The sequence below is a fragment of the Haemaphysalis longicornis genome, unplaced genomic scaffold (assembly GCF_048455015.1).
Source record: "Haemaphysalis longicornis isolate Haplotype H1 unplaced genomic scaffold, Haemaphysalis longicornis Haplotype H1 scaffold_20, whole genome shotgun sequence".
Lineage (NCBI taxonomy): Eukaryota > Metazoa > Arthropoda > Arachnida > Ixodida > Ixodidae > Haemaphysalis > Haemaphysalis longicornis.
This window is the reverse complement of record NW_027526296.1, coordinates 2,655,292-2,932,555: the sequence shown is the minus strand read 5'-3', so window position 1 is coordinate 2,932,555 and position 277,264 is coordinate 2,655,292. Positions and strand designations below refer to the sequence as shown.

Below are 277,264 nucleotides of genomic sequence, written 5' to 3'. Positions count from 1 at the left end.
GCGGCCGAGTCCAGCTTGGACCCGACGGCGGTGCCTGTGCCCGGGCAGTTCATGAAAGTGATTGCTGTGGCGAGTGACGCTGAAGCACAAGAAGACCCTCGCGGATTCCCAGAGGCAGTAGAAACATCTTGAGGTCCTTGCTGGGGATGAGCAGTGCGCCCTCGTGGTATGATTATTCGTGAATAAAACTGTAGGTCTGCATAGTGGGGCAGTGTATAGGGTGTATTCTACTGTACAGTGCTGGGGAAGGGAGGGTGTTCGTCTAGATTCGCCGCAATACGGTCGCTTGGTATCGAGTGAGTGAGGCGCGAGGGTGTGGATAAATGAGTCTAGTGCCGTGGTAGTGAGTTATGATGTCTTGAAACCTAAGCAGGGCTGCTGAGACAGGAAAGGGGCAGGATGATCTGACGCCTGATTAGTGATCTTGCAGTCCAGCTCATGAGCCACCTCGTTCCCCTCCAGGTCCGAATGGTCGGGGGTCAAAAGGAGCCGTATGGAAGGTAAGTGTGGAGTCTCGGGGATGTAGCGTAGTATGCGAAAAGCTGGGGGCTGCACTTGCCGTTGGTAACGTGTCGCAGAGCAGTCTGAGAGCCAGTGACGATGATCTCAGGAGAGGCACCGCGAGTGATCTGCATAATCGCAAGGGCATTGGCTTATTATGCGTCCGTGATGTCGCCATAGGGCAAGATGCAGTTGATTTCCTGGTTATTGAGAAAGTTAGATATGGGAGCGCAGACGGCGGGGCATCCTTTGTATGGCGAGGCGTCTGTATATCAGGCATGTGGATTGACCTGAGTAGGCGGGTGAGGTATTTTGTTCGTGCCCGGTGCCGATCGACTTGGGACCCCGCTTGCATGTTCTTAGGGAAAGGGGGAGCCTGTATCACGGCTTGTAAAACTGAAGGCACGGGTTGCGCCGAAGGGTGTTTAAGTGTGGCCGCACGGTCTAGTCGTTATAAGATTTTTCTGCCCGTAGGCGTGCGTGCGACGCGGTGAATGTGAGCAGTGCGCTCAACCTCAAAGAGTTCGTCAGCTGTATTATGGATGGCGAGTTCCACAATGCAGTGGATAGAAGCCGTTTCGGGAATGTTTAGCCCGTGCTTGTAGGTACAGCGCAGGATTATATATATTTTTTTTTAATTTCAAGGCGAATCAGCTGCAGATAGGGGGTGACATAGGTTATTTTGTAGAGTATGAAGGCTTGTACGAGATGAAGTGGAGAGCGTTCGGATATTCCCTGTAGACGATTAGCTACTCGAGTGAGCAAGTGACCTACCTGGTTGGCATGAACACAAGGAGGCGGATGGTTTCGGAGTTGAGACCGTTTGACTGATTGTGCACCCCCAATATTCGAATAACGGGAACGTGACGTATAGGCCTTCCGATGTTAAAGTACAACTGGATCGTATGATGAGGTGGAGGGGTGTGGCGACCTTGGTAGATAACTAACAGTTTGGATTTTTGCGGGGAGCACTGTAGCCCATTGCTTTTGAAGTAGCGTTCCACTGTTCGGACGCCGGATTGACAGGCGTCCTGGTTGTAACCGCCGCTCACCCCGGCTATTAATAAAGTGGTATCGTCCACGTAAAAGCTTCGTCGGAGGTTAGGTATCTGTGATAAGGCTGGCGGTACAGCCCGCATCGCCACGTAAATTAGGATTAGAATGATAGCATTGAGACGACATGGTCCGCTTGGCTGGGACGCCAAACCTTCGTCTCCACGACACCGGGACAGAGCCCCGCATTTTTTGAGGGGGGGGGGGGGAGGAGCTATTACCCCGGGCCAGCAGAGGATCAACTCAACTTCAGAATACGGTGCCGCGGAGCCATTTTTATTGTGTATATTTAACTGGCATTTGATGTACTTTAGAAATGTAAATGCGATGATTGTAATCTTTTTCGCTAAAACAAATCCTTGTGACTATTTTTGAATAAAATGACAGAGTTATATTTTATAGGTTTGGCTTTTGGTTCGTATTTTTGAAAGTTTCCCTCACGAATAATAATAGAGACATGACTGAATTCCATCATCGGTACTAGTTGCTGGGAGCGGATTAGTTGGTATATGGTCTTCTTTTGTTACTTTGCTAGACATTGAGGACAGGCGGGTCAAGGCTGACAGGGTGCAGAAACGCGTCCCACCACAAATCTTGGGTAAGCCAACGCACGTTTACGACAAACATTATGTCCGCGCCCTAGAAAGTACGTTGGCGGTAAATGCAGAACGAAGAGGGGAACAGCGCAAAAGAAACGATGGACATGATGAAGAAAAAAAAGCCAACCACAAGCGCTGACCATTTGGGAATTGCGTTTCAAGCCCGAAGAATCTCTTCTATGGTGTATGAAATGATTGTTTTCTTTTGGTCACTCCGTGGTACACGCGGTTATGGTAGCACATGATATGACATTAGGAATTACGCAACCTATACGGTATATCCGGTGAGCACATGGAAGTCTTAGCAAACCGCTCTACCCAGTGAAGTAGTTGCCGCATCTGATGTTCACACTGTCATCGATGAATTTGTGATGTGACATGTGACAGTTGTGTATTATGCTCCCCCGATGTATTTCTAAGTGATGTTGCCCTTTTGTGTATTGCCCTTTTTCTGTGATTGCTTCATGCATCAAGATTGTAACCCCCCTACAATAATGCCACATCGGCGCTGTAGGTATATGTAATAAATCAATAAAACTGTAGTGATCTACCACGCTCACAATCGAGTGAAAGCACCTGCGTTAACGGTAAGGGGCCTTGTATGTCAATGCCTCAGACTAAACCAACATATACCCGGACACCATGCTCGGCTTCCGGGCCAAACTCTGCACGCAGGACGCCATGTTACTGCTAAAACACGAAGTGATGGACGGAAAGACCAAAGACAACACAGCGGTACTGGGGCTGGACCTACAGGGCGCGTTTGACAACGTGCACCATTCGGCCATCCTCAAGCAAGTATCACACCTCAACATGGGAAGAAGATCCTTCACATACATCAAAGACTTTTTGACCGGACGCACCGCACATGTAGTAGCAGGGGACCTACAGCTCCCGCCCAAACAATTGGGAAGCACGGGCACGCCGCAAGGGTCGGTGATTTCCCCACTGCTCTTTAACCTCGTGATGATTGGAGTTGCCAACAGGCTAAACACCATCCAGAACGTTAAATATACGATATACGCAGATGACATCACGATTTGGACAACGCAAAGCAGCGACGGACAGATCGAGGCGGCGTTGCAAGAGGCGGTGTCAGCGGTGGAAGATTACCTACAGCCCACGGGGCTAAAGTGCTAACCGGCAAAATCAGAGCTGATGCTAATCACTCCACGAGGCAAACGCTTCAAGGAGAGACCAGTGGACATCACAATCAAGACGGGCGACGGGGGAGAAATTCCCAAGGTCAAAACACTCAAAGTCTTGGGTCTAAGGCTCAGAGACAAGGGCAGCAACGAAAATACCCTGGTAAACGAACTACAAACAAAGATATTTCGAGCCGTTCGGCTAATAAACAAGGTGGCCACAAGACAGCAAGGCATGAAGGAGGGCAGCCTGCTGAGACTAACACAGTCATTTGCAATCAGTCACGTCGCATACGTAGCGTCCTACCACAACTGGCGGGCGGACGAGAAGAAAACAATCGACGCCGCCATCCGTAGGGCATACAAGAGCGCCCTCGGATTATATCACCACACGAGCACAGAACACATGCTCGCTTTGGGCGTACACAATACGCTCGAAGAAATCATGGAAGCACAACGAACAGCGCAATACCAACGCCTGGCTCAAACCAGAACGGGGCGAGCCATCCTGAAGCGGATCGGCATGGAAATCCCACACACCTCGCCAAAAGAAGCGGCCGCTCTACCCCGAGACGTACTGCGCAAGATCCGGATACCACCTGTACAGAGACACATGCATCCACAGAACGATCAAGAGCGAAGAACAGCAAGGGCTGTGGCTCTAACCAAAAGCCACGCCAACGATCCACATGCTTACTATGTGGATGTGGCCAAATATCACAATATACGGAACGCTTACGCGGCGGTGGTCATCAACGCAAGCACCGGAGAACTCGTCACCTCAGGCAGCATACGGTGCAGGACGCCAGCGCAGGCAGAAGAATACGCCATCGTGCTGGCGCTGCACGCACCGGATTGCCGCACGATAATAAGCGACTCGAAAACGGCGGTCTCCAACTTTTCGCAGAATAACGTGTACCCCACTACGGCAAGAGCACTAGCCCCAATCACACAGAACAGAAGACTGGCAACCAACGTCACCATCAAGTGGTTCCCGGCGCATGCTGGCGAGCTGGACGAGTCGGCTGGCCCGAATCGCAACGAGGAAGCAGACAGGGAGGCGCACGCGCTAACAAGACGCGGGCTCCCGTCATCGCTCCCCGCAATACGCGAGGCAAACCCTACAGAAGCCGCTGCCGAGAACGAGAACAGCGAAGAGTATGCCATCACAACGTACGGGGAAGTTCTGCAATGGTACAGAGCGAACCGTACCAGATACCCACCGCCTCATCGGGACCTAACACGCAAAGAAGCGACCACCCTACGACAACTACAGGCAAGAGCGATATGGACTCCGGTATGGGCGAAACACGTCTGTCCGGAGATATATCACACAGACACGTGCCAACGGTGCAAGAAGGCGCGAGCCACCCAGAGCCACATACTCTGGGAATGCTCGCCCCCTGCACCCAACACCCAAGACAACGAGTTGCCAGGCGAGATCTGCAGCAAGCTCATCAGCACAGAACTCGGTGATCAACGGGCCGTCGTCCAGCACGTCCTCGAGCTCCTGGACCGGCAGAAACCTGGGACGTCGTCTCGCTTGCGAGACAACGGATAGGGTGAACGCGGGGCTAGGACGAAGACATGGAACACCACAACGAAGAAGCAGCAAGACTACCCACAGAGACAAGGTCCAGCACGTGCCACGTTCCCCTAGGAGCGTGAGACGACCGGTGCTCGCTTCGGGCTCGCAGCACGGCCGCCGCCTCCGCGGGGCAAGCGGGCACGCAAGAGTCTCCCCTCCCACACCCCCTCCCCTGAACTGCCGGATCGATTCAATAAAGTTGTTTCTCTCTCTCTCTCAGACTCTAAGAGTAGACGCAGGACACAGTAGTGCCAGTAGCAGCTGTGCGGAGGAGAAAATTGACGTTCGAAAGGCTAGCAAGTTGCACACTAGGCGGCGCCTTATTCCTCCAGGCTGTGAGCTGGCCCCCTCAGAATGGCAATAGCTCTTAGCCTGACCACAAATGGAGTATCTCTCATTCTTTCTCTGACACCCCGGATTATATTGGGCAGGGAAGCGGGCAGAATTCGAATTTCGGGAGATACGTAAGGGATTGATCGCGCGGAGTAAGGCTTTGTGAGGCAATAGTTTGCTTGGGATTTGGGAAGCGTTGTCCTTTCACCCCTTTGTAGCTTGAGATGAGGAAGCTGAAAACTTGCCGTTAAAGCGGATGAGGACACACAGAAAACAAAGAAATTCTTCCACCGTGGAAACGAAAGTTTTGATTAGGTGGGCGCTCCCTACATAATGAAGTCATTGTTTTATGTTCATTTATTTGTGTACATATTATTGTCTCTATATATTTGTTTATGTATTTACTGATGAATACCGCAATCCGCTGAAATGAATAAAGCAGCCGGTTAATAATGAAACGAAGCCACAGGAGTCAAGTTTTGAATACAAATACTTTTGTTTCGCAAAAGCAAACAAACACATTACACAGGGCAAACAGCCAATGTCACGCACTTCACAAAATTAAGAACAAAAAATATTCACGGGAGAATTATTCCTAAGTTCGTTTTCCCTCGACCTAGGAAAGCAACAAATATTGCTAAAACTTTTCAGTAAAGTGTCCTGCTGGGCTAGGTAGTGCGTAGGTCCTCACAACATTTCGCATAAATCGGAACACACAGCAAGTTAGACCAACAAATGCGGTTTTAGTTGGCTCTGTTACTGTGTGTGCTAAGTTTTATAGCCATATTTTGCGAGTTGTTAACAAGTATTTGGTGGTTTTTTGGCTTTAAGCAATTGCGATTCTGCAAAGCATCAGAAAAGAAGAATTATAAAACAGTCATTGCGGGAACACAAGGGAGCGAGGAGTTGTATATGGGCGTAACGTGAGAAACTTTAAGGTAGTTTTAGTTTAGCGGCTTTTCAATGTTTATTATTTAGGTGAAATAGACAATTTAAATATGAAACGGGTTTTCTTCTTGACTGAAGGTAAGATTGGTCGAAGTAATAGCTCCACTACTAAGGTTCGTCCGTAGCTGTTGTGTAAGTCGCGCGCGGCACTTTTTTGTATACTGTAGAATTTAGAATTGTCAGCTTCACTGCAAGATCCTACTTGATAGCAACGTAATTACGTATTCGTAGGACAATGGATTTCTACAATGGCAGGCGTACATGGCAGGTGAAAGTCTAGAAGGCGTTCGGAGGACCAATATTTCGTATTTAGTTGGGAAGTTACGATATCAATGCTTTGTCCGCTTAACATTGTTATCCACAACAAAATGTGTTTATAGGCATCAACTTTACCGAATATTACATTGGTAGCCGAGTATTCATAGTTAAGTTTGGTTTTGTGATGATAAGTGAACATAACAACCTTTTTTTCATTGTTGACATTGCCCAATCCTCACACAAAAAATAAACTTGTTTGTTGACTCATTTGCAAAAATTGACCTTTAATTCGCAGCGAATAATGCGGTTGTCAGCCTAAAATCTGATGTTGTCTGAGATATCATTAACTATATCATTAATACAAAACATAAATAGCAGGGAACCAAAAACTAACCCTCGGAGAACGCCAGAGACAACGGAAAGTTACACGAACAATTATTGCGTCCTGAAAAGGGCCATGCAGACAAACCACAAGTTTGGTTTCTCCGAAAGATTGCCTCGTTAGAATCATACTGACAACATTTTAACGTAAACTTCGCTCAAATAAGCAATATAATGACGAAAAACGGGAAAGGCCATGGGAATCGCTATCTTTTTTTCTCGTACTAGGCATATTCCTCATATTTCAAACAAACTTATTTTATTACCAAGCGATGTCGGTACGCCTTTAACAGAAGTTGAACGTGCTGAACATTTTACTTTTTATTTTAGGGAAGTATTTACCACCAAACAGACAATAGGTAACTCAATATCGCCTGAACAAATTTTGATACCCTATCCAGATGCTCCCATCGTTGTCACTGAAAAGGTGTAGCTCGTGCGACTGACCACCTATCCCACACCACAAGCCCCGTTCCTGGCGGTATTAGTTCAAAATTGTTAATATTTACCGTTGATCTTTCAGCCCTTCTATTACATCTAAGTTTTCGGCAGCCAATTGACCCTGTATGCATGTCGGACGGCTGGAAAAACGCTCATATCGTACAAATTTTGAAATCTGGTGATACCACCCAGCCAGGTAATTACCATCCTATCTTCCTAACGCCGATCTGCTGCAAGCTACTGCAGCCCATTCTTTATCACCATATCATGGCACACCTAGACAAACACAATCACCTGTTTAAATACCAGCATGGTCTTAGGCTCGAGCGATTATTCCAAACGCAGCTGTTTGGGCTAGTGGACGACCTTCACCGCTCATTGCATATTTCACTTTATGTTGATGCTTTATCCATTGATTATTCGAGAGCCTTTTCCATGTGCCCCATAAGCGCCTTCTGCTGAAGCTTTTCAGCCTTCAACTTGACAGGCGGATACAGGGTGGATCGAAAAGTTTGTTACTAACCGTATTAAGCCAGTCGAGCTCGATATTCTTGTATCTAACGGCATGCCTGTAAAATCCGGTGTACCAGAGTGACCCGTCATAGGCTCTCTACTCTTCGTGGTATACGTTAATGACATAGGTGATAGTATCGCCTCAAATGTCCACCTCTTTACAGATGATTGCGTTATTTAAAGAGAAATAACAGATCCGGCTGATATACTTAAGCTCTAAACTGATTTAACAAGATAAACATGGAAAATGGATGTTCATGCGGGCAAAACTATGTATGTAAGAACTAATTTCTCCAACAAAATAATCCCAAATTAGTACATATTTGCGATAGGCGTATTAAGCCAGCCTGAAATTTGAATAACTGCGGGTTTTTCGTACTTCAAACTTAACCTACAACATTCATACAGAAGGCAAACGTGAAGTTGAAGTCGAAGTTTATTTTCACATGTTTCACGGGCGAAGCTTTTGAAAACTTGGCCTCCTATGTAGTCGTTTACCCCTTGCAAAGTCAAAAACTAAGCATGCATGCATTCTTTATTTCGTCATTCGTAGAGTACGCTTCCATTATATGGCATCCTCACCAGTAATATTTAACAGCCTTGCTGAAGTCGCTACAGAACAAGGCGGTACGGTTTATTCTTCGGTCTTATTCCCGCTATACCAGTGTTTTGGCAAGTACCAGTGCGTACTACTGTTGGTACTTCGCGCACTTGCTTGTTATAGCTGCAGAGGAGTGCAGCGCCTTGGGGTTGCCTCAGATGACAGTGGCCGATCGGCGTAAGGGACATTGTCTTACGTGACCCTATTTGTCGAACATAGTCCATGTTTTGCGAAACGATTACTACTTACTGCAACAGAAACAAGTTATGTCAAAAACGAAGCGAAGGCGAATTGCTTTTCCGAGCGGAATGGTGGCCCCACTTAGGAGGACTGACGATAAATAAAGCTCCGCAGACCGATGCGTATTGAAATGCCCACTCGCCTGAAGACCCGCTCATGTGACTTCAGAGCAGTCGTCACAAAACGCAAAATTTGGCGGGAGAATCAAATGTTTGGCTGATATCGATTAATTTGTAATTGCATAAAGCGTACTTGCTGCAGGAAAAGTGCTTGGGGCACTATAAAGCGCGAATTATTTCAAATAAAACAAACTCGTATTTTGCCTGCACGACCCCTTTCGGCTCAGTGTGACTGTGAAATCAAGGACTTCCTTAGTTTAGGTTTTTAGTAACAGAAGGCAACAAACATAATATTCGTTCATTCAAAATGTCCTAAACAGGCGGCATAAATTGAGTGTAGCAGTTTCTCGTTTAAAAAAGCTGTGAAAACTTCAATCAAGTAGATTTATAACACTACCATTTTCGCACGTTTAAAATTAGGGTAAAATGAAAATGTTTAGTTTCACACTTTTTGATCTGAACGTTGGACTGCACTGCCGATTTTAGCACCCGAGAAACACCGCTCGCGAAAGAGACATTTGGCTCATTACAAGAACATCGGTGTAGCATCAACAGTTGCAGGTCACCTGAAATGCGAAATTCTTGCTCAAGCTTTCTACATCTTCGTTCTCCCCAATCAAAGACAACACCGAAAACAGTGAAGGTTAACTCCAAAAGGACCCCTATGTGTAGTTTACAACTGTGCTATCACATCTTTATACCAAAGCACAGTTGAAGTACTAGTGAAATATTGTTTTGACTCATTTGTAAAACAAGGGGAGAAGAAATAATCACAATCCGTGTAAATTTTATGGTCCATCGGAAATCATTTTTGCTTAACAATCTTTACGAATAATAAAGTCTCGTATAGTAGTTAAACATGTTTTTTCCAGAGCTAATATTCGATAATTTCCTGTTCTAGTGCTTGCAGATGTTATTGGCGTGTTACACTGACCCGCACCTAACAGCGATATTTTAGTACTTCTACAGTATATTGCTTCTTCATTGTACAGTATTTAAGACCATGCTTGCTAACAATTTTTTCCGAAAAATAATTTTTCTCTTTTCTCCTGTTTAGTGTACTTAAGCCTGTTTTTCCCGAGCTAATATTGCATAATTTCTTGTTATAGTGTTTGCACATTCAATTAGTGTGCTAAACTGACCCGTACCTCGACTGCCTACAGTTTGTGACAATATTTTCGCATTTATTAACAGGAGGTCATCCCGGCAGTTTTACTTTAGGACCTCCTTCTGTACTAATAACTACGTGTGATGTGTATGTACCAAAAATGTTTAATAAAATCCTTGAAATCCTTAAAAGGTCACAACCGATGGACTAGTAACAATTGCTTTTCACTGAAAATATCTATCTACTTCATCAAAAGCATGCAGAAGATGATATTGCTCGCTTTTATTCCTCGAGAGAAGCAAACCTGCTTTGTTGAAAATTCCATTTCTCTCGAATGTCACCAAAACGACTTACATTTTTAAGCAGTTGCGGCAGTCTCTATTATATTGCATGAACCACGTTCATAATTGCGATGAACTTTTGATTTGGATAAATGCCAGCATGTGGGCTTTCTAAAGACGAAGAAGGTAAGCAATAAATTCTCAGAAACTTCTTAGAATACGTGATGTGACGGCAAACGTTTCAATTTTGACAGCGGTGTGTGTTTTCTCGGAAGCTCCAGCCACCGCAAATTGGGCAAAGTTCCAGCTATCACAGCATCGTCAATAAAACAACCAATGAATAATGTGTTTTATTTTGGCTGCGAAGGGGTAGGTGGGAGCGAACTGGCTAAAAAGACTTCGTCACGCAAGTTTGTGAATTCATGTGGGAACCGCGTAGGAGACGTCACAAACCTTTACAAATTTTATAGCAACGGTGAGGAACCAATGCATCATTTTTCTTTATGTTTAGGGGAAATCAGTATTTGCTCGGTGTTAACAACTTAAAGTACTTTCATCAGGCAGGTGCAGAAATACATATAGGAACCTTGACTTAAACCGCAACAGTAATAGGGATTTGCCCTGCTACAAAAGTATTTGTTTGGAGACACATACTCGTTCGCATGCTAATAATGCCGTAGCTTTCAAAGTGTGTTTCCCACTTCGTGTAGAACTCAGAGTGAATTCTTACCTTGTGAATACACAGAAAAAAAAAGATATTGAGGTTCTTTTCATAGCATCAGATCATTTAAAGATGAGATATGTATTTTAGTGAACAGCCAGAACGATCGAAACAGCGCTAAAACTGGGGCAGAGTAAAGTAACAGCGTACACAAGCGTTGTTTATTTACTCTGTCCAACTATTCCGCTTGGATTTGTTCTTGCGTGTGACAGTTTCCCCAGCTACAGACCTTGCTGAACAGTATTTAACCGATTGTTGCGTCCTCTAGAGTTCACAAATCATATCTCCATCTGTTGGCTGCATTTCCTCTATCATAACAAAACGCTCGTTTTTCTGCATTTCTGCCTTCGGGGTTTATATTGTCGTTCCAAAGCATGAATACCCGAGAAACCTGTGACCTTTCTCTACTTTTGTTCGTTACGTACAGACTGAGAGTCAAAATATGGGCATGTGTTTTAGTATTTTATCTGTTTCTCCATGGAAGCACCTCATGCCACTCACACAGGAGCTTGAGTGCAGCGACAGAAAGATCAGCGATGACCGAAAAATTATGGATGGTTTGAATTGGTTTCCTTGGTCACTGGTGGCACTGGAATATGCTCGTATTTATGTTTTTGATGTAAGGCTTGTCTGGTTCATGCTTGTGCGGAAAGTTGCCTCCGATTGTTGTTTTATAGAGCGTCCTCCGTCAATACCTCCTTTCTATAGCTATAAGCCACACACAAGTTGCAAAAACGTAGTGCGTGTGTAATTTAAAAGTTATTCGAAATTTTACGTTGTTGTAATAGCGATGTTCGTAATGTCACTTGCTCCTACGTAAGGTAAAATGGTAATCTTCATTAATGCCTGTTTCGCTTGGCAGGAAAGATAAATAACATCTTCAGGTTTCCTGCAGAACCAAAAGGCATCGAAAGGGTTTCTAAATACCACATAAACAAGTGAATCAAGAAGAAAAATTGTGAGAACTCTTTCTAGAGGACATCTAAGTGTCGCTTTTACGATGAGCAAAAAGCTCACAACCGAATTCTTTCTCCTGTGCCAAAGCTTTTCGTCGTGAGCGCCGGAAACCGAAGTGGTACTCTTTCCGTGTTTTTCCCTGATGTGTTCGTGAATCTGCATGCGCCACTTCAGAACAAATATAAGAGAAGAAACATGTAACGTCTTCTATGCGACCAGCATAAGCGCTCGGAACGTTTCCAGAGGCGAATTAAAAGTAAGTCGTCATGGCATCCAAACTCCAGGAGACTTACGGGCTTATTGGCGGGCCCTGGTGTAGTCGTTGCTGCTTATACCACTCTGTGTCGCCACACGCCGTAGTAGACTTCAAAGCTGTAACCGTGCTGACGGTATATCCATCAGTCCACAGTGTGTTTGGGAATTTTATCAGGCTTCATGAATACCGGATGGGTCCCAGTTTAGCCAGGCGCATTGCTCCAAACTACTGAACATGCCACGGCTATAAGTAGGAACAGCCTACTTTGCCTCGTTTACTCGGGCTAGCCTAACTGGCGGCTGAAAGCGAGTGATTGTATCACAGTTAAATGTTTAATCGAGTAACCGTATTGGGCATCGACAGCAGAATCGGCGAATTTAAGGAAGCAGTCAAAAGGGGGGGGGGGATTTTTCGATCATTCCGAAGAGGATGCTGCCAACACAGCTGCCAGCTTCCGGGCGCTGACGGCGACCGACAAGCACGCGTGACAATAAAGGGAAAGATTTTTGTGTGGTAAAATGAAATTGAGATTGCACCTGCAGGCGAGACGACAGCTGCACGCTCACGTCTCGTGCACTGAACTCCTGATTGTTTGCACCCTGGCCACTTTATACGTGAATGCCTCCGTGCCGCATGCACTCGCCTGTACAGGTGGTCGCGTGTAGCAATTACCTCAAGCATTCTCTCGCGATGTACGAGACTTCAAAGCGACACGCAGCTACGAGGGCAAGCAAATAGGCATGATTATGTTCCCATCCTGCCCCAAAGTTAGCAGAGCGGGCCTGAATCGCGGTTGCCTATGCAAGGCTGCTGAATAAATGAAAGCTTCATCGCAGTTCAATCCTTCATATTCCCCCAGTACTTGCCCGCCAACGAGGACACCGCGCCGACGTTTACTTTACAGGAAGCCCAAAGGAAAAGAACCCAAAAAAGATCTCCTGATCACCAATTTTGCTGGGAAGTATTAGCATATTAACTGTAGCCCGCGCATGTCTTTTCTTGAAGAAATTCGGGAAGCAAGTGACTTGATTACCGACACTGACCTACAACGCAATTCCGGCGATGCCTTCAGCTCTGCTCACTGCTTCGACGTGAACTTGGAACTTTCACAGAAATACTAAAAAAACGTTAAGGGGATAGCTATAGCGCTATAGCGACTGTTTTCCGTTTGTCATATATGCTGCACCGCACGCTCATAGTGAAATACCGAATTATAACGGAAGATATAGCCTGACCTACACGAAGGACACGTGGAGGGTGCCTTCACAAGAACGCGAAGCTATCCGGAGGCACGCTGAAGGCACGCTGTGCGACGACATCATACAACCCTCCAAATGCCCCTGGGCGGCCCCAGTAGTGATTGTAAAAAAAAACAGGAAACACAATACTCTGAGGTTATGCTTTCACTAACGATGATTCAACAAAACAAAAAAGGCGCATACCCCGCACCCTTACCAGGTATCGCGTAACCAAGGGTGATACAGGCTTCTTTCAGTAAACAAGGTTTACTGGAGTGAAGCGAAAGAACAAGGTTTTATTTGGAGCAATAAACTGAAAGTGTACACAAGCGTCGGGAAAACAGCCAAGAGAGTGATATGCACAGATGACAGTCGGCAAAACGTATGCCGCGACGTTCGCCCGACGAGCATTTATCCTTCCGCGTGGTTCTTCTTGAACCGTCGAATTAGGTCGGCAGTACTCCTGATCACAGACAATCATTCTAGAGCCCAGTGAAGACGGTCGATGCACTGTCCCTAGCACGTAGGATAGGCTGCACAGCGTACAACTGAAAGGAAAGGTAACGCAGTAACTGACTCTTCGCTTCGAACACAGACAACACAACCGGCCGTGGCCAGACGGTGCAACCAAAAGACATTAGTAAACAAAATTGAAGGTACGGTTCGTCGCAATGTAGTACGCTATTACCGTAAACATGCTTTCCTAATTTTGCAGTTGGCTTGGTAAAATTACTGGTGCTGGCTTCTATGCGAGGGATCGTGTCCTCTCACTACTATTGTCATTATCCTCTTGTTGCGTCATTTTCTTCGGTATTTCTGGTTTGCAGCCTTTGTTAGCCCTGCATAAAGTTCTGTGATTACCATGCTGTAATTGATCTTGTGGGCCTCAGTGCATGTCTGTAACACAAGTTTTTAAGTCGGACAAAATGCTTTGGGAGGTACACCTTTTGGTGGCTACAAACCTCGAGTGTGGACACCCGTGCTCAACTCGCACATCGTAGGCCCCGGGTTCAAACCTTTGATCTAATTCGCCCAATTTATTTTTTACTTCTATTCTGTTTGCATCTTCGCCCATTTTTCAAACTATCACTTAGCCGCAGTAGACACTGCGTTTCGGCGAAATGTGGCAGTTACGGCTTTCGGATTTAAAATGCAGACATACGCGCAAGCCTCCAGAAGTACGAGCGCTTTGACTTATTATCTGCAGCTCCTTGTAACAAACATCTTCGACTTTTCTGTGACACTTGAAATGCTCCTAACGACGCCGTTCGAGACGATCCCTCTGTCGACGAAGGTATTACGTTTTTGATATAGCATGCATTGTTTGGCATGACGTGTTCTAACACATGTCACGTGGTACAAACTAAATTCTACATGGAAAAAGTCACTTCAGGCGCTCATCCGGACTACGCCGCGGTTTCAAAGCGTGAGTTGTTGCTACGAAAAATTTTTTTCGTCTTATTTACAAGAAGGCCAAGCGGGGCAACATTGTACTGTAGTTTGGCCATCACCATTATTTTCAAAGTGTCGGACCGTATCTTGGGCCCTCTTATTTTCAACGTACATTCGCTGCCACTTAGCTTGTAACCAACCACGTAACAGGTAATTCAAATGTGCACAAAGGAATCCCCGCCTGCACTTCCTTTGTATAAGGGCTGACGGTCTGCCTCAAGTATTTTTAACATACAAGCTCGAGAAAGACTTAACATGTCCGAGATAGTAGAGTTTTAGTGTAGCGCTCTTGCGTACGGGAAATGTTAAATTTTTCAGTACGCTACGTCCGCACAGCACGGAGAGTTTCAGTACAGCGTTTCGTCCGTTTTGCTTTGCGGCAAGCTAGGGCTTATGGCGCCATCTATTGAATATAATGCGAAGTGAAAGTCATCAGGCCGAACAAGTACCAGGAATTTTGCACGCCCATCTAACCAGCTGAACGAAACGCCATGCCATTAGTGCTGAATGCAAAACGTGCACAACATAAAAGAAGTATTCTCCCACATCAGCACACTCTATATCGGAAGCGTTGAAGCCCCGAGTTTACTGTTTTTGTTTTGCGATCTCACACAACGCACAGAACCAAAGGACGGGTTTCAGGTATGCATTTTATTCAACTCGAAAGCAACCCAGATGTATGTTTCGAACGAACATGACGTGATGACGTAACTGCTTGCACCGTGAGGCGGAAGCACGATATCAAAAGGCGATCTTTTTCCTCCAGCGCGTGTAAACATCGCACTCACTTTACGCGATTTGCTGAGTAGAAAAGTGAGTCGCTTCACTCTGGCCGAAACCGAGAAGGTTTTTAACCGCACATTGCGGTGATTCGTCGCCAGTGATAACAAATTCCGAACTTGCGGGAGCCCACCGTCTCCTTCCAGAGTGAGGCGAACGCGTCAACAGCCCACACATAGCACCGGACGCCAGCTGGCAGGAGCTTTGTTCGGGTAGTCAGCGGCGCCCCGTTAGCTTCGCTTACAGCGAGAGCAAAGGGCAAAGCACGGGCGCAAGAAACGTGTCCTGTAAGATGCAAAATATTCCTCTCAGAGGAACAAAAGCGTCAAGCTGCACCGCTCTACCTGCCGCCATGTTGTAAGAACCGGGACGCGCAATGGCCTCCACGTACACGCGTTATTTTGTGGAAATAGCGTACGTATTAGGAAAGTACGTTAAGCGCAAAAATAACGTAGTGTACGACGCATGCGCAGTGTAGCGACGTCAGAAAAAAATCACGCCATATCCACGGAATGAATGATGATAAGTGGGGCGAAGCTCGAGAGGGGGAGATCATCGGTAACCGTAACTCTCCCGTGAAAGTTCGCCCAGTACATCATTAAGAAAGACGTAAGACTGTGTGCGTACATTGTACAAATCAACTTTGATTTTGTTCTTTTATTTTTTTCTTGTTAGTTTGTTGTTGTTGTAGGGTTCGTGAGGCTGCAAGCAAGCGCTCGTATCGGCAGGCAAACCCCGATGCAGTGAGAGCTCGCGAGGCGGCTGCAAAACGCATCAAGCGAGCTCAGCCAGAAGCTGCCGACGCGCGGTTTAAGCGCGACTTTCTAGACGAGATGCTTCGGCCTCTCTTTCGCGCACGGCGGGATCCTGTCGGCGAGCGCGCGCTGCCGCCGCCCTGCGCGCCCTCCGCTCCGCAGCCTTGTCAACAACCACCTCCTCCATCCGGTGACTCGTTGCGAAAGAGGAAGCGCGTCAACAGCGATTGCCTTTTATAGTGTCAGTCACATGCGAGTGACGTCATCATGACGTCACTCACACCAGCGCCACCTGCGAGTGAGTCATCGAACTAGGCGGTCACGCAGCGCCACCTGCGAGTGAGTCATCAAACTACGCGGTCACGTAGCGCCACCTGCGAGTGAGTCATCGAACTAGGCGGTCACGTACCACGAGACACAAGGGATAGACAGACCCACGGCTTTAGGAGCTTCGCCCCTAAAAAAAGCGCGCTATGTCTTTACGTGGAGCTCCGAACGATATTCTAAAACTGGTGTGCTTCTGGTGCCCCGCTTTCATTTCGCATGACGAGAGCACAACTGGATTTTAAAGAGGCATGCGAATAGTCAGCGTATTGTGCCGCGTAATCAGGTTGTTAATGAGGACTAAACTTTCTGATGGGCTGTACTTATCAAGGAGAGAATTAGCGCAGTGCAAAAAAAATTAGCTGTGGCTTAGCTCGGCTATGCCACGATATACGTAGCGTGAGCTAGTGTTCAGCAGGCAATTATTAGCTATCCTGGTTGTCTAGGATTAGCTTGATTATCATGCTTACTGCTGCTTCAATGACACACACACGGTATACGCATTATGTGACGCATGTATATTCAGCCTCCTTCGGTTCGTTCTTCCTACGCTCAACCGCTAATTCCTAGGCAACTATATCGGGGTCCGATGAATTGAGCTCCTCCGGTCTTCTGCGCTGCTGAGTAGCACTTTCGCTCTCCTTCTCCATGGCTAACGCACTGGCAAACGCCCGGCTATATATATACTCCCACTGATACCTTTGCGCATGATCATAAAATGAGAGGCATGATCAAACGGGTCCGGCGCAGGGTCAGATTTGGCTACTGCGCAACGGAGGCGCGCAGCTGGGCACGGGCCGGCGCCAGTGCGTCTGCCGCAGCTATGACGTCACTCATCTGGAATGCGCAGACCGGCAAGGCGCGCGCGGCGGCGGCGGCTCGGCGCACCATCTGTGCTCCGTGTGACGTCACTGCACCTCGCTGCCCAGCACGGCCCTCCAGAAGCCACGCGAACTGCTTAAAGGGACCCTGCAACACCTTCGATAAGCGCTTCCACTCTCTCCTTCGCGTCTGGAAGCACTGCGAAAGCTGTAGTTATCGCCACCACGAAGCGGCACAGCGTGATTTGCTCGTCGCACCAGATCCGCCCTCCATGTCTGCTTTGTTTTTGTGGTTTATTATAAAAAGTTGCTGCCGAAAAGCGTTCATGCCTGCAACTGAAGGAAAACCGGCCAACAGCCGCTACATGGCCTTAGTGACGTAATTCCTGCCGTTGAAGAACTTCAAGATCGGGAAAGAAATCAACGTCTTTTTAGCGAGTTTCCAAGTATTTTATGGGCATAGAGCAGTAATTTTTGGCAAAGGTGCTTTGCGACCATCTAATCTAAGCACTGGATGTGTCCGATGACTACGTTTTACAAGCCTTTAAGATTTCACAAAAAGTTGAAAAAAGATTTGCAGGGTCTCTTAAACCTCGGTCAGTGCAGATCACGCTACAATATTTCGATGTTCATAACTGTCAGGCCGGTACGACGACCTCGAAGCTGTAATAGCTTTTTAACAGCAGAGCAACGTAAGGTTTTAGTTCCGCCGTGGAGCGTACCAGAGGAACGCACCGCGTCGTCCAAGCTTGCGTGTAGGCATTCGCCACGTGAGAAACTCGAAAACAAATATATTGAAAAAATACCGAGGGCATGAGAGCCTGCGCTACGTGACGAGCGGCCTGCGTCGGCTAGCTCGACCTTCAAGAACACTCTGCCCAGCTATTGAGGCGCGATCTCTCGCGTGCTGTTCGCCTCGCCAGTTCACGTGTGTTTGCGTCTGATGTGGGGAGCAGAGACGCCGAGTTCGCGCTACAGTCGCCGAGTTCGAGAAGCCGGTTTCCGCGGGTTCTACCGCGTTCTAACGCGGTTCACTTTGGAAGAGATGTGAAAGCCTGAGGACAAAACGATACGGGCCTGCCTGGCGTGGAGAACTTTCAGTGGCTTGTTAGAAAATTTATGTGAGTTGCAACACGCGTGTCTCCGATGAAGGAAGAGTGGCTGCCAGCTCTGCTTTTTAAATGCAGAGCATTTCTTTAACTCACAATGTCACCCGTCCGTTGGCGATCGGCGTCCGCAGCCAGCCAGCACGTGCGCCCCTCCCCCGCTCCTCCTCGCTCTCAAAAACAGGTGCGAGCGCGCATGCGCGTGCTCCGGCGCTGAAATAGGCATTGCAGCAGCAGGTGCTACCTCCTCTCCCTCTACTGCGCGCGCTACGAATATAAAGCGGATATCGGCGCGGCTCACTCCATTCTACTCCTGCGCTCTGTTCTGCTTAAAGAAAAGAAAGGAAAGAATAATAATAAACATCCAACCGATTGCACCGCAGGGAGGGTGGGGTGCAAACGATGGCAATAAATAACACGTTACGTACTTACACCTCTCGTCTCTCTCTCTCCCTCTCTCTCGTCTCGCAACCCAACTACCCAAATCCCACGACAACTACAACTACCACCGCCAACTACCACAACCTACGCCACGTGACCACCCCCAATGATCTGCATTTACTAGTGTCCCTCGCGCGGCGGCATGTGACGGAGGTTGTTTCTCCAGCCTTGTACCGTGAGGGCAAGCTGCACCAATTTGTTTCATCGCATACAAACAAACACAGACATAAACGCAGACATACAGATTTATATATATATATATATATATATATATATATATATATATATATATCTATAGCGAATCAGAAAATGGGAAATGAGGGGCTCCGTGAAATAAGACAGAAAATAAGGGTTGGCAGTCAAGAAAACCTCGGAAAGCAAAGGGGAGGTTGTGGTGGGTCATAGAAACAGATGAAGAATTTTTTGAGTCGAAAAGAAAGTGGTGAAAAAATTATGACCCACCACAACCTCCCCTTTGCTTTCCGAGGCTTTCTTGACTGCCAACCCTTATTTTCTGTCTTATTTCACGGAGCCCCTCATTTCCCATTTTCTGATTCGCTACATGCTTAGCGAAAGCCTCTGTTCTGGCAGTCTTGGTGCCAAAGAGAGCTTAAGAGGGTTTAACGCTGGTCGACCACTCTCGACATGTCGTAGACACTCGAGTTACGGCCCGGGGGTTAAAAAGAAGGTCCCCTTCACCCCGAGTAGTCCGAGTGGCGCTGGCTACCACCCCCAAGTGCAGGAAACAAAAATACCTTAACATAAATACCCAAGAAAGTGCTGGGGGAACAGCCCCGCCGGTAGCGTAGTGGTTATCGCACCAGACCGGTATTCTGGAGGTCGTGGGTTCGGATCCCACCCGGCGGGCATTTTTTCACCACTTTCTTTTCGACTCAAAAAATTCATCTCTTTCTATGACCCACCACAACCTCCCCTTTGCTTTCCGAGGTTTTCTTGACTGCCAACCCTTATTTTCTATATATATATATATATATATATATATATATATCGAAAGGCGTGGGTTCGGTCCCCAGTCTGGGCGCGTGTTTTTCTTTCTTTCTTTCTTTCTCGCTTCAATTAATATGAAAAAAATATATAATTTCACTAACGGTAAAAAAAAAATATACTCCAACCATTCCCCTATGCCTTCTTTGGCGTTGTAGACTGCCCGCATTTCTTTCTGTATATATATATATATATATATATATATATATATATATATATATCTCGAGAGAGAGAGATTTTCGTGCGTATATAACCAGGTCAGTGTCCCGCATATTTTGGCGTATGAAGTCTGCGAAAGCCTGTGAAGGTATTATAACTCTGGCGCATTAATTAATCGTCTACTGTGTGGGATTTTGTTCAGTGTGGGAGACCACGTTTTGCACCTGTCGGGGAAACAGTACACCGACGCGAAAGCAGTTTCTTACCAAACTGGAATTTAATTCGAACGCCGAGAACTAAACAACGTTGGAGACTTCACTCTTCAGTTTCTCCTTTTAGTAACTTTTCTCGTGCAGCAGTTGTGCGGATTCTCATAGCCATGGTAAGAATGACTGAGTGCGGCTGCTCTCGTAGAGGGACGGCTGAATCTGAGTTAAGTGGGGTTTTAGTTCGGACAAAACGCTGTAAAGCAGCTAGCAATATCTTCTCGGGAAATGTGTACAGTTGGCGTAATTCTTCAAGATCAACTTTTACTCAAAAGTGCTCCCTAGAATTGGATAAATAGCTAAGTGTCGTCTCCAGATAAATAAGGTACGTCTTCGGCCATGTGCAAAAGCCTATGTTGTCTGCTTTGTTTCCCCTCTATTCAGTTTCTGGTTGGCACCGCAGCGGGTGCCACTTCAAATTCTCCTCCGCAATACCTGGAAGCAGACCGGGGCAACAGAGACCGAGAGGAGGGATTCTTTTAACAGGGTACGAATAGAATAAGTAAAGCTGTAGACTGGGCTTGTTCGTAATTCGTAGTGAACAAATGTAGCGCAGCAGAAACACAAGGGACGGATAGAATTCACACGGATGAGCGCTCACTTCCAACTGATTCTTTATTCGCAAGACGGCAAATTTATATGCTTAGCCTTAGCAGAAACAAAAAAGACGTAGGAAACAAAAACAAAACAACAGCAACAAAAAAATACTGACAAAGAAAGATCGAGTACACCCAACACGCGCCAAACATCTTCCCAATCACAGTGGCCTGTCGCGTAAAGCATCACATTGCAGAAAATGTAATTCACGGTCAGATAACGCAACCGACAGTTTGCTAACAAAGTCGTTTTTTTCCCCGCGCCATCTGAGCTGCCTCACTGATTAAGCGAGCATGCTTGTCCTTGATTATCTCAACAACTGTAGTGCTAGAGAACTGCGCAGTGCAATCCCTACATGTGCTGACATGCTGTGCCAAAAAACCTTCCTTTCCATTGCGCACCTTATTGGCATGCTCGCGTAGACGCTCATTGAGGCATCTGCCACTACAGTTGTTGAGATAATCAAGGACAAGCATGCGCACTTAATCAGTGAGGCAGCTCAGATGGCGCGGAAAAAAAAAACGACTGTGTTAGCAAACTGTCGGTTGCGTTATCTGACCGTGAATTACATTTTCTGCAATGTGATGCTTTACGCAACAGGCCACTGTGATTGGGAAGATGTTTGGCGCGTGTTGGGTGTACTACTCGATCTTTCTTTGTCAGTATTTTTTTTTGTTGTTGTTTTGTTTTTGTTTCCTACGTCTTTTTTGTTTCTGCTAAGGCTAAGCATATATATTTGCCGTCTTGTGAATAAAGAATCAGTTGGAAGTGAGCGCTCGTCTGTGTGTATTCTATCCGTCTCTTGCGTATCTGCTGCGCCACATTTGATCACTACGAATAGAATAGCGCGCGCAGTGACACCGCCCATACCACGTGGGGCGCTGCGCCACGAAGCGTTTGCAAACACGCAAACGGGCGAGCAATCTTGCCACACACTGTGCTAAATGCCACTGCTATCCAAAACTTAACGAAACACGCATGTGGAAACGATACCGAGACACCCGACCGCGTGAAAAAAATTAAGGCCGCTCCGCTCAGCGTGAAGGCTGAGGGAAGGGCAGAGAAAGTGATTTGCCATAATGGGCTGCAGCGCCGTTTTCCACTCACTTCTACCACCCAAACCAATTAAAATTTCACGCCTTCGTAGTGCTCGCGTGCCCCCTGGCAGAAGCAGTGCCAGCGGGAGTTCATTTTCTGCTTGCTTTTCTTCCCGCACTTACAGGCGTTTCACTGTCACTTTTTTTTTCGCTTGCTATAGCGAAACCCAACCTAACGAGCGTTCAGAACTAAGTAAATGCGGATACTGGTGGTTAATTACGTATATTTTGAGTCAAATCTGCCTGCAGTTCCTTTTTTGTTGCGTTAAACAACCGAGACATGTATGACAAGCGCCAGCGTTTTACGAGTTTCGAACGGTTATGACTATTTAAACCGCTTGGTTTTCGAAGCCTCTGCGGGACGCCTTACGACGGAACAGCGGGCTCTACTTGGGTCCGTTATGTCGCGGCAGCACCTGAATTCGGCAGGCGTTTCACATCGACCGTTACAGCGAGCTGCGACGACAAGGCGGGCCCCTAAAGTTCTCTGTACGTAATAAACGAGGATAGGGAGGATGATTGGGCGAGTTCGCCTTCTGTAGCACTCCTTCAGTGGGAGATAGCTTACCTAGGAAGTTAAAGACAAAGAATAGATGTTTTTAGATATTAACAGTGTTCATTTCGCGTAGTCCATGGCTATAGCTTTTCCCTTCGCCTTTTCTTCTCGCGCCGTTGGGAGATTACGCAGATGAGTGCCTATACGTTGTCAATTGAAAAAAAATGTTCCTTAGTGTTTCGTCAGCGCTCGTGATTGTCTTTCTAAGACATCCCAGTTTTCTGCGCCGTTTTTTCTAGGAATGAGTACTCAACTAGCCCAAGTCAAGCCTTAGTGCACCTATAATGGTTCCACGCCAAGAAAACCTCAAAAGGACCCTAACGTCTCTGCAAAGTCACTACCACGAAACGTTTTTCTAATGGCGATCGGATTGATGAAAATATCTTGTGCTAGATGTACAGAAACAAAATAACGTCTTCAACGATTTGTTAAATGCAGATGGTGCCATTTTTGGTCATAAATTGCTTCCACTTGTAATGGTGAAGACGCCTGCGGCATCATGGCGTTGAGCGTAATTAAACAGCAGTTGATGGAGAGCTTCGGCAGGGGCCTTTACGGAACAAATTTTTGCGAGGACACCTAGGTACCCTTTCTGTTGTAATGAATGCGACAGCAAGAATTATTGTCTAACTGACGATTTTTTAAAATTAGCTCCAAAGTCTTCTCTTTCTCGTCTTTTCCTTATGGCTGGAAGGGCATGTGTCCGGTGGGGGTATTTTGTCCTGACGTATCACGATCGCTCTTTTCTCTCTGCGTCTTTCTATTTCTCACTCCGCAATATTTGTTGCAAGCCTTGGCTAATTGGCACTGTTAAAACTGTCTCTACGCTGGGAGAGGAACGGTACTTTGCTAATACTGTAATTAGTGCTACTACAATCATGATGCTCAAATTACTGTTGTAGACCTATTTATACGCCTCTACGAAGCCAAGCGTTGCTAAGTTGAATGCCCGGCGCGTCCACTAGGTCTACCTTCATTGAGTTGGAGCCCTTGATGTAGTGCCGGAAATGCGTACTTCTCTGGCATTCCGAGGCCGGGCATTCCTCTTGTACGCCGACGTACGTTTACCTGGTTTTATTTTAAACTCTGTTTTATGTTTTCATTCTTGTCCGAAGCGTCCCTCAACAACTAGAGCATTGGTTCATGCTTTTTTATTATTTGAGGCGTCGGCCATTTTTTCACGCCATCTCTCCAGCCCGAAGGCACGGTACTGCTTGCATAGTGACTTAAATAATGATCTAATGCTCTCGCATTGCTTGTGTCGCCAAGTTTAGCATTGTGCATCAGCTACGACCTTGCTTCTGTGGCCAAGTTTTCTCTGCTTGTAGCTCGCTGGTAACTTGCGCATTCGGCACAACAGCATCGAACACCAGAGGTCAATGTGTTTCCAAATACGTGATCCTTGTGTAAACTCGTTTACCATCTCTGTCAGCTTTAAAGAATTGTAATGTACTGCATGGTGCGGAGGTACGAGTGTAAGCAATGCATGGGTGGTGACGTCGTGATTAGAATGTAATACGTCCTATGCTACTTCTGTGTAAGCGGAGCTCATGATTGTTATCTTTAATCTTTTATTATTTATGCACGTTAACATGTATTACAAACATCACACTGAGAAATTTAAAGCCTACATTTGTTTACGTACCCAATACCGATTATTAAACCACAGTCAGTCCAACCAATTTTTGTCATGCCCTTTTCTCCATTTTTTGTTACAGGGGTGGTACGCACACCATGAGCAGTGATTACAAGACGTTTTCATAACTGAGAGTCCTGACTTCTGCAGAATACAGTCAACGCTACAAGTTCATTTCAGTGAACACGAAAGAACACTTTATGCTGGGCATGCACCCGACGCCTCGAAAGACTTCGCTATGAGAACGGCCTTCATTGTCTTTCTTCCGACACACATATTTAAATTCATCGCAGTAGTACTGACTTGTTTCATCCTCACTCAGTGGTTCGTAGATGTAGAAGTCCCCGCCCAAAGTTCTCCCACGGTATGTAGGTCCCCTGGCTTCCATCAGGAACCAGAAATTACCACCAGTAAAACAATTTCGACAATTCTATAGCCAATCTACTCAAACGGTCCGTTTCATTCGCAGGTTATGCCACGCAAGATTTCATTGCTTCTTTGGTTGGGCAAAGATATGCCTAGCCAGGATATCTTTGCAGAAACAGTCAACGTTACCGGAATTCCAGAGGACGTGCTATTTGATGGAAATCGCTCTAGCACGTCAACAGAAGGCTCCTGCCCGCTTGTACCGCCAAACTTGGGTAGGCTGGGTTGTTAGTCGTGTAAGGGGTTACTTGGATTGTTTTTTGTCTCCCTAAACAAGGCGGACGGGGTTGAGCTATTTCCTACCCTGTGCGCAAGCGTTCATTATGTAGAACTAACAGACCGTGGAGGCGCAGCAATCGGACAGGTTTTTCACTGTAATCATAAAAAGGTCAACATTAGGAAGATGTGAAGCTCGCGGCAGATGTGTACGCCTGATTAACATTTGTTTACATTAAACCAAGCTGATGATCAGATGAAGTCCGGACTGGATCAGCTTTTTCTTAACACGCTATTTAACCTTGACCGTTTTGAGGCTCCAAATAGCTATCACTACTCAGTCTTAACAAACAGCAAAAGACTTCCATCTGTAGTGCGCCCGCTAAGAGGATCCTATGTACTCCCGAAGACTTGTTAACCACCCTCAGGGTGACATAGGTAGAGATTCGTAATATTGGTAACGTTAGGCAGCATCGGATACACAAGTGAACATTTGTTCCCATCACCTAACCTCCACATTCCCCCCCCCCCCCCCCCTCACCCCTCCGGCGGACTTGAGTAGCCAAGGTTATATAATTTTTTTGAACTGGAGCAGTATTCAGTACGGATACGAACCGGTTCTTGCGCAGATTTCTTGGCGTGCTATCAGCTGTTCCTTCTAAAACAATGCAAACAAAAATATTTTACAATTTCCAAAGCAACCATCATAAACTTTTATTAACCCGTTCTGGTGCTTTTCGAATCTCTTACGTGTAGATGTCGGCTCAAGTTAGGAAATTTGACATCCGGGCAAATAATAGGCGCCGATCTAATCCGCGTGCCTGAAAGGCAGAGAACTTTGGCCCCTTATCACCATTAAATTCAAAGCTCAATGACGCCATTCAGACCTGATAGCGCAGCACCAAATTATTTCCAGTCACTTTCCACCCTTGTAGAACCAAAGAAGTGCTTATTTATCCTCAACATTCTCCAACTTGGCAATCGAATCTCAGGAATCTCTTTTTTAGCCTTTAATGCCCTTCGCAAAGGCAAATAAGAGAAAGAGAATGTCGTGCGCCTGGCGCAGAAAAGTAATTAGTGATTAGTGTTTGGTCAATAGCCATAGTCATAGTCATGGTCATCGTCATAGACATAAACATAGTCATAGTCATTATACAGAAATGCTAGGAACCTCCGCATCAATCCTTTGCCGTACACCGACCGAAGCTAAGGTAGTGGCGAAGGATTTGTAGCCGACCCTCCCACTATTCAGCGCCTTTCAAGCTCTTATGAATCTCGCCGCTAGTGCACACTTTCGTCAGGACGAGAATATTTTAAAGGCGATAGTTTTCTTATGCTATCTAAGCGGGATAATTTTGTCCTGTCTTTCTGCATGGCTGTCTGTCTCTATCGTTTATCTGCTCGAATCAACCGCTCATCGAAGGGTTGCCACCTAGAAGAGTAAACTCCTCAAATGTCCTCACGTTAGTTTTCGTTTTAACCGACGTTGCGAAGGTTGTAACTTTGCCCAGCCATGTCGCGTTTCTACGAAACTAAGACCAATACCTCCGCCTTGACCTCTAGCACACACTGATACCCTTATTTGTTAAAACGTGACTTTTTTTCTAATTAACCTAGAAACTTTAACATTGACCTTTGGGTTGAATTCCGTCTTCCAACTAATCCGTTTAAATACAACAGTGCTACTTTAATCGCAATGTAATTCGTAAATCAACCCTCTCATTATGAAAATTGACCGGCACGGAAGAACGCAACGAATTCTTTAAAATTATCAACTTTGAAACTTGAACACCCACAAATGTAAGCTAGGACTGAATCTCCACGCTCTAACATATAACTTGAATAAAGAACAAATTCTCTGTGGCAAACTTCCGCAATAAAACAACAAGTACCATGCCTATAATACTCGCCAGGACACGCGTCTAATCACAGCCAAAACCGCGCTTTAAAAACACGCGTTTTCAAGGGAAAAACGCGTTTTCAAATTAGGGAAAACACGTGGTTTGTGGGAAGCCGGCTCCGCAATACGGCCGAACACGGATATATGAAACTCCAAAGGGATCGCGAAGTAGTTGGATATATTGGTAATTCGGAGTATAAAATGTGCCTGTGTAAAGTTCCTCTGATAACTCTGCACATCACTGAGAGCTTTCCGAGATTGGGACAAGCGGTAGTTTCCAGATTCGTTCATCACAGCACGGGAAATTGTAACCGAACGACGACAACTACCGCACTCTATTTAATATGAAAAAGTGTGCCAAATCCCCTTGCTACTTTTATGCATGATAAAGTTCACCAGACTTTCATACTGCGCCCAGTATAACAGCAGTGCGCATCGGTATTTTTACGTTTACGTGTATTTTCGTAACTTCCACTGTCGGTCCCACCATTCTTGCTGGTGAAAAATGAATACTCATTAAATTTAAGCGGAGATAGATCTTACAGCAAGCTTATAACCCTGCCTAATTAGTGTTTGCTTTGGCGCGCCACAGGCAATCGCAAAGGCGGGCGTAGTACATCGTACGTTCTGTCACAAGAAATGAGTTAAAGGAGCTATGAAGACAAAATACAAGTTTGGTTCATTAGAAAGGCTGCTTTGTCCTGATAAAAATGATACCGAATCCATCGCAAACTTAAAAAAAACGGAGATATTAAAGAAAAGGTGTGAAGTTGTGGCGACTCGTTAGCCAGTTTTCGGCACCTTTTCTAAGACGTCACAGAATCTTGTTCGAGCGATTGACGGCGGCCGAACTAATAAATCGCCAGGTGACATTACTGGACGATTGTAGTGGGGCCGCTAGTTCCGTTTGATCGAATCACTCGAATGCTAACGTGCACCTAACCCCCTGAAAATTATGGTTTTAGTGCTGCCCCATATGACGTCACTCGCGCCGATAACACGTCACTGTGGCGCGACATTTGAAAGTCATTAAGTGTTTCTTGCGTTTTCATCGGTTCAAAAAAATCTTCCGTGGACGGAATGAAGCTGAGTGAGGTACTAAAGTCTAACTCTTTAAAGTTAACAAACAAAGTTGTATTTTCTCTACATGGACCTTTAAGGGGTTGAAGGGCTGTTCCTTTTTGTTCTGATTTATAGATTATCTGATCGAAGTGTGCGTTAAAAGTGGTGCCGGAATTATTCTAACGAGGAAATATTACAAATGAACCAAACCAAGATGGCCTCTTCAAGCACGCAGAAAAGTTGCCAGAAACCGAGCGCTTGCGGTCGGTTTCCCCTACTTTAATGCCTTTTTCACCCAATCACTCCCCGTGTTCTCGCTGCCATGCGGCTGCCCCCCATGCTAGCGTGCGAGCAGCGCGTGTTGGAGGCTACTGAAGCGACGCGACACCGCCTTCTTCTCACGGAGCACGGCAGCGCCCGCGACAAGTCATCATCATCGCATCCAATGAGTCAGGAGAAGCGCACTTACTGGGGCACTTGCGGCGCAGCGTTCGATACATCGAATGTGCCCGTGGTCGGGAGTTCGATACACGCGTCCAGCAGCTCCATACATTTGCATAGAATTTTTAAGGGGTTGTTCAGACTGTTCCATACAGGCAATATTTTGATATACCCGTATTCGATATATCCGTTTTCGAATTTATAATCAACGAAGTGAACGCAAAAACCTCCACCGCGTTCCTCATTTAAGGCGCGAGAGGGTAGCAAAGAGCGTAGGATTATTACAGCAGAAAGAAAATAGAATAACGGGGTAGAGCCGATGGAAACCCATCCTTTCTCGACTTCGCATAGAGTTTCACACTAATACACAATAGAGGGAAATCTGATGCTTCTGTTTATCGCAGCCTCGCTTCAGCGAGCGTTCCATCATGTACCGGGCAGGCATGGTCCACTTGTCCTTGTGGCATGACTCATAACATGCTGAAAAGTGGCCTCTGGCTGCAAAAAACTAATACTATTACTGTAGAAGATTACTCAAACTTGTTTTGTTATTATAAAATTGAAGTTACCAAACAATTTAGTTGTCGTGTAAGCTTCAGGCAAGATGAACAGAAAAAAATGATGCCCTTTTTAGCTTATTTTCGGTTCGAAAGGAAAAAAAGCCATATGGCAAGCTAAGCCATGTAGGAGAGGAATGTCGCTAGCTGCAATGGCGGCACCCACGACGGCCAGCGATTGCAGCGCTAGATTTCCCTCTAGTACAGTGGCTAGAATTCTAGCCACTGTACCTCTAGTATATAGTAGTATGACACTCTATGATTTGCAGCGAAGAAAGCAGCTACGTAGTCCATTCTTCGTTGTATTAAAAATGGCCCGCTGGGCTTATTTGAGAATATAATTGGCAGGCCTGCCATCATATTCCTTAACTTCAACTTCAGCTTAATTTCGGCTTGATATTACCTTCTTTATATATTAATGGCTGACGACACAAACCATAGCCCATCAGTCTTACAATCCCCTGTCAATTTATTTCTTGTAAATCACGCTTATGCCATTAAGGTAAACGTCCTTGAGGGCAGCAATATTATCCTTTTGGGGAGAAATTCCAAACAGGTGTAGCGAGTTTTGATGGTGAATTGTCACGTACTGTATGCCTGCCATCAAACTGCTGAACTGTCATTGTTCCACTATCAACCTTAATGACACTGTGAAAGCATAGATCTTCCCTGCGGGAACATTCCACTGTTCACATTCCCATTTGATACAACTAAAGCTTAACGAGGTTGCAGAAATTTATTTTTCGACCCTGCTAAAATTTTTCGACCATCCTAAATTTCCGCGTGTTTTCCATGCCCCCTTCTTTGGCGCTTCGCTTAGTCGCCACAGATGGATATCTGTGGCAACTTAGCTAAGCCATTGCGTCACATGAAGAAGCTTTACAGCCCTTCATTCGCATATTCAGCATTGTTAAATATGCCTCAAAAAAATGCTACTCGGAGGTTTTATTCCATTTGTGTACTTTAAAACCATAATATCTGGAGGAGGGAGCGGGAGTATTTCCGCGGCCAGAATTGCCGGGGACGTGCTATGGTTTAAAGGTTAAAGTGGCGCTAACGATCCGCCATGAACCAGAACCGTTCTTTATACAAAAACCAACTAGAAACCACTTTTTCTGCTTGCTAACTCGAAAGAATAAAATTTACTCTCGGGAAGTTTAACTGAAAGCCGTAACTTAGTGACGCGCTCTCAGGTAACGTTTTTTCATTGAAGAGCCCTTCCTCTAGCGTAACCTTTGACATGAACGACATTGATTCGTACGTATTTTGTTTTTCGTAACCGGAAACATATGCTAAATCACCACGCTGCTAGACAGAAGAAACCAGGATAGAATGTTTTTAAGGGAAACAAACGCAATACAGTTATAAGGTCAAACTGGTATTTTTTATTTATCTTTATTATCCAATTCCTTCGCTTCTACCTTCACGAAGACTGTAGCTGCTTTGAGGAAATAATACATATTGCTTGCAATGACGATGCCGTGCATTTTTTTATGAAAGTGACTGTGGTATAGTGTTTTGGACCAGTAAGTACAAATGCGCTTAGCATATCGGTTCTGTTGAACGTTTTGCCGGGCCCGCGAAATCTCCAACCCCGGTCCTGTACGTCGCTGCCCAATGCATTTGTCACCGCGCCAAAATCTGTTACGCGGGATAAAAATCTATACTAGAAGGTTGATAGAGGGGAACGCTGCTGTTTCGAATCTAATTTCAAAATCTTGTAACTGAACCTTTAAAGCTCCTTTAGTAGGTCTTTGCAGTTTTTTGGTGCTTAACAACTTACCCTTTCTGTCTCCTACACAACATTATCTCACCAGTTGGATACGTCCCAACCAAAATGGACGTGCACTCGCTGGACATCCTTGGGAAGGAATTTCCGCACATCAGAAACGGTGGACGTTTCAGTCCAAAAGAGTGCATATCAAGACACAGAGTGGCCATCCTCATCCCGTACCGCAACCGCAGCGAACACCTGAGAATCTTCATCTACAACATCCACAAGGTGCTATCACGGCAGCAGCTCGACTATGGCGTATTTGTGATCGAGCAGGTAAGTGGCTTTGGGATTTTGCATGCAGAAGAATGTTTGTTACTTTTAATACCGATTTCATTTTTATTGAATTGTTGCCGTGTGGTACAATCTGCGAAAAAAATTGTGCACGTGTAAACAGCGGTTTTTCTTTTGCATGATAAGATAAACCTACCGGTAGTACAATCACCCCACACGTATAAATGCGCACCAAACGAGAGTGTTGCATGTACTATTAACGAGCGTTTACCATGTTCAAAAGGGCTGACAAAACACGTGCATGTGCACTCCTAAAGCAGAAATAAAATGCACAGCAGACCAGGTGAGCAATTTAAAATACCATATAATAGTACAAACGAAGGTATTATGCAAACCAAGGCAGTCGTATACAGCACACAGCAGGAACGCCGTGATATTAACGATATGGAGTGTGATGGCTAAATGCGAACGTCGCATATAAAAATACCGAAACATATCTTGCACGATGTCTTGGTTTCCTTGGCGGGTGGGCAGCTGCAAGCTCGAGCCACAGCGTGCAGGAGCAGCTGTGGGCATCCAAAGCTCTTTAGGGAATAGATTGTGCTTTGAGGAAGTTGGGGAGAATGGGTGGGTTGGTGAGCGTTCCGCCCTGCCCGTCCCCCAGGCGGGACGCAGTGCGGCTGAATGTGTAGTCTGCTTCAGCGACGGGGTTGTTTTGGACACGTTTTGGCGTATCTTCGCATTCGTTCAGCGGCTACTACGCAGGGTTTCATAGACTTGTTCGACAGCCCCTTCTGAGCAACTGGTTCCGGGTGGAATAAGTTGTCTCAGGGAAAAGATACGTTACAGATTTGTTAAGGAGCATGTGCACACACGTAGGTACCAGTGCTTTTAAACTAGATGAGGGCATGAGAAAAAGTACGCGAGCATTCGTGATTACAAAGTGAAGGTCATTATCGGTCTTGGAGCTTTATTTTAGAGCGTCTTTTTTTTTTAGAAGCCAAACCATCAGAACACGTTGCTCAGCAACGTGTTCAGTAGCATCTCATAGCATCTCTGTCATAGGATCTCTCTCATAGCATCTGATATTTTCCGATGGCGGCATCGACGAGATTACAGGACCGCACACTGACAGTGAATATCGAGCCGTAAGTTACGACGCGGGTTAAAATAGAGATTACGTTTGCTATTCTTGGGTCAGTTAATCACGCTGACAGCACCATTATATATTAAAGAGAAGCTTTAGTGTTCTCACTGATGCCGCCGTACGCCGGTACGGCCTGCACAAAAGTAAACTTTCTCTGACGATGATGATGAATTATCTTGGGTAAAGTGAAAACAAAACGCTTTCCGTAGCCGGCATCGAACCTGGGTCCTTCGCGTAATGAAGCCGGCGTCTATCCGATAGTATTTAGTTTTGTTTTGCAGGTTGCAATCAACTCATTTGTATGTGTACGTAGTGGTAAATAGGTGTTGTAAGTATCGCTTAATACACTGACACGTAGTAGAATAAATCCCGTGTCGAAAACAAAAAAAAAATAATCCTCCATTTTTAGAGCATTTGTTTTGCCACAGGGCATAAATAAGCTGTATCAGTTGATGATGAAGAAAGGTGATTAGATGAACATGAAAATGTTCGCTTCGCGTATAAAGTCCACGAGAGAACGGTGATGGGGCCCATATGTTCACACGTTGTATGCGTATGCGTCGTATACGCGGAGGCCCGTCGCCGCAAGATGTCGCAGTCTTGTAGGAAGCAAAGCGAGGCAAGACCCCAGCAAGCCAAGGATGTATGTCGGCTATTGCATCGCGGCGGTGGCAAACTGAGCAACCGGGGCTTGTAAAACAATCTTGGAAGTGAGGCCATTGGCGGGTCACGGCGGGCGTTAAAGCCACGCCCACCCGGCTCCTCCTAAGCGCAACTTCCTCGGCACGGGTAAGAAGCGGGTGGAGCGTGGCAGCACACGGTGGAATTAGAGCGCGTGTGCCGCGCCGGAGGTGTTGCTTTCTCGTCAGCAGGACAGTCGCATCGTCCAGCCCTAACGGAGAAGTCGGAAATGGAATGGAGGCTGTTAGCCGGGCTGCTGCGTCTGCCTTGCAGTGGGCCATCAGTGGGTCAAGCGGAACCCATTCAATCAGAATCTTGTGAGCAATTCGTGCCGCAAGGAGGTGAATACTTTGGTCCAGCATGGAGCTACGGCTCACTAAGCGTAGTAAGTGGACTGCTTGAAGGGCATCGGTGCGAATTATGATGCACGCCCCTGGCTGAAAAGTGATTTCAGTTATAGCAAGCAGAGCCTCTGTAATGGCTACAAGTTCCGCACATAAATCTGCATGTCTTACTGAGGGCCGGGTGGCTAGTGGAATGAATGTCAGTGACAATCACACTGTCTTCAAAACTGGCATGTGTATATAATATGGTGGAGCCGAGTGGAAGGTGGGTACCCATGTCGGTGAGTCGCCGAATTGTTCGACTGTGGGCGACGAAGGTCAGTTGAATTGTTGCCGCTCAATTGCACGAACTGCTTCGGGGAAAGTAGTCGCTGTGGTAGGGCTGGCAGTGTTGGGGAGACTGCGTAAGCTACTAGAGCTCGCGCAAAATCACAGAATGAAGCCTTCAGTTGTCGATCTTTGCGACGTTGATGAACAAGTTCATCCATCGTGTTCAGTTGGGCATGTTGCTGGAGAGAAACTACAGAGGTGATGTGTAGGAGCGCAGTAATTGCTCTCATAGCCTCTGTGCTAATTGCTTCAAGTCGATCCAACTGCACTGCCTTCAAATTCTGGAAGTGAGAAGAGTAGACCAAGCGTGGTTGTAATACTGCTCCCACTATTTGTCGTGCCACGTGTGAGCTGGCTACACCAGCTTTGGGAGCGATACGGCGTACTAGTGCTAGCGTTTGAGAAGCTTGGTGTATAGACTGAGCTAGCCAAGCTGTCGCCGTTCCTGCCTGGTGTATCATCTACCCCAGGACTTTGATTGTTCGGCTCTCTTGCAGTGGCTGCGCAGCCCGTTGAAGGCGGATGGGACAAGCAGCCAGCCTTCGGCGGCCCCTGCTGTTTGCAACAGATGTGTATGTTGTTTTACTTGTTGAAAGCTGAAGGCCCACTGAAGAGTCAAAGGCTGCGGTGACATCTATGGCTGATTGCAGGCACCTCGCTTGAGTTTCGAGGTCATGGTGAGTGCTCCACATGGTGATATCATTGGCGTAAATGAGAAATTTAACATCCCGCACATCGCGAAGGGGCCATGCCAGCCAAATCAAGGCCATATTAAACAAGGTCGGAGAAAATGCCGATCCTAGAGGCACACTACATACAGAAACAAAGGACCCTGTTGCGGATCGGACACCTTGTTGCGGGTGCGCCGCCAGGAAACGAAGCCGCGGGACCCCTGAACGAATGATTCTTTTAATGGCGATGACTTGGTTACAATGATAATGATAGTAATGCACGTACGCTCCGCTCGAGCGCTGGGTCTCTTCTTCTTCGTCGCCCGCTAGTCTCCAACATCCTCCGGGGCCTCAAGTGTGGCGGGATCCAGTTCTAGAAGACGTAGCTTCTGTACTGGCCTCTTGATGAGCTTGCCTCCTGGCAACCGCACTGAACAGGCTCGAACCAATCCGTCAGTGCCTGGGTACACTTCTTGAACCCGGGCTAGTGGCCAGAATAACTTGGGCGTCTTAGGAACGTCCACCAGCACAATGTCGCCGACCTTTAAATTTGTTGAGCGATGCGTGGGCGAGCGATGCGCTGATGGTAGCCGCAACAAATATTCATGTTTCCATCGCTTCCAAAAATCTTCCATCATTTTCTGTCGATGTTGAAAGCGCCGGCGACAGTCAGTTCCATCGTGCGTACTCATGTCGTTCGACTTCGTCATTGCTTCAGGTAACGTAGTTAGTGGCTGACCAACTAAGAAGTGTGCTGGGGTGATGGCTACAGGATCGCTTGCGTCATTCTCACTGTATGTGAGTGGCCGTGAATTAATTACCGCTTCAATCTCGGTCAGAATGGTTGAAAGTTCTTCCGGGCAGAGGCAGCTTCGCCCTAAAACTTTGCGGAGTGTTGTTTTCACGGTTCCGACTAACCGTTCCCACCAGCCTCCCCACCATGGGGCCGCTTCAACTATGAACTTCCAACTAATTCTCTGATTCGCAATGAAATCCTGGAAGTCGTCTTGTTTCATCACTTTCCACAGTCTTTGTAGCTCCCGAGACGTTCTCTTGAAGGTTAGGGCATTATCGGAATAAATTGTGCTTGGGAGCCCCCTTCTCGCAATGAAGCGCCCAAAAGCCAACAGGAATGCAGGTGAGGACATATCCGAGACCAGTTCCAAGTGCAATGCTCTTGTTACGGCACACGTGAAAAGTACGATGTACACCTTTCTGTCAGAGCCCTCTGACGACCTCGCATACAATGGTCCGGCGAAATCAAGTCCTGCAGTGTCGAATGGTTTCGCCTTCTCCACCCTGCAGGTGGGAAGTGGTGGATACGGCGACACGATGGGTTTAATGCGAAACCGGGCGCATAGCACGCATCGATTGATTACTTTCTTCGCCGCTTGTCGTGCTCTTGGGACCCAAAATCGCTCTCGTACGCTGCTTATCATTGCAGTCACTCCTCCGTGCATGACTCGACGATGGGCATCCGTAAACACAAGTTCAGTGAAGCGATGTCTACTTGGAAGTAGCATCGGATGCTTCACGTCCCGGCTGTCGGTGAGGTTTTGTAGTCTTCCCCCGACGCGGAGAATACCATGCTCATCAAAAAATGGGTGTAGTTGGGCTATCCATGACCTACTCGCCAAAGGCGAACCTTGACCTTGACCTTCTTGTTGCCAACCTCTTTCTTTGGGAAACGATTCCGTTTGAACATGGTGAATCCAGTATCTCTCGGCTGCCAATATTTCTTCTGCAGAGAGGACTCCAGCTTGCTTCGTCTGGCATTTAACGTTGGAGACAAAGCGTAATACCCATGCAGTAACCCGGAGAAGTTTGCGCAGCGCGCCAAACCTGGCGGGGTCCATAAGTGGGGCTAAATGCACTGTGCTTCCCGCAGCGTGAAGTGTTGTAGGGGTTGCGGCTAGCGGGCGACGAAGAAGAAGGGACCCAGCGCTCGAGCGGAGCGTACGTGCATTACTATCATTATCATTGTAACCAAGTCATCGCCATTAAAAGGGTCGTTCCATTAGGGGTCCCACGGCTTCGTTTCTTGGCGGCGCACCCGCAACGAGGTGCCCGATCCGCAACAGACCCAACAGCTTTTCTGTGAAGGCGTATGGCATAGAAATGGCTGGACGAACTGTCGCACTCGCATGGGAAGGTGGAGCACATCAATTGAGTCCAGGATAGCAGCGTGACTGATGTTGTCATACGCTTTTTGGATGTCCATTGCCAGGATGTTTTGTACACCATGACTGCGGGTTGACACCAGTGTTGACGCTGCTAAGCGACTAAGCCCGCCCTCAGTCCCAAATGATTGGCGAAAGCCTATTTGCACAGGGTGGTAATACCCACGCTGTACGAGCCCCTACGACAAGCGAGTGGCTAGCATTTTCTCTACAAGCTTGCATATCGTCGCCGTAAGGAATATTGGCCGAATGTTTTCTATTACAATTGCTGGCTTGACAGGTGTTAGGTATAGGATCTACATGCGCTGCTTTCCCGGTGCCAGGAACGACCCCACAAAGCCATGCCTTCTTGATTGAATCTAGGAGCTGAGCGAGCACATCATTGTGTAATTTTTTGCATCAACGTCTAGACCAGGCGCAGTTTTCCGGATAGCGCAGTTTATTGCCGCAAGCAATTCTGCCATTGTAAAAGCCGGGCCAATAGGCCCAATACCCTGTACGTCAGAGGGCAATGGAGGCTTGTCGACATGTGCAGGGAGGAATCTTGGGAAAGACACGAGATTTCGGGAGGCGGCACATCATAGAACAAAAAATGCCTTGGCCGCTTCCTTGGCGAAATCTTCTGGACCTAGCCTAGCGGCAAAGCAAGCGTGAGCAACCGGATCCAGAGGTCGCCGTCCACGTTCCACCACCCGGAATGTTCGCCAGAGCGAGGCATTGGAGGTCTTCGAGGGAAACCCCTCACACCAAGTCTGCCACTGATGACGCGATAGGTCCTTTTCGTATCGGCGAGCCTTTGCTGTGAGGAACTGCAAACGTGCGCGGGCGTGTGGGGAAGCAGAATCACGACAGGCTGCGAGATCTGGTTGCCTCCGAGCGTCCCAAAGATTAAGAAGTTATTCAGCGCAGGCCTATCCACGTTCACCCATGTGGTAGTGCTGGCACAATTGAGCGCCGTTTGTATCCTGTCGACAAAGTCTGTTGCCGCCTCCGCAGTCTGGCAGGCAGCCTAGACAGAAAGCCTTCCCAACTCACGACACAGCATTTGCGACGCAGTCGGTGGGCCCACGGCGGGTTTAGTCCTATGATGATGGGATGGTGATCTTTCGCCCAGCAATCGGGCTCCAGGGGCCATAAAGGAGTGCCTGGCGCCAACCACCAGGTAAGGTCCGGTGCATAGGACGCCCCGCGAGAATACTGCACCACACGTGTAACTGCGCCGGGCTGGTTGAGCAGCAGATGATGATGAAACAACATTTATTGAGCCCAAAAAATTTGGTGGTGCCCACAGGCACCAGACGGGGGTGGTTCCCTATTCACGGGACCCATATGTCACCAACAACTCCTGGCCCCTGGCCACCAGGGCTAGCTGGGTCGGCAGGGCGGGGCTGGACAAAGGAGGTGTCCGCAAACGCGTCCCGCACACGCCTACCCCGGGAACTTGATACGGGGTAACCCCACTCGGAATGAGGCGCATTAAAGCCTCCACCCACAAAAATCGGGCATCCTGTGTATTGCTGACGGATAGACATAACTCAGCCTAAATTATTGCACGAGGGAGAGCAACCTCGTGTAAGAAACGACAATCACTGTTGCCCTTGTAAACTGGACGGCGACTACCACTACTTCCTCATAAGAGTTGCACCACTCAGGGAGACGTGAATTTGCGGGTAAGACGCCGCCACATACACGGCCGCCTTGCCCGAAGGCGCCGCAGAGTGCACACGGTGATCGCCCGCAGATGGGGGCACATGGCCACTGAAACCCGAAATAGCAGGCAGAGCGCTCGTTTCTTGCAGAAGCAGAGCGCAGACGTGCAGCTTGTTGTTGAGGATACGAGTCTTTAGCTCACCACTCTTTGATGACGGGTCTCAGCAGTTCCACTGTAAGACGCCGGATACAGGTGGATCCGCCAGGGTGATTAGGAGTCTCAGCGCTGTAAGAGAACTAATGCCAGATGGGATAGCTGGTTAACCATAAAACACAAGAGCGAAGAGGTGGAGTTGTCGGGAATAGCGGACGACGTTTGGGGTCCGAAATACGGCGGCTAGCGCATCGTAGATGAGGGTGTTGCGGATAGGTCTTTTCTACGATGCGCGAGCCGCCGCCGTATTTCGACATGTTCGAAGCGGTTCGGAAAACTCAGGTGACAACCAAAGAATCCGTCACGAGAAGAATGGCGTTGGTCTGTGGGAGGTAAGGCTGTTGGCCACAAGACGTTAGGCCTAATTTCCCATTTAAGGCGTTGCCCCTAACGCCACATCATGGGATTCAACAGCTCACACCGGCACCCACTCAAACAATTGCTTGCTGAAGGCCAAGCAGCAGGGACCGATTTGCGCTGTTCACTCCAAAAACAAACGTTAGGCCTACGGAGTGCACAGCCGAGAGTTGCTGTGTGTATTCTAGAAAAGTGGTGCGTACCTCCAGAGTAGACATACTCGCGGTATCGGATTGGCCAACCAAGGAATCTATCACGGGAACGCTTTGCGTTCAACCATCGTCATCGTTCGACGAAGGGGTGCATTATGTTTCATCAAATGGATACAGCCCTTCATTTTAGGTATTGAAATAGAAATATGCGTCATTGCGGCGTGTCTATTGAGACTGAGGATGACCCTCGTAAGTGTTCTTTGTGTACAGGAGAAATATACATAATAAATAATTGAACAAATAAATAAATTAATAAATATAAACAAATAGACAACCCAAACAACCAAGCTTCGTAACAGACACTTTATAGGGGAGTAGGGAAGGCCGTGAAAGGTGCGCAGTCTCTCGGGGAAAACAAGTGTTTAACCCTCACGGGCAGACTTATTGCAGGCTCTTAACGTTTTGCGGTTGACAATAATTTCCTTATTGCGCTGCAGCTCCATTATGCACACCTCATTGTTGTTTCTGAGTTAATGACTGTGATTTTATGAACAAAATTCAGGGAAACGTGCACTGACGTGCAAGACTTGAATGACGAAACTGTTTTAGGTGATCATTGAAGGCCACAGTTCTTTTATTCAGATACGAAAGGCCCTTGCACGCATTACTTAGGGGCCCTTGCACGCATTAAAGGCTGTTGCACGCATCACACGCATTTGAAATAGTTCAAAAACGTTTGAGCACAATTGCTCAGAATACACAGCAAGCGTAATTTTGAAGACGGGAGAAAAGTTAGTTATCACTAACAAAAGGAATACAAGAATGACAAACCAGTCGATACAAAGCCTATAAGCATGGTTTTGGGAAAAGCACAACAGTTCTGCAACGTTAAAACATACCGTTTAAACTGCCCATCAAATGGTTTACAAACGAATCATGATATTTATAGAACTGTAATAGTAAATTACCAGCCGAATAAGCTGCTACCACAAATTTCATTTGTCGTAGCAGCTTATATTCCTCATAACTGACAAAAAATATCGGCAATTGTCGAAGATTTGTGCGTGCAAACATGGGAGGAACTTTGAACGAAGGATCGAGTCGCGAAAAAATGAGATAATTCATATGCCGTAAAGGACCATGGGAAATGATACAGTATGTGGACGTCAGAGAGCAGTGCTATTAGTCGTCGGTTACTTATTTATTTTTTATTTATTATACCTCAAATGCCCCAGTATGGGGTGTTACATGAGGGGTGGGCTGTGGTAAAAATTTCTTTCGTTGTGGGTTTTGAACAGAACCGGGCTTGAGTGATGCACGACTTCGGGTGGAAGATGATTCCGATCCTTTGCTGTTTGAACAAAAAACGAGCGACGGTGGGCATTTGTGCGGGCATGCGCAGGATAAACAGTGTTGCGGTGGCTATTGCGAGAAGAGATTTGGTGTGCGGGCATGATACTGGATGCGTTAGGCGATGAATGAAAGACTTTGCGAAAAAGGGTTAGTCTAGCGGCCTTGCGTCGCAATTCTACATTCTGAAGTTCGGCTTGGCTTTAAAGATTAGTGACACTTGAGTGCTATGAATAATCAGAGTAAATAGACCTTGCTACCCTATTCTGAATATATTCCAACATTTTAGATAGATTAGATTGGTGCGGGTCCCAGACGATGCAAGCATATTCGAGTTTCGGGCGTACTAATGTTAGGTAGAATAAACGTTTTACAGGGGAGGGGCAAGGCGTAAGGTTCGTCTGAGGTAGCCAAGAACTTTATTTGCTTCGTTACAGATATTTATTATGTGTAACTGTAGGGATGCCTATTATTATATTATACAGGGTCACTGTTGGGATTAATTATACAGGGTAACTGTAGGGATGCCTTGATAGACGGGATTCTGGATTTTCTGGAGTAATTTTTATAAAAAATATACACAACACGCACGAATACACAGAAGCAAGGCTAACAAAAGGTAAGCGCATTTCAGGTAGTTTCTTTGCTGTAATCATTCACTTTAAGGTTGACCCCTTTGCTCTGAACAAGTACAACGTTTTGGGCTGCTACTGTTCTGGTCCCGGATTTACAACCACGAAGTTAATCAGCACCATAATAGGGGGACGTATTTATTCCTGTTACTTGCCGGAAAATAAGAAACACAAAGAAGTTGCGAATATAAAATCTTGGTCACTGACCAAGTCAAAAACAAGGAACCCGTATGGGCTCCGAAACGTCAAATTGTTTCCTTTTTTGACTTGGTCAGTGACCACGATTTTATATTCGCAAATATGACCCCTGACCAGACGAAGTTTCGTCGAACACTCGACTACAAAGAAGTTGTCGTAACTATGTTTCTGTATCTTAAACAGTGGGCTGTTGCAATGCTTGCACATGCTCTCCACTTGTTAGTATGACCTCCGTTAGGGCGGAATACAATTTAAGCATAACCAGCATTTTTCTGATGTGAAATTCGCGATGTAAGTCTGCATCAAAAGGAAATGTAAGATAATTGCGTTGCGCGTTTTAAGTTCTGTAAAAAACTACGACAGCCTTTTGTATCATACTATAAAATGGACAAGCATGCTCCGCAGTTACAAACGAAGCCTTTCCGTGCTTAAGCATTTGACATTCAACATTTGGTTTTTCAAAACTCCGATCAATACCAGCTGTCCCATACTAGACGCTGCGCGCTCAAGAACCTGGCAAAAAAGCTGCAAAATGTTACCTCGAACAGGGAAATGACGCAAATTGAATATAAACAGCATGAGACTCCTTGTAGAACCCTAAAGAGTCTTTGCATACTTCGCCTTCAAATGGTACTGCACATGCACTTAAAACTGATAGTTTCCAAGGCCATAAAACCGGGTAGAGCAAGGTTTCACTATTAAAACAGCTCGCGAAGCCATCTTTACAATTCAATTTTATTTGAGAGGTATCTCATTACACTAATAAAGTGCAGAGTAATCACATCTGAAAGAAATTAGTTGATCCGGGAATATTCTTCTCTTCTTCCCCCTCTCAAAACACATTTTTCTTCTACGATAGACAGAATTCACCCAAGGCCGTTGATAATAGAGAACATGGTTTTTTTTAATTAGCCGCAAGCCTTATCGGCATTATCATTCACCATTTCCGTATGTTTCCTACGTTCCTTAGCTGCAGCACTGCGATGTTCCGCGTAGTTTTCCTTCACGATCACGCTTTGCAGTAAAGATTGTGAAGGCGGAAAAGCTGGCAGTGGTGCCGGAAGCTCGCGGCTTTGCGAAAGGTAAGACGGTGCCACCACTTGAAGAAATGAAGGTTTCACTGCGAGTACAGACACGTGGGCTACGGGATCAGACAAAGAAGAAGCAGTGGGTTGAAGAGTCAGAGGTTCATGTTCGGCAATTCATAAGTGATGTCAAAATAGCTCACGTATTTGGGACACGATTCACAGTGCCGGGCAGATATAAAACGCCGGTGGATTGGTGATGGCAGTGCCAGCGATTAGTCAATCTGCATCCTGCTGGCGTTGACCGGGCAATTTAGAGAAAACACAGGCACCAGCCTTTTCCCTTGTTCTGCTAAAGTTATCGCGAAAAGCGTGGCTAGGCAGGCCCAAGACCATGACTTGGCTCTTGTGGAATACGCCGTGTTCTGTGAGCTTCTCTGCTTCAAGCATCGCGGTTCGTTGCAGTAGCAAAGTGTTAAAAGGACGACACCAAGTGTTGCTGATATAAAAAAACTTTGTGGTTGTACATGATGATAGGAATCTCAGCAGCAGATGTGGTGGCGCCGAGGGTTTAAACAGGAAGAGCCTGCAGTTGCGCGGCATTGTGGTGCTGGAGCGAAAACTCGGTAATTGAAGGCGCCGTGTTAAAACACACGTAGTCTTTGAAGTGTGAACATGATTCCGGCTTTTATGCTCTCTAGACGGATGATCTTACATGGATCGAGGATCCGTGCAGCTGGCAAAGTTGACGCATTATGTTTGCTCATGCTACCTGGAACAGAAAAGCGGACACAAAGGGCCCAGAGTGATGAGGTTGCACGTGACAAAACGTCTTCAGTTGCCACTTTACACTTGAAAAATAAGCCATTTTAGTTTCCCGGAATAGGCCCCAGCAGGCGGCTACGAGTGGCTTGTATGGTTAACCATTGTCGGTATCTGCAAAGATCACAAGAGGCGGGTTTGAAAGCATTGGCGAACAAGTGGTACGAGGAACATGATAATGTTGGGATGAAGGTGTGAGAAGCTGGCCTACGCGGACGTGCTTTTCGCTGTGGTGGCATGCCAATGGCAATCAATGGCGCTTGTGGCATTATGTCAGGAGAGGGGCGTAGATTTGGTGAAATAGTTTAGCAATATGGTTGAGCTGCTGGGGATGGTCGTTTCTAAAGAAATGGCGTTGCGGACCGTGAGGGACCTCCCTTTGCATTGTTGAGTCTTCACCGCCTGAGTGGCCCGAAGGGGTTTAACACATGCCGGAAATAGGAGCTTTGCAATAACAGTGGGATGCTGACGCTTCTTAGAAGTGCTCCAAGCCAGGTCAATTTCCTGAGCGCATAGAATGGGTGTGCGCGACTACTAAAGCACAAGCGACGATGTCGAGCGTACATTTTCGGTCCCAGGCGAGTGCGCTACTCATGGCCTGCTGGTGGCTAACGTAGTTGTCCAACTGAAGGCCGAGCAGTAATCTATGCTCAAGGGGAAGGTCAGCTGGGGAAGAAAGGCTATAGCTTACACCGAAGGCACGAGCCCATGACTTCATATAGGCGAAATAAGTTCTGAAAAGTCCTAGGGATTAGTGGGATGAAATAGGCGTGGACGGAGCACATGGTTCGCCCATAACCAGGTGCCGGCTGAACGGCCGGAAGAGGGGTGTGGCTAAAAAAGAGCGGGGAAATTGTGATCCGTTCATCAAGAGCAATCAGGAGTGCCCAAGGGATACGCCCAAGCCGTGACCGCTGTACATTGGGTTGATTACTGAACTGCAGAGGGGAATTTGAACAAAGCATATGAAAGCAAAGCTGCCCTCAAAGCTTCAAAGCGAACCAGAGATCGGTAGACCGTTTGGCCTTAGGCGCCCATGTAAAAACAACTAACGAAGCTGTGCAGGGAGATATGGGATGGGCGTCGCTTGAAGTTCGAGAAGCGCAGAGGGAAATATGTTTTGAGATAAGGTTCAGAGCAATGAATCAACGTAGGTGGGCAGCTAAGATGTTTAGGTACCTATACTTGAAAACGTGGACACGCAGTGGTTAATGAAGTCTAGAAGGTTAATGAAATACGGAAAGTACAGTCGAGAATACACAACAGCCAAGATAACCGCAAGGCAGATAGAAACGAATAAATGGAGAGAAAAAATGGAAGCTAAAACGTCGCTAGAGATGTACAGGGCTAAGATATTGGACATCAGAAAGTAAAATTTCTACGATAATTCCCAGGGCAGTGCTTTGCCTTTTGAGGCTAGAGCACGTTGTTTGCGAACTAAGAGCATTGTGGGGAATTATTCACAAAATGATGAGGTATGCGTGGTCTGCGGTAACCAAACAGCAACTATTCGGCACATAGTGTGGAATGCGAGGGTATCCTTCTAAATCTACATGCTGGAAATATTCGGCTTTCAGAAGCCATCGAATTTAAGGGTAGCACAGAGGAAGTTAACTTCAAGGCTGTCGAGGCGACAAAAAGAAGATTAGAATGTTGGTGGACGAAAAGCAGAGAGGGGAATATTGCCTAGGACAGTTACCACCTGTAACAGGAAAAAAAAAGAACTTTGTGCCTAATAGGTTTTTTTTTGCCTGCACTATGCAGCACTAGTATTGACCAAAATTTGAAAACATAGGAATATTGGTCCTCTTTGGTAAGATGACACGTCACCACCCCGCTACATAGGGTAAACCAATAGCAATCATCATCATCATCTACCTCTACCAGCCAACGGTTGCTTCGAGGGCTGCAGGGCAAGGAACTCCTAACGCGACTATAGAGAGGGAGGGCGGTTTTCAATCACGGAGCACAGTGTAGACGGCGCCGCGAACACGCGCTACTATCCAGCGTTCCCTGCGCAGTGGCGGGTGCGACGGCGGGAACCATTACCTCGGCTTTGTCATCTGCTTTAGCGACGGTTCTTTTTGGCCTGTTTTCGACAAAAACATTCGAAAACTGCTTCTGATAGATTGTGATTCTAAAAGTTCCCTCAGCTTTCTCGTAATTCGCAAACTTGCTAAACTAACTTGTTTAAATCGGTATAAACGGGAATCACTAAGCTCACATGCCGAATCTTTTAGGTGGATTCGCTGGTGTCACGCAGTGGTGTAGCACCGACCTAGCACATCAGGATGGCTAGGTTCCGCTGTCTCACCCTTCGAAAGACGCCCCTCTCCGTTTTCTTTCTGCCGACCAACGGGTGGACTACAGCGGCGGCGTCCGCCACTCTAGCCTGGCCGTTACCGACGCTTCCGCGTTCGGCATGCCTCCCCCGCGAATTCCAGGTGGCGGTTGGCCCAATCTCTGGTTTCGCTCTTTCTAGAGCCGCGTGTGTGAATTCAAGTGACGTCGCATGAACAATTGTAAATGTTGTTTAAAGCTTTGCTTTCCAACCACCTTCACAGCATGAATTGGAACCATTTATTTAGTTTACAACAGCCTGCGTGGCCTGGTCTGGTGCTCTGTCCCCTGAGTGTGGTCCGTGCAAGATTGAACCACATGACCGGTATGCTTGCTCCACATGTTCATCTGAGAGATGTAGTATTGAGGTGTATGGTAAAGTTGTAGTTAGACTACCGTGCAGGCACAAGGAGAGCATAAGGCGTGAAAGATGAAAAAAAAACACTGTTCATTTTTTCTCTGACACTGCACTGACCACGTTAAATCTGTTTTTGTTTAAGGTCGATGATGAAGGTTTTAACCGCGGGGCCCTTTTTAATGTTGGGTACCTGGAGTCGACCAGACGGTACGACTATCAGTGCTTCATATTTCATGATATTGACTTGGTACCCGCCGATGACCGAAATGTTTACACTTGCCCTAAGCAGCCGAGACATATGTCCGTCAGAATAGGCTATCGATCAGGGTGAGTATTTTGTTTTGCCTTTTCCTTGCGTCGCGCTTCATCCATTTTCCCCCAAGAACTCCACGCTTATTCTATAAAGTGCAAATGAGCATATAATATCAACGGAATGACCTCAAATATTTAGTTAAATCAGTTTGTCATTGCGCAGACAGAGAACAATAAACATGAATTCTTTGAAAGCGTGAATGCAACGGGCGCATCAGGGCGTAAAACAAGACGAGGGCGTATGATAACGTTAGGTGATCGCATTTCCCACTGTGGGACATGTATTTTTTTTATTTCACATGTTTTGAAAAAAAAAACTGACAAGCGAATTGCACGAAGGTGAGAAATTTTGAAGAATTTATTACAGCCTGAAGTTAACCGCCCGTATACCCGATTTTATACCGATGCGTCCATAAGTACGTATGAAGTTTCACGCACCGGACTTTAAAAGTGCAAAAACCATAAATAAATGTACTAACATTTTATCAGCAGAAGCATATGGTATTTCAATTCCAGTACAAAACATTAAACATGGCAAAATACAATCCCTAATCTTGTAAAAATTCTGTTTTTGTTAGCATTGCATAGACTTGTTCAAATAAACACACTGTCCATTATAGCCTATCGAGGAAGCAGCATACATTTTATAAGGGATGTAAATACTACAGAAATATGTCTGTTGAAATTATGGGGAAAGCAGAAAAGCAGTATTAAACAACGTTATAATAGAGAAAAAGGGCAAGTCTATTCTCCTGTGGAAAGTTTTAAAAGACGTAATAGATATAGGTCAAATAAAATGCATTTTCACCGATAATGTCACGGTAACTAGTAGTAGCAAATAACTTCAGTAATTTCACTAATATTGCTGATTGCCTAACTAGCTTCGTTTCACCGTCACTTGTTCATTCAGAGTTACTAAGACACATAAATGAACACTGCCCCTTTCGCCCCATAGCACAATATGAAATTTTTTCAGTGCTTAGGTTTTAAAATAGAACATTCATGTACCCTACAACCCAGTATATCGAATTTTTACCATGCCTTGGAATTGCACAGTTAGCCAAATATACTAAAACTCGCGAAGGATATACCGATATATAAATCAAGGGATGAAAATGTTCCCTGTAGCTCCCGACTGATATCCATGCTAAGCATAATTAACACCCTTTTTGAAAACGTTATCTCAGCTCAGATATCAGGAAAGCATTTGATACGGTTTGTCACACAGTGTTGTTGAAAAAGTTGGAAACATACAGATTCGTAACTGTCTCAAACAAGTTCTTACAAAGCTATTTATCATAGAGACAACTGGAAGTAGTAATCGGCAGTTGTCATTCTGGGTATAAAGCAATCGCGTGTGTACCACCTTAAGGCTCAGTGTTTAGACCAATTTTATTCTCTAGTTTCATAAATCACCTTCCTCCGACTGTCGCTTTCTGAAAAGTTTTAATTTACGCAGACGGCACTGTTTTAGTTACAATTGGTGAAGGTTTACCAACCATTGCAAATGATATCATCGAGAATTTATCAGCCCTTTTGAAGTGGATTTTGCATAAAGAATTAACTTTTAATACTGCAAAGATACGCCGTATGGGGGAAAGAAAAAAAGGCACCGAGGTATCCCTTTATCGGGTTCCGTTGTCGGGTCGCAGCGCAGGCACCCTCCATGCCACGCCTCTAGACCGCTTTATGTAACGGTCATGCAATGAGAGAGTGCTTGGGGGAAAGGCAGTCGGCGCGATATCCGTTCAGTCAATACAAAGCGGTGCTTTGTCGATGTCTGAGTGAAAAAAGTCACTTTGGGTGAGAGAAAGCGCAGGGGCACCCTAGCCGCTCTCCTTGCGCGCTCGAGGGGCTAAGAATCTCCGGGTCTGTGTAGGCAGCCAATGGGAAATTTTTATTTGTACATTTAATGCTCCAACTCTGTCGAGCGAAGCTCGTTTGTCTGTTCTTTTGCATTAGTTATCGGCTATTCGATTGGATATATTGGGGCTAAGCCAGGTATGAACGGCTGGGGAGGGATTTGTGGTGTTTCCTACTGGTGAATTCCTACTAGTGAACAAATCACTTAGGTGTAGGCTTTCTGATTCTTAGGGATACAGCAGGTAATGTTATAGGATTTCAAAGCATTTGAGCGTACAGCAACTCTCGTTCTTCGGCTCAATAAAAAGCCCAGGTTGCATGTGGTGCAGCTCTTAACGCCTACAGCCACTTACGATGATGCGGCTGTGCACGTATTTTACGAAGACATTGAATTGGCAATTAGACAAGTAAAAGCGGCGTAAAGAGTCATTACCGGGTACTTCAATGGCAAAATAGGGTTACAACAGATAGGGGATCATCCGCTAGAGAAATGTGGCCTAGGGTCTAGAAAAAACCGTGGAGACATGCTGATTTCCTTTCCCGAGAGGAAAAGTGTGTGAAATATGAATACCTTCGTCGAAAAAGAAAGAGCAGTAAATAGAGTCCCAAATGGTGCAGCTAAACAGCAAATTGACTGCCTTTTAACTGTCACTCCACGCATGATTCCCTGTGTACAGGTGATTGGCCTGATTAAAACAAGTGGTCACAAAATAGTCAGAAGGATTTAAGAAGATAAATATTTAAGATTACAAAATGAAAGGCGCCTAACCTGCCCTCAGTGGGACGGAAAGCGGTAGAATTCCGATTGTGACTTGAAAGGAACTTTTTTTGCTGCCTAATTAAAACAATGACGTCGACTCTCTCAATTCTCCCCTCGCACATGCGGTCATGGAGACAGCAAGGAGAAAAACAACCCACATTCGAATTTAAGTTATCACAGAAAACCGAGCCCCTTATCGGTGAGGTCCGGAAAATGTTAGTTCGCACTCCGCGAGGCCAAATAGAAATGACAGAGTTTTCCAAATTAATAAACAAAAGCAAGCCTGGCGACATCCGTGTTGGGAAAATTGAAGCAACATTCAAGAACGGAGAGTGTTTGAAAGCGGCTAGAAGGATGCTCACTATTGGCAAAAATAAAATTTATGCACTACCGGACGCCCCTGGCCACATATTAAACAACATTGATGACATGCTAAAAATAGCCAAGGAATTCTACAGCAACCTGTTCGCTTCTATCCCTGACTCAGAGACAGGTTTTTGCGTGAATGTCTGGAACAGGTTCTGCCGGTTACGACGCATGAGGTTGCGACGGCGCTCAAAGCGACGAAAAAAAGGAAAAGCTGCAGGAAATCATGGCGTTACGTCTGATATATTGTCACACTGTCACAGCTCTTTAATAGTGCCAAAGGACTGAATAAATGTGAATTCAGTTCTTTTACATAATAAAGGTGACGCCAAATAGCGAAAAATTACAGGCTCCTCAGCCTGCTCTCCGTTGCTACAAATAATTTACCAAGTTAATTCTCACTCGGCTAAGTGCCACGTTGGACTCTCAACAGCCACGAGAACCGGCCGCTTTCGGGAAGGGCTTCTGCATTTTAGATCATATTCACGCTATCAACTAGGTAATCTAGAAGTGTTCAAGTATAATGCACCACTCTATACGGGAATCATAGATTATGAAAAGGCATTTTTCTAAGCGCCAACTTCAGCAGTAAAAAATTCGCCGCATTTCCCCGAGGGGAAGAATGTGAAAGTGCGAATGCACGAGTTGAATTTTCGCGGTTCGGTAATGTTCGCGAAAGAGAGATCACACACACACACACAACTACAAAGAAAGAAAGATGCGTTTATTCACAGACACCTATTTGTGTTGTCGTTGTACTTGATTGCTAGAGCGGATCTCAGCTTTGACATTTTGTGTCAGTACTCCTTTAAGCAGGTGCATTAGCCCTTCTCACGCCCGATTCTTGGCCAATCTCCCACGTGGGTATGTGCCATGTCAGCGGCCAGGCAGCGCGCGCCCATCTCCCCCCGTTGCCAAGGAAGACGAGGAGATTCCTGGCCAATCCCCCACGTGGGTATGTGCCATGTCAGCGGCCAGGCTGCGCGCGCCCACGCCGGTGGACGCAGGTTCAGGGTCGCTTAAGAAGTGCATTGCACTTAAAAAAGGCGTTACGTCTTCACGACATTGGCGAGGCATATATTGCACTATTCGACGATATATACGACGGATGTACAAGAAATATACTGCTCCAACACAGAAGTTCCAAATTTTCTATACAAAAGGGTGTCCGGCAAGGGTACACACCAACCACAAAATGTATGAATATATTGACTAAAGATGAGTGAAATGGTGATGCGAAGCAAGCTGCCAGGATCAGTGTACAGGCGCTTCGAAGACCTCGCGTAGCGTGACTGCAGTTGAATTAAATAAACAGTTGCTTGCGGATGACTGACACTACAGAACAACAAACCGTGTGTGAGCAATTCTTTGATAAGTTAACATTGAAAACTATTGAAAACTGGAAATTTAGGTAACGACGCGGAGGCTTTTCCACCACTTGAATTAAAAGTTTAGAAAATTGTGTGCCTTATCACCGTCAACTCTATGAAGTACTGTATCTGATGTACAACATGTTATCTTTTTATTAGTACGGACCGCCAGAAACTAAAGACGCTTGTGATGCACTTCCACGTTTCTTCCTTTCTCGCTATCTCACGCACAGTGTTCCTTATATGACCATGTTTGGAGGAGTCAGCGCACTGAACAAAGACCACATGATGCTTGTGAATGGCTACTCTAACCAATACTGGGGTTGGGGAGGAGAAGACGACGACATTGTTAACAGGTAAATATCCAGTCCTATAACTTCAACTATGTTATGTAAAAGAAAAAAATTGGCCATGTATCTTTTCCTTTCGTTGCAAGTGTCGATGAGCGACGATAGTCTTTCGTCAATATTTTTGAATTTAATGCCTCCCTTCGTTTCCCGCTCACCTGTCATGCCGTTCCTCTCCCGTCACGCTCTTCCCAAGGTAAACACGCTAGAGGTTTGTTCAAGTCAATTTAACTTTACCGCGTTCCACTGCACCAGGCCGTGTGCCTCGATGCCAGTGCCGCCGAACGGCGTAGACGCGCGTGAATCGAGGCGACTGCTTCAAGTTTATAGAACCACGTTGCCCTTCCCCACGTTTGTTCCAACCGGTGCGTGGAAGCTTTCTAGTGGAAGATTTCTTAACTGTTGCCGTTGACGATGTTGGATCGGCTGTTGACGATGTTGGATCGGCTGTAAGTTTCTGACGGCTGCTAACACCATCACTGCCAGTTTATTTAAGTAGGCATTCCCCTAAGACGTCGCTGCTGATGGGGATTCGATGAGAGTTGCGGGCTGGGTATAGGCATTTCCTGGGGAGCTCAGCCAGCGGTCATGTGTGCTAGCTGATGCAGCAAAAACCACCTACCGGAAGCAGCAAATCCCACCATAACTAAAGTAAATAACACAAAAATGAAACCAAACTGGACCAAAAGACCGAACTGCAAAATGTAAGTTACATATATGCTTACCTTACCTCATTTCAGCCACGTGTTTTGTGACATATAAAAATCCTAAACTAGAACCACAACCCACCTAACACGGTAAGAACCACTATGTAAAAATGACTTTACAAAAGAAATCGCAAGCGAAATCAACGAAAAAATTACTTCAAAGCCATACAAAAACAGCAGCTGCCTCAGATTCAAAGAGAACATAAGTATCGAAAATCCTATTTATTATGGCCGAAGGTGTCAGAAATAGATTTGACGAGAGGTAAAGATATTATTCTTGCAGTAAAAGAAACAACGAAAAATAAAACAAGAGCCTACGTGATTCTAACGTGGCTGCAAGACCTTGCTATCCTTAAGCCGCAGCCTTGCACTTGATGTTTTCTTTATTGCCTACCTTTGGACATAAAGAACACATTAGAGTTCAACAGACTAAAATTGCACGCATACAGGAGGTGCCGCCGCCTGTCTCAAAAGGGCTGATGCACTCAAATAAAATTTAGTCATAATGGTCAGTTGCTCTATTTGTGTTAGCCAATCGGGCAATACCTCCTGCGATTAATCCACTAGAAGGAGTAGGCCTATGTTTTTTTTAGAATACTACCTTGCACACCCTCCATCAACACCACTGTACAGCCTTTCTGTGTGGAAGCCTCATACCCTGTGGAAGCCCAGCGCCTCGACCGTGTCGCAAGGCACTGCATTGCGATTTTCCACGCAATAAAACGTATGCCATAAGGGTTGATCTATTCGAATACCCTTGAGAAATGTGCTCTATAGCACGTTCCAAAAAGAAACTTCCTCCGAACAATGCAAAACAACATTTTCTATCGTCTCTGCTGATTTACAGCTAAAACAATCAGTCTACCACGGCATACATAGCTCCCTTTGTTCAATACACTAATATGTCCCGGCGTGTAACCTGAAGCAATCTTCACTTATTTCTAGTCTTCATTTCTTTCACTTTTTTAGTACTTACCTCCCGGGTCCTCCACAGTACATGTTATGTACGTGGGCACATGGAACACAACGTCTTGAATGTCATAATACAGCTTTCTCCGCGTAATGACGTTTAAGCAAAACCTCGTTGGAAAAAATGCAATAAAAAACCTTTTATACAGCTGCCGCACACGTAGGGTATCATCTATTTACCAGTCCTGGAGGATCTGTGGGCAGTCCGAGGACTGCGTTTGGACAGAAAGCCCCATTTGAATACATAGAAAAATCGAGCCCTGGATCGCCTCTCGGGCAGTTCACGGACAATTCGGGACTAATAATCCAGGAGGCTCAGAAATCTGCCAGTTCCAGTCCCCCATCTTTTACAGACCTGAGCATGTTGGTGCGGCTGCACTTCACCAAGTGCGAGTCTCACACAGACACAGCCAGCACTCTGGCCATCTTTTTCACGGTTGTGAGAGAACACTGCAACACCTGCACGACATAGGAGAGGAGACAGTTCGACTTGATGAAATTGAATATTAGAAGCACGTACGTGATACAAATTCGAACGAACCCGTAGTAGGCACCATGTGGCATTTTGCTGTGGTCACTAGGAAACGCCTGCATGCTTCCTGGTTGGGTGCAGCCAATCATAATTTTGATGGTTGGCTCTGTTCACGCTATTTAGCGATGGAGATAAGGGGACAACGCTTGCTTCTTTAATAGGCCAAATAAGTGAGCGATGTCCACGAATTAACAAATAATAAACAATGGCGCAAGAAGGCACACCAAGTAAAGGGAATCGAAATGCGGGTTCACTTGTCGCAGAGACCCCGTGATATTCTAGTTGACTAAACGTAGGCATAAATTATGAGCTGACCTCCAAACTACACCTTAATAATTAATGTGTACTAGCCTATTCCAGACCAAATAAAACCTCCCTGCACCAGGAAATGGTCGGCCTTTCTATTGCTTCGTTTGGCCCTAGACTATAACCTCATACCTGGACCAGGCTAGCACACTCCTACGTCAAACACGACTATGTTTCTCGCGTTCACAGCTTGTGACGGCCCAGACCTTCCCAAGTCATCGGTTCACTTAGCTCACAGAAACCAAGCTACACTCAGGAAGATATTTTTCGAATAAGCATACAGATTTCAACCGCTTCTTTAGAAATACAACAGAAATTACTATTCAGCCCTTTCTTGACAAGATACGTTTTCCCACTAAATGCACAGACGCACATTGGTGCTTCGAAGGCCGAGCACTACCAGGACCCACAATCAGGGTCTTGAATCATGGGCACCGCCCGAGCCTGGCTTATGTTCACAAAAAAAACATTACCCATAGAGGCATTCAGGGTTGAAAGGGTTAGGACTGGTATTTTTGTATCCCCAAGCGCATTCATTCCTGCTCATGGGATTCACGTGTTGATGAATTTCACTTGCGGAAATATTCTGAACCCTACCTGAAAGCCCTTCCTCGTAAACACTAAATGACGGCGGTCGATTGCACTGTAGTTGCAAATTGAAATCAAAATTTGATTCCATCATAACTCAGAAACTTCGAAAAAATATTTTATTCGCCACGGCTAAGCATGGTAAATATTTCAGAAAGGCTACTTGAGAACTAAAATGCGGCTAGAAAACAGGAATTTCTCCGAACAATCGGCCCATTTTCACAAAGTTTAGTAGCCACGTATTTTCTATTATTGTGTACTAGATAATTTAATAAACATGGCTATCTTCCTAACTTTCTCAAGTACATAGCATTTCTGGGCGACGAGATCTTTCATTCCAGTTCCACAAAGATGAGCAAACCATATATTTTAACCGAATTGTCTAGACAGACCGACAGTTACTATCACAAAATTCCCCGACATTGCCTACCTGTTCATTTTAGGGCGCAGCCCTTTGGCGGCCGTATCTGGGCTGAGCCGCGTTATCGGTGTAACCGAGTGAACGATGGCAACACCGACGAGTGATAGAAAATGCGAACGATGCAAGAAAGCGAACGAGGAGAGTGTCGCAAATTTGGGAGGGTGGGTGGTTCGCCATTGCAGCATGAGCCAGCCCTCTCCGAAAGTGTGCGGTGGAGGAGGGGGCAGTATGCTGTGCCCGCACGAGGCGCTCGACGGCACGACGCTTGGTGAAAACGTGAGGGGGTGGGGCGGCGTGCGCGTGAATATGCTGTGCATTCGCTTAAGACGCAGTTCACGGTCCCTTCCTGAGACGCACTTCGCGCCGCCGACGCAGAGGCATATCATCGCTACCGTTGAGAGAACCCACTAGTGTGTGCTGCCTTAGCGCACTGCTGCTGCTCCCAAATATCGCATTAGGGAGTATCCTAATTACCAGCCAATTTTTCTGGCCAAGTAGCCCTGCTGAGGTACACTTGAGTCCGTCTAAAAAGACGCACTGCCTCACAAAGAACCATGCTGCATCCTCAGCTGCTTATATATTTTTCAACGTGCAAGGATTTCATTAGCAGATGTCATTTCTTTGCAGTTCAGTTGTAGCGCTCATTTCATTTGCAGCTGTCATTAAGGACGGAACTGAAGTCTCACAAAGCCAACCGAAGCTCTGAAACAGTGTTTGTTTAAACCCCATTAGGTGAACGTCACATGTCGGAGGTGTGTAATTGGAATAAAAAGTACCTCACGGGATTATCAAAGAGCTTATCTCCCCGTTAGCTGCACTGGAGTAATTAGAACACGACGATGCGGAAGTTTCCCTTAAAAATGCACTATCAAGACAGTGAAATGATCATGAAGTATCAGTAAAATGCTGAAAACTAAGAGCAGGTAACGATAATGATTTGCCCACTGATAGTTACACTCGGCATTTGTTAGTTATTGCAGCATGATTTGAAGTGCGTTAGGCACGAGACATTAAATATAAAGTTATATAAAAAGGTTGAACAATTCAAATATTCCTATTCATCCAAGCTAAAAGTGCTAGTTCAAAGAAAGGTTGGAACATCAAACAAAACTAATTAGCATCTTTTCCTTTATTTATCAAGACGGACTAGGTGTCGGGGAAAACAGAAATTTTTATTCCATGCAAATGTCTTTGCGGATCTGCATAAACTGTTCCTTTCCCCGCCCCTTCATATTTCGTTGGCTTGTCCGGTGCGTAAATGATTTATAAACGAGAATCTGGATAAGCCAAAAGCTCTAAACTCGTTCGAAATTGCATATCGGCGGTAAGAAGTCTCCATGTATTTCGCACCTTTTCACATATGCGTGTATATTACGTTGGCATAGCGTTTAGCTTCACAGACTAGGAAATTGTAGAGTACATGTGAATTTTGATGAAAGGGCACATAAAAATGCTATTTTCGCAACAACCTGACGAACAAACCTTCATGCTCTCCGCTGTTGTGATGAGCAAAACATCAAGTATGTAGGTCAGGGATCATCACCAGAATGACATGTATAATTTCTTCCTGTAGTTAGTCACGTTGACGAGTCCATAGGTAATTCGACCTTCTTACATGAAGCTAGTGCCATTACCTGCTCGTCGATGAGCCACAACAAAAAACTACGCTTTCTCATTTAACCTTTGATGTAATGTCATTTCTTTCCGACGTAGAAGGATAAATAAAGGTGCCTAGAATCAGCCTCGTGATGGTGGATACACCATACAGTTTGGATCACGGCTCTTGTATTTATCTGCGTTTCAGAGGGTAACCGCGAAGGATTGTTGAGGGTGTTTTTGTAATTATTGTTCAAGAATGTGCCGCAATATGCGCGATATCTCAAGCAGCGGCTTCATGACTAAATTTTAAGTTAACTCGTAAGAAATGGCCCATTACAAATGCACATGAGCCGCAATAAATCTGCAATGTTGAAGAAACATCTTGGAACAACGTTTCGGGTTTTTCAGAAATCGTTCATTGTTCTCCTTTGCGTCCGTTCAAAGCGAATGGTGCTGATTCTTGCACTTGTTCCTGCTTGCCCGACGCTGCGTTATGATGAAGTGCTGCCGCAGTGATCACGACGATGACCCCTTGAGATAGAAACGAAAACTTCGGTATTTGCAATATTTGCATGTATTTCCAAAGAGGGTACTGTGAGCCACTCGGTCATTCTGTGCCCGCGGAACCCCATCAGAGACCAGCCACGACAAAACAGAGACCGCCCTACCCTCCCACACTTCCAAGTGAAGAAACCTCGTATCTTTTCTAATTCCGCCTCACTCGCGCTCTCTCCCTTCGCCTAGGCCTGTTGTAGCCCCAGCGTGTAATTGCGCGCAACAACACACGTCATCCCAATCTGGAAGCTGCTGTGCACTTCCCGCGGTTTCTGGGGTGCAGAAATGCAGACACACGGAGGGGAAGGGAGACCTTCTACGACTGCAAGGCCGTTGTCCCGTTGCCTGCCCGGGCATGCAACGATGACGACGTTGTAAGGCACACCTGACCCTCTTATCTTCCCTTAAAGGGACACTGAAGGGATTTGTAAATATTGTGTGATTACTAGCGAAAATTGTAGACCGGAGTTCCTAGGCCATCCTTCGACTACTGTGGGTGCGTTTACGCGAATTTGTTTAGTAGGACAATCAATTCTAAAATGCTCTCCTATTCTGCATCCTGGCCCAATTTCTGTGGCGTTTTCGTTTGACGTCGCAGGGAAATTACTTGGCTTGACTGCGGTACTGCACGGCTCGCCGACCTTCCGACAGAGTCAGTCGGCCCAGCATTTATTTCGCCGGCCGCCGACGGGTCGTCGCAATTCGTTCGTTGAGTTGAAACTAAGCCACGATACGTCTGTGAATGAAAGAATGTGACTTTTTTTAGTTTGTTAACTTGTGCACTGCATGAAGCTCCAAGTCCAGGTCGCTCCACACAAGCGCTGCACAAGCTCACATGCCACGCTTCGCTCACTGGTACGCTAGTACTAAAATCTAAGACCAATTGAATGCGGGAGAAGAGTCAGCGAAGTTAGTATAGGTACCGAGGAAATAAATTCAACCGAGACGTTTACCGTACAGTGTAAGACGGGTGCATAAAGCACTTTTTTCCCCTGGGTGGTCAAGCACAGCGCTTAGAAACCCGACGACACATTTGCGAACGCTTTCCCGTCTACGAAATGCAATTTCTAGACATCAGATATTGTGGAAATTTGGGTGCGCTCACGTCACGATCGCTATACAACAAATACTCATCTAAGCTGCTTAAAACGCTAAAACTCAATAAAAGTGTAAACTGGTTGTACAGTGCCCTATTTTATACCTTATATTTTGAATTCATCAGCGCTGGCTCTTTGCTGAGTGGTCTGGAGCGCTAGTCTGCATTTTGCGGATCGCAAGTTCGAATGTCCGAGGGTATATCGTTTTTTTTTGTAAGTTGGTTTCGTCGTTTTCGGCCGATGTTTTCTATGGGCGTCGTGCACTGCAGTTTCAAGTAAACATGTGGCGCCACCTGGGAGCGGCGGCGAAATTTTTTCCGAAGAACAAAATAAACATATACAGCAGTTCGCTACGCGGCTCAATTTGAACAACAACCGGAAAATTGGTATACAACAATTACTGCGTTTTATTCAATTCACACTTATTATAATAATAGAGATATTCCGCTGACGAGTTGTGCGGGAATACAAGCTGAAATAATTTAGTAAGCGCCCCTTCTCCAATAAAAGCATACGACAGCACCCGGACGGATCAGCTGCTTACGACGCCGACGTGCACAAAGCACATAGTACCCGAAAAGAAATAAAAAGAACATATTCATAGGTGAATTTTTGTATGTGCACGCTACTTGGCGTAATACCGCTGCGAAAAAATGCCATGTATCCAACAAAACGTAACGAGTGCTTAATTCTGAAGCGCCTCAAATAGCTTTTGGTGTCAGAATAATCTGTGCACGCATCAGAAGATACATGGAACATCCCAAGGATATGCATGCTTAAATTGTAAGTAGTCATACCAGCAAAATATAAAGCTTTAAAATGAAAACAGTAACGTAGGTGTTTACGCTACACAGCGACACAACAGTAAACAGATGGACACACACCAGCCACAATTCAGACTCGCATCTACACTTTTATTGAAATGACTCTCAAATATCTCAAACCAACTTGTAGTTTGTGTTTCTGCGGCAGTCGGTGAAAAAAGAGTTCAAGTGGGGCTTGTTGCGCAAAATATTTTTGCAGACAAAGATAACTTGCACCAGCACAACATTCACGCTGGCATGTAGTTACACAAACATCACGTACAACTCTTTCAGCTTTGAAACAATCTTCATTATTCCAAATGGTCTTATTTTTTCATCGGCACTCCGAATGCGAGAGGAACCATTTGTGCACAAATAAAGCTCCTGTTGTGTGATCTGCCATATCTGTGCCCCGTGTCTGAGCGGTAAACAACAAGGTAAATAAACGTTCAGAGGCTTTCATGGAAGCTTCGTCTCGTGCATAAACGTCCAAAAGTATTCGCGTAATACGTAAGAGTTTATAAATTGATGAAAGCAATTCAAAAAGCATTGCAATATTTTCTCAGCCCATGCGACGAACTCATCGTTGTTCCAGAAGTTTGAGGTAGAGTTTACCCAAGCAGTTGCATTTTCAAATACCTGCCTCTACAAACCTGAATCTTCAGGCCCTTGAAGCCGCATACCCTTGGTGTCGCAATATACACACGAACCTTTCGCCGCTATTTCACACACATAACACATCAAATCACTTCCTGAAACGTACAAGGCACAGCGCTTCTGCAAGCACCATGAAGTCGCGTCGTCGGTCTTCTCCTCCCAATAAGCTGTCGTCCAACTACTTGGTTATGCCAGCAGTTCTAACCCAGCAGTTCCGATATAAAGCTGAATAAGTTAAATCCACCAAAGCAACCAAGGCGTTGCTGGCGGCGTTGGGACGTTACGCCGTTATTTCATGCTCCTCAGGGGCCGACGGCCCCACAAAAGTTTTTCCATTGGTGGAGCGATCGCGCCTTCCCTCATACGTACATTATCACTTACGGGAGGCGGTGCACACACAGACGCACACTCCTGCACTCCTCCCGCTCTCTTCGTAAGATCGCGGGTTTTCGTCTTTTTATTTTTATCTTTTATTTGGGCGACGCTGCTGGTGTTCAGTTGAAGCCGTTTGGAAATGACCATGTGTGACCGTGCGCTGCGCAGAGACAATCCCGCGCTTGTATAAAACTGGTTTTTGTGTGATGAATCGCTCTCCTGTCGCCTTTACGAACCATATTCTGTTGACTAAAGCACCATTTGGCTGTTCGTATCGTATGGCAACAGAATAGCGGTCATTTCTTCTTTCCCTTGCCAATAATCGTACTGCGCGGAATACCCTGCTCTGGAAGTCTTCTGCTCACGGACTTCAGAAGTTATGCTAGTTATGACTTCGTTGTCCAGAAGATGGCGCTGAACACAGCATATCAGTAAGCAGACCCTTGGCCTGGTGTGAACACCCCTTATACGATACAGTCAGGAGGACGAGGCAAGCGCCAAAGATGAGGGAAAAGCGCATGGCATTTTACCGCCTCCGGTGAGGCGTAGGGCATTCTTCCACTGCGTACGCCTCAGATAGTGATTTCTACGGTTCCTAGCCGTCCTTGTAGGCTTATCTGAGGTATTTTACAGCCGACAACATGACAGTAGCACAGTATGGTAATTATTGAGATTGCGAAAATGCCCATTCAACGATAACGTCGGATATCAAGCATGTCTAACAGAACAGAAACCCAAACTTCTTTGAATTGTAGTCTCGGACATCGTCGAATCACGTAGCACCTTTACCAGACGTCACTGCGGGTAGTTGGTGCAGCCGCCGCAAATCGTGCATGGTAGTTTTTTTTTTCTTCTTTCTTGCTTTATAAAATAAGTACCGCCTTATGGCCCGGATAAACAATGAGTGTGTTCATTTGAGCAAGTCCACGCAGTGCAAGCAAAAATGGGAGATTGAAAAATTCACTTCAGTTTCCTTTTAGGTAGTTTTTCGGTTTTCTGTTGAAAAAATGCCCCATTAAATCCTCAGATGAGATGTAAGGACACAGAGGGCGGAAATCAAAGGAGAAAAAAAATGATGCTTTTCTAATAAATAAACTGCTAAAAAAATTTGCTTTGGTCTTGTTATGCTCAACGCTGTATTCATTGTTTATTGCAGGATGCGCCACCACAAGCTTAGTATTCACAGGAGGCCTTCCAATGTAGCGAAATACACTGCCCTCGAGCACGTAAAAGCCAAGCCTAGTGCAGACAGGTAAGAATTTTTTATGAAGGGGGTATCTTTTCCACATTCTTGAGAACACACAAGGATTCAGTGCTAAGCCTTTATTACAGGTGCTTCAACAGTTTCTTCAACATCTGCAGCACTCTTCGAACATAACGGACAAATACTTCAACAACCCGGACGGGGTCTAGTCCACGAAAGATGCGCCAAAGATTTTACGGTCTTTTACACTTCCTAAAGCTAATGCCCAGTTCAGTCACATTACACCTCTTTGTGCAACGTCAACAAAGTTGTCGGCTCATGTGCACTGACAACTGCTGATCGCTGTGAGCCGGGCATGCTCTCACATACACCATACAAAAGCGCAAAAATTGGCCTGGAGAGTTCCAAGCAGACATCTGAAAAATTTTTCTGTGGCGGGCAACAGCAGATGACAGACCATTTTGGGCTGACAGTGCTTTGCCCAACTATCAGCCGTTCAGCAGGTCCTCGCGGCCCTCGAAAAGCAGCACCGGAGCGCTGCGGGGCAACGCCCTCCCTTATGGGGCAGCGGCGTCCAACCCCGTAGGGAGTAGCGAAGGGGTGGTCCGAGTAGGGGTGGCGTCGGGATCGACGAGTGGCTACGCCCGGGCGCAGTGTACAAACTGTGCCTGTTGCAGGCATTCAACAAAGTCTTTCTTCCTTCCTTCCTTGCCTTTTATAGCATTGGGAGTTCGTAGGAAAAAGGCAAAGAGCGTTACTTCAGTCCTCAATGGGGCGCATGGGAACTTGTCTGATAGGGCTTCGTCATCTCTTGGTAAAGTGCCGTAGCATTACTCGAGTTTAAATTAGTGAAACAAATTTTGCAGGGTATGGGGCTTGGCCATCGTCAGCAGAGAAGGCATTTAGGACCAAAACACACCAAGATAACTGTGGTGATGATCAAAGAAAGGGAAAGTAAGGATATTTTTTGGATCAGTATGCATGGATAGGTTTTCTGCCCAGACCCATTTATGCCTTACCACTTATAGAGCCCTCAACATCACCTGGCGGTGACCCTCGCGGTCACGTCTAGTCGTGGTTTCTCGTAAAGCTAGAGATAATTTAAGGGATGCGAGTTATGTTGGCCGTCGTCACTACCAGCTACCACAAAATATTGAGCCTCAGTGCTACACAACAGCGGCATAGACCAAACATTTGTTTGAGCCAATGTGAGCACGTGGAAGAAAAAATTGTGCGTAGGGCATGGTTCTGCCGTTACGGCCGTTCATATGGCTGTTTATGTAAGGGTTGTTTTGGATTCCCCTAGATCTGCAGCGTTCGGTGTTTTCTTGATCGACCTCGCCGGCTCGTATTTTCGCGTTATGGCGAGAGCTATGCTCAGTTCCTCGGCTTGTACGGGGTGAGTGTTCCGAAACGTTTCGGTGCACAGCACCCCACCTGATATGTGTAATGCCAGTGCGCGTGTGGTTGAGCTGCTGCTAAAACGATCACGCCGTTCGAAAGGACTTCCTCATACACCCTTTCGGGATCCGTCTTCTACCTGTAGGTGATACAAGAGGCATGTCATTCGACATGTTTATGTTAATCAGCGTACACAGCTTGGGTCGCGCAAGGATGGCTGACAGGCATGCCGATCAGAATGCGCAGCTAACCAGGGAGCATTTTATTGAGAGTATGGTCAACATATGTGAGGTATACAAGGCGCTAAAGTAACCACTTCAATGGTTACCAGTGCTTGATCACCTTGCTCAGCTGAAGAGATGTTAATCTTGCATTATCGGAGAGGTGGCGAATGTTGTTATCCTTATGAAATGACTATAACCTGGCTTATCGTTTGAGATGAACGGTAATAAAGAAAAAGCATTTCTGTGGCCTCAAAGTGGCGTTCTGGGTATTTGAACTCATGTACGTACGGCCTGGGGTCGAGCCTGAGCTGGTCTACTTTATTTTTTTATTTGAATTTTTTCCTTAACTCAATTCTTTTTTTTTTATTGCAGAAGAACTCAATTCTTTGTGATGGTTTTGGAAATAGCAAAGCGTTTGGAGGTACGCGTGCGCGGTAGCATTTAAGTTAGCGTTTGCAACGTCCTTACATTGGTCGTGAAATTTGTGTATGTCTCGCGTAGCGACCCCATATGGTCTTCGAGCAGGCCACAGTCTGCCGGGCGGGCCTCGGAAACGTGATACGACGTTTAAGCTGCGTCTTAGGACGTGACTTGTAGGACTGGTTGTCATGATATGGACGGGTAAGCTTAGCGAACATATAGGGCGATGTCATAAAACTGTACAATGTGGTCTCTTAAATTACGAAAGTCCCTCAATAATTTTCTGCTCACGAATGTGCGCTGAAAGTTTCAACAGCTGTCGCTAGGATCGCTGCTGTAATGAGAAGCTGTGCCGGCCTTCCGACGCGCTTGCTGGTCGAATTTTTCTCCATCAGCAGCACGCCTACATTTTCCTGCTCTTCATTTCCACCAGAAATAACCCGAGCAAACGCTGCATGTTTTTGAGGCAACTAACCTCGCGTAGCGTAGCCGCGAGATACAGGCAAGAGGACCCGTGCTACAGAGGCGTGTTCCCGTGTTCCTTAGTTGGTCAGGTCGGACCGTAACCGATTTGGTACGGTCCACATTGCACGTGTTTGGTTTTTGACTATCTTTTAATTTCCGCATAGATGATACGAGTTAACTAGCGCCAGAATTAAAAGGGTAAACACCCCTGCGTGACCTGGTGCGCTTTGCAATGTATACAAACACGGCCTCTAAACGCATTGGTTTAGCGCTGCACCTGCGTGGTAATATAGCGAGGCAATAATAGAATAATATTGGAAATTCTCAGTTGGAAAGTGAGCATAGACAGCAGAATGAAACAAACGCTAAGGAAACGGAAGCAGCGCAATGGGCATGCGGTGGAGGGGTTGGAGTGGTAGATATTAGAGAATGGTGTGACTGCTAGGCTGAAGACATAGCTACCTGCCTAACAGATAGACTCAGATGCAGAGCGGCTTCCAACCACCCACGCACCCAAAGGGCAGTTAAAAAACATGCAGGCACAGCTAGCGATGCCCGTTTTTTCAGATCTCGAAATAGCTGATTGTGTTACCGAACTGTGGCCGCAGCAGATTTGGGTGGGAAACACAGATGACAGGAAGCTTTGACCATTGGCTGGCCGTTGCAGGCAGCTGCCGAGCACGTGCAGAAGAGAATACACAAGCTCCCCACGGCTGTGCTCTACGATTGTTTATTTACAGAAGTTTGTTGCAATAGCGCGATGGATGTCTTCGCATGACATGCAGCACGGCCGTATGATCACAAGTTTCAATATATATGCCGCATGCCTGTGCCGCAAACGTCACACCGGCTATTAGAGGCAACCTTGTAAAGTCAGGGTTCATATAAAGGACGCATACGACAATCTACATAGGAAACTTTCGTAGAGCCTGCTTGGATGGGAGGTATTAGCAAAGGGCGCGCTGCAGGGAATTTAGAATGAAAGTGAGCTCCGATTACCTGAAAGGACTGAGTTCAACGAGTGCACCAATAATAAATCTTCTCTTCCTCAACATTACAGAAGCTTGTTCCTGGTCTTTTCTACTGCTCACGCTTCGCATTGCAATACTTCAAACGAAAGCTTCAGGATAACAAAATTGGTTGGCATTTATGCTACACCAGCAAGGGGTTGGAAGGGAGGACTATGCAACGCGCGGGCTTTGGCTTTGGATTTTGGCTGAGTTGAATTGGTCTTGGGGTTCAGACTTGGGCAGTTAGGGTTTTATACTTTACAATGCCGGATTGTGGACTTCGATTTAACGCAGTTTGCATTCAGAAAACATCGTCTTTTAACGATCTTGCTCTTAAGAAAGGGGCAGACCTGAGAATATCCAAGTTAAAGCTAGTCAAGAAGACACGCTCCGCTGTTTCTTCAGCCTTCGCATCTGCAATGTGAAGGTGGCCGTTCTTCTTTTCGCAAAACACTCTAATATATCTTCGTTGCATTAAAGGTTTAATTGTAACGCAGATGTTTAGGTACGGCCCAATATGAAATCCCGTGATCATGCGGTGTTGCCCGAACAAATACCTGGCGAGCAGGAGCGACAGGGTTTCCCCATTCGGAATGTTGTCATGCGATTGCGACGGGGTCTGATAAGGCTATCGCGGTAGGCACTCAAAGGCTAACCCCCACATTTTTGTTGCGGAATACATAAAAAGCTCTAAATAAAATCAACTGCTCCTCCGCCGAAACGTCAACGATGGGGAAACGGGAAGCTTTTAAAAATGCAGTACAACCACAACCGAATAAACCCAGAAGCAAGTGGCTCCTATTGGTAGAGAGTGTGAAGTAAGACTGCGCACTCTTTATGCGAATACCGGGACCGTTTACTTCACTGCCCTTGTGCCCTCCATTGCTTTACTGATGCGGACATTCTATGGATTTTGCCAGCGCTCATCTATGGTCGTCATGACATATAGGGGTACAATTTGTCTCAATTTGCACGTCCATGCACCCCTCTCTACAACCAAACTGCTTCAAACGTGCCGAAATTGTTCAATCGTATGGGCGTCGCCTTCTCAACACTAGGGACCCAGTTTCGATTCCGACCACAGGCAGCCATTTAATTTTTATTCAACTCACCCACGATCATCATCATCGTCAGAGAAAGTTGGCTTTTCTGCAGTGCGTTTTGGCTGGACTGCAGACGACACCAGTGAGAGGCTGAAAGGTTCGGTTTTAAAGATCCGATAAATAACTCGTACATGTCTATGGACAGAAGAACTGATGGGCGGGCGGGCACTGGGAGGATTGATTGATTGATTGATTGATTGATTGATTGATTGATTGATTGATTGATTGATTGATTGATTGATTGATTGATTGATTGATTGATGGATGGATGGATGGATGGATGGATGGATGGATGGATGGATGGATGGATGGATGGATGGATGGATGGGAGTAGTGTGATAGCAGACAATTGTTTTGGCGCTTTCAATATAGGTTCAGATGCTCTTCACTTGTTGGGATTTACAAAATTCCCAACTAATAATGCTTGAATAGATAGCGCTTAAACTTTGACTAGTAAACAAAGACGAGAAAGGCTACTAAACACGACAGTCTTTCTCGTGTTTGTTTACTAGTCAAAGCTTAGGCGCTCTCCTTTCAAGCTTTGCAGCACCAAGTAGCCCCTACAGATGCCCTGATAACTATTAATGCGTTCTCGTGAGCTCAAAATGAACCTTTGTTTCTTTTTCAGGCATAAAATCCTTAGAAAGTGGAAAGAACGGTACAAGACAGACGGCTTGAACAGTGTGCAGTACAAGCTTTTGGACGTCGAATATCACAAATTGTACACACATATAGTAGTCGACCTGAGCGTCGCTAAGTCACTTTCATAACCTAGACTGATAAAAGCACCACTGGTTTATGTGATTACCGGGGGTGCAGGAATATGGATATTGCACCTCAAAAAACAGGCCAGAAACATTGTGCTTTCGATATACACGCCTGTCCGTTCAAATACGTGGCCTCCTGAAGAATCTTCGGTTTTGAACAGCAGCGTAATGTTGATTTTAACCATATCACAATACATGCATAGTGAACACGGTAACGAGTTTTCCGTAAGAACCTCCAAGAGTCAATTTTGTGTCCTAGATGCTTTAAATCACCAATGGTGTTGTGAGCGTACCATCCATGTATTTGCGTTTGCAATCTTTTTGCTTATAAAGTTCCTTCTTTCGAAGTTTGAGCATTACTGATTCAAACCCCAGTTATTTGAACACATAATTTTAACATTTCGCATATTATATTGAAGGAAACAATTCTATAAATAGAGCATTGAGCCCATTTTATTCTTCCCCGGCAGACCGGCTTGCCCGCCGGAGCGATTGACAAAATGGAAGCGTATCAACAAGTATTCTTCCTCGTTTACTTGTGACTCGAAGCATATATCAGGCAATGCCGACAAAAAGCATATCTGCGTTTGGTTCATTTGGATAAGTAAAATTTTCAACAAGCTAATTGATCCCTTAAAACGTTCATCCCTTAAAACACCATCAACAGAATCTATGCCAAAAAACTAAAAGGGTTTCTCTCTTTCTTCACCTCTTCAATTTTCGTTTTTCGGTGATACAGTTAGTAAATAGTATTCGTGATTCTAGGTAATCCTTTCCCTTCAGCAAAATGAAACTGTTTCAACTAATCAACGAATAAAATAATTTTCATACACAATGAACGACACGAAAGCACTGCATTAACACTCTGTAGGGTCGAAATTGTTCCTATACCTATTTTTATCATAATGCCAAACAGGGAGACAGGGAGACAGAGAGGGGCCTAAGCGAAGCCAAAACCGGCAAAGGGCGAAGCCGGCACTTCTCACGTGCAATAAATCCTTGCTCTGACACAAATTTGTGCACACCTACATACGTGAATACCCCTGCTGGGTGTGCTATCACTTGTACTGCTGTGTGTGCTTGTATTGTTCCCTGTAATCCTCCTTACCATAAAAGAAGTAGCAACCTGCCTATTTCAAAAAGTGCAACCAATGTTTTCTAATTCATTGATTGATTGATTGATTGCTATTAAAATCCCCCTTTTAACGGGGTGATGATGTCTCATCTTGCCAAGAAAAGCTACTATATCCATGTTTTATACTCTTCGTTTAATACCAGCACTGCTCGAGGAAAAGCACAAAATGCTTCTTTTTTGTTGCAGGTGACATCTGTCCTAGGCATCGTTCCACTCTCCGATTTTTGTCCCCCAGCATTCTAATCTTCTTTTAGTCTTCTGGGCAGCCTTGAAGTCCTCTGTGCTAGCTTCAAATCCTCGGGCTTCTGGAAGCCAAATATTCCCCTCGTGTAGATTTGAATCGATAGACTCACATTCTAAAACTATGTGCAACATAGTTTCCGTTAATTTACCGGAGGCCACGCGTACTCCACCACTTCCTGTATACTTCCCCACAAAACTCTTAGTTCATAAGCAACCTGCTTTAGCTTCAAAAAGCAAAGCGCTGCCCTTGAAATTATCGTAGAGATTTTCTTTTCTGATTTCCAGATTATCTGACCAGTACATCACTAACGGCGTTTTAGCTTGCAATTTTTCTCTCCATTTATTCGTATCCATCTGCCTTGCTTCTTATCTGGGTACTTTGGCTGTCTTTGATTCTTTACTGTTCTTTCCGTATTTCATCATTACCCTTCTAGCTTTCCTTAACCACTGCGCGACCACGCTTTTCATGTATAGGTACCTAAAAATTTTAGCTGTCCACCTACGTTGATCCCAAAACTACGTTGATCCCAAAACCTCCTCCCAAAACATATTTTACTCTGACCTTCTCGAACTTCAAGCGACACCCACCCCATGTATCCCTGCACGGCATCAACAGCTCTGTTACCATGTGCTCCTAAGGCCAAACCAACAGCCTACCGCCCTCTGGTTCCCTTACAGGCATGAAAGAGCGCCTGATTTTAAGCAGAGTACTGCATTCGCAAATGTGAGGCCCGGAACAATTACTCCTTTCCACATTACTTCTACTACTTCATATTTGTTATACCCGCACAAAGCTATATGCTTCATTATAGCTGCGTTGCGCTTTCTCTATATTTAGGTTGCTCCTCGTAAGTTCTTAAGTAGTTGACCCCTTCGTTTATCCACACCCCCAAATATTTCTATTCCTTGACTGTTAGTAATTAGCCATGCTGCACGGAACCTGAGTCAGTGCTGGTGTCCTTGTAAACCATTATTCCCGATTTTTGATTGCTAAAACTCAATCAGAGGCCTTTGCCTTGCTGGCCACAATCATTTATGAGCCGTTGCATATCGCTCTGGTTATAAGCTAAAAGAACAAATGTTGACTCCCTTTAACCTTCACAGAATACGCTGTTGTACCTCTCCGCTTTGCACATATCAGCTAAGTTGAACCGTAATTGACTTTCTTCCAGTTTCTTTTCTAACTCTACCATATAAAGCATAAACAGTATTAGACTCAAAGGGCATCCCTATTTCAGTCCTCGATCATTGTTTACCTTTGTGTGTGCATTTCTGCCCTTCCCGTGTCAGGTGCATTGTATTATCTTCATTGATTGCTATAAGCAACTGTATTAACTTCATTTAAGCCCTCGAGTGTCAGCACCCTCCACAGCAGTTCTTGGTTTACGTTGTGATATGCCCCTTTAAGGCCTAAGAACGGAATCTACAGTGGTCTTTTCTGGGGTTTCGCAATTTCAATGCACTGTATTATCACAAACAAGTTATCATCCAAGCACCCGTCTTGCCTAAATTGATTCTCCAGTTCGTCAAGGATATTATTTTCTTCCATTCATGCTTGAATTTCTGATTTTGTCGCCTCCAATACGAATCTATACACCACTGTGGCTACTGTGAGTGGTCTTTTTGAATTAAAACTGTCTTTCCTGCCTCTGCCTTTACACTATAAATTCATCCCGCTTTCTAGCCAATCCTCTGGCATTGTTTTGGTTGCTATCACCTTCTCTATTGCTCTCTAAGACTACTCAAAACCTTTTGAGCTCGGTATGGAGCTTACTTGCATACAACCAAGTACAGGGGAAGGGAAGCACAGGGGGAGTAAAAAGATAGGGCAGAGTGTTAGAGATGCAGAAAGAGAGAAGGAACAAAAGATAGTGCTAAGTCAGTCCGGGCACATCCGTAATTATGAGAAAATATGCACTGGTTGGCAAGAAGACGACACAGAAGCAAAAAACGCCAACGGCCAAGGCATGGGCATCGAGGCTCGTGAATTCACCTTCTTTTTTAGAATAACTTTAAGGTCGCCTCAATACGGCAACGGCTTACTGTTCTTTATTATTCTGGTGCCATGAGGAGGATTGAAAGATTACATCGTTGAAGACTTCTACCGATTAAGCAAGCCCATTGAAGAGGACGCACCGGCCAAGAACGATAGATTGCCTCAGTACCAGCTATAGTGGAATCTCCACGTACCCCATGCCCTCATGAACCATTTCAAACGAAAACGTGATGCCCTGAGCGCCTCATCTACACAAATTATCAGTGACATGAAGTCCATGACGGAGCAGGCGCCGATAGTAATCGGTGGACTGACTACTCGAAACGCTCAAGCTGAAAGAGACTGCTTAATCGAATTTGACAAGGAAATAGAGCAGAATGTTCCCGTTAAAACACTAGAAAAATAATTTGCCGCTGCAGAACATTACCGGGATTCAATTGCTCACACATTCCGCTGTCCGAGACAAATTTCGACCGCGTGCCTTTGACTCGTACAACACCGAATGCAACCTCTCCTCACGAAACAATTCAAGCCGGCTTGACTTGCGCGATCAATTCGAATCGAAAATATATTAAAGCCTATTTATTTATTTATTTATTTATTTATTTATTTATTTATTTATTTATTTATTTATTTAAACAAAACTGCGGGCTACGAATGGGCCTAAGCAGGAGTGGTGGTGTTACATTGTGTTAAGACAAGTTACACAATTTCTAGCGGGCAAAAAAAAGTGTGAACAAGGCATTGCAAACTTATTCGGTACATATGTGAAAATTTTCTTTTTTTAGAAATCAAACATTTCTCTCAATACATTTTACCATGATACTGGCAGAAAGAATTTCAGGGGGGAGATTGTTCCAGTCGGGTATACTCCTAGGAAAAAACGAATAGTTAAATGTGTTAGTTCGCACCGAGGTAGGCGTGAACTTAGCGGAATGAGAGTGCCTCGTGGGACGCGATGATAACGAAGTGAGTAAGGCCGATGCATCAACTGGTGAACTTCCTTGTGCTAAATGAAAGAGAAATTTTAGAATGGCTATTTTTCTTCGAGATTCCAGTGTTCGGGTTTTGTTGATTTTCATTAGATTTGTTGGGGAGTCAAGACGGCGATAACGATTGTATGTACAGCGGAAATCGAATTTTTGAACGTTTTCAAGATTATGAATGTCTTTTATAGTATGCGGGTCCCAAACTACGCATGCGTATTCTAAACTTGATCCTATTATTGTGGTATAGGCAAGAAGGTTTATGTTGGAAGGTGAGCGTTTCAGTTTGTCTCAGCAAACCCAGTTTTCTCCGAGCTGACGCGGATATTTGAAGCATGTGTGTAGACCAATTTAAATTGCTATTTATTGTAACCCCAAGGTATTTGAAACTGTCGGTTTGAGAGATAGGAACGCCGTTAATTGCGTACTCATATTCATATGGCTGCTTTTTGTTAGTAATACGCATGAATACGGTTTTGTCAGCGTTTAGTTTCATGTCCCAGCGGTCGCACCATTTATTTATTGCTTCAAGACAGTCATTTAGAACTTGCTAATCATTAGGGGAATTAATAGTGCTGGACAACAATCAATCTTCCGCGAATACTGTGATTGTAACACCTTTTTTAGCACAGTTTGTTAAATCATTATTATAAATCAAGAAAGGTAGTGGTCCGAGGACACTGCCTCGCGGTACTCCGGAGTTTACAGGAAGACATTGTGAATGAGAACCATTGATATCGACAAACTGCATGCGGGATTATAAATAAGATTTTAACCAGTTTACAATGGTGGACAGAAAACCAAGTAAATTAAGCCTAAATATTACTTTGAGTGAGAAATTCTATCGAAAGCTTTACTGAAATCTATAAAGACTACGTCTGATTGGCCTGATCGTTAAACAGGGCGGACAAATTAAAGTACCTACGCAGCTATCTGAAGAGGAAAACACAAGGATTCAAAATCTGCTCCTCAACAAGTAATGAGAGCTACCCCATGGCAATCGAATTGCTGCAGCAACGCATTGGAGACAAAAACCTTATCATCAGCGACCTAATGAACAAATTGCTAAACCTCCTGAAAGTGACCTCATGCGACGACTTGAATGACCTTCAGATGCTCCATTAACGTGCACACACTCATGTTAGATCGCTTAAGAACCTCGGTGTACACATTTAGCCTTGCGCAACCATGTTAAAGGCGGTGCTATTTTCAGAGGTTGCCCTATCCGCTCTGCTCATGTTTAACCAGTTAACGTTACAGGAAGCATCACCACTCGGACTGGGAGTGAAGGCCTTGATGAAGTTTCAACGCATGTTGACATGTTTGTACTTTTAAGTACGAGTCTATAGAAGGACTGGATCAGGAATGGACACATCCCTTAAACAAAGCCAACTCGCAGGCAGTTCATACACAACGTTCTGGATTTTGCTTCCCTGCTCACTGTACGGTTGTCCCGCGATAGGTGCAAAAAACAAGCATGTCGCTTTCCCGTCACCAGGCCCTTTAAATTAGGCTTTCAGGTCGAAATGGCAAACGACGTCTTATCACCTTCTTGCGCGATCCGCTTGGAAACGCCCAACACCAGAAAAAACTGACGATTGTGTCTAGCTCGACTGCTGGATCAGAGGCGTCCAGGAGAACCATTTCTCTGTGGACACTGCATGGGTGCGCAAAATTTATATCTCCAAGCCCCAACTCCCAGCGACAAGCTTGCACATACAAATGAAGAGCCAGTGTTCGAGCAGAAAAAAAGCCTCTTTGGATGTGGACCACTTAAAAGTTATAGACAAAGGAGAACCTTCTGAAAAATGTCCACAGGTATTGAAAATCCTTGACCATAAACAAGATATTAATGGAAAAGGCGACGAAAGTACATCACCTTGGACCAAATACCTCCCGTTCTGTTGCCGATATTGTCTTCTACAAGTTATACAGCCGCATCATAATAGTAACCACTTTTCTGAAGAGGACCACTGATAACTGCAAGTAATCGACGCATATACGCTCCTGTTTAGCACCTGAAGAAACATCGGCTGAGCCACTTTCTGCGCAAATGGAAGCATGAAGAGCACTTACTGAACGGACCATGGAAACAACCAGGCCACCGGAACAAATACCTGCATGAGTTGCGCTCTGCGGGAAAGACTCCAAGAAGATCTCTAGGGGCCAAATTCTTTAAAACTAGAGGCCATCGTTGGGAAATGACGTGGTAGCGCAGCGCAAATGCCTGCGCTCTTTGGCTGGTGCGCCACTTTGAGTTGTTGGGTACCGAGAATGGCCCTGCAGAAAAGCAATGGGGCAACAGGCGAAACAACGGGTCCAAAGCAACAGGCAAAACAACGGCAGGCAGTGCGTGAGCTATACGCCCTTGATACAGTGCTTTTTCTGCAGGGCCATTCTCTCTTCCTAACACCTCAAAGTGCCGCACCAGCCAAAGAGCGCAGGCATTTTCCTGGCGCCACCGCGTCGTTTCAAAACGACAGCCTCTCGTTTTATAGAATTGGGCCCCAGTTCTTCTCGACACGGTTGCACCATTCTTGTTGAGCACAGCTGTGCCCATCGACAGATCTGGAACTTCACTAGAGTAGAAATGAAAACGCTCGTTTATGGAAAGTGCGTCCACCTTCCAGAATAACTTTGAGTCGACCAATTAAGCTACTGCATCTTCTTGAGGCTCGACAATAAATTGCAAAGCCCGTTCCAGATTCAAACATTAGCCATCTGAATCCAAACCGGTCCATAAGATTGCACATGCCTGGCGCATTTGACAAAATGTGATTTAAAGCCGGGAGTCTCCAAAAACAGGAACAGATGGACGAAGACTTCCCGTTGAGTGGCCCTAGGACCCTATGGGGATAGAAAGTCCTCCGTGCTGGCGCAGGGAAGGCCCTGACGCTATAGTGCTCGGTGGAGCTCTGCTCTCTACGCCGAGTGGGGGAGGGGTGGGTAGGAAGCACAAGCAGAGTAGATGTTCCAGCGTCTCTGGTTGCAAACGGTACGCACAAGTACGGTACGCACATGCCGCTTACAACCCAGGTTTGGTGTACATCCTCTGCCCCACGCGGACCAGGACGGTGCGTGCGTCGTCGAAGGCGGTGACGTCCGGGGAAACTTGGGTGCCTTTCTGGTCAGCGTCCCTGATCAATGCGTGGCGCCTTCGTTGCCCCGGATGTCAAAGTGGCCCGACAGCCAGTTGAGCCGCAGGCCGCAGCATCCGGCGGACACATTCTGCAGTTTGGACACAGTCTGCAGACCATTCCGTGGCACAGTCTGCAGCAGTCTGCGCCACGGGACGGCCAGGTAGCCGCTACTTTGGGTTGGCTGAACCATAGAGTTTCATACAATAATAACGGGGGTGGAAATTGGCGCTAGTGTCAATTCGAACTCCAAGGCGACGCTTACGCTTCGATGGGAACGATGAGTAGTTCTGAAACCGGATTGTGTAGGATCTAAACAGACCTATGGCTGGTGAATTGTGTTTTTTGCAGAACAAAACTCTTATTTCCCGGTTTGCTGTTTACAAATCAAGTGGTAAACAAGCCAGCTGGTGCCCAAAACTGGTTTTGTACAAAATAAAACTGCGCGGGTAAATAAAAAACAGACGCGGAGACCAGGAGGCTTGCAGAATGGGTTGGCCATTTGCTGCCAGCTACAGCGGGACGTAGACGTTTTTAAAACTATTTGTAGAAGTTTCGGCGCTTGTAGTTTTTGATATTAAGAAACCTTTTGCGCTTTAAAATGAGACACCGATTACCTTTGGAGAAGTTATTTTACCCTGAATTGATGACATTCTCCAGCCACCGGTAGTGCTGGTCTACGCCGTAGGACCCGGCGTTCGCACGGAAAGTGTGGCTCTTGCAAGCAGTTCGCAGCTGTCCTCAGCTTCGAAAATACATTGCTCTGCCGAATGAGCAGCACCGCAACTCCTAATTCACAGGCAATTTCGCCTCATACAGCGCCGTGATTAGTGTTTTCCTGCTCGCTGTGCGGGCAATGAATTGATAACCCACCTGATTCGCAACAATGGTTATAAAACATTTACACTCTGAGCGGCGTCAGTGCCAGTGCGGTATTCAGTTCAACGAGAAACGTATGTTCTAACGCTTCTTCGAACATAAGCAAATGCGTTCATCAAAGTACAAGACGAAAACGAAACTGGCTGCACGATCCAATCTATAATAACTTCCGCAAGCCTTCGAGTGCCAATCCAAATCTATACCTACCCATCACACCCATCCCGGAGGGAGATCGCCGCACCAAATTCATCTCTAATGTTTTTTGTGTGAAACTCTTTGGGCTGAAGAGCCACGTGCAGCCGCAGTTGGGCAGGCCTGTAGTCCGTGAAGATGATCGCCCTAAAGTGGAACTGGGACGCCCTCTCAAGTAGGAGCTCGGCCACCAAGTGCAGTCATGCCAGCTCCACCTGTGTTGTGGAAGCGGGTAAAGGAAGGCGAAAGCTGCTGTTGGTTCCCAGCTCAGTAACCATACACACAGCCGCCGCTTTGCCCGTACTATTCTTGACGGAGCCGTCCATGAAAAGATGGAGGTAACCGCTCAGCCCCTCCTGCAGCAGGGTAGCAGGCAGCCGCCTCGTGATGAATGGCCTGAGGTGGTGTCGTTCGCTTCTTGTGGACCAAGGGAGGATCTACGCGGGGTCTCCCCAATGTGTTTTTTGTGGTGGCTCGTCGTGAAGGCAGGGGCGGGGCGTCATCTCGATGCCCTCCTCGAGATGGTCACCAGCTCCCTCATATTCGAATTGGGCCGATCGCGCAACCTCAGCAGGATGGCCCCCCCGTGGCGTGCCGTCAGCAGGCGCTGAATTTGCAGCAGCCCGCAAGGTTCGCGTCTAGAGGGGCCAGGTGCCCGCCTGAGTGTAATTTTTCGCCACCGGGGATGAGGAGCGGAGACAGACAGACAGACAGACAGACAGACAGACAGACAGACAGACAGACAGACAGACAGACAGATGGACGGACGGACGGATGGATGGACAAAGGGATGGATGGATGGATGGATGGATGGATGGATGGATGGATGGATGGATGGATGGATGGATGGATGGATGGATGGATGGATGGATGGATGGATGGATGGATGGATGGATGGATGGATGGATGGATGGATGGATTGGTTATTTCGGACATGATTACAATGACGTAAACTGCCCACGAGATGCGGCTAGGGAAGACTCATTTGTTCCCTGACGAGGCCAGCACCTGAAGTAATCGGACCGAAGGAATCATGGAGTGTTTGTGTCACGAAAAAAAGCGATTTGGTGAACGTATTTTGCCGCAGTTTTGGAGCGGTCCCATCGAAAGTAGGGACTCCAGGTTCAATCATGTTCCTTTGCGATGTCAAGAGGTCCAGCGGTTGCTGCATTGGCATATGACACGGTAACGGTATTCCAGAGTGGGTAGGGGAAACAGGGACGCATTTGCAATCATTACGGGATAATGTTTCATGTAAAGAGCACCTATTAGCCTTGAAAACGTGCCGTGCTGACCAGAATGACGCCAACCACCGCCGACAAGATGTTGATCGTGAAAACGCTCCCAAATGGCAAACGGGAGAGGTCAAGTGTAACGCCGTGAGCCAAGTAAGAGCAGAAAAAAAAGTGCTGGGAACGAGTGTTTGTAACATAACAACTATATGCAAAGGGTAGCGTTGGAAAGCAAACGCACAGTTCCAACTACACCATGGCGTACCTGATTTCTCATTTAGCTTGCCATCGACGGTGGTAAAATTGGAGTTTTGATTGTACCTCAGCAAAGAGTTAACAACGGCCCTGGTGGAGCAGCGTTAACGTGCGAATTGCCAACACCGGCCGGACGTTACTTCGAAATGGGCAAACCACTCGTCATACTTGTAAAACTCCAGCCGCACGTTACATCTTTGCGGATTAACCATCTCTATGGAGTCCATGGGCGTATTTTTATGACTTTTAGGACCTTCATTCGGGAACCTCCAATCGGGAACACAACGTTTCTTTAGGCGACCGCCCTGGCGGCGTCATCGTTGGGCAGTGCTTCGTCCAAGTTCAGCACCACTGCAGGTGTTCCTCCTTGCGTTGGGAACAAAACCCGTCCTCACTTACGTCTGGGTAGCTTTTCGGTGAAGAAATTAAGAGGTGATGCCGGGAGCATCCCGTCGGTTGCCGACATGCTAGACGCTTCCGAGATAGAAAAAAATTCATTGTGAAGACGGTACTCTTTTTTGGGCTAGTTCCATTCCAAAATATTGGCTGTCTGCATCCCTCTCTCTCCCCCGATGCAGCCACTCTAACAAAAGTTGCAAGAATTCTTGAACGAGGCGACTATATAGGTAAGACATTTTCAACCTGCCATTCCGGAGGCAGTGGTCATTCCTGTCAACATTGTTGAAGAAAACCGACACATAAGGCACAATGGAGGCAGAACATCAATAATAACTACTATTTCCTGCAATGCTTTCAAACTTAGAATACATGGCTGCTTTTTCGCGATAAGCAATAAATATAATACGCTTTGAAAGAAATCTCCTGACCCGAAAATGCAAAAAGGCCTCGCGGGGACTCCTCGGGGCGGGATTCAAATAAATGCAGCAGTAGCAAAAAGGTTCCAGTAGTCTGCGCGCAAGCAGTGTAACGGGGTGAAATTGAATTCAATTGAGCACTTTCCCTGCATTTATCTTAAGAGTAGGAGACGGGAGAGGAAGGTGTGAGGGGAGAAAAGAGAGGCATTGGCGTAGCAGGGGCGGCCGAAGACTGTCGCCTTTCGACATTTGCAGCAAAACGAGCAGATACGGGGCCAATTTTTTGCAGGTGTCATCACCTGCGACGCTCAAGCACAGTCGACAGCTGGAGGCGGCACAGAGCACTGCCTTGCTGCTGGGATGATGACCCGCTGAAGTTGTCAGCCCTTTCTGTAGAAGAAATGAATGCAGGGGCATCGGATGCTGAATTAGTTGCTTCCGACTCCTCGCGGAGCCCGCGCCTCTCGCAGAAAAAGGGACCAATTTGGGGCGTCGGCTGGCGTATTGGCTGCTTTAAGTTATCTCGCAGTACTCAGAAAATGCTCCTTATGGAAGTGAAAACTCTGCGACTTGAGTGAAGGCGACTTGAGTGAGTGAGTGAGTGAGTGAGTGAGTGAGTGAGTGAGTGAGTGAGTGAGTGAGTGAGTGAGTGAGTGAGTGAGTGAGTGAGTGAGTGAGTGAGTGAGTGAGTGAGTGAGTGAGTGAGTGAGTGAGTGAGTGAGTGAGTGAGTGAGTGAGCGAGTGAGTGAGTGAGTGAGTCGGTCAGTTTTGCAAACGGCCTGTCCTACCTCTGCGAGGCCTGCAGGCAATCTCTCCGCCCAAGTGGCAGCTTTTTAAACTATTCTCTACTAACCACTAACACTCACAGAGTGTCCCTTGAAAATTTCAGGACTCGGCGTAAAATGTCCCTCGTACCCGAGTGAAACGTTCACTTCGTACGTAATTATCGTAATGGGAAGTTTATCCCGAGTATTACGCACCCTTTCGTAACTAATGCAGGTAATGTTCCGAACAGCACAATAATCAATTGATTTACCGGAATACCACCGTTTGACACCGTTTTAATGTGAAGCATTTTTGGCCGAATAACCCCATACTAGGGCCGTGTAACGCCCTGCCTTTATACAGAAACGCTGATATCGCGGAAGTGCCACTTGTAATTGATATAATAGTGTAAATAGAGATAAGATATCGCACAAGAGTTTGAAAAACAAAAATAACAAAATATGAAAAAATGACAGAAAAGGGCGAAACTTGTAACGTCTTGCATTTCCACAATAATGCAGGTTTAGCGAAACTCCTAGATGTAATCGTTCCAGTAACGTACATGGAGATAATTGGTTGAACTAAATTTGAAAAAACTGAAAAATAAGAAAAATATAAAATATTATGGAAAATGAGAAACCGTACAACGCCCTGGATTTCCACAATGATGCAGATTTCGCGAAAGTTTCCCATATAATCGTCATACTAGCGCAGATGGAGACAATTGGTGGAACGAAATTTTGCAAAACTAAGAAAATATGAAAAAAATATTATAAATACGGTAAATGGCGAAGCGTGTAACGCACCGCATTTACACAATGACGAAGATTTCAAGAAAGTTCCAAATGTAATCATTATATTATGCGTAAATGAAAGTATTTCCTCGAACAAGATCTAGAAAAAAACAAAAAAATTGGCTGTAGAGAACTCACACTCCAGGCAAGCGGCATTGGTAGGGAATTCTGTGAATTTCATCAGTATCTTTTGTGTATGCGTCTTAATTAATAGGCGAAATAGGGCACCCCACGTTTCCCGTATGTTTTCCGTACAGACCGTGTATACGCAATAAGTACGGACCATGATTTGGCTTCCCAGCGGCTGTAGAGCGGTACTACTGGTGTCAACTTTTTAAAGTAATGCGGTAGCCTATTATCGTGTGTTGCAGACACATATTCTTGTTTTTACTGTGGCGGTGTGTCGGAAAAGGTAACGATTTCGTATTCCCGTAATTCCGCATGCACGGAACGTTTCAAAAGGGCATAGTTGTCGCTTCGGCTACAATATTTTGTCGAAGAATGCATGCAGGGTGGGTCTTGGAAGTTCTATAAAGATGAGCGCTCAATCATGTGCACAGGGCAGTCTCGTAAAATTGGTTACCACGTTTGTTTACATGCGTGATTCGCGAATTTCTGGTCAATACTTGCGTGCTGATAGTGTATTCTGGCAAAGTTTTGTGAATTTCTGCGTGGGGTACGTTGTTAAAATTTTTAATGGCTCATTTGATTTTGTAGTTCAAAGCCCAGAAATGTTGTTTTACTTTACCGTGACATTTCAACCAACAATGTATTGTTTTGCCCATTCCCCTCCCCAATTCGCTGGCAATTGAAGGCATGTGAAATAAATAAATAAATAAATAAATAAATAAATAAATAAATAAATAAATAAATAAATAAATAAATAAATAAATAAATAAATAAATAAATAAATAAATAAATAAATAAATAAATAAACAAACAAACGAACAAACGAACAAACAAACAAACAAATAAACAAACAAACAAACAAACAAATAAATAAATAAATAAATAAATAAATAACGATACTTGGAAAGAGAACGCAAGGCTACAAGGTTACACACCCGGCTCAGATTGAGCGACGGGTGCAGTAGAAGCATAGATGAAGGGCGGCTCCCGTAATCTCCGTAGCACATTTAAACGTGGTACCAAGGAGGGGGTGAGTGTGTTGACGACCTGCCGCCAGCAACGGGTATAGTCAATGGTAACACCGAGAAACTTGACACGATTATCTGGTAGGACGAAAATGTTTCCCAATGATAACTTAAGGTGTGTAGCTCTCCGTTTCCTCCCCATAAAGAAAACAAAACAGGATTCTCCACAGATAGCTTTAACCCCGCCGACGAAAGAGGCTTGAACGGAGCGAATAGCTATTTTGGCTCTCACTTTTAAGCAGTTGTGCTGATTTCCAGTGAACCAAATGCAAATATCGCCTGCGTATATTCATAACTGAGCTGACCTGCAGTCCTTTTTTATAGCCCGAGGGAGGCCAGCTATAGTCACATTATAAAGTTCAGGACAGCGAACACTCCCTTGAGGCACGAATCGCGAGATGCGCCTTCCGCTACTTAAGACGTACTCCAATCGCACCTGCACAGAGGGTCCAAAACGAAAGCGCGGACGATGCTGAGAAGGTTTTCCGTGATCCCCCTTTTTTGTACATTGACTATGAAGCCATCTTGTAAAACGCTGCCGTACACTTGGGTGACATTAAAAAACAGAGCCAGTGTTGATGGCCTATATGTCCGCCGGTGTTCAATGTAGCTAATAAGGTCCAGGACACTGTCTTGCGTGCAGAAACATTGACAAAAACCAGTCATACACGATAGAAACTTTTTGTTCGTTTTGAGCCACATCAGCCAGTAATTTACCACATTTTCCATAAGCTTAAACACACATGGTGTGGCCCAAGCAGATCGGTATGATGCAATGTCTGCACTATCCTTACCAGGCTTCAGCACTGGCAGCACGGCTTCAAGCTTCCATAAGAAAGGAATGTTCCCTGCACCCCAAATGAAGTTGAACTACCGGGGGAAGCCTTGTTTGCGCTGCGACGGCAGGGTTCAGGGTTCAGAGTATTCGGTTGCAGATCTCAACAGCTGCCTCGCAGCGCCGGATAGACTGCTCGGGGTGGTCAGGAGTTCGCCGAATGTGAAGGGAAGATCCATGACAGATACTGATGAGGAATGCGCAAAATAGGGTCGTCTTCTGGATTACCAGCATAATCATCAGCAAAGTCTTCCGCCAAGGCATTAGGTGTCCTCTTATTGCCTAATGCTAAGGCAACGGATGACCTGACCAGCGGGTAGTTTCCACAAAGCGCATCGACAACGTTCCCAATGCGGGATGCAGGAGTAAAGACACCTAAAGAATCGCCGAATGCAACCCATTTGAAACGCCATATCTTCTTTGTGTGCCGTCTAATTTCAGAATTTGAACTCTTCAAAGAAGTCTTAAGCGCTGGTTCGTGCTGCTTCCGCCCAAGCAGACGCTCAGCTTTCGCTGCACAGCAAGCAGGTGTCTAAGCTTAAGGTCTCTTGCGGCGAAGTGAGCCGGTAGTTTTAGTCTCGTTGTCACTGCTGCCTTTTCAGCTAGCAGCCGCACGAATATTTTGTGGAGAATTTAATGCTCTTTACACTTTGTTGGGGGACAACAACACCGAACCCCGTGGGGAAGGAATAGTTACAGCAATCAATAGCGCCCAGATGTCCTTTGCAAACGATGGGTTCCCACCCTTTTTCCAGCCTCCATTTCGGCGAGTGCTATAGACCTAATCCTGTACATCAGTGAGGTGTTCATCACCTGCAATACCGCGCCAGGTGAAATAGAACAGGTCCATTTTAACATTTTAATCTCCGCTGTGCGCTTTCATTTGTGTGCACGCACGTTCGTAGCGTTGTCAACTGGGGTCATCATAGGGAAGAACTGAGAGCTAGATGCATAAATATCTTCGAGCACATGCGACTTGGTTGTATGAAGAACGCTTTCTTTGAAATATGGGTATAAAGCAACCAGCTCGAAGAAAATCTCGCACAAGGCAGTGATGGTTATATCATTGCGCTCGAGTCCAGCGTTAAATTCAGCACCACGTGCAGCCGCTGAATACTAGTCGAAAACACGCCGGTGATTCGTAAGAGATTCGCATTCCAGCGGAATAATCGGACGCGTATTCCAGCGAGTTTCACAATGTTCACGTTTGCGGCGTTGAGCATCGGTAGAGCTTAATCTACAAGCCTTGTAAGATGTGATTTCGAGCAGAAAGATTGCTTTTGAGCTGCTGTTTTGTTCCTCAGTTTTCTCTTTTTTCTCTCTCTGCCACAGTTACCTTTTTTTGTTCAAGTTCAGGGCCGTCGTCCGAGGCAGACGAATACTGCCCACGCTCCGCTCGAGGGCGTAGGCCCTCGCATTTGTGCGTGCGCGGTACCCTTTGCTGCGTGGAATTTCGGCACCAAATGTTAACAGGGTCGGGCAAAAGGTGGCAGATAGATACGGAAGGCCGCCGATTCTTTATTGAGCTGCTACACCTTCTTTTATTACTTAATAATCAGCTTTCTACAGTTATAATAGCATTTCTCGGACACAGTGTTAAGCACCAAAAAATATAGGCAATAAAAAGTAGACAAATGAAAAATTTCAATAACAAAACATTGAATCGATTTTATATGCTGCCCTGACAGAACATCGACCAAACTTAAACAGACGCGAAAAATTCCCCCTAAATGTGTATAAGAAATTGTGAAAACAGACCAACCATCGTACCAAACTGAATAACTGGCAAGATTAATAATTTTCCAGTTATAATAGCTTAAGTGGAGACAATTGGTGCAAAGATGTTTAAGACGTCGAAACATACACACACACAAAAATATGAAGAAACAAAATCAGAAATATGTATCTTATATACACCCTTCATAAACACAACATTAAAAAAATACCGCAGAAACTGATAAGGCGAACAGGCACGAAAAACCATTGCGCTGCTGAAAAATACATGGTTGGTGAAGATAAATCACTTACCCGCTACAATAACGCCGAAAACAAACGGAGGGAAACAACAAAACATTAAAATAACGCAATCTATTTGACAAGACAGAGCAAACCTCGTTGCTAAAAGATTCACAATGAAGAGAAGTGGCACAAAATTGCTGAGAAATATTTGACAATTCTCTGAAGTTCTGCACTTTCCACTATCCTGAAAAATGACAATTTCGAATTCTCGAAAAATTAACAAGATAAAGAAATGTTCTCCGCAAGCGGTAATTAACAATCACAGCATTGGGACTAGTAAAAGCATCACCGAATTTCGAAGTAATAAAAATTTCTTATTACCCACTGTACACAATAATTACGATAAAAAAGCCACTTGTTTCCAAGCAGTTACAATTTGGATTAATGGCTGTCAAATCATCACCATTCTTTGGTTGCTTTTAAAAAAAACCTTACGGGATTTCTTTTGGAGCAATAAGGATTTGTTCTCTGTTTATTGTTTCTCTGTGTTCTTCCTAATGTTTTCATATGCCTTTGCTTCCTTTGTGTTATGTACGAATTGATTGTACTCCTTCTTGTATTAGACTAGGCTACCTGTCAGAGTGTAGCAACACAAAAGGCTAATTTCTGTTGTCTGTTATAATACGAACTCATTTGTCGGGCTGTTAGGCCCATTTGCTGCTTCCACGAAAAAAAATTTATGTATGAATAATTGAGTGTCTCCTTAATGTCTATTGAATCTGGGGTCTAGTCTGTATAATAATAAGTTTATATTTCATTTATGTAATGACTTTCACTTTAAAATAATGCGTCTGATTCTCCAGACATTCAGCAACATGAAGGGCAGTGTTGCGCTCAATTTCCTATTGTGTTTATGTGCAGGTGTGAGGTCTGGGAGCGTGGTCTCCCATCCCACACATAAACAACCTCATGAACGCGGAGCTTGATGAAATATTACTACGTTTATTGACTGTACAAAAAACACGAACAGATGAGAGCAAACGACAAAACTATGGGGACACGCCCGCTTCTTTTATGATGTGGGAGACCCTGATCATTACTTTTGTAAAGTTTTGAAACCATAATGTTTGGAGGGGGGGTGTGCTGACGTATCTGCCTACGATAATTCGTTTATCGGCCGTTTACCTCCGACAGCTGCCGTTATCGTCACTACAACCCAACAAAGTGGTGTGTTGTTAGGCCTTGTGCAGCCTTAATGTTAGGTGACCCTAACTGCTACGGCAACGACGGCGCAAGAGGTGTCAGACGCATTGTATTTCAAGCTTCTGGCAGCGATCAACGGCATTAGACCTCAAGGCATTAGAGTAGGGCCATAGGATACCCGGTAGAGATGTTCAGGAAGGACATATCTATGTTCTTCGCCAATGAAAATATATATTGCAGGTGTTGGGCTCCACACAGGTAGTGGGAATTTCGATGATAGCTTCTGGTCACAGGACTCTGCGATGGCGCTAAGGGGGGATTGTGCCGTTGCTACAACGCAAAAAAAAGTCATCGAAGGAGTAAATTTCTACAGCGTACTCAAGTGTACTGCAAAATTACGTCTAGCAGAACTTTCTGCCCAGAAAGAATGTCATAACCTCGTATAATTCACAGGTCCCGTGTAGCGTTCCTCCACACATGACTCAACCTGCAGACCTTGGTCTGCGTAAGCGCCTTGCTTGAAACCACCATGCTCTCTTTCTCCTGGTGGCGGTTCCCTCTGCGACACCCGATACTAATACTACCATTCAGTCTGCTCCGGCCACTCCTTCGTCGTTTTCTTATTATCTATATTTTTTTTCTAAAGTTTGTGCTAACATTGGTGCCCTTGTTATTCAGACAAAGCAGAGTTTTTAATGAACAGAAACAGTATTCTTTTCTCATGGACCCTTTAATGCATGATTTCTGTTTTTTTATTGTTTTCAGGCGTATTGTGGTTCGGAAAATATTACGAATACACCTGATCACTCGTTATGTTGTACTAAATGAGAAATAATTAATATAAATCGCCAAACCTGTCCTCTCCTTATCATTACAATTTCCATTTGTGTATTTTCTACACCCTCTTGCTATGATTCAGGGCCTTGGCCAATCGCTCTACGTGGACGCATATCTAGTCTTGAAGTTACGTAGCCTTAACTCTGAGCGTTATGGAGTGCTAGGCAACGTCATGTTTGTTGCACGCCAATATGCTGCTACAGGCTGACGAAGTTAGTGCTCAAAATGTAACGCTACGTACACCGTCAGGCCTGACATACCCTCGTGTTTGCACTCCTCACGCGCCATCTGTTCAATGAATGCTGAACGTTGAGTCTGTTTAAGCAAGACAGTCTTTCTATGCAGCTCTGACAACGTTCTATGTCACGCCAAAACGCAGTGAAAGAAAGCCAACATTGCACAATGGTGTTTGCGCAACGATCATGAGGACCAGCGAAGGCACACCGAGCACCCCCACCCCCCCTCCTTGAAAAAAAAAAACCCTTCACCTGGTCGGAATCGTACCAGGAACCCCCGCATTAAGAAGCAGACGTCTACCCTATGTCAGACCACGTCGGAATGCGCCATTCCGAAGTGGTCGAATCAGTTTGGATTTTGGAATTTGACTTTTCGTTAAGATTTCATGGGAACAAGCTTTACGTTTCAACCATATTTGAAAACTTCGCGTTTCAACCAAAGGGGCCTTGATGTTTTTCTTCTTTACGTTGCTGTTGTGCATGTTTGCTGAAAATGGAGTAGGGCTGCAATGCGTCACGTTGGTGCAGATGGCATCATTGCTATGACAACAGCATATTGCGACGCAGTCCACGATGGGAGTTAATAAATTAAAGGGGAACTTGGCAAGATTCCATGTTTACCGTAAACGCTACAATATTGCACAACTGAGACAGACGCGATCGGGTTAACTAGACAAGACGATGATTGTTTTAACGGCAAACGCCCTCAGGCTGGCTATTTAATTTTCAGTGTTAGAGAATTTTGGAACTCAAAACTGCGAGCCCTGTGGAGAACGTTACCAAATAGGGTGGAGGGCGGGGAAGACGTGCTGCTGATTCGGTCATAGATGTGGAAGCCGGTTAGCCCATGGTGATGTGGAAGGTTACAAATGCGAAAACATTCACGAGCCGTTCCACGCTGTCATGGTGGCAAGCTATTTTAGCACTCAATGTAACGGGGATACAGTATTTAGTTAAAAGGTACGGGCAGACTCGTTTGATGCTTTTCTGGCTACGAAACTCCGGTTGAAGGTTGATATAGAAGAAAAAACTGCCGCTAGGGGCGCCAATATTTGTAAGGGGTCCACGAGTCACCACCAGTGCTGGGATTATATGTCCACCGCTGCTGAAGTTTGGACGCAATTTTGTACGTGAGATTATCCTGCTTCTTACGGTTTGTTTAACGTCATTGAACGCATCAATGCCACCAAGTAAAATGAGTCGAAATGGGATCCAGCGTCGACGACGAATGAGCGTGAAAGCTGGTTACATAGAAGCGCAAGCATACTGTTTACATATCACTGGGGGCATACCTTATAAACGGCAGCACGTTTAAAATGTTCTCACCCCTCAGGATAACGCATTCTGATATTAGGTACCTCACTGCCCAATCACAGGCACTCTTAAGAGGCCCCGAAGAGGTAGCTGGCACGTGTTGGAAGACGGTGCTCATTATGCTCTATGCTTCCTGGCTGACCGATGCAGCAGCTACTGACCGACCGGCTCGAGGACGTTTTTATATTTACTCCTGGCCAGAGAGAGATTACGCCTATGAGATAGAAGCGTTATAAAAGACTCTGATGATAGGTAAGCTGTCTATCCTTAAGGTGCGAAAATTAGGGGACGGGCGTGCACGGGAGAACACACGAGGAGGTAGGACAAGATTGGTCGCATGGGTTCCTATTTGTCTCGTCTCTCACGCTCTGCAACCCAAGTATTCAAATCAACTGAGTGGTCGAGAGAGAAGTTCTATTCCAAGCCTATGACTCCGGCCACCCGGCTCTCCCCCACAGCGATGCTGGCATTGGACTTCAAGGGGGCATTTGACAATGTGTCTCACTCAGTTATTTTGGCCCACCTGCGAGAGATGCATTGCGGGGAACGCACGTATGCATACGTGCAAAACTTCCTCACAGACAGGCAAGCAGTGATCCACGTCGGTGAAGCAAAGTCCCACCCCATCACCCTGGCGAGCAGAGGCACTCCACAAGGAGTAGTACTCTCACCAATGCTCTTTAATATCGCCCTAATAAACTGCCACAACGCCTTGCGGCTCTTCTAAAAATTGAGCATGGTACCTATGCCGACGATGTGACACTCTGGACAGGCACAGGCTGATGAAGGGACGTGGAAGCTCGCCTTCAAGAAGCAGCCAGTGTGGTCACTGAGTACGCCAAATACTGCGGACTCTCTTGCGCCCCGCAAAAGTCGGAACTCCTCGTGGTCCAACCAGGGAGACCCAAACGGGACCCACTCCCACCGGTCGAAATACACCTAGAGGGCCACACTATTCACCCCACACCTGAAATCCAGATCCTTGGAATGATCTTCCAGCACGACAAACGGAACTCCACTCTGGTAACTCGCCTCAAACACACTACGGATCAGGTGTCTCTTATGCTGCACAGGATCATCACGAAGAGGCGTGGCTTTAGGGAGCATGCGGCGCTACGTCTCGTGCAGAATGCGTGAATACAATAATCCGAAGATCATACAAGCGCGCACTGTGCCTTCCCCCGAACACATCCACCTCGCTCCTCCTTGAACTCGGCATCCATAATACGTCGTCGGAGCTAGTTGAAGGACATCTGCTACAGCAATACCAACGGCTCCCTCTCACCATGGCTGTCCGCCATGTCCTGTCAGAATGAGGAATAAATACACCAGGCTACAACGGCCCACTTCCAGAGCCCCTACTCCGACATATTCAAGAACGCATTCAAGTGTGACCGTTACCGCGTAACATGCACCCGGAACACCACAGTGGACGACGCAAGGCTCGCGCGGAGGCCATCTCACGGCAGTACAGTCAAGATGCTGATGCGGTCTTCACAGACGCGGCGGCACACCCCTCCTACCCAGCGTTCGCTCTGGCAGTAAGCCCCGCCCAAGGAGGACCGACTATCACTGCCTCTATAAAAACACGCTCACCAGCTGAAGCTGAACAGGCGGCAATCGCGCTTGGCATCTCCTCAACCAAGGCCACTACTGTAGTGACGGACAGCCAACAGGCCTGCCCGCACTTCCAGGCCGGAATGGTGCACGCTGCGGCCCGCGCAATACTACTACGCCACCCCCCGCAGTGACAGATCCAGATTGTATGGACTCCAGCCCATCTGGGAGTGAGAGGAAACGAGACGGCCCACGACCTTGCGCGAGAAATGACACGCCGCACGAGGAGTGAAGACGCCGCCTTGGAGAGATTTCCTCCCCTTCTGGCATACAGAGAAATGACTCAACATCTACGCCTGGCCCGACGCACCTTTCCCCCACCCCACCGACACCTATCTATAGAGCAGGCACACCACTACCGTGCCTTGAAAACAAACACCTTTCCCCACCCAAAAAGAGTGTCACTACTCCGAACACCTTACGTCCCCTAGGTGCCCCTTCTTTGGAGCAGACTGTACTTTTTTCCACATGGTTGGTGGATGCCCCTCCCACCCGCTCCCCAAACCGAATCCGTACAACTCTCCCGAGCTCTGGAGGCGCGCCTGTCCAGCTCATGCCTGTCCGACCAGCTTCGACTGGTGGAGCGGGCTGTAGCGGCTGGCAAAGCATATGGGGTCCTGGACTGAGGCCTCCCCCTCCTGAAGACGCCACACAACTTTACTACACAATAAAGATGTTTATCCTCCTCCTCCTCCAAACCTTTGGATTGCATTATCACCCAAACATGCAGTGAAAGCGACACAGGGCAGTGCAGGCCCATCCCTTCCATGACGTGGAAGGTTCTGATGCACAATTGGGGCCATTACGCAGCCGAACGCTTTCGCAGCCGCACGCTTCGGTATGAAGGTGCTTACTTTAAAGTAAACATCAGATGTTAGGCGTGTGAAACTCGTATTTACTTTAAAGTAAACATGGGTTTCATCTGCCTAACATCTGATTGGTGCACTTTTCTCTCGCACTCTGCACGGGACGCTCATCTTCCTAAATGTTTGCCAATGTTTGTCGTTTCTAGTATTAATAATAATAAGTTAAAGGGACCCTGCAACACTCTTTGAGCAGTGCAAGTAAACCTGCGCTACGCTTAGCTTACACTTCCAGAAATACGGCTTTGTCAGGTACAACGGGACGCCTTCTAAAATCCGCCAAACGGCATCGAACTTCATCATCTCTCTGTCGCGATGTAGCGGCAGGATGTCTCCGCTTACGAAGTGTTCATGGGTTCTGATAATAGCGAGTTTTAGCTGATCGTCTTGCACGGTCCGCTCCGCCCGGAAAGCAAGCGGGAGCGCCATTGCACATGCGTGGCATTCCTGTCCGCGAACGGCATTGGCTCCGGTTGCGCTGAGCGTGCGGCAGATACCGGAGCGGACCGTCGAAAACGGTTAGCTAAAACTCTCTAATGTCGGTAGCATCAAAATGCTTTGCGCAAACATGCACATTTTTACGCTTAAAGCTAAAATCGCCAGCTTCTAACTGCGATAAAGCCCTTTTTCACTTCTCTCCAAGCTCAGCCCTTGTTCGAAACCAAAATAGCGACCCCTTTTGATTTGTGCTTCTGCGTCTGGAGCGGCATCCGTTGCACAACACGCCTGTTATTAAAACGTTCTATGCCGGCAGCCTTGTACTTGGTGCACCGGCCCATGATGTTGCGTGACACTGCCGATAGATACCGTGTTGCGAGGAATGCAAGTGCAGCGCAAAGTGCCGTCGGGTGCCGCCGCTGCTGCGCAAGCCTGCCGGCAGCGACAGGCCCCTTACCACAACCTGGGCGGCGTAGCTTCCGTTCTTGGCAGCATACAAAGCTGTCCCATAGAATGACCCACAAGTTTCGCCCCCATGTGTTCGCCCATTTTGAAAAATTCCGTTTTGCGTGCGTTTTATTGTGACATATTTCCAGTTGTATGCGGCCTTTGGGTTGACTTTTCCGCAACTGTTCTTGTAAACACATTGTAAATGACTAAACCTATTTTAAACTATCTTTTATATATTTTTGTTCCGCCAGCAAACAAACAACAAGGCGACGAAAAATCGTCTGCTCCAAACTGTCTGCTCCGAGAAGCCGCCGCGGCTCATAGCTCCGCCATGCTTGCATGGCGTCACATCAGGGTGTTCGCTTTGAGCCAATGAGGGCTTGCTCAGGACGGACACTTCTGAAACGGGAACAAAACGGGAAAAACACGAGAATGCCGCCCCAGGGGTGCTATTCCAGAAGGCCCGAGTTTGAACGAAACTCGAGCAAGGCAGAGCTGAGGCGATAATAATAAGCTAATGGTAATATTTCGGGGCACGGTTAAGACGCTTCAAAATGCAATTTATGCTATTCGCTTATTATCGCGGTGACGTGGCACATCTTTCAGGGCGTTGTCTCGTTCCATTGCTGCACTGGTGGCTACTGGGGGCAAGCATATCCAGCTAGTTTATTTTATTGTACTTTTACTTTATTAATATGTATTTCACAACAAAATTCGTTATATTTTTTATTCCAGCCTTCATATGAGCTTTTTGTTTGAATTTTTTTCTCCTATGAAGTAGTTTCTGCCGTGGGTGGCAGAGTGTGCAACCACGCGACTACGGCCAACCGGCAAAAAAAGAAAGCGGGTGATAGAAGCGCGCCCCATTCAAACCAGTTGCTGCTCGTATTACGTTATCAAAACCACCCTCCGCTTTTCGACACAAAATTTCCTCGGCGCGGTACAGCCTGCCTACGTACAGCCGGTAAAAGGCTTGTCTATAACACAGCGTTCGTACTCTCAGCCCTATCCTGCCCCGCCGGAGCGGGATTTGAATAAAACTACTGCGGAATTCTGAAGTCTTAGCCCTTCGCTTTTGCCTCCGACATGTTTTGAACGAGAATGTTTGGGCAGTTTTCGGATGTAGCTGGTTGAAGTTGAAATCGCTGTTATAGACAAGCGTTTTACCGGCTGTACGTTTCAGGCGAAAGTCTGGCGATACGTATTAGCACTTTCTTCTCTAATACATTGCACTTTCGCCTTTTTCCTCGCCTTCGTTTCTTTTGTCCTTTGGCACGGGTTAATTTAAAAGGCTTCTTTTCTGCTATTACCTGTTTGCGTCAGTTCCTTCTATTTTATTTGTTCGTATTAGAGTGCAAGCAGACTCGACCACGTCACAGCCTCCCTAGAATCGGAGTTCTGCGAGGGTGGTGTGCACCTGCCCTACTCCAGTGACATAACGTTCAGGCTTCACTCTGCACGCTCTATTCTACAGCTGTTACTTTTCAACTTCACAGTGTTATGAATTCTGCGAACCGCGCACGTTAGTTCCTCAAAACTCTCAATTTCGGGCCAATCCCCTAAGTGGCCATGTGTTATGAAGGAACGAATAGACACAATGACAACACGTTTTCATATTTGCTTGCTTTATTTTGTATAGCTGTTCACCGTTTTTGTTCAAAGAAGCTCTCCACGGTCGTTTTTTTTCATAGAGGTCAATCCCCTCATTACCCTGCTTTATTTCGCGTCCTTCCCACTCCCGCTAACCCTCCCCCTGGCGTCACATGGTTACTTTAATTCTTAGATCTCCCCTTTGCTCGCTTTCCATGCTCTGACGCTGTGAAGCTGAACAAAACCTGTTGAAATGTGCAAATATCGCCTGTGACAATAGGCGCGTGCCGTTGATTGTATTGTAGCGACGATAATGAACAGATGCTACAGATAATCAAGCTATCGGGGTAGGCGACGTACCAGCATCTACCATCAGGAAGGGGAAGGTAGGGTTATGTCTTATACAGACGCGAGGATATGCGCCAAAGACGGGTCAGGAAAAGATGAACCCCATGGGGTGCATGCGCGAGAAACGAGCTGGGTTATTTTTTTTTATTATAACGATAGTATACCCGATGGCATAAATACTATGTTACAAGAATAGTGGACTCCCGTTTCGCGAAGAAACGCAAGGAGGGAACGGTGGTGGGGTCCCCATATCTACCGATGAGGGTCAGCTGGTCTGCCAGGGTGGATGCCTGTGCCTCGAAGGTGTCATGTTCGGGCTGCTTCCAAGGGAGGGCACGTCCACAGCAAATGTTCTTTGTCCGCATCTTCGGCAGGAGCCATTCAAAAGGGGCAGTTTTGTGCGGACGGGGCATGGTAGCGTGGTGGCCCAACGCTCGGACCTGCGTTCCTAACGCCTTCACCCCTGCGAATAAACCACCTTAACCAGCTATCGGTGCGTCGGCTATCTCTTTGAAAGTAACGTAACATGTACAAGCTGTCCTGCGAGTAACCTTTTCAGAACTGCGGGTCACGCAACCCCTCGAGGGAGTCTGTCTGCCGCATTGATGATAACAAAACGCACTGTCATGCAACGCATTGTTCGAAACTGTTTTGCGAGCAGACGAGAACTGAAGCGCACGCTCCGGCTGCAGACGGATAGACGCGCGGTAGGAACCTGCGGAAGCCATGTCCGCCAATTCACCCAAAATAAAGGCTTGGTCTTTGAAACACCTCCCCACTGATCGTATTGCTCACACCCCAGTTGACGGTCGACTGGTGGCGGGATGGTGCGGTCGCCACCAACGCTTCTCTAGAAGCTGCCCGTCGCGTAAAACCGCAGCGCACACTACACTTTCCCCTCGACGGTCATGGAGCGAAAGCTGTCTCTACGTCGTCGCAAACGCGGGTCTGTCGCCAGACGACTGCACAACCAATGCACAGCACTTTTCGACCGCTGAAAACAGCTCGAAATTCCTCCTTCGTTTAAAAGACCTGTCGGAATAGAAATATGCGTGCTACGGCGACCATAAAAATTAACTCCGCCGCAGCAGCTGCAACAACGGGTGTCCCGACTTCAACTGGGCCGTGCAAAACCATGCCCGAGTTTCCTCTGAGTTCGAATGTCAGTCAAACACACCCAGCCCATTTGTGGGCGCGGTGTAACAATCGAAGCCACACCCACCCATGGGGTCCACTTTGTGTGGCCGTAGCGTCGTAGCCACGAAGTCGTCACTTGATACCACTAGCAGCGACAAGAACTTAGCACAAAACAAAAATGAAGTCCCCAGGCCACCGCCAGCCAATGGTACCACAGTCGCGGGGGTGTTCGGTCCGAACTGGAGTTCACTATTGTATACGAGCCGATATAGAGGCCAAGACACGATTTTACCACGGGAGTCTTCTTCATACGCCGTGAAAACATAGTCGATGGCCAATTTCACAACTTAAACGTCTAAAACGCCCTCGCCAACGCTCTTGACACGGGGCGATTTCTGATAAGCGCACGCCGTGCACACTCAAGCAAGCCGCACACAAAAGCAATATTTGACGGTCGGGAATGAGGCGCGTTCCTTTCGCTACAGTGGAGTCCCTTGCTTACTTGGTTTGTGCTTGCGCAGAGCTGCACTGGGACTACCCTCAAGCCAAGTATCAAACATATTTTAGCGGAAGAACAGAACACAGAGAAAAACGGACCGCCCCATGCCGGGCGTGGCCAACAGCCAGGCTTGGGATTTCAATGTACCAGTGGGGTTATCTAATTATGCTTGGGAATGAGTATTGCAGATCAATTTCAGATGGTGCTGCATGCGGAAGCTTGCACAATCCGTACTTTATCAACGTAAGCGGCCCCAATACTGAGCGCTCATTATTCCAGGCGTTCTGCGCGCGATTCCGGCGGTTTCACTCGAGGTGTATCGAATGCTTCACTATATCTACTTTCATAACCCAAGCAGCTGGAAACTCAGGAGTAGGCGGAACTCGAGCCTTCTAAAATAGCGCCCCAGAACAGTACTGAAAGACTGTGGTATGAGCAAGTTTTATTCCTCCTGAACGTTGCGGCACTCTTCCTCAAGAAAGACAAATTCCGGATGCACTAATATTTTGATTCTAGTGATCTTGAAAATGGTGCTAAGATCACCTAATCTACTCAACCTGCGTATCTTAGTGATGAGACGCATATGCTTGCGGTCCAAATTATATTTTGTATTGCACGTGCCTTTGGCGGTGACCGCGTGATAATAGCACGCACACGAGGAAGTTGCGTTTTCAGCGTCTCGCGCTATACAACGCGTCCCGTTTGAAAGACACGCTTGAAGCCGCGCGAGTTTTCGTTCGCTGACATAAACGATATTTAGAACCCAGGGGTTACAAGCATCTCTTTATAATAATCTCTTTGCCAGATCAGGTGACTTAAAGTTGACGTTTCACGTCTGCGTCAGAATACCCGGCCACTTGTAATACACTCTTCCTTTGTATAAGGAGGCAATACATTTGTTAAGCTAACAAAAGAAAAACAAAAACGTTGACGTAATTTCAGAAAGAACAGGTGGCTACACCACATCGTAGATACCGCATTCATACGGAAAGTTTTTCCGCCCCCTTAAAGTGGCCATAAAGACACTAAATACAGTTGGATGCATTAGAAAGACTGATTTGTCTCGCTGACAATGGCACCACGTTTAATACAAACTTCGCACAACAAATTCATATATTAAAGAAACCACGCGAAACAGTGGCGACTCCCCAGTCGCCTTCCGGCAACTTTTCTGTGACGTCACGGAATCTTGATTGTTCGATTAGCGGCCGCCGACCTAAACCATCTCCCAGAAGTATGGCCCGGCGATTGTATCGGATCCTCCAGATACGTTTGGTAGTAGCACTTGAACGCTTATATGCAGTCAAAACACTGATAGTGACGTTTTTAGTGTTGGCCCATAGCACGTCACTCCTTTCCAGAAAACGTCATTTCGGCGCGAAATTTGAAAATATTGCATTACTTCTCGGTTTCTTTGGGTTAAGAAAATATCTTTCATGGCTCGAATGACGCTGAATAAAGTACCGAAGGCCAGTTCTTTCAAATTTAAAACAACTGTTTTTTGCCTTCAAGGGACCCTGCAACACTTTTTTGAAGTTTTTTTGAAATCTTAAATGCTTGAAAACGTAGTCATCCAACACACCCCGTACTTAGATTAGGGGGTCGCAAAGTACCTTAGCCAAAAATTGCTGCTATGTGCGTTCTAAATAACTTGTAAACTCGCTCAAAACTTTTCCCTCTTTCCCGGTCTTGACGTTCTTTGACGGCTCGAATTACGTCACTAAGGCTATGTAGCGGCTGTTGGCCGGTTTTCCTTCAGTTGCAGCAATGAACGCTTTAAGATAGCAACTTACAAAAACACACAAAAAAAGCAGAAATGGAAGGCGTATCCGGTGTAACGAGCAAATCACGCAGTGCCGCTCTCTGCTGGCTATATTTATAGCTTTCGCAGTGGTTCCAGACGGGAAGGAAAAAGTGAAAGCGCTTATCGAAAGCGTTGCAGGGTGCCTTTCATGGTCCCTTCAAGCTCTGCCCTGAGCCTTCGGATAAAAACAAATGGAATAACACGATTGTCATCAACACGCACGCTTCAATACCAGTGCGTTTGAATGCGGCTTTGGGACACAATTAATGTCATACCCGCAGACATGGCGCCTGCTAGGTTTCCTTCACCAACGCCAGATGTTGGCATCACAAATTTCCAGACGACACCTGGGCTTATGCCGAGAGCAGATTTACTTACAAATGCCACCAGCTTCGCTGTTGCCGCCGAGGATACATTGATGCCGTGCAAGGTACGTGTGTTTCGAATCTATTTTCGAGGTTGATGCGACGCATGCAGGTGCCGCGTGAGAAACCAGTCGCTAAGGTTTAGCTTAAGAATGTTGGTAAATCATTCTTCGAACAGTGCAAAAAAGACGGCGAGAGGATGTAAAAAGCACACAACGTTGCAGGATACAGCGTTATGGGCTGCTTACGTGTTGTCCGCGTCTTTTTTGCGCTATTCCAAAAACGAAAAACCAGTAGTGTTTACAGAGTATGCGGCAGGAGCGATTCAGGTGTAATTTTACTTTCAACCGAAGAACTGTTTAAGATTGTAGTTACGCCATCCAGCGTAACCAGAAAAAAATACAAAAAATACCGAACGCAATCAGCGTGCGCCTATTGTAAGGAGCACCCGGCGTGGGCCAGCTCAACCTTCGAGAACACTCTTCGAGACGTGCTGTTCTCCTTCCCCCCCCCCCCCCCTTTCACGTGCATTCGTGCCTGAAGTGGCGAGCACAAACGCCGAGCTCGCACTGCAGACCCCGAGTTCGCGAAGCCGGTTACCACGGGCTCTAGCGCGTGCTTATGCGGTCCACATTGGGAGATCTGTGAAAGCGTGCGGGCGAACCAGCCCGGGCCTGCTAGTCACAGAGAACTCCCCTCGGAAAATTTTGAAATCCAGGCCAGGTGGAACAGCCGGGTCTCCACCGAATGGAGAGGGGTGGCCATATCTGCTGCTTCTGCAACCTTGCACCAATATTACAAGGTCCGCCAATTTTTGTTCGATACAATTTAAGACATACATGGTCTCCCACAAAAGAAGGCTGGATCTTTATAGTAACCACCAAGCTGTTTAACAAATCGTAATTTTGCCTGTCCGCACTTAGTAATACCGACTCCGAGCACTCGCATATGAGTGCGTCCGTCGCGGCGACCGCCCGGCCGTTAAAGGAACCATGCAACACTTTTGATAAACTCTTTCACTATTTCGTTCGCGTCTGGAAGCATAGCGAAAGCTACAGTTATCGCCAGCACGGAGCAGCACTGCGTGATTTGCTCGTCGCACCTGATACGACTTCCGTTTCTGTTTTGTTTTTGTGGCTTTATGTTTAAGGTTGCTATCTAAAATCGTTCATTGCAGCAACTGAAGAAAACCGGCCAACAGCCGCTTCATGGACTCATTGACGTAAATAGGGCCGTCGAAGAATGTCAAGGCCGGGAAAAAGAGAAAAATCTTTTGAACGAATTTTCAAGTTATCTGATGGGCATAGAGTAGTAATTTTTGGCTGCGGTCCTTTGCGATCCCTAATCTAAGTGTTGTGTTTATTGGGTGACTCGCTGTGCACGAATTTAAGATTTCCAAAATGTTGGAAAAACTTGCAGTTTCCCTTTAAAAAAACCAGTAAACTGCCGAGCGCTCGCGTGTGCATGCCTCGCGGCGACCGCCCATCGTCCCCGGCATCAGTTTTTCCAGCCAAGCATAACCACTTAGAGGGATTGGCCAAAATTTCGGCGATCGCCCGGCAGTTAACAAAACCAAGAAAAGGCCGAGCACATGTGAGTGCGTGCTTCGCGGCGGCCGGCCACTGTACCGGTCATGCCTGTCAAGCCAAGCGTACCAACTTAGGCAGATCGGCCAAAATTGTCCCCCCCCCCCCTCACAAAAAAAAAGCTCCGCTGTTCGCCGTCATCGCAGCAACACTTGCTCGGACCGAGGAAGATACACCATAGCGTACACCCCTCAAGGCGAACGGCATGAGCAAGGGAGTCATGCGAGACGTCCCCCTAGGAGACACGCTTCAAGAAATCAACGAGAACATCGTCAACTAATTTAATCCTACTGCTTTAGAGGCCAACCGCATCGGCAATATGATGTCTGTTGTGATCGCCTTGAATGGACCCAAGGTGCCGAATTACGTTCGATACGGGGGCCTGCTCCTCAAATGCTCGTTATACAGGAAGCACATAGATATCTGCTACTTGTGCCGTCACCTGGGTCACTGCATGGATGTTTGCCCGAATCCGACATACCGCATTTGCCGAGGATGCGGTGCTCCTAACCCCGATGAACTGCATACGTGTACACCCAAGTGTGACCTCTCGCGAGGCAAAATCTGACCGCCGACAAGGTGTGTAAACAAATACTGAGTGGCGCAAATACACAACACACAAGAAAGAAGACACGGACAGGCGCTACGGACCTCAACCAACACGCCCAGCAACACGTTCTCTTGAAAGTTGTGTAAAGCTCGCTTCAAGATCCCGTACGTGGTACGGAAACGTCAGTGGGAGCGGAGGAACGCCAACGACACGTCACCAGAAGCCTCCAACCCACCACGTCAGGAGAGACCAGTACGTCACGGAACCGGAACCGCTCTCTATACCGTGACGAAAGGAAAGGGCGGAGAAGCAGCTGTGGCGCATTTTTTTTTGTTTTCTCTATTGCCTGTCTTCAGTATACACAATAAGAACAAAAAAAAGGATTACAAAGCGCGGAAAGACATCACCACGCCACTTGCTAGTGCGCGCTTGTTAAAAAGGCCGAAGCCATGCCACACTTTCCAACAAATTTAACCAGTCAGGTAGAGATGGTTGGGCTTTATACACTTCTAAGATCTCCCGTACACTCTGGCAGAACAACTATCTGCTCAGTTTCACATCAACATCATTATGGCGAACTGCCATTCGAGATTGCCATATACTATGCAGCGCCAGCAACATCAAAAGATCATACGGTACGCCGCCGTCGTTTTCAACGGCCAAGAACCTGATGGCATGGCTATCCAACGGGAAATCCTTTTTTATTGTTCTCTGCAAAACGTCCCACAGGAACACCCCGTCCCAACAGTCTATGAATGCGTGCTCTACTGTTTCTGGCTTTTTACAAACCAAGCAGTCAGGGCCACAGGGAACAAACAAACCTTTTTCAATCATCCAAGTTTTAACAGGTAATACTCCCACGTGTAATTTAAAGAAAAAAGACTTTACATAACGCGGGACAGTCATTTTTTTCCCACGCTGACACACATCTTGTCCTGGCCCTGCACTGTATAGGGATCGGTACAAAGGAGTCGGCAAGGTGATGTCAAGAAGGTCTCTATACAGATTTTTTCTGTGCACGGTAGCCAGATATTCGAAAGAAAACCGCGAGAATAAAAATCTTGCCGCAAGTACCACCTCACGTAGATAGCCATGAATGCAACCGTCACGAACACAAGAAGTAACACATCTGAACATTGATCGCTCTCACTAAGCAGCTGTGGCTCAAGGCCGGGCTCGAAGGCATTGTCGCCAGGTTACGTGGCCGGGAGCAGCTGCAGCGGGCGCCGCCGGGAGTCGCGCTCAAGGTCGAAGACCCGGAGACAGAGGCCGGCCAAGAACGCCATTAAACAGGTGGCCTGGGCAGATAGATCTCGTATCGCTCTTAGCAACAAAGATTTCCCTCCCCTTTCCAATACCCCTACGAGAGATTGTGAGGAATGCACGCAACCTAAAGCACTTATAGCTAGGCAGAATAAGCAAATCAGCGCGCTTCTTGCCCGCATAGAGGAGTTAGAAAAATCGAAAAGCAGAAAGGATGACACAAAACGCAAAATTGCCAAGACGGACGCTCAATCAGAGCCACTTGTGACAGCAATGGAGGCAAAAAAAATTGAATCGCGTCCATCGGAGTAGCCGGCGTGGGCACAGTCCATCCAAGCCCTCACAGCGATGGTCGCACAGCTTACCAGCCAGCTCAGCTTGGTAACGTCCAGGATGGCCAAGTTCGATACGCTCGAGGCTCATGTCAACCAGTTGATTCTAACCTCTCAGAAACCCAAAAAGGGAGGGCCATATGGAAAACCATGCATGGAAAGTGGTCTCATGGCCACCAAACTGAGCCTAGATGGGGGACAGACATAAGAACAGGAAGGAAGATACAACGACCTTAGGCCAATGGAACTGTTGAGGAATAAAGGATAAAATAGGTGAATTTCAGCCGTACATTTATAATGCAGAAGGCAAGCCGGATATTCTTGCAATAAAAGAAACAAAATCGAGACCAAAACTCCCGGGGTACATAACATACACCGACTGCAGTGAGAAAAGCACGGAAATCCTCGTTCTAAGCAACATAGCTACGAGGCAACACATGACCGGCCAGAGAGGGTGTGAACATGTTCTCTTGGAAATTCACAGCAGGAGCACAGGAAGCAAAAACATCTTTATACTCAACGCATGCTGCCGGCCCTCTAAGAAGGACCTAGACATAGAGGGAACGTTACTCGATAGAAAGAGAGAGGCGGGCAGCCGGCCTTTATTGATATTAGGAAATTTCAATGCATCTCACTCAATATGGGGCTACAAATTCTGCTCAAAGAAAGGCATTGTGCTGGTGAACCTCATGGATCAGCACAACCTAGCTCTCCTCAACCAACCAGACACTCCCACCCGCATGGGCACAGGTACGACCCGAGACACCACTCCAGACCTTACCCTGCTGAGTGGAACCTCGGACGTGTTGTGGCAGAACACGGGGGTAAACCTGGGGTCGAACCACGATATACTAAACATCACGATCAGGGGGCCCATGTTGAAGGCAAGAATAGGAACAGCCAAGCTAACAGACTGGGACAAGCTTCGACAAAGGCAAGCATCCGACGAATATGAGAACATAAACAGCGCCAGACGGTATGGGGAATGGGACAAGGCGCAAATACAGCTTGTGGCGAAATGCACCCAGAAAATTGGGACCACACTACAGACACCCTTTATGGACGCAAGGCTTGTCCACTTCTGCGAAGAACGACACAGCCCTACCAGACACTGGAAGAAACAACGACACAACAGGAAACTTCGCAGACGCATCCATGAACTCAACAAGCAAGCTGCTGAATACGCGACCTATGTATGGCTTTAGGCAACACCTAGGCACCCAAGATGTTTTCGTACACTTAACGAGCTAGTAATCAAGCGGGAAACAAAACAGCCGCTGTGAGCGATACTAGCGCTCGACCTCAAACGTGCCTTTGGCAACGTCATGCATAAAAGTGTCCTCCGCAACCTACGCAACACGTGTTGCGGAGTGAGAGCGTACAACTATATCCGAGACTTTCTTAGAAACCAAATGGCCAAGACAAGCATAGGCGAGAAGACATCCCAACCGATCTTCCTGGGGGATAGAGGAACGCCGCAAAGTTTGGGTCTCTCCCTATTCCTGTTCAATTTGGCTCTCCTGCCATTGCCCAAGCTTCTCGAGTCCAATGATGGCGTGGGACATGCATTGTATGCCGACGACATCACCCTCTGGACTGCGAGGGCAGGGTCGGATGGATGGATCGAAGACACGCTCCAAAAAGCAGCTGATACCGCCAACAGCTATGCGAGGGCCTGTGGCCTTTGTTGTTCGCCTAAAAAGTCAGAGCTGACCATTGTTAGACCACGTACATCAGGGAAACGATCAAAAAATTGGAATCACTCTGGAAGGGCTCCGGACCATTCCGGTACCTCAACTCAGAATCCATGGCCTCCTGATCCAGGCAGACGGCAAGGCAACGGCTATGATCAGAAAAATCAAGCTCGCGTAAGACCACATCTTGAACATGATCAAGCGAGTGGCCAACAGGCGGAAAGGTCTAAAGGAATAGACACCTTGCGTCTCGTTCAGGCGTTTGTTATCTCATGAATTATATACGCAGCGCCGTATATGAAACTTCTGAAAAATGACGTAATACAACTTGACACAACAATCACGAAAGCCACGAAGCAGGACCTGGGTATTCCTATAAATTCTATCACAACAGAATTACTACAAATGGCAGTCCACAACACAGTAGCCGAGCTTATAGAAGCCCACCTGTCCAATCAAAGGGCCCGCCTTAGCCATATCAAGGCGGGCAGAAGCGTCCTCCGCAAGATCGGATGGCAAGAATCCCACTATACCCGTCACGGCCCATTACCCGAAGAGTAGGCTGAGAGGATGGAAAGCAAACCATTACCGCGCAACATGAACCCCACAAGGCACGCTCGACGACGCGAGGCCCGCGCAAGAGCCCTCTCCAGGACCCTGGAGGAAGACGACCATGTCCTGTTCACAGACGCCTCCCTACCCAATCACTCCACAAGGGCAACGGTCACAGTCACCGGGTTGGACAAGCTGGTCACCTGGGCATCGGTAACCAATCCATCTTCGGAGGAAGCATAAGAAGTGGCGATAGCCCTCACACTCCTGCAACCTAACTTCACCAAGATCATTACGGACTCACAAGCTGCGTACAAGAAATACAGATCTGGTTAGGTATCCCTTGCGGCTCTAAAAATCCTCAAAATGCAACGCCTCTTAAAAAAACAAATAAATTAGTTTGGGTACCGGCCCACTCCTCTGTTGAGCGAAAGATATGCTCATCAACAAGCCCGAGTGCTCAACTCCCGAGCCACCGGTGAGAAGGGAAGGAGATGGCAACCAATATCAGCTACACAGATATAGTCAAGTATTACAGGGATGGTAGGAAGACAAGACATTCCCGCACCCCAACCTCTCCTTGACTAGACCAGAACTAGCGATATACAGGCAAATCCAGGCAGGCTCCTTTCCCCACCCCTGCCTCCAGAATAAAATGTACCCAGAAATATACAAGAACAGATGCCTTCACTGCAATGCAATAGGCACCTTCCAGCACGTCATGGGAGAGTTCATTTTCTCCAACACCTGTACCCATAAGTAATCCCCCTACAACCCTCAACCTTGACGAGCGATGGGTGATCTAGCTATCCAGCCCCGCCCTGAAAGACCAGCTCCGACTGATCCACAGGGGCCTGGAGGCACTGGAAGCACATGGTACCCGTGAAGAGGGAGCCACCCCATCGTAAGCTTAACGCATTGTATTTGACAATAAAAGTTGTTTTTTCCTCCAGCTGCTCCTCCTTTAGATACTATAAGTTCCAAAAAAAAAATAAAGGAAGGTCGCACTTATAGCAACAATGATGGAGTAGATGTCGTTGTGCAGCGAAGAAGAAGCAAACAGGCTGCAATCGGGACCTTAAAACTTTCTTGGTGGTTGTCAAGGTTGCGTGCAGCTTCCCTACCGTGAAGTCTTACGCGTGAGCGTAAGCTTCTTTCATTTTTGTTTACAGTGTCGGGGAGCCATATTTGCAGCTGAAATGGGATGGTCTATAGCAGAGCGAAAAGATTTATGAATGCGTTCCTCGTCCTATACGATCCAAAAGCAATACACCTAACCATATCCACAATTCGTCCACAAATGGCATTTAATTTTCTCTCTGTGCGATCATTCTGCCTGTGTTAAAACAAAAAGGTAAGGTGGGGCCGTACTGCCAAGCGACGGCCCTCATGAGTTTGTTGACTGCGACTACGGTCTAGTTCCGACACTTTTATAGATCATGTTTCTTACGTTGGCATTTACCACACCAGACTAGATGCCGTCTCTTTCTGAAAGCCTAAATGCGCGATGTGGCATTCTCCCGATAGGGTAAAAAATATCAGCACCGACAGGAGCTGCACTTTAGCAGCTGTTGTGATTTAGGACAGCCGTTATAGTGACTTTCAGCCATTTCGCGAACATATTTCGCTGTGAATGGCTGGCATTCATACCGCAGAATGTACTCCTAAAGTGCACACCCAACGTACCGCCGAGCGATCTCGGATTCGATAGTAGAAATGAATATTTCGTCAGCCTTTTCTTGAACTAATAAATTTCTCGTCAGCCTTTTCTTCAACTCATTCCTTCCGTGTCTCTGGGCAATACTGTTTGTCGCTTTCCCGTGGAACTTTAGCCAGGGCCACGGCTTCACGTGGATCAATATGTAGGTATCTACGAGTTATCTCTATCATTCCCCAATCAAATTTGTAAACAAGGGAATGAACGATGTAACCATCGACACCTCAAAATACAGATGAATTCAAATATGAGAGACAGCGTTGATCGCAGCGTTGAATGGTTTATTGATTCACTCTTAAGGTAGTAATTCAAAGGGGCCTTCAGTGTTGGCCTACCGTGCTTCATACAGAAAACAGGTTGCACTTGCATTGATATCGAAAATAGGGCTTTATTCTGAAGCGCTGACATTCAGCTCAACCAGCACACAACGTCCCGGAAATTTTATGCTTACGTGCGCACCATATGAAAGCGATCGCCCATGAAACGTGGAGTCCCGCCATTCCATCCGATTACACCATGGTAAAAACATCCAGAATGCATATTGTCACGTGGCCAAAGACGACGCAGTTGTCTTCAAGGAAAACACGTTTTTTAGAGAGAACTTGTGCCCCCCTAACAACTCAAAAGAATACAGAGGCGGCGAAGCAGCGGTCAACAAAGGGACTTGCGCAGGCGAGTGTCGTCGAAAAGCCTGCTCTGCAGGCTTTTATCTTTCGGCGCAAGTGTTTCTGGAACCGTCGATTCACATCCAGAACATTGTAGATCACAGAAGATGTTTCTGGGCTAGTGACGTCAGGGCGAAACAGTCTGCTTATCTCAATGTGGTAGCGCGTGCGGCATAAAAGTAAAGAAAGGAAGATGCACTTCTTTGGAACGCAGATAACACAGCAGGGCGTGGCCCGGCAGTAAAAACAAACAAAAAATAAACAAACCTTACATGGTTCACGGCATTACCCCCCCCCCCTCGAAGAGTGCATCGATCCGATGCTAAAATAAAAGGCAGTATGAACGAACAACAAACAGTCCGTCATCTTGCATAGTAAGGTTTCAAGTGAACTACGTGGACGACTTCGCGCCGCGTGCGTCATCGTGATGTTCCGGAATCACCATCGTGGATCACCTCGTAGGTAAGTTGGCCGACACGTCGTAGAATCTGGTAGGGTCCTAAATACCGTCGCAGAAGCTTCTCACTTAGTCCAAACCCATCCACGATCCCCAGGGTGGTACTAGGCGTCTCGGCGTCGGAGGTTGTAGCGCCCGGCAAATACCAGCTGCTGGTCCGTTGTACGAACTCGAGCCAGCTGGTGGGCCTCCTCCGCACGCTGAAAGTATCTTTGTACGTCGGCGTTGAGGTCGTCGTTTTCTACCTGTGGAAGCATGGCGTCGAGCATCGTAGTCGGCCGTCTTCCGTAGACAAACTCGAACGGCGTCATCTGCGTAGTTTCATGAATAGCCGTGTTGTACACGAAGGTGACATACGGGAGCACTTCGTCCCAAGTCTCATGTTCGACGTCGACCTACATTGACATCTTATCCGCGATTGTCTTGTCCAGGCGTTCCGTTTGTCCGTTCGTTTGGGGGTGGTACGCCGTCGTTCTTCGGTGATCCGTGTTTCTATATCGTAATAAACCTTGCATCAGCTCCGCAGTAAAGGCCGTTCCGCGGTCCATGATTAGGACTTCCGGGGCTCCATGTCGCAGCGCAACTTGGCTTATGAAGAACTTTGCGACTTCTTGTGCAGTACCCCTCGAAACAGCGGCGGTCTCTGCGTAGCGCGTCATGTAGTCTGTAGCTACAACAATCCACTTGTACTCAGATCGGGATGTAGGAAACGGGTCCAAGGTCCATTCTAATCTGTTGGATGGGCGTAGATGGCACGCAAATCGGCTGCAGAATTTCGGCGGGTCTCGTCGGTTGCGTTTTTCGTCGCTAGCAGTCACAGCAGCTGCGGACGTAGTGGGTGGTGTCGGATGAAAGGCGGGGCCACTAGTACTTCATCTTGATTTTCCCAATTGTGCGAGGTGTGCCGAGATGTCTGGAAGACGGGTCGTCGTGGACTCTTGAAAGTTCGTCACACAGATCTGAAGGGATGACAAGAAGATAGTTCGCTCTCGTTCCGGGGCTGAAAGTCTTCAGGGTTACAGAGTTTTCAGGCTGAATGCAGGTAAGTTGCGTTTGAAGGCCCTGGGCACGGCGACGTTGCATCCTTGGATGTAGACGATCATAACGCGTAGATCGGGGTTGGCACGCTGCTGGACGGCCAGGTCGCTCTCTGCCACGACTCCGAAGAACGCGCGCTCTTAATCGGAGTCTTGTGGTGGGACGACGGGGGCACGGGACAGGCAGTCGGCGTCGGAGTCTTTCCTGCCGGATTTGTAGACTACTGAAACGTCGAAACCTTGCAGGCATAAGCTCCACCTAACAAGACCGCGAGAGGGGTCCTTGAAATTGGCGAGCCAACACAGCGCATGGTGGTCTGTCAAAACCTCTAATGGTCTTCCATACACGTATGGTCGAAATTTAGAAATGGCCCACATAATCGCGAGGCACTCTTTCTCAGAGTCTGAGTAGTTTCTTTCTTCCTTGGAGAGACCACGGCTGGCATAGGCGATTACTTTCTCGCACCGCTTTGCTTTTGTACGAGGACGGCACCCAAGCCTATATCACTAGCGGCCGTGTGCATTTCCGTTTCGGCGTTTTCATCGAAATGCGCAAGCACAGGCGGGCTTTGAAGGCATTGTTGCAGCTCGGAGAAGGCAGTTTCTTGGTCATTTTCCCAGCTGGAAGGGGTGCTATATTTCGTCAAGCGGGTGAGGGGCTCTGTAATGCGGGCGAAGTTTGCGACGAAGCGCCTGTAGTATGCGCATAGTCCGAGAAATCTCCACACGCCCTTCTTATCTTTCGGTCTGGGGAAGTTCGCTATGGCTGAAGCTTTCGCCGCGTCAGGCCGGACTCCCGCAGCATTGACGACATGGCCCAAAAACTTGAGTTCCTCGTATGCAAAGCGGCACTTTAACGGCTTCAGCTTTAACCCCGGCGTACGGATGGCCTCGAGTACAGACTGCAAACTTGCAAGGTGTTCGTCGAACGTCCAGGAGAATACCACAACGTCGTCGAGGTATACGAGGCAGGTGTGCCACTTCAGGCCAGCTAGCACATGTCCATGACTCTAAAATGTTGCTTGCGCCACGCATAGCCCAAACGGCATCACCTTGAACTCGTATAGGCCGTCCGGGGTTATGAATGCAGTCTTCTCTCGATCTCTCTCGTCCACTTCAATTTGCCAGCAGCCTGTCTTCAGATCCATCGATGAGAAGTTCTCCGCATGGCAGAGGTAGTCGAGGGCGTCATCGATTCGTGGCAGGGGTACACGTCCTTTTTGGTGATGTTCAATCGCCGGTAGTAAACGCAGAACCTCTTCGTGCCGTCTTTTTTCTTCAAGAGTACGACCGGAGTAGTCCAGGGGCTTTCCGATGGCTGTATAATGTCGTCGCTTAGCATGCCTTCGACTTGTGTCCGGATGGCTTCTCGCTCGTGCGAAGATACGCGGTACGGTGACTGTGGGGTACGTCGGTCTCGATCTTCGGTTATAATTCGGTGCTTTGCTAGGGGTGTCTGACGTACAGCCGGTAAAAGGCTTGTCTATAACACAGCATTCGTACTCTCAGCCCTATGCTGCCCCGCCGGAGCGGGATTTGAATAAAACTACTGCGGAATTCTCAAGTCTTAGCCTTTCGCTTTTGCCTCCGACATGTTTGGGACGAGTATGTTTCGGCAGTTTTCGGATGTAGCTGGTTGAAGTTGAAATCGCTGTTATAGACAAGCGTTTTACCGGCTGTACGTTTCAGTTTGAAGAAAAACACTCGCAGTAGCGACGCAGCAAATAAAAAAATTTGTCCCGATTTTCTTGCGCCAGCGCGGGGTTCCCGTCGAAAGGATGCCGCAGCTTGAAAGCATCTACGCCTGCGCATTCAAAGTCGGCAACCGCGATCACGTCACTTGCATCTTGCGTTTCTTCGAGGAACGCAATTTCAGCGCCCTTGTGCAGATGCGGGTACTCCTCAGTGAAATTAGTGACCAAAACTTGGATTTGGCGTTGCCTAAAGATCGCGATGCCTCTTGAGACCCAGACACCGCGGCCGAGACGCAACCCTTGGTCACTCTCTATAATACCTTCCACATAAGGAGCAGCTTCTTTACAGTAGACGACGACCATCAAGCTTACGCGAGGTGGCATGGTGACATGATCGTCGGCGTTCCTTACAGCAGCACGGTGTTCGGGGTTCGACTGTGGCGTCATGGAGTGATCGGAGGAAAAAGTTATGGACTTGGTCTGTAGATCATGTATTGCACCACTGTCCGTCAAAAACTCCATTCCGAGAATTACGTTCCGGGAGCAGTTAGGCAATATGACTAACGCGGCAGAGCACGTTGTGCCGTCTATAGTGAAGCGCGATGCGCACGTTCCACTCGGCGTAACGAGGTGGCCTCCTGCTGTGCGTATGTGCGGACCATCCCATCTGGTCATAACTTTCTTCGGCTTAGGCGCAGGTGGTCCGCTCATTACTGAGAAGTCGGCACCCGTGTATATGAGGGCGACTACATCAAAGCCGTCGATGGACAGCTGAACGTCGGACGCCGCTTCCCTCGAGATTTAGGTGCGTCGGGGCGTCGTATCTCAGCTTGTACGTGTCGACCGTCGGGTAGTATGCGTCGTCGTCGTCATCGTGTTCTCAGCGGCAGGTTCGGTCATATCGGGTAAGCGTCGAGCCGTTTTGCTGTGTCGTGTTCTGGAGTTACGTCAGGGTTAGATTGGGTCGTCGGGCTGAGGGCATGTCGTGAATCATGGTAGTGTGCGAGTCGCTGCGTCGTTTGAGGGTTTTCATTTTTCCGCGGTCATGCAACTTCACCTCCAGAAGTTGCTGCTTTTAGTTTCCCCCGCGTTGGCGGGGGGACCTTCCACGTGAAAAGTCAGCAGTGCTGCGGTGGTTCGGTGACTGATACAGGTACGGCGACAGTGAACGTTTAAAGCAGGCTGGTCCTCGGTTGGTGTTGGAGAGGTATTCTTCGATTTCAGCAGGGCACTAGCCGTATCGGGGGCGTGGGGCGTCGACGGAGAACCCTAGAAAACCGAGTCTCTTCTAGGGACAGCGACAGTAGATGTGGTCGGCTTCTCCGCAGTGGTAGCACAGCGGTCAATCATCGGGCGTTCGCCACAGGTCGGTCTTACTTAGCGTGTGGTTTCGGGCTACCGGGGGTCGGGCGGGCGACAGTGGGAGGCGGTACGGCGGGTCCTGTTGACGACGTGTTGGAGCAGGGCGGGGTAGGGGAACTGCCGCGGAGTCGGACATAGCTTGTGGCTCGTGGAGCACTTCGGATGGCGTAGAAGTTCCCAATGCTTGTTGTACTTCGTCCGTATTCACGTCGGTAAGGGAAGCGACGTGGGGCTGCGGCGGCGTGGGGAGAAGTTTCTGCAGCTCCTCTCTTACTACTGCGCGGATGGTTTCGCGTAGGCTATCAGCCGGAATCAGCATGTTGTCGACGTAGCTCGCATTGGCCGCGCCAACAATGTTGTGGATATACTGCTTAGCACACATTTCGAGAGCCGTCTCAATCGTGCTGGCTTCAGTCACGAATTCGGCGATGGTTTTGGGCGGGTTGCGGACAAGTCCAGCAAACAGTTCCTCCTTCACACCGCGCATCAAGAAGCGTAACTTATTTCCTTTTGTCATTTCGGGTCCGCGCGGTTAAATAGTTGCTTCATCTCCTCAACGAAGATCACGACCCCTACGTGGGGGTGTTGCGTGCGCGTTTCCAACTAAAGGGTTGCTCGCCCTTTCCGCACAACGGTGGCGAATGTTTTGAGGAACTCCATCTTAAAGAGAGTCCAGTCGGTTAGGGAGCTTTCATGGTTTTCAAACCACGTTCGTGCCGTATCTTGTAAGTAGAAGAAAACATGGCGGAAAGTTTCTTCGTCATCCCACCTGTTGAAGATGCGGACGTGCTCCACTTTCTCCAACCAGTCCTCAGGGTTTTCTCCGGGGGATCCCCGGAACGATGGTGGTTCTGGGGCTGTTGAAGAACGAGGGTAGTGCTGGTCATGGTGCCTGCGTTGAATATGGTGGTCGTCACGACGTCTTCTTTCTTCACGTTATCTGGAATGAGCCCAAACTCCGGCTGAAGATCTTGCTGTCGGCGGCTGGCACGAGTGGGACTTTTTTGTCGGTTTGACGAGGGCGTAGGGTGCATTTAACCAGCACCTTACCCGATGTAACGTGGCCAAAGACGACGCAGTTGTCTTCAAGAAGAGCAAGTTTATTGGAGCGAACTTGTCCCCTAACAACTCAAAAGAATACAGAGGTGGCGAAGCAGCGGTCCACAAAGTGACTTGCGCAGGCGCGTGTCGTCGAATCGAATGCCGCGCGTCTGCTCTGCAGGCTTTTATCTTTCGGCACAAGTGTTTCTGGAACATTAGATTCACATCCAGTACATTGTAGATCCCAGAAGGTAATTCTGGGCTAGTGACGTTAGGGGAAACAGTCTGCTTATCTCAATGTGATAGCCCGTGCGGCATAAATGTAATGAAAGGAAGATGCGCTTTCTTTGGAACGCAGATAACCCAGCCGGGCCTGGCCCGGCAGTAAAAACAAACAATATATAAACAAACCCATACATGGTTCGCGGCAATATCACGAACAAAGGCTCTGGCCATTTTTCAAAGGATACTATAGGATGGCAAAGGATTCAGCTAACGTCAACGCTTCGAATTGTGTAGAAAAACACAGCATGACGACCTCGCGTACGATCTCTTTACAGAAATAATGGAATCTTTTAAATATAAGAGCCTGGGAATGTGACCTGGCATATTTCATGATTTATGTTTAGGTCCAGAAAAGGCTTTGGCGCATTTTGTAAGCACAGTATGGTGCGAGCGTTACCCCTCTATACAGTATTTGATCGTGCACACGGACATTGTTGAAGAGAACCTCTGCTCCGATACCACCTCATGCATAAAACAAGAACCAGTCTTGTTATTTTTTCAGGTATGTTAGTATAGCAAGTGCTACCCGTAGGCGCATATGCGTTTCCTAGTCAGACAAACCAGTTTTCATCTTAGCTTGTTATGAGGGTTATATGACAGAAGAAACACTGATTAAAGGACACAAAACTACCAGAACTCAAATAAATAACAGCAAACCTCTCGGAAAATGGAAGAAGCAATGAAATGGTAAAAAATAACTTACGTAAATTCCCGCCACAGCAAGCTCAGCCAACCCTTTGTTGACCTATATGAATCGGCGAAACAAGCCTGAAGCGTGCAAAATCATTCAGATGGGGGAAAATGTGGACCCGCCCAACAGGGAAACAATCGCGGTGATTAAAAATATTCCACAAAAATAGCCGAAACCAACTTCAAAAATGGCACAACCTCAATGGTGTACAAAAACCGCAGCTAAAACTGACCTAGACGTAATGAAAACTACCCGGAAACGAATTTATAATGATTAAGATGGTGATAAAGGGATTATATGCGTGAGAAAAATGAATAATCTTTCTCAACGACAAATCATCAAAAGAATAAAACACCGGCATCATGATTCGACCCAGGTTTGGATGTTTGCTACGTAGTAATGGAACCACTACACCACGAGACAAAACGACTCACACCAAATAAAATCAGTGCCACAAACACGAGAATATATCTTCAAACACGCCCCTAGATGGCGCATTGCCCCGTTTGGTTGCACTTACTAGGAAACGCCTATACACTGAAATGTAGTGCGATTGTTCTTAATTCCCGAGCTGCCGGTTGGTGTCAAGCTTCCGGCGCATGCCTTCAAATCTGCGTTCCCACGTTGGAGCGCTGAATTTGGCAAATGCCTGCTAGCGGAACTGTTGCAAGTTATAACATTGTTGAAAGATGAAAGTATCTGGCAGAAAAGACAGTGTAAGAAAGGACGGGCGTTCTACCTGAGACTGATTTGGTTGGCTACCGCTCAAATTACTCGCCGTCAATACCGCTAACGATGTGCATGATTCCACTCGGAAATGTCGGAGATGTGCAATTGCTTCGTCGCAGAGAGTTGCTGATTTATGACGAATTATCAACTGACGTCGGAGGTATATGACGAAACCCGTGCGCTTAATCTGCGGGGAGATGTACAATTAACGCTTCTCTTTGACCTAGGGGTTCTTGCCAATAAGCTGCCATTTACTATACGGCCGAGACTCCTCGTGTTATTTAATTAAAAAAAAAAACAATCGAGACGCGGATTTCGCACTTCTGAAGGTGATATAATATGGCAATTATTGCGCCTTTAATTCCATTCCTATACCCGCCCCCGTTTTCCAAGGACATGCGCGCCGACGAAATTCCAAAGAAGAATAAAACCTTATTTAGGCATATATCTAACACCGCCCTTAAAAATAGGTGAACAGTGGATGCCATTATTAGCATCACGATATATGAGCGAGTACTTTGACAGTCTCCGTACGTCTCGCACGCGAAACTGAAGGTTTCATCAACGGGGCCAGACGATTCTTTGCTAGTGAACATTTTCAAGCCAGCAACAGAACAACGTATGGCCGTCAGTGCTTGAACATTGGTGCTCTCTTGACCTGCGGGTAAAAAGAGTTTGCTTTGTGAAGCAAGGTAATAGTAAGAGTAAACATCATCATCCGCCTATCTGCGCCCACTTCATGGCACAGGCCTCTCCCATGAATCTCCAATCACCCCAGTCCTGTACTAGCTGCGACCAAATTATCCCGGCAAACTTCATCATCACATCTGTCCATCTAACTTTCTGCGCGCTTTGCCAGGCTTGCCTTCTCTAGGCATAAGTAAAACAAATACGGAAAAGTAATAGTAATGGCTTTATTTCATCTCTTTAAACGTACAAATAAACATCGGGTCATCCCAAGCCATGCAACGCTTGTTCTGGTGTACCGGGCAGTAAGCAGAGTAAATTAATGCTTTTAGTCAAAGGTAGACAAAACAGAAAAGTTCTTACGCACGTAAATTCTCGGGCCACGCAGGGAGGAAACAGAAAACAGCTGGCTAGGTAAGGAGTTGAAAATGTCTGGTACGTAATCAGTTCTAGCATGGGAACCTAAACTTGTGTTACAACGCGGTATAACGAATCGAGGACTGTGCCTGAACGCTCGCACCGGCACACGAGGGGAAAAGAAGGAGCTGCGGAAGACGTTTTTTAAGATGATCGCTTGAAATACGCGGGCATCAAATGTAGGCAGGCGGAAATAAGTGAAGAAATCAAAATTACCGGGGATACCTATCATGTATGCAACGCTGAGGATAATGTTTTTTAATGTGCAGTTTACTTTGTAACGGCAGGTGAAAAACCAATTTTAGAATGAAGATATTTCATACATAAGAATACTGTACGCCAGGGTGTGCAAAAATTTACACCATCTTCCCACGAGGGGAACCATGGGGAAGATGCGACGCATCGGGGGTTTCCGTTGCGTTTCCGTTATGTTAGCGATGTCAGCGTATGGATTGCTGTTTTTGTGTATCCTATTTAAGCAGCATGTTCACCCCGGATGCGTCGCATCTACCCCATGGTTCCCTTCGCGGGAAGATGGCGTAAATTTTTAACCGAGCGCAAGCTGCGCGCTAACGCACACCTGGCACGGCGACGGGAGCGAGCGCAAGCTGCGCGCTGACCGCGCTGACGCACAGATGGCGCTGCAGTGAGAGCGGCGGAGCGCGCAGCTGCCGCGGCGAGGAGAAAGGGGGAGGGATGCGGACTACGCCACGACAACACGGGACAAGGCGAGTTAAAGAGATGCGTTGCATCTAAAACACTTTCCCCGTCGGGACTGGCATGAAGGAGCGTACATACCACAAAACGCAAGATACACATCGAAGCTTATTACAAGCGTAGGTCAATTGGGTGTTCCAAATCACTCCGTTATCATACTATACACCTAGATATCTCACAGTTATCGAATAGGGAAGAGGAATACGGTAGCAAACCTTGAGCCTTGAGTTATAGAGTATAATCGGCGTGCAGTCATTTTTTGGGAGGATTGCGGAAACACACATTTTGTTTTTGCGTGTCTATAAAATTACTTTGTAAGACTACCAGCAGATAACCGCAATACCATCTGTTTGAAGGGAGTGAGTCGCTGAATTATAAAGAGAGTAACGAGATACAAGAACGGTGTAGTATATATACGGAAACAGGAGACTCGTTTCTGTGACAGAACACACATTTATTAATACATATTAAACAAGAATGGCCATAGAATAGAGCCCTGTGGATTTCCTCGTTAAGCGAGATTCACACGATGGAGAAACGCTCTCACGGAGGCCGACGGATATGTGACGTCAACAGCACGTGCCCGGATTATCCGGCCTGGCGGCGCATCCACACGTGCGGAGCTGCGCGGAGTGACCAGCTGACGACAGCGCCGAGGAACAGGTTCCATTCCCCGCTGAGGGCCACCGCCGTTGAGCGAAAACATGCGGAGGCATTTTCTTTCGCGGAGCCACCGCGGGCTATCCCCACCGAGGGGCGGAGCCTAAAACCGGTCACGTGAGTGGGTCCCGCGGCCCAAAAAGATAGGGTTTCTACATCGTGTGAATCCCGCTTTACAGAAAAACCTTAGAACTCAAGAAAATGTTTATCCGCACTAATACAGCCTGGTTACACAAGTATCGTAAATAGTATAACTTTAAATAATCGTAACACTTTCAAAAAAGCAAAGCGAATGAAAATTTTGCATATGTTTTGCCAACGCAGAGACAAGCCTGAAATTTATAAACAATATCCATATTACAGTCAACCCCGTTTATAGCGAACTGCAATTTGCACTGCGATTAGTTAGATATATCCAATAGTTCGATATAGCCGAACCCGCTTATAACGAACCTATTGTTACGAGTTCGCAATCCGCGGGAGCCACACCCCCCCCCTCCCAACTCCGCCATCCCCGCATACAGAAACGAACACAGTAAATTAGCCATTACCATACACGAAATAATCGATTTATTTAAAATTTAAAGCTACTTTCCGCCTTAACTGCCTACTTTGCAAAAAAGGGGTGATTTTAGTTTTCACTTTCGTTTTGGCGGCTTCAACTAGCATAGCATTCTCTACACGAAACATTGTTTGTACCAGTTCGAGTCCGCGTCCTCCAAAATCTAAAAAAGCATTGGCGGAGCACATCGACTGCCGAAAGCGCTTCATTGTAAGCGTCGGACGGCTTTCACTCGTGACATCATCGGGAACGCTGGAGAGCTCTTCCCACAGTTCACCGATGCTGCTGTCTTGGTCCGGACTCGCGGAATTTGTGGGTTTCATCGTGAGTCCGGCGCGTCAGAAACAGTTACGGAAAGTGTCGGGCATCACGTCACTCTGTGCGAGGCGCAATATCTCAGTCGTGGCTGTTGCTCCGTGGTCGTGGCCAATCCACATCTCAATCGCCTCTTCGAGACCATGCATTTCGGCAGCCATTCTAGGCGCGCAGAGTTTGATATATCGGATGTGAACTTCGTTATAAGGAATATTTTCCCCATGTATTTCTGTAACTGAAATATTTTTGTTCGATATATAGCATAATTCGCTCTATCCGAGTTCGTTATAGCCGGGTTTGACTGTACTCACCGTATGCAGACTGCATTCATGCCACACATTCAGAGCGCCATAAATTGGAAACAGAAGGACCGCATTCAAAGACAAATGGGAAACATTGATGACGCACATAAATTCGTGCAGCTTTACCCTGCCAGTTAAACGCGAAATATAGACTGCACCAAAAGAGAAATTCACAAAGGAAATGCATGCACGGGTGTAAATACGTTAACGGAAATTATTTAATATGTATACCGTTGCAGAAAATCTACTTTGTTCGCCTTTCGCTTTACAGGAGACATTCTTTTGATGCCACACGTTCACACCACGTTTACGCCCTTACTTTTTTTGTTTATTTAATATTGTTGTTAGCGCTTACTTGTGCACCCGTGAACTGCCCCACACCGTGCCCGTCCACTGTCCACCGGTGTGGTCAACCTCTCACCATTCCATAACCATTACAATCATCATTTGAACATAATCATTATCACAAATTGCTTGGTTGAGTAATCGCGTTCTGGACAGTAAAGAAAGGAACCGTTCACTTTGCTGCCTCCCTGAGAGAAGCATCCTGTTTCCTAACAAGTGGTGAAGGTGGCGCTTGATCCCGACCTCTACCTAGTCCCCCTGCACCCCTGGTGCTGTGCTCCGGCCGCATTTTGTCGACGCGAACTCCTCCGATGGAGCGAAAAAGCGCGCCGAATGCATAAGCTTGTGCTTCGTCGCCATTCCTGTTGATCTACCATAAGCGCTACCCCCGTCTTTCCGTGGCCTTCGTGGCGAAGATGTCGAGGACTGGCTGGAACAGCACAACAGGGTCAGTCATTTTAACAGGTGGCACGACGGTTTCAAGCTTCAAAATGTCTGATTCTACCTGTTTCAAGCAGCCGAAACATGGTATTTAAATAACAAGGCAAGGATAACCGATTGGGCTACCTCCATCGAAGAGATTCAGAAACTTTTCGGCGTTTCTTCCGCTCGCTCAGATGTAGCAAAGAAGAAACTTGAAGCCCGGATGCAGCATCCCGATAAGATGTAGGCGTCGTATATCAAGGAAGTCCTCGCTTTTTGCTGTGGGTTAGCTCGGATATGTCGGAAGCAGACAAAGTCAAGCATGTCCTCAAGGGAATCGCTGAGTTTGCCTTCACTGCCCTAGCGCTGCAAAATCCATCCAGCGTGCCACGGTGACCCCTGCTCCCAGCCAGCAACTAGCTTGCGAGAAGTCATCAAAAAAGAGTTGGCATCAATGACTAGCAGTCCTCGCAACAGTCCACCATGCAGTTGCTCCCGTAGGCGCTTCTTACGCGGACGCACTTCAACGACCACCGGTTGCGCCAGTTGAACTTTCGTCACCGCCGCCCATGCTCGGCCAGTTAGCAGCCGTCTCGCCCCGACGTCCCTTTCAGAGTGTGTATCCGACCTGGCGGCCATGTCTTGACCAAACGTAGTTAAGCAAAGTGCAGTATTGGGCGAGTTATACCTCAGCTACAGTCCGTACCTCAGCTAAGTACCTCAGCTATAGTCCGTGTTTTTGTTGCGGTGTTTAGTAATGATGGACAGCGCTCGTCCTGTGTACCTCAGCTATAGTCCGTGTTTTTGTTGCGCTGTTTAGTAATGATGGATAACCAACTCGCCAAATCAGCGCTCGTCCTGTGTACCTCAGCTATAGTCCGTGTTTTTGTTGCGCTGTTTAGTAATCATGTCTTGAGGTTCGTCCCAACAAACGCCCGGTCTGCTTCTGCTGCGGCAAAAGAGGCCACATCACGCGTTTCTGCCGACGCAGCCATCAAGATGAACGGCGAGGTTACGCGCCTCGAGGACCTGCCCACTCTCCTGAACAACGTTCTCTGCCTCCTCAGGACTCACTCGACCATTCGCGGAGTGGCAGTGACTCGAGGCGTCGTTCACCTCGCCTTACCGTCGGTTCGTTTCACCCATTAACCCCGTCTCTCGTGACCCCGACCTCTAATCGGAAAACTAGGTGCTGCAGTTTGTGGAGGGAAAACTGCATCGTTTGACTGATTGAAACTCCTCCAGAGCGCCCATAAAGTGTGTCTGCTGTTAAAGTGGAAGGTATTTGCGCGCAAGCTTTAGTTGACACCGGATCCAGCCTTTCTTTTATGGATTCTAAAGTCTGTTCTCGTCTACGAAACGTGAAGACCCCTTACTCTGGCCCTTCGTTAGTCAATGCAAATGGACATATGCAACCTGTCGCCAGTTGTACTGCACGAGTGTTCATCGGGAAAGATCGTCATCATATCCAATTAGCAGTCCTGTCCCAGTGCTCTCATGAACTTATTTTGGGTAGGGACGTTCTCTCCTCAGCTTCCGCCGTCATATCCTGTCGCCACCCAGCCATTCAAATCAGCGATCCCTAGTTTTCAACTGCTGCGACCTTACGAAGTCAGGTTTTGATTCGGCATGCTTACCACGTCCTTCCGCCCGGTAGCGAAGAAGTCCTGACGGTTTTATCGGGAAAAATTTCTGAAGGCGACGTGATAGCTTCTTCAGCGAGCCGCTTGATTCCCCGCGGAATCGCCATGTCTACCTGCCTCCTTCGCTTTTCGCTGGGCCTTGCAGCTCTGGCAACGCTCAACACCACTGGTGAGCCAATATTGCTGCGCAAGGAAAAGGCCGTTGCTTCTGTAGTTGACAGCGAACCTCTTTCTATCTTGTCTACCACCATTACACCTTCGCGCATGCGGGATTCGGCACCCTCGGCGGTGCTGCCTAGCATCGCTGCCACTGTTAGCCCAGACCTCATGGCGGCACAAACGGAATAATTGGTGGCCGTTCTGATAAAAAACAGCGCATCAATCGAGGTTACTTCCAACACACTCAAGCATACGTCTGTCGCCGCGCGTCGTATTGAAGCCGACAATTCAGCCACTGTACGCCGTCGTCCGTACCGAGTATCTTCGCCCGAACGTAAAATTACAGAACAAGTTTCTGACATGCTCAAGCGCGATGTCATACGCCCCTCATCAAGTTCATGGACGTCGCTGGTTCTGCTTGTGCAGAAGAAGGATGGTTCCGTTCGGTTTTTTGTTGACTACAGTGTGCCAAATAAGATAACTCGAAAGGATGTTTGTCGGATGCCTCGAATCGATGACGCGTTGGACAGTTTCCAAGGGGCGAATACTTCTCTAGTCTCGACTTGGGGTCTGGATATTGGCAGATCCCAATGCACGAAGATGACAAGGAAAAAACTGCCTTCGCTACTCCAGGCGGCCTCTACGAATTCAACGTGATGCCCTTTGGTCTGTGTGATGCCCCTGCGACATTTGAGCGAATGATTGCCACTGTGCTCCGCGGGCTCAAATGGAAAAGCTGTCTTTGCTATGTGGACGACCTCGTTGCCTTTTCGACTACGTTTGATCAACGTCTGCAACGTCTAGATGAAGTGCTTAGATGCCTCTCCAATGCAGGACTTCCGCTGAATACAAAAAAGTGTACTTTTGCCCGCAATTCGATAGAAGTATATTAGGACACGTCGTCAGCAAAAACAGAATCCAACCCAACCCAGAGAATATTTCTGCCGTTCTAAATTTCCCCCGACCACTACAGCAGAAAGATCTCCGGAGCTTCCCCGGGCTAGCGTCCTATTTTCGCCACTTCATAAAAAATTTTGCGACAATTCCTTCTCCCCTGCACCACCTCCTGCGTTATGGCATCGCTTTTGTTTGAGAAATGCCAACTGGCTTTCCAGTCCTTTAAAGACGCCCTAACATCGAGTCCAGGGCTTGCCCATTTTGATGATGCTGCGCCAACCATTCTGCACACGGACGCCAGTGACCGAGGCACGGCGCGGTCTTGCTACAACTTGACTCTCACCAGTGGGAGCGAGTAGTCGCCTAGGCCAGCCGGTCCTTCACTTCAGCAGAGCAGAACTACACCATAACGGAGCAGGAGTGCCTCGCTGTTGTGTGGGCCATTCAAAAGTTCCGGCCCTACTTATACAGCCGGCACTTCACAGTCGTCACTGACCACCACGCCTTATGGTGCTTGTCCACGCTCAAGAACGTTTCCGAACGCCTGGGTCTTCACATTATCCGTCTCCCGCAGTATGATTTTACCGTTTCCTACAAGTTGGGGTAGAAACACATAGGCGTGGACGCTCTTTCACTCTGCCCGTTGCCTCAATCGTCCGCATCTGCCTCCCTTGCATACCAAGCTGCTCTTCCGGTCACACCTATTCTTCCCGCAATGTTTGATATTCCAGACAACCTGCCGCCAATCCAGCGAAGCGAAGATATTGTCGTACCATAATGAAGAGGATGAACGGCTCCGCCCCACCTTCCAACAGCCATCTACGCCGACAGCTAAAGAATTTCTGGCTTGCAGAAGGAATTCTTCATCGTTGCAGCCATCATCCTGAAGGCAGCAGTTGGGTCCCTGTGGTACCTCAGCCACTACGGAGAGCCATCTTAGAGGCGTTTTATGATGGAGCTACAGCAGGACATCTTGGTTATGCAAAACCCTACGACCGCATTCGCAGTCGGTACATCTGGCCAGGACTCTCTACAGACGTGGCCAAGTATGTTTCCTCTTGCGCCAAATGCCAACCCCGGAAGCGCAGTACGTCTTCCACAGCAGGTACGCTACAACCCCTTCCTCGCCCATCGGTGCCTTTTGAATCATTGGGCATTGATCTCTACGGACCGCTTCCATGCACTCCAACCAGCTACCGCTGGATTGTGGCGGCGGTTGATCAATTAACCCGGAACGCTTAGACATCACCCCAGCGATCCGGATGCGCCCAAGAAACCGCAGATTTCGTCCGGCACAGCATCATGTTGCGGCACGGTGCACCTGGTGTGCTTTTGAGCGACCAAGGCAGGGCCTTGTTATCGCAAGTTCTTGCAGAAGTGCTTCGAGCTGCCAATATCGTTCATAAAACAAGTAGCAGCTACCACCCTCAGACTAACGGCCTCACCGAACGATTTCATAGAACTCTCTCCGACATGCTCTCAATGTACGTTAGGCCGGACCATACCAACTGGGACCATGTTCTGCCTTTCGTAACATTCGCCTATAATTCGGCTGTTGAGGGCACCACCGGCTACTCACCTTCCTCGTTTTCGGCCTTTCCCCTTCCTTTGTTGTGGACAATGCTTTGCTCACTGCTCCGGCGTCTCCTGCAACGCCAGTTTCCGACCAGTTCATCTCTCGGATGAACCACTGCCGCCAGCTAGTCCACATAAACAATGAAGCCGCGCAGCAACAACGGAAAGCACACTATGATGCCACTCACCGCGACGTTCATTTGCACCCTGGAGATCAAGTGTTACTCTGAACGCCAATTCGCTCAACTGGCTTGTGCGAGAAGTTTTTGCACGGGTATGTCGCCCCTACGTCATCACTGAGCAAATTTCTCGGGTGGGCTATCAAGTGTCGCCGACAACTGTTTCCACGTGCCGTCGCAGGCGCGGAAGTGAAGTTGTGCACATTTCTCGCATGAAGCGTTTCATAGACCGTGCATCTTAAATCCACACGGCCAGGCGGCCGCTTTCAACTGCGGAGGGGGGGGGGGGGGAATGTGAGGCCTTACTTGTGCACCTGTGAACTGCTCCAAACCGTGCCCGTCCACCGTCCACCGGTGTGGTCAACCTCTCACCTATCCATAACCATTACAATCATCATTTTTACATAATCATTATGACAAATCGCTTCGTCGTGGAATCGCGATCTGGACAGTAAAGGACGGAACCGTTCGCTTTGCTACCTCCCTGAGAGAAGAGTCCTATCTCCTTACAATATTTGTTATTATAGTTATTCATGGTTCCTGGTTTCTATGCCTTTCAGTAAAACTAAAAGTGAGATTCCGTGCACCTGACCTTCTACGCCTTTTGCTACATTGCAGGTGGTGTTAGACTGACACGCAGGTTTGTTAAGGTTCGGTTTTAAGTCGAATGACCGGGTCTCACTATCGTTTGGATGGTCCTTCTTCAAACCTGCCAGGAGCATCTGATTTTGACCTGCGAAGAAGGAATCAGAGGACGGAGAGCTATACATCCGTAGTGGACATCAAAACCCTCCGTAGGTGCGTGTTAAGAATATGTCTGTTTACTCATCAAAGGCATCAAGGGACACGGGCAGATCGCTTTTGTAGAACATTTCATACATCCACATCTCTGACAGGCCCCCAAACCAAGATAACTAGGCTGATAAGGTCGTGATGACGTAACAGTTGTTGGCCAGGGCTAGGCTATGCTTGTAATATTGGAAATCATACATTTGTCCTCCTCGTACCCTTTGGAAAACTTTCTTTTTTGCTGTACAGCTGGAGACCCGTCTACTTCTTTGCCTCCCGTTTTGTACGGCCATTTGAAGGCACTCTTCTGAAAGGCATTTTTAAAGTGTTTCAGAAATTCATTATTTTGTTGGATTACCCCATACGATTAGACGTTTGTCAGAAGTTGATGACCGGGGGAAATTCTTTTACGCATGGGCCTAGGTCAAGGTACAGAAGTTGGGGTTAACACACATGCTCCTTAGGCCGCGTACAACATCAAGCAAGCATTCACAAATTGTTTTAGCACGACCTCATACTCGATGCCTTTTGAGGAAGCCCGAACATGTCTGGCGTCTATTTCTGATACGGCCACAACCACTTGTGTGCTGCCTTATGTTTGTCCAGTGCGAATTGTAATCCGTGAAAGGCCACGAGTGCAATTACCCATGTGTAGTCGAGATCCACTTTAGTCGAGATCTCTCCTATTATAGAAGGCCTGCAATTGCCTCATCAAAGAAGAACCGGAAATTGAAGTGAAAGTTTATTCTGCCGCATCAGCACAGCTGCGGCAGTACAAAACATGCGGCAGACTTCCTTTCTTAATTAGTTTCTTCCCACGTAACCACAGATGCCTTGTGCAAATCAGCGCGCAGGATGTTCTTGCGAAAGAAGACATTGCTTAAGGTCTAGCCCCAATTGGATGTCTTACATTTGGAGGGTGCATGTGAAGCTCAGCAGTTGCAGACTGAGAGACTGACAAAATTGATTTAATTTAGCTCGTGTAGTTGAGTATGAAGCATAAAATAGAGAGAGAACGCAGTTTAATGGTGCTGACGAGGTCTGTTCAGCAGATAGCCTAACATGCTACGTCAGGTGAATAATGACAGAATTGCAAAAAAAAAACGTCATAAGGTTTGTAGACAGAGTTCAGTAGTTCGAGGTAAAAATAAAAGAAGTGTTAAAACACACTAGAGAAATGTTCTAACGCACTGGAGAAATGTTCGCTTTCAATTTTAGCAGAGTTCAGGCAACCGCGGAGCGACTACTCGTGGTGACGAGATCACTAGGTGAGGTTGAAAATGAAAGAAGTAGTAAACACGCTCTGGCTAAAGGTTGACTTTGAATTTGAGCACAGTTCTGGAAACCGCGAAGCGACCACAAGCGACCATGGCACGTTGACGGCCAGCCTAACAGTCACGGTGATCACAGCCCCGAAATGTTCACTGGGACACCACTAAGAGTTTGAGAGCGCAAAGGTGACGGTCACGGTCCTGCAGCACATGTCGAATCAATGCTCGGCACTGTTAAGTAGTTGCCCGATGTGAGCCAGGAGTTCAAAATAATATGGCGGATAGACATAAACGTAATCAGTCGGCGTGATGCCCCGGAATCTTGAAAATATGGTTTTTCCGCGCCCACATCTCACCATGATACCAAAGCTGTCTTTCAGACAATTATAAACGGCCTACAGAGGAGGGCGGTGACGCTTTTCGTACCAGTGAAAGCTGTCCACGTAGTCACAACATGGGTTATTTCTAGAATGCAAGAAGTAGGAAGCCCGTTGGAAAGGGCGACAATAAATAGTTTCCAATTTACACTGCTTTGAATTTTATATTTTGCACGAGTATGCTGTTGGGAGAAACTAAATCAGTTATGCGGAACCAGGTGACGTTCAAGGTCGAGAACTGTTGACACAGTCTTGCAAGTACTGTCAGATGCCCGCAGCCGCATATGAAAATGCTAAAATTAGTGAAAACGTAATTTTATTGAATTGGAGAGAAGCGGAGGTCAATTTCCTTGCAGACCTATTCATAGCTCGCGAAGCTGGTTCCTCATTTTCGGGACAATAGAGAATGATAACTCCACTTTTGCTCTTTTTTTGTAAACAAAGTTTGAATCGCGGGCAGCTGGATCGTTAACTGTTTTTATTGCCGGACGAGATTACCGTAATTACCCGATTCTAACGCGCACCTTTTTTTCGGAAAAACAGGCCAAAAAAATGGGATGCGCGTTAGAATCGGATACGAAGCCAAAACTGCCGAAACAGCTGAAATTTTGTTTTACCATCGCCATCGCCATCTCAAGATGGCGCCAAAGCTCTCACCAACAATTTTTCGGATCTAGGCGCCTAGCACGCCTACATTTTCTATCAGCGTTGACACAAATCGTCAAATTATTCTACTTGCGCGCTTGATAGCAGCAATGGGAGAAGCGTCAACGAAGGTGCGCCGCTTCAACGGCTTACGAGCGGCTCCCACGCGTTCACAACGAGCGGTTTGCTGAAGCGTGCGCCTTTGGAGAAGCTGGCGGGATGGGCGTGCGAGGCGTGGCCCACGACCCTATCGACCATGGTTGAACATTCGTTCAGAAGTGTGGCATCGCGAACGCGTTTGATGACACCGAGGACGAGATGTCGCGGTCAGCGAATGGCGACAAGGAGCTCTCGGAGAGTGACGAGGAGTGAGATGCGCGAGATTACTTAGGGAAATAAATCGCCCGTTTCTCTCGCATTCGTTTTTCTTGCTCACAAGTTTCGTGAGCGTTACAATCGGAGGTGCAAGTTAGTTCATTTTTTTGCCTCAAAAATCGGGTGCGCGTTAGAATCGGGGGCGCGTTAGAATCGGGATTATACGGTACTTATAAGGGGAGTAGCTTTGCAGTTTCTACCGTAATCTTCTCACACCTAACTGTCTCCCACCAATCCCTGTAGTCCGCCGTGCGCCTATAAAGTTGCCCCTGCGCGGTCGGTGGTGGAAGACGTAGATTGCGCCGCCACATCTGCCGACGGAAACCAGCGGCGAACCAGTGACCTGGCACTTTTAAAACATGTAGTTTGCTGTTGGTACAGCCGAGGCATTGCAGCATTTGCGTCAGTGATTGTCCGAGCACTCACATCGCCCAGTTAGATGCTGAAGGGAAATGTTCTCTTCTTTTCTGGGGATTTCCGCCAATTCTACACGAAAAGTGAACTGAAGGCGGGATGTGAAACCAACAGCTTGGAACAGGTCACACATAGGGACATAATGCATCTGTGATAGCGTCGAGATTTTCGCATGTAATCATATACGGCCACAGCGAGAACGTACCTTGTGGAAAAGTTGCTGAAAACTTTTTTGTGGTTATCAATTAAGCTAAAGAGAAAAGATAGCGGAGGTGCACGCGTTAAACTTTCGATTGAAATGCCACAAGGCCGCGAAAGTGATCTCGTTTCGCAGTAGCGAAAAGGGCAAGCTAGCATATTTTTAGACACAAACCATTTACACCCGAAAATAGCCCACGCCTGTCAAAGTACATCAAAGAGAAAAAAATTATCTCAGGAGAGAAAGTAAGTGAGATGATTCCTGTATTATTGGAGTGTGAAAAATACGGCTAAAAAGTACGTTGACTGATGTCAAAGAAACACACCAGCGTTTAACAGCCGCGAGTATGTTTTTGCCATTCCTTTTTATAGAGATCCGCAAGACAATCTGTTACGCTTCCCATCGCCCCGTAGCTGCGCATTTGCGACATCTGCAAGTGACATGGTTTTTCGTAAGCGTTGTGTTTGCGGCACGTCGCTTAAGATCTTGATTGACGCAGTTTGTTGTCGTTCTCGGCGTATCCACCGCTGGTCCCCGCTGGTTTTTGAGTCACAGATCTCCGTTGGCATTAAATGAGTCTACCACAGGGTCCGTCGGTGCCGACAACCGTTTGGTGAGATTCGATTGAGGGGTTATACTCAACGACAAATCGAATTATCACTCTGCTGCTTCACCAAATGTATCTTGAGTCGTGCTGTCCAAGCAACAGACAGCTTCAGTAAGTGCCTGCTGTGTACTAATCACAGGTGCTTCAAGTCCAGACAGGTCGGCAGTCTGCAGTTCCTCCGCCACGCTTATCGCTTAGATTATTCATCGGCACTGCGAAAAAAGAGCAATTATAGGGCTGCATCTCCAAAGCAAATATCGGAAAAATACAACTTACCGACGGGGGACTTGTTTTCCTCTACAATCCAGCCCAACAGTAGTTTGCCCTTCAAAAGCGTTCATATAGAGGAGGAATAACGTCGCAAAGGCGTCATGCATCTCATAACTGTGCACACAGGGCACGCGAACAGCAGGCGCTCATTTGTGGTATGCTAATTCACGTTCTGGGCGTGCCTGAAGAAAAACAAAGAAAGTGTTTACCTATTGGCTTCATTCGGGCCGAAGTAATCTCTCTGTGCAGCAGGCTATCGTAAAGGCTATTCAGCAATGGACCATATTCCCTACGATCAGTCAGGGGATAGAGACAGCCCTCATAGATTATGAGACAGCATTTGACTCGGTCGAAACCTCACCAGTCGTTCAGGCATTACGTAATCAGGGTGTAGACGAGCATTGGATGAGAATATTAGAGGATATTTACAATGGGTCCACAGCTATTATCGTCCTCCATAAGGAGAGCAGTAAAATACCGATAAGGAAGGGCGTCAGACAAGGAGGCACAACCTCTACAATGTTATTTACACCATGCTTACAAGAGGTATTCAGAACATTGGATGGAGAATACCTCAGTAACCTCAGATTTTCTGATGACATTGCCTTGCTAAGTAACTCGAGGGACGAATTGCGCAATAATGTCGGCACGGCAGAGTGGTGCCAGATAGGTGGCGAGGCAGTAGAAGTGGTAAGCGAATATATCTACTTGAGCCAAGTTGTGACCACGGATCCCAACCATGAGGCAGAGGTAATTAAAACGATAGGAAAAGGGTGGAGTGCATTCGGTCGGCATTCTCGGATAATTGACAGCCTAGCATTGTCTCCAAAAACGAAGGTGTACACTGTAAAAACAATCCGTAATTTTACGGACAAATTACGGACCAGATGGCCGTAATAAAACAGAGCCGTGTTCCGTTTGATGCAGAACAAAGAAAACACCCGCAATTCAACGGAAGTGCACTCCGTCCCTTAGTATACGGATGCTCTCTCTGTTACACGTCAAACGAAATCTTTTTCTGCTTTGCAAATTACGGGCGTTTCTTCGGTATGATGCAGAACAGAAATAAATCAGTTTATTATTAACTGCAAAAAATATATTGTCGTGTCGATCGTCGGGAATTGATCGAGAAGCGAAAACTGCGCCCCGACAACATTCGTGGCGTAATGAATGCGACTTTGTTTTGTCAGTGTCTAAAGTGTAGTAACCTTAGTGAAAACCATAAGGCCCATACCGCTCAACATGAGCGCTCTATCTTGTCTTTACGACGGTCCGGCGACGTCGCTGCCCCGGACCTGCAAACTGCACATGCGTGTGTGACCAGCACAGAGTTGCGGAAGGTAATTTAGTTTTTAAGGAATCAATATCGGCCGAAGTATTTAGCTTAAAGCTTAAAACCCAAGCACAGCATGCACTATTCATGCAGTGCGAAATCGCAGTCGCAGCTAGTCACACACATTTTTGCGAGTGCTTTCTCGAAACTGCGGAGTTGATGGGGATCAACTATTGGGGGGGCTTCGCGGAGCCTTACTGCGCAAGTGCAATCCAAGAAATCGCACTTTATCAGCCAGTAAATCTGTAAGCCAGCAAGTAAACACCGATGGGTAGGCATCGTCACAAGGCCTGTGATTGAAAGCAACTGCTTTGCGTGTTACCCGCCCGAAGAGACAGCGCATCACCTTGATAATAGCATGCATGGAAGGAGCAGCAGCAGCAAGACTCGCGGGACGCGTGTGCAGATAAGGAACAAACTCGGTCGCGATTTCTTCTTTCTTTCTTTTGCCTATTTCATTCTGGCTAACTCAGAGGCAGCCTGTTTGAGGGCGTTGCTTTACGGTGCGCGCGGAGGCGCCGTCACGTGGTATTTTTCATATTTCGCGGGTTTTCTTTATCAGTCAGAATAAATGTGTACGCAATTAGTTCATCGCTGAAAATACCGGAGTTAGATGCCCCTCGTGGTTACCTACAAGTGCCTGATTGACAATTTAGTGATTAGAACAGTATTTCTCGAGTTATATAAGTAATTATAATTAGTTAATTAGGTCTCATTAACGAAAAAATTACTCTCCGCTTCTTCACAGTACTGCGAACATTATGCACTAGGTTGTCTTCGAGTTACGCCTTTACACTTTTTTTAAATCTTGGTGCATGATAGCTGGGACACCCTGTATATATATATACAGACTGAAAAGATAAAAACTCACACTGAGCGCGAAAAAAATAAGGTTAGTAAAGGGAGTCCTCTCCCTGAAACGTCAGTAAACTTATTTTTATTTTCTACGTCTTTCTCGTTTGTCTCTGTCTCTACTAACCTTATATATATATATATATATATATATATATATATATATATATATATATATATATATATATATATATATATATATATATATATATATATATATATATATATATATATATATATATATATATATATAATGTTACGAGGAAGGCGCAAGGAATACTGGTGTATTCGCAGGTATTTACACAAAATCACCCCCAGTGGAAATAGTCACCAGTCCGGCAAGATGGCCGCAATACAAGCGTGAGACAAATCCTCGTCTTCCTCTTCGTTCCCTGTCAGCGATAGGCGCATAGCAGGCATGGCGCGGGCGCATAGCCCCATGCTCTCAGGCGGCAGCCATGAGGTTTCACCACATCATCCTCGGAACACAACCCCGGGACGAAAAGCACCGTCCTGGTGCTAGGTAGCAGGTAGAGGTGTGTGCACGTGGTAGGGCTTGAGTCGTGTCACATGGACGATATCTGATTGACGGCCACTTGGTGAAGCCGTTGGCAGTACTGGCGAAATATCGTAGATCACATCTGTTACCTGGCGCAAAACATGGTACGGACCGTTGTAGCACCACAGAAGTTTCTGAGACAGGCCCGACTCGGTGACCACAACAAAACGAGTGTTCCAGGGGAATAGCTAACGCTCCTGTGGCTGCAATCAAACCGAATTTTTTGTGACGTTTGGGACGCTGAGAGTTTTTCACGAGCCACTTCGCGTGCGAGATGTGCCCGTGTGATTGCTTCGTTAGCGTATTCCGTAGCAACCGGGCAGGAAGGAAGCAATGTGTCCATCGGTAATGTCGGCTAACGTCCGTAAAGAAGATAAAGGGTGAAAATCCAGTCGTGGCATGCCGGGTAGAGTTGTAGGCAAATGTTACATACGGTAACGCATTGTCCCAGTCTCGATGGTCAGCTGACACGTACATCGAAAGCATGTCCGTGAGTGTTCGGTTAAGACGTTCTGTAAGACCATTTGTTTGAGGATGGTAGGCGGTCGAAATCTTGTGGGTGGTAGAACAGGAACGAAGAATGTCGCTGACAACTCGGGACAGAAAGTACCGACCTCGGTCGGTAAGAAGCTGTCGAGGGGCGCCATGCTGGAGAATGACGTCACGGAGTAGAAAATCTGCAACGTCAGTCGCACAGCTTGTCGGAAGGGCACGGGTAATGGCAAAACGCGTGGTGTAGTCCGTTGCAACCGCAACCCATTTGTTGCCCGAGGTAGATTCAGGAAACAACCTAGTAAGTCGAAGCCAACCCGATGGAACGGTTCATTGGGGACGTCTATCGGTTGTAGCAGCCGGGATGGCGGCACAGGGGGGGTCTTGCGCCGTTGACAGGAGTCACATGCTTGGATGTAGCGGCGCACTGACTTGTACAGGCCAGGCCAGTAGAAGCGCCGGCGTGTGCGGTCATAGGTGCGAGTTAAACCAAGGTGACCAGCTGTGGGAACGTCATGGAGCTGCAGTAGTACCGACAACTGCATGTGCTCGGGAACAGGAAGGAGCAAGGCGGGACCATCAGAGCGAAAGCTCCGGCGGTACAGCACGCCATCCTGGAGTAAGAAGGCGTGAAGCGACGGGTCGGCATTTGCAGACTCAATCTGTTCAATTATGCGTCGCAATGAAGGGTCGCGGCGTTGCTCCTGCCCTATGTGCAGGAAATCAGATAAGGCCATGACACACGCGTCGGAATCGAACGTGCACGTATCAGGTGGGTCGACGGGGAGGCGGGAGAGACAGTCGGCATCTTGGTGTAGACGGCCAGACTTGTACGCGATGGAGGTGTATTCTTGAAGGCCTAAAGCCCAGCGGCCCAGACGTCCGGTCGGATCCTTCAACGAGGAAAGCCAGCATAGTGCATGGTGGTCCGTTACAACAGAGAAAGGTCGGCCATAGAGGTAGGCGCAAAATTTGGCAACTGCCCACACCAAGGCGAGACACTCGCGCTCTGTGATCGAGTAATTTTGCTCGGATGTCGATAGGAGACGACTCGCACATGCAATAACGCGCTCGCGACCATGTTGTTTTTGTGCTAGAACGACACCTATGACGTGGCCACTGGCGTCTGTCCGGAACTCCGTTTGTGCGGATGGGTCGAAATGCCCCAATATAGGGGATGCTGTAAAAAGAGAAACCAAGGTTGAGAATGCTTCTGCTTGATCGGGGCCCCAAGAAAAAGTCGCGTTTTTTCGAAGAAGCTCGGTGAGGGACGGGCGATAGTGGCGAAGTCCGCTATAGAGCGGCGAAAGTATGAGCACAGGCCGACAAAGCTGCGCACATCTTTGGTTGACTGCGGCTTAGGAAAGTGCTGGACGGCGCGAATTTTCTCAGTATCAGGTCTGACACCATCGGCGTCAACAAGGTGGCCAAGAATGATTATTTCGCGGTGCGCAAAGTGACATTTCTTCGAGTTTAACTGAAGACCCGCCCGTCGGAACACGTCAAGTACGTCGGCAAGTCGGTGAAGGTGAGTGTCCAAATCGGGGGAAAATACGACGACATCATCTAGGTAACAGAGGCATGTGGACCACTTTAAGCCATGTAATAGAGAGTCCATCATGCGTTCGAATGTGGCGGGCGCATTGCAGTGGCCGAATGGCATGACTTTGAATCGATAGAGGCCATCTGGTGTTACAAAGGCTGTCTTCTCTCGGTCAAGGTCGTCAATCGGAATCTGCCAGTATCCGGATCGGAGGTCGATGGAGGAGAAGTATTTGGCACCATGGAGGCAATCAAGGGCATCATCTATACGAGGCAGAGGGTACATGTCTTTCTTGCTAATCTTGTTTAAGTGGCGGTAATCGACACAAAAACGCCAGCTGCCATCTTTCTTCTTTACTAAGACGACGGGCGAAGCCCAAGGACTCGAAGAAGGCTCTACTATATCTCTGCGGAGCATGGTGTCCACTTCCTCCTGGATGATTTTATGCTCAGTGTGGGAGACGCGGTAAGGCCTTCGGTGAATGGGGCTGGCATTGCCGGTGTTGATGCGATGCTTCACAGCGGTTGCCTTGCCGAGTGGACGATTGTCATGGTCAAAAATGTCTCGTTAAGAGTATAGGAGATTGAGGAGCACACCGGCGTGTGCGGGTGGTAGGTCGGTGGAAATCATCGCAGCGTAATGGTGGTCGGGTTTTGGAGTTCGTGATTCATTGTTAGAATGATCAAGGTTATCATCGACGGTCAGGGCGGCAACGTGGTAGTCTTCGATAAGGGAAATCGTTGCGAGAGACATGCCCTCCGGTAGGAGTTGCGCAGAGGGGCCGAAGTTGATGAACGGTAGCTCAACGTGGTTTTCAGTTATAGTGACCAGGGTGTGAGGCAGCGCTACATTCCGCGTGAGGAGCACCTCAACAATAGGCGAAACCTCGTATACGCCGTCTGCAACAGGAGGGCTGGGCGTCAATGGGACATAAGCGGCAGTATACGGTAATAACCTGGTGTGGTCTGCAGATATGAACAATAACTTCTGCTGAATTTCGTCAATCGCGGCGTCGGAACACGGTAGCTCAAGATGGAGTAGGCCTTCGGAACAGTCAATTCGGGCAGAGTGGGGGGAAAGGAAATCAAGACCGAGTATAAGGTCATATGGGCATTGGTCCAACACTGTGAAAAGAACAACAGTTTGTTGGTCAGCGATGTTGACACAGGCAGCACATACTCCGGCAACCAAAGGCGTACCTCCGTCAGCGACACGCACAGCACAAGAAGGTGCAGGGGTCAGTACTTTACGAAGACGACGATGAAGGGCAGTACTCATAATAGAAATTTGCGCATCAGTGTCAATGAGGGCCTGACGGGCACACCGTCTACCTGTACTTCCAGTAAGCTATGTTGAGCCGGTATCGTAAGAAGAGGATTTCGGTCAGGGGTCGAAAATGCAGCGTCACCTCCGGGAGCTGCATTTCTCAGTTTTTCCAGGAGGTGCGTCCGCCCGGAACCGGTGACTGGAAACGGCGAGGCTGTGACGAGCGGGACTGGTGGCGCTGCGGAGATGGAGAACGGCTGAATCGGGAAGCGTGGACGGAAGTTTCGAAGTTTCGGCATACGGCGACGAATCGGGATTCATGAAGCGGCGAAGTCTGGTGTCGACGCGAGAAGAATCAACAGGGGGCTGTAGGCGCGACGAAAACCAGCGGGACCGGCAGTAACGGGCCACATGACCGACCCGACGGCAGTTAAAGCAAATGGGCCTATCGTCTGCTATGCGCCATTCAGCGAGGTTTCTTGTCCGAGAGCGAGGAAAGCCAAAATCAGTCCGCGGTTCGGCGAAGGTGGAGTTGGGGCGGACATTGTGGCAATTCGCGGAGCAGGTGGTAGGAATGCCCATGGTCGCAATTTCTTGGAGCACGACGGCCTGAATAAGGGGCAGCATATGCATGCCGCTATCAGGCGCTTGGTTGGAAAGTGCCGGGGCCATTGCCTCCAGCTCCCGACGTACAACCTGAGCGATTGTCGCAGTTCGGGTAGGACTAACATCAGCCGCCGAAGGAGGGCGTGGGGAAAGGTCCTCACACGACGAAGTCGCGGTAGTGTTCGGGAGGCGGGCGTACTGCGGCGCGCTGCGGCGACTTTTTGCCTGCTCGAAGCGACGGCACTCTATAATTATTGCGTCGACACTCGTGCAGTCCTTGCAGACAGGCAGGTGGAAAGCGTCGCCGGCGATGCCCTTCAACACATTCGCTACTTTGTCGTCTTCAGACATCTGGTTGTCGACCTTTTGACAGAGTGCGAGAACGTCCTGAATGTAAGCCACATACGATTCAGTAGAAGTTTGCGCACGGGAGGCCAACTTGTTTTTGGCAGCAAGGCGGTTAGCTTCGGGCTGGCCGAAAATGGCGCGGAGCTCCTGCTTGAAGTCCTCCCAGCTTGTTACCGTGGCCTCATTGGTGTCGAACCAAGTCTCTGCTGCGCCCCTCAAAGAATAGAAGACGTTCGCAAGCATCAAAGTGTCGTCCCAGTGGTTGAGAACTAACTCGCTCATACCGGCGGAGCCAGTCTTCAACGTCGAGGCCATATGTTCCTTTGAACGTACCGCGTTCTCTTGGATGGGACACGATGACGACCGGTGCCGTGCCAACCGGCGCTTGAGTCTGTTGTAAAAGTTGTAAAAGAAGTAGATTCGCCTCTCTCGTGACCCATAATCATCATCAGGAGTTCATGGGATTAAAGGAATCATCAGAAGGGGTCTCGGTGGCTCGTCCCTTTGTCTACATCTTTGGTGCCGAAACCCGGGACAAGGGACCTCAAGAGGTGAGCCACACTGAGCGGATTTCGCTTCTCTTCGGCCGCCCTCTCACCTCTCGGGAGCCGGAATGAAGCCGCAGGTGGAAGACGCCGATTCGAGGAACATCGGAGCAGCCTAAGAAGAAGAAGATGGAACAAGCCGACCTTTAGGAGATATCTGCACGATGCAAGACATGATGATCCTATGCGAGGCCGATACTGACGCGGAGACGATGCTGACTAATGCCCTCTGAGCCCGGGCGCCAGCCCTTACGAAATTTGCGAAGCTGGACCGGACTATGGAGGCCCTACTTGAAAGGTGGCGCATCGTCCGTCACGGTATCACGTCCATCATCGGCAAGATTGAAGACCTCCTCCCAGTCGAAAGACCACGAATAAGTGAGTTGAAAGAGCTGCTTGGTAATTTGATTGAATATCGTGACGCACTGAAAGTGATTAACCGAGACGTTCAAGACACCGTGGACATCGAGGAATTAGAGGCCGAGGTTGAAGATGCGATTAAGTTTGAAGAAGTAGTTTGTTTGGCAAAGGCAAAGGCCGAATTTAAAGTGGTCCAAGCACAAAGAGCCCGAGAAAACCTAATTGCGTCTTACAGAGGTCGAATATACACAGAGCTGCAGGAACACCGACATGACATGAAAGAATACTGGGAGGGTACTGATACTTCATCCGCGAACCTACGTAATACCGCAGCGAATGACAAAAGCCAACTTACGACAAAACCGAATGTGTATTCGTGCGGTGTAACGCTGCTAGAAACCAGCCATCTCGTGTCTAACCCTGAAGAGACTGAGTACAAGCAGGTTACCACTCAAAATAAAGTATCAGATCAAGGGGCAGTGATCCCTAGCATGGTTGTACTAGCGCAAGCAAAGGCCATCAGCAACGACACGACTACAAACAACCTGACCTCACATGCAACAATCAAGGAACCGTGTATTCTTAGTGCACCTCAAGCGAGTAACGAAGGAAATTGCAGGAATACACCGCCCAAGATGCTTTCGAATGATGTGCTGGTCGAAGACAAAAAGAAATGTTTGTTATGGTGCGACCTTCCTTGTCCTCCAGAGTCAATACGTATGGTTCCGAAGAAAAAGGTGCGCAAGACTAGCAAAGCAAAAACTGCCAAGAGGAAACCTGCGAAGATGGAGGAGAAGAAAGCTGTTTTAAAACTCAATTCAACCCCACTGCGAAAGTATGGGCGCCGCAGGATGAATGTAGCGGATGAGAAGAATATCCGTGGGCACCGGCAGCTTTCAAAGGAAGGACATACAGTCCACCGCGCCCGAAGACACAGAGCTGAGTCAGCCACCAGGGCACGCATCATGTCCTGTGAAAACACGTTTACGTCCAATGTGTTCCACGCGCATCCGACTGCCAAAAAGAAACGTGAGGTAGGGTGGAAACAGCAAGTAATACCTGCCGCCAAGATGGACAAACGTTCAGCTAGTCTCCTCACAAGACTGCCTCTGGTGGCCGCAGGTTCTCGGTTCGTGGGTCCACCAACGCCAAGACATCGGTACCACCGGTGGAGATGGAAGGCGCGAGGTGTCGGACTCTTTTGGTTTACACGGGCTTAAAAGGAACTCTCCATGGACTAAACAAGTTTTGGCTGCGCACTCTGCTGATTCATTGTCGCGCGGGGGGAGGATGTTGTAAAAAATCTGCCTTTCTCGTGCCCCATAATCATCATCAAGAGTTCATGGGATTAAAGGAATCATCAGAAGGGGTCTCGGCGGCTGGTCCCTTTGTCTACATATTTGCGCAAAAATATTGAGGAACTAGACCCGCGCCATGGCTCTGCTAAGAACACTTCTTTCATCTTCTCTTCTTTCCTCGCTCATGATGATGATCTCTACTTTGGCAAGGGGTTTTCCTTCTTTTCGCAACATCCTCCCGCCCGCGACAGTGATGCATCTACTAAAAAAATGACTTGAGGGAGTAAACATGGCAGAAACATAAACTTCTAGTCAGTTCAGTAGCTTAGTTCGAATCCGTCAAGCTGTTCGGTCACCGTTCGTCAGCAGCTTAATTTTCAATCGGTGCTTTGACGTCCGATGCTGCTTTCTAATGACGGTCTTCCGAAGTATCTGCGATGAAGGTACAGCGGCCTTCTGTTGTGTTGCAGGGAAGAAAATTCGGGTGGTCTCGTGTCTAGCTGTTCTCTCACATCGTCTTGGTCGGGATCGAACTTGTCTCGACAGAACTTCCCGTGTCTGAACCCGCCTTGTAAATGCGGAGGTACTAGTTGCACTCCACCTAACGGAATCGGTTCGTAGTTTAGGCGAATGTCCACAAACTCTGCATCTCGTCATTTGCTCGGCAGTCCTTTTCTGTTTCCTAGGCTTGTCCCGAAATCTTCGCCTCTTGCGCCGGTCCATGTCGGTGTTCATGGCATCACTGTTCGTGATCAGATGCGTAGAAACCACGGGCTTTTGATGATCGTACACGTACTCTGTAGGTTCTGCTAAAAGTTCTTCGCTCTTAGCGCAGTCTATCCATGACCACGGCGTTGCATGCGTGGAAGCGCTCAAGTCACCGGCTGGCAGTGGGATGGTTTCCGTTCTTGTCGTATTCGTAATGAGTAATAGGTCTGAGCACTCAGATACCTTATTACGGGCAACTGTAGAGGTAACGAACGAGCTCCATGATGTTTGGACGCGTGTGACTTGAGCGGTTTCCAAATTCGTGACGTGCTGTGTGATTATCTTTTTCCGCATCAAGCTCATCTTGGATATCTTATCAGTAAGCAGCCACTTCGCGCGGAAAATCATATACAAGTATTTGTCAGATTCTTCATAATTCTTTTCGTAGTTTTCGATATCTAGGAGATCCCCTACCTGTCTGTCAAGATTATTTATGTCGTCGAGCACTTCGGCGAGAGATTCGAGAAGGGTTTTAAGCCTACTTATTCTCGGAGTTAGTGATTCTACAAGGCTGTCTGTTGTTTTACCGAGTTCAGAAATCTTCGCCCGGAGAGTGTCTCTCAGCTCTTTCAGGTCACTCACGGCCTCCCTGTCCTCAGTAGGATGAATGGTCCACAGGGAGGGTGTACTGCATGCGGTGCTGCTGCTGGGCACGTCCGGGTTCCAAGTGGTCGGTGCGGTGTGTCGAGCAGCCAGCCATGGGGGGCGCCGTTCGAGGGCAAGGCCCACGGGATCAGGACATCAAACGGTTTCCCGGGCCTCGCGTGCCTCGACGTCGCTGTGCGCCATCATCTCGTGTCCACCAGGCCGTTCCTCCCGGGTTTCACGGCACCAAAAATATTGAGGAACTAGACCCGCGCCATGGCTCTGCTGAGAACACCTCTTTCATCTTCTCTTCTTTCCTCGCCCATCATGATGATCTCTACTTTGGCAAGCGGTTTTCCTTCTTTTCGCAACAGAGTCGATGACATGGTCTGTAGACCGATGTGGCCACCGCTACGCAGCTCCGTGTCGGGTGAATTTGACTGATAGGGATCAGACCTCCACCTCCACCATAAGATGTTACGAGGAAGGCTCAAGGAATACTAGTGTATTCGCAGGTATTTACACCAAATCAGTCCCAGTTGAAATAGTCATCGGTCCGGCAAGATGGCTGCAATACGAGCGAGAGACAAATCCTCGTCTTCCGCTTCGTTCCCTGTCAGCGATAGGCGCATAGCCGGCATGGCGCAGGCACATAGCCCCATGGTCTCTCAGGCGGCAGCCATGAAGTTTCACCACATCATCCTCGGAACAATATATATATATATATGTGTGTATATATAGATATATATATAAACAGAAATAAGAGTTGGCAGCCAAGAAAACCTCGGAAAGCAAAGGGGAGGATGTGGTAGGTCATTGAAACAGATAAAGAATTTAGAAAGAAAGAACGAAAGTGGAGAAAAAATGCCCGCCAGGTGGGATCCGAACCCACGAACTCCACAATACCGGTCTGGTGCGACATATATAAATATATATATATATATATATATATATATATATATATATATATATATATATATATATATATATATACAGAAATAAGGGTTGGCAGTCGAGAAAACCTCGGAAAGCAAAGGGGAGGATGTGGTAGATCATTGAAACAGATTAAGAATTTGGAAAGAAAGAAAGAAAGTGAAGAAAAAATGCCCGCCAGGTGGGATCCGAACCCACGACCTCCAGAATACCGGTCTGGTGCGGTCTGGTGCGATATCGCACCAGACCGGTATTCTGGAGGTCGTGGGTTCGGATCCCACCTGGCGGGCATTTTTTCTTCACTTTCTTTCTTTCTTTCCAAATTCTTAATCTGTTTCAATGATCTACCACATCCTCCCCTTTGCTTTCCGAGGTTTTCTCGACTGCCAACCCTTATTTCTGTGTTATTTTCAACGAGCCCCTCATTTCCTATTCTGATTCGCTATATATGTATATATATATATATATATATATATATATATATATATATATATATATATATATATATATATATATGTATGTATATTTAAATAAATTGCGGCAAAAACATTGATGCATGTACAGCTGCACACGACTCTTGCGCCCCCTTAGCAGCTGCTGATAAACCTCCGGTCATAGAGGTCTGAGTTTCCGATTTCGCATTGGTGGCCGCCAGCGCCGCTCAGTGCATCAACGGGCGCATACGAGGTACGCTCAAAACTCTATCGTTGCCCTCTTGTCCTCCGATTCCCTCCTCTCACTGTTACCATCATTACCATCGTTTATACTGAGCTATCTTTTCTTGCCACTAAACGGCAAGGAAGGCTGCCTCAGAACTGCACTCTAGATGAAAGAACTGTGAAAATTTACTCCATCTTCCCGCGAGGGGAACCATGGGGTAGATGCGACGCATCGGGGGTTTCCGTTGCGTTTCCGTTATGTTAGCGTGTCCATTGTTGTGTGTCCATATTTTACGCAGCATGTTCACGCCGGATGCGTCGCATCTACCCCATGGTTTTCCTCGCGGGAAGATGGTGTAAATTTTTATCGGGGTGGCCGGTGCTTGTTACGGTTGCGTCGACCATCGCGATAGTAGGCCTGTTAGTCTCCATTCAAATCATCGGTGGTCATCGGAGGGTGTCATCGGCGGAGCGGCGCCGTTACCACGTTTATATGCAGCGGAATGAGAGAGAGCAGCGCATAGCAGCGCTTGCGCATGTGCTAACCGAGTGCAAGCTGCGCGCTAACCCGCACCCACGCACAGCTGGTACGGCGACGGAGCGAGCGCCGCGAGCGCTAACACGCAGATGGCGCTGCGGTGAGAGCGGCGCCAGCGAGCAGCTGGCGCATCGACGAGAATGGGGGAGGGATGCGGACTACGCCGGACGAAGCCGGAGGGACAAGACGAGTGAAAGAGATGCGTCGTATCTAAAAAAACATAGTTTCGTCACTCGCAAAAATGACAGAGAAGAGCGACCCGCACTAGTAGACTGCACCACATTCATGGAATATGTAGTTTCTTCCGGCAGTCGAAAGGCGGCCCTGTGCTGCAGTGAGGATTCTGCAGAAATGGATAACGACGCAAGTTTGCTACCCCACTTGCTAGGCTCCGCAATCCTCCGCAGGCACTAACCCCACCGCACCTGTCGCTAAAGCACGCTGCCGCCAACCTGTGGCACGTCCTACAAACTCACTGCTTCCCCCGCAAAACCATTCTAACACACACACGCACCCACACAAGATTCCCACATCCCACCGCCAGCACCTAACAAATCAAACATTCTCAAAAAGTATAAATTACCCAAAAGACTCCACTTAGCGAAAGTGTCCGTAATTTTTGAGGGCGGCGATCGTAGCATTATTCGCATTATGTTAAACTATAGGCATATATCTATATTGCCGATATTTTCGAAACTTATTTAAAACTTGATACGCAAACAAATGATAGCGTTCATGACCATACATACGGTTATGACACCTTGCCACTTCGGGTTCACAAAAAACCATTCTACGGAAAGCGCTATATTGCTTCAAAAGAAAATGCTTTGGACTCCTTCGAGCAGGAATCTTACATTCTTGAAATCTTTGTAGACTATTAGACAGCTTTAGATAGAATAAATCATAAAACCCTCGCCCAAAAATTAAAACACTTTCTCTCTTTCGGCTCTTAGAAAGTTATTTGAATTACCTTAAGCAGCAAGTAACAATAGTTAACTCCAAATCGAAGCTTCTCTCAATATGTGGTGGTACACCACAAGGAAGCATCCTTCGGCAACTGTTATTTATATGCATGTAAATGATGTTGCATATATTTATGAGAGTTGTCGATTGATTATGTACGCTGATGATATCAATCTATATTTCTCTGAGATTACAATACCGAGACTTGAAACAAAGGCAAATAATGCAATTAAATCCTGGAATTCCTGGAGTTTAGCAAATTCTCTAAGCATAAATGTGCCCAAAACCAATGCAGTCCTGTTTCGTCCCAGAAAAAGGTTGACTTATCCTTATCTCTAACCCTCCGTAAATGCAACATCGAACTAGTTTCAATGGTAAAAAATCTTGGTGTAATTTTTAATGAATTCCTGTCATGGAACTCGCATGTTGTAAGTGTGTGCTGCAGGCTTGCCCGTGCTGTTGGTGCTTTGTGCCGCTTGCGTAATGTCCTACGCAAAATGTAAACATTTTGATTTATCTCGATTTTTTGTGTCCACATCAAGGTACTGTTTTGTTGTATGGGACACCACGACAAAGAAAAAGGTAAACAAAATTTATATTCCTCAAAAAAAGGCCGTTAGAGCTTTGGTAAATGCCCCTTATGACGCACACACTGCACCAATTTTCCAGAACCTTAAAATCCTACCGGTGCAAAAACTCTATAATTCCTTGTTACTTGAGCCTTACAATATTAGCAATAAAAAGAATGATCCATATCTGAGAGAGGTTGCTGGTTTAATTAATCGGGTAAGCGCTTATGATACACGCTGTACGGACACCTGGAAAACTCTCAATACACGAACCGACTACGGAAAGCAAACGCTAAGGTATGATTTACATGTGCTAAACTCATTCCTAGTTTAACCATGTGTTTTTTCCTATTTCTAAGCATATTTTGTTACCTTGGTTCTCTTGGCTTTTGTGTGTGACATTATGATCTTGATGTTTTATTTTGTTTCTCTGTGTTGGTTTACTTAAATTTGGGACACGTCAGCAGTCCGCAAACCTATTGTACACACCGCTTGAATGGCTGCATACGAGGAACAGTCATTTTGTCGACCCCTAAAAAGGCTTTTTGCCTATTCAGTCGACATAGCTCCTGCTATGTGGAAAATAAAGTGACTCTGACTCTGACTCTGTTCCAAAAAAAGGTGTGGGAGAACACCACTACTTTTTGATGTGATGAAACCTTTCGCAAAGGTCTCACTACTGGGATTCGGGCACCAAGCAGGAAAGGTGGTCGGGCTCATCGTCCTTGATGCTGGAAGGGAGAAGGTCTTTGCGGATGGAGCTTGCCCGGTTTGCCGGGCGACAAAGAGCGCTTCCAGTAACTAGAACAGCGAAATGAATGGCCCACACTTTGACAAGTGGTTCTCAGAACAACTTCTACTTAACACAGAGACACGGAGTTATTGCCCCGGACAATGCTCCGTACCCCAATATTCAGGTAGAAAACTTTCCCTCGAGGTCGATGCGCAAGGCGGACATTGTCTTTATTGACAGAAAAAAACTTCCCGTGGTCCGCTGACCAGTTGAAGCCCGAGCTCCTTGAGCTGACTAACGAGAACAAACACAAGATTTTTGGATACCGGATCGAAGCCCTGGCCAAGGTTGCTGGTCACGACATTGTTCGGTTTCCTCCTTACCACTGTCATTGCAACAATATTTAAATGGTGTGGAGCCAGGTTAGGGGTATATTGTTCCCAACAACGCTTCATTCACTCTCGCTGAAGTTGAGTGACTGCTCAACGAAGCCATCGCCCTCGTGCCTCGAGAAAACATGGTCCAGGACTGCGCTCATGTGGAGTTTCATTAGAAAGAGGCCTGGCAGAGGGATGGTGCAATGGACACCAAAATGGAACGTAGTAATTCCTCTAGGATCTGCCTCCAGCAGTGATAGTGACTGCAATGACAGCAAAATGAGCGGTGTAGAGGAACTGTGATGAGCCAGGTGTGCGCTGACTCATGTGGTGCTGGTTGTGAGTGGCGAGTGACGAGGCCCATTATTTACCTTTCTGGTTTCCAGAAGCTTGGAAGTACGCTTTGTTGGCTTATGTGGTGCTGCTTGTGTGCGGCAACTTACGCGGCCCCTTGTTTGCATTTCTGGAGCCTATCAGTTTGGAAGTACGCTCTGGTGGTTTATGTGGTGCTGCTTATGGGCGGCAACTGACACGAGCCCCTGTTTTGTGATACCCAACCGCTTCGAAGTACGCTCTGTTCGTTTACGTGGTACTGCTTGTCTATGGCAACTGACAAGACGCTTTGTTTACCTTTCTGGTCGCCAGCAACTTGGGCGTTAACTGGCTCATGCGGTGCTGTATCTGTTCAACCCCAAGTAATCAGGAGTACTTGTTGTCAGCATGTGAATTAGTCTTTAGATTTTCGTCTATAACTGGCAGCTTAAGATGCACCTGTGTTACCTTTGTCATGAATTTAAATGGAAGTCGAGGACAAAAGGACAAACACTTAAAGCGAGCAGTGGGGAGTTGCACGTCACGTATCCTGTTTCACGCAGAAGAAATCCAAAAGGAAAAAAAAATTCATTACAACCCAAGAGACTCAAACGGCCTTTGCAATTATCTGCTACCCGTGGAAGGAATGACAAGTGTGGAACTGCGGGATGGTAGTGATGACGTCCAGAACAGCATTGTTGAGTTGTCACTCATTTGTTATTCTTTTAGTCACCTGAAAAATAATATAGAACCATAACTTGCACATCGCAAATAAGGTAATCGTTTGTACCCATGCTCATGTTTTGTTTGTCGTCCCGATTGCTAATATAAACGGGCATTTCCAGTTCAGATACTTTCTTTTGAATGCCTATTTACAGGGTAAACGGCGAGGGGTAACGCGAATCGTCAACGTCTCACTTTTAAATTTCAAAACACTGTGTGCTCCTCTGCTATCAGCACTAGCTTTTGTAAAAATGATCAATTGAATATCTGCCCGAGGCCCTGGGACGAGCAGTCCACCTGAAAGGAAAAAGCATGCTCTGTTGCAATAAAATTTACAGAAACGTTCACTGGCATGGGGATGAACGCTGTCACGTTGTCATGCTTGTGGTGCAACGTCTGGTACATATATGAACTAGCCAAATTCATCATGAAAATACTGTCCCGCAGCCAAAGACGACGCAGGTTTCTTAAAAAAACGTTTATTGGAGCGAACTTGCGCTTATCTAGCCGCTCAAATAATACTAAGGCGGACAAGCAGCAGTCAACAAAGTGACGCGCGCAGGCGAGTGCCGGTGAATTGAATGCCGCGATGTCTCCTCTGCTGGCGTTTGTCTATCGGCGCGGGTGTTTCGTGAAGCGTCGATTTACCTCGAGAAAACTGTATACAAAGGAAGACTATACCAGCCTCAGAAAACCCAACCATATCACCAGGCAAATAAAAATTCCAAAAGCCTGTGCGCCTTTACTTAGGGCTAATCTGACTTGATTCATAGAAAAACCAAAACGAAGTTTCTAACCAGTGAAAAATTATTAAACGTATCTTCTGCTATCTGCTTGCCAGCTGCAGAAATTTGGCTTGTTGCAATCGAAGAAGCATTGGCGTTGCTTGCTCAGGTGGAGAGTGACATTCCATTTGCCGTATACAATAGTGGTAAGCGTGCTAGCGTTTTGGGCAGGCTCCTGAAGCGAAATCACATGCTCGTCACAAGTGGAAGATGCCCAACCTCCGTGTCTTGGAACGTCATTTCTGGGCTGTCTTGGTGAGATCTTCATCTTCTCCACAGAAAAGAGAAGGACGTCTTGTCGGCCGTCCTCTTGGCGCTTTTCCCGTGCAGGTCAGGCTATCTGATATGCTGGCGATGAGTGTCTTCAGCTTGAGGTGCCGGTCTCTTAACTGTTGCTTCTGGCGCCTGTGGACATTCCACACATTCACGACGCAGATGAAGATAGCATGGTTTATTAAATGCCTGCACCAGCGCCTGGAGCAGATTGTGAACTTGGACAGCGATACCTATTAGTTACGCTTGTCAATCCCATAAACTGTTGTACAATCGAACAACTGCGAGGAAGGAGAAGGAAGGAAGAACTGTGAGGGAGGAGTTTCTCACAGAACGAGGAATGAATTTGTCGGCCGTAAAATTATCAGTACTTCACTTTACTTTCAAACAATTGAAGCATTTAATATATGCCTGCATGGAAGACCCCTGGCGCTAGTTACAAACCATAGTTTTTTCGGCATAATAGTGGATCGGAGGCTGTCGTGGTCACGTGATCTTGATGTTCTGGAGAACAAGATTAGCGGCATCGTCCGCGTTTTGTGACACTTGGCGGGAGCCCGTTCGGGAACCTCCACGAATGTTTTGCTTAAACTTCATGAAGCTATTGTGAGATTTGCAATCGAATACTCTTTGACAGACCTGAAGGGTTTATCACCTTCTGGAGAGAAAAAGCTCACCCTATTAGTAGCGATTACTCTTGGAGTGTGCTTGAAGGTTACCAAAGCCACGTCAAGCCCCTTGTGCTGGCAGAAGCACGAGGGTTTCCGGTTGGGGTTCTGGGACTAAGAGAAACAAGTCGGCAACTGCCCAGAATATTCCCGCAAGAGGTTTTCCCCTCAATTGCAGATGCAATATTGAAGCGAACTGGTTCCAGGATTTCTGCCATTCTGGAAGACTAGCAGGCACTCCTTCCTGAATTCACACGTTGGCCAGATCCTCATCCTCGCTGGCTTCTGCAGCCTAACATCACTGCTGGACTACAAGGCATCCACAAGCAGGCGAATGTTCCTTTCCCTGCTTTGGTCCGACTAGTCCTGATGCGTATGTACAAAGCGCATGTGGACAAGCTTCATGTGTACACGGATGGATCTTGCAATGCACGTAGCTCCGCTTGTGTGATTGCAGTGCCTGTATTAGGTGTAGAGCAGCTGTTCTGATTGTCTCACAGAACATCCTCGACAACTGCTGAATTCTGTGTCATTGTAGAGGATGTCAAGTTTATTGCCACAAAGCAGCAACGTGCTAGGTGGGTGTTCTGCTCAGACTCAAAGCCAGCACTTCTGCGCCTATCAGACATTCAGGCCAGAAACGGGTACCGATTATTGGCTCTTACGGTTGCTGAACATCTTAAACCAACCCGGGATAAAGGGAATGTCGTAGATTTCCAATAGGTACCCAGCCACATCGTCCTAAAAGAAAATGAAAGAGCAGGCAGACTCAGAAAACAGGGGCCCGACCACGGCGATGAGCTCACCGTTCATCTTCTCGCCGGTGACGTAAGGATCATGAAACGAGAACTGAGTGAGAAACGGTCCTCAGAGGCGTGGGTTTATCAGGACACAAAGCGGTCATTACTGTACGCAATAGACCTAGCCTTACAGTTCCGAATAAGTGTGGAGCTCTCCCGAAATGTGGATACTCTTCCACCGTATGCAATTGGGTGTTGCCGATAAAAATTCTTTTCTGTTGTAATTTAGCTGTGCGAAATCACCATCCTGCGTATGTGGAGCGCCCGAAGGTGTTTCCCACGTCATGTTAGACTTCCCATTATATTCCCGGCAAAGACGTGAACTCTACAACGAACTGCCATTATATACCCGTCGTGTGATGTGTTTAGCATCTTTACTAGGACCATGGCCTGACGCGAACCTACAAAATAAGGTTGTTCGTGCCTTGAATGTGTTTTTCACTTAGGCAGGAATGGCAACAACGTATGAGGCGGTGTATTTGATTTTTACCCTTAATTCGTAAACCCAGGACATTTTATCGATATCTATCAGAACCCACAAACATTGTCGTGAACACTTGATTTGTATAGCCGGATCTGTGACCCCATATTGGTGAAATGGAGTAGCCGGGCGCGGATTCGCTTCCAACCTCTCCAATCAATAAACCAGTTAAACCAACCAACGAACGTCGACGGGAATTTTGGCCTTGCGGTCATACCGTTTCACCTGTTGGATGGGATGTTTTATTACTGTTTTTGGACAATTCTTTCGTGATTTGTTGTCTGCACGATCATCATCCTTGGTCTCCAGGGCCTCGGAACGGCTAGTGGAATGTAATCTTTATAGGCACTTTCCGACAAGTCCTTAACATAGCTGAAATCTTCATCGGCGTTGATGTGGTCCAATATGCTCCTAACTTCAGGTCCTAAAAAATCAAAATAGCAAACAAGCAAAATGTTTATGCTTAAAAGCTTATTTAGATGTGTACCAGAACCGGTACGAAAATTGTGCTATAAATGAAGGCCCACTGCATCAAATATGATACACGAAAATTTGAAGCAACGTTAAAAAGTGGGCGGGCCTGAAACATTACAACCAAGAGAATATTTTGGTTTCGCAATATTTTCTGAATAAAACAAATCGCCGGAAATGTAGGCCGAAATAATAAAATACTTACTGGTGCTCGTGTCAAATGAAGAGGGTGGGATTACACCATGCAAGCTTCCCGGCGCGGTCACTTTTCTCGAGCTGCCAGAAGGAACCAGCCAGCGCCTCTCTAACTTCTCACGTGAGAAAACTTCGTCAGGGTATAAAAAAACAATAGTATGTGCCGTGTTCTTAGCGTAACGCCATTATTATCACCTTCGGGCTTCTCACAAACCACGTATGATATTTGGTACGCAGGTCACTGCAGGGTTAGGCTAGTGGCGTTAGGGCGAAACGTTCTCCCTATCAATTGAGACAACCCGTGCCGCATAAGAAAGAAACTTGTGGTTCACTTGGGACACAGATAAGAGAACCGGGCGAAGCCGTGAGGTGAAAGCAAACATCAATAAACCGACCAATCCATGGTTCACGGCAATATTAGCCTGCACCGTACTCAATGACTGCGAATCACTGCTAACAGAGCCATAAATGTTTGTTTGGGAATACGTGACCATGTGGCTTTGATTGCTAAAGTGGCTTGAAAGATTGGGCCACGGTTTTAAAGGTGTGCTTCTGGGACTGGGGCTCGTGTGCGTGTGTTTTTGGGTGTGTAACTGCTTGTAATGACTTCCACATATTACCCAGCTATTCATAAACGAAATAAATAACAAAACACCTTGTTTTTCTGTTTCACGTTTTCGCGTAGCATATTATTTCTGCTGACTTATGCTCACGCTGTCCAGATGTAAAGCTGTCTGCAACTGGCGTGGGCAGCCCTGAGTTTCGAAGGAGTTTTGCTGCTGGTTCTGGAATTGTGGGCGCGAATCCTGGCCATAGCCACAAAATTAAACATTTTTGCGATGCAAGGGTATAACGTAAAGCCAAATAAAAATTGGTGAATTGGATGGACAGGATCATCTCTGCTCCCTCCGCATGTTTGGCTTGTAAGCAAACATGGGTGGGGGGATGAGGGGTGAGCGAACATCAAAGTTCCTGGTCAGGAATACCAGTCATGTATTTTTAATGTAAAGCCAGCCACACTCCCACCTCTTGATATAAGTGCCAAGGAAAAGAAGGCCGTCGCAGCCAATTTAAATTTCGGTAAGTGCTTAGCAACTACACGGAGCCATTGCGAATTCTGTTGCCTGGTTTAGCGGCCAATTGAAATTTTGCTATTTTTCCTGACAAGCCGAGTTACAGGGTCCTGAAGATGGGGTTTTTTTTAGTAATCACGCTTTTTAAAAAATGGAAAGGCGATGGAACCACCAACCTGTGTACGGCTCGCAATGTTGACGTTTTGGAAAGTAAGCTAATGCAATGTATTTTATGATGTCAGTGACCGCATTACTGGCAAAATGGCTATTGACCATTTATGTTTAAACTTCAGGACTAGAGCTAATTGTGCGTCTGTTAAACCAGCGCCACGTTTTTCAGCCGTCTAAGGGTTGGCACGCCTTCATGCTGTAAATAGGCGACTTAGCGAGCGCAGTAAAACTGATATCCTGAAGTTTACAACTTGCCCCACGTTGTATAACGAGACACGAATGCACGCCTGTACGATGCTCATCAAAAGATTGGAACGGGCAGGGGTGTGGATTGAGCCTAGGATTCATGGGTTCTGCAGCATGAGCTTCCGCTATACGATTTCCGAGCTGCGGGCCACCGGTACTCCTTGGGGCCTGCGTAACCCAACGCGATCCAAATCGCTTCCCCTCACAAGCGTGCAATTTCTCAAGAAGCCGGGTTAGCCTCCCAAAGCGTTGACTTCCCAGTGAAGGCCGAGGTTTAAGCGGGGAGATCTTAGGTACGTGTACTTAATCAACCGCCATTTTCCAGGCTCGACCGAGGCACAAAAATTCACGTCTTCCGCAGCCAATGGAAACATTGTAATATAAAAAACAAGCAAGCAGTTTACGCTTCTTGTGTGTGAAACAAAGGCGGCCCATTGCAGGGCCCCATAAGGTAATGTAACAGTTGTTGCACCACGTGCCACATTTTTACTGTTTAGAACACGCAGTCAAACACAATTTCAAAAGTGCCGCGAACAGGTGCACAATTGAACTTGACGTTACTCTGCTTTGCATCCAAACAATATACAACCAGGTACCAGGCAATGAGGAAGGCTATTTGAGTACACGTTCCATCAGTCATGGTTACCCGCTGCGGTGGCTCAGTGGCTAAGGCGTTGCGCTGCTGAGCACGAGGTTGCGGGTTCTATTCCCGGCCGCGGCGGCCGCTTTTCTGATGGAGGCGAAAAGCAAAAACGCCCATGTGTACGAGATTTCGGCGCACGATAAAGATCCCCAGGTGGTAAAAATTAATCAGGAGCCCTCCACTACGGCGCGCCTCATCGCCTGCGTTGCTTCGGCGCGTTAAACCCCACAATCAATCAAATCATCAGTCATGGTTAGCAATCCACCATGGTCCTTGAAAGAGGTTAAAAATGTTCATGCCGCCTATATGCTCGTGGTATACACCGCATCTGTGTATAAAACATCGGATTGGAATTTTTGTCTGCCTGATTACAACAAAAATAGAGTGCAATTTATTTTTAAGAGGAAAATCATGTGGTACACCGCGTATATTTGCAAGCTGTGCTTCACTTCAAAACAAAGAGCCCTGAAAAGAACCACCACACTGCACAGCCGGCGGACACTGCATTTACAACAGGCGCAATCTGTTTGCTGGAGTGTGAGTACACATTTGGAAAAAAAAAACACCCGACTGAAATTTTCCCTTTTGAGGTGGCCACTACGTACGGACGGGCTTCTAATAAACCTCAAGAGAGCTATCCTTGCTGGGTACGCTATGAGAACATTTGACAACGTAAGTCCCGACACGGTCCTGCTCCGTCTATGTCACTCCAACAATACGCAACGCGTATGGTCACAAACAACAGAATTTAACCTGAGTTTTTAACCTGGCAAGAAAACATTTTTCGTGGATGTACTGTTTCAGAGTTTACACTCACTCGCAAACGATAGTCAGCGAGTGGAGTGTGTAGGCTGGACGTTGGTGCGAGTGGTGTTAACAAGACGACGCACGTCAGACATAAAAATACGCTTGATCCTTGCGTTAAAGCTCCGCTTTTGAGTTGTCACGCATTATTGTCTGCAGTGACCTACGTTCGATTTCCGGGAGCTAATGAAAAATTCTAAAGTTCGGATATATTTGCCGTATCCACAAGAAGCATCAATAAAGGCGCAAGGAGCACTGCAAGGGGGCATTGATACGTCTAAATAATACTGGGAGAACAGTTGGCATGGCCATTCTTGTGAGTCGTCTGGGGGGAGGATCCGCGAAGTCCTGTGCCATGAAGTGTTTACAGCACGTCTGGTATGACGAATGCAGTTGGCTGGTTGGCGTTGTCTTGATGTCACCTCGTCCAGTGTAGACCACCCATGCTGTAGAACTGCATAGGGGATTTAGGAAGCAGTACACACACTGTTTGCAATGGCAGATAACCTGTGAAGAGAACTGCGAACAGTCTGTAACTTTTACTACAACTAGTACTCACGGATTGCCTCCAGCATATGCCATTTATATAAAACATGAGAAGTTCCATTTTTATATTCAGCGATCGAGCTGTGGCAGCATTAGCAACACTATAAATATGCATGTCTTTGTAATTGACCAACAGTGGTTTCGCACCGTCATAATACAATTAAGGTAGTGTTCGGTACAATAAAAATGATAAGGCTGATCATATATCCTGATTCGCTTCGTCTGTTTCGTTAAATCAAGGCAAACAGTGAGAGAAATGAAGGTAGTACAAAGCCCAAACACACTTGTTGTCCTATTGGATACGGAAAGCGCCTCCCGAGACGAGAACATAGCGAGGGTATATTTGGGCGCTGTGTGGGTATCATGCAACGCTGCAGTGAGCATCGTATCGATGACCCCCCGAGGTCGTGGACGGAAAAACATGGCAAGAACACACAGTGCAGCTCAGTGAATGGGTGCAATATGCGCCATACGTGATTTATAAAACTAGCGAAAATATGAGTAGACGAAAAAGAGCAAATGCTTAAAAACACGGCAAGTGAAGAACAGTTCTACACGTACCTGCGATACCACACTTGATACACAATGTGAAAAGAAGACATAAATTCAAGGTTTAACTTCTTTGATACTCACGCTGTTTCGAGCAAAGCTGTTACCTGCCGACTGACGACGTGTTTTTGCCGCACTTGACGGGCCATTGCGAAGCGACGCTCGTGCATCTATGGCAATGGCGAGTGGGTTCGTGGGATACCCAGGTAGCGCAATATAAATGGCGCACGCGTAACAGTTTATGCGACAGTTTATGAGTGTGCCGATGCTCTTTATGCCCAGGTCATTCATATAAGGCAAATATGGTGACTTCGTCGTGTACGTTCGCACGTATGGCACTGCAGTGCTTCACCGCATAATAGGTAATACCAGTAATAGCTAGCCAAACTAGCCATGGCTACCTAGTAGAATAATCAAACGTAGCGCACGCCACACGCACCTTAAGTGCGGCCTCCGTGCACAACACTTCCTTCGCCAACGGACCGCCGGCCAGCCGGTCACTTTCGAACGCAACTCACCGCCCTCGTTCACGGAACGTAGACGCTACGTGCGACGACAGGCGGGTACCGCTGATATTACAGCGGGTTCAATATGTCACGGTAGCTGATATCTATAGGCGGTTGAGCAAATGGAACAGCTTCCCTAAAACATTACGCCCAGCGAAAAAAATGGCTTGATATAAAAAAATGGCTTGATATCCTAAAGATGAAGAACCGGCTATGTCTAATTTCACTAAAGCCAAGCAATGCTCGCAGTGTTTCAAGTACAGGGAAACGTAAATACGATACGCCACACCAGCACTTCTTTAAAAAAGTCTCACCTTTCGTTCCGGATGCAAAACCAACGCCGCGAAGAAAGCACTAGTGCTTTCTTTCTCCACGAAGGAAGTTAGCACGTGGCTGATGAAAACGCACGTATAAACGCTACCGAAAAAGCCGAATGGCGGCTTCTGCTTGCAGCTTGGCCAGATTTCCGTTTATATTATGAATAAAGAAGCCACAAAAACGTCCATTCAGAACTATTCCACTTGTTACATGAGTTTAGTGCGTATTCGAATAAGCAGCACAATTTTAAATGTATAATATTGTGGGTTAACCTAATTTTAAGTATATTTTTTTACCAGTCGCGCCGACTTCCGGAAGGGTTAAAAATTAGGCGTTCACGTGACCAAGGCGCAATCATTCGGCCGGGATTTGCCCGAGTGTCCCCTCTCCAAGTTTTTTTCTCTATGCAGTGACACAACGAAGTTACAACCCCCCCCCCCCCCCCCTCTCCCCGTAGCTTTCTCTCAGTTGCCACATAAAGTTGTTTTCGAGTATGCAAAGCGTTTGAAAAAAAGGAGCAAGGTAATAATTTATTCATTTAGGTGGTCACTAGTTTGAGTGTAGCAAAATTTCAAGTAAAACCGTGTAGCTTGAATTTTAATTCATCGCATATTTTGCCAATAATACAAGGCTCCGAAATCCTTTAAATACAGCATATGATAGAAAAGCCTTCGTCCTCAAGGACGTGTGATGCTTCAGCAGAAACCGGATTTCCGTGGAGCTTGAGCCCAGTAAAAATGCAATCAGCAATGCTATATCCATTTACGGTCATCAAAACGCCATTTCACTTGGAACAGCAGAGAAAAAAGTCGGGCTTAATTCTCTTTCGCAAGGAATTGTCATGGCCCAGAACAGGATGACCATAATGAAGTGTTCCTTCACAAGACCGTATACAATATCTGTCTGAGTGTTGTCCATGAGGAGCTTTTTGAGGGCTGAAATGCCAAAAAGTCTGCTCTGCTCCGTCGTGACATACGTATCTTCTGTATAAAGTTTCGCTGAAGTCAGGTACGCATTAACATTGCGGTTTAACGCGCCGAAGCTACACCTGGGCAATTAGGCGCACGGTAGTGGAGAGCTCCGGATTAGTTCATACACCCTAGGCATCTTTAACGTGCACCAAAATGCCGTTATACGTTCGCTTTCGCTTTTAGTCTCAGCCAGGTATATTACGAGATGTTCACCGTAACTGTGATCGACCGTACTTCAAAAATCTGCAGAATGTCAGGTAATTGTATACTATTGCGTAGCGTTCTTATCCAGCTTGTCTAGAATGTGAGTTCTTTGAAGCCAAATATGGCTATGAGTGGCGAAAGAAGGCGCAGTATGTTATTCTCTTCAACTTATTATTTGTTTCATTTCGCCAAGTATCGAAATTGGCACCATTGTAGCAATGAATTGCCTTTACCGCCGGTTTTCTGGGGAGATGTGTAAGATGAATATTTCTTATTTTGTCTAAAAATTTTGTTCTCTCAATTGTTTGGTTTTTACAAACTCTGTCCCACCATATTCACGCAATTGTAACAATTCAACAATCTGTTTCTCCCGCCAAATCTGCGTTTTTCTGTAAATGCTGGACATTACACGGTTCCCCGCTTTCGCTATGTCTTATTCATGTTTCCAACGTTCTTTTGCGGGCTTTTTTGTTTACTCCGGTTTGGGGGAGATGTATAAGATGAATATTTTTCATTTTGTCCGATTGTTTGTGCGAAAATTGCCTTTCTTCTATTTTTTTGTTTTTCAAACGTTTGCCCGACCAATTATTTCTATTCATGCTATAGTAACGATTGAATGCGTTACTTCTGCCAAATCGGCCTTTTTTCGGAAATTCAGGGCGTTACACGTTCCTTCTTGTCGACGTTCGACAAAGAATGCTACCAATTAAGAAACGTCTTATGTGAGTGCACCAGGAAGGAGTGCACACTGACGTAAACATATTGAATGGAGAGTCTTAGTGAACAAAGAACGGCACTCTTAAAGTTATCTTAGACATTTAATTCTAAATGTTAAGCACCGCAGATCAAGCGTTGCAACTTTACAGTTGCTGTGAGAACAAACATTTTGCAGAATTCTGGTAAAGGTCAAAGAACAGGCGGTGAAAGCATTCCTAAGTTCCGTGCGGACTGTGGAACTTTTGAAAAAAAAAAAAAACGAAACAGCAGCAGGTCACGTCCTAGTATTGACGTTGGCCCTCAAAAAGGGGTTCAATGTAGTTGTGTGCGGATTATGGCAGCGCGCGTAAAGAACTCTGCGTAAAGAAGCGTTACTCTCAACATTTCTTCGCTGCATAGTCCGGGCGTACCTTTTTACGAGTACGGGTACCCGGATTTAACTTTGCTGCGATGTTCCGCTGCAGTTACATGCATCCCGTATTTTAGCTGCTTAGCGAGCAACATCCGAGGTTTACTTAAACGTAAGCAAATAGAGTGCAGGCTTACCAAATCGACGCGCGCTTGCGGTGCTCGTAGAATTGGCAAAGCTTCTCTACTCGAAATCGTTCTTAATTTAAAAATGAGGCAAAACGCAAAACTTATCTTCCACGTTTTGACGCAACGCAGTCCTTTTAGAAGTGTTTATTCCTGAGTTATTTGGTGTAGCGCAAGTATTTTAGCGAATTCAGTTTTGAGATCGACAGCTCGCGTCGTGCGCGGTTTTGTTTTTTACGTGGTTCTAGCAGGATCCACAGCGTTGAAAATCACCAGCTTTAAATATAGGGACAATCATATTTGGCATTAAATTATGCGAAACTACGCAACTTTCTGTACAGTATTCTACATCGCTCATTATTCAGTCGACCTATTATTCTATGACAAACATAACTTTCATGCTACGGTTTTACTATGTCGCCTAGATCGCGTTCTTGAGCAAAAAAGAGGGGATATGGTGCGTACTTGCCAGAACACCTGTACTTTGTATGGCGTCTGGCACATAAAACAGAATAAAATATTTGTAATGAAACACTTGGTTTAACCACTTATACCCAACCGTTCATTATTTGCTAGCAAACTATTCACCAACACCTTCTTCTTCTGCCCCATCCGTCCTAAAAATTTTAACAATGTAAAAAATATTGGTTCGGGAAGGCATGAAACCCGCTTGACTTCTTTTTAAAACACAAGTGAAAATTCTGCCAACAATGGTATAATATATCGTCATTCGACACGCCATTGGACACGCCATTCGTGTGTCCAATGTTAGTCATCTTGCCATGCTGAAAAAACTGTGCCCATCGTAAACCGACAAAAGATTATTCTTGATGGAATATAACAGTGCAATGAAGGACGAGAAACACAGAAGAAAATTCACAAGACGGGCGCTGACTCGCAACTTGTATTTTATTGGAAAGGAACACAAATTTATAGCCGCCACGTACAATCTGGTGTAGAGAATAGAAAGAAAATTTGAAACCCCTGATAAAACCACGCAAGGGCCTGATAACCGCTCACAGAGTTAGGCGGCATCCAAAAAAGCTTTTTTCTCCTCGTACAGTGTCAGAGAAGGCTGGCTTTCCCACTCGTTCGCCTCTTGTAGATATGACAAACTTCAACAACTTGCCGTGTCAGCTGGTTTTTATTTATTTAGATTACCCTCAAGGCCATAAGGCATTGGAGAGGGGAGTGGCTTAGATACAATACAGTAATGACAAAAGCAGTAAATGGCCTTTAAAAAATACAAAAATTGTTCCTAAACAATTATAACTGACGCATAATAAGGCATAGAGAAATGACATATTGGGGTTTAATTATACAATGTTAGTTAATGCGCGATGAAGAAAAAGGACAACAAAGGAACCTATAATAATGCGATATTAGCTACAACATATTTGAATAACTCATGTTCAGTAATGGCAGCTGTTAATAAATGGAGGTGGTTTCATTCTACTGAAGACCTGGGTATGAAGGACTGACACAATGCATTGGTCTTGATGATGGTATTCCAACTTTACTAGCATGATCCAGACGAGACGAGGTAAAATATGGAGGCGAAATAAGCTGTTGACGTTAGTGTCAGTGATGAAAACTTTCATGGCTCAAACAGAGACGGAAAACTTTGGGGTGGCGAGATAACGTTGCAGTTGAAGGCTACTTTTCATCAAAGATATACTACCAGTGTGATTATAATTGAAGACAATGAAACGAACAGAAATATTTTGCAGCATTTCTAGCGATTGTGTTAAAGTAAAGAAACTTGGATCCCACACTGATGTGGCATACTAGAGTTTAGAACAAACTAGTGTTTTGTACAGTAGTAATTTAAGTGATGTGGGAGCCTTTGAAAAGTTTCGTCAGAGATATCCTTACGTGCTGCCAGCATTACAACTTACATACTCGGTGTGATTGGTCCATTTTAAATCGGCTGAAATGTTAACACACCTAGGTGTTTGCAAGATGACACATTGTCTATAACGGAGTTATCTATAAAGTAAGTAGGTAGCTGGTGAGCTTTTCTGGCGACACGTAAGTGCTTGCATTTGTTAGCGTTAGGTTCCATGAGCCAAGTTTTGCACCAGGAAGAAATAGCATTAATATCAGATTGCAAGGCGGTTATGTCGTTGTCAATTTTATTTTTCGTTACACAACACAGTCGTCGGCGAATAAATGAATGTTAGAAAAAACGCCTGCTGGCAGATTGTTAATGTAGATAAGAAAACAAGAGGACCTAGCACTGAGCCATGCGGCACACCGGAGTAGACTCGTGTTAGCTGAGAGTTAAAATTATTAGCGGATACACATTGCGAACGGTTAGTAAGAAAAAACTCAAGCCAAAATAAACGTTTGGAGTCAGAATTAAGCTGATGCAATTTAAAGAACAGTAATTTGTGACACACCTTATAAAATGCTTCGGGAAAATAAGAAGAATGCAATCAGCGAAAGAGGACTGGTCAAGAAAAGTATGCAGTTTATAGGTGAACAATGCAAGCTGCGTTTCAGAGGAATGCGTTTTTCTGAAGCCATGTTGTGATACAGAAGAATGGGAATTAGATTCAAAAAATTTAGCTAGATTAGAAAACAATATATGTTCATTTAGGTTACACGAAATACTAGTTTATGAAATAGAGCGATACTTAAGGTATCAGAGCCTGTTACCAGATTTGTAGAGTGGAACCACCTTCCTGATTTTAAACTGAGCTGGTAGACCACCATCATCAAGCAACTCTTGATAAATTTTTGTTAGTACTGTAGGAGAACATGAACATGTACTGATCAAAAACTTTGAATTGATCACGTCGTAACCAGGAGCAGTTGATGGTGTTAATGACCTGATAGGTTTATATACACCATAGGAATCGACGGTAATTGGTGGCATCTGGCTGTGACTATAATTGAAAGATACGGGTAGTAGGACATTAGTAGTTTTGGAGAAGTTAGATTTAAATACGTTGTTTAAAACTTCAGCATACTGGCTAGAGGGAATAGAAGTGTTACTATTATCAGAAAGTGTAAGAGTCGGCATCTTTATGGGGGGTTTATAACGCGCCAAGACATTTTTGTGTCACTCACTAGCATCGATGGCAATGTATTATTGAAAAAAATTATTTGGCATTTTTAAGAGCTTTAACGTAATCTTGAGAAGACGCCTTGTAGGCAGCCCAGCGAACAGAACTAGAGGACAGCCGAGCTAATTTGTACAAACGCTTCTTTCGATTTCATTAGCGATTTCAGTTTCATTACTGGAGAGTATAGTGCGAGTGGCTATGTACTTATCCGTTAGTTCATTATTTTGTCACAAACCAAGCCCCAATGAATCGGTACGGAGCGACAGTTAAAATCTGCGACGAAAGTGTCAAGAAAACTGGACAGTTCTTCGTCAATTGCTCGAAAATATCTTTTTTTGTAAAGCCGAATCGTTGTGTTCCTATTTTTTTATTTCGGACGTGGTATCGTTTGCATTTTTTTTATGTCGGACGTGATAAAGTTAATGTGAAACGATCACATACAGTGGTCGCTCATGCCGGGTAAGTGCGTAATACTGGAACAGTAATCTGGCCAGGAGGTTAGTACAAGATCAAGAATTTTGGCGGTTGTTTGTGTTGACCTAGTCGGCTGCCTGATAAGCTGGGTAACGAAAAAACAGAGCACGTATCTAGGGAGTCTTTAGCTAGGGTTGAAAATGGTTGCAATGTGGGCAATTCCTTTTCCCAGGATATATTTGAAATGTTAAAGTCACCAAGTAGAAACAACAGGGTATTAGTATAACCTCTGCAAACGAGGTTGATAACATCGTTTAACTCTTTGATAAAACTAGGGTGGTTATGGGGCTGACAGTAACAGACACCGATAATAAGCTTCGGGGATTTTAGTTCGACGATAGCCCAAATTATTTCTAGATTGCTTATGTGTGAACAAAATGTCGCATACATCAAAACACAGCTTGCAGCCACATGATCGGCCGTGCTCTGATAAGTGGGAAAAGGTGTCCTTTCTAGATTATACAAATACTCCTGCAGGCGCGTGTTAACACACCTACCTGATTGTCCAATATACACTTTTCCGCCATGGAGAGGCAACTGGTACACAACACCCGCACGACAGGGCACAAACTTATCATTGTGGTTGATGCTGCAGCCTGTTTTGATTTTCTCGGTTTGTTATCTATCTTTCTCTGCATGGCCGGGCAAACACACCTAAGCCTCAGTGGGGCTGAGAATGCGAAATTTACTCCGTATCTTCCTGCTACATTCTTTAAACCATGTGATAAGTGGTGCACGCGTGGAATGACTGCTACTTGCTTCTTTTTAAATGCAGAGCATTTCAGTAACTCACGATGTCACCCGCGTTGGCGTCCGTAGTCCGCATCGCTCCCCCTACACTATATAAAAAAATAATACGTTCCGGCGCCAGGTGTCGATCCCACGACTCTGCGGGCGGAACGCAAGGTACACGGCGCTTTACCGACTGCTCCACAACGCCGATACAGAATAGAAGGTTACGCACGCGCCTTATATCCTTGACTCATTCAACCGTCGGCAACAGGTGCGCCCTATCCCCCGCGTCCTCCTCGCCTTCTCTCCGCTCGCAACACCCTCTCTCGCCGCGTTCGGTTCGGGCGCACAAGTGGGGACGTGCGGAACACCCTCTCTCGCCGCGTTGGGTTCCTGCGGAAGTGCTCTGCATTTGATCGTGCCCCTCGCGAGGGGGATGTTTTGATGTTTTTGTAGAGTAGGCTTCAGTGTGCGACAAGCAATGTGGGAAAGTGAGCTTACAAACACTAAGCTTACACTGGTTTGAAAACTGAAGCGAAAAGTCGGTTTCATTTACCTTGTTTTTGCTCATATTCCAGTTTGCGTTTGAGAAGTTTCATTAGCCTTTCGCAGATTTGCGGAACGGCATTCTCGTGGTACCCGGCTGCCTTAAGCCTATTAACCTGGGCTGCGCACACGACTTTGTTAAAGCTTACCGGAGTGTGTTCATTATTATGCCGTTCTTAACATTTCTCGAAAGGGCGCATCTCTGGTCCACGAATGGTTCGATGTTCTGTGACAATACCCAGAACATACATGATCCTCCTTAAACTTATCTTGAGGTCAAGGTATTGTAGGAAATGCTTCTGGAACTTCAACCGTGAGGTTCAGCCCCGAACCATTCGCCTTGAAAGCTTTTAAAATATAAGTGACTTTCTTGCTGTAATCGGCCACGTCCTCGAAAATAGAGTTTTACTGACCGTTTCTGACGGTCCTCTCCGATCCGATAGCAAGCGGGAGCGCCATTGCGCATGCGTGGCGCGCTAGGGCGCCAGCGGCGATACCGGAGTGGAGTCCCGCTCTACTAAGTGGGGCCTCTTAGCAGACCGTTGCGGCAGCTCATTTTACCGTGCGGAGTTTAAACATGGCTGCCCCCGCGATGTGAGGGCGCTACGGCGAACTCCGTTTCTTCTGTTGCAACACGAGCGACGAAAGTACGAAAGCGCTGCCGAATAGGCAAAGGTGCCACACATCTCTACGACGTCTAGAACGAAAGTGAAAAACGTCGACCGAAGCGCGGGGCTGCTTCTAAGCAGCACCGAGAAAGACAGCCTTGTGGCTTTTGAACACTTATCGCTTCTTTTTAATTATTTCGTACCGTTATACTATGTGAGCGACTACATTATAAAAATAGGGTAAATGAGACAAAAAACACAGTATTTTGTGCTATTTGAGCCACCAAATGCAACTTTTGATGTTTCTTTATATATCTTTATCGAAAACATAGGCAAGCAAGGTAATGCCACCACACATAGGGATAAAATAGTCACAGTATCCGAGGAGTTCTATAGGGATCTGTACAGTAGCCAGGACATCAGGGATAATGCCAAACGAGAAAGTATAGTTCAGATGAGATAGACATCCCACCAGTAACGAAAGAAGAAGTAAGGAAGGCTTTGAAAGACGGCAAAGCACCTGGTGAGGATCAGATAACAGCAGACCTCTTGAAGGATGGCGGAGAAATTGTACTTGATAAACTGCCAAACCTGTATACGCAATGCCTAATGACCGCAAATGTACCGCAATCTTGGAAGAACGCGAACGTCAACCTAATCCATAACAAAGGTCACATGAAGGACTTGAAAAAAAAGCGGCCCGATTCAGCTTACTGTCAGTCGTCTAGAAGGTACTTGCCAATGTAATCGCTAACAGAATTCCGGCAACCTTAGATTTCAGGCATCCTAAAGAACAAACAGGGTTCCGTAAAGGCCATTAAAAAATGGACTATATTTACACGCTCAATCAGGTTATAGAGAAGTGCGCTGAGTATACGGCAGCTTAGAATTATCTTCTTTGATCTACAGTGTTCTGGATCTAATTCGACGGTTCAAGAAACACTCGCGCCCAAAAATAAATTCCCGCGGAGCTGACGCCGTGGCATTCGATTTACCGACACTCGCCTTCGCACGTCACTTTGTTGACTGCTGCATCGCGGCCTGTGTATTCTTTGAGTTGCTTGGGGAGCACAAGTTCTATTCAATAAACTTGTTTTCCCTTTAAGACAGCTGCGTCATTTTTTGTCTAGCTGACAATATCTCTTTCTGAAGTCTGGCCAGTCAACTTTCAATTTTCTCACCAACCGAAATATTTCACTCCAAACTGGTGTTACGCTAGAATCACTCCATACCCCTGACCTCTGTAAGTACAGCTTATATTGCCAACCCACGAAAGTGGATCGCAGGTAGAAGCCAAGTAGCTCCAGAAAAGCTTAAATGGAAATTACGCTTGCGGATCGGAAGGCCTGTTCATCATTATCCTCAGTAATGCAAGTTTTTACCGCCAGCGTGACGCTAAAATGAGGTAAGGAATAGAAAAGGTCTTCAACGTCCACCCTGAAGGCGTAGCAATACCCGGGGTTGTTGTCAGTCAGGAAGCTAACAAGCGCGCTCGATTAGGGAATAACGAAAGGGTCGTTAACACTCAAGGGGGGAGGTGTGCCTGCAGAAATCGGGATACAGCTTTTTTTCAAGTATGGCGCTCTGAAACAATAGCCCCAAAAGGTACCTCCGGTTTGTGTGCTTTTGCCCAAAGAAAACTTCAAGGTGATTTATGTTGGGCTTTTTAACTTGCGGCCGAAAACCTTCAAGGTTGAGCTCGTCTAAAACAGTGATAGCCTGTTGCTTTACTTTTGCAGCTTTACCAACAATCACCTAAGCTTTACCGACAATCAACTACGAAGAACATCAAAGATATAAAACCCTTTGATGGCATTTTTCATTCAAAAGATCACAAAGTTGCCTAGCCTTGTTCACCATAATAGTGGTATCTATATTATATAGGTTGTCAATATTTATAGCTATGTTGTCTCGCGGTATACCTGACGACTTAGGTCATCGTTTTCACGAGTAAGGATCGATTCAGCAACTTGCTTCACCCCATCCCGATTCCCACAACCAACAAATTATGCTTTTGCTGTCACTAAGGTTATGCCTGATATATTTTTGCATTTTAGTGTTGCTGTGCTTGATATCTAAAGAAACATGTTTCTCTAACCTGCAGAGAAACCCTTTCTTCCCTTGAAGACTCTAGAACATTTGTATTTTAAGGATCACACTGTTTTGGGGTCGAAGTAAATGGCAAAAAACAGAGAAGGGCGTTTATCTTAGTGTCCTTGTTGTTTTGCGCTTTCCTATGTCGAAGTTTAGTTATCACTAACTAGCCCAAACGTCTGCGGTAAATATTATGTACTGTATATTACTGTTTGTGTTTGTAAATAAATCGCAGTCGTTCATATTATTACATTAAAGGGACACTGAAGTGATTTGTAAACATTGCGGGATTACTAGCGCAAATTGTAGTTCGGAGTCTGTAGGCATTGTTTCGACCACTCTGGCCGCGTTTACGCGAATTTATTTAGTAGAAAAATCAATTAGAAAATGCTGTCCTCCTCTCTTTACGCTCGCCCATTTTCTGTGGCGTTTTCGTGTGACGTCAGCAGGAGATGAGCAGGAAAATGGCTGCGCTACTGCACAGTTCGCCGACCAGCCGACCTACCGATCGAGTCAGTCGGCCCAGCGTTTCGTCCGCCGGCCGCCGACGGGTCGTCGCTATTCGCTCGCTCAATTGAAACTAAGCCACAACACCTTTGTGAATGAAAGAATGGGCCTTTACTTACTTTGTTAGTTTGTACACTGTGTCAAACTCAGAGTCCGGGTCGCTCCACACAAGCGCTGCACAAGTGCACATGCGACGCTTCGTTGACTTTACGCTAGTAGGAAAATCTAAGGCCAATTGAAGGCGGGAGAAGAGTCAGCGAAGTCAATATAGGTACTAAGAAAATAAAATCACCTGAAGCTTTTACCGTACAGCGCAAAACTAGGGAGCAGGAAGCACTTTTTGCGCTGGGTAAACAAGCACAGCGGTCAGCAGCACGACCGCACATCTGCGAATGGTTTTCCGTCAAAGAAATGCAATTGCTAGACGTGAGATATTGTGGAAGTTTGCGGGACACTTACTGCAGGAGTGATATACAACAAATAGTCACATAAAGTACTTAAAATGCTTAAAATAAATAAAAGTGCAAACTGGTCATACATTATAAACCTTCTATATCCGAACTGGCCAGCGCCGGCTCGTGGCCTAGCGGTTAGAGGCGCTGGAAATTGTTTTGAAAGTCGCAAGTTCGAATCCCCGCGGTTACATGTATTTTTTTTTTGTAAGTTGATTTTTTCGTATGCGGCCGATGTTTTCTGAACTGAGTTCACCATTTTTGGGCCGTAACGTTCACTGCTCCACGAGCGAGATCGCATTACGCGCGCATACTGACAATGACGCGCTAGCGAGTTCTCGTTGGCGTGCTGTTGCCACAAGCACCGACTGCTTGTTGGCAGTGGGCCCAGGCCTGAATCAGCACACCCTTGGCCTGGTGCGAACTAGCTTTTTACGAACAGACATGAGTGAGGCAAGCTCCGAATATGCGGGAAAAGCGCATGGCATTTGAGAGTCTGCGGTGACGCGGAGGGCGTTCAATCCACTGCGTAGGCCTCGTCTAGTGATTTCTACGATTCCAAGCCGCCCTGGGAGGTTTATCTTAGACATTTGACAGCCGACAACATGGCAGAAGCGCGGTACGGCTATAATTGAGAAATCGAGAATGCCCATCCAACAACGCCATCAGATGTCAAGCTTATTGTTTTACAGAACCGAAACCGAAACCGAAACTTTTGATTGCTAACCTTGGGCATCGTCCAATGAAGGTGCGTCTCCTCCCGTCGTCACAGCCTTTAGTTGGTGCGGCCGCCGCAAACCGCGCATAGTAGTTTTTCTTGTTTCGCGCTTTGTAAAATAATTACCGATTTGTCAACCGGATAAACGATGAATAGAGTGTTAATTTGAGCCAGTCTACACAGTGCAAGCAAAAACGGGAGCTTGACAAATTCACTTCAGTGTCCCTTTAAGCGCGAGACCCGCTATGGTTACTCATGTGTAGGGCATTATGGTGCGGAAACTAAAGACGCGGGTTGTATTCCGACCACGGAGGGCGTTCACCTGAGAGAGACAAATAAAAAAAATTGGGGCTATCTCCCCGCGAGGGGGACTCGAGTAAATGCGTCGCATAGGGGGTGGATGTATTACGTTAACGTTTAGTGTTTGGGGAGTTGGTGGTAGTGAATGCGTTGTATCAGCAGCTTCTTGACGTAGTTTGAATGAGTCAAGGATATAAGGCGCGTTCGTCGCCCCCCATTCTGTGTGGCTTTGTGGCGCAGTGGGTAGAGCACCATGTACATTGCGTTCCGCCCGCAGGGTCGAGGAATCGAAACGAGGCGGCGGATAGTATATTTTTATATAGTGTAGGGGGAGGGGTGCGGACTACGGCTACGGACGTCAACGCGGGTGACATCGTGAGTTACTGAAATGCTCTGCATTTAAAATTCCACTGCCGGATATTCGAGCGCACGTAATAGCGGAACCTCACATTGGCAGCCATAGTTTTTTTAAGGGTTGTCTTAATAGTGCCAATGTGGACATTCCTCGTATGGTTAAACCTTTGTTGTAGCGAGCACAGCCGTAACCGCCAGAAGCCAGGGGCCATATAGCCTCTGGTGCGTTCCAGAACGGCCGTTGGTTGAAAGCCCAAGCATCTTTGCCCAGTAGGCCAGTGGCTTCTCGTTCCAAAGTTTGAAGCTCACGGAGCGTTTCTAGGGGGTCTCTCTCTAAGTTCGCAGTCTGAGCTGTCGTTAGGCCCTGGCAAGGGTTCGAGCAAGCTGTGGTTTGTTCCAGGAGCAAACCCGGCCCCTTTCTCTCTTGTTTTCATTTCTTTTTCACATAAGCCCTCAAATTACGATTGCTGCCGATTGGCCCATAGTGCTTCTGGTACTTTTTGTGTAATTTCTTTGGTTGCTGTGAGGATGTTTCTATATATTTGGGTGGTTTGTTATGACGCATATGTACATACTGAAAATTTAAATTCAAAATTGAAGGATAAAATGGAACCATAATGGGCTGTTCTGCATCAGGCTTCACGTCCAAGCAAAGTTTAAAAGGATAATTAAGCACGAAGTAACATAAAACGAAGCAGAAGGAAGAACGTTCTCAAGTCAATTGGGAGACGTTTTTTCTTTGCTGAGATCAAAATTTTCACTGTTGAGTGCCAAACGGTCCGAAAATGTGGCCAGTACAGGGTGGCACGTAGCACAGGAGCTGGTGCATGGCATACGCAGGCTGCATTTTTTAGTTAAAGGCGGCACCGTGTTATTTTTGTTCTGCTGAGAGGATGTTTAGTCGGGAGGTATTTTGGAATTACTCGTGTATTTGGGCTCCTTATAATTAAAGTGCATTCTTGCTTATTAAAATGCAAGTAATGTTAGCAAGATAAAAGCAACAGTTTGAATAAATGGAAGGTTAGAATTAACCACATTTGATTCTCCTTCTCAACACCCATCATTCTTTCCTATTAAGAATTTCTGATGTTTAAACCGTACAGCAAATGATCGAGTACAGTGTGTGTACCAACATTTGTTATACTTATCTGTTTAGGGGATGGGGGCTCCACTTGCGCTATAAGAGCAGCTAAACAGGAGAAAGGGGCTGGTCTTCAAAAATACCAAAATGTATAAGGATGGAGCATAGATAATTGTTTTTAACCTATGGGCTGCGGTTTTCGATCATATTTGATGGACTTGCTGGCTTGTTACAAAACATAACAAGACTTCATTTGAGGTACGCTTCAGTGAGAGAAACGTGGCGGAAAAGTGCAGTTGTCAAGGTAATGCGATGCTCCATGGTGTACTGTTTATAGCTACAAAGCTTGTTCATATGGGTGGACTGTCCTGGAAAAGTGGAGTCTCAGGTTTGGAATGCAACAGCAATTCTGGGAACCAACCTTAGTTGTTGTGCAAGTCTACCTGTGTCTTTTTTAATTTCCAGTTATGTACGTGTTCATGTAGTGAGGCCTCAGCATTCGGTCTTTATTTGTTGGTTATCTTCACAGTGCCTAAGATTTTTAACATGCCATCGCAGCTTAGTGGCTAAGGTGTCGCGCTGATAACCTAAGAATTTGGTTTGACCCTGAAAGCGGCAGCCGTATCGGAACTAGAGGCAAAAAAACTAATGTCGAAGTGTCGAGCCTTCAATTCACATTCATGGTTTCGTCATGCTATCAAATGATTTATAGGCCTTTTTTTAGGGATCATACGTGTGTAGGTGCAGCTTTACGGTGTTAAATCCACAAAGTTTAATTTTTTTTACCGATCACAGCATGAAACCTTCTTGTCGTTACGCAAATAATATAATCGGACAAAAAACAGATGAAATAATCTCAGGCACATGCCCGCTCGCATCACCCATATCAGTTTTTTGCTGATCATAAAAACATTGCATCTGCATTCCAAATGCCAGAAATCACAAAGTGCACCATGGTCAGAGCACAATTTTCAAATTTGTTTTTTTTTGTTTTATTTATTTATTTATTTATTTATTTATTTATTTATTTATTTATTTATTTATTTATTTAATAGTTTACATGTCTAACAGGAGACCAGGGCTAAAGGCGAAAACCGCCTGACGGGGTCCCGGCCGTCCTTCAATTTCAGTTTATTAATCAGTTTCAGTTTATTATTCATTCCAAAAAAGTAGTACAGTAGCATTATTATACAGACGAGGGTCCCAAAGTTAAAAACTGTAACGGGACCCTCGATGCATTACAGAAATCAATAAATTAGATAAAGTAAACAAGCAACGAGTGAATGGCAATTAATTATACGATATAATGGGGTGAGTAATCATTATAACGTAACGACACATCAAGCAACGAAAAGCAACGGAAATAAGGACAGAAGAAAAGAAGAAGAAAAACAAAAAAAATTACATCAAGTTTAATGCCGGACATTGTCAATCAAAATACAATTATCTAAATTACATAACCAAAAACCCAATGCCTCCAAAAACCCCATAAACAGGCAGCTAATAATTTAACAGAAAACTTTTAAGTGACTTTTTGAATGATGACAATGTAGACATTGTTTTAACAGAAAGAGGCATGTCATTCCATGAAGTAATGGCCGCAAAGGCAGAGGTCGTTTTTCCATAATTTGTGCGCGACGCGGGTAGCAAAAAGTTACGGTTCATTGCAAATCTGGTCACATTGTTGTTTTGTAGGAAAACTGAATCAATGAACTCAAACGGTAGCTGTGCATTTCGCAATTGAAACAAAAGAACGGCTATGCTATGAAAAATAACTTACGAACAGGTAGGATTTTATTGTCTTGGAGTAGATGGCCTGCACTGGAGTAAAGTGAGCTATTAGTGACAATGCGGATCGCCTGATTTTGTATGTTTTAAATGGGTGATAAATAATAGTCTAACGTGTTTCCCCAAGCAGCGATACCGTACATGATATGGGAATGAATGAAGGCGAATACAGAGACATTAGTGCGTTTATATGAAAAACTTGACGAGTTTTTATTATAGCCCGAATTCCGAATGCAGTTTCCTTTCTGAGATGATCAGTGAGCAGATTAAACTTCAAATGGCAGTCAAGATGTACACCAAGAAAAATTACAGTATCACAGGCGGGTATACAGTGAGGACCAAGGTTTAAGGGTTGATGAAAAGGCAATCGCCTTTGAGCAGACCTAAATATCATAAACTGGGTTTTGGCTGGGTTAATAAAACGTTAGTTCTCGTAGCACCATTTAATAAAAAAAGTTCCTGCGTTTTTGCAGCCGCCCCTTTCTATAGGGGCGATTTCCCGTGCAAGCCGGGTGAACGTCCCAAGCGTTGTTGTCCCACACTAAAGCCGAGCGCCAGGCCGGGGAGTCGCTTGTACCTATTTTACCGGTAGGTGCCCTTCGCCACCAAGTAACACGAATTCACATGGCGCCTTCCACAGCCACGATGGACGCTCAACTCGCCACCGCCTGAGGGAGGACATGCCACCAGCCATCGCTGCGGTCAAAAGTTACGACCCCTTCAACCGGGGCATTTCCCGACAAAATCGGGTAGCTTACGAAGCACGAGATCCCCTTTTGCGGGGCTGCCTGTACCAATTTTTTCCTGGTTGGTGCCCAGTGGTACCGAAGTGCCTCCCCCATTCCCGTACCCCATTGTACAAACGGACGTGGTTAACGGTTTCCAGTACACTGGATCCCCCGGACGGGCGGCGCATGTCCCCATTTTTATTCCAGTGGGTGACCAGCGGCTCCAGAGGAGCCTACCACGTCTGCCGCAATGGTAGTGCGTGTCCAAGCCCTTCCTCCCCCGCCGAGACAGGGGGCGCTTGTACCCTTTGTATTGGTGGGTGCCCAGTGGTCCCAGACCCCACTCGAAGGGGTTCCAGGGACCTACAACATGGCCTCCCATCGCTGCTTGTGGTCAAGCTCCAAGCGTTTCTTCCACCGTCAAGACGAGCTATGGTACGAGGACGCTTGTACCCTTTACAGAAACTGGTGGGTATCCTGGCGGGCCAGGATTCGAACCTGGTACCTCCCACTTACGATACGAGTGTTTTACCACTCGACCATCGCCGTTGGTATCAAAGTTCCTGCGTTTTTGCAGCCGCTCCTTTTTATAGGGTCGATTTCCCGTGCAAGCCGGGTGAACTTCCCATGCGTTGTAGTCCCACACTAGGGCCGAGCGCGAGGCCGGGAATTCGCTTGTACCAATTTTACCGGTAGGTGCCCGGCGCCACCAAGGAACACGAATTCACATGATGCCTTCCACAGCCATGGTGGACGCTCAATTCACAACCGCCTGTGGCAGGACATGCCGCCAGACTCTCACCCGCGGAATTGGCGCCAGTTGGACAAAGGTCAGGGGCCCCTCGATAGGGTAAAGGCAGCGTTCCAGATGTGAAACCCCCTTTCAAGGGTCCGCACTCGACCAGGGACGCCTGTACCCATTAAAGAAACCGGTGGATATCCGGCGGTACCAGGATTCGAGCCCAGTACCTCCCGCATACGAAGCGAGTGCTGTACCTCTGAGTCATTGCTGCGGTTAAAAGTTACGACCCCTTCCACCGGGGCATTTCCCGACAAAGTGGGATATTTTTCCAAGCACAAGATACCCTGTGCAGGGGGTGCCTGTAGCAATTTTCACTGGTTGGTGCCCAGCGGTACCGAAGTACCTCCCACATTCTCGTACCCCATGGTACAAACCCACGTGGTGGAACGGTTTCCAATACACTGGATCCCCCGATGGGGGGCGCCTGTCCCCATTTTTATTCTGGTGGGTGATCAGCAGCTCAAGAGGAACCTACCCCGTCTACCGCAGTGGTAGTGCGTGTCCAAGCCCTTCATTCCCCGCAAGACAGGGGGCGTTTGTACCCTTTGAACTGGTGGGTGCCCAGAGGTCCCAAACCCCGCCCGAAGGGGTTCGCGGGACCTACCACATGGCCTCCCATGGCTGCTTGTGGTCAAGATCCAAGCGTTTTTTCCACCGTCGAGACAAGCTACGGTGCGGGGACGCTTGTATCCTTTAAAGAAACCGGTGGGTATCTGGCGGCCCAGGATTCGAACCCCGTACCTCCCGCTTACGATACGAGTGTTTTACCACTCGACCATCGCCACGTTAATACATCAATTCACATGAATACATCAATGAATAAATTAAACAGTTCTATCAGAGTCACTCGGAGCATACTGCAGAAAGGAAAACATTGAAACAGGGCACTTATCAGTTACTTGCTACATTAATTGCTGGCAGCAAGAAGGGCGGCTGCAAATTGTTTCATTAAAGACAATTTGTGTGCACAGTGACTCGTTATTTTCAGGTGTGTGCTAATGTTAGAGTTGTCATGTGGCATTAAGTGAAATTTGGGAATGCAAGCATGATTTGGTGCTTATTTTTTGTGGCGCAGTTTGATGAGAGGAGCGAGTGTACTGTGTCGGATGAATGGTTCTCTTTTTTTTCTTTTCATCAATCAAATGACTCTTGAGCTGCTCCACTACCAGTGGGTGTCCACAGAAACTGCAATATGTTTCAGGCGACCACCTCTTATTTAAACAATATACAGATGCATTTATGCTACAGCAAGTGACTCATTTGTCACAAAAACTCGTATTATGTCTTGGTACACACTGAAGGTAACTGGTGTGCAGTTTAATAACCTCGAACCTCGAATGAACATTACCGTTGATTTTTGTATCTTAATTATCATCAGCCGCCGCTTATCTACGCCCACTGCTGGAAAAGGACTCTCCCATTAATCTCCAATTATCCCGGACCTGTGCTAACTGCGACCAATTTATCCTAGCAAATTTCTTCATCTCATCTGGCGATCTAACTTTCTGCCGCCTCCTGCCACACTTGCCTTCTCTTGTTATCCACTCTGTTACACTTGATGACCGACGGTTATTTCACCTTCACATTACATGCCCTGCTCGCACCCATTTCTTCTTCTTGATTTCTACTAATATGTACTTAACACGGGTTTCTTCCCTCACCCACTCCACTCTCTTTCTGTTTCTTAATGTTACACCCACCATCTTTCGTTCTATTGCCTGCTGAGCCGTCCCTAATTTAGGTTAGACCCTATTAGTGACCCTCGAAGTTTCTGCCCCGTATGTGAGTACCGGTAAGGTGCACCTGTCATAGGCTTTATTTTTCAGGGACAACGGTAGGCTGCCATTCTTTATTACACCAGTGTTAAAAGCCTTATTAGGAATACAGATTTTCCTGTACCTATGCCTAGATTGAAGAACTGGCGGGCAAGGGAGCTGCTACTGCAACAGTGCACAACGCGCCTGCTCAAGCTACTGTTGGTGGTCTACTTGGCACAGGAGTTCTCCTGGTTTGGGAAAAAACGGAAGCACGCTTTTTCCCACCTGCGAGTGGTACCTTGCATTGCGCGTAAGAAGATATATTTGTTTGTTACAGACATCAATTTTTTTCCCCGAATATTGTATAGGGCCAAGATTTTTATTGTCAGTCACATCCTGTGCAAATATCAGCTGTGTGGACAACCTACGGCTTCTGCGTTTTTATATATAGAAGAGGTATTAAATTTCTTTCTGCCTTGGGACCACGGAATCTTTACTTACTTTCCGACCATTCCGATCTGCAACCATTTTGCCAGTTTCTCGCACGGCAAAAAAACGCAAACAGTTCAAGAATTCCTGTCATAACTGAGTGATGCAGGCACGCACCATTGTATTATTTCTGTGCTTTCATGCATTTTTACTTTGTGTTATTGTTCTTTGATCGTACCACTTAGAGTGAACTACGTAGTCGTGTAAATCTCTCTTGTTGCAACTATTATTCTATCATTTATGTGTTTCTCCGTTTTTTCTTTCATTCCCAAAGCATATCACATTGTGTGAAATATCGAAATAGTCTAACTTTGTGTTGATTTCTTAACCCCCGTTCAAAAATTTGTTTCTAAATTTTTTTCTTGTTTTATTGCTGTCCTGCCGTTTCTCTGTGTGTGAATCATTTCGTCACGTAAATTTCTACTGCCCTTTTAGCCGCCGTACCATAATTTCTGCATATACACCTTCTTTTCTAGTGTTCATAACCATTTCCGTTGATGTGAGTTCATTTAAAGTTGCTTTTGGTGCTCGCAACCACCACTGAACACCACGTCTGTGCTTCCAAGGTGATTTTGTTTTATTGTTCGCCAATATTTTTACTATGTGTGAATTATTTAGTTTCGTAAATTTGCCTTGTTCTTGTAACCACCATTCAATCATTCCTGTTTCCACACTTTTCTTGCGTTGTTTTCCATCCATTTCACTTAGTGTGAGATATTTCAAGCTGCGTAACTATCTTGTTCTTGCACCGTGTGTTTCCATGTTTCTTTTGTTTCCTAATTTTGTCCATCTTTCTGCTGTGTGCGGCTTATTTGTAGTCATGGAAATTTGTGCTATTCTTATATTTATACAATCTGCACCCTTTAAGCCAGGGCAGATAGGCATCAAAATTCAAGTGGTTGTGTTTAGAAAATGTATTACATAATTCTGAACTCAATATAAACTGTTTTACCTGAACTCTTTTGTATTTTGAGTGTACTTTGAAAGCTTTCTTTTTCCCAGCTGCACGTATTTACAGTCAGCTTGGGGCAAGACTGTCATTTTGATCAGTTTAATTTTTGGTTTGCTTTTCTGATAGTTTATATGCAAAATGCCTGTATAGCCGTGGTGTGTGGATTAATTCAATGTTACCAGTGTGGTTTGCTTAGTGTCAACGGCACTTGTGCTGATCAGGACTGTTTTGCTGTTACTGACTATTGCTCTTGATGTGACATTTCTTGTTTAGAGCCGTGCTTTGTGTGCTTCTGCAAGTGTCTTTGTTCAGCTTGGCCCTTCACATATGAGACCTCATGCAATAGGAAGCACTTCAAAAATGAGAACACAGTACTCCAGAAACGAAGTGCCAAGGAACAGCATACAGTGCTCTGAATAGCTAGCAAGACATATATTCGAAGTACAAGTCCCCACAACATGTAGGCAACCTCGCAAAGGGGGCTGCCCAAGCTCCAAATAATCTATAAAGAATGTAAATTAAATGCATACATGTTCATCTCAACATGTCATACTGACGTACACAAGACATGGATATATGGGCCAAAGACAGCAAAATAATGTAGACTAGGCATACATATACGTCTTGCATACGCACCACTACAATATCCATAAGGTATACCACCAAGGTAACATCCCATAAACAGCACATAAAAGTACTGTTCTGCTCGCTTTCCTCGACGCGCAGCGAGGGGGCACAAACTCTGAAGTCCGAGTCAGCCGGTGTCCCTCGGAGGGGGAAACGAGTGTGTTCTGTATTTGTTTTTGTGCGTGTGTATCTCCTTCGTGCTTCTCCTTCCCTCTCCGAGCCGGGGACGGGTGTTTTGTGTGTTTGCTCTGGAGCCAGTGCGTGCGCGGTTCTCCTTCCCTCTCGGAGGCGGAAACGGCCGGAAAAGAAATTCGGCCAGTTTCTCCCGCTGTCTTACAACCCCGGCGAGGTGTTAAGTTACGTTTCGAAGAGCCGGGCCGCGCCTGGGTCCGGAGACGCCACGACCACCAGTCTACCGCTGCCAGCCCTCGAGAAGGCACCACTTTTTTACGGAGCTGAGCAGAAGAAGGAACCTTTATTTTTTTTCACTTGTAACCTTTACTTGTTTTTTATTTATTCTTAATTAAGGTTTTGCCTTTTTAATCCTTCTAATGTTTACCCGTTATCTTTATGGATAGCGGACGCATCGACCCCGTCGAATCGAGTACCGCGAGGCCAGAATAGTAAAAAAAGTGAAGTCTCCCGCTTCGGCCGCAACCGTCAGGTCCGCCAACGCAAAGGATTACGTCACCACGGAAAGCCTTCCGTCGACGGCTCGCCCATGACAGCACCTTCTGCAAGGACAGCCCGACGTTCAGCGGCCACGACCCAGGAAGGGCAACCAACGGCAAGGTAGGATCACCTTGATACCTACTAGTCAGCTTCGCATACAACGCAAGTGATTTTCCATTGAATGGAGGGTACTCTGCGAAAGAGGCGGCAAGCCTTAATGGATCCACACAAGCTGACCAGTCAGTCTGAAAAAACGAGCTCCGCCACAGAAGACGAGCCACGGGAAGCTAGCTCTAGACCGCGACGAGCCACTACGCTGTCCCTCAAGGCTCAAGCAAATTACGAGACTAGCCGCGAACGGCATTGTCGTACAGTCGACGTGTCATGGAGAAATGTGGAAAGTGCTTTAAGTACGTTTCCATGGGCTAATGCAGCTGACAGTGGTGCGGCTACAACCAGGCTTCGTGATACGTTCCTTCAATATCGAGAGACCAGTGACACGTACGCCGCGTTCCTGTTAAAGACAAGCACTGCTGAAAGCCTGAGCGAACTGCAGCTGCACAGGGCCGTCGACGCAGACCGAGTTGCTACCGCCCGCAAAAGGTTACGCGAGAGCGAAGACGAACGAGACGGCGAGAGGGAGAACGGTCGAAAAGAGGAGACAATGTCTCGGGTGTCATCCGCTCGCTGGGTTACTTCTTCGAGATCGCGGCGAACGAACTCGCCTACGATAATCATGGTTGCTGAGCAGGCACGCGCACAGGCACAGGCCGCCCAAGCGAGAGCCTCTTTCGTTCGAAAGGAGGCAGCTATGAAACTTGAAAGGGCGAAGCTGGACGCTGAACTTGAACTCCTTCAGCACGAGAAGGAGGCTGCGGCTGCTGAGGCACAGGCGGTGGTTTTGGAGGCAGTGGCGGAGCAGGATGGCGGGGAGTGTGCCCGCTCACTCCCTCCCCTAGACGTTGCGCAGCACACGGAGAGTTATGTCGCAGAACAAGCAAGTCTGCATGCCATGGATCTCGTACCCGCGCCCCCCGTGCCTGGCGATGGTCGCCGTAGTAACAGCCACTCAAAACCCCAGTACTTGTCGGCTTCGCAGGCCCATCAGCGGCCACCGCCGCCAAATCTGGCCCCGCCGAACGCAGGCGTGGAGTTGGCTGGCGTCATGCGGTACCTGTGTCGTAGGGATCTGGTTTCCACCGGCCTCGCCATATTTGACGACAAACCTGACAGCTATCGGGCTTGGAAATCGTCATTTAAAGGGGTGATCCGTGGCTTCGATCTATCTTCTCAAGAAGAGCTTGACCTCCTGATCACGTGGCTGGGTCAGAACTCATCAGCGCATGCCAAGAGGCTCAGATCGGTGCACGTCGACAACTTCACAGCGGGCTTGAACGTCGTTTGGTAACGTTTGGACGACAACTACGGGCGCCCTGAGGTGGTTGAAGACGCGTTGCTAAGTAGGCTGGAGGAGTTCCCAAAGCTCTCTCACCGAGACAACGAGAGGCTGCAAAAACTCTCGGACTTGCTCCACGAGCTTGAAGTGGCAAAGCGAGATCCATATCTTGCGGGACTCAAATACCTTGATTCCGCCAGTGGAGTTAACTCGATCGTCTAAAAGCTGCCCCCTGGGCTTCAGGAAAAGTGGATGTCCGTGGGCTCCAAATACAAAAGGGAAAACAACACCGCATTTCCGCTTTTTCTTTCTTCGCAAGATTCATCATGGACGAGGCTAGCATGAGAAACGACCCTAGCTTCATGCCCAACCGCAATGATGCTCCTGCTGCATCCAACCCACGAAGAGTGAACCAAGACTCCAAGCCGCCTCATGGAACCCCTTTTGTCTGTACCCGGAAGACAGACGTTGATTCGGCTTCCTCAACGGACCAACGAAAACCGGGCACCCGTACTGAGCGGCATGATGAACACAATATGGATGTGTGGTGTCCCCTGCATAGGAGACGTCACCCTTTCGCGGGGTGCCGCCCCTTCCGCATGAAAGGCTTGGCTGAACGAACGGAATTCCTCATACAACGAGGAATCTGTTTCCATTTTTGTAAGTCGACAGACCACTCAGCGAAGCAGTGCCAGGCAGTTGTGAAGTGCCCTCTAAGTGGAGCTGGCGACCATGATACAGCCTTTCATCCACCAGCAAGCCAATTCTCAGATGCAGCCTTCGAAAACGAAAACTCTCAGACTACCCCGAAACAAGTCTGCTACACACGCACTCAAGTGAACAACGATGATGACGAAAAGTCTTCCGACAAAATATGTCTTGTTGAAGCGAGAAACGAAACCCCAACCACTTTCTCCAGACCTATCACCTAAGTTGTGCACTTGTTTTCGCCTTGCAAGTAGCGGTGGTGTCGAACAGGCTTGACACCAGACGGGGAGTGTTCTGCTCGCTTTTCTCGACGCGCAGCAAGGGGGCACAAACTCTGAAGTCCGAGTCAGCCGGTGCCCCTCGGAGGGGCAAAACGAGTGTGTTCTGTGTTTGTTTTTGTGCGTGTGTATCTCCTTCGTGCTTCTCCTTCCCTCTCCGAGCCGGGGACGGGTGTTTTGTGTGTTTGCTCTGGAGCCAGTGCGTGCGCGGTTTTCCTTCCCTCTCGGAGGCGGAAACGGCCGGAAAAGGAATTCGGCCAGTTGCTCCCGCTGTCTTACAACCCCGGCGAGGTGTTAAGTTACGTTTCGAAGAGCTGGGCCGCGCCTGGGTCCGGAGACGCCACGACCACCAGTCTACCGCTGCCAGCCCTCGAGCCGGCACCACTTTTTTACGGAGCTGAGCAGAAGAAGGAACCTTTATTTTTTTTCACTTGTAACCTTTTCTTGTTTTTCATTTATTCTTAATTAAAGTTTTGCCTTTTTAATCCTTCTAATGTTTACCCGGTATCTTTATGGATAGCAGACGCATCGACCCCGTCGAATCGCGTACCGCGAGGCCAGAATAAGTACCACGAGGTAGATTCTACGTTATCCTTTGTGTGATTTACATGGGGTTTTTGTAGTTGTAGCAACGTTGAATATATGTAATTTCGACCCCAACCGTACATCTCCTGCACATCTGTAATGTCGATTGCTGACATCTCCAGGATATCTGCCGCACGCAATGTGGTTTGCTGGCCAGTGTTACCGTAAACGTCCTAAAATCACGGGTTACGCACATTTTGCGGATACGATTAATTACTTCTTCTGCTCTGGGGTACTCGGAAAAGACTGCGTGCGTAATAAAAAGAGTTGTCGAGGTTTACGTGTACTTCAAGGGCGAACAAGGAAACGTACAGTCATCGAAATCAATGCCGAGCGAGACGGCTAGCGCATTATTAAGTAATTCTTGCAATTCCCGTTGTCTTTGACGTTGCTTGTCTGTAAACTTTTTAGAATAAATTTGCAGTGCCCCGTGAAACACAATTGCTTGACATGTTATCAAAAGGGCTGTTCTGTGCCCTGCAGCAGACCTAACCCAGAAAATCCAAACATCAATATCAAAGAAACCGTTACGAAGGTAGGCCACGCGCCGCAAGTGCATCGGTTCTAAACGTTATTTCATTGAGATAAACAACCGCTATGAAAAGCTCCACGCGAGGACGTCGGGTTCAAGTGAAGCTGTGTGATTCCTAGGTAACCGCGTCAGCATATGGGGATTTATAGACCACCGCAGTTAATCGTGGCATGCGTCGAGGCATCAGCGGGCCGGACTCTCAAGTGTGCGAGTTTTTAGAATTTTGCGGTTATGATTTTATACAGGATATTTGTTGGCGTCCCATTGCACCAAATCGTGTGCCTGTGTTGTGGCTACTGAGAATAAACAAAATGCTCCCGATGGCATCCGGCTTTCACTGATTTAACGAGCAGTGTGACGTTAAATCTGATAAAAAGATTGTGATGATGCAGCTTGAGAGCATACATCGCTATTGAACGCATATAATTTTTTTTGCCCAGAAAGAGTGCCTTTAGGCAGATTCCGCAATTGTTTCATAAGGAACTTCTGCTCATAAAACAAGAATACATTTGTGTTAGCCGCTCATCGCAGAAAGCATGCCAGAATAACCCCTGGTGGCGGGCTAGTTGGTTTAACCTCGTTGGTTGAATTGCGCTAGTTATAACACAAGGCGGATTAAAAAGGATGCATGCACTTGATGCAGTCTACACGCCAAGTGAATGTGCTCTTTTTAGTCAGCCTTGTTTTATAGCCAGTGTACTCCAATCAACGATCCCAGAACATTGTCTTCAGACAAAAATTTGCAATGCAACTGTAAATGCCATAGCAAGAAGAGCATACTCAAGCTCACCCAGGTAGAGTCCTGTGGAAATCCTTTAAAGGATGACCCTTCACTTTAAATCAGCTTGGTCATTAAAAGAGCTGACATCACTTGCTTATTTATAACGACACAACCGCGAGCGTGCACCTTTTTGATGTCTCCTTGCATTGCGGCTCGATTACTGTCAACTCGTGTAGCATCCCGCTCCACCATGCGGTTCGTACAGGAAAAACATAGCTCTTGGAAGATCACTTAACGTTGTTCCACTTTACAGAGAACTGGCACTTTTTTAAAATGCAGACCAAGTGGAAGCAGTTTTTTGAGTTGCTGCTATGAAGTTATCTGGTGTATGGTAACTGCGAAACCAACCATACTCTGGCAATGGAACGGAAAAAATTGGCCGACTTTCATGGAATTACAGACAGAGGCTGTAACGCTTCAATTTCACAGATTAGTGTGGCGTGTTGAACACGTGGAAGTTATACACCAAGATTAAAGTAAATAGAAAAAGTTAACTTCCATTATGCCCATCAAAGCTTACCCAACGCCTTCTGAATGAAAGGATGGGTTTTGTTAAGAGCTAAGATTCATTTCCCTATACGACGACTTCTCACGTCTGGTACACTGCTACATCTCCCTGGTGCAGCAGAATATATTATTGTCACTACATTTCATGATGATTCAAAAGTTCAAAACATGTCGAGCGGCAGACAAAAAATAAACAGACAGCAGCATTGTCGCTTTGCAACGAGCGACATAAACGACTCTCACCCGCTAGGCCCTCTGTCGTCGAGTCGCTTTTGGGGCCATTTGCTCTCAGAATCACTTTCTACACATGCATCGATGTATGTATATGGGCGTTAAAATACGTTTCTCATTATGTTTATTGCGTGGAATGGCTGTCAAAATTTCACATTATGAAGGCTCTTTGACGCCGTGAACGTGGCATTAAGAATAAGTGCCTTTGTATGAGTATAACACAGTATAGTTCTCTCAAAATTGGGTCGTCCTTCATTTTTGGTCCGATCCTCTGGCGCTGTTTGCCTGTCGGCTGGGTCACCACTGTTGCTTAAACAAGGCCGTTGCTGGCGTTTCGCGCCGGGATTAAAATATGAGTCTGCGCGAACTTCCACCAACGGATCAGGGGCTAATGCGGCAAAAAGGATGGAGAAAGGTATGCCTTTTGGCTCCAGCCTAGACGTAAGCAATTCCTGTAAGCAATTAATTATCACTAATTGGTCCTATAACAGTGTAGACAAGACACAGGCCACTAGAACCATTGCCAAGCAACAGAGTCATAGAATGGTAATAATGTTTTTCGACTCCAGAAAGGCGGGCACTTGCTCTAGACAGAAAAGAGAAACATGTTTGTAAGCACTCCTTTTGCTTCTCGAAAATACGCTCCAAGGAGTTTGAGCTACTGTGATATTCAGCGCTATAATCGCGGAAAACGACGGGGCATCTGCACCGGAAAATGACTTTTTTGCCTTTGTTTCTTGCGTATTGTTGCGTGGTGACTGGATGAAACCGACAGACATACCATGGTAGAGAATGAAATGTATTTTAATGTGTGACAGTCTTCCTGGGGCGAGCACGGCTGCGTGCAGTCGTGCACATAGCCTTTCCAGAAAGGAGGGAGCTATGCCACCATTAATCTTCATCTTATTTACGTCTCAATATTTTCTCTTTGCTGCTTGGGCCTCACAAAAGACCGTTTAGTATTATTTCACTGTTGCGAAGGTTCATGGCCTTCTTATGAGTTTGCATGCTAAGCTTTGCTTTCCCGTCTGTTGCGCTACAGGTCATAATATTAACACAGACACAGACAGAGGCTGGTTCATGTGCAAAAATATTACCGCACGACGACCGAGGAATACTGTGAATTTCTATGCCCATTTAGTATATTATAGAGCAAATTATTAGTCGTTTTAGGGTGTGGTGGGTTTGAAAACAACAAATTTAAAATCCTTGCCAAACTATACGTCATAAAGCGTTTGACTATGCCCTTACTGATCTACCCCACTTGCCGTTATCTCTGAACGAGGAGTTATCGTTTGTAAGGATGGGGCTGTAAAAATGAGGTAACTCGGACCTTAACAATCATTTACGTAATTTCAATAGTTTCTAACTTTGTCAAAAAATACAAAACCTCCAAAATGTCACACCGTTTTGTTAAACATTGCAATCCTAGAGGAGGTACTGGTATTTCGGTATGCTAAAAATCGGGAGTGGTTGGTTGGTTGGTTGAAAAATGTTTATTCAGAAAAAGGGAGAGGGAAGGGGAGAGGAATAGTGAGGATCGGTGGGTGGCCATGCTATTCCGGTAGGCCACGCAGGGCCACCGCCGCCTTCGCCCGAGGGATCAGGGTCCTCGAGCTGGCAAGTGCGCAAAGCGCTCTCCCATTGCTCTACAGAGGGGGGATCGGGTGGTTCGGGGTTCAGTGGGCACATCAAGACAAGGTGCGGGGTCGTGCTGGGAGTGTCGCGGCGTGAGAATTTGTGGTCATAGCAAGTAGGAGAAAACGCGTTGGAGGGCGACGTGATTGTAAGCTATAATTGAGAAGTGTCGTTGTGATATTCACCAAATTACGGCGCGGCTCAAATTTTTATGTTATGATAAGGAATCAACATTTATTAGCACCAAGTATTACCGTTATGTTTCCTCACAAACCATTTTCAGCGGTGTTTTTAGTTTTACATTATTAGCAAAGCGCAATTTCTACCTCGAGTCGCACTCCCACAGGACACTTATATGCAACGACAATATAGCGAGTATTGGGTACATACGCTGGAGTTTTTTAGGGAGCCGAAATGCCCCCCCCCCAAAAAAAAAAAAAAAAAAAAACTCCAGCGCTCGCCCTTATCGCGGCAACACTTGCTCGGATTGAGGACGGCAGGTTTCAGCGTACGCCCCTCCAAGGTGATGTAGAATGTTTACCTTTCCCCCAAAAAATTAAGGAAGCTCGCACTTATAGCACCAACGATCGAGTAAAATATTACTGCAGTATAGAAGAACCAAATCGGCTGCAATCGTGGACTTAAACCATCATGACGGTAGGGAACGTTGCTTACAGCTTCGTTACCTTCAAGTCTAACGCATTATTGTGAGCTTCCTTCATTTTTCTGCTTTTTTCTAGTTATCTGCCCATGCATTGAATCTGGTTGTGAGTTCTGAATTTACTTCAAAGATTTGATTCAGGGCATGGACGCGAACGAACAGCTTAATGCATCGACGCTCTCGGCAAACAGAAGTGGTTAGGATCCCAACTTGCTGCGACTCTCCTACGTTTAATGGAAGGGCCTTCTTCATTGTATGCATCTGTGCTGTCCGTCGCAAGCCCACGATCGAAGAAGTTGCAGAGCCAATCAGGCGCCACTGCTCAAATAAGTGGACTATGCACGCCGTTATGACTTAAGCTGAGCTAGCAGAGAACAACAAACAACCTCTCAATTTTTTTCGATGGATGACAACAATTTTTCGAACTACAGTTGTTTTGTGGCGAATACGGTCGCTTCGTAGCTTAATTCTTGGCTAAATTTGCTTTTTGTATGAGCACGTACAAAGCACGGAGGTCATGGCCATGTTAACTTCCCAGTTTTGTTGAATAGTCTTTACTTACACCATAAAAAATAAGTGCTGAAACGTCACTGATTCGTTTATTCGACATAGTTGAAATATTTTTTTACCACCGTTCAAAATAAGACAAGGTTCATTATGCTGAAAAAGACTCTTATGCTACCAGCACGATTACCCTTTCTGGCTCTTGGATAAAGAACCTATAGTGACGACGTAACTTCTACCAGGACTCACTCCCGTGGTCGGAACGTGCCTTGTCGACAATTTGTCGTGTGCCTCTAAGGAGAATAATTAAGCCGCCGATGTTTCGTCCTTCTTAACTGCCAGACTGCATTGGAAAACTTTCTGCGGCATACGCTGTGGTTGTTCAGTATTCAACTTTTAGATGATAGTTGTCGAAGTCACCTTTATCGTTGTAAGCTTAAGAAAAGCGTCAATCATTTCTGAAACATGTCGCCGAACTGAAATGCGACGCATTAGGATGTCCTACTGCGCTTGATTGGTAATGCTTCATTTCTGTTTTTGTGTCTTTTCAGGAATGCAGCAGGCCATTTTACTGGGCAGAATGGAACCAACGTTTTGTTAATGGAGTGACTAATAAAGGCCGAGCTTGTACTGTAGGAATAAGTTGAAATAGAACAATATTTTGACCTGACTTGCTCATATGGCAGCTGCGGAAATCAAGGACCACCTTGGCATTGCTACCAGACGGGGTGCTTTGCCTTGGAGAAAAGTTTGCAAGTGGGTCCCACTGCCCGTGGCAGTGTTCGTATTGCTTAACATCTTTTTCGACATGACTACACTCAAGAAATCCGCAGTCAAGGTAGGTTATTTAGGTCGTTACGCAGCTGGCACTTCTGTATAAAATAAATAAATGGATAAATAAATATATTGTAATAAGGTACGATGGAAATAATTAATAAGGAACGGGGTACAATGCCCCATAATCGTCATGTCGCATCAGACATCGCCATGTTGCTGGCATACAACCAGCCGCACGTGAAGAAGCTCGGTCTGCGCGGCTTTCGTTCTGATCGCCTGACGGCTGTTCGTACGGTTCTGGAGCTTTGTGTATTCAAACAAGAAACCCTTTCTCAAATAAATAAAAAAATAAATAAAAATATAAATAAATACATCAATAAATAAAAATCAAGTAAACAAACAAACAAAGAAATAAAAAACAAAAAAATAGGTCAATAAAAAATAACAAATAAAAAAACAAATAAAACAAATAATTGTGCCTATAAAATCACAATACAGTGCTTCGCAGGTTCCCCCAAAAAGTATACGCCCATCCACCGAACGTATCCAAACTAATACCTTTCTCTGCCCCACCGGAGCGCACTTTCTGCCGCCACTATCAATTCATCGCAATGCGGCTTCTGCGAGGCCCCGGGTACCTTATCATGTAATATGGATCTGTGAAAATAACCCTTTTACTCAGGGACAACTTAAGAACGGCAACAGAAGTTGCCCCTACGTGTCATCACTGCATCCAGCTGCTGCCCCGCGTGGCTCAAAAAGTGCCTTATTGCGAGAATGTGGCGTTTTTATGATTTCTGGCACTTAATCTTTTTATACATTCCAGCAGCGAGTGCAGAAATCTAGGTGTGAAAAGGAAGATGATGGTGCCCATTAAGCGCAATCTCGTTTTAAAACTCGCGCGCGCTTTGACATTCGAGTCGCTCCCTTCGGCGGAGTGATACACTACATGAGCTATAGCCGTTCTTAACTTGTACACGAGTATATCTACCATCCTGTCCTTCCCCTCTTTTGACCAATGGGAGAGCAGTGTCCAGCTCGGAGAAGGATGGAAGATGGGCGAGTTGGTATTACGACATGATGAAGAAACAGCGCGGTTAAACGAGAACGCAAGGAAAAGAACCGGATAGGAAGTGGGCTGACTAACAACTGGGATTTATTGAAAATGAACGAAGATTTACCCATAAAATAGCATCGAAACATGCGCTCTCATCATTATCCGATCAAACACTGATATTGATAAATGAAGGAATAAGCTTGATCCTACATTCTGGAGTGATCAAGGAAAGCCCATCTCTTTATCGTTTAAACAAAAAGAGATCTGGGGCGGTATTCTCGAGTTTTGTCCCTTTTGCGTCCCTTTCAAAAGTGTCCCTTTTGGCTAGCCCTGATTGGTTAACAGCAAACAACCGGAAGTGACGTAACACAAGCGCGGCAAACCTACTGCCAACCTTCCTCCGTGCTGCCAACGTCCACTTCTTAACCGGAAGTACGTCACAATGAAAGGGACGCAAAAGGGACGTTTTTAAAAGGGACAGTTACGAGAATACCGCCCCTGACTAATGTGCTTGCCACCAAGCCTGTTTATGTCTGAAGACTCTATTATTGCTGGTTTGAGCCGATGAGGACGTTGGAACAGTGCGACAGATCTATCGAGATGGGTCTGACATGAGCGCGAGAAGCACGAACGACAATGATCCTAAGAGTGGGATGTAGGTGTTTTCTTCAAGGCATTAAAGCACTCTCTTAATCGCACATTTAAACACTGGCCCGTCTGGCCAACGTAAGCCCGACCACACGGCTACGGTATTTTGTAAACAGCGCAAACGCGACACGGGACACACTTATTCTTGTATTTAACAGAGTATTTGTCAGAACTACCGGATGGTGTGTCTTGCTTTCTTCAATATACTGAGGCACATACTCTACCTAGTTTGTATGGAGCCGAGATTGCAACCTGCCCCCTATATCTGAAAGCCACCGTTTTTAACCTTCCTTAATTTTTTGACGACCCGTTCCTTAAAGCAGGTCCTGGCTGCTTCTTATGCTTGCGTTCTTGTCAAGCCATGCTGTTTCTTCGCCATGTCCAGCTCAGACCCTGGAGACTAGCTTTGGCAGGTGAAGGCAGCCCAAGCAGCCGGACGGTCTTAAGTGGTCCTGGAATAAGGGCTCTTACCGAAGGATAACTGCTCCGCAGAGACGTTTATTGCTCCTGCCCGTCTAAACCAACGGGAAAAATCTGAATAACTAAGCTAAATGGCATTACCTCGAGGAGTGAACAGTACAAGAGCGGAATATTTTTCCGGACTGAAATGCCCGTTCTTGAACGCCAGAATTCTCACCATACGATTCACTGCTCTAAAGTTTAACATCCCGTTCTTGATTTTTTCTAGGACGTTGCACCGAACATTTCTTGGATTAAAAATGAGCTATTTTACGCGCACAGCGCCAACAGTAGCTCGTTCACTATGAATGAAATAAGCCATTTGAAAGGTGTTCCAGAAGATGTTTTAACTGACGGAGGTCGGACGAACACTGTCGCAAGTAACATTTGCCCGCTCGTACCTCCTAACTTGGGTAAGCTGATCATGTCCATTTACCATTACATCGTAAAAACAAATCGCGAAGGAATGTGCATTTTCGGGTAAATAAGAACACCGGGAATTTGTTTTCTGGTGACTGAAATCGTAACGCTTGAAAATGAACAAATGCTGCGGGCCGATCGGGCGGCTTTTCCCGCTGCCAAATTGCCGGGAAATCCGCAGACGTCTAAAAGCCACTTTTAATTATAATTTTTGACGCCTTTGTATCGCTTGCCAATTGAGTCATTTTATCTCCAAGGGTGGCAGTTGTTTCGGTAGCGATGCTAAGCACTCAAGTGCTGCCCGCGAATCAGTTTGAATAGCCCATTGATTGGCTGCCTTTATAATACATTGGAAAATAGCGCGGCGTCAATTGCGTTCAGTAGCCATGCGTTGATGTTTTGTGGGGAAGTGGTACTGTCATTTCGGCTGATAGTGTACTTAAATTGAAGGCCGCAATGTTTGAGCAACTTACACTGTTGACAGCGGGTCACTAAGTCGATTTCCGTGTTAGGGACCTTGATAGGGCCAGGAGTGCAGAGAACTTGGCACCTGGAAGCAATGTCCGCTTTGAGGAATTTTGTCAGTGTAATAATTTTTCAAATTACCAAAGCAGCATGCCCAAGCAGCAAAAAATGTACACATGATTGTGTTTATGAGGAGGATAATTTGGATCTCTATTGAAAAACCTCGCCTTCCAGGAAAGCTGTAGCAAAGAAAGAGGCGCCAATTCCGGTTGGCTGCGACGCGTTGTGTAGCTTCGTTAGGCGTAGCCTCGGGGGCGAACCGCTAGATAGCGCAAGCTGCCATTATACCCGTATGTTCCGTCGTTTCTACACCATAATCACAGTGATGTATTTGAATAGAACCACCGTGATAGAAACGGGCACACAAAGAAGACAACAGAACAACATCCGATGGCCTTAAAACCAACATATATTGGGCATACAAAGAGTAGCCACCCGTGTGTCCATCCATCCATCCATCCATCCATCCATCCATCCATCCATCCATCCATCCATCCATCCATCCATCCATCCATCCATCCATCCATCCATCCATCCGTTCGTCCGTCGGTCTGACTATGCATACGTACATGCATACGTGCATACATACATGCACGCATACATACATACATACATACATACATACATACATACATACATACATACATACATACATACATACATGCATACATACATACATACATACATACATACATACATACATACATACATACATACATACATACATACATACATACATACATACATACATACACTATAGAAAACGATGAAACTGACGGTGGTGTGCCAATACAAATTATTGTAGGTGGCAGCGGCCTCATTCTTGTGTCGGCATTTCGACAAGAGGATTTGTCTTTTTCCTTGAAGTCAAAGATCGACACGGTGAATTTCATGCAAGCACAAAACAATACAAAAACCCGAAGGCAATCCCCTTTGGATGGAGAAACACACTTCATCTACTAACGAACATGTTTTCTCGGTCTGTAATGTGAAAACCTTCCACAAGTTCGCATGTGATCTGTTCGTGTGTGATACCTTTGAACAATATGTTAGCGCCACGAAAACGTGGCGTGTCGCCACATTTAAGAGAATGAGATGACAGATGGTATAAAACAGAGCCTCTCAATGATAAATGGTGCGCACCCAAACGTAAGTATGTAGCGCCCTGTTCGGCCAACGACTCTTTGCACACATGTCAGACCAATGCTGTACACGACTCCTTTTACGCACGCAATATAGCGGTTGACATACTTAAAGGCGCCAGGAAAAGAAAATGAAAGTTCTCTTTCTTCGAAAGATTGCCTCGTTGGAATAACCCCGACAGCTCTTTTAACACTAACTTAACTCAAATAGGCGAAGGAATTAGGAAAAAAGCGAATGACCATGCGACGCACTAACTCATTTCCCGCAGTAAAACCTATTCTGTATTATGGGCAACTGTGCGATTGACTGAGGCTGGAAAAAGAAAAGGCAAGTTAGGCAGGGCGAAAAAGCTGAAAGAACGAGATATTTGCGCTTGACGTTTCTGCCTATTATTTTTATAGCGGTGAGAATGGGGGGCGAAAAATGAAACTTATGAGCGAACAATTAAACATCGAAAAAATTAGTGGGGCACTTTGGCGGCTGACTTTGCCTAACACAGCCGCCGTACGCATTGGGCTTGTTTAACGCAACACTAAAAAACTAACATAAGTGGCACGGCCACTTGCGGGGTCATGTTTGTCGAGTCGAAGCTTATGTTTTAGGAAACCATTACTATCAACCGTGATAAAAATACGACAGGTACAGAAGTGTGATCACGAGCAAAGTGCGAACACTGGTACTGATGATTATTACTATTATATTATTTTTACATATTATTATTGTTAATATTATTTTATTACTACTATTACTATTATTATTATTATTCTTAGAGGCCCTTCCTTTGTATCGGGAAGTTGGTTCTCAGCGACCGACTTGTCCGTTTTATTCTGCTTGTTTGCCATACCCTTAGCTAACCTAACGGATTTCCCTCCCTCTATTTCTCGCCGTATCACCCCTCCCCCAGTTTTAAATTCCCATTTCTCTCTTATCCCATTTCCGGCCTTGCAGACTTGTTTTTTCTTACCCCCGCTGTTCTAAACTTTCGTCGGCTTGATTAGTCCCCCTGCGTACCCATCTCTTCTCTACATTTCCTCTACCACAATTGAAGCCACCTTTTGGTCACCTTTATGGCCTTGAATTTGAGGCTCTCCCTCCCCGGAAATCCGAAAGCCTTTGTTAATGTCATCTCCCCATCGCCGCGCACTTTCCCGTGGCAGGGAACGCCACGCCCGATCCCTGCCGTAGCACACGCACACGTTTCATTCTGTTCCTTGTAGATATCCGTGTATGCCCGTGTTCTCAGGCACACCACCCGTGCTTGAAATAGCAACGCCCTACCTCACTTATTGCCACAGGAACAGTTATTTTTTTTCTAGTTTTTCTGCCCCTATAACTTCACAGGGTTTTCCAGCGCCATCTATATAAAAGCAGAAGATAAACAAATAACCAAATGGATGTCTCTAAGGTGGTAGCAGGCCTGGTCAGCGTTATGTATTTAGTTTGGAGGCCCTGCAATGGATACGTCATTGCAGACGCCCCAAAATGAGATTGAGCGGTACCATTGACATTTTGTGTCTATGTAATTTCTCAGTGAATAAAGTGCCCTTTGCCAACGAACTAACCCATATGGCAGTGTAACATCCCAAATATTTCGAATAAAACGAATTGGTAATCTCTCTTCATGGCCTCTTGTGCTCCGCATCCTAACTTTTGTTCCTCATGGCTTGCAAATACCAGCCCCGACAAACCGCAATGTGTTGCGGGCTGTTATGGCCACCTGTATCCCATAGTGAGTACCGTCTGTTTGTGCCCATGCGTGATATCATGAAGATAAAAAAATGACACGAGCGTGTTCTCTTTTTTGTGTTTCATCTTCTACACCCAAGTTTGCTGCTCCGGAAAGTGGGGACCCGTGTTTCCCTACACCTCGCCTGCACATTCTTTCGCGAACTGGGAGCCGCCATTTTGGGCAGCCGGCGCGTCGCGTGAGTCATGACCTCTTCGTGACCCCATGCGATGCGCCGAACCGGCTCGCCGCGAATGTGTTCACGAGGGCGCGGGAAAGGGAGGACCAGTTTGTCGCCTTCCTTCGCGCCATCCTCTCCCCGAACAGAACAAGACCTCCTCTCCCCCGGAGCTTACCTGCAGGACGAACGGACATTCCGTCGGGGAGTCGACTTGGCGATTAGGTCGGAATCGGTTTGCTCGGCACTGCCTACTCCGAATGCCCCGATGACGGTGAACCCAGTTGGCTCCACGGACTTTGCCGAGAGATTCTGCCCTGATCGGTCACATGGGATGCCTCCCCTCCTCTCGCGACCATGACGACGGATATCGAGGTCTGAGTCACGCCGCTTGAGCGAGCGAACAGAGCCACTGTCTCCCCGCAAGCGATAGTCGTGTTGTCTGGTATATGCCCTGTATCTGCCAGGCAATAAAGCTTCACTTTGGATTGCCGGAGCCTGTCTACCGCATGTGAGTACCTGAACCCATGCGTGAATCTTCGGATTCCGCAGAGTTAGTGTACGGCTTGTAGCACTTTCTCTCGCGAAGCTAGCCGGGGTCCTCTCCTATCCCGTACGTTAGCCCAAAAGGGATCAATGGTTTCCACAGGCTTTTCACATTTCCATCAAATCAGGCCACCCGGGAATCCGGGCTGCTGAAACTTTTCAAATTGCCAATCATAACTAAATCCCATAAAATGCTCACATGACTTTGTAACAGCAGAACAAAAATATGATACGGCAATAGCATTCTTGACAAGATTTGCATGTCCAAACAAATAATGCAGCAATAGCTTAACGGGTTTCGGAGCGTACATACGAGAACTGGGGTCTCTCCCAACCTGTAAAGCCAAATCTAAAGAATGAATTGCAAATAAATTATAATTTCCAGCAATCCCTTTTTTGCGCACTGCACGACCACATTTTGTGTAAATAGCGCCCCTTCTAAAGTATATCGCTTATACCTTCCGTCATCTACGCAATGTGTCATTTTTGCCCAATATTTGGAACCGCGAATCTTCTAGCGTTTAAGCGCGCAGATGTGTGTGTCTATTCTTCAGACTCTACGAAATTTCTACACTTGGCTACGCAGAAAATACCCAAAGCGGTGGATCAGTGGCTAAGCAGTTGTGCCGCTTCCACCCAAGAGGCAGGTTCGGCAGCGGTGGCCGCTTTCTCATTGGAGGACTAAAGCGAGAGCGCTCGTGTTTCCTGGTATTGGGGCACGCTGAAGATGTCTAAATGATCAAAATTGTTCTGCGCGCCTTAGAGCCCAGGTGTTACGTTTCCGCATTAAACTCCATAATTTGAATGGTTGACAATGCAGGAAGTACTTTATTTTTGCGGCTGTGAAAGCCATGCAACCAACGAAAGCCACCTCAGCCAATTGTAACACGTCTAACTTATCCGAACAGAAGAACGCCGTACATGCTTAGGACGGGAACTTGTATACTACATGCCACTTCAATGCTCATAGTGTACATTGTGCAGGGTCGGCGTTCTATAAACGATCGCCTCTGAAAGCATGATTAATGGCTGTGGGTCGATAATGGCACATGATCACGTTCGGTCCTTTAGCGGCCGTTATGGTTGGTCCTCACGCCTGCAAGACTTAATTATTATGGCCAAGCGCCAGCAGCCACCATGTTGTCTGAAGCTTACTTTACTCGAAAAAATTACGAATAGTGCGTTATTGAACCGTCGCTAGCACTTTCTAGAAATGAACAAGTAATGTGGTTTCTTAGACGGTATGCGTTCGGCTAGCTTTTTTATTAGTTGTGTTCATCGCTTTTACACCCATGCTGCTGTTGCACTTAAAAGCCAGTTTAGGTGCCTTCTTTTTTTTCAAATAAAAAAAACTGTCTTTATTCATGGTATAAAGGGGGTTGGAAAGCAAAGCTTTAAACGACACTAACTGCAATTGTCCAAGCGACATCACTTGAATTCCCACACGTGAATCTACAAAGAGTGAAACTAGAGATTCTGCAAGCCGTTACCTGAAATTCGCGGGAGCGGGGGGTGTCTCGATGCTGCTGCCGGGCGAGAACAGCGGATGCCGCTGCTGTGGCCCGGCCGTGCATCGGCGGAAAGAAAACGGAGAGCACGCCTTTCAAAGGGTGAGACAGCGGAACCTAGCCGACCTCATGTGCTAGCTTGGTGCTACACCACCGTACCACACAAGCGCAGACACCGAAACAATTTCGCGTGTGAGCTTAATGATTCCCATTTATACCGATTTAACCTAGGTATTTTAGTGGGTTTGAGAACTGCGATAAATCTGACGCAACTTTTATAATCGCTATTTAGCAGATCCAGTTGCTCCTTTCCCATTTTGTAATACCTCTTAAAACACAGCCAAATTGGTATTTGCCAATTTAGAAAACGGAGTCCTATTCGTGGCAAGCAGTGCGCAAAATGTAGCGTTTCGTTTCTCCTGCGCCCAGATGCCTGTATGTGGTCTCTACATTTTGTTGTCCCGCCCTGCAAACCAATGCTTAAAGTATCTTTGCCGTATGCCCACTCAATTCCGTCGGGTCCGGTTTACCCAGCAGGTGCTGCCGAAAAAGTTAAAGCTGTGCGAAGCAAGCAAAGCCGAGCCAAAAGGGGCCCAAAACAACTGTCGCTAAAGCAGTCGACAAAGCCATCACGCCGATGCGCCCGCTGCTGCGAGCAGTTCCCTGCGTGGGGGGACGCTGGGTAATAACGCCCTATCGCCATGAGTAAAAAGCGTCCACCACATCGTCAGCCGCGTTGGGACCGCATGCCACGAAAGAACCGTTGGCAGGTAGAGGTACAATGCTTTGCTTTGAAAAGAAAAAGACTCGCAGTCTGAGCTTTCTTTTTCCTCACAACGACATTTGATTATTTATACGAACAATAAAGGCTTCACGTGAGTACCCGCAAAATGTGAAGATTTGTTGGTGCTGTAAAGGTATTTCACGCCCTACGCGTGAGTTGCGTTTATAACTGTTCGTTTCTTTTACTTGGGTAATGAGGCAGTTCTTGATTTGTTTCGCACTTCCTATCGTTTCAGTTGGATACATTGGAATCACGAGGAATGTATCCTCACTGGAAGCTGTAGAGGCTGAGTTCCCAGATGTTAGGATGGGTGGATCCTTCCAGCCCAAGGACTGCACGCCAAGACATCGGGTGGCCATTCTAGTACCATACCGCAATCGCGCTGAAAACCTCAAAGTGCTCATCTACAATTTGAACAGGGTGCTTGCTAATCAGCAGATCGATTACGGCATCTTTGTCATTGAACAGGTGAGTTGTATCTGCTACTTTGTGGCGTGCTAGCGCTACAAATATACAAGCAGAATAGTAGTTCTTTAGAATGGTTTCGAACACGAAGTGAAACTTATCTAGGGTTAATTGCGGAAGAAATACTTCACATTATCGTACGTACGTTGTTCTCGTTTGGGATATGGTTAATCTACCTATTACAACGCCTCTTTCCTGTCTTTATTCTTCCCTCGATTTCTGCTTGCCGCTTAAGCAAAATTCCCAAGGCGATGTACCAAATAACCCGCTAAAGGCATTAGCATCTTAGTTTAGCTCAGTTTCGCGGGACTCCAGAGAACTCTGGTCTTAATGAACATGTCCGCAGAAGAAGCATGGGTTACTAACATGCAGAGTGTCGGGTTCAAACTACGGTGAAACACATTTCTATAGCGCCCAATGTAGTCAAAGCTTTATTGCACATTTTACCTGCAGAATGTCATGCAGATTAGGTTAAGGTACGAACAACAGTTGCGGACAGTTTCTTGAAGCATGGACTTCCTATTCTTCCAAAGTTATTGGAAAGCGTGTTCGCATCCACAAAGTGACATCAAGCAACCATAAGCAATAAGCTTTGAATTTGGGTACAAAAAGGAAAAAAGCGATCGCAAAGGCTAGATTGGAGCTTGGTGAGGTCAAAAGTGAGGCAATTGGTCCAAAGAAGTGCATTATAACGATAGTTAATGTGATTTTGTGCGCCCTTATACTTTTTCATTCGGCTAGTGGTTTATAAACCAAAACGTAACAGTTTCTTCAGACTGTGCTCACGGGCGCTTCTGAAGTATTGAGCTACATGAAAATTTCCCTGGTGTCGTGTTTATTATAGCCTTAAAAACAATGCATCCAACAAGAAATACCTTTGTAACAGTTTTCCGCCGACGACTCAAACCAATGTACTAAATTGACCTTCACAATAGCTGCTCTAGAAAAAGACAGCCTGAAATTGCCTTGAATGCCTGTGGGCTAGAGGAAGGGCCATGAACATGTGAAAAATACTCACAACTATTGCGCGGCTTGTGTCTGTTGGTATTAGGTTCGTGTATTTTTCTTGTGGATAAGTCATGCTGAATGAATAAAATAGCAAGTTATGAAAAATTGGGATCAATAACAGGCACCAGATATTCTTACGCGAATGAACCGGTATTGTTTGGCCATAATATGCAGTGCATATAAAAGGACTCCAAGAATATGTCAATCGGTCATGGATGTTCTTTATCATTGCGCATAAAATAGCTGTCTCTGTATTATTGTGTTGTAATATTGTACTGCACGTGGAGTTGTCAGCAGACGGCTCATCTTAACTGAGCAATATATGTGCCAGTGAAAGCAAACCCCTGTCATCATTCTAACGCAGTTCTTTTTTCTCGTGTATTTTTTGCAAGGTTTCTCTGAAGGGGTGCCATGAGGTGGTGATGAAGAAGGCTGATTATACTGTTATGATACCATAGTATCGCCGTTATTATGCTAAAGATGTATCTAATTTGTGCGAGAAGACACATTTCTTGCTGGTGAGCAGCACAAGCTTCGACGAAAGAGGGGCAAGAACAGCAGCACACGCTACTGGTCCTGTTTTTCTTGTCCTCTTTTTGACCAACGTTTCAGTTGCTTTCCTTTCAACGAGAAATCGATATTATTATGAGAAATTCGTTACCCGGATAGCCACCTCGTTGTTATGCCGCTGAAATGTATTTATTTATTTTTTCATTTAATTATTTCAAATGCTGCCACTCTCAGCTTAAAGTATTGCAGCTGGGCGCAACAAATACAATGCATTTAAACGCCACAATATTTACAGGCAACGACGATAACAATGAGGCACATTAAACAGACATTCGTCACTTGACCATTACTTACAACAAACTTTCCAGTTTGCATAAATTACCGGCCTGAATTGTATACTTTAACATATTCAACACAAGATATCAAAATAAGCAATCAAGATAAAACTGTACACAGTCTAAAGCATGTGAAAAAGGAAGGAAAGAAAACAATAAAAACGAAAATATTTCACCATTGAACGATGTAGTACTTCCCGAGAACTAGGGAAAACTAAGGCGGAACACACGGCAATCGGACATGCGTGAGGAAAAAATACACGTTTAGTGAGATAATAATCAGAGGATAGTAAACATCATGTGTTTAACGGTTGTACCAGCCCACAACGGAAGTTCACAGAAAAAACAGTTCGTGTACGCTTTCACTTACCTCATCTATTATTTTCGCGAATTCAGGTGACGAACTGATTCTGGTCATGTCGGGGTACAACTGGTTCAATTCAGGTATCGCACGCCGGAAAAATGAATATATAAATCTACTTAAACTATGACAGAATTATTCTGTTAAAGTGTTATCGTGTTGATGCCGCGTTTGGCGGTAGCGTGAAAATTAAATATACTTTGTAACGTCGGGTTTATAAGAGTTATGAAGCAACTGCAAGAGGAATTTAAGACGCTCCTGCCTTGCCCTAACTGCCAGTGTATGCAGGCCAGAGGCCTATAGTAGGTTGGTGAATGAATCAGTGCGCCTATACTTATTATGAATGAACCTAATAGCTTTTCGCTGCACATTTTCTAAAGTTATGATATGAGTTGCAGCATGTGGGAACCACACAGTATAAGAATACTCAAGAATGGATCGAATAAACGTAGTGTAAGCACAACGTCGTAAATGGTGATGACAGTGGGAAGCATCTTTTAAGGACAAATAGTTTGCGAAAGCCGATGCAGCAACGTTTGAGATGTAGGTGGCCCACTTGAGCTCGTATCCAACGGTTATTAATAAGTACGTATGTTGACTTACATTACCAAGTGGGGTTTCAGTAATTTTGTATGTGAAAACGGATAGAATAATTCGTCTAGTTACAAACATTGGTACATACTTCTTAATGTTAAAGGAAATTTGCCAGTTAAAACACCACTCGGCTAATTGGTTAAATGATTTGTTAAGCTGAATGGGGTCATGGTTACTGGTATCTTTTCTGTAAACAAAATAATCATCGGCAAAAAACTTGATATTCCAGTCGATTTTAAGATGCCACGTTCTCAGATGTAGTGAAGAGTGATCTGTTAGTGAGATAATTTTTCATCCATTCCAAAATTTCTCCAGCACCAATAGTATTTTCAAGTTTGGCTAATAATATGCTATTACATACACGGTCAAATCCTTTCGTTAGGCCTAGTAGGATTATGTCAGTTTGGCCGCCGTAATTATTGTTCAGGGCAAGGTCATGGACTACTTCGGTCAATTGAGCGGTGGTGCACAGGCCAATGCGAAATTCTTGTTGGTTGGGAGAAAAAAATTATTTGCTCGAAAAGTCAAAGCAAGTGCTTCAAAATTTTGTTTCAGTGGCGTACACGACGTGCAGGTAAAGCAATATGCTTGAAATCGATAGGCTAAGATACGTCAAACGATTTATGAACTGGGGCTAGTTTGGTCATTTTCCATTCGTCTGGAAGCCTGCATGTTAAAAGGGACGTGCGATAAATAATAAGAAGGTGCCTACTGCACCACTCGGCGAAATTTTGATTAAGAAATTCATTTGGGATATGGTACGCGATATTTGATTTTTTTGAGTCCAGGTTTAGTAAAAGGTTTAAGCATAACTTGCAGTGAAATGTTTAGAGTATCTATGCCCTAAGGAGTGGAGGGTGGAAGAGTGGAGGAACAATATTCTTGTCCTTTGTAAACACCTAGTGAAACAATTCATTGTGTGTATTTGCCTTAGTAGTTGTTCTAATGATAAAGACGACGATTGCAAGGTTGATCAGGGAAATTGCCTCCAAAACTTAGTTGGCCCGTTTGTGATGACGCTAGGAAGTGTTGTATTAAAGTGTTTGGCTTCTTTACTTTTTTGCTTAAACTCTGTTACCGCATGTGGTAATTTCAGTGGTGCCGCTGGATCGGTCCCGATTTTGATTGAGGGTCGTTGTCTCGTAACTCGACGTTTACCTCGTATCACCTCTCTTGACATCCACGGATATGCGTCTGCCCTCTTTAAGGTTTAAAAGGATTTGGGAAAGCATTTCTGAATAACAGGATTTCTGACAGTTTGTATCAATCAATCAATCAATCAATCAATCAATCAATCAATCAATCAATCAATCAATCAATCAATCAATCAATCAATCAATCAATCGATCGATCAATCAATCAATCAATCAATCAATCAATCAATCAATCAAATCAACCACCAATCAAGAAATCAGCTGATCGATCTATCCATCAGTTCATACAGAATACATGAATCAGATAGTCAAGCAGTCAATAGACGAAATATTTTTATTACAATCGATTATTCACTGAATAATCAATTTTTGAGCCAAAAAATCCATCTAGCAATTAATTATTCTAGCACCGAAACGCAATGCAGTGCTGTTGCCCCCCCTACACGTTTCAAGCAGCCAGTGCACTAATCGTATAACAAAGGTTGCAACAGAATATGCTACCTCACGCGCACGCACAATGCAAATCGCGTATAAGTAGCAGAATAGTGTTAATAATGTCACGCCATGAAGCACGAAGCTAGACTCTTGTAGAAATAACTATTATTGGTGCGAAGTTGTACCGCGCAATAAATTCCAAGAACACACCACCAGCGTCGAAGGAGCATATCATCGAGGTGACCTGCCCCGAAAAACGTCAGCAAAACAAATGCCGCGGCCTTTTGTCTGGAATTGTTTATGACGGAGTATTCATCTTTACGCCACCATCCGATTAGATCAGAACAATAAAGAATAAATTTGGGGTTGTAACACACCTAACCTGCTGTGTAACACACCCTAACCCAATCAATTTTGACGTCCCGGGGATCTTTAACGTGCACAACATGGGCGTTTTCGATTTTCGCCCCGATTTAAAAAGTATCCACCATGGCCGGAATCATACCCGCGCGTTTGGGTTCAGAATAAACAATATTGTCGATCAAAGAAGACAGTACAGATTTTTGACGGCAGGATAAAACCATTTCTCTATCAAACAAGGTTGTCCGGAATGGCATAAGTGAAAATGGATAAACGTGTGCGAAGCTCGAAACACAGGATTACATAGAAAGTTGCAGCCAGGCGCTAATAACAAAACATAAACTAGACATGTTCGCGGCAATATCACTCCAATAATATTCGATGAGGAAAAATTTACCGAAGCATGAATTCGGAGGTGATGAGCTCTAAGGAACGAATGACTGATAAAGATATTATAAGTACACCCGAATTTGAACAATAAAACACGAAAATCATTTATCACGGGGCGCTAAAACATTCCAAATTCAAAGCAGAGCAATTTTCTACAACACACTAAGAACAGGTGCTTGAACCCGAATATTATTTGTAAAACTGGACCGTAGTGATCCTGAATGCGGTAGTACAATGAATTACTGTTGCCCCATCACGTTTTTCTCTGTCGCTAAGGCCCTGGGCTGCTGAGCACAAGGGCGCGGATTTGATTTTGGCAACGCTGGCTATATCAAAGACGATAGTCTTTCTCAGGCTACTCAAATCCTAAAATGTTCGTTTGTCTATCCGCTCCTCCATTCAGCCACCCCATCAACAAATAAAACAAGTCTGGAACGACACGTTTATATCGGCAAAACGTTTCCAAACCACTAAATCAAGCGCCATGCTTCGTACTTACAGTGTTGAGCAAAAAAATAAATAAATTAGGCATATTAAAGACAAAATCCAAGCGTAATTGGCGCTGCGCAGTGTTTGTTTTATTGAACATATATGTGGGCTTGATATTTGCAACATGAAATAAAAAAATATGTGTTAAAGCAATATTTTGACCACAGAATACAGAAAAACTGGCCCCAAATCCTTGATCTCGCGTTGTCATTCCAAGTTACAGGAGGTTCCAATAACTGGCGCGGAATCAATGGAACACAGTGAAATTGATTTGACTTGCGCAGTTCGCCCCCGTGTCTATGTGGGGAACGTTAGAAGGGTCAAGAAGATGCATGAGAAGTGGGTGGAGGAGGGCATTCCCTTGTCAGTAGTGGCGGAAGACTACCATTTTTCGACATTTTCAGCCAAGGGCCCAGATTAGGGGACAATTTTTTCTGATGCAGGCGGAATACGATAAGTACCGGGTGTTGAGATTTCAGCACTTGTTAGAGATCCCAAGGATGTATCCGTAACGCTGTCCAGTTGTTTCAAGGGGTAAAGCACTCGTACCGTAAGCGGGAGGTACAGGGTTCGAATCCTGGGCCGCCAGATACCCACCGGTTTCTTTAAAGGGTACAAGCGTCCCCGCACCGTAGCTCATCTCGACGGTGGAACAAACGCTTGGAGCTTGACCACAAGCAGCCATGGGAGGCCATGTGGTAGGTCCCTCGAACCCCTTCGGGCGGGGTTTGGGACCTCTGGGCACCCACCAGTTCAAAGGGTACAAACGCCACCTGTCTTGCGGGGCATGAAGGGCTTGGACACGCACTACCACTGCGGTAGACGGGGTAGGTTCCTCTTGAGCTGCTGATCACCCACCAGAATAAAAATGGGGACAGGCGCCCCCCGTACGGGCGATCCAGTGTACTGGAAACCATTCTACCCCGTCGGTTTGTACCATGGGGTACGAGAATGTGGGAGGTATTTCGGTACCGCTGGGCACCAACCAGTAAAAATTGGTACAAGCACCCCCTGCACAGGGGATCTCGTGCTTGGGAAGTTACCCGACTTTGTCGGGAAATGCCCCGGTGGAAGCGGTCGTAACTTGTTAAGATCATGCTTCATAGTATGGCCAGGAGATCGTCCTATAGGTGGCGCCGCGTAAGTTAGGGGGCACCACGTTCAAACTTCTATAGAGGGGAAACAAACGACAAAAATACATGGGTTTCTATGGGGCACTGGTCGGTCAAACAAGATTCCTTTAATTTACGTGGAAATTATGCACGGTGGGGCAGTGGAAATCTACGAAAAACACATGAGGCATTAGCCTGCAATGCTTTCCACAGGCGGAAACGCAATGCACGCTCTCGATATTAAAGCTTAAATTTTGAAGGAACGTTGGACTCGGTCTGTAGTATACTTCAGCGCAGAGTGTTTCAGGTACATCTCAGAAGGAAATGAAAATAACAGCGCAGAAATCACCACAGACATGAAAAGCCGACCCAAAAGGCTTTGCAATCATCCGCGGAAGTGAGAAGGAAGACAGTGGCTTTTTTGAAAAACAGCTTTTCCGTTGGACAATTTACCCGCGGTGAACACGACAAGCCGCCGAAAGTTGCAAGTTTTTCGATAATTCCCATTGAACGTTCCGCCTTACCGGGCACAAAAGGAGTTTGGCTCTAGGTCACTTATGAAGAACCCTGTGTGTACGTAGCAAGTTCCATACCTACGAATTGAGTCGCGAGTCAGTGCGCACTTTATAAGGCCCCGCTTGCGAAGGCGATTGATACCCCACACTCCACGCTACGCCGAAATGAAACTTGAACACGCCAAAAGCTGCTCTAATAATATTTTTTTTCTAGAAACCTTCACTGCAAAACAAGGCCCGCGAGAAAAAACGCGTTCATTTTATTAAACACGCGTACAAGTAACATCAGCGACGGTCACCTGCAACGCTCACACCGCAGGCCAGCGTTAAAACAAGCTGATGTTTCCAAGATGAAAGCGCTGATGAAGAAATGCCAGGATACGGCTCCGCGAACGAACAAAAAAAAACGAGCACAGCACAATAACACAGAACGATTTCTTTTCAATTCTGCACCTGTTGCGCAACAGTCAGGATCGCGGTACTTACAGGTAGCAACGCAAAACACGCTCCTTGCGGGGACGACCCCTAATCCGCACAAAATAGGCAGTGCTACACGTACCACACACTGTTGTGTGAGCCGGTATCAAATGGTCATTAGACGTCGTCGCACGGAGAGCCGGAAGCGCGTATAACACGGGCGAGCTGACACGCAGACAGTGATGGAACAAGCACAGGTAATTGAAGGCAAACCACGAGATGTACGCAGTTTCACAACTCCATGGGACACACTGCACACCGACACAGACGAGCTAACTCAACGAGCGATAAGCGCCCATTTTCCGCGCAGCCTTAGCACGTCCAGAAAACCAGTACGTTTGAAACAGAAGGTGTCTCCGCGACACGAACACTCATTGGTCTAAACAATCACGCGAACCGTGGCTGTCTGCAAATAACTGCCTACAAAGAAAGACAAGTTTACGTTGAGGCAGACGATACGGTGGGGGAATCTGGCCGCCGCCTCCACCACCCCCCCATATTCTTTCCCCACCACTCTGCGCTTATTGGGTGGTCGGATGCAATACAAACACACAAAGAGGGCCCATCTCCCCGCGAGGGGGACTCGAGTAAATGCGTCGCATAGGGGGTGGGTATATTGCGTTAACGTTTAGTGTTTAGGCAGTTAGTGGTAGTGAATGCGTTGGATCGGCAGCTTCTTGACGTAGTTTGAATGAGTCAATGATATAAGGCGCGTTCGTAGCCTTCCATTCTGTGTTGGCTTTGTGGCGCAGTGGGTGGAGCACCATGTACCTTGCGTTCCGCCCGCAGGGTCGTGGGATCGAAACCAGGCGCCGGTAAGTGTTATTTTTAAATGCAGAGCATTTCTTTAACTCACGATGTCACCCGGCGTTGTCGGCGTGCCTCGGCGTCCGCAACAGCCGTTCCAGGTGCGCCCTCTCCCCGACTCCTCCTCTCCCGCCACACGCTACCCTCCTCGCTCTCAACAACAGGACCGCACCCCTCCCCCTACACTATATAAAAAATAATACTTACCGGCGCCTGGTTTCGATCCCACGACCCTGCGGGCGGAACGCAAGGTACATGGTGCTCTACCCACTGCGCCACAAAGCCGACACAGAATGGAAGGCTACGAACGCGCCTTATATCTTTGACTCATTCAAACTACGTCAAGAAGCTGCTGATACAACGCATTCACTACCTGTGGGCGGAATGCGAGGTACATGGTGCTCTTCGCATTGCGCCACAAAAGCGACACAGAATGAAAAGCTACGAACGCGCCTTATATCCTTGACTCATTCAAACTACGTCAAGAAGCTGCTGATACAACGCATTCACTGCCACCAACTCCCCAAACACTAAACGTTAACGCAATACACCCACCCCCTATGCGACGCATTTACTCTAGTCCCTTTTGCGGGTAGATGGGCCTTTTTTATATAGTGTAGGGGGAGGGGTGCGGACCTGCTGTTGAGAGCAAGGATGGTAGCGTGATGCGGGAGAGGAGGAGTGGGGGAGAGGGCGCACCTGGAACGGCTGTTGCGGACGCCGAGGCACGCCGACAATGCCGGGTGACATCGTGAGTTAAAGAAATGCTCTGCATTTAAAATGTAGGAGGTCACTTCTCTTTTTGTTCCCCTCTCCTGAATGACAGCATGCAAAGAAAGCGCGGGCACCCGGTCAGTTCGGTGGCTCTTACATCCACGCGCGATTAGCGAACTTAGCGGAGCTTTTTATGTGAATATAACCAGGTCAGTGTCGCGCGTATTTGCACATGTATAGTGTGTGAAAGCCTGTGAAGGTATTATAACTCTGCCGCCTTCAGCGTCTAGTGTGTGAGACTATGTTCAGCGGGGGAGACAAATATGTGCACTTGTCGGGGGACCAGTACACCGACGCGAATGCAGTTTCTTACGAAACTGGAATTTCATTCGAACGCCGAGAAACAACGTTGGAGACGTTGCTCCTCTGTTTATGTTTTAGCAACTTTTCTCGTGCAACAGTTATACGGATTCTCATAGGCATGGTAAGAATGACTGAGTGCGGCAGCTCTCGTAGAGGGATGGCTGAATGTTAGGTAAGTGGGGTTTTAGTTAGGAGAGAACGCTGTAAAAGAGCGAGCAAAATCTTTTCGGGAAATGTGTACAGTTTGAGTAATTCTTTCACATCAACATATACTCAAAAGTGCTCCCTAGAATTGGATAAATGGCTAAATATCATTCTCCTGAAATATACAGTACGACTTCGGCCATCTGAAAAAGCCTGTGTCGTCTGCTTTGTTTCCCCTCTATTCAGTTTCTCGTAGGCGCAGCTAGGGGCACCACTCTAAAATCTCCTCGGCATGCTTGCTGAGATCGTTCCGTGATCGTTCCGCGAAAGCAACATCTGTGCTATAAGCACAGATGTTGCTTTCCCATGCTTAACCGGAATTTGAAAACCTTTTTTTTTTTTTTGCTGTTGACACATCTGGCGGGGACCTGGAACGCCACCTATGCGGGAGCGTTATCTCTCAACGCTCTCAAATGGATAGCCTCAAATCGGTCTGTGCAGCCTCACAGGTTGCACATACATACCTAAGTGTATACAGAAAAGAAGGACGCCTAGGCACCAGCCAGATAGCATGTCAGTTATAGGCAAGCTTGGGAAATGAATTCCGAAATAATATTTAAGGTGAACTGTACATAAGTAACATGCGTTTTATCATTTATTAGCATTTGTTTTTTACTTGCACTATGAGCACTGCGTTGTAACCACCCGTGCCGATTTTATAGCAGGTAGTCATTGCTCAATAAAGGATGACAAGTTGCATCTAGACCCCGATGATCGTTCGGATAGCTACTGTTTGCGGGTATCATTTGTGGACCACAGAGTCCGTCATGCACATATGAGAGTACAAAATTTGGCTGGAGGTGCAAGAACACTCCAAGATTTCTGATTTGATGCAGTGAAATTACGTTCTCTGCGTAGCAACGATACATAAATGGGGAATAATGTTTAAAATAATTTATATCCCTCGAATTATTGATGTTCTGCAGAAAAGGATTGATCTTGGGAGACCTGTACACTTTTGCCTGAACCATACTCTCCCGTGTGTGTGGTGTTTTTGTATTGCTGCGTTTTTCAGTTTTCGTGTGTGTTTCTCCGTTTGTTGAGGTCTGTGTGTGTGTATATATTTTTGTGTCATTGAGTGTCTCACCCATTTTCGCTCTTCTCATGTTCATATAGAGTAGCAAGCCAAGCTCGCTGCCAGGCTGACTTCCCCGTGTTATTAGAGGCATCCCTCCTCCTCCCAATAACTATTAGGTATTGATTGTGTTGCATTGCTGCTAACAGTCCAGCCTTCAATTTCCGCTTACGTTCATTCGAAAGCTGTGGCTATCTTTGTAGCGTTTCCTTCTACTTTTTTATAATTTCTATATATTCCTTTCTTCTAACACCGGAACTGAAGAGAGGACCATATCAATTCTCCGACATTTATTTGTTCACATGACATAGCAGGAATACATTGCAAACGAAACACCCATTTCGGCAGGCGCTGATGAGCGAACGTGTCATGCCACTATAAAAATTAACGCGGTCTACGAAGCTTTGCAGCTGCAACAGCGAAGGAGATGATGGCGGCGCCTGATGAACGAGGTGATTGCGGCCACATGTATTCACTTTATGACCGTCCCACGTTTTGGCTGCGCAGCAGGATGCCGATAACAGCGCTGTTTGTTGTCCCGCAGCAGATACCGTTAGCTCAACCTGCGCCAATTACCCGTTGCGTTGTAGATCCGGCCATAAAGCGAAGTAGTTTCCTCCTGGCATCGTTTCTTGCTCCGTGATTGACATGTACTAGTGGCTGTGCCTGTGGTTATTGATTATTTAAGAATAGGCGTATTAACACTGCTTAAACGGGGTCGTGAAGTGGTGCCGATCAACCATTTCTTTTTTTCCTCCTTGCTTGAAATTCTTCCAAAGCCCTAGTTGTAGGCAGCACAGAACAGCCCTGCGTGATTCGCTCGCCCCAGGAGATACCTCTCTTCTGATAGTTTGAAAACATTCCACGAGGAGAAAAACGTGTTTAACAAAACGCCATACGCTTTTTTTAGGGGGATGACCTGGACTTTAACCGAGGCAAGCTACTGAACGTGGGCGTAAAGGAATCGACAATTCTTCACGACTATCAGTGTTTCGTCTTCCACGACGTCGACCTTGTCCCAGTGGACGACCGCAACGTGTACACCTGCCCTGAACATCCACGCCACATGTCTGTCAGAATAGACAACAGATCGGGGTATGTGCTATTGTATTTAAGGCACGCATGCAATGCTATAACTTTCTTGCTCCTCAGAGTGTATGAGAATTAGCGCTCCAAAAATTTCTTTTCTCAACAACTGCCTAAACACAAAATACAAAAATTAGCATAAAACAGTACTAAAGGCATTAAGGTAACTACAAAAGAACTGCTGACAAGCAATAAGTTTAAATTCATCACTGAGAAACCACCTCAGGCTGCCTGGAAGAGAGAAAAAATTGGCTCCAATCCACGCTGTGAAGGTGGTTGGAAATCAAAGCTTTCAACGACACCCAAAACAATTGCCCATGCGACGTCACTTGAATTCAAACACGTGGCTCTAGAAAGAGTGATACCAGGCATTCTGCCAGCCGTTAACGGGGATTTGCGGGGGTGGTGCCCCGAACGCAGCAGCAGCTTCGGCCGTGGTCTGTCTAGATCGGCGGACGCATCCGCTGTAGCGCGGCCGTGAGTCGTGACAGAGAAAACGGAGAGGAGCGTCTTTTCAAGGGTGAGACAACGGAACCGAGCCATTCTGATGTGCTACCTTGGGGCTACACAACCGCACGACACAAGCGCACACACCGAAACCGTTCGGAATGTGAGCTTAGCGATACCCATTTATACCGATTTAAACTAGTTTGTTCAGTAAGTTTGAAAATTGTGAGAAAGCTGAGGGGACTTTTGTAATTACTATTTATCAGAACCTGTTGCTAATTTCGCCTTTTGTAATACCTCTTAAAACACAACCGAATAGGTAATCACCAATTTAGAAAAGGGAGTTCCATTAGTAGCAAGCATTGCGGAAAAGTTAGCGTTTCTCTAGCGGCCAGATATCAGTATGGGGATTGTACATTTTGTTTTCCCGCCCTTAAAACCAATCCTTAACGTATCTTTGCCGTACGCGGAAGTTATTCAAGCCGTGCGAAGGTACCGCGCAATGTACGCTATGCGGCACCAAAACAGGCCAAAACAACCGCCGTTGAATCAGACGGCAAAATCGTGCCGCGGACGCCGCCGGCGGCGAGCAGGCACTCTGGCGCAGCGAACGCTGGGCAAAATCGCGGCGCCATCTCTAGTGTCTCTAGTGTGCTCCGTGAGTGAAACCCTCTGCACACGCCCAACTCAACCCGCCACCGCCTCCGACGCGTTAAAGGAGTACTGACACCACATTTTGACGCCTAAAAATGGTATAATTGGCTTCATTAGTTTGTACAGATGCCTCACAGAAATGCCTCACAGTTTGCAGCGATCCGAGGCCGGAATCACATCTAAAATCGATTTTGATTGTCCCGGCCGCGAGTTTCCACAAATTGGCCGCACTAGCGAAATCGCTTTCGGCGTGACGAAACATCGACCTGCGTGTCTGGCTGGTTCAGGGTGACGTCATATAGTCGTTTTCGGAACCGGAAACGATATCCTGCGCTGCTGTTGTCCGTGGTATTCGTTTGGGCAGGAGACGTACGGGTGTAGCTCTGTGAGCAATGCTTGTAAACTTTGCGCACTTTGCGTGTTCGACGTCTTTGCTCTTCAGTTCGTGGCCGGCGCATGGTGTACCCTTGCACTAGTGCCGAAAACCGCGCGGTGCGCGATGTCGCCGCGCACCGCGGCGACGCGGCGCTGCGCGTCGCCGAGCTCGCCCAAGTTGTGCTATGACAAGCGGGATGCGAAGTACTGCTCAGTGGAAGCCTGTCCGAGCAAATCGACGAAGAGGCCAAGATGCATTATTTTCCACTCGACGACATGCAGCGCGAAACGCGGACTGAGTTCGTGCGCGGGGGCGGCCGCAAGAACTGTCGCCCAAGCCAGCGGGCTCGGCGTTGCCCGGGTCACCTTGAGTGTTGGGAACTTAGTATCGTGGCGACTATTTGATCGCCGGTATCTGTACAACCGTGAATTACCATCCCTTACACAAATTTTCACCACACTATCATCCCCTTTTTCGCATACTGAGCTTAATTTTGGCGATAATTGCCGTTTCAGCGGGGCCTGTTTTGATTCTAGCGCGCAGGTGGCGCCGTCTTTTGGCCGCTCGCCCCACCGCGGCGCCGCCAGTGCTGGGTAGCAGCGCCGAACCTCCGCTGCCGGTCAGCGTAGGCTTACCATCGCGGCAAATATCTGAACGCCACTTTTAAATTCAGCGCTGATAACAACCCCTAGCACAATTTTTCACCACACTAACATCTACTTTCTCGCATGTGGAACATCTTTTTCGCGATCAGATTGATTATAAGCAGTAGTATTAACTCTATGATTATAAGAGTGGGGACAAGCTGTTGCTATCACGATCTGTGCTGGTTCGAGCCGCAGTGATATTAAAAAACGGACGTCGGCGAAGACATCGCCGGCCTAATCGCCTGGCCAAATAAAATTGCTCTGTTTGTCGGGTGGCAGCGACTCATCCGAGTCTGACAATTCATACGACATGTCGACTGCTCGGGCAAGTGCGAACCACGTGCAATCGTAGCAGACGATGCGGCAACGTTCCTGACGTCACGGGTGAGACCATGACGTCAGACTGGCCCGCTTGCAGGCTGGCCTTCGAACGGCCATTTTCGCGCGCAGTGACCGAATTTCAAACTGGTTGCAATAAACGTGCTATAATTAATTCTGTGTTGGCGGCTGACGGCTTTCGGTTCGATTTTCGTAATTACTGGGCCAATAGGTATTCTTTGCAGCATAAAAACTCAATGCGAGAAATTTAGTGTCAGTACTCCTTTAAGAGTGCGTTGTCCCGCACGCCACGAAAGAACCGTTGTCTGGTAGAGCTAGAAAGCTTTGCTTTAAAAAAGATGAATGCATATTAGGGGCAATATCATACCGTTTTTACGTCTTTAGAATGGCACTGAATCTTAAATAACATGTTGCAGTGAACCAAGAAATGGGTGTCATTATTTGTAAGCACCCTCGGCGGTGGCCCAGTGTTTAAAGCCCGACTGCACTCGTAATTTCGACATGTTGAAAAACTTACTTTTGTACAGTCTGCCCAAAAGATTGCAACATACAAAATATGACAGCTGAAATGCGCGTAGGCACGGAGCAAACGAACATCAAACATCGGAAATTTTGAAACCGAAATTAACCGGAGAGTGGCATTTACAGCCAGGCTGAAGTGACGTTCCAGCGGCGAGCGAGCGGCCGCACGCTGCCGCCCCAGTCATGCCCCAGTTTGTGTTGTCGTACGTACTGTACGTTCAAAACATATTTTGGTCTATGTGAAATTTGAGTGCAGTTGGCCTATAGGGAGTTTTACTGTGCACCTCGGAAAGTCGTGTTCGTTCATTTTTTTCTGATGGATGCGAGAAAGCAAAACGGCCGTGGTCATAAGTCTGGTGCATGATAAGGTCCTCCGAGGGGTAAATACGTCCTAATAATTTCACTACGTCGTGCCTTATAAAGCAAACTGAAATTCGAAACAGCGCAAAAAGACGGGACAAGGAAACGACGACACAAAGCGCTGACTAAAAACAGGTTGGTTTATTGCGCGGGTTGCGAAATATACCCACAAAAGAAAAGATCGCAAAAGAAAAGAAAAGAAATATACCAACTCCGCCCATTCCAAAGTCGGGAAACGGAGCATTGCCTTAGCTGCATTAAGAGGCTCCCTTAATAAGAGATCTTGCCCGCATGAAGTATAGGCCAGTTCTGAAGGACCTCTCCTATTCCTTGCCGCACTCCGAGCTCATGGAGGTCGTTTCTGAGGGAATAGACCACTACGGATCCGTCCGCTTACAGAATGTCAGTGGTGTGGATGCCAACACCTTCTTGGACCTGTTGGGCCTCTACCTGCGCTCTTCTCTTGTGGAATTAAACAGCGAATTCTTCGTCCAGAGGAAAGGTGTATGCATAGGGTCGTGCTAGGCGCCAATGCTTAGCGACCTCCTGCTGGCGCGACACTGCCGGCAACTGGAGGTTATGCTTCGTGCCTCCAAAACGTGTGTGCATTTTCCGCTACGTGGATGACTTCTTGGTGCTTTTCGATTGCGTGACTGGTGACGGGGACAAGCAGGTGCAGCGCATCACGGTCATTTTCGAGAACACCCTAGCTGGTCTCACGCTTACAAGGGAACTTCCTTCGGACAATGAGCTGCGGTTTTTGGACCTCCTCCTGCATTTCAGGCCAAGCCATGTTTGTTGGAGGTATGCACCCCGATCCAGGAAAAACCTTCTTCCGTTCTCGTCCACCCATTCCAAAGTCATGAAATGGAGCATTGCCTTAGCTGCATTAAGGGGCTCCCTTAAGAGATCTTGCCTGGATGAAGTGGAGGCCAGTTTTTATTCGCAGGTTGTGAGGCTCCTGTCGGCAGGCTTCCCACCGGCCTTGCTACGTGACTTAGCTGAAGTGTTGCTAGGGCAATTTCACAAACGCAGCGAAGCTGCATCGTTGAAGGACAGGCCGGCAAAATTAGCTGTTGTTCCCTATGTGCATAGAGTTTCGCATATGTTGAAAAAGGTAGCGGGTCGCGCTGGTGTAGAAGTAGTGTTTTCCGCACCACACAAACTGGGCGGCCTTTGTAGGCGAGTGAACATAAATGAGCCACGGGGCACCTATTGCGAAATAGGCCACACAAAACCGCATGTAGAATGTAGGCGCTCCGTTGTGTATGAAGTTCTCTTGTCTTGTGGGAAGACCTATATCGGTCAGACCGGGCGCTGTCTGAACGATCGTCTCCGTGAGCATGCAAACACACTGAAAACGGGTACTGGCAGCAATCTTGCCACACATTGTAAAGACCACGGCTGCTCGCCCAGATTCCATGATACCCGTGTTACAAAGACGTATAAGGGTCAGTGTGAGCGTGAGATCTATGAAGCCTACCTAATTCATAAGGCAGGCAGCGATTGTGTGAGTAAGCCGTCCATTGAATTACTAAAAAAGGAAATCCGCTATCTGGACTCATAAGAAGCTTAACTCTTCAGGATGTCTTGCTTGCGTCGCGCCTCTGGCCACGTCTCATATCAGCGTTGCTACCATTTAATCAATGCACGTGTATCAACCTTTTATTTTGTGTGAAATGTTCAATGCACTTCTTTTTTTCGCGCTCTTTTTTGTGCTTCCTTCTTTTTTTTTTATCGTGTTCCTTCTCGCCTCCTCTTCTGTGTATATTTCGCAACCCGCGCAACAAACCAACCAGTTGTTAGTCAGCGCCTTGTGTCGTCGTTTCCTTGTCCTGTCTTTTTGCGCTGTTTCCAATTTGAGTATGCACCACCAACTGGCGCAAACCACCGTTCTAACGCAGTTTATAGAGCAAGTGTAGCTTTGGCGTGTAAAACACTTTGTAAGTATACAAACTATTTCTTATGTGTACAAGTTTGTGAAAACCTAATGAACTTATGGTCACTGACGGATGTGAAACCCGCAGGTGCCAATATTAGGTTGGGAGAGACCAACAATGAACTAAAGTGCAAGCCAAGCGGGAAGAGGGGAATTAATTCCTAGCTGCTCTTCGCGTACTGGCGGACTGGCGGCAACAAACTCTCTAGTGATGCGCCTTTACGCAGGTTCCGGCTGAATTGAGGGTTGCCGGGAAAATCTACAGTCTACAGTCAGGCAGAAGGGAGCCAAAAAAGAATAGGCTCGCCTTCAGACACCTTTCTATCCGGAGAATATTTTGAAACCCTCCCACTGTTTAGAATAGATTAGAGGCAATTGTGCCTGGAAAGAGCACCAGTACTGTGCATAGAGCACAAAGACAGAGTCCAACTTTAAACAAGCTAATTTATAGGGAAACTTTCTTGGGATTTTGGTCAAAAGCAGCGGTCTCTCGTGTGTTTTGAATTCCTAACAGCCGTCGAATTTAGAGTGCAAACTCGCTGGAATGTAGTATGTGAAGTTTATTTACTGCTCAGGAACGTGGCAGTGTGCACGTAACCATAGCTGTAGTCTTTGAGGTGGTTGGTGGTCTCTTTTAAGGACGCTGGAAAGGCGGCTCACATGATATGTTAAATCCGTGAGCTTTATTACTAAAGCATGGCTTGTGTATCTCCTTTATTCAATAATCGTAAAAATTGTACGCTCATGGCGAAAACATAAAGTAGGCTTGTTAAACGCCAAACGTACAGCCCCTGGACTCTTGTTCGGGCCTTTGCACACCCCATGCCTTCAACACACGCCCAGAGCTTTGACACAGGAAGGTTTTTGTTTTCAATCAACATTATTTGCAGACACCCCATCAAAGCCGATTTTTCTCAGTCACAGAAACTTGCTATTAGTTTCAAATGTGTTGCCGGATTCATGCCTATGTGCATGCTCTTATTTACGCTTCGATGCACATTTTTAGGGTCCCGTACGAGAGGTTTTTTGGTGGTGTGGGCGCCGTCAACAAGGAGCACATGATGCGGCTGAACGGCTTCTCCAATCGGTATTGGGGCTGGGGAGGTGAAGATGACGACATGGCTAACAGGTAAATTATATGCATTTTGCTTTTCCTAGTCAGGTTTTGTAATGAATTGAGATTCAATTTTTTGCGTGTACCCCTCTTCACCAGAATATGCCAAGCAAGGCACATATTTTGTTAGCGTGTCACCTAATTGTCCCGTGTAAAATTGCTTTGAAAGCATATCGGAAAACGGTTTGCTGCATTCGCAGCGTCGGGATAAATGAGGCAAAGGTGCCGATGCTTCTGGATATTCATGCGTGCAGCAGATAGGTATATTGGGTCACGTCGGGTTTTGCTAAGTGTCTGAAAAACCAAGAGTGGCGGTGAAGGAGGGTCCTTACCGAGAAGCCATCAAGCAGCAAATCGCTGTCACTAGCACGTAGTGTAATGACTATGATTCGTTCCGCAGGAAGAGCTCCTTCCTAGTTAAAGGGACACTGAAGTGATTTGTAAACAATGCGGGATTACGAGCGCAAACTGTACTCCGAAGTCCCTGGGCCCTGTTTCAACCACTCTGTGCGCGTTTACGCGAATTTATTTAGTAGTAAAATCAATTCGAAAATGCTGTCCTCCTCTCTTTACGCTCGCCCATTTTCTGTGCGTTTTCTTGTGACGTCAGCAGGAGAGGAGCTGACAATTGGCTGCGCTACTGCACGGCTCGCCGACCTTCCGCGACCGAGTCAGAAGGCCCACCGTTTAGTCCGCCGGCCGCCGACGGGTCGTCGCAATTCGTTCAATCAGTTGAAACTAAGCCACAACACGTTTGGGAATGGAAGAATGGGCCTTTCTTTACTTCGTTAGTTTGTACACTGTATCTAGCTCCAAGTAAAGGTCGCTTCACACAAGCGCTGCACAAGCGCACTTGCGACGCTTCGCTGACTGGTACGCCAGTAGGAAAATATATAGCCTCTTGAAGGGGGAGAAGAGTGAGCGAAGTCAATATAGGTACTAAGGAAATAAAATCAACTGATATTTTTACCGTACAGCGTAAAACTAGGGTGCGGGAAGCACTTTTTTGCGCTGGGCGAACAAGCAGAGAGGTCAGGAGCACGACTACGCATCTGCGGACGCTTTCCCGTCTACGAAATACAATTGCTAGACGTGAGCTATTGTGGAAACTCAGGGGACGCTTACTGCACGAGCGCAATACAACAAATAATCACCTAAGCTGCTTGAAATACTAAAACTAAATAAAAGTGTAAACTGGTTATACATTATATACCTGATATTTTCCATTGCCGCCAGCGGCCCTCTGTGGCCTAGTCGTCTGGTGCGCTAGGTATGTCACTGCGAGTGTTTTGCCAGTCACAAGTTCGAATCGCTGCCGGTACATGCTTTTTTTTATGAGTTAACTTTTTCGTTTTTTGCCGATGTTTTCTATACTGAGTTCACATTTTTTTGGGCCGCAACGTTCACTGCTCCACGAACTAGTTCACAGAACGCGCGCAGGCTGCCACTGGCGCGCTAGCGAGTTCTCGTTGGCGTGCTGCTGCCATAAGCACCGACTGCTTGCGGGCAGTGGGCACAGGCCAAAATCAACCGACCCTTGGCCTGGTGCGAACACGCTTTTTACGATACAGGCATGAGCGCGGCAAGCTCCAAATATGGCGGAAAGGCGCATGCATTTGAGCGTCTGCGGGGACGCGGAGGGCGTTCATGCACTGCGTAGGCCTCAGATAGTGAATGCTACGATTCCAAGCCGTCCTGGGAGGCTTATCTTATGCATTTTACAGCCGACAACATGGCAGAAGCGCGGTACTACGATAACTGGGATATTGCGAATGCCCATCCAACGACGCCATGGAATGTCAAACATGTTGTTTTACAGACCGAAACCGAAACCGAAACTTGTTTGATTGCTAACCTTGGGCATCGTCCAATCACGGCGCCCCCTCCTCTTAACGTCACAACTTAGTTTGTGCGGCCGCCGCAAACCACGCATGGTAGTTTTTCTTCTTTCGCGCTTTGTAGAATAATTACCGACTTGTCAACCGGATAAACGATGAAAAGTGTGCTAATTTGAGCCAGTCTACACAGTGCAAGCAAAAACGGGAGCTTGACAAATTCACTTCAGTGTCCCTTTAAAGTCTTGGCATGGCTGCAAGGTAACATGTTTAACACCAGTCGCGGCTGGCAGCCAGCATTGCACTTTTTTTGTACGTCGTAGAAAAATGTCAAGTTGGACTAGTTGGTGTGAATTCATGAAGGTCAGAACAGTGACAGATTGACATGGATAAGACAAAGCAAGAACGGCACATGGTAAGCGTCGTAAGTGACGGTACATAGTTGAACGTCCCAACATTAGGGCTTTGTCTTTGGCGCTTCTGAGAATGTGACAATATGACGGCACAAATATTCAGTTAAACTATTTCTGTTTACCACAGCGCACACCTGATGTTTCGCACTATTTTAATTAATCTCTGCCTCTAGGGGTACGTAACTGCCCGCCCTTGCCCTTCACAAAAATGACAGACCCGTAGAACTTCTTATGATGAAGGGGGCTACGCATGCACGAGTGCCATTTACGTGATGCAAGATGTCCTATTGGGCATGCATGAGTATGAATGAGTGTCCTAATGCGGAATGTGTCGTATCGCCATTGTTTTCATCATGTATATTTTGCTGATTTTTCTTTTCCGGGTTTCTGTAAATCGGTCAACACGATAATTATCACTGCCGTTCCAACTGCAAATTAAGCGGATGTTCTGACTTGCGTAATTTGCATGGTCAAATGACTCATGATGAGGTCAGTATATGTCTCTAACACATTCTGCGGCCAAAGGCCTGAACGAATTCTCCAGGCCACCTTTATCTCTTCTCCCGTTGCGTCTTTTTGTTCTGTTGCTGTTACCCAGGATACCCGCGTTGGCAGCGCGAAGCAATAAGTAGAACTAGCGATGACGTACTTTGCAACTCGCCCAATTGATACTTCTGAAATTAGCAGGCCCACACTGCTAAGGTATGCGACAGTGTGTCGCAAACGTCTGGCCAGGCCGCTATTCTTGGGACGTCCGCCATTACGGCTTCTATCATCCTCGGAATGAAGGGGTGTCTCGGACGCGCACCCGGCGTTGTTTTGGGATGACGTCTTGAAACGAGGAGACTCGGGGGCCAATTAGAGCCATAGTAGCCGCTGGTATTCCCTTCAATCATCTAAGTAGGTAATTAGGGATGTGCGTAGGCGAACAGGGGCAGTCACTTGGAAGTCGTACTAATGAAGCAATGTAGGGAGATATTCGCTCGGTGTCGTTTGAAGTTCAATAAGCTCAGAGTAATGTTCTGAGAGGAGGTTGAGAACAATAGATTAACGTAGGTGGACATCTAAACCTTTTCGGCACCTATACATGAAAAGCGGGGCACGGAGTGGTAAAGGAAGACAGATGGCTAACGATGAAGTAAGGAAAGAACAGTGGAGATTCAAAGACAGCCAATGTAACCAAAAAGGAGGGAAGGCAGGCAGAAACGGCTTGGCTTGGATTGGATTTGGATTGGATTGTATTAAAGTGGATTGTGTTGGATTGTGTTGCGTCATAGCCGCGGCAGATGCACTTGCGCCGGCGTGTGCCCAGGCGAGAGCGAGCACTCTCTCTCTCAACATCTGCGGGTGGGCGGCCCAGCGCGCTCTCGCTCCGCCGGTGGGCGGCACTGCGCGCGGTACTGCGCATATGCAGTACTCTGCCTCTCCGCGGTCTCCTCTCTTTCGGGCACGCTGCGCATATAACCGGTGTGCCACTCTCCGGCGGCCTTTCGGTCGACGGTTGCTCTCCGCTTGCGCTTGAACCCCCCCCCCCCCCCCCCCTCAGCGTCGCATCACACCAGGGTTCCCGCGAAGGGAGGTGCACGTAATTTTTTCGCGGCACTCTGTGCCTGGCTCCGCGCTATCTGAGTAGGAATAAAACTATTATTATTATTAGTATTCATTTCTACCACTTCTAATTATATTCACTAGTATCAATGACTGCGGTTTCCACGCCAGCCTTAACGGTGATACCTCGCTACGTGTGTTTTGTAGAGAAAGGAGCTTACGAACGAGATTGATTACCGTGTGCCGGTGGAAACGTCGCGGCAGTTTACACTTTCTTTCTGTAACCGTGGGCTTTGTGCCATCGAATTTCTTGAGTGACAGCATGGGAGAATAGGAGCTGAAGCGGAACTCTCACGTTTGTAGTGGTCATTTTATCAATAGCCAAAGTTATTCAGCCACCCCACAGCCCCAGCTACAAAGCATCGCCCCTCGCCTTCCCATTTTTCCACCTGCGTGGAAATAAAGGCTGGCACCGATAGTTTAAAAAATCTATCAATGTTAACGTTTGTCACAAACTCGAGCGTGCGACGTCTAAAAGTACCTTATATATTTTTCATTTTATTGTACAGCAACTAATTCTTCTTGCAGTCGTTCGATTCATTCAGTTCGGTTCCATTCGCCCCGAGACAATGTGGAGCTTCCTCGAAGAAAGAGGCGGTAACACGATCACTCGCCGGCTCGCAGGCAAGAGAACAACAAAACTAAAACCTTTGCCGCTCCGGTTTCGTCGAAGCTTCCAGTACTTTCGAGGAGGTGCGCGTGGCCTTGCCAGTGCTAAAGCGCGACGACAATTCTAGAAGGGCGAAAGAGGGAAGTTATTCACTGACGGCGGCGGGCGCGTTGTGTTTTGTGCCCTCCTTCTCCGCGCCGGTGCGGTTATAAAAAGAGAAGCCGCGCCTAAGCAAACCAGCTACGTTTGGACGTCGTCGTGATGTGACAACGGCACCCGCCAATTTGTGCATCACACCATCGGCGACCCGCGCCTTGGAGGACTCCAACGTACTCCCGGGCCTCGAATCACCGTCATCCTCTCGGACGGCCTGGCCTACACCGAAGCCACGCTTCCCAGGTAGCCGAATCGCCTCCGAAAACGGTGCATCGTTCGGCCCGGTCGGTGAATATTGTGGGACTCTGTCTCTCATATGCATCGAACTGTTCATTTTTTTAGTTTAATTCTCCGCTTCGTAATATTCATTTGTGAACGCCCCTGTTTCTAGTATGTTGTCTAATATTGAAGTGTTTCTTTATCTAGGGAATTAGATCTAGGTTTTCTGTCACTAGCGATTCATTACCTCGTGCTTGTACAGTGCTTTGCCTGTATAAATATAAGTCGTTGTGCTGTTTTCGTTCAAGGCTCTTACTCATTCTTGCCGCTCTGGTCGGCGAAAGCCGCACATCAGACGGCCACCCCCTTCGTCACCTGTGCCCCGTGGATTCGGTGGGGTTCGTTGACTCGCTTGAGTCGAGTCCCCATATCTTCTGACAGTGCACCCTATTAAGGAGACGGTGACAATTTCTGGCATCCGCGACAGGACGTCTGATGTGAGCGGTAGGGAGGAGATAAAGCCTGGAACTTTTCTGGCATAGGTTGCTACTGCCTTTATATGCGGGTGCTCTTGTTAGCTTTCTCTGTGTAGATATACCTACCTAGAGGCTAGAGTATTGTGGCTAGATTGCGATACATTTGCAATCATGGATTTAGATTGATTGTGGGGTTTAACGCGCCGACGCAACGCAGGCGATGAGGCGCGCCGTAGTGGAGGGCTCCGGATTAATTTTGACCACCTGGGGATCTTTATCGTGCGCCGAAATCTCGTACACACGGGCGTTTTTGCTTTTCGCCTCCATCAGAAAAGCGGCCGCCGCGGCCGGGAATCGAACCAATCATGGATTTAGAGAAAATTGTAGCGTTGGGCTGCCAGCTGCGCCTGTCAGGGGCCGAACTACGAAAGTGGGTCGCGCAGAAAGAAAAGGACAAAAATGAGAAATCTGAGAAGGCTCGTGAAGAAGCCGAGGAAGCAAGACAGTCAGCACGAGAAGAAAGACAGGCAGCACGAGAAGAAGCTGGGAGGGCTGAAAGAGAAAGAGAGGAAGAATTTCAGACACAACTTCAGTTGGAGCAAGCGAAAGCGAAGCGAGAGGAGAAAGCACGCAAAGCTAAACACGAGATTCTAAAAAGGCGACTCGAGATACGATGGTTGAAGGCGGAATCGTCATCAGATGAGAAAAATGCAAGAGAAGGGTATAGTGGCCTACGTGCTAACCTTGAGACGATAAAGGAATGCCAGGATATCTCTGGAAGCGAATAGGCGGATTTATCCGTGATCCACAAGGAGGAAACGCCTCGAGATATGTGCGAAAGCACACCACTTCAGACCTGGAACGACGATGATCCTACAGGTGATGCGGAGCTTGAGGATGGAGATAACATCCCGGTTGTGGATGCCATCACGACGTAGGGGCTGAACCCACTAGACGAACGGGTACACGATATTGCGGGTAGAGTGCCCGAGGGAACCGTTGTCTTTCCAAAAGACACGGATAGAAGCACATTTATTGTGCAGGAAAACCCAGTTGGAGAAAGCGAACTCGCTGGCAAAACTAGAGCCGTGTGCGTAGCTAACGGCTTGGGCGAGGTCCCCGTGCGAAGCGGGGCCGCACTCCACATAGAGAGCTCGCTGTACATAAGCGTCGGCTACGATCCTGTGACTGCAGCGGCGGAAGAGCAACTACCCGCCGTTTCGAAAGAAGAGCCATTTATCGTGGCACGCATATTCAATGCCTCGTATAGAGGCGAAGCCGTGTCCGACGTAACACGAGCTCCGCCAAAAGCGAAGCCAGCACGTTTCTGGCACTCGAAATCTGCGGCTTCTGCGACGGTGCCGCCTCAAAAGGAAAGGAGTGTCGATGGGCATGTAAAGAACAAACGTTTGAAGAGTTTGAAGACCGGCCTTCCAAAATTGTGCAAGCAGCTGAGCTTCCCTAAGAAAGAGTGAAGGTGTGGGCTCAAGCGTAAAAGCAAACGTGTGTGCTGGCATTGCACACATCGGGCAGGTGTAAAGAAGCACCGGTCAGTTACGACACGAGGAAAGGCGAGGGAAGGCCAAGTCACTAGGCGCATCGACGTTCGTCAGACGAAGGCCCAGACACTGAAGAAATTTTGTGGACCCGGTATCAGGGCGGACACGAAAGGTTTTGTCGCTTCGCGCGACATTTGGAAAGGAACTTCTACGATGAGAAGAATTCAGCCGACGCAGTTATGCAAGCGCCCGATAGACACGGGCTAAGCATGAAGAATGCAAATTTAGGTATGCACGTGGGATATGAGTGGAATTGTGTAAAGCAGAGTTGTATTTTCACGCGAGTACTGTATACTTCAACGTTGTATTCAGTGTTTCTCTGTCACACCGTACGCGAAGGCTGTACTTATTTTGTCACTCTGGCTGTACAGTGTACACATACACGTACTAGTTGCGTTCTGCTTAAATTTTACTTTCGCTGTTATACAGTACACATGCTGGCTATTACTAGTGGTGACATTCCTGAACTTTGCGGTTGCATGTTATTGTTTGTGAACAGCATATTAGTTATGTTTCTTATGAGTTTCATTGTACCAGTTCATTGTATGTATTTCTGAGTACTGACGTACACTCATTGTATTTGAGCCTACGAGACCTTCGCACTGGAGCGCACGCTGTATTTTCATGAGTTTCGCACTTGTAATGACTACTGGCTAGACATTTATTACGGGCACTGGCTTAACTCGAATGCTAGAACTTTATTGTTCTGAAACATAAGAGTTGTCGCTAGGATGCGTATTTGTTGAGAAATCTGCTCCAAACCGCTGTTCTGTACGCGAATTCTGTACCTGTCATTATTCGTATGAAGAACATTGGGCTGTACTCGATTTTGTGTTAGTAGGCACAGCCTCTTCTGTTCACTAAGTGTGAACGACGCATACGCACGACTTTGTGAGTTTGGGAATATTATTGCATAATATTCTGAAACTGGGGGGCTGTGTCACAAACTCGAGCGTACGACGTCTAAAAGTACCTTATAAATTTTTCATTTTATTCTTCTTGCAGTCGTTCGATTCATTCAGTTCGGTTCCATTCGCCCCGAGACAATGTGGAATTGTCTCGAAGGAAGAGGCGGTAACAAGATCACTCGCCGGCTCGCCGGCAAGAAAACAACAAAAATAAAACCTCCGCCGCTCCGGTTTCGTCGAAGCTTCCAGTACTTTCGAGGAGGTGCGCGTGGCCTTGCCAGTCCTAAAGAGCGTCGATGATTCTAGAAGGGGAAAGAGGGAAGTTATTCGCTGACGGCGGCGAGCGCGTTGTGTTTTGTGCCCTCCTTCTCCGCGCCGGCGTGGTTATAAAAAGGGAAGCCGCGACTTACCAAACCAGCTACGTTTGGACGTCGTCGTGATGTGACAACGGCACCTGCCAGTTTGTGCATCACACCATCGGCGACCCGCGCCCTGGAGGACTCCAACGTACTCCCGGGCCTCGAATCACCGTGATCGTCTCGGACGGCCTGGCTTAAGACGAAGCCACGCTTCACAGGTAGCCGTATCGCCTCCGACAGCGGTGCATCGTCCGGCCCGGTCGGTGAATATTGTGGGACTCTGTCTCTTATATACATCGAACTGTTCGTTTTTTTTATTTTAGTTAACTACTCCGCTTCGTAATATTCATTTGTTAACGCTACTGTTTGTATAATTTTGCCTAATATTTAACTGTTCCTTGGTCTAGAGAATTCGATCTAAGTTGTCTGTCACTATCGATTCATTACCTCGTGCTTGTACAGTACTTTGCCTGTATAAATATAAGTCGTTGTGTTGTTTTCGTTCAAGCTCTTACTCATTCTTGCCGCTCTGGTCGGCGAAAGCTGCACATCAGACGGTAACCCCCTTCGTCACCTCTGCACCGTGGATTCGATGGGGTTTGTTGGCTCGCTTGAGTCGACTCCCCTTATCTTCTGACAGTGCACCCTATTAAGGAGACGGTGACAACGTTAGTCCGAGCTTTTTATTGTTTACGTTTTCTTGGTCGAGTACCAAACAAATCATGTCCTGCCTTGTGAAGACACCAACAATGCGTGACTAGTTTCCTCAAACGGGGGTGCATTAGCCCGAGTCCTCCAGCACAGACGCATTTCCTACAGGCTGGAAGCCCTTAGGATATTAAGAGGGGTCATGGAAGTACAAAATTAAAAAGCAATATCTTCCACTTTTCCGTCTACCGACCGCAGTGGTTGAACGCAAAGCTTCGTTCGTGCGAAATAGAACTGGAAAGGGTCAAAGTCAAAAACCCTGTGATCAGGAGACCACACTGCATGCTGGTCAAACTCAAAGCTAGACTAGTTAAAGTTCAAATAAAGATGGCAACCACGGAAGCCCACACGAGAAAGCTTTGCGATAAACCATCATTTTTGTTAGACGAGGAGTTCTTGATTTTTCAAGCGTAGGTGGCAGCTCGTACAACTCGACCGCAGCATTCAGTTGTGAAACTGAGGGCAGGTTTCTGACGCCCTTCTGTCTCTTGTCCTTCAGCCACGCAGGTATTGTTTTTTTTAAATATTAACCAACTAGCCAGCAACCATCGCAAGTCTTATGCAGCAATGCTTTTGCTCTAACGTTCTACTATCCTGCGGTATTTATTCTGTAAACCATTCCGCGATCGCTGTAGTAAACGTATTTCTGTGAAATTAAACACGTTTCTGCTGTAGTTAAGGAAGTTACTTAGCATCTTCTATCACAATTTCTGTTCTGGGGTAAATCTTACAAGGCACTCTCCAACTTGGTCTTTCGCTTGTGCACGATGCCGTTTCGTCAAGTGTCAAAGGCCAGCGCCGCAGCATTCCTGGATCGGCTGCACATACCTGCCTTGTAGGAGCATTTAGCTGCAATATACTCCTCCATACGCCAAACTGCATGCAAGCATGAAAAGTCTGCACGAGCGAATGAACTTGCACTTTCAGCTTGACTTATTGGCGCATTGATCGTCGTCTGCTATTCGTAATTACTGAGTACGGGCGTAAATAACACACATGGCATGCCTGGTAAAGGTCGGCTCTACTTTCAAGATTTAGAGATCTGAAAGAAGTCCTTGTGGTTATTTACGCTTTGCAAACCGCACCGCAGCAAGACGAGAGAAAGTCATGCACAACTACGCTGCGCTGACCGCCACCCACATTCCATTGGCGAGCGCTTCGCCACGGGCGGCGCTGTTGGCTGAAGTGACAGTGGCGCCATACAACGGCCGTCCGGTCCCTATAGGCATGACGTAATGTAGACTGCCTGCCATAACTATACCCATGAGCGCACATTATCTTGAGCATCTCCTACTCAGGGAGAAAAAAAGTCTTGTTGTCTTCATGGTATAAAATGTTCTGCGTCTTGTGTGCTAAGCTTTGGGTAGAAATGACCACTCTTCCAAGCTACCCCTTCTTCTTACAGTTCCTAGCTTTGTCTAAGAAACTCGCTCGAGTTGTTTCATTCCGATTGTTTTCCTCCAGGGGAAAGGTAGGTTTTAAGTTACTTTGGGGAGAAGGCACATGCAGCACTGCTCTGCGGGAACAAACTATTTAAAGCGGTCAATTTATATTACTGATCCAGAGTATTTTGAGAGTCTTGGTGGGAGAACACTTTTAGGTCTGTGACAGCGAAGCATACAATTATGAACTGTTTATATTTAGCAAACTAACCGATTCTTGCTTGTGCCCTCCAAATAGGATTACATGACGCCATGCACATATACGCAGCCTTTAGAAAGGAACAAAATTAATGGCAATCATTTTAAAATCACCATTCACTCGTATTCTTCCAATATCATGGTTATTATGTTTTCTAAATGTACAGAAAACAAACTTTGTATCCGCGCTTTTAAGCCAGTTTTATAGCGCAAGGAATCTCGATATTCTCATACGCGCTTGAAAGAGAAGACTGTTTTTTCGCACGTTTACTAATTTTACGAACTGTTTCGTTACTTCGTCAACAGGCTCAAGGAGCTGAACCTAAAAATTCACAGGCGACCTGCGGACGTGGCGAGATACGCCTCCCTGAAACATGCTGCATCGAAGCCCAACAAACAAAGGTTAATTTCAAAAGAATCGCTGAATGTTGACCTCAACAATTGAAATGTTCAAAATATCTGTAAAATGTGAAGATTTTTGCCAATTTAGCCGTAATTAGCGATAAACTTCAGACGTAAAATGAGGTAGAGTTAGAAAATTCTTTACATTACTGCATGCCATTGCACGCAGAAGCAAAATGTGGGCATTTTATTTGTGCGTTTTATAGGTCTTTAAATTTTTGGTTTATGATCCGCCTTTTTTGAATAAAAAAAGGACATTGAACAAACAGCTGCTTCATGTTCGTGGGCAATTACTTTCTCATAAAAACTATAATCAGAAAGAATGTTATTGGGCAGTGGAAGCATCCAGTATTTATGGCATGTTGAGAAAAACAGATCTAGAACGAATGCTATGCTAAACAGTTAATCACAAGTGTATTAATTCCTTGTTTATTTCCAATTACGCGCGTACTTAAACGAGTCACAAAAGTATGCATGTAAAGAGTTTGCTTAGGTAAATGCATGCGTGCATACACACATACATGTTCTCTAGCCTTTGAAAATGTTGAAAATTACCATTAAAGCATTTCCGTGCTTGAAGAAATATTTTGTTTAACACCTGCCGGAATCTTTTCAGGTGGCGCCTCTTGAAAGCATGGAAACAGCGTTACATGGAGGATGGGCTGAACAGCCTACATTACAAGCGGCTGGATCTCGTATTCAAGAAGCTGTACACGTGGATTTTGGTCGATTTACGGGAACCCTAGTGATATACTCATGCGACTACAAAAAGACAGTGTTTATCGCTGTTACCTGCGAATTGTGACAGCTCAAAAACAATTTCACTTGCCATTCCAACTGGCAATCGACAAAACAGCAGTACATCAAGTTAACAGACGGCTTTGCAGATCCCCTTCAATGTACAGTGCGGACTGTGCCAATACCACGTCGCGTGAAGACACGCTACGAAGAAAGTTCAACTCGGTCATTTATCTCGCACGGTTGAATCTGACTTCCAATATCATTTGCCACAATATCACGCTGCCCTGGTGAAACTTGCAGCTTCCCCCATGGCTTGGAATGTGCCTTACAATGTGCATGAGGAATCTTCACGTCATACTGGTTACGTTACAGCGGGCTTCAATGATTATTACCCGTATAATGTCTCATAAATAATTACCGTAGAAAGGTTTTACTCGGAAAAGCCTCTTTTGTGATACCTATTGAGAACTCTAGCGCCACACGCCACGGTGTGCTAGAAAACTTTCCGTGGGGCTGATTTCTAGCACGGTCCCCCGTAATTGTCTTTGAGTGCTGTTATCTGTGATGTTTCCGAGCATGCTACCAATCAAGTGAAATTGTTTGAGAAATCAACACTCGCGGCACGTTTTCTGGCCTCCATAGAATTGGTCTCAGTCTATTCATTTATTAGGCTTGTCTTTCTGGGCGTCACGTGCTATGCTTTTTGTGCACTCTCTGGGGGTGTGGTGTTGTGACTAAAAAATAGAGACCAAACGACTCCCTCAAGTGTGTGAGCTATTTTTTTCGTGCTGAAGACATGCAGTGCTCTCATGATGCGTGAGCCCATTTGGCGAGGAAAAACGTTTTGCTCTGAAATTACCACCTGTTTCCTGTCTGTCGCCGCAGTTTGTGTTTTGATTAAAGCTATGTGAAGCTTACCAAGTCTGATTCACGAAAAGTTTCATTTTTCATTTTCCGAGTACTTGTTACATTTGGAAGTTGCATAAAGGCATTAATATTTTATTCCAAAAACAATGGTTTCACTTTAGCCAGTAAGGAATGGCAAATAATAGAGCTAAACTCCACGCTAACGATAAACATTGATTTGATCGGCGACGCGTCTCGCGCAGTATAGACGGGTGAGCATGTGTTTCTGCTATGCTCAGAAGGGTGCATTAACATTAATGAAGCTTTGTCTTCCTAGTAGGTTCTCACGGGACCTGAGTTTACTGATGAATTCCTCGAGCGAGAGAAAGAAATAGAAATATTATTTCTTAGAGGTGTTCGCTCTAACTCAACGCCGGCATGACAAATAGGTCTGCGTAGGGTATCGAAAAATTAGGGAAATGTACGGTTTGGTGACTTTGTAAGTCATCTCAAAAGATTGTATATATTTAAGTCATATGTGAAAATACACTTGTCCCGTCGCCTTTTTTTTTTCATTTTTTCATTTTTCTTTCATTTTTGTTGAAAGCTAGGCTATGATTGAGCAGTGCTTCTTTTATCGAAATAGTTTAGGTATTGAAACATTTCTTTATGCATGAAATCTACCTACCGCGTACGTAAATTTACGCACAAAAACGTCGCATTTTGCACAAAAACGTCGCCTTCATGAAAATTCTCCGTTATATTAAAGCCCCTAAAAAAGGTGCAATATGAGATTTTATTCATTTTTGAGGCCACCAGCGTGGCTGTCGTATTAGATTTTTTATTTTGTCGCGTACAATGCAATCATTATCCCGCTGAGGTAGCCAGGTTCAACGCATAATTTTGCCACGTCTTACAAATTTTAAGAACTTTCGTGGAAGTGAGAAGTTCCCTGACTACATAACCTGATAAAAAAAACGCCTCAAGCCCACGTGATGTTGCGTCAGAAACCGGATGCAGAGACCCTTGACTAAAGTAAAAAAATGCCCTCTGCAATGTCATTTTCATTTACAGGGATCAGAAGACCATTTCGCCTGTAACTATACGGAAAAAAGTCAGGGCTCTTTCCTCTTGGAAAGCAAGTGTCATTGGTCAGCGCAGGATGGCTACGATAAAGTGTTCCTTCAGAAGAACCTTTACAACGGCTGTATGAGTATCGCTCATGAGCGGCCTTTTCAAAGTCGACATGTCAAAAAGGTCGCTGTGCTTCATCGCGGCATACGTATGCGCGGTCGAAATTTTCCCTGAAGCCACGTACACGTCTCGTGCCGTGATAAAATTTCAAATGCCTTGCCAGAAAATGACTGGAGATAGTGGCGTACGCATAATTTCATTTCAAGAAAGTTGAAGTACCGAAGCATGGCAGTGGATCAAAGCAATCCCCAAAACTTCTGGAATCAGTTAGCTCATTTCTGGACAAAAAACCAAATCACGTTTTTTAAGAGAAAGACAATCAAAACCCCTCGTTTTCTCCCATGCGACCTGAGTCATAGCCAAACTCCAAAATGCCCTTTCCCAAATCCAAAACCCAAACTTACACAGTTCACTTCAACTCAGCCAAAATCCAAAGTACACGTCCAACCCCCCCCCCCGCCTCCTCCCCCCCAAGGTCAAATGCTAAGTCGAACCCAGCCTAGACAATGTATTTCATCATCATTATCGCTAACTGTGTACTGTCAAAGTTTGGTTTTGCGCATTGGCTTTGATGAGCAAGTACATCCCATTGTTATGTTATGTGGTGTGATAGATGTTCCTTTTGTGAAACTCATTGTGTAAAGGTGGCTTCCCTGCAGTGTTTAAAGTTCGCTTTCCTGGACTGCGTTTCCCTCGGAATCAACTACATCAGTGAGACAGACAAGCTTTTTTTTAAAATAAAAGGGCGTTAAAAAGACGAGGACGAAGGTAGACACAAATGACCTATACACACGACAACTTCCACCTGTTTATTTAAAAAACACCGGGCTTATTTATACTGCTACGGGTGTAAGAAATGGCGAAGACTTTATTTACAAGATGTGCGACAGGCCAATCGTGAAGCGGGAACGGGGTCCGGTTAGCAGTCAGCCGGTAGTACGCCCCTTCTCTCTCTTCTCGTCGACAGTCGAAGACGCAATTCACTGTTCCCCCGTACATACCTTATACGGATGATTTGCCAATAACCATTGCTCGTAGCTCTTACCGCAACCGTTTTCCGAATCTATACACAGAAGCCTAGTGCAGATAATGTGAATACGTATTATAAAGAGTAAAACTCGCTATCACCAGCTTAATGAAGAAATGACAGCAGAGACCTGCATTAGACTATCAGCGGAGGCACACGCGCGCATAAATGACCGGAACCGTCAAGGAAGCGTAAGGGCTAGACAACGTCATAAACTGTTATAGACCACGTTATAGATCACGTTATAAATCTTTATGAAAGACACCTCTGTGACACTTCGAGCTGGTGACGGAGTGCTAACGCACTAACCTCCTGCTCTTTTGATGAAGCACGCCTGGATGATCTCTGCTTCCACTTTGTTTCTTATTTTTTCATTAAGGACGTAAGATCGAGTTCGGGCGTGCAGCCGCATCGCTTACAGTTGTCTGCGAAGTGCCCACCCATGTTTCTGCTAACAGCCAGCCGGTGCTTTCTGTCATGGTCATTGAAGCAGCATTCACTGTGACCATTATACGCCTTGCTGCAGATTAACGGGATATTGTATACGGCGCTACTATAATACGGTAAAAGTTAAGAATGGCAGTAGCTCATGCCGAGTATCACGGATCCGCGAAGCGACGGCACCGTATGTCAGCGCGGGCGCTTGTTTTGAAACAAAATTGCGCTTAAAAGGACACAAAATGGTGGAAAAAGTTTGGCCTGTATCCACAGATTACGGTGCCGAGAATCTAAATACATTATTCTGGCAATTAGCAATTGTTTATTAAGGCAAAAATTTCTTAGAATCATGAACATAGGTATCGACGCCCCGTACGGTTTTTGGTAGTAGGTTTTGTGGTGTCATAATGGTTGTGACCAGTCAGAGCTCACTGGAGAAGCATCTAGAAATGTTTTACTCCACTAAACGGTTCTGCAGTGCTTGAGCACGTGAAATAAATGTAAATGAACAGTGTCCATGAGCTCATATTATCTAAAAAACAGACTACAGCTTTTAAACATTGCAATACAGGCTGCTTCCCCGCTCTTTCGCCAGCCATCATGTTTTCAGTTTTGTTTTATAAAAGCATTGGTGCGTAATTAGCGAAGTCAAAATTCGACGATGGTGAACGTCCCGGCTTCTACAAGGCATATCCCCGGTCCGAAGCGGCTAAAGGAAAAAGATGCACTGCAGATGGTTAAGTGACCTGCTTAGCTTCTAACCTTCCATTCTCCGCCCGAAGCAGCACTAGGTTCAAACCTTATCAATCGTGAAGGGTCCAGGGCAGTGTTGCGGAATGGGCACCTCCATTCCATTTCACTCCCATTCCGAGGAATTACAGCTTGCCGTAATTCCATTCCTTTCAATTCCTCGGAATGACAGAAGTTGGCCCATTCCCATTCCTGGAATGTACGGGCAGTTCAATTCCATTCGTTTAATTCCTGAATGCCTCAGTGCTCTATCGAGTTATTGAGGAACGCAACATGAATATCTGACGTTGTCATACGGGTTGAATACTGCAAAAGTATGCAAAATGTGTCACTTGTCACCGAAGTTGGGAGGTAGTAGCAGGTTGGTTACATTTATCGTGCAGAACAACTACCGCGTGCCAAAAATTACGATCCCTTCCTAACGAAAGTTGAGAGAAGCGCGAAAGCTAAAAATGCGCCCAACTTTCGTTGAAAGTTGGACGCATTAGTCGACGCATCATTGGACGCACTAAGTAAATGCAAGTACGAATGATCTAAATGTACAACGTTACGTGGTTTATGACATAAAGGTGTATTAATGTACTCCTTCTTCATGATAGCCGCGTGTGTTGTCTTATTTAGAACCGTTCGTTTTTTGCAATTTTCAATTAGGCATTTGAGACAATGAAAGCCCAGTTTCAGCGAGAGAGAGAGAGAGAGAGACTTAATTTCCGGTCCCCGGTTTCACGCAGAGTGTTTTGGTTCAGCAACCGGTCTAAGGTGTTATATATAATTTTTTTTCCAGAATGCGATTGGTCTTAGTAAAAAAGCTTTCGCTTTAAAAAGGGGCAGTGTCACACAGCCCCTGTTGTGGATAATGAATAAAAGAGGCAGGGCTGCACGGGCACGCGGGTACGGGCTTAGCTCGCGCCTCGTGCTCGGGGCAGTTGGTTCGTGATCAGCGCAGCGAAAGGGCGACCGACTGTCTGGCTCCTTTCTTACGTCGCGATCCGCGACATTCTGGTGCCGCGAAACCCGGGAGCCGACCCACGAGCAGACATGACTTGACGCGGCGCAGACAGCGAGGACGCAAGGCCTGGGATTCCCGGGAGGCTGCGCCATTCCGTCGGCGTCGTCATCGAATGCTGTCCGCCGCCGCTGCTCGTGCCGAGGACACCGGGTCGCCTGGTTTGGGCGAGTCTCCTGCTATGGACAAGGTCCGCCGCCACCGTGGGGTGGTTCGGACCGCAATAACCAAGGGGATTGCCACCATTGAATCCTTGCTTCTGGATCTGGCCACGCCTGCCGTTGCTTTTCAAGGACCTCTGAACCTCGTCAACATGAGGTATGAGGAGATGAAGGCTCTCGACCAGAAGATTCAGGAGGGCCTCAGCGAGGAGGACTTTGAGGCGGATCTGGTTGCCTCGTGGGATTACGACGCTAAGGTGGTGGATATTCGGGCGCGCGTCGAGTTTGCCACAAGGCCCGCTGATACCCCACACGCCGTCGCTGGGGGTTCGGGAACGGGAGATCGCCCGGACGACGCCTCGAGCACCACCCTCGAGCACCACCGCCGCGCTGCCCAAGCTGCACATCCCCACATTTTCTGGTGACCGACGGAGCTGGCAAGCGTTTTTGGGACCATTTCGATGCCACCATTCACAGCAATCCCGCCTTGGCTCGCATCGAGAAATTCAAGTATCTAACATCGTACTTGACGGGCAAGGCGAAGGCGGCAATCGAAGGGATCCGACTCGCGGAGGCCAACTACGATGTGGCGATAGGCGCCCTCACCGCCCGATTTGGCCGGACCGACCTGCTCGTTGAGGACCATATCGACAGCTTGCTCGCCTTAGCCCCTGTGCGGAGCTCTTCAGAGGTCGGAAAACTCCGAGACCTCTACGACCACATATCCTTCCGTGTAAACGCTCTGAAGAGTCTGGGAGTGGCGGCGACGGAGTACGCGGTGGTCCTCCATCGTGTACTGATGGAGGCCCTGCCACCCGACCTCGGGATCCTGTACCGGCAGAGGGCTAAGGAGGTATCCTCGTCGGACGGAGCAGCCAGCTCGTCCGGAAGTGCGAGGCAAGTGAGCAAGAGAGCCAGCTCGTCGGAAAGGGCGAAGCAAGTGGACGAAATACTGGACTTCCTGCGCATCCAGGTAGAAGTCCGCGAGGAAGGCCACTTCGACCTTCCCAGGGTTACAGAGCGGTGCCCTCACGAAACGCGCGAGGCCCCAACTTCCGATTGGGGCCTTCATCGGCAGCGGCCTTACCAGCGGGTGCTTCACGGCCTCCGACGAGGGCGGAACCACGGTCACAACCATCACAGCGGCAGTGCCCTCTATGTGCGGCAGACCACCGTATAGCAGAGTGCACGCTACCGATGTCGCCTCAAGAAAAGCGCCGCAAGTTACAAACCGGGGGACGCTGCTTCCCTTGCGGCACGAAGGGTCACTTTGCCCGGTGCTGCAGGCTGTCGAGGTCGTTGGTTTGCGTCCGTTGCTCCAAAGGGCATCTCACAGTTCTATGCGACATAGCACACCCGCCGCAGGCAGTTGCGAATGGACGAATTCGAATGGCCGAAGGGGGTCAGGTCACCGCGCCGAACGACGGAACGGCAACTCCTAGCGTCCCGTCCGCATCGTCCGGGGACTGCACCGCGGCGCGTATCTACCTGCAAACCGGGAGGGCGTGGGCGATTGGAGCCAGCCACAAGCTGATAGTCCGCATACTGTTGGATTCCGGCAGTCAGCGCACGTTTATTCGGCGTGACCTGTCACGTACACTGCATTGCCCAGTTCGGGGTGTTGAGGACTTGTCGCTCGTTACCTTTGGATACTCCCGTCCGAGGTCATCCGTGCGATGCAATCGCGTCGCAATCACTCTGAAGAGTCAGCACGGCGGGAGACGCATCACCATCGAGGCTTTGGAGGTCCCCGAAATTTGCGCGGTGACAAGTCCACCTGTAAACGCAGAAGTCCTGAGTAAGATGGCAGGGCGCAACCTGACTGCTGCAGACGTTCGGCTGACGGACACCCACATGGAGGATGGAGTCAGCATCCTCATTGGCTCCGATTCGTACTGGAAGTTGTCGTCGGGAAGAATATCACGCCTTACCCCTCACCTCACGGCAGCCGAAACAATCTTCGGGTGGACTGCCCAGGGAGCCGACCTTGACAACGGCAGCCATGGCGCGTCCGAACCCTCCTGCGCAATGTTCATCACTCACGCGGACCCATCGGGAAGCAACCCCGAGGAGGAGATGGACCCGTCAGATCTGTGGCGCTTAGAAGCCATTGGCATCAAGGAAACGGCAGGAGGGCCTGGACTAGACGCCGAGGCCACGAAGCAGTTTGAACGGGGAATCCGCAAGCAGGACGGGCGCTAGGAAGTCCCACTCCTGATTCAAGAGCCAGAACTGGAGGCCCACCATGGCAACTATGCACTTGCGGAGCATCGATTGCGCATGCAGCTCAGGCGTTTCCGCAGCTGACCGGACTTGTTGCCACAGTATGACAAGACAATACGTGATTATTTTAAGGAGGGCCATGCGGAGCGAGTACCCGCTCAAGGAACGCGCGGGACGCCGAATACATATTACATGCCGCATCATGGAGTGGTCCGACAAGATGCAGTCACGACTAAACTTCGAGTCGTCTTCGACGCCTCGTCGCACGCACCGGGCCATCCTTCGCCATTGGCTGCTGGGAGCACCGGAGCACCAAACCATTACTCCGCCGTCATCCGGCACGCAACACCGTGGTGCCCTCCGGTTGGAGCAGGATAGCCGCGGAGGCTGACAAGGTGGCGAACATTCCCGCTGCGTGTGAGCCGTGCGTTTCTGACCATCGGAACGTCCTTACAGCTGTCGCCGAGTCTGACCCGCCAGTGAGGCCAGCGGAGAGCACGACAGATTCCATTGAGGCACAAGTGGGTGTACCCAGCCGCCCGCCCTGCGGTGACTGCGTCGTCGTTCAGGACGGCCACGGAACTGACCTCTCCAAGGATCCCATGACCACGATGTACGGTGATGCGAACACGTCCAGCGTGATGCTCCTTGACGCTTCGGACATCGCTGACGCTCGGGGGAGTGCCTTGCTGAGAGAGCATGTGGTTGTTAAGTGTCGCGAGCGGGCGCCGTTCCCACTTGTACGACGGTGGCCGTATCGCTCCGGGCGCTGGCTTCTCCGTTGGAATCTCAGCAGGCGTCCGGATCCTGGTGGCCACGGACAGATAGGGGGTGACCAGACGGGACACAGAGTTCCCGGACATAATTCGTGTGGTCTACGTTGGGTGAGCGTGCTCGCGGTTGGCTACTGCGTGGTCACCCTGGCACTTCGGATGCCGTACGAATTCCCGTACGATCCTGGTGGCGGCGGCGAACCGGGAGGCGACAAGGACGGCGACAGAGACACCGGGTATCATCTTGCTGCCAGCCATGACCAAAGGTACCTCGTTGCTCCGTTGCCATCAGCCACACCAAGATCACCCAATTAGGATGATGAAGGGATGTTTGTAGAGGGACCAAAAGAATCTGGCCGCCGCAAGCTGAGTAAGATGATAGTGACGGATCTGTTCCCGCGGTGCAATGGGATAAGGATGACTAGGCGACAGGTTATGAACCCCTTGGTCTGCGTTTGCGTCCTGCCTCCCGTTTGCCGGTGCATCCTCATTGTGTCGGCGGACTCAGGGTGCAGGCATGTTCGCGATGGTCTCTACAAGTACCTTTCCTTCCCTGTGACTCGTTCCGTTTCTCCCCTGCTGAAATTCGCAGTGCGCCTCTGACTGCTATTTTCAGCCACCTTTCATGGGTATATTTGTTCTCCCTTTGGAAGCCACATGCGCACCTTGGCGGCGGGGGGAGTGTGTTGTGGATAATGAATAAAAGAGGCAGGGCTGCACGGGCACGCGGGTACGGGCTTAGCTCGCGCCTCGTGCTCGGGGCAGTTGGTTCGTGATCAGCGCAGCGAAAGGGCGACCGGCTGTCTGGCTCCTTGCTTACGTCGCGATCCGCGACAGCCCCCATTTGAGTAGTAAGTAGCGGGATCCCACTACTTATTAGAGTATTTGCATGTTAGCTTGTTTTAATGGTTTCTCCTGCGCGAAGCAAGATGAAGCAGCTATTACGTTGGTGTCTGCTTTTTCCGTTTTGCTGCGTAGTCTGTGGCGTGCTAACTGGCTATCTGCTTTGCGTACCGTCATACCAGCTGAATTAGTATACTGTGGATAACTCACGGGCATGTCGCGCGGAGCTTGCTGACATGTACACGCATTCAAAATGCTTATTTGAACAATTTCAAGTAAACTAATAGCATTAGGCACTAATGCTACGGTACCAACGCGAGACGGGAGGGCAGCGGCACGGAACACTGCCAAGTTTTTGCATTCACCGTAGGAAAGTTGTCACCGTTTCCACATTGACCTCCATTGCGCTTGTTTATTGCCCTGGCAGTACCTCGGCCAAATCCGTTCACTACAAGACATTATTTATGACCCCCTCATTTAAAGTGACAGAACCATATCGTGACGGGAGCCCTGTCAAAACAAAGAAGTATGGTCAGGCAGTTTGTTTCCATGAACGCGCAACCAATATGCACCAGGACCTGATCAAAATTTTGAAATGAGACCTTCCTACATGAATAGAGGCGATGCCCAACTTTCAAGCCGGTGACTAAGTCTTCAGTAAACAGGCAGTTTGTGCCCAGGAGCAAAGGCCACTTTCACAGAAACACAGCAACCAAACTACGAACCAGTTTGGCACAATTGGAGGAAAGCGCTCCACTTTCGAATTGAAGCAACGCACGGTCTCGCACTGCTGAGAGCTGTCAAAGCACTCGCAAGCAAGGGCGCTGCTGGAGCCAGAACTGTTGGAAAGAAACGCCTTTCGGCAGCTGTGTGTTCTGCATTGTCTAATATAATATCTAGTGTAATCGTATATCCCAGCTGCCCACTACCGTGGCCGCGGTAACAGAGCGTGGAGGAGGTAGCTCAGTAACATATCCGAAGCTCGCTTTTTGCCCTTATGGCGGGTGCCGGGCCCGCAAGTCCCTCACCCACAATTTTATTTTTGCTGCCTTGGTTTGATTTGCTGGACCCCCGGGGCCCTGCTGCAACCCACGGACGGACGCTCGACAGGTTGACGCCATATTCCCGCGAGATGCCTACCAGGTCAGCTTACAAGGATCAAGGCTATCTTTTGCGTGTCGTGCACAGAGGGTGGGAGGACAACGCCTAGCAGATTTGTTGATTCATGTTTCATGTACGACCACTTTATATTGTTAGCTCCAAGATTTCGCTGCAATAGCTTGCGGTGAGAAACACTGCAGCTTCGGATGCGCGCGGTTCGTATCCCTCCCCCTGCTTCTCGATGCTATTCCTCACCTGCTGGCCAAGCCACACAGCGCCTGCCACCGAGAGAGGCGCCGCTCTGCCATCGGCGCCACAGAGAAAGCTACGTTCCAAAAATCCTGCATAAGCACGAAGAGCCGAACTAACGGCGCCACCGGCCAGACGCTGTTGCGCCACTTGAAGTTCACTGTCACAGGCGCTGCGCCAGGCTGCGCGGATTAGGTTAATCGAGATGCCAGGTATACGCTCTCGTTTTCGTCGCCGGTACTCCATTTGAGATATACTGACGCAGTCGTGGCCACAGGCTAATGTTTAAGTAGCCGGAAGGCGCCAGCAATGGTGAGGCTGTCGTCTAAAAATCCCCATTCAATTCCCATTCCATTCCAGGCAACAGGTGCTTAATTCCATTACCATTCCACTCCTCCAAGCATTGTCCTCATTCCATTCCCATTCCATTCCGCCATTAAGAAAAGGTGGAATGAATCCGTAGTCATTCCAATTCCGGAGTGGTAACTCAGCAACACTGTTCCAGGGTACTTAACGCAGGTGGCTAGCCGGCCTATCCTGCCGTGTGCTCTTCCGGTCGCCACGAGCCGTTCTTGAAAACTAGTCCGTAAATTCACGTGGATGAAGTTCGTGTCCGCTGGGTGCCGTCTCGGCAGTCGCATCGGCCTCGGATGAAGGTGGAACCGGGAACGACGCCGTTCCGAGGTCTTCCTTATGCCTATGTGGTGCTCAAGCAAAGCCAACGTGCTCCTCGCGGCATCGTCGTCATGCTGCATAACCACGTCGTAGTCGTCTGCTGCTAGGTCATCCGTCAGGTGTGGTTCAACCTTGTTGTTCAAAGCTGTAAGTTCCCACTTGGTGGCGTTCAGGTAACCATGAAGACTTCGAAGCCCCGTAAACTCCAACTGATGAAACTGAAGCACCTGGTTGACCTCACTGATAATCTTTGTGCTCACAGTTCGTCGTGAATCTCGCTTGTTTTTCCTTCGCACCATGCCGGCCCAGCTCAAAGTGAAGCTCACCCAGGCCGTAAATAAAAACGGCTTTGGCTTATCGCTATGAGTGAAACTTAAGCGCAAACTGACCTAGTCACGGGAAAGGGAAACGAGAGCAGTGCTTACTATCGGCTGAAAGATTTATTAACATCGAAGTGTTTCAATGTACGCTTACGAGGGCATCATCCCTCCTTGAAAGGCCGGCACTACAAACATGGCATGGAACTGTGCAGGCTGCGTCTCTAAACCATGCTTCACAGACACAGAATTGCTTTTTAAGCACAGAGACCGTGCTACCAGGGAGCTTGTCGAATCATTCCACATCCGGATTAGGGGATTGCATTGTATAAGCTACCCTTCACTCACCGTTTTAGATAAAGTAGTGTTACTTCTCGAAGCACAAAAAGAGAGGCTCTAAAAACAAGAGCGGGAAGGGAAATCTCAAGAAGAATTGGACACCACATTCACACCGAGTTTGTACAAAAAACAACAGAGCTGCAACCAAAATAAGGCAAAGCTTTTAAAATGTTACCCATTACTAAGAAAATTAGCCTCTTTACAACAAAGGTAGAAGGCTACCAAGAATTAACTATATAAGAAGCACATACGGAAAAAATCCAGATGCAGCATACACGAATGCCACGACCGACCACCACGGAATATCATCAGCCGTAGTTGTGAATGCACGGGGCAAACTTGTGGACTTTCTCATGAGCAGAAAACAAACACCTCAATAAGCTGAAACCACAGCCATACTACTCACTGTGAGATGAGGAGAAAATAACCAAAAAACCTCATAATTTTTATGGACGCTACAAGAGCCATTAGAAATCTAATACGCAGCCTTATTCTCGCAGAAGCTAGGAAGATACAACCAGCCGAACCAAAAAGCCAACATAAATATTATGGAGGCCAGCACACGGAGGCCTCGAAGGAAACGAGAGAGCCGACTCCCTAGCCAGGCAAAGCAACAGCCGCTGGGAAAGGGCACACTCTTACACCCACCCTCCCGTCATGTTGCTCAATGAAAGGCTTTAAACTCAAAGACAGGCGAGAAAAATCATGCTGGCACCGCATCACATGTTAGATACCGAAGAAGGAAGGAACATAAGAAAAATCCAAAGCAATATTTCCCCACACTAATCCAGACTGTTCATCACGTTCCCAGCGAGATATAACGAAGAATAACACAAATGCAAATTAACAGCAAACTTCTTCCACACAGCCTGGAACTGCCCTATAATTTGTCAACAGAACACCTAAAAAGCCTCCAGAGAGCCCTGGGACTTAGCACTGTCCATCTCGGACCTTTCGACAGAGCGGGAGCTGCTAGAGACAGCCAAGCTGGGAGCCTTTGCTACTGGAGTCTTGGAAACAGGACATCACCCGTAACTCTTCCCACATTCCCTTCTCCCTATTTTGAAGCAAACTTTTATTCTTTCTCTCTCTTTCCCCTAAGCAGCCAACATTAAAAAGTCGTGGCTTTTCTTCAGTAGCCGGCCTGTTTGCTTGATGAAACATACACCGCAGATGTAGAGTTTGGAATGTCTCATGAATTAGGAGCGTTGGAACGGTATAATTTCGGAGTAGAAAACACATATCTCACAATCAGCAGTTTTCTCATCATCATAATCAGCCTTCTCAAGTACACTGCACGATGAAGGCCTCTCTCATCGACCTCGAACCGCTCCTGTCTTGCGGTACCCGAGTCCACAGTTTACCCCCAGACTTCGGTATTTCATCCCTCCATCGTGTTATTGGCCTTCCCCTTCCTCTATAGCCATCTCTTGGTATTCATTCTGCTACCCTAATTGTCCACTGGTTGTGGGTTCGCCTCACTACATGACCAGCCCAAGTCCTTTTCTTTTTCCCCGTGTCTCATCACCAACCGTATGCACCGGTTGTAGAATTTGCTTTTGAAAGAGTTTTCCTCGGTACTCCAATGGTTACGGGGTAATTGGTCAATTGAAACATCCCGCCCGTTTTATATGTAATACCAATGGAGACGACCCAAATCCACTCCACCAAATCGGAGATCTCCGACTTTAATTTCACCACAAGCTCACTATCCCAGCTCAATATAATTACGTTACCACACGTACCTGACTAGGTGGCGCAGGTTGTCCCCCCAAGAGTAGCTATTCGTGTAAATTTTTATTTCACTATAACGCCGTGACGCCTTTATAGGAGCCATATAAAACTGCACGTGCCGTTGCAATGGCGAGCTTGGAGTGGAAACAAAGCACCTCGCCATTGTAAAACAGGTAAATAGCCGTAAAGGTCCCCCATATTTAGGAATTAATTTCTCCCTCTTGGCTATAACTAACCAGTGATCTTGCCCACGTAAAAGCATGACCTGGGTTTGTGCACTAAGCAATTGTGCGCCATTCATTTGAGAACCTTTGAAATAGCGGCACACGTGTTGCTCCACTTCCACCGGAAATAGCTTAAAGGGACACTGAAGTGAATTTGTCAAGCTCCCGTTTTTGCTTGCACTGCGTAGACTGGCTCAAATTAGCACACTTTTCATCGTTTTTACGATTGACAAATCGGTAATTATTTTACAAAGCGCGAAAGAAGAAAAACTACCATGCGCGATTTGCGGCGGCCGCACCAACTAAAGCTGTGACGTTAGGAGGAGCGGGCACCGTGATTGGACGATGCCCAAGGTGAGCAACCAAACAAGTTTCGGTTTCGGTTTCGGTTCTGTAAAACACAACCGTTGGCGTTGTTGGATGGGCATTTTAAATAACTCAGTAATCATCGTACCGCGCTTCTGCCATGTTGTCAGCTGTAAAAATGCATAAAGATAAGCCTCCCAGGACGGCTTGGAATCGTAGCATTCACTAGCCGAAACCTACGCAGTGCATGAACGCCCTCCGCGTACCCGCAGACGCCCAAATGTCATGCGCTTTTCCCCCATATTTGGAGCTTGCCTCCCTCATGCCTGTATCGTAAAAAGCGTGTTCGCACCAGGCCAAGGGTCTGTTCATTCTGGCCTGTGCCCACTGCCTGCAAGCAGTCGGTGCTTATGGCAACAGCACGCCAAAGAGAACTCGCTAGCGCGCCAGTGCCAGCCTGCGCGCGTTCTGTGAACTAGTTAGTGGAGCCATGGACGTTGCGGCCCAAAAAAGGGTGAACTCCATGTAGAAAACATCGGCGGAAAACGAAAAAGTTTACTTACAGAAAAAAAAGCACGTACACGAGGGGATTCGAACTCCTGACTTGCAAAACACTTGCGGTTGCATATCTAGCGCCCCAAACGACTCGGCCACGGAGCGGGCTCCGCTGGCCTTGGTAATGTGGGGTATATATTGTACAACCAGTTTACACTTTTATTTAGTTTTGGCATTTCAAGCGGCTTAGGTGTCTATTTGTTGTATTGCGCTCGTGCAGTAAGCGTCGCCCGAGTTTCCACAATAGCTCACGTCTAGCAATTGCATTTCGTAGACGGAAAAGCGTTCGCAGATGCGTAGTCGTGCTGCTGACCGCTCTGCTTGTTCGCCCAGCGCAAAAAAGTGCTTCCCGCACCCTAGTTTTACGCTGTACAGTAAAAATATCAGTTGATTTTATTTCCTTAGTACCTATATTGACTTCGCTGACTCTTCTCCCCCTTCAAGAGGCCTTATATTTTCCTACTGGCGTACCAGTCAGCGAAGCGTCGCATGTGCGCTTGTGCAGCGCTTGTGTGAAGCGACGTTGACTTGGAGCTAGATACAGTGTACAAACTAACCAAGTAAAGAAAGGCAGATTCTACCATTCACAAACGTGTCCTGGCTTCGTTTCAACTGAGGGAACGAATTGCGACGACCCGTCGGCGGCCGGCGGACGAAACGCTGGGCCGACTGACTGTCTGAAAGCAGGGGAGCCGTGCAGTAGCGCAGCCAATTGCGAGCTCGGCTCCTCTCGACGTCACACGAAAACGCCGCAGAAAATGGGCGAGCGTAAAGAGAGGAGGACAGCATTTTCGAATTAATTTTTCTACTAAATAAAATCGCGTAAACGCGCCCAGGGTGGTCGAAACATGGTCTGGGGACTCCGGACCACAATTTGCGCAAGTAATCCCGCAATGTTTACATATCACTTCAGTGTCCCTTTAATACAATGTGAAAAGTCTTCAAAATTTCTCTAAACACGCGGTGGAAACATGTGGGCTATGCGGTGCGCCGTATAGTCGCGTTTGAATTTTGAAGACATTGTGATCTTTATCATGCCCGATATCTCAATACGCAGAAGCTCTTGTTTTTAGCCTCCGTCACAAAAGCTGCTGCCACGGATAATATTGACTGCAAGTCGTCGGGCTCAGGAGCACGAAATCTAAACCCCATATTCACCGTGGTGGGCTAACAGTAGTCTATTCGTCCACATTCACTACCTTTGTAATCGACTTTCACCAGGAATGTTGCGATTCCATTGACCATCTCAGTGTTTTGGTAAAAAAATCTCTGTCTTACTTATGGTCTATTTACCTAGGCTTGTTTATATTTTATTGAAACTGTAATTTCGGAAGTTTATCGATCACATGAATACTTCATAGTCAAGCGTTCACAGCCTCTGAACTGATGCTTTTGTATCTTTCTTCAAACCGCATATTGTCTGTTATGCGAAACTTTCCGTGTTTTTTTCGCGTCCGAGAACAAAAACTCCCTAGGCTTCATGTGTCTATGAAGCGCAAGGGGTTGTAAAACAAACCTCGCGGTATGCGTTCTGGGAGCACGCAGTCACCACTAGTAACACACTGTTCCAAACATGGTTCGGACCTCCAGCTTGGACATACGTCTCACCTTAGAATTGGATATGCATTTGCAGTGCGTTAGTTATGAACAGGTACCATTTTTAAGATCACTGGAACCAAAAAGGTCCCTGCGTGTATGTATGCCTTCCTTGGACGACTGCCTACAAAGCTGACAAGAAAAATCTGCAGAAACTCGGAGAATTGTCTACTCATGCGCAGCCTTTTTATACCGATTGTTTAAAGTGTAGCTCTTTAAAACCAAATGTGGCTGTTAGTAGCGACATACGTTGGATCATTTTGTTATTTCTAGGTTTTCTTTTGTTTCTTTTCGCCAATGATGTAAATATATACCATTATAGCGATGAAGTGTCTCTATTTCGCTAGGTATGTTTTTCCTTCCAAAGATTCAAGGCGTACTGCAGAGTTGGTCTGGTTGTGATATTTTTATTCGTATTTTCAACGTTCTTTTCCGGACATTTTTTGTTTAGCATTCGCTATTTCGTGGAGATGTATAAGATGCATATTTGTAGTTTGTAATTTCACTTTTTTTATTGTATTTTTTCTATTTTTTTATATTGTGCTTTTCCGAAATTGCGCCCGAGTAATATCCCCATTTCCACTATTATAACGGTTACAGGCGTTGCTTACACAAAATCTGCATTTTTTGTGGAAATGCAAGGCGTTATACGGTTTGCCATTCCCGCTATTTTTTATTCGTATATGAGCGTTCGTTTGATGACTTTTTTTTGTTTGGTTTTGGATTTTTGGGGGAAATGCGCAACTTGTGCATATTTGTCATTTTGCAAGAAGATTGTTGTGACAATTTTATTTTTTGTTTTCCTATTTTTGATTTTCATAAATCTGCGCGACCAATTACCTCCGCTTACGCTACGATAACGATTAGATGGGTTACTTCCGCCAAATCATCAATATTTTTTGGAAATGGAGGGCGTTACATGATGTTGGGTGGGGAGGTACTCGCCAGAAATGCTAAGCAATAATAAAGTGTGGTCATCCTTTCACCTGGGTTGTGTGTGACCTGATGTTTTGCGGTAAAAACTTTTTTCTGGTGATCTACCTTCACATTGCACGGGTTTTCTGTTAGGGGCGCCAGCCACCGGTTTTCCGCTCAATGGGCTATATAAGGCTATTGCTCTTCTGCACGACATCAGCCACTGAGGTGCGGAAGCACGTTCATGTTTAGGCGATGTTCACTAAACATCGGCCATACGCTCCTGTGTTCCGATTGGAAGAGGGCCACCGAGCACTTTCGCGCTTATATCGTAAGCGAGGCCTATCTGTCGTTTGGTTAACTTTGACGACAGCTTACATAGCGAGACAGCTTGGCATACATATCCTTACACAGTGCCCTGCGTGTAGCTAAACGTGCGTTAGAGAGTGTTCAATTACGGTCTATTTCAGGTTGCACATGATCATTCTTTGCAGTAAATTATCGTAGTAAACGCCAGTAGTTATATACTTTTACTTTAAAGCAAATGTCTGCTGTAAATGTGAGAGCACATTTGCCTTTAGAACATTTTATGCAGCCTGTTTTCCTGAATATTGTGTAGCTGCTGAACGGCTACAGAAAAGGCGTCACCATCTCACCCGCTTTTAAACCGCGACGAAGAAACATTTAGGGTAATCAAAGTGCTGAAGCTCTCACATATTGCAGTGTATTTTGCAGTTAAGTGGGGAATTGCGAGGTCGCAGTTACGGGCGTTAGCGCGTTAGCACGTGAAATAAAACCATTATGAGGGGCGGTGCTCACACTATAATCCGTTTAAAGTGAGCAGTTTGGCTGACCTTCAGCAGGTGACGCTAGCGCCGCACTCGCCATGACTGGCCTTTAGCACGGAACTTCAGTTTCCGCCATAGTCTGGCGTGGTGCACTGTGATGTGCGCAGTTAGTAAATGTAGAAGCCATGAGGGAAATACTGCACCCTAGTCGGATGTGCCGAGGAATTCCCATGGGAGTGTCACTGCCCCCAACCTCATACACCCATAATACACCGCTTTCCACACGGTATGCGCGACACGAAAATCCAGCTGCGCTGGATCGCTCCATCTGAATAATTTTGTTCCAGGAACTTCGACAAGGCTGACTGTTTCGGAGCGTTATGGAAGGCTGTTGACAAGCGTAGTGTAGTCTACACCAATCTGCCCCCGCACGCTGATTCTAAGGCATTCGTTTTGATGTGTATACGCGTTGCGGGCATGTCGTCGCGACAAAACGAGTCAGCCTGGCTGTTCACGCTGATCCGAGCGGTGACTCCAATATTCTTTTCTAGTTTACGTTAGCGCATTTCAGCTTTGCCACGGAGTAGAATATCTTACCTCGAGTTACTTAAAGTGCACCAACCGCCTATCATCGCCCCTCCGGAGTGTCCGGAGTGCCGCAGTTCGGCGCTGTAGCTAATCTATCTTGCTACTCGTGACTAGTGCAAACCCGTGGTTTCAGAAAGCGTTGCATGTGTTTCATCGCACTGCGCGCCTGTATAACGCATCCTGAACGGCAGCGTAGTATACTGAGACACGAGGAAAAGAAGACGATAGTACGGCTCTGTCCTGTCTTCTTTTCCTCGTGTCTCAGTATACCAACTTGCGTAATGTCGATCCTTCTACTGCATTACGCACATTGGCTCAACCATGGAGCTAAGCCGTAGCGGCAGTTGCCTTGCGCTGGACGCTACAGCTTCGATATTAGGTCTCATCGATTTGGCCTGCACCAGTGTTGCCAACCAAATTTGACTGCAACGCTACACACCACACTTGAAAAAGCCTTACACCGCTCTACTCTTGTTTCTCCATTTTCTGACGGTCTATTCATTTTAATTTTTATTTGTGTTATTTTAATTAATACTTTTTTGGCTACTGGACGTCAGCGTCTATCTCTTACTAGCGATGGGCACATGCAAATTGCGTGATATGATCTGAGTGGCCATACAACTGAAAGTTACAATAAAGTCGAATTTGGGAGGTTTAACGTGTAGAAGCTACACCTATAGGCTATATAACCATGTAACAGTATAGGCTATCTGCAACAGTCCGCCGAAATATTTACATATGGACGTTTTAGGTGCGGAGTATCTTAGGACCGCACAATGCCCGTCCGCGTCCGTGCATATAGCATTTACAATTGCAAAAAAATTACGCAGGCACCGGCAGCATCCGAGCCTGTGTCTGGTAGACCAGACAGAGTTAGTGTCAGTGGTCTTACCCATTTGGCTACGACCGTGAGTTAGTACCCGAGAGTAAAGCTTTGGTTCGTTGTTTCTTGCTTCGATGCGCCGATGTTGTGGCGTGTAGAAGTCTTCCGATGGTCTGCGTTGGTGCCTGATGGTTGAGGCCCTGATGACACGACGATGAGAGTTGTTGGGTGTTTGTAAAACTGTAGATTTAGGCGAGAGACATATACAGGATATTTACAGACTGAAGTAGACAGAGTAAGAAATAAAGTGGGTTTCTAGGTCAGCTAAGACTTTCTGCCCGCGGCACCCCTGTCAGCGACGCACCGTGGCCTAAGACTACCCAAGTGGTGAGATCCTCCCTAGCCTGACCTGGGTAGCCAGGCAATACGCCGGCCGTGGATAGCACATTAAAACCCTGAGAATTCGACCGCGAGACCTCGTGTCTCGTGGTTTTAATGGGTGACCTAGTCTCCACACCCGATACACGGGCCAATCAGCATCCCGTGGCGAGCTGATTGGGCGGGTTACCACATCTGGGTTTCAACCGCGGTGAGCAACACACCCCGTAACCCTGAGACATCGGTCATTCTCTCTCACAACAGAAAGAAGAAAACCACCAAAAGCAAACCAAACAAACACAACAAACACTAAAAAACGCGCGGGCACACGTGCAAGAGGCCGGGAACAAGCCTCTACGAACGCGGGCTGTGCCGCCCGTTCCCACGATTCTCGTCCAAAGCCGGGCAGCCACTCCACGCCAGCTGAAACCCATAACCATCCGTCCTAACGACCCGGCGCGTCCCCAAGATTCTCCACCGTTGACAGGCGATGCCCCGTTAATTGGACCGTGGGCCGGAAACAGCGCGTAGGGGTAAAAGGACACGGCGGCCGGCTCAGGCGTGGCATTTTTCCGCCCCCATTACGGGCCGATGCACGAACCCCATCGCACGCCTCCACTCCGCGGGTGGACGGGCCAACAAAAGGAAAGCTATCTCCATAAATCGGCCACCGTCTAACCACAGTTGACAGCTCCACGCTCCCCGTCTCAGAAGCGCCGCGTGCTGTACTTGAAACTTGTAGAGGCTAGTGTTGCACTACCTAAATGAGTTTAGCGGATGCAGCCAAATTGAAGACACCTGTAATTTTCAACAACTCTGTGAATTCGTGTGCGAACTAATCCGTACATTTTCATGAAATAAGAGTCGGCCAACCAGCGGCTTAAACCAGTTTCATTTACATCCGGGGCTGGCAACCTGTCCAAGTGTAGGGCATAATTGCAAGAAGCCGACAGGGCAAGAGCTGAACGCCAAATCGCGGCGGGAGGTGTGTGGGGGGAAAGGGGGGGGGGCAGAGGGGGTTTGATACGGTTCGAAGAAAGGCCGTGAACGCTTTATCTGTCTAAGTGAGGAGATGGGGGCTGTGCCAACTGGAAGCGATCTCGCTTTGTTTTTGCGCAACCGCTTTTGAGGTTAAAATTTCCATGTCAGCCTTCAGGTACATGAAACGACAAGGGGGTGGGGGGTGGAGTGGGGGTTCAGGCGTCGCTGCCGGCGGCAGCATAATCCTTTTCCGCGGGCCGCAGGTTGCCGAATCCTGACCTACAAGGTTGCTGTGTACGTGAAAATAGAAAAACATTCAACGAAACAGCTCTACGAAACGCGTGAACAGGACCTTAGGCGATGGATGCCAACCAGAACAGCGCTTTAAACAGTTACGTGCCATTTTTCTCTACTAAGTAGTATGTAATGGTTGTTACACAATATCTAACCCTCCGATACGTTCCCATGCACAGCCACACTCGAAAAATAAGTTCATCATCCCTCCGTAAAACTGCTCCGGTGCTCGCCGATGCGGCCCGTCCCCATTGAAGGCCACGGCGAGAAACTCAACCTTAAAAGCCATGCATGGAGAACGACGTCAAACTATGGCTGCGCCCAGGCCGCTGCTCTGGAAACTGTGTATAGACGCACTGAAAGTAAAGGCTTCGCCCTAAATGGTGGGTGCAGTGACAAATTCCACATCTAGGCTGCAGGTGGTGCATCAACGGCCATGAACTCGAGCGGTGTATTGTGTGGCTGGATGTGGTGACAGCTGCCGGCATAAATTATTTAATTTTTTTCTGCACAGTCAACCGGAGAAAATAGAACATGCCGTCGTGCGTCATACCACGAACAGAATACGAACAGCGTTTAAAACACGTGTCTGGGGCGCCGTGTTCCAGTGTTGTGGGAAACGTGGAGCTGAGAGACGAAGTCCACCACTTTCGGCCGCCGTACACTGCTGTATGGGAAGCTGGACCGGAGAAGTGTCATTTTTCAAGGCGTTAGGAGGCTGTCCAGTCTAGGTAGGTACACCTAAATTCCTGAAAATAAGCGTGAAGGCAGAGGGTTGCACTCTTTTTTTTTTGCAAACAGCCCAATCCCCCAGTCTTCATCCCGTATTATTTAAACACGAAGGCAGGTTAGAATCTTTCGTAAACCTCAGATATAGTATGCTGAATAAACAAGAAAAACATATTAGCAACACGAAGCAACACGATAAAAACGTGAAATGAACTAAGAGATACTTGTGGAAATATTGAAAGAAGCTGGATACTTTTAAAAAGTTTAGGGGCAAATTCGGAACAAAAACGTTTCCTTGCCGCGCTTGTGCTCTTTTCTCAAATAGATGATCCAGTCTACCAGCTCAGTGTTCATCGCTAAGAGAGAGTTCTCTAGAACCAACGCGAATTTTTATCAGAATAAAGTCCGTCAGTAAACATTTCGGGTGAGAGAGGGAGGGAAGGGGGAAATGTGGCCAGTGAAGTGAGTGAAGCCCTCTTTCCGGGACCACAGTTTCAGCTGGCCCGATCTTCGGTCTTCGGATCAGCTCTCCCTGAGTCTAGGCGGCGGAGTTTGCCAGGGCTGCCTCCAATGTCTCTAGTGTGTTTGGTTCGTGGGTGCTCACTGGGAGCCATACAACAGGGCATCCCCAGGATTCATGGAAGAGATTTGCTACCCCTCTACATTTCTTGCAGCATTCGTCTGTGGGGTTCGGGAACGTTAACGCAAACCTAGATATCTGTATGAACGTGTTTGAATTATCCTTAATATTTGACGTTTGTTCTGGGTGGGGAAGTTATGACTGCTGACGCAAATCCTGGTGAGGAGTTCTTTGTACCATAAAATTTGTACTGTAATGTTCCGAAAGAACTCCCACCGAAATTTTGGAGATATCAAGTAAAAAATGTCGGGAGGAAGAGGGGCGGTTCGGGTTAAGTGCAAAAAACTACAAAAAGTGGCGGCACCCCCAAGCGAAACCGCGGAGATATCAAGAAAAAAATGATAGATGGGCGAACTTTCGGTTCATGTGCGAAAAGGACAAATTTGTGACCGCATCTACACATCAATGCAAGATTCGCGTTTATTTTGTTCACTCATTGGTGCTAAAGCCACTGATTGTAGGGGGTGGGCGATCCTTGTGGTCTATTAGCAAATTGAATATTTCCCTCCTAGAGGGCTTGGGCGATGTTTCTGGGGAGGGCGTTCTCTCAGAAGTTTGAGGTAGATCCTTTAAGATATTGCGTGAGGGATCTGCGGACGGACATGATAATTTGATAAATTACCTCGACTGCGAGGTATTGAAACATTTGTTCGACAAATTATTGAAAACATGTTTAACAAGTATTACGTTGCAATGAAGAAAGGTTTCGACATTTTAAATATTTTGCTTAAACGTCTATCAGTCGACTTCAAGCATAAAAATGAATCCAAAGCATCACTGGCGCAAAAACACCAAATTCTTTATGAAAACAAGTTATCTGTGTACGCTATACTGGAGCTCAAATTTAAATTGTGTAGTTTGCTTTCTGGCATTGCTATGGGTCACCTCTAGACACTTAAAATGGTTCGATAACTTAGTGGTCTCATAATATGCTGAAGCAGTTTTTGAGAGTTCGCTTACCCCTGTCAGCTTTGGTAGGAGAGCTGTGTTAAAGATTACGACACTTGGTTTTCAATTTTGGTAACAAGGTTGTCCACAACAAGTTGAACAGGTTGAAGTTGAACAATTTGAACAACTTGAAGTTTAATGAAGTTCAACTTGAAGTTCACAAGTTCAAGTTGAAAACCTTGAAGTTTCCTTTCAGATCAATGAAAACACCTTGAATTCATGTAGTGTACGTTGTTCCGTTAAATCGCCAATGCAAATCTTGATAAAACCCCCCACTTTATTTGTGCACATTCTTATTAGTATTCTACTGACTTCGACACTAATACAACATCTTTGTTTGCTTAAGGTAAGTATGTGAGATCTGTGGAAACATGTTTAAATTAAATGTTAGAATTTCCCCTGGTTAATTTATTATCGGAAGTAGTTTACAAGAATTTGTTCCTCTGAACCTTCAGAGAAAAGAGCTTATATCAGACGACACTGCGGGCACGAAATCTATGCTGGGAGTTGCGAAGACAAAATCAAGTTTGTTTACTCTCAATAATAATAAGTTCTGAAAACTTTGAAGTTTATTCTTAAGATATTTATATGAAGAACACCTCACATGTAGAAACCGATTCGCCCACTTTTTGGGTATAAACCTTCGATTTTGCTTGTAGAGCAAACCTGGAAAAGAGAGATTTTAAGACAAAACCTTGATATCGTTTGTTGCGCGTCCGGCGGGCGTACCATACCAGAAATTCCCGTTGACCGCTGGCTACGGTAACATACACACTCTCAATTATCACCTACCCGCTAAACGCAATTGAACAGCGAATTACAGCTGCTATGGGAAGCTCACAACCGATCGAACAATTTCTTTTCGGCTGTAACATCCACGAACTCGTCCACATCAAATGAGCGCATTGCTTCTTACACCTCAATTTGAATTTTTTTGTGATTTACTCTGCAGCGTCTGCGTCAGCAGCACCCTGAAAATGTAAATCCGACTCAAATATGCTTCTGATGAAGGGTGTGACCACAATAACGCTGCTCCACGAGCAAAGAAACACGCGCTAGGCACACATAGGCCCACAACCATTCCCACTAGCATGCCCTCTAAGTAACGCATGTTATTTTGTGACGAGCACAACGATGGGCCAATGAAAGATTTAAAAGAATTCAGAAGAATTTACAAGCTGAACGCCGTAATCGTGAACGAGATGCGGAACTATGCAAGATAACCGAGCCGGAAACAAAGGTGACAGCATGAACACTTGTACAAGCATTTTTCCTATAACACTCATTAGGAGACCTAAGCGTCTCTTCGAAGTTTTTATGAAAGACATTATAGACATTGCGAATAGATTAATATGTTATTTCAATCGGTGTTTTTGCGTGTGTCTATAGGAAGCAAACCACTTGTCCTCCACTAGGGATTGATGCCGAAAAATGATAACATAATGGGAAATTTTGATAGTGTTGCCGCAGATCAGTGTGGAAAAACCTTGCCCCTGACAGCATACCGAATGTAATTAGAGGATATTACACAATGCAGCATTTTCCTATTCTTGCAGACACTATTTATAGCCTCCCTGTAAACATTTCTAGGACCTGCAATAACGTTCGGAAAAATAATAGCAACATACGACAACAAAATATATGACTCATCGTTACCTGGGGATTAATACCCGCAAGTAGGCGGTGTTTTAGGCAGGTAGAATACATTGAATGTAATCCGAAAAAATTTTCACGATAAAAAATTGTAGTATTTTAGCTGCGTGGATATGGGAGAGAGTTGCTGCCATTACTGAAATCATTGAAGTAATACTTGACTCCGCAGCGACAATTACGCAAGCACTAAGGTTAACCCAATGTTTATATGATCCATTGTAAAGTCTTTCACCAGTACGGCAGTTCGCAATAACAAATATGCTTTAATCAGTCCGCATGAAAACTAAACGTACCTCTTTCACCACAGCCAAGAAGTAAAAAGAAACGGGGATTATAGTCACGTAATTGTTTCCTCGGTTGGGCAACAGGGGTTGAATTTGTAATTTGTAATTAATTAATTATCTGTGAGAGCAATTTACTCTTTCGTTGAATCTTGGCGCACCGTTACACTTACCGTCAATTGTGTTACATCTACTGATTTGCGAAATGTAACTGGCTCATCAATGTCCTATTTTGAACGGGCGCGTGTTAAGCCGTTTTTATGCGGATATTCATTATAAATAAAGAAATAAGAATATCTTCACAATTTTTGGCTGACAATTTGCGTTGTAGTGCAAAAATGGACATTTATGGTCCATCAAAAAATCAGATAAATACGCTTCACAAGGATGCACTGAAAGACAGTATTGGGATTAACATTCAATGGACGTTCAAATAAATGTTCCCAATAATAATACATTAGAAAAATGGTATATGCCATCGTGTTTTCTAACCAAAGTTTTATTCCATCACTTGTGGAGCTTTTTGTATGATTAATTCTTGACTATACCAGCTTAGTGCGGGACCTTACCATGGTTACTTAGTGAACCCATTTGAAACATTGGAATAATATAACCGTAGGCATTGGGTTTTATGCAATAATAAGAAGGTATTGGTTATCTGGGTATGTTGAAAATGAGGTGTCAAGTAATAGCATAAAATGTCCAATGGTTAAAAAAACATGTTATATTATGGTTACATCCAGGCCAAATTTCTAAAAGAAACTCCTACAAACAAATCATTGTAATTGAGCTGGGACAAAAAATTAGCTTTGTTGCGTGTGTGAACTAAACCCAGGCGCTCCGATATGCGACACGACCGCGCATTGCCAACAGGACTCTAGCTCCTTGGCTGTACCGTACTAACGTCGGTACCTAGTGAATTCGTTGTGGCCTTCGACTTAGCAACATAGAAGAAGAAGAAGAAGAAAGTTTATTGAAATGCAGTACGCAAGTGATACAACAGTACAAAATTTTTCAGACAAGGGTCACAAATTCGAAGACTGTACCGGGACCCTCGGTAAGTTAACAACAGGGGTAATCATTGAGTAAACTTAAGGCAGTAAACAATAAACAGCGACAAGCAATAATATCCCAAACAACAATAAATAGTGGAAAAAAAGTCAATTGGAAATGTATGGCAATTACAACATAAAATGAGCTACAACATTTTGAGTAAACTATAGAAGCAGAAAAAGTACGAGGTAGGTGTGCAAGGCCGTGATATCAATTAAACAATAAGAAAGACTAACAAGAAAAAGAATAAGCGATAGAAACACAATTAATCAGACAACACATGCTTTTTCAAGGATGATTTAAATGAAGACACGCGTTTAGTGGATTTAACAGCAGCTGGTAGACTATTCCAAATTGATATGGCTGTGAAAGTTGAAGTCATTTAGCCGTAATTAGTTAAAACACGTGGTATCAGAAAATTTTTATTTCAGGCAAATCTTGTGGTGTTCCGGTTTACTAAGAATTTTGGGTCGATGAAATTGAAATGCAGTTGGGAACATAAAGATTGATTGATTGTAGGGTTTAACGCGCCGACGCAGCGCAGGCGATGAGGCGCGCCGTAGTGGAGGGCTCCGGATTAATTTTGACGACCTGGGGTTCTTTAACGTGCGCCGAAATCTCGTGCACACGGGCGTTTTTGCTTTTCGCCTCCATCAGAAAAGCGGCCGCCGCGGCCGGGAATCGAACCCGCGACCTCGTGCTCAGCAGCGCAACGCCTTAGCCACTGAGCCACCGCGGCGGGTGGGGGGAACATAAAGACCTAAAAATATTATGCCTAAATTATACTGAAACAACTTGTTGATTGGTTACAGATTATTATGGCGCAATAATACCTTGGAATTGGAGTGAGGATGGCTCCTGGTGATAATGCGAATTTATTGATTTTGGATATGTTGGGCTGATGAAGTATCACAATGATAGGTATTTCCCCATGCTACAATCTCGTAATTTAAATGACTATGAATGAAAGAAAAGTAAAGTGATAAAAGCGCATCATGTGAGAAAAACGGACAAGCTTTAATTAGGGCCCTAAAACTGTATCCTGTTTTTTTCTTGATAAGGTTGATATGAGAATTAAATTTTAGTTTAGAGTCCAGTAAAACGCCAAGAAACGACACAGAGTTAGAAGCAGCGACAAGATTGGTATCAAGCGTTAAAGCAGGAACGTAGGGTATTTGCCTTTGACTAGTTTTAAAGATCATATACTTCATTTTTTTTCTGGATTAATATATAAGCAATTATTACGGCACCAATTAACCACGTTCGCAAGATCAGTGTCTAACTTAGATGTAAGGCCATCGATAGATTTGTCTGAAGATGTTATTGTGGTATCATCCGCATATAAAATGCAATGGCATGAATTCAGGCAATTAGGAAGATCATTGATGTACAGTATGAACGACAGGCATAGAAGTATCGACCCCTGGGGCACGCCTTGATTAATAGTTCTTTATTCTGAAAATATACCGTTAGTGCACAAGACGCATTCCCTGTTTAAAAGATAGTTTTTTAGAAGAGTTAAGGTCGGACCAGTTGCTCCAAAGCTTTCGAGCTTTTTAAATAAGATGCTATGATTTATGGTATCGAAAGCTTGGGTGAAGTCTAGAAATACTAAGCCAATAGGTAACCATTGTCAATTGATTGTTTAATGTGATCAGTTAAAGAAAGTAAGGCTAGACTAGTAGAACTTCCAGCACGAAAACCAAGTTGACATTGTCTTAATAGGTTACACTTATCTAAATAATTAGTTAAACGCTTAGCAAACAACTTATATACTTACTGAAGGAATAAAGAATTGGAATGGGTCGATAGATAGACGTTGCTGTTTCTTACCTTTTTTAGCACCGGAATGGCCTTTGCGCGTTTTAACAGGGGGGGGGGGATGGAAGTGCAGATCAAGTCCGCCACTATTTTTAGATGACTTGCGCAGATATTGTCTAATTCAGGACTCGTGTTTTTTAAGTGGCGGATTGTTCGATATACTTGTTCAGACATTATTGGGAAAACAAATGAACGTGGGGCACGAGGCAAGTCTATTTGATACGTTCCTTGTCTATGTACATGAAGATAATCAAAATAGGCACTAAACGCGTTGGCTATGTGGCCAAGCTAGACTGTATGTTTCGTTTTTAAATTGAATTTAGGCATGACCTGAGCCCAAAGTGAGTACTTTCAGCATGTAAAACAGAACAGGCAATTGTGCGTGCAGTGAAATCCCAGCAGCCATCCCCTGCTTAGAGATTCGAATGCGAATACATGTGAAGTAAAAGAATTGTAAGCAAAAAATAAGCCTCCAAGGTAGAGGATGCGGATGCTGATGAGGATATCCGTTCGGCAATTGGGCAATAATGCTTTCGTGTGCACTACATAATAAGGAATGCTCAGGCGTCAGCGTAGCTTTGTCAGAACTCCCTATATGGCAGAATAAATGGGATGCACAATTGCGCACGCATCCCGGCTCCGAAAAGACGAATTTGGGTTCCTTTGATAAACTTGTCTTTATTGTTTGCGATAATTGCTAAACACTTTGAAATTCAGCGCCTCAAGTCACCCTATAAGTATTCATGAAGTCACGATACCAACATCCTCAGTCAACTCTCACACAGCCATAGCCTAAAGTAGCCTCCTGTGCAGACAGGCATGGCAGCACGAAACAAGTTCGGTCATGACTTCGCATATTTATGACTGCGGACCTTTAATGTAGCATTAGCAGAGAATAAATAACTATATCGAGATTTGTTTTCGTGATACGTAATATTTTCCTTTGTTTCTAGGTTGGTGTTTCGTGAACGGTAAGAATAACATTGTGACTGCATTCACAGCTGGTTTGAATTCGCTACCGCGCACACTTACATTGACATCCGCTCATGGGCAGCTTTTGCTTCTCGTTATATGTTCGGTACATCCTTGCCGTATTTTAAGTGCAATGCACTTCTTAAGCGACCCTGAACCTGCGTCCACCGGCGATGTCCGCGCACGTGGAGATGGGCGCGCGCAGCCTGGCCGCTGACATGGCACATACCCACGTGGGGGATTGGCCAGGAATCTCCTCGTCTTCCTTGGCAACGGGGGGAGATGGGCGCGCGCTGCCTGGCCGCTGACATGGCACATACCCACGCGTTGGATTGGCCAAGAATCGGGCGTGAGAAGGGCTAATGCACCTGCTTAAAGGAGTACTGCCACGAAATTTCAAAGCTGAGATCCGCTCTAGCCATCAAGTACAACGACAACACAAATAGGTGTCTGTGAATAAATGCATCTTTCTTTCTTTGTAGTGTGTGTGTGTGTGTGATCTCTCTTTCGCGAACATTACCGAACCGCGCAAATTCAACTCGTGCATTCGCAATTTCACATTCTTCCCCTCGGGGAAATGCGGGGAATTTTTTTTCTACTGAACTTTCTGCGGCCGTATACAGGTGCCCCCTAAATAATACGGAGCACGGGAGCGGTGGCCGGAGCGAGCAAAACTGCATGCCAGCGCGATCTATGCGTAGATGCGCCGCAGATAGCTAGAGTGCGTGGGCACATCCGGCTGGCCCCTCTCGATGTTCTGACGCTGGTCTTTTCGCCGGCTCAAGCGAAGCCGCGCTGCTGCCCCCCTGCTCTACAGGGGTGCTTTCGGAGCTTCACGAAGGCCTGTTTACGCAGAGCCAGCGAAGAAAGCTTCGTCTTCAGCGGGGTCCGCTTTCTGCTTCGAAATGAATGCCACCGGTTTCACTATGGGTGCCTGCCGTGCTTCGCGATCCGCTTGAATTTGAATCATGTGGCTAGAATAATGCCTGGCTCCAGCTAGCGCGTATAAATGGGCAAAAAACAAAAATTTCATGCGCGTACTGGCTGCATTGTTGCGAAGGTTCTAAGCGCCGCTCAAGAAAATTGAGAATGTGAGTGGAGCAAAGGCCAGTTGCTTCAAAACAAATAGGCTTCGTTATATCAAATTCAATGAACTGAAAAAAATGGGAATATAGTGAACTTAGCGAGGGCTTTCCGACAATATCTCGCACTGATTAAAAATGAATCAAAGGTATTTACAATGAAACAAATAGTTGAAACAGAATTTCTTGACAAGAAAAAGGGTTGCTTCAGAATTTGCTTCAATGGCAACCACCCTTGATTCATTTCGCCGAGCATTGTTGCAAAATATGCCCAATCGCTGGCTTCTCAAGCCGGGACGCACTTTATTTTTAAGTGAATTTGTGTAGGTTTGTGTCTCCCGCGTAATAAATTATATTTGTGTTGAAGTAACTAGAGTCCAAAGGTATCACTTCCCATTTTATTTGATCGCCCATTTGTATCGTTAAGGTAATGCAGCCAGTACGCGCATGACATTTTTGTTTTTTGCTTATTGTTTGCGCTAGCTGGAGCCAGGCATTATTCTAGCCACATGTTTAAACTCAAGCGGATCGCGAAGCACGGCAGGCACCTATAGTGAAACCGGTGGCATTCATTTCGAAGCAGAAAGCGGACCCCGCTGAAGACGAAGCTTTCTTCGCTGGCTCTGCGTAAACAGGCCTTCATGAAACTCCGGAAGCACCCCTGTCGAGCAGGGGTGGCAGCAGCGCGGCTTCGCTTGGGCCGGCGATAAGACCAGCGTCAGAACATCGAGTGGGGCCAGCCGGATGTGCCCACGCACTCTCGCTATCTGCGGCGCATCTACGCATAGATCGCGCTGGCATGCAGTTTTGCGTAGAGTTCCTGTATATAGCTCCCCTAGGGGAGCAGAGTTGCGCGTTCATCCGCCATCTTGAGTACCAGGTCGTGCGGGAAAGCCACCCTTATTGCGTAAAAAAGCTGCCGCCGGGCCACCGCGCCAGTGGCAGCGGCGAGAAGGAGTGGCGAGAAGCGGCCAGGCAAAAACTGGCGCACGATATTGGACCGCTTATCAGATGAGCGGCCGCCGCTGTCGCCGCTTCCACAACTGCCGATGCCCGATTGAGTAGAACTGACTGTGCGCAGCACTGAAAACGGGCTTTCTGTCGAGCTGGAACCCGCGGCATGTGACAATCAGACGCGCAACTCTTGTGCTACGCGATATACAGGAACTCTAGTTTTGCGCGCTCCGGCCACCGCTCCCGTGCTCCGTATCATTTTTGGGGCACCTGTACCTATTTTTCTACCGAGCATACACGGGCTCATTGAAGGTCTACTGTACCGTTTTTGGGTCTAGTTCTTGTAAGCATTGTTAGTTGGATCCTTGTGACGTGTATGTTAGATGCTTCGTCCTTTTACAGTGCAAAAAGGCTCAAGGTTTCCGTAATAATATTAAGAAAATATTTTCTAACATTTGTTTTTGTTACGGTCGCAATGAAATATAAAAATCCTGAACCTTCTTTTTAAACGTTCGTATTGGCGGGTAGTTATTTCTTGAAAGCATTGTAGCTACTCAGCAGAAAAAGAACTCCGGTGTCGTCCCTACTAACAAAATAGCTGACGGCTAAAAGGTAAGAGATGCAATAAAAGAAAGCTCGTACCGACGCCAAATGTCCCAGGGCAGTTACTCTAAATAAAGTAACGTATTAAGTTGAAAACAAAATTACGTGTATTTAGATGTAAGTGGGAATCGAACTTCTGGCCTCCGGAGTGCGAAAAGAGCATGCATTCCCGACGCCAAAGCGCATACACGGCTCTAGCTCACTGAACATTGCTTAAACGAATGTGTTGTGGCTTTTCATGTTAAAACGTATGTTCTAAACATGTTCAACGCAGACGTTTGGTCCAGCCGGTGAAACGAGTTCGACAAGGTAAAAATCGCGACAAGACGGGGACACAAGGAAGGATACATAGACAGGACAAGCGCTAGACATCAACTGGGGTATTATTGCAAAAAAAAAAAACAGCATACGTGCAGAAAATATAGGAAATAGAAGACGGGTAATTCATTGGCGGAAGGAGGACATTTGGCAGATCACTGCCGGCGGTGCCCTCGCACGCCTGAATTTCAGGGCAAACGGGTCCTGCGGCTTTGGGTCGCAACAAGAAAAAGAAATCTTCGAGGACTTTCGTATTAGCAAGAAAAATGATGAATGCGTAAGCACATGCTCTGTGGGGTTATTAAAATAAAATTACACCATCTTCCCGTGGGGAACCATGAGGAGGATTCGAAGCATCATGAGGGTTCCGTGTAGGTTCCATTCCCAGGCAGCGCAGGACTGTTCGGCCTAAAACAGGCCGGTGTACTTTGGCCGGTGATTTTCTGTCCGGCCGTTTTCCGGCAGCCATGTTCGGCCCATGTCCAAATGTGGGCCTTTTGGCCGTATACGGCCGTACTCCCATGGCTGTCCAACGGCCAGTGTCCGTCGGCCAGTCGACCGGCTTACGGTCATACGGCCAGATTCCAGCCGTAGGGCTCCGGCCATTCTAAAGCCACCCGTGTACGGCCGAAGTACGTCCGCCGGAGGACAGCCGAGATGCGGTCGTTGGACTCCAGCCGGACTACAGCTACCGGAAATACGGCCGTGCTACGGGCATTGGAATTCGGCCACAGTACGTTAGCTGTACTGAGGCCGGTCACTGCATGTCGCGCAAGGAGATGACTCATTCACGCAGTGCAGAAGCAGCACAAAACCAGCATATTGGGTCCAATGGTGCCACATCAAAGTGAGCTCATGCGCAACCACCAGCCGTCAAGCTTTCAGCCAAGCCTTGCTTAATTACCAGCCTCAGTTGACAGCAAAATTCATTTATTAAACATTGCTCACAAATTGTCGTTCCTTTATTTGCTGTGCCTCATTTACTGCCGAGCACAGAAAATATTCAGTTCTTTGTAGAGCTTGAATAGATGTATTGTCCAGGTCCTGATATCTTCTGTGGGGCGGCTTACCTGTAATAAACGGGGAAAGAGGAGGGGGGGAGGCGGCGGAGGGCGCATACTTTAGTGGGTTGAATTTCAGAGAGATAAATTGCGCCGCTTTTAGCCAATTTCTTTTAGGGCAATATTCCGGAACACTTTCATGCTATGACTACATAAACTATTTTTATAACAGTTGCTTGACCAATTTTGATTTATATAAAACCGGCGTGAATGCCTTTACGAAGCGTTTTGGTTCTCAACAAAACACTCAGGAGCATTTAATATAACTCCTTCACAAAAAAGTATGTCCAGTTTTTGCCTATTTTTCTTGCAAAGACATTTTCTACTCGATCAACTTTTCTGATGACCTTGCGCAGGGCTGATCCAAAGAAGGAGCGAACAGGTACTTTCATTTTCAATCTATTTTAATGTTGTTTTCATGAGTATACGTCCACACCACTTAATAGTCCAAAAGAGCTTAATTTTCTTCTAATGTCATACTACGTTAAAAAAATTCTGGACGCGTAGCGAATGACGCCCTGCTTCAGGTGGCTGCAGTTGTATCCCTTTGTGTTCACGCAAGGAAAGGCGTAAAATTAGAGTTACATAATTTGTTTCAAACCAATAACATACCAATGGTAGCATGCATACAGGAAACCTTGCATACTGCAACGAATAGGGCAATAAATATTTTATTGGTGAAGGCTGAATGCGTAGGGTTCTCAACCCGTCGGAGGCAAACTTGCGCCTCTGGAAGTTTATTTATTTATTTATTTATTTATTTATTTATTTATTTATTTGATGCCTGCTTGCCTTTGCATGCATTACAGAAGGGAGATACATAACACTAAGCAATAAATATGAGACAAAATAACAAAATAATTCTACAAAGCGCGCTGAAAATCGTCAATATAAACAGTTAATGCAATCATAGGTGGAAGATAATTACACTGCAGTATTGATGTAAAATAAAATGAATCGCGCAAGGCGTCACCTTTAAAGGAAAGTTAATAATTTGCTTTAAGCTAGCTGTCCCACTTTGCGATATGTAGAATGGAGCTTGGACATACTTCTCCCCTTCTACAACAGTTTTAGAATCATAGATATTACGAAAAAAGTTCAACCTGTGGCTTCGTCTGTGATCTTTCACGTCCTGCCATTTCAGTTTACTTTTACTTTCTCTCATGCTAAGTTGAGAGTGCCAAATACCTAATACGAATCGCACTGACATATTCTGTATGTTTTCGAGCGTATCAACGAGCTCTTTGGTGTAGGGATCCACGAAAACACATGCGTACTCCAAGATTGAGCGCACATGAGTGAAATAGGGTTGTTCTTTTCAGTTAGATGGAGGTTCACTGAAATTTCGTCTGAGAAAGCCAAAAACATACGCAGCCGTAACTTTTATGGTGTGAACCTGCCTATTTAACCTCTAACCACTCCATAAATAAACTCCTAGGTATTAATATTCCTCGGCCGTTGTCACAGCAGCATAATTTACGGTATACGTATCCAATTGGAATGAAGGTTTTCTTGTAAAGGTGACGTTGACACACTGTTTAACATCCAAAAAATTTTCTGAAGCAGCACACCAGGATGTTATTAAATTCGAATAAAGCTGCAGGTATACGGAATCACGTTCATTCGCTATAGTACGGTTAACTACACAGTACTTTTGAACAAAGCTATAGGGCCAATAGTAATAACAATGCAAAAACCGATTCATTCAGTTCATAGGATGAAATGTACTACGCAGAAGGTGATATGCAACACAATCATTTGCTTTTTTGCAGTCCAAGAATATACAGTGTACCACTTTAAGCTTATCTATTGCAAGAGCCAAATCGTGCGGGAACTCAACAATCAGCGTTGAGCAAGAAAATCCTGACAAAATGCGTGTTTGCTAGGATTCTGGCGATTATGTTTACCCAAATGAGTCATATCCTAAGAGTAGCTAAGCTCACCTTCAAACATCGGAACTAAATTAACAGCTAGGCTTCGTCAGTGACAAGGCTCTGTTGTTATCGCAAATTTAAAATAATTTTTTTTCTAAATAGGCAGTCTTAAAATCCCCTGAAGTAACATAGTGCAGGGCATGAAGTTGAACCTAACAATGCACGAGCGAGTCTCTTCTACGTTTATCACCAACAACATAGTGCAAAATTGCTTGTCGCAGTTTAATTTTAAGCAGAATAACTTGCGCTTTTGCTCGCACTTGCCTTTCTTTGGTGGGGAGTCCTTCACATGGTGGCGGTTTAGCTCCTGCGTGGTGGCCGCTTGCTCGACGCCCTTGAAGGCCAGTTATTTTGGTGAACCATCTCCATCTAGGATCGGACATCTCTGGCGGGTCGATGTCTCCAATGCTCTCCATTTCTTGAGCGGGCGAATAGCCTCGAGCTGATGCGTCGACGAAGCCGGCGGCAGAGGCGTGGTAGCGGCGATGACTGGCGAGGCTTAGCTCACCCATCGGTGTGGCACAGTCTTCTTGTGGCAATAAATGACATTTCGATGGCCTAAAAGGTTCCCTGCTAATGTCCAGTGAGTCCTTACACCTTGCCCGTTCACCGAGAACACTCATTACTGTTTGACAAACGATGTTCGTTAATTTAAAAAGTAGAAACACGGAGCGGATGAAAAACGCGTCCCCGTCATTCGGCTCCCTAACGGCTTTTTCTCCCCCCAAGAAAAAACCGGTCGGCCTCCTTCCAAACACGTGTGTGCATGAATTCTCGGCGCCCAGGCGCGAGCCGTTGTTCGGCTGTAGGCCGTTTGCCGAAAAAATGACCTATAACCAGATACCTTACGTAGGCCGGTCTCCTCTTGAACACCGGTTGCCAAATATTCTGTGGCCATTCGCTTGCCGTAATTCGGCCGAGGACAGCTAACCGAATGAAAAACGTATATTCTGGGGCCGTACGTCCGCCGGACGCGCGGTTCACCGTTAAAACAACGAATGCACGGCAGCCGCGCTCTGGCCGGTCTCCTTTCGAACACCAACTGCCGCAAGAATACGCATATTCTGTGGCCGGTGGCTTGCCGTGCTTCGGCCGTTTACCGCTTCCTGAAGAAAAAACGGATGCCCTAAGGCCGTACTTCGGCCGTTCTCTTTCTCAACATCGGCAGCCGTAAGAGAACTGAATATCTGGCAGCCGGTTAGCTGCCGTTGTGCGTCCGGACACGGGTGGACGGAAAAATGCCGAAGCGCTGGTTGCCGAATGTTGGCCGTTCAACGCATGATCAGTGGCTGCCAAAACCTGGATGCTGGCCGGACATGCCAGAAAGCGGCCATAGACTGGCCGGTCTTGGGGCACACTTTCTGTGCCGCCTGGGTTGTGTTGCCGTTATGTTGTTACATTTATCGGAGCACGAATGGGAACGTATGGTGAACTCTCATGTAAGAAAGATGTGTGTAGAGAAATGTAGAGAAATGTAGAGAGCGAAGAGACCGACATCCGCGTTACCTGATCGAACACCTCCTGCTTCTCGTCTTTCTTTATTGCGTCCTCACGCTCCTACCCCGCTGCACGCCCTCTTCGTCCTTTTCGCTGGTTGAGCTGCAAGGCGCGTGGCACTTCCCGCAACAGCTTTCCCACGGGAAATTAAACATCCTCCTCTAAAGTTTTTATTTCGTCATTTCCCTTGACGTTCAGCTTCGCGTGCCTTCATTGCATCAGTACCTTCTTGACGTAGTTTGAATGAGTGAACGGCATAAGGCGCGTTCGTAGCACGTGCTGCCGTCTCGGTTTGTGACGCAGTGGGAAGAGCACCAAGTACCCCCCGTTGCGGCCAGAGAGTCGTGGGACGAAACCGGGCGCCGCCTAACCATCTCTTTTTATAGTGTACGGCGCTGACGTCAGGCCAAACGCTGACGGGGCTGAAAAGACGCGCATGTGCAGTAGAGTGCGGACGGCGGACAACAACAAGGCAGGGAGGGACAGACCCCTCGCATGAGATGCTCCGTATCTAAAAACCTACCTTCACCACGAATGACATTCCCTGCGAAGGCGCGCAATCGGTCTATTTTCGACCGTTTCTAGCCATATATATGTATGTTTCTGTTTTCACCATTTCTTCACTGGTGTGATAATAGTTTTAGAGTTTTATAACAAAGTCCCCAGTTGACGTCTAGCGCCCGTCCTGTGTAAGTATCCCATCTTGTGTCCCCTTCTTTTTCCACTTTATACAGTGTCAAACTTATTACAAACATGCTTTCAGTAACCTAAACATGATAACACTCAATAATACCCAAGCAAATTTAAACAAGTAACAAATTCCGTATGGGTTGTATCGTATATTCTCATCAAGGCGCATTGGCCAATCCTCTCAGGCGTAGTAAAAGGGTGACCAGAAGACGCGAAGAGAACATGACACTGTTGACAGTAAGGGGTACAATTTGTCGACTGGAAATGTGCAGTTCTAGCCAAGGCAAATGTTCAAATGATAAATGACTTTGCTCGAAATGAGATGACACGTCTGGTAAGTGTACACTCATGCTTTCTCATACAGTGCATAACAAAGGCGGCTTAGTTATCCACATGATTTTAACTGGAAACCAGGTTCCATGACTTTACAGGTGTTACATTAGTCTCAGAGTTTTATAAAACACGTTTAGGGCTGGCACTCTGCATTTACCTGTTGTGGACATTATCTTATCCTATCCTTAATCCTTTCCATTAAGGAATAGAATAACAATAATAGAATAACGCGCCGTCGTTATTCTCACTGCTCTCGCGCAGCACCGAACTGCCCTGCCGAGAGACTCTGCCCACAACGGGTTCGAGAGCGAGCCACGACTCTCGCCGCGAGTGTACGTTGTCAGTCACTTCACATGGAAGCGATACATTTCATAGTACAGGGGTTTATTACGCGGGAAACCACGATACAAACACTGTACTACGCACCTAGCCCCTGGGGCATACAGCCGTCAGCGTGTGCCCAGCCCGTAGTCGGGCAGCAGTTAGCGTCCGCCGGCGTTGGCCGGCCGCAACGCTCGCTGACGTAGGGGAAGGGGGCTCTCTGTGGCCGCTACACCTTTCAAGCCGCTGGACTCGATCGGGCGGCATCGGCGCTCGTCCGCTGACCTCAGACGGCGCAAGCCGTCACATCGCGGACGCGGGGGCAACCCACCAAGAAGTGGAATATGCTCGCGGAGACTCGCCGGGCATCCTAGATAAACGCACTGACGCAAATCGAGGCATGCGCTAATCGACACGGTGGGTGCCGTGACCCACGGAAGTGGGAAACAACGGTCAATGCAAGAAACAGCCAGAAGTGGCCGAAGGGCATTTACGTACCGTGCGATCTCTGCGCGTCCCAAGGGCGGTCTCCCCGGGGAGTCTCCTGCGCGCATCCCCCGTCGCCTCGTAGGGAGAGGAGGGAAGCGCGCGAGGATCGCCCTCGCCCCACCAAGGAGGAGGACGTCGCAGGCGCCTCCTCGCCCCGATATGAGGGCTTGGCCCCCACATCCCCCTCTCCTTAAATGCCCCCCTGACAGTCGGAAAGCCGGCCATCAGGTACTCATCCAAAAAGAACAATCTTAATGTAAGTTAAACAAAGCTAGTGTCCACCAGCCTCTACTCCAGCCCTTAAACAAACGCTGCATTCACAACACACGCTATACATAAGATATACATGCAAACTATGAACAAGGTGTGAAACAAGAAATGTACACTATAAACAATACTCTACTCACTTGGTGAGGGAACTAATGTTACGCTATACAGAAGAGGTCAACTAAGGTTGCACTACGTACACTATACTACACGAACACGGCTGTTACTTATATTACACAACCTACGGTTAATTATAACGCACTAAGAACACTTAATTACATTACGCACACTTCATTACATTACACTAGATACACAGGTGTAGAAAGATACACAGAGGTGGAAATATTGCACTAAATCCGCAAAGGGTTGCAGTGGTAATCACGGGGCTACGCATTGTTCGGTAGTACGGGGCACAAAGGGGCGAAAAGATCTTCCCGCTGTCAGCGTTCGTTGTCGTCACATCGGGGAGCCACACTCAGCATCGAGTCTGTCAACGCAGAGTTCTCGAGGCGCGCAGATAATGAGCGGACGCGGAGGAGCGATTCCACCGTTGCGTCGAGCCGCGTCGCTCCGCAGAGGGGTGGAGGGGAAGGAAGCAGCGCGTGAGCCGACGATCCAGCAGGAAGGCACCACAGCGCGTGCACCCGCTGGAAGCCAGGAGTCGAGATCGGCGCCGATGAACGGGGCAGCAGCCAGAGAGAGGAGCGGCCCGAGCTTCAGCCCCACGCAAGGAAGGAGGGGGGTTAGGCTGAGTCGAAGGCAGCCCAAGGTCAGCTCGGCCATTCAAGGCGCCCGCATTCCTGGAGACGAAGGGCACGTCTGCGCTCGGTTGTCGGCGTCCCTGGCCGCAGCGAGCCAGCCGAAGAGGCCGCGATGCCGGCACACACCACAAAACATGGCGCGCTCTCCCCAGACACGCACCACCAGCGGGGTGTACTGTTCGGCCGAATGAAGCTGGCGCACACACGCACGCACTCACACACGCCAGTCTGCGGTGTTGCACGCGAGGATGGAACGCGGGGGCGGAAACAACCACCGGAAATACACTTGTCCCCCCCTGCCGACGCGCACACACGTCACATTCATCAAGGCAGGCGGCAGAAGCACAAGACTAGCCGCGGCGAAACGGACGAGGCCTCCGACTACAGTGTAGTACACTGTACTCCGACGAAAGTTCGCTCACAGCAGACGCTGAAGAAAGCGCGCGCGCGCGTGTACACACACCCCACAGCTTGGGCCGAGAACACGCAACAAAACAACAGCATACGCAGTCCCCCGCGCGTCAGGCCCGCGAAAATCGTCCTAACGGCCGAGAAGACGCGGAGAACGAACCGATGGGCAGTAACTCACTCACTCCACACACAAAATGAACACACACACAACAGATGAGACAACGAAAGCTACCGCCAACCCCTGCAAAACGCCGCTCCCGATCTCCCCTCCCTCGTCGGCGGCGACAAGAAACCAGGAGCCGAGGGAAAACGGAGTACAGATGCCCAAGCAAGCGGGCCATCACCCTCTCTAACCCAACGTTACTGCTCTAACCCGCCTCTCTCTGCCGTGGAGAAGCCCAAAACCAAATTGAAACTAAACCACCCTCGGAATTTCCAAGAACCGAAGGAGGGGACAGACAGGCCTAGCAACCGCCCGGAGTTCCCCCCCTCCACGGCGAAGGCGAAAATCATTGCGCTTCTGTTTTTTTTTTTCTCGTCTCTTCATACCGTCTCTCGTCTCTTCACACAACCATACCGCAGGGGACCCCGCAAGGCTCCGTAATTTCACCACTACTTTTTAATATCGCAATGAAGGACCTCCCACCACTTCTGGAAGCGATCCCCAACCTCCGACATGGAATGTATGCAGATGATTTGACACTATGGACCCCTACAGGATCCATCGGTGCCCAAGAAGAGGCCCTCCAAACTGCAATACATGTGACACAGCAATACCTCCAAGCCCGCGGTCTTGAATGTGCTCCAGAAAAATCGGCCCTTTTAACACTCAGCAAAAGAACAACCAGGAGAAACGCGCAAGATATACCCGACCCGGAACTCAAGATCAACAACCAGCCAGTCCCCAACGTCCCCTACCTCCGTATATTGGGACTAACCATTCCAAAGGATGGCTCAGGTTCCCAAACGATCCTCCCACTACAGCGGACCCTCGCACAGCTCATGCACCTCATACATCGCGTCTCCCATCGTCGCTTCGGCCTCAAAGAAACCGACACGCTTCGGCTAATACAAGCCATCCTCATCAGCCGGATAGCATATGGTGCTCCATATCTAACCCTTAAACCAGCCGAGATCCTTAAACTTAACTCAGCGATCCGCCAAGCATACAAGACAGCCCTGGGTCTCCCTCCCAAGACAGCGACTACTAAACTCCTGCAACTTGGCGTCCACAACACATGGGAAGAAATCGAAGAGGCACACCACACTTCTCAAATACAGCGGCTTAAACTAACTCCAACGGGTAGGGCAACGCTCTTGAAACTTCAATACTCTATACCGCCCAACCACGACCAGAAAATTCGCATCCCTCTGGCTATACGACAAAACATTCGCGTTGCTCCAATCCCAAGAAATATGCACCCCACCTACAACAAAGCACGCCGAGCAGCAAGATCCCGCACCATTTATAATCAATACCACCACCTCCCCTGCACCCGATATACAGATGCATCGCCATATCCCCACAAATCTGCACAAGCCGCCAGCGTGGTTAATGCCAGAGGAACTGAGCTCGCTGCAGTGTCTGTTTTCACCAACTCCACCGAAACAGCTGAAGAGGTTGCCATTGCCCTTGCCGCCACAACAGGCCAAGACTTTTTAACCATTGTTACTGACTGCCAAGCCGCTTGCAGGAACTACCTAAAAGGACGCATATCACAACCCGCCTTGAAAATTCTGCAACAAGCGAAACTACTCCCAGAACTGCAAATAATTTGGACTCCAGGTCACGAATCCCTCGGGGGTAACGAAGCGGCACACGCCGCTGCCCGCGCTCACTCACACCGGGCCGTTTCCCACGAGGGCCACGAACCCCCATCGGAAGCAGCAGTTAAGCCAACCCCGCTGCAAACATACGCCGAAATACTCGCCCACTACAGGAACGAGCGTCGCAAATACCCATTCCCCCACCCGAACCTCTCTCGCGATGAAGCTACTACTTTCCGGCGCCTACAGACAAACTCCTACCCCCATAACACCCTGCTACATGCCATGTATCCCACCCAATACCCTGCCACATGCAACTCCTGCCCCAACCCAGGCACCCTGTACCACATTGTATGGGAGTGCCAGCAATCCCCTTCCCTCACCCCTAACCCCAACCCTACTTATGAGCAGTGGGTGGAGCTGCTGACCAGCTCCGACCTTCCACACCAGCGACGATTGGTGGAGAGGGCACGGATGGCCAGCATAGCCCAAGGCATCCCGGACTAAGGAAGCCTCCCACCGGGCGGGTGCCCTAACATCAGCACCTGGTCTCCAATAAAGTTTATTCATCATCATCATCGTCTCTTCAACTCTGCCAAAACTAAGTCTATTTTACACTTCTCTATGCAGGATGCTCGGGACTAAACAAAGAAATGCACAATTCTTATCACAACCATACGAGCACTACCATGGAAAGATGCAAGCATGTACACACAGAGCAAACACTAACAAATACACAGCAAAGAATTCACAATACGAAACATGCGTTCTCTCACTTACATAGCGGGCTGGAGAAAGGGTCAACTGGCTCACCCGGAATCGCCTCGGGAGGATTGTTGACAGGCTGGTGTGCGCGTGCGGGGTCATCAATCGGCTATAACCGTCATCCGACCAGGCGACTCCACAAAGGTGATGTCGGCAGAAACGGTACAATATATCCGCCCAAAACAGTCGGACATACCGAAGGTGCTCGGGCCACGCCACGGATAAGCCGGGCGCGGTATTACGATGTGCTCTAGGAATAATCCAGGTGCACAATTTCCACACTATGCTGGCGGCACACGACTAAGGTCATCACAGGCCAGGTGTCTCCCAACAATGGAAAACCCAATTAAATAACTAAAAACATCCCACTTCACACCTGCCAGTGACACTGCGGCTGATCATTTACAAGATCTTCGAGCCTACCAGACTGTATGGCCAAGGTGAGCTAAGACAATGGCGCAACAATACGCACATCTGACTTTTCGGGACTTCCGCCTTTAAGCGTTCATACTCAATAACGGTGGCGTGTATTACACCACGAGCCCCCACTCGGCCTGGCAAGACACTCATCCCCGGAACCACCAGCAATACAAGCTGGTCCCTGTCCCCAGCGCCCGTTGCAAAGCAAGTCAACGTCACGGCGCTCCGCCTACCAAAGGCGGCCGAGAAACTGCTCGGAAAAAGGAATCGTTCCGCCAAAACCGTGGCTAGCTCTTCGGGGTGAATACCTACGATACATGGCATCCCCACAGAAGGAACCGGTCGCATTAATCCCTATAGATACGAGATCAAGCACTAGCTTGAACACTCTGAGTTGTGGAATGAGGCTACTCGAATTCAAGCATCTCCTTTAGCACCCGTGCGTGGGTTGCGTCAAAATCAACCTCAAAATCGAACACAGCACGAAAGCCCTATGTTCTCATGCTCGAAGCGAGGAAGCCCTCGCGCTCTCGAGCTCCGCCGGCATCCACAAAACGAGGAGCCGGTCCGGCCGGCGGCCCAAATGCGGGTCTCACCGGAACGTACACTGCACGCAACTAGCGTGCCTGGCGCGGCCAGCCGATTGCACAAGCAAAGCTTGCTACGGTATGGCAGCAAATGAGCAATCAAACGCTGCCCCACGTTCGGGCGCCAGAAATGTGGGCATTATCTTATCCTATCCTTAATCCTTTCCATTAAGGAATAGAATAACAATAATAGAATAACGCGCCGTCGTTATTCTCACTGCTCTCGCGCAGCACCGAACTGCCCTGCCGAGAGACTCTGCCCACAACGGGTTCGAGAGCGAGCCACGACTCTCGCCGCGAGTGTACGTTGTCAGTCACTTCCCATGGAAGCGATACATTTCATAGTACAGGGGTTTATTACGCGGGAAACCACGATACAAACACTACACTGTACTACGCACCTAGCCCCTGGGGCATACAGCCGTCAGCGTGTGCCCAGCCCGTAGTCGGGCAGCAGTTAGCGTCCGCCGGCGTTGGCCGACCGCAACGCTCGCTGACGTAGGGGAAGGGGGCTCTCTGTGGCCGCTACACATTTCAAGCCGCTGGACTCGATCGGGCGGCATCGGCGCTCGTCCGCTGACCTCAGACGGCGCAAGCCGTCACATCGCGGACGCGGGGGCAACCCACCAAGAAGTGGAATATGCCCGCGGAGACTCGCCGGGCATCCTAGATAAACGCACTGACGCAAATCGAGGCATGCGCTAATCGACACGGTGGGTGCTGTGACCCACGGAAGTGGGAAACAACGGTCAATGCAAGAAACGGCCAGAAGCGGCCGAAGGGCATTTACATACCGTGCGATCTCTGCGCGTCCCAAGGGCGGTCTCCCCGGGGAGTCTCCTGCGCGCATCCCCCGTCGCCTCGTAGGGAGAGGAGGGAAGCGCGCGAAGATCGCCCTCGCCCCACCAAGGAGGAGGACGTCGCAGGCGCCCCCTCGCCCCGATATGAGGGCTTGGCCCCCACACTGTTAATTATAAAAATTTAGTAAAATCCATCAGTTTCTAACGAAACACTTCTTTAAGTAACTTGGAGAGGTACAAGCAAACTTTTTGTTAACTTTGGCGGGACTGAGAGATAGGGCGCAGATATGAGAAGCTGGTCATTTATGGGCTGCACCTTGTATCCTGTTATTACAAAGACTTATTTTTAAGCGCATTTGCTAGTTCTAAGTAGCCGCCGTAGATGATCTCAGTTACCTTCGAGTTGTGGTTTTTCTTCCTCTGTTATTGTTGTAAGAGCTCAGCATTCTGAACATTGTCATAGTTTTCGATTACGGAGTGCATCTTTGAGGGATTTGTGAAATTCGTTCTAGTGTGGTTGGCTAGCTAGCTAACGTGTCGTCTGGCTTGCTTTGTTATGATAATATATTTGTCTTCGATACGTAATTTCCCTCGTCTTTTCTTTCCTTGTGTGCCTCCTCTTGCAGAGGTTTACTAGATGATTATTGCCATTGGACATTTCTGAGTTCATTTTATAATTTGGGTGGAATGGTTTGGCTTCTTTTTATGCTGTTCCACCAATATATTTTTTGGATATTCTTTTGGTTTTTAAATATTCTCACTTTTCAATATATGTAATCTGTTCCACACCACTAGTTTGGAACTGATAATTGTGTTGCAAACAATCACTTTCATTGGGCCTAGCCGTCCTTTTTTCTGGGTTTGGCAGCATTTGCACCGATGCTGCAGATGTTGTGATAACTTACTAAATTTTCTTGTGTATTATGCCATGTTTTGATTGAGTTGTTTTGATTGAGTGCGTTTCTCGAACGAATGTTAAGCCGGACATGTACCGCTCGTGCTTTCACCCCCATTCTTGTGGGGACGTTGAGATAGGGTATGCATATACATAACACTACTGACTATTGTATAATTCCGTGTCGCTATTTCAATAGCTAATCATAAACTTTCTGCTTCCTGAGCTGTTGTTATGCTATAAGACGCTGTTGGTACTGCCAGAGTTACCGGCTGTCAGAAGCCAAGCGAGTTTGCATTTACATCGCCATTAGCCAATGAACCATCGTAGTATTGTTTGCTTTACTGTGAAAATATACAAATTTAAATTCAGTTCAATATGAGCCTTGGTTATGGTGTTGCATTTAGGGGGTTGTCTCAATTGCTGTAATTCTATTTGCAGCTCCATTTTCTGTGGTGCGTGTTGAATTCACCCATTACAATGAGGTCGTTTCCCGCAGTTGTTTTGTTAGTATCCTCCAAGAAAACGCACTGCGCCGTCTCTTTGTCAGCGCTCCAAACAGGTGCGCGACTTTCTTTCTCCTGCTCCGCAATGCAGCGGTAGCTGTTCATGTTAGAACTGTGCGCAGACCTTCCGTCCAGTCGTGGAGAGAGACCGCAGAGGGACGACAGAACGGCCGGGCGCAGGAAAGGAAAAGCCATTAAGAGGTGCCTCTAGCCGTAACGGGACACCACGACTGGAGGGAGGGGGCCGCTCGGAGAATTCGGGGAAGCGAGGGAGAGTGTACCGGCGATTGGGGACCGCGAAAGCGGAAAGCGGGGAGAACGACTCGGAGGGGCCCACGGACGAGCATCGCTCCCGCGACTGCCCGAATTGGCTCCAACGAGAAGTGCGAATAAACAGTTTAACGAACGAAATATCGGAGTGCTTCTTCTGGGTTAATTCAAAAACCTGCAACGACAATAGAAGTATTCTATTAGAACAATTTTGGTGCCGAAACCCGGGAACGGATTATATGATCGACCGGACCCCATCGACTCCACTTCAAGCACGGACATGGAGATTCAAAGAAAGAAACGGCGGGCCGTCCGATCACAGGTAACCCGCGTCGTTAAAGAAATCGACGAATGCCTTGCGGCCAGCGCCGAGCCGACCGTCGACACATTGAAGGCAATCCTACAGCGCCTTCAAACGGCCAGCGTCAAGCTGTCAGAAGTGGACGCGGCAATCCAACGGTTCCTGACAGATGAGGACGCTGACGAAGAGTTCGAGCAGGTCCTGGAATACTCGGACAAGATCGCCAATTCCTTGGGCAGGCTCAAACACAAGATCGAGACTCAGCGTCTTCCTCGTCAGGCAGAGGCTCCAATCACGAGCAGCAACGAGCCTCAACCGCAGAAAGCTTCAGCCCCCAGAACGAAGCTGCCAAAATTAGAACTCATTCTGTTTGACGGCAAGCGGAAAAATTGGCAACCGTTTTTGGAACAATTCGAACAATCAGTGCACAAGAATGCGGACTTGACTGCAAGCGACCGATTTCACTACCTGAGGTCCCTGCTCACCGGAGATGCCGCGGCTGCTATTGCAGGACTCCCAGCGACTGCTCAGTGCTACAGCGACGCCATCGATCTTCTACAGCAGCGTTTCGGCAGCCCAGCGGCGTTTATACAAGAGCATATGCAAGGCCTCATCGACGCGCAGCCGTTGATGTCGTCAAAGAATGTGCCCGCCCCGCGGCGTCTTTACGACAGGCTACAGGTGCACATGCGGGGACTCAAGTCGTTGGGTGTGGCGGACGAGTCGTACAGCGGAATGCTCTACCCCGTGCTGCTACGTGTGCTTCCAGCGGACATGATTTTGGATTATCACCGCCGGCAGGCCGAGGATAGTGACAGTAGTAGCAGTGCAGCATCAGCGAACGGCGACTTTGCATCAACCAGCTCATCAACGTCATCTCAAGGGTCTCCACTCCGATCTCTCCTGCACTTCTACCGACGAGAGCTGGAGAGCCGCGAGAGGGCAGCGGAAAGCCGACCCGACGACAACGACGGTAAGCCCCCGCCTCCTTTTCGCAAGCATCATGCGGCATCAGACAAGGGCCCCCCTAGAACCCCAACGGTAGCGGCCTTGCACGGGATGTCGTCCGACACACAGTGCCTACTTTGTCAATTGAAGGCACACGACAATCCCGACTGCAACGCAAAAATAGACCTGAGAGAAAAGAAGGCCATCCTAACATCGAACACAGGTGTTTCCGCTGCACCAAGTGCGGACACCTTCTAAGGCGTTGTAGGGCATGCATCGAATGCAAAGTTTGAAAACGTAGGCACGCAACGACGATGTGTGACCCGGAGTTCTTGAGGAAAATGCATGCGCATGTCGAAGAAACAAAGGTGAAGGTGGTGTTTAACGCTCCCATCTCTATGCATGCATCCGAGAACACAACCGATCGCCCCTCCGTACTCATGCCGACTGTGACAGCGTGGAGCAGTGTACAGAGCACAAAGAGTATCTATCACAAGAATTCTTTTCGACAGCGGCAGCCAACGATCGTTTATTACGGAGGAACTGTCTCAGATACTCGGCTGTCGGCAGCTCCGCACGGAGAAACTCTCGATTGGAGTGTTTGGAGGGCAGAGCGACGCATGAACATTCCGGGTGGTTGAGGTTCGCCTCATCAGCAGGCATAATGCAAACACGCAAGGGGTAATTGAGGCGCTGAAAACTCCCTCTATCTGCGAGCAACAAATTCCCTGCCCAGACGAAGAAATTCGCAAGTCGCTAGAAGAACTTCGCTGCCCACCGGGTGACGACACAACAGTACTAACGAACGCGAGCACCGGAATCCTTGTTGGCTCTGATTATTATTGGGAGTGCATTACGGGCTCTGTACGAAAGCTGCAAAACAAACTCATGGCAGTGGAGACAAAATTCGGTTGGGCAGTTCAGGGTCAGACTTCGCCAACATGTCAGCTGGTAAACTGTGCCCACGCGGTCGTCCTACGTGCGACAGTAGCCGACCAAGAAACAGCGCCAAATTTGAGGCAGTTTTGGGAGCTAGAGGGCGTCGGTGTGTCGGAAACGACACAAAACCCCTCGAACTGTCAGGTTAAGGACGAATTCAAGAACAACCTCGAGACAGTTAACGGCCGCTACCAGGTGAAGCTGCCGTGGAAGAATAACGTAGAGTTGGCGGACAACCGCGCAGTAGCAGAGAAACGATTTCGTTCCCTGACAAAAAGGATGAACAGGGCCCCGGAACTCACTGAAAGGTACGACACCGAGATGCGGCGACTGATTGACGATGGCGTAGCAGAGGAAGCGCCCACTGATCCACACGACGGCAATCAGCGTACCTATTACATGCCGCACCAACCTCTTCTCCGAGACAACAGCACGACAACCAAGCTTAGAATCGTGTTCGACGCGTCATCGCACAGTACGGACGCAAACTCGCTGAACGACAACTTGGACAGTGGGCCAAATCTAAATCCAGACCTCGTGCGCCTGCTACTAAGTTTTCGAAGCCACCCAGTCGCACTCGTCGCTGATGCGGAAAAGGCGTTTCTGCAGAAAGTGTCGCCCCTGAAGACCGCGATGCCCTTAGATTTTTGTGGTTTACTCGTAAGCCCGAAAATGGCAAGCCCTTGCCGGAAATCGCTGCATTCAGGATGACTCGAGTGCTGTTCGGGACAACGTCAAGCCCTTTCTTTTTGGCGGCAACGCTGCAGTGCCACCTTGAGAAAATGGAGCAGCAATACCCAGAAACAGCGAAGATGCTGAAAAACTGCATCTACGTCGATGACGGGCTGTGCGGCGCCTCCAGCGAAGAGGAAGCTGTAAAGGTGTACGGCGAGGTTAACCGCATTTTCGCTGCAGCATCGATGCGCCTGCACAAGTGAGGGTCTAACAGTAGCCAAATAGAGAACTTTCCACGCAGGACAGCCTCAACGAAGTACCTCTTGTTCAACCCGCCAACCTGCTAAAGGTTCTCGGCCTTACGTGGTTACCTAACGAAGACCTCCTCACCTTTGCTCCAGATCCTGCCATCAAATTTTCTGGGGAGCAAAGAAACACGAAACGCTTCGTCCTACAGACAAGCGCTCGACTGTACGACCGACTTGGTTTCCTGTCAACTTTCACAGTGAGGGCAAAAACACTCTTCCAGGAAATTTGGAAGGCAAACATCGCCTGGGATGACCCCTTACCCGACCATCTAGTCAACGAATGGACGAAGTGGTGTCAGGAGCTGCCTTTGCTCAGTGAAATGAGCATTCCCCGAACGTACGAGGCAAATAGCGGAAGGAACCCTGTGCACCGCACACTACACGTATTTTGTGACGCTAGCGAGAAGGCGTACGGTGCGGCTGCATACCTGTGCACAGACAGCAGCACAGGAGAACGAACCTGCACCCTGATCATGGCCAAATGCCGCGTGGCACCAGTGAAGCCCATCACATTGGCAAGGTTGGAGCTGATGGGAGCCTTGATGGCATCTACACTTTGCCAATTCATTGGGTCAAGCCTCAAGCTTCATATCGACAGCGTCCACTTGTGGACGGACTCGATGATCACCCTTCACTGGATCCGAGGTGACGCGACAAGGTAGAAGGAGTTCGTAAAGAACCGGGTTGCAGAGATCCAACAAAACACGGACGTCGCACAGTGGAGGCATTGCCCAGGCAAAGGTAATCCCCCCGATCTCATGATGAGGGGCATGACCGCGGCGAGCCTAAAATCGAGCGACATGTGGTGGCACGGTCCATCATGGATAAGACAACAGGAGGAAGTATGGCCGTCCGAGGAGCGTCCCTCTAGTTTCACGCCTGACGAGTTGGAAACGAAAAGGGAAGTGAATGTAGCGACAACTACTTGCGAGGAACAACCCGATCTCCTGAAGTTGACGCGTTTCAGTTCGGCGACAAAGGTGAATCGCGTGACGGGTTGGGTTATGCGCTTTCTGCATAACCTGCGAAGCAAGGAAAAGACGTCCGGTCCATTGACGGCAGCCGAGATTGAACGAGCCGGAGAGTATTGGCTGAAGAAAGCTCAACAAACGGCCATTTCGTACGAAATACGCCGCACGACACAGCGTATGAAGCTTTCAAACAACTCTTCGTTGAAGGACTTTAACTTGTTTACAGACGAAACGGGCCTGCTCAGAATACGCGGCCGACTCTGCTCTGCGAACAAGACGAGGGATGAGCACCACCCGATCGTGATACCCAAGGAGCACCGATACACAGTCCTGCTGGTAAATAGAGCACATTTGCAACTCCTACACGTGGGCGCAAGAGACACACTCGTGCAGCTGCGCGAACGATACTGGATTGTGCGTGGACGCCAACTCGTGATACGCGTGGTGCGATCTTGTGCTGTGTGCCGGCGGTACAGTGCTTCCCACATCAAGGCAGACACCGGACTCCTTCCCCCCGAACGGACCACCAAAGCAGAGCCCTTTGAGGTTGTCGGCATTGACTTTGCCGGCCCCCTATTTATGAATGAGAAGGACGAGATGGTGAAAGTGTGTATAATGTTGTTTACCTGTGCCGTGAGGCGTGCTGTGCATTTAGAACTCGGTACGGACATGTGCACAGGAACTTTCATCCATGCATTTCGTCGCTTTGTATCACGCAGGGGGTTATGCCGAGTAGTTTACTCGGACAATGCCTTGACTTTTAAACGCGCCTCTAAAGACATGGGCAATCTTTGCAAGGCCCTGCGGCACCCCGATTCCCAGAGCTACTTCTCCAACTCGGGCATTGAGTGGAAGTTTATTGCTGAACGAGCGCCGTGGTGGGGAGGTTTCTATAAGAGAATGGTTCGGAGTGTAAAATTGGCCCTAAAGAAGACCATCGGCCCGCAGACCCTTGGCTTTGTCGAGCTGTCAACGATGCTCGCCGAGGTCGAAGCAGTCATAAATTCTAGGCCCCTCACTTACACTTACGACGACCCGAACGATGGTGCCCCCCTCACACCAGTCAGCTTCTTGGCCGGAAGACGCCTAACCGCACTGCCACTGCACGAGGAAAAATTCGTTGAAAGCTCTGCGACTTCGCTCCGACTGCTCTGGCAGAAACGGAAGCAGATCCTGCATCTGTTCTGGAATGTGTGGCGAAAAGAGTACTTGGGGCAGCTTCGTTCGGCCTACGCCTCAAAGAAAACGAAAGGAGGGGTCCCTGGGGTCGGCGACGTGGTGTTAATACGGGAGGACCGCCCGCGGCTGCTGTGGAAGACCGGCATCGTGACAGCAGTGTTTCCCGGCCGAGACGGCAAAGTCCGCTCTTGTGAGGTCAGGGTGCCGCAGGGAAAAACATTAAAGCGACCGGTTCAGCTCCTGTTCCCATTGGAAACAACATAGCGTAGAATGAGTCCTGTCTCATTCCGGGGGGGGGGGGGGGGGAGTGTTAGAACTGTGCGCAGACCTTCCGTCCAGTCGTGGAGAGAGAGCACAGAGGGACGACAGAACGGCCGGGCGCAGGAAAGGAAAAGCCATTAACAGGCGCCTCTAGAGGTAACAGGACACCACGACTGTTGGGAGGGGCCCGCTCGGAGAATTCGGGGAAGCCAGGGGGAGTGGCCCGGCGCTTGGGGACCGCGAAAGAGGAAAGCGGGGAGAACGACTCGGAGGGGCCCACGGACGAGCATCGCTCCCGCGACTGCTCGAATTGGTTCCAACGAGAAGTGCGAATAAACAGTTTAACGAACGAAATATCGAAGTGCTTCTTCTGGGTTAATTCAAAAACCTGCAACGACAGGAGATGTATTCTCATACAACAGCCCACGCTGGAACACAATCCCCAGGATCGACGTGTCTTTGATGCGCGACACATTTGTGTGTGTGCGTTTGTTTGTTCATGTGCTAGTTTGCCGCTTCCGTCTCACGACAGAGGCAGTGTTGAGCGGGTGGTATTCTATAAAATCAGCAGCAAGTGAAGATCGCGTTCATTTACGTTCAACAATTGTTATGGGTAGGCACATATAGTTAGGACTGCGGAAGAGCCACGTACGTACGAGGAGTGACGGTAGGAATATCGCTTGGATATCAACGGCGGCTGTGCGCGGCAAGCAGCGAACAAGCTTTCACTCAAGAAGCGGAACGCAAGCTGAGATCTATGCATGATGACGACCCTCCCGAAGTGTGCAATGTAGTAGAAATACGCAGGTACTATGCCGTAAATGAAAAAGTTTTAATGGAACCTACTCTACAAGTTCAAAAGGATGTTTGTTGATAGACATTTCTAATTTAGGTGGAGGGTGTGTGACAGACCAAGCGATCACTGCAAATAACGACCAGTGATCAAGACAATAAAAATGCGTGCGCACCTTTAGTCGAAATTAGCATCAAAGATGACTTGGTGGGAATTCTCATTTCTGTGTCGTGTGCAAAACAGGTCGCTTTTACCGGCCTTTGCAGAGTGGAACGGCTGATGATATTCAACGATTTGGCATTCCTGGCCTAGTTCGCGTACATGCGATATGTTTGTCCCTGCGTAGCCCTGTTACCCTACCCCAACCATATCGGCAGGAGATATTACGTGAATAGTAACAGGGAGAGCAGTGAGAAGGGTGGTGGCAGTCGATGGGGGTAGGAAGGGAGTTGTGAAGGCGAGGGAGGGCAGTTGCGACGAGTGGGAGAGAGAAATGGGAGGGAAGTGTAAGCGAAGGAAATTCAGCTGGTCAAGGCAAATTGGTCACACAACCGGAATACCACTCCTAGTGTAGACCCCATCACTTCAAACAGAATGATCGACCCATGAACACCACGCTCGTCATCGCTATGCAGCCAAGCGGGCATGTAACTGCGGTGCTCTTTTCACACAAGTGCGTTATTTAAAACCGTGAACGGGCAGAAGAAATTCCACATGTGAGAGCGTGTCGTTTGCACCAAGTGCGGGTGCCTTCCATTTCTGTAGAAAAATGTACCCGTTATAAATACTCTGACTGACCCAATTATTTACTCGCGAACAACTTAGCCAATCATTACGCTCAGAGTCAAACCCGATCTGAACCGGAACGAAATGAACCTGACCCAACCACAACCAAAAAAATATTCCTTTTCTATTTGACAGGTTCCTCTTACATCGCATACACTGCTGTTTTATTTTTGCATCGTTTTGAAAAACAGTTGGTGAGGCAACTAGAGACGGCAAATCAGAACAAAAAAAAACGCAAAACAACGCCCAAACTTTTGCCGATTTTGATAGGACCTACGCTATTAAAAAAATTGGCAGCGTAACTGCTGCTGGGTGTGTTCAGATAAGGACAGACAAAGTGGCACCATGACCATTTCTTGTTTGAGATGACACTTTAATATTTTGTAGAACGTTGTACCTTCACCATGGAACTCGCATTACTTTAGTGGGAAACACAATCGTTGATTTAATAAAAAATATTTAAAACGAGGTCAAGTCGCGCTGCTTTCCACATTGCTTGGTGTGGCAACTCTCAAGACCTGTAAAATGACGCGAAAATTTTTCTAAATTTTTCTCCTTTTTAAACAACTTTATTTATTTATTTATTTATTTATTTATTTATTTATTTATTTATTTATTTATACCCCTTAAAGGCCTCTAGGGCATAACATAAGGGGTGTTTTATACAGTAATCAATGACAAAAACTTTCTAACAAGAAAAACAAGAAGACAAGAAAACATGCGCAGGATACGCAATCGTTTCCCAATATTTGCTAACGTTTCTGCCGGATTCTGAAAAATTGAATATTGATTGATTGTGGGGTTTAACGCGCCGACGCAACGCAGGCGATGAGGCGCGCCGTAGTGGAGGGCTCCGGATTAATTTTGACCACCTGGGGATCTTTAACGTGCGCCGAAATCTCGAACACACGGGCGTTTTTGCTTTTCGCCTCCATCAGAAAAGCGGCCGCCGCAGCCGGGAATCGAACCCGCGACCTCGTGCTGAAAAATTGAATATTCAATATGCATATTTTGAGAAAATATTTCTCAAATTTAGTAGCAAGATCAACGTCGTTCAAAAGTGGCACTTCTTAAAAGAAACATTTTAAATGCAGAGCATTTGTATAACTCATGATGTCACCCGTGCGTCGGCGTGCGCAGCAGCCAGCCTCCCCCTACACTATAAAAAGAAATAACAGCTACCGGCGCCTGGTTTCGATCCGACGACCCTGCGGGCGGAACGCAAGGTACATGGTGCGCTACCCACTGCGCCACAAAGCCGACACAGAATGAAAGGCTACGAACGCGCCTTATATCCTTGACTCATTCAAACTACGTCAAGAAGCTGCTGATACAACGCATTCACTACCTGTGGGCGGAACGCGAGGTACATGGTGCTCTTCCCCTGCGCCACAAAACCGACACAGAATCAAAGGCTACGAACGCGCCTTATATCCTTGACTCATTCAAACTACATCGTCAGCGGCGTGCGTTGGCAACTCAGCGGCGTGCTAGCGGCGTGATAGCTGCGTGGTGTACACGTGATAGCACCAACCCCCCAAACACTAAACGTTAACGCAATACACCCACCCCCTATGCGACGCATTTACTCGAGTCCCCCTCGCGGGGAGATGGGCCCATTTTTTTTCACATCGCCTTCAAGGCTAAGCTGTCTAGTTTTCAGACGTGTTTATTAGGGGCTGCTGAACACCGGACACTCTGGTCAATGCTGTAGAAAGAATATTTATCAGAATATTGCTTCGTAAAATGCGACAAAAACTGAAAAATTGGGAAAAAGCCCACGTTTCGACGTCATTTAAAAAGAATAATGTTTCTCAATTTTCGCGATATTTACATAAAATGGCCCTCAATTCCTGAGTATTTTAGAAACCTAAAAACGTGTTGCAATATTTTTGTACCAACTTAGAAAAATTAGCTTACATTCGACACATTTATTAACGTCCGATCAACGGTTGTGTAGCAGTTCGCAGTGAAAAAAGACAAATAATTATGGCTGTTTTTACATATTTTAAAACGTAAAGCGACTGATATGAAGAAAACTGACCGTAATATTCATTTACCGATATTTACCCATAATAATTTACCCATATTTACCCATAGTAATATTATTTACCCATTGTTCAACTTGTTAGTCGCGCCAGGCATTAAAATAATTGTGAGATTTCTCAGCTTGTGTCTCCCACCAGAGTAAGGCTGTTATTTTAACAGTATTTCTTTATCGCCTTGGCTTAGCTGTATCACAAACCGATATGTTTGATTTCTGACGCTGCTTAACGGCACATTATGGGTAATTTACCCCTTTTATAAGCTAGTAACCAAGCTTCTGGCACTGAGAATGTTTGACATGCCTGCGACCGTCATGCTCAAAGGTGTATTTCCGTTCTACCTGGTACATGCGAAGTGCTAACTGAAAACAACTTCGCCTTCCCAACTGTCCGTCTTTTAGGCTTCCAGTGGTAATAAATGGATGTGATTCTTGAAAATTTAGTTTTTAGTTGTTGGAAAGATAAACTTTTATGCCCCTAAAAATCTGCCAACCTTTACTTTGGACACTTCAAGGTTAAAGGGAAGGTGCAGCTTTCTTGTTCTAAGGTTCTTCAAAGCGTCGACAAGCAGAGGTGAAAACCGTCGCTGCCTCTCCTAGTCCGAGTTGGATGTGGTGTACGTTCAATTTATTTCGTTTGATTTCGCTATTTCCGGGAGGATACGGGATGCCGAGTACCGGTGGAGCATTTCTGCTTGTCTTTTCTTTCTCCTCCTCAAATGTGGCGAGATGACCATCTTCAAGATACAGCACGACGAACTTCACTTTCGCAGTATGCTGTTTCCGAACTGTTTCGTACCTTGCGCGGATTCGCTGGAAGGTCAACGCAAAATATGCACAGAAGATTCATGCTTCACAAGGCCCTCACGCCGTCGTAGGCACTTTTGTCATGACCGGTTCAGAGAAAAGCCACTTTGTCACCCTACATTCGCTTCTATACACCTCGAGGAAGTTATGTTTGTTCTTATATTGGGCGGCACCACCAATATTTATATACAATTTTGAAGCGTATATTGATGCACGCTCTTCAGGAAGTCGCTTGATTTCGACCAACTCCAAGCATGCATGGGCCGAATCATTACTGTGCTCCCGCAAAGAGTCGTTGTAGTCTTTCTCAACATCGCAACGCATGTGAACACACTTCTTTGCCTCGGCGGTCAATGATATCCGCTACCTTCGCCGGGAAGTATTTCCTACAGCACAAGGAAAGCTTCTGACCACTGTAAGTCGACACTTTGAAGGGCCTTCAAACTAGAAAGCTGCACCTTCCCTTCAACCTTGAAGTGCCCAAAGTAAAGGTTAACAGATTTTGTAGGGAGATAAAAGTTTATCTTTCCAACAACTAAGAACTAAATGTTCGAGAATCATATCTATTTGTTATCCCTGGGAGCCTGAAAGGCGGACAGTTGGAAAGGCGAAGTTGTTTTGCAGTTAGTACTTCGCGTGTACAAGGTATATAACGGAAATGCACCTTTGAGCATGACGATCGCATGCATGTCAAATAATCTCAGTGCCAGCAGCGTGGTAACTTCCTTATAAATGTAATAAATTACCCATAATGTGCGATTAAGCCGCATGAGAAATCAAAGATATGGGTTTCTGACACAGCTAAGGCAAGGCGATAAAGAAATACTGTTAAAATGGCAGCCCTACGCTAAAGGGAGACACAAGCTAAGAAACCTCACCATTATTTTGATGCCTTCCGCAACTAACAAGTTGAATAATGGGTAAATATGAATACTACGATCAGCTTTCTTTATATCGGTCGCTTTATTTTTTGAAATATGGTAAAAACAGTCATAACTATTTGTCTTTTTTCACTGCGAACTCCTACTCAACCGTTGATCGGACATTAAAAAATGCGTTGAATGTGACCTCATTTTTCCAAGTTGGAACAAAAATAATGCAAGAACTTTTTAGCTCTCTGGAATACTAAGGAATTTGCTGCCATTTTGTGTAAATATTGCGAAAATTAAGAAGTATGTTTTTTTATGACGTCGAAAGGTGGGCCTTTTTCCAAATTTTCCTTTTTGTTGCTATTTACGAAGCAATATTGTGATAAATGTTCTTTCTAGAGCATTGAGAAGAGTATCAGGTGTTCAGCAGCCCCTCACAAACGCCTATGAAAAACTTTAGGGCGATGTGTGAAAAATTTTTCTAGAAGTGCGAATTTTGAACAACATTGCTCTTCCTACTAAGTTTGAGAAATATTTTCTCGGAAAATATACATGTTGAAATTTCAATTTTCGAGAATCCAGCAGAAAAGTTTGCAAATATTTGTTTAAAAAATTAGGGAAATTTGAATAAATTTTCACTTGGTTTTACAGGTGTTCAAAGTTGCCACACCAAGCAATGTGGAAAGTAGCCCGGCCCGATCCCGTTTTAAATATTTCTTTATTAATTCAACGATGGTGCTTCTCACTACACTAATGCCAGTTCCATGGTGAAGGTACAATGATCTACATAATTTTAAAGTTTCATCTCAAACCTCAAACAAAAAATGGTCATGGTAGCACTTTGGCTGTCCTTATCTGACCCCACCCTGCTTTCGTTGCGAATGTCGTCAAAAGACGATAGTCCTTGTAGACATTTGCCAAGGAAATAGCCCTCTTTGCTTTCCCGCTCACCTCTCATGCTGTTCCTGTACCGTCGTGCTCATCCCAAGGTAAACACACTAAGGGTTTCCTCAAGACGATTGGAATTTACCGCGTTCCACTGCTACAGGCCGGGTTCCTCGACGCCAGCACTCCAGTATGGCAGAGACACGCGTGAATCGAGGCGGTCGACTACAATGTTTATAGAACCGCGTGACCGTACTCCACGTGCGTTCCAACAAGCAGAACGTGGAACCTAGCTACTGGAACCTTTCGTTGCTGTTGCCGCGTGATTTTTTATATGATGCCAGGACGTGGGGCGGGCAACAGTAGGTGGCGGTCTTCTGCAGTAGATGTAGAATATCATTTCCAATCGAAAAACCAAGCATCCATGATTTTTTTAAATAAAGAAATACTGCAAATATCCCTTGTGTACTCATTTCCTGTCTTATATATGCGTAATTTCTTGTTCTTGTTCAACAAAGCTGAGAAATATGAACATATAAACCGGGCTAAGACGTTTACGTTTGGCTGTGAGTATATAAGAATATTGTGCATTATCTATTTTACTTTGGCCGGGTGGCTGAATGGAGTCACAGACAGACACACATACAGACAGACAAAAATTTCTGCGTTTAAGTAGCCCAGGAAAGACTATCGTCTTTAAAATAATGTTATGCGAAGCACCAGGGCTGCAATAAAGTGCAGCCTTCGTGCGCGGTTAGGTACCACGTGCTGAAGCTTTGTGCGGTCGACGGCAGTAAAGCGGAGACTACAAAATATATCCGCACATCAAGAGAAGGCGGAAAGTGGTGGCAACAGGTCTAGTCGAACGTGTGGGAATCGGTACAGACACGGGGGGCGCGGCATAGCTTCGCTTAGCCCTGCCTGCTCTCGTCGCTGCAAACACTCGTGCACCTGTGTTCCGGTGAGCCGTGCTATCGGTCGCCCCGTACCTGGTTTCTCGATGCTCGTTTTTGGGAAACCAAGCGTTCCTTGGGCAAAAAAGGGCTAAGTGCTCTATCAATACAATATCAAAGATATAGCTGAACTTCTTTATGCCACTGACGAGGAAAAGTGTTAAATGTACTGGCGCCACTTTTCCGCTAAACCTAAACTTAGCTGTGAAATAAAAATCGGTAAATGCTTGGAATATCTTAAACAAAAGACATGAGGTAACGCTACTTTAAAAATGGCGATAATGAAACAAAGGAGTAGTTACTGGCAGAGAAAACACGACAAAATCA

General features: G+C 46.9%; 2 protein-coding genes across 2 annotated transcripts; both read left to right on the top strand.

The window, feature by feature from the left end:
- Window positions 1–14,670: 14,670 nt before the first annotated feature.
- Window positions 14,671–65,905, top strand: LOC144172294 (beta-1,4-N-acetylgalactosaminyltransferase bre-4-like). Its single transcript, XM_077701047.1, has 6 exons — window positions 14,671–14,707; window positions 30,696–30,928; window positions 45,480–45,664; window positions 50,242–50,364; window positions 60,121–60,216; window positions 65,420–65,905. Exons 2-6 carry the CDS (start codon window positions 30,716–30,718, stop codon window positions 65,559–65,561), a joined length of 759 nt encoding a protein of 252 aa, XP_077557173.1. The 5' UTR covers window positions 14,671–14,707; window positions 30,696–30,715; the 3' UTR covers window positions 65,562–65,905.
- A 28,713-nt stretch (window positions 65,906–94,618) lies between these two features.
- Window positions 94,619–219,183, top strand: LOC144172261 (beta-1,4-N-acetylgalactosaminyltransferase bre-4-like). Its single transcript, XM_077701017.1, has 8 exons — window positions 94,619–94,701; window positions 178,561–178,847; window positions 181,180–181,363; window positions 188,016–188,248; window positions 200,059–200,243; window positions 206,525–206,647; window positions 217,430–217,525; window positions 218,142–219,183. Exons 2-8 carry the CDS (start codon window positions 178,689–178,691, stop codon window positions 218,269–218,271), a joined length of 1,110 nt encoding a protein of 369 aa, XP_077557143.1. The 5' UTR covers window positions 94,619–94,701; window positions 178,561–178,688; the 3' UTR covers window positions 218,272–219,183.
- The last annotated feature ends 58,081 nt before the right edge of the window (window positions 219,184–277,264 follow it).

Coding starts and splice junctions, on each gene's coding strand:
- LOC144172294 (XM_077701047.1), top strand. CDS start 30,716: ATGGACGTGCACTCGCTGGACATCCTTGGGAAGGAATTTCCGCACATC. Junction 50,365..60,120: donor GACGACGACATTGTTAACAG/GTAAATATCCAG, acceptor TGTTTATTGCAG/GATGCGCCACCACAAGCTTA. Junction 60,217..65,419: donor GCCAAGCCTAGTGCAGACAG/GTAAGAATTTTT, acceptor TTTCTTTTTCAG/GCATAAAATCCTTAGAAAGT.
- LOC144172261 (XM_077701017.1), top strand. CDS start 178,689: ATGGCAGCTGCGGAAATCAAGGACCACCTTGGCATTGCTACCAGACGG. Junction 200,244..206,524: donor AGAATAGACAACAGATCGGG/GTATGTGCTATT, acceptor GCACATTTTTAG/GGTCCCGTACGAGAGGTTTT. Junction 206,648..217,429: donor GATGACGACATGGCTAACAG/GTAAATTATATG, acceptor CTTCGTCAACAG/GCTCAAGGAGCTGAACCTAA.